This window comes from Equus przewalskii, chromosome 8 (genome assembly GCF_037783145.1).
Source record: "Equus przewalskii isolate Varuska chromosome 8, EquPr2, whole genome shotgun sequence".
Taxonomy (NCBI): domain Eukaryota; kingdom Metazoa; phylum Chordata; class Mammalia; order Perissodactyla; family Equidae; genus Equus; species Equus przewalskii.
Genome location: NC_091838.1, coordinates 2996377 through 3238014, shown reverse-complemented (window position 1 = coordinate 3238014; position 241638 = coordinate 2996377). Strand labels below are relative to the sequence as shown.

The window sequence follows — 241638 nt, the reverse complement described above, 5'->3', positions numbered from 1 at the left end:
TGGAACAACAAAAATACCCTGAATAGCCAAAAGAATCCTGAGAAAAAAGAAGAAAGCTGGAGGTATCATGCTCCGTGGATATCACGGAGTATATTCAAAATATACTACAAAGCCATAGTGATCAAAACAGCATGGTACTGGCACAAAAACAGAAACACAGATCAATGGAACAGAATCGAGAGCCCAGAAATAAAACCACACATCCACGGACAGCTGATTTTCAACTAGGGATCCAAAGACAAACAATGGAGAAAGGAAAGTCTCTTCAATAAATGGTGTTGGAACTGGATAGCCACATGCAAAAGAATGAAAGTAGACCATTATCTTATATCATACACAAAAAATTAACTCAAAATGGATTAAAGACTTGGATGTAAGACCTGAAACCATGAAACTTCTGGAAGAAAACATAGGCAGTAAGCTCTTCGACATCAGTGTTAGCAGCATCTTTTTGAATACCATGTCTGACCAGGCAAGGGAAACAAAAGAAAAAATAAACAAATGGGACTACATCAAACTAAAAAGCTTCTGCACAGCAAAGAAAACCATCAACAAAACGAAAAGCCAACCTAACAATTGGGAGAAGATATTTCCAAACCGTATATCTGATAAGGGGTTTTTATCTAAAATATACAAAGAACTCATATAGCTCAACAGCAAAGAAACAACCCAATTAATAAATGGACAAAGGATCTGAACAGACATTTTTCCAAAGAAGATATACAGATGGCCAGTAGGCATATGAAAAGATGTTCAATATCACTAACTTTAAGGGAATTGCAAATCAAAACTACAATGAGATGTCACCTCATGCCCATCAGAATGGTAGTTCTATTTTTAACTTTTTGAAATAACTCTATACTGTTTTCCATAATGGCCATACCAATTTACATTCCTACCAAGAGTGCACAAGAATTCTCTTTTCTCCATATCCTCACCAACACTTTTATCTCTTGTCTTTTTGATGAAAGCCATCCTAAGGGGTGTGAGGTGATATCTCATTGTGGTTTTGATTTACATTTCCTTGGTGTTAGTGATATTGAGCACCTTTTCATGTACCTGTTGGCCATCTGTATGTCTGTGTGCTTTAAAGATGGAGAGGGGCATGGGCCAAGGAATGCAGGTGGCCTGTAGAAGCCGAAAACATTAAGCAAACAGATTCATTCCAAGAGCTGCCAAAAAAGGAACTCAGCCTTGCTAATAATTAGATTTTAGCTCACTAACACCCATGTAAAATTTCTGACCTGGAGAGCTGTAAGGTAATAAATTTGTTTTGTTTTAAGTCACTAGGTGTGTGATAATTTGTTATGGAAGCAATAGAAAACTTATACAGGATTGGGTTCTGATAAAATTATTAATATCTGAGGAGAGTTGAGTCTGACTCATAGAAGAAGGATGCCATGAACAGCTCACTGTGGCTCTTCATGGGGGCTGTCTGTTGGCAGGCAGTTCCCATGCAGTAGTGTGGCTCAATGGGAGGGAATTAATAGTTCTGTTGGAATAAAGAGAAAATAAAATCTTTGGTCCCTGCCTGGGAAACCTGGAAAAGATCATACAAGTTCTCACGAGCTGATTCTTAACTTGATGTTTCTAGTTCATTGCTGAGAATGAACAGTTAGTGATCACCTTACAAAATATTTCATTTGATCTACAAACTATCCTGATTTGTTACTGATAGAAAAACTGCAGGTAAGAAGTTAAGAGAAACTACAGGTAAGATGTTGGGTGGTTCATCCCGTAAGTGGGGAAAGAAGGACCCAAAGCCCACCACAATGTCACACAGAATTCTCACTCATCCTCACTGTAGATGTTTCTACTGTTCTCTTTCCTAATCTTGTTACATTTCCTTGAGTGCTGAAACATGATAAAGATTTCCTCTAAAAGCTGGACTTTGCTTTCTACCTCCAGAGCAAAAATGGATATATGTTATTTTCCTATAACTGTTTTTGAACCTATTAAAAAAATTAAAAAACTGGAGTTATCTCAGCCTCAGGTTAGCTTCTTTTATTTAGCTTCATTGTCAGTGGTTTCCACAGCAGGAAGCCCAGCTCTGATGGAAACCATTAGCGTCAGCTATTGTTTTATTTTATTCAAACAACATAAGTTACACAGCAATAACTCCCTGTTCCTCCCTCCCCCTGCCCCTGGTAATCTCTAACTATTTTCTGTTTTTATGAATTTGGCTATTTTACATATTTCATATATGTAGAGTCATATAATATTTGTATTTTTGTGTCTGATCTACTTAGCATAATGTTTTCAAGGTTTATGTATGTTGCAGTGTGTATCAGAACTTCATCCCTTTTCATGGATGAATAGTATTCCATTGCATGTACATGCCACATTTTGTTTATTAAGTCATCTGTTGATGGACACTTGGGTTGTTTCCACCTTTTAGCTATTGTGAATAATCCTGCAGTAAACATTGGTGTGAAAGTATCTGTTTGAGTCCCTGCTTTCAATTCTTTGGGTATATACCTAGGAGTGGAATTGCTGGATGATATAGTAGTTTTATGTTTAGAATTTTGAGGGACTGTTAGACTGTTTTCCATAGTGCTTGTGCCATTTACTTTCCCACTGATAACGTACAAGAGTTTTGATTCTCCACATCTTCACCAATACTGTCCAGGTAGGTGTGAGGTAGTATCTGATTGTGGTTTTGTGTAAAGAAAGTTTTAAACTTAAAACAATTGCTGAAAATTTTGACTACAATGAATGTAAACCATTTAAGTTGTTTTTCCATAAGGTTAAGGTTAGATCCTTTCTATCCTTCAACTTCCCTCAGTTTTGTACACATTAAATCATTTTTAAGTATTTACTACTGCTCCCCAAGGTACCCTCAGATCACGTGTGTTCTAGTCTTGCCCTTTCTTAGAAAGAGCCAGGCCATCTAGGAGGAGACTGAGGAACAGAGAATAAACTACAGATGGAGGAATTCTGTGCACTAGGGAAATGAGTATGGTGTATAAAACAGGGTGAGAAAGGAATGTACATAAGGAGGTATATAGTTTATAAAGCCTATAAAGTATATAAAATTAGGGAGGAGAAAGAAAACATGGGTGTGCTCATGGCAAGTTGATGAAGGAAATGATAAGAGCCAAACAGTTGTACTGTGATGTAAGCCATGGACGAGCCATGGTTCCAAGTTGTCATGTCTATGACCTGAGGTTTCACTGTAGAGAAAGGATGGATTTGGATTCTTTAAGAATGTTTGAGGAAGGATGATTGTGCCTCCCTTTTTCTTCCTAGGACATGGAGGTAGCTTCTGAAATCCTGTTAAAGATGGGGAACCCATTTCCTCAAGCCACCTTCAACCACCACAGATGATCAGACATAGTACACAGTGCATTGGCCCAATGGATGTGCTGTAGGCACTAAGGCTAGTCTATGAGATCTCAGGGAGCTAAAGCTTCCCTCAAACGAATGCAAAAACCTTGTGTTATTTTTTTCTTAGGAAGATTCTCTTTATCAAAATATGAGAGCTCATATTTGGTTGAGTGTCCCTGAGCAATGGCCCATGTGAGCCCTTATGGAAGAGCACCCCTCACTGTCGCTATGATACCAGGTCTGCCTTTCAGAGAAAACTACACACCAAAGGCTTGAAAATATATATGCCCTTTCATCTTTTGTAAATTTATACCCAGATAAAATCGAGGTGGTGTGCACGTATTTGTGTACATCTTGTATAAGATGATCACCACGAAGTTGCCCATCAACAAAAATATTGACAACAACTCAAATGTCTGACCGTAAGGGATTTGTTAAATAAATTATGGCTTACCCACTTACTAGAATACTGTTTTGTCTTTAAAGGTTATACCTTGTAGAAATGTATTAATTGACATACAAGAATATTCGTAAATTACTGACAAATGAAACAAGCAAATCATAAAAGAATCAAGTCTCAATTTGTTGTATCTATCTATCTATCTATCTATCTACCTACCCATCTATCTATCATCTATCTATCTATCTATCTATCATCTATCTATCTATTATCTATATCTATCTTTATCTCTCTCTCTCTCAATCTCTATGCCCAGGTTTATATATCTGGATGATTACGTACCAAAATCTTAATAGTGGTCTTTGGATAGTAGGATTATAGGTAAGTTTTATTTATTCATTAGGTTATTTGTATTTTATAATTTTTGTGCAATGGCCCTGTATTCCAACCTCACATCCTCCACCTACACATCCTGGAAAATGCCACATGGGGGCCACTTCACAATTCTGCTCATGAAGGGGACTGCTTCTCCTGCACATCTATAGCATCATACCTCCAGGTCTCCACATATTCTCTTTGAAAGGGTAGTCTTTGACAAAAACAAAAAAGAGTTCTAAATTCTTGCTAGGGAGGACCAGCAAGATACTTAATTTCACGAGGCAGCAAGTGCTGATGGGGAGAGTAGAAGTAAAGATGGTTCAGCAATGACGAATCTTCCTGGTTTGGTCACAGAAAAAGAGAGTGTTGCCAGTTCCCCTGTCGGGATGCCTTTGTGTTCTGCATCTTTTTTTTAGCTCAGGGATTATCAGGGCAAGGTTTCCATGCCAGGACATTCAATGTGGCATGCCCACCCAAATTCAGAGTTCAGTGTGATTACTACCAGCTTTTAAAAACTTTGCTGGATGAGAATTTCGCTCTTGCCAACAGAATCTGTTCTTATGAATGACTGATTTGTTCAGGAAGTAAACAAACAATGCTGTGGTGACTCTAACACACTACAGAGGCATTTGCTCTGAGTTAATTTCAGCAGAGTGTAAGCTTTCAGTTGCTTTGTTAATAAAATGTCCAAATCGTCGTTTTCCACACTGACACTTTCCATACTTGGCTTTCATGGTCTACGGGCGTTGTGGGGACTCGCGGGGCCAGGTGATCTAATTACCATTTATGCTGTCCGTAACGAGCAGTGGGAAGGACTGAGCTCAGTCTTCCTCAGTTCATCTCTGTATTCATTTCTCAGAGCTCAATAAAATATTAAAACTGAATTTTCAAAGTGGTACACCACGGAGTGAAATGTGGAAATTTTTGATCTTAATTTTTGAAGTTACTTCTGAAATGTCCCTTGAGAGAGGTTGGGTTGAGCAGGTGTGTGAGCTCTAAGTCTGATTTTCCAGAGGATTCCACTAACAAGGTCCTGAACAGAATTATAACAGATCTAAAACCACCACAGATAGAGAAAGATGGTTAAAAATGGAAATTATGCACAGACTAGAGTTAGGTCCTTTACTGAATCAGGTTAAGAGTGTTCATGAAGAGGAGATTATCGTTATCCCGGTAAACTGGAAAATCATTGAAGAACTTATTCAGATAGAGTGATTTGGGGAGTTCCTTAGTGAGATCTTTTAAATGGGCTCTTAAAGTTTTCAATACCTTAGTTATCATCCAAACTTGAGACAATTTTCTCTTTTTCTCCTAGAAATATTTCTTCTGAAAGACAATATTTCTACTCAATACATTCAACAAACTTTTATTGAATGTAAACTCTGCATCTGGTACCTTAAAATCTGATACCTTAAAATATTCTTCGAAAATCATTGTTGTCTCTGTACAGTCTCAAAAAATTGTCACCAGTTTGCACAGGAAAGAAAGAGGTGCAGAGGCCTGCTTTAGTCGGTCAGAAGACCAGTTTTCCCTGCTCCTGTCTTGACTAACTCTAATCATCCTCTTTCTTGCTGGTCATGGTATTTGAGGTGGATCGTTCCATATATGAAGTTTAGGAAATGGAAGATTTTGGAAGTTAATGAAAACAACCGGTGTGTTGTCTGTGTAAGCCTTGCTCCTCTTGTACCAGAACACTGGCAGGCATTTTCAGTATGTTTCCACAAATCTGCTGTATTTTCCTCCTCCAAGAAAAACAAAATTTCACTCAGAATAAAAACAAAAGGAATCTACCTTATTGATAAATGAATTGTCTGTGTCAATGAACAAATATTTATTGAGTACCCACTGTTTGTCTGGCTGTTGGAATATGGCAGTGAAATGAGGAGGAACGTCCCTGACTTCATGGGAATCCCAGACATTTAATCAGTAATTAGAAATGGAATGGGTGCTGGGACGAAGGGCAATATGAAAGCATCGATTACTTTCTCTCTTTCTCTCCTTTTAATAACTGCTCTTCAAGATTAATGTTGTTACTTATGCTCCTGTGGTTCAGGATCTACGCTGACTGTGTGTCGCAAATGAATTCCTAAAGAATATATAGTGACTATGTAGACAGTACAAAGTGTGCTCAGAGAACACAGCAGCAAGAGCCCGAGGCAGGAAGAATATGCTGCATTTCAAGAACTGTGCTCTTGGGGAGCTCTCTTTCCCTTTGATGTATCCGTCTTTCAGTCCTGGCAGCCCTCTCTATTTTTCTGTTGGCAAATTATCTCTCTATGGATTTAGGACAAATTGACGGCATTTCTAGTGTGACATCACCGTCTTGACCAAATCTATTTATGTGCACTCTTCTTGCTTCAACACGGCTAGTGGCCGGTGGTCTTCCTTTATGCATGATTCCTCCTTGGCCGTTGGCTCTATTCCTGTGTATGTTTTTCTGACTCCACTATCTAGTTCAGCCTGCCAAGTGAACACAGAATTACGCAACCTCCCCAGGTTCATAAACTTAAGTCTCTTCCATTTCTGACCATGTTAGCAGGTACATTTTGTGAAAACTGTGCCTGCCAATTTTATCTTCCTACTAGATTATAATATCCTTGAAGGTGGAGAATGTCTCATAAAAAGTTTATCAACTTGATAGCAGAAAACTCAGGGGCAACACCCTCAAATCCTATGAGGTCACTTAGTAACATATTTGTGGTGCTAGGATAATTCTAATTTGTTCTGAGAAGAAGCATTAAAGGCATTGTCTCAGCTTCCAGAACGACCTGACAGAAGTAATTTTATTTCATTTTTTTCACCAGGAAAGTATCCATAATTCTCATGCACTTCCTGCACCATAGAAAGAATATAACAATGCTCATAGAATACTTCAATATCTGAGGTCATTTACGAGCACGTTGTACTTCTAAAGGCTAATCACTTACATGTTTTTAGGCTCATTTCTTTTATTTTAAAGATTTCATTTTTCCTTCTTCTCCCCAAAGCCCCCCCAGTACATAGTTGTATGTTTTCAGTTGTGGGTCCTTCTAGTTGTGGCATGTGGGATGCCGCCTCAGCATGGCCTGATGAGCGGTGCCATGTCCACGCCCAGGATCCGAACCAGCAAAAACCTGGGCCGCCGAAGTGGAGCTCTCGAACTAACCACTTGCCCACAGGGCCAACCCCTAGGCTCATTCTTTTATTCACATTTAGGAATAAAATATATTCTCTTTTTTGATATATTGCATACTCAACTTCTATTATTTTGTTGTTTAGATTCAAAACACTTTTTCCCTTGAAATTTGTTTAGAATACTATGACAATGTAAGAAAAATTAAATACAATGTAGCATGGAGAAAGAGTACTGTGTTTATATGCTTCGTCTATATATGTATATGTATATGTTTTTTAAGGTAATTGTATCTGGAAAGAAAGCTCATTTGGTAGTTAAGGGTTCAGGCTCTGTCTCCACAAACCTGGATCCCAAGCCTGGCTTTGCTGCTCTCCAGCTATGTGGTTTCTGACAAGCTCCTAAAGCCCTTTGGGTCTCAGTTTTCTCATCCATAAAATGAGGGTAAAATTGTACATAATTCATAGGGTTGCTGTGATGACCAAAGGAGATATGATTCCTAGAGACACTGACCACGTGGTACCTGATTGCATTAGGGATTTATTTAGCAAACACTGCCTAATGTGCAGCCGCACTTCTAAGTCTTTCAAATATTAACTCATTTATTTGTTTACTGCTTCAGTCCTAACAACAATCTTACGAGGTAGGCATTCTTATTCTCTCTATTTTACAGACGAGAAAACCGAGGGGCTGAGAGGTTAAGATAACTACTCTGGTTAAGAGACCCTATCAGAGGCAGGACTGCCACCTGGACAACTGGACTTGGGAATCTTAAATGAAGCTGCCTGGTTTTATCTATGTATTAATTCAACCAATTTACTTAAGTCCTACTATGTGTTAGGGATTGTCCTACGCACTTGGGTTACAAAGATGAAGTCTCTGCCCTTGAGAAGTTCAGAGCTTAGTGGTGAAGAAAGATTTATGAGCAAATAATTATAATACAGTGTGGTACATCTGGAGAAGACATATGTGCAGTGGCCGTGGAAACATAGTGGACAGAAAGCTCAGCCAGAGGCCCACTCTTGACATCTGAGGGGCTGAGGAAGTGGTAGAAATGGAGACCCATATTCCATACATCCGAGGATTTAAACGTTATAAGTCACGTTTCTCAAAGCTGGTTTTATAATGACGAAATCAAAAGTATGTGTAAATCTATGAATCTTTTATTACTAAAAGTTGCCACAGGGCCAGCCCCAGTGGCCTAGTGGTCAAGTTTGTTGTGCTCCAGAGGCCTGGGTTCAATTCCCGGGCACAGACCTACACTGCTCGTCTGTCAAAGCTGGCAAAATACTAAAAACAACTGAATTTAAATATTAGTGTGTCTGTGTATTCTGTTGAAGGGCTGGCAATGTTTGGGTGACTAATAAAAGAAAAATAAACATAGAAAGTTCATTTATCCCACAAATATATTTTTCTGACCTTAATTTTGTCCAAATAAATAATTATGCTTTTATAATCAAGAGTTTTTGCACAATTTGTATGCTATTAGCAGTAATAACCTGTGTCTAAATATATACTTGTGTTCAAAGTATATAGAATTTGAATACCTTTTCATCAAATTGTAAATTAAAAAAAGTGTAAAAGATTTAAAATTTAAATTTTTAAAATATATTTCAAAAATTTATTTTTCATATAAAGTAGTCAGTTATCTGTTAAAAATAAAATACAAAATAAGGCTTTAATTAAAAATTTTTTAAATAGCTACAACTGCAATTTCTAATTCAATTTTTTGAAAATTTAATTAAACTGTATTAAGTATTTTTATAAAAATAAAATAATTCCCAATTTTAGCAACTAATGTCCGTGTAGTTGCTAACGAGATTGATGAGTCACGCATGTCACATCTATTTATAAACAAATTTAAGAGTAATGTGAATTGTTTAAAGTTGCAAAATGTCCCTCGGCTGCCATGTGCAACTGTTATGAATACTGGTAACAACAGTTTCAAGAGCAGCTCTGGAACCACAACTGTGAGCACACAGACAAACAAGAAATGGGTCCTTGGCTGTACCTGGAATAAGACTTTGTCTTGCAAGAATCGATTGCACATATGCTGTCTGAAAAGAACGATCCCCAGGGCCTTTCTTTTGCCTCAGCACTATTACTGTCTAAATTCCCCCTGCTCTGCAGCAGCGTCTGCCTCCAGCATCAGCAGGAGGCGCAAAGCCACAACCTTTGTGACAGTCACAGTTGCCTTTTGTTCCAAGAACAGGGGGCTGGAGATAAGGAGAGGCATTTCCTTGGGGTCTGAATCATGTTAGTTATGAGAGCAGATGTTTAGGGTCATGGGTCTTGCTGAACCAGGGCTGAGCACCAGATCCTGAGAGACAGAGGTGCCCAAATGCTCTTTCATAAATGTGTTTTTGTTTGTTTATGATGAATGAGGCCATTCAAATTGCAGGGCCCAGCCCAGGGTCCTTCTTGCCTTGGTCTAAGAGTGATACTATGTAACTACTATCTATGGCACCAAGGAAGTTTGTAGATGTGGCAGATATTTGCTTGAGGCTTGAAGGAGCTAGAGCACCACGGGTATGTTGCTGACAGCATATGCAAAGGCCCTGAGGTATTTAGTAGCGTAGCCTGTTCAGGGAACTGCAGACATGTCTGAACGGCTAGAGCACAGGAGGCTTGGGGGTGTGGAGGGAAGTGAAGCAGGAGAAGTAAGTTGGGACACATCACAGAGGTCTTAACAACCATTTGGAGTTTATTCTGAAACAAAGAGGAAACTTAAAGGGTTTTTTACAGGGAGGAATTTGTTTAGATTGAACCCTGATGTGGGGCATAGTTGGAGAAGGGCAAGAACAAGGCAGAGGCACCAATTACGGTGGCACTTATCCTAGGGAGAAATAAGGATGACCTTAACAAAAGTGTGGTAGTGGACATGGAAATGATGAGAGGTGAGAGGGATCTGGGATGTGGTGAGAGGCTGGATGCACAGGTGGGCCTGGCAGATTGTAGTTGTTTGATCAATGTTTGTTGAGGGGAACTGAGCTCCTGTTTCTAGTGCCTCCGGCACTTTAGCTGCACTGTCCAATGCCTTTGTTTAACTGTGAATTAATTTAAATAAATTGTTTTAATGGTTTGAATTGCAAAGTGGATGCATTCCTAGCAAGGAAAGATTGAGTCTGAGGAGACTCAGTCAAGAAGTTGTCAGCGAAACTGGTCTGATACTGTTACACAGCTCAATATGAGCAGTTTCTTGACTGCTGTCTCCTTGAGTCACAGTAGTTCATGTCACAGGTCCACCAGGTCACAGGTAATTGGCTTACAACGTATACTGCTCATCAACAAGTTTTCCGCACTTAAGACACTGCCCTCCAGTTACCTTTGGTAAGAGGCGCTGTCAGCTCTGCTCAGTGGGAAACATTTGGAATCCTTCTTGAGTTTTCTGAATAGACTGTAGCTTTACAGAATGCTTTCTTTGTTCTTTGAAGTGCTGAATCATTTATTTCCAAAGCAAGTTTCACCTAAAATGACTTTTCTGTTTGCTGTTATGCTTTGACTTCATGTAACCTTTCAAAACTGATTGGGGCCAGATTGATAACAAATGTAGCTTGAACTTGGCTTAGAAATTTGACAGTCTCGGGCATAATGGGGATGATGCTGTCTTTATATCCCTCTCTAAAACTTCCTTCTTATTCACGCTTGTTATAGCTATTTTCTCATCATCAGCTGGGTCAACCAGACCACTTGATGCAAATTCAGTTCTGCTGGTCTCTAAAAGTTATCGTGACCTTAAATAGAGGGATATGAGAAGCGCAGCCTTAACGTGGGACTCCACACCTGCCAGCCCTGCTACCTCTCTTGACCATGTGCTCCCGTTCCAGCGACTGCTGCTTCTGCCCAGTCTCTGTCTGAGCCCAGACAATGATAACCCAACCTCCCCAAGATATGGACAATAACTTGCCTTTATCCCTTATTCATTTTACCCAGGAACTGGAGCCTAGCTCCTCAACCTCAGCTTTGGGACTGGGGCTATTGATTTTGTACCCATATTCCAGATTATCCAGCTCATCCTGAATTTCCCCAGGGTGCACCACCAGCCTATGTTTGATCTCTCAGTGCAGGTCTGCTACGTTTTGTCCATTGCCTTACCTTTTATGTATTTACTTTACATGCCAAGAAGGCCTTTCTTCAATTCACTGAGTTGGGTCCATTCTCCTAATATATTCCTCATCCCAGGAGACAAGGCTGACAGTTCCATACCCTTCTATTGTGTTCCAACTTGTTGAAGCAGGCCAGTTGTGTCCTGAAAGATGGCAAATTTGTAGTCATATATGGTAGAAAGATCTTGCTGGATAAATAGCAATAGGAAGTTAAATGTCAATCATTCTTCCTCTGCTTTCCCATAGCACTTAGTTGTATGCATATTGTACTGTATGTTTAATTCTAATTTGACTGACTTATTTACATGGATGTCTCCCCCAATAGACTGCAAATAGACCCGTGTGACAGGGTCTATTTTTATTTATATCTGTATACCCTGCAGCATTAGTGACGTGCTCTCCAAGTTGGAAACACACAGTAAATGGTTGAAAAAATAAAGAAATGTAAAATTAGAGTTTGTAAGACACTTATTAATAGGATCAGTGTCTCATTCATTTTTTTATTTCCTATAATATTAGTGTAATGCTTTCCACATAGTAAAAGTACTTCTTAAATGTTTGACAGAATAAAGAAGAATAAAATTAGAGTATTAACTTTCAAATGTCTGAGTTAATAATTTACTGTTTGAGATTTTTCCCGCATAGAAATCAGAAACTGCTGTCAGATTAGTGTTCGTGCTTAATTTTTCGTAGACAATGTATTATTCTCTTGTTGTTTTTTACAGTCAGAATAACCTCATCTCTGTTCAAGTCAAATACATGCAGTACTCAATGCGTGCTTCTTGAGTTCTCCAGTAGATACAAAGATGAGTGATGAGATGAATCACTGACTCCTTGCTTTTTCTCTCTCACCTGCCCTTTTTGCATTGTTTATAGTCTACAAGAAGAGATAAATGAAGGATACAAGATTTATGAAATGAGATAAAAAGAGACGAGCTCTGGGAGATGCTCACATAATGTTCTGTGGGAAATTCTATGCTAGGGAAGATGTGTATCCAGTTGTGGGAACTCAGGAGGCTTTCCAGATGGGTGACGTCTGAAATCAACCTGGAAGTATGGGTAGGATTTTAATAGTAGAAGAAGTAATAAATCACCAGAAAAGGGAAGAGTGTAAGCAGAGGCAGGGAAGCAAGATGTATTAGAGAATGTCAAACGGGCTTATCAGGCTGGAGCATTATGTGCAAACAGGAAACAAGTAGGAGGTAGGCCTTGCCAATTAAAGGTGGACCGGGTACATATGATGAACTTTAGGGAACTTGAACTTACTTTGGAAGACAATGGGGAGATATATCTATTCCCAACCATGGCAGGTCATCATAATCTCTTGGGAGATCCTTGAGAAAGATATTGAATCACCCCAGATCTGTAGAATGAAAACATCCGAGTGACTTGGAAAACCATACTTAAAAAACAAAACGAACTCTCCAGATGATTAATATTCTCCAGGTTTGGGACTCACCTGTGGATTCTGGATTACTTGCCAGGAAATTCTATTCAGTCATTTATCAAAATCTGTTGAGTGCTTAGTATTTATCAGACATTGTGCGAATTACTGGAAATATAGAAAGAAAGCCAACAGATGTTGTCACAGATCTCACAGTTTACAGTCTGGAAGGTTAACCAACACTAAATGAATAATTATACAAATTATAACTCTGCTAAGTACTGTCAGGAAGGACAGGGTGCCATGAGAGTATATAATGGGAGGGCTGACAACCCTGGCTAGCAAAGACAACCTTGAGCAGGTGAAATTTTAGCCAAGACTTCAGGATTCAGAGTGGGGAGGGAAGGTTTGAAAGTCACTTTAGTAATTTAGGGTAACATAATAAAGACCTGGAATAGGGACTAGAGTGAGGGAGGAGATGAATGTGCTTCTGTTTCTGTTTGGTTGGCCCGGTGAAATCAAGGGGAAAAAGACAAGAAAAGCGTCAAGAGGGAAAGCAAAAAACGTGTGCATGAGCAAGAAGAAAAGCGAGCCATCCTATTGGTAGAACCATGGCTTTGCCAGGTTTTTAATGAGAATTGTTGCCATAGTCCAAGTACTTAAGGGTTGGCTGAGGACTGCGGTCTCTGGAATTGAGTCCTTGTTAATCTCTCCTTTAGTGTGACGGAAAACTATGCTCCTGCTGGAATAAGGAATTTAAAGTTTGCAGACTGTTCTTGTATATTGAAGACTACAGAAATTTAAAAAAAAAAAACAATATATTACTGCTATAGACTGAATGTTTGTGTTCCCCCGAAACTCACCTGTTGAAATTCTAACCCCCACTGTGATGGTCTTTGGAGGGGGAGCCTTTGGGAGGTGACTAGGTCATGAAGATGGAGCCCTCAGGAATGGGATTAATGTCCTTAGAAAAGAGACCCCAGAGAGATCCCTTGCCACCTTCCACGACACGAGGACAGGATGAGAAGATGATTTTCTATGAACCAGGAGCAGGTCCTCACCAGATACCATCTCTGCCTGCACCATGATCTTGGACTTACCAGCCACCAGACTGTGAGAAATAAATTTCTGTTGTTCATGCCCACCCAGTGTACAGTATTCTGTTATACCAGACCAAATGGACTAGGACAGTTATTGTTTCCAATTTTAGCAACTAAGAAGTTGCCTGAGAGATCTCTAGGTTCTGAAACATCTCTCCAGATGTCTATTCTTCCTTCAGATTTCATTGAGTCTCAGCCATCTAAGAAAGCAATAAATGTCACCAGAGTTCGATTCCTTTTCCTTTACTTATTATGAAAGCTTATTATAAAGAACTTTCTGGGCTCCTAATTTCTATGGAACTAATAAATGCCCCTGTTTAATCTATGTTCCACCTGAGAGCGTAGATTTCCCTTTGTTTTCTGAAGAACAGAGCATAGCAACTTATATTTCCTGGACCTTGCTTAATGCTTAGCTCTAGTATTTACAGAATAAAAATCATTTCCTGATGTGCTATTCAATTCATATGGTAAGTGAAAGGAAATGCCTACTTTTGATACCCAATTGACATGCTGGGGTTCTGCCATTACAAATTTTAGGGAAAATTCAGGTTTCAGAATTGGAGATGTCTTTCTCAAACGAGGCCAGTTCTAAACTTTACCTCGATTCCCCTGACTTTACTCCTCATCCAAACTTTCCTTTGCTCCTTTCGCCTTCAAGGAAGGGGCAACCCATTTTGTGGTTTCCATTTAGCTCGTAATGATGCCTGAACTGCCACTGCTTCCAGAACCTGTAGCCTGTGTTTCTGGAAGCCAGTGAATTCAACGCATTTCCCACCCAGTGCCAGGCTTCAATGATAGCACCAGGGCTGGGCCCCATCCAAGCTGGGTTAATAGGAGTCTTTTTCCTAGGAATCTGGAATTGAGACTAGGAAAGGGCCTGTTTCTTTATGTGGTGGGTATCACCATTTCTGCAAAAGGAAAATGTAGGAAGTAGGTTATTGCACAGGAAGGTTAGTCTGAGAGGACTTTGCTTTTAATAACAAAGAGGGTGACAGTGATAAGGGAAAGGTCACGTTTGAAAAGCTAGAAGCAAAGCATCGCTTCAAGCTCAGTGGTGGCATCAGTTAGTCAGGGCTGTGTTTGATCAGTTTCCACCCTGCCCGGTGGCCTCTGGGCTACAAGTGGCCCCTCCTGCCTCATGATCTCTGTGCACGCTCGGGTTGGTGCGACTCAGGTTTGGGGGGGCATCAACATTTGTGTTTTTAAAGCAATTGAGATGTTTTTGTGACATGTAAGTGGAGATATCAAACAGGCAACTAGATGAGAGCATTTGAAGATGGATTTTGGATGAAAATATGAATTTGGGGGTCATAACATGAATCAATACAGTTTACATAGCTTTTGGAGTCCCATTTGCTTATTTTTTCTTTTGTTTCCCGTGCCTGGTGGGATATGATATTCAAAAAGATGCTGCTAAGATTCATGTCAAAGAGTGTACTATCTACATTTTCTTCTACAAGTTTTATGGTTTCAGGTCTTACATTCAAGTCCTTGATCTATTTTGAGTTAATTTTTGTGTATGATGTTAGATAATGGTGTACTTTCATTCTTTTGCATGTGGCTGTCCAGTTTCCCCAACATTTATTGAAAAGACTTTCCTTTCTCCATTGTATGTTCTTGGCTTCTTTGTCGAAAATTAGCTGACTGTAGATGTGTTGTTTTATTTCTGGGCTCTCGATTCTGTTCCCTTGAACTGTGTGTCTGTTTTTGTGCCAGTACCACACTGTTTTGATTACTATTGATTTGTAGTATATTTTGAAATCAGGGAACGTGATCACTCTAGCTTTCTTCTTTTTTCTCAGAATTCCTTTGGCTATTCGGGGTCTTTTGTTGTTCCATATAAATTTTAGGATTCTTTGTTCTATTTCTGTGAAAAATGTCACTGGAACTTTGGTAGGAATTGCATTGAATCTGTAGGATGCTTAGGAAGTCTGGACATTTTAACTATGTTAATTCTTCAATCCGTGAGCACGGAATTCCATTTCTTTATGGAACACAACTTTTGATTACTAACAAACCGACTGTACTACCTGATGCTCTTCTCAGCAATGTATGACAGTTCTTATTTCTTTGTATCACTGACAGCACTGTGCATTATTTTTTACATCCTTACTAATTTTATATTTAAAGAATCAGAGAACATTGTTTTGATCTCTACTGTTTTGGTTGTTGAGATGGAGCATTTTTCATATATTTATTGATCATATATGATCAATATCCTCTTTACCTAATTGCCAATTCATTTCTTCTTGCTATTTTCTCTCGGGATTCAATTTTTATGTTAATAATTTGTGAAAGCTTTTTCTATAGCAAGGACATTGTTCCTATGTATTTCATTTATACTGAAAAAGTTTCACCAATTGTCATTTTCCTTTTCATTAAAAATATTCATTATGGTTTCTTAACCTACATGTTTAAGTTTTTCATAGTTCAATTAATTATTCTGTTATTTCTTGGTTTGTGCTATTGGTATTTTGAGAGAAAGTTCTTCTCCAACCAGATATTATCTAAATATTTACCCATTTTTCATTACCTATTTTACCAATGATTTCACTGAAAAACTTAACCCATCTTGGATTTATTTTGGTGTATGGGTGAGATAGGGTCTAATTTTTTTCTAAGTAGCTAAACATTCCAACATTGTGTGGTGCTGTTATACATGTTTGCTTTTCCTGGCAATTTAGGTCATCTAATAATGTGATAGGAAGTGACATATCCAAATGGCTTAAATTATTTGCCTCTAAAGGGTATTAAGATATTTACTGATGATTTAGAAAAGGCATATTCTCTGGTCTTTGAGGGGAAAATATAAGGCCACTTAAACTCTATTCCTCTCTGACATCATTTCTATTTCTACCTTCTCACAGTGAGGGATCAGCCTCCTAGATGCCATTGTGAAAACCTCTGGTACGTGCACTTGTGCTCTGAGCATTCTAACGCCTCAGACAAGACCCTGTGCCCATCAGTTCACTTTTAGTACAAAGCTACTTGTAAAGATACAAGATGAGAACATGCACATATCTTTAAGACTCTAAGTTACTCCTATGAGTTATTTCTCTATTGAAAGCAAGACTTATAAGCAAGAATACTTGAGGCCATTTCTCTTAATTTGTTTCAAGCATGTCATATTTCTATTAAAATCTTTTTTATTTTATGCATTTTCCCTTAGCTTTATAAATGTGTCCATATAAGCCTAGGAACATAAAATTAACTATCTTCTTGCAATAGCTTAAATATCCATATCCATGGTTCCATTTTGTCAAAGTAGAGTAGTCCTGGAATAAATGCAATTATTTACTCATTTATATCCGTGCCTGTCTGTCTGCCTGTCTGTCTGTCTCTTTGTCTATCTGGTGAGATTGGAAATAACCAAATCTAATAAAAATAATACGGAAATCCTAGCAGAATGTCTCTAGGAACATTGGGTAAATAAGCATTTGATATTTATGGATAATCATTAGTTGTAATGATAGTGCTCATAAAAATAAGTATTTCCTTATGCTTTCATGATCTTAGATACAAAGAATGTTGACAACTTCCAAAGTGATTTTGGCCTATTTTTAATCTGATGATATCTTCCTCAACCAAATTTTTTCTTGTGTACCTTTTTGACTCTCCTTTGTGAGCCTGTTTTAGTTTACTCACTGATGGATGAGACAATTCACTAAGGGTTAGATTCTCTTCCTTCGTTTTACCTTCTTCTACAATGTGACGTTATAACAACTCAACAATATCTGGAAAGGAAAGAAGCAACAAAAAGGTAATTCATGAACTATCCTAGAAATATACTGTCAGTCCATCTCTAGGGTTCTGCTGTAAAGAATGAGGTAGAAAATAAAAAATAAATGTTAAATTAGGAAGCAAGATCAAGAGAGACCCGGAGTCTGCTGCAGCCCAAATTTTTACAGTTTAGAGCCAGGATCGTCTCCTGGGGTCCAGCACTGACTTTGTGATGGAGAAGGAAGGAAAGAGTGAGTTCCTACGCACTCTAAAACTCAATGCAAAATTTTGGTTATATCTAATTATTTACCTTTTCGGGGAGGTAGAGCGAAGTTTCATAGCTTTAGTCACATATTCATAGGAATTTATGACCACAAAATGGTGAAGAACTACCCATATAAACAGAGTTATAATAAATAGAAATTTTCTCTTTTGAGCCATGTAAGGAAATTGAATTAAAAGAAGCTATTTCTCTTCCTTCCTTCTCTTTGCCTTAATTCTCTCTTTGGTGAATTTAATGCTTTTAGAGTTGTTTTGCTAAAACTTGCAGAAATGAAGAGTTCAGAAAATATCTTGAGCTACCTGGACTCACAAATCAACGAAAGGGTGCATAAGTGTTCAGCATGGTATTTCTGCTGGACAAGGAGGGGTAGACAAGACAGAACAGCAGGGGGTAGAAGCACACTTCTACTCTTGAGCCTGTGCTGGGCGCCATCAGCTGGCATTGTCATTCTGGATGATTAGAAGCCCACTGGGTTTGACATAAGGAAGTTCAGCTGCCAAACATCAGGGAAAAACCAAAGAATCTTTGCAGGATGTTCAAACCCTCTACCAAGCTGGTGAAGGGAGCAGGAGAGTGAGTCAAAGAAACATATGAGTTGCATTCTCGATGATCCCATGCCTTGTCCACATATCTTCTCTCAACAGCTGCTTTTATCGGCTACTTCAGAGAAATGTGGAAAGCTCCCATAATGCACCTCGTGAGTTCTGCCAAATATGTGAAATTCTGGCAGAAGCGGTGAGGGGAAACTTGCTTCCCAGCTGGCACTCAGCACAGGGATAAAGTTTGATGACCATCATATATCTTCTGTCACTTCTTTGCCCTTTCCATAATAAGATTGCAGACTTATATTTAAATCCTGGAATCCATTTTAACTTTCTTAAAAATGTATGGGTCATGAAGTCAAATTTTTTCAGGTCCCTGCTGTGAAATTTGTTTCAATTGCTCAATTTCTTTTCAGAAAATATTTTCAAACATTGTAGGTCCTGAGCATCTTTTGCAGATACATTTCTCGGATTAAACTCATACCCCTCTCTCTTTGGCTCTCTTCATGACCTCTGATAACTTTAGAATTAAAATCCTATCAATGCGACTCATGTGAAATAAGAGGATCACAGGACAGGTGTAACTCTTTCAGGCTTTCTCAATATCTGGCAAATATATAGTAATATACACAGTCAGATTCCTTTGGCAAAGAAAGTACTTATATTTATAGAATGCTTATGGGGGCAGAGCTAAAGTGTTATTTGGGTCCATTACATTTTAATAAAGAGGATTCACTTAAATTCTGGGCCCCAAATCAAAAATTTTGAATGAAGTCTCTAGGGTGGTTTTTATGTACAATATGAACGCAACCTTTGCACAAAGGTTCTCTTAGAGCAATGAAGAGTTTTCTTTGTCTGTCTTTTTAACTATGATTATAGTTATTTAGAGGTTTTGACTAATTGTGTGATAATTAGACAAGACTAGAACATTGCAGTGGGCATGGGCTTTGCTCTCTAATATGATTTCTCAGCGAGGAGAAAGTAAGTACATCATCAGGCTAAATACCAGACACGAGATTTGTAGAATTCTCAACATAGATACGGCTTCAGAAAGAACTGGTTTCAGAGTAAATGCGTATCTGACTAAAAGATTATTTCTTGTTTCTACGTGATTCTAAATCCAAATGACTCTTTCATCATTTTTATAAACCATTCACTGGTGACTTTTCTTCCAATTTTGAAAAACAGATTCTCTGTGCAAGCTAACTAGTTATAATAATGGGGGGAAAACCCATTGGCTTTGCTAATGGGGGGAGGAAAAATGGAAGCAATCACCAGAAGCATCATCTTCTGATATAAAGGATGTCATTTTTATCACAGAGAACACAAATGGCAGGAATGTTGGGCCAGTATAATAATATGAAATCCAATTGTTCTCTTTGCTCTGTATTTGTCTTCGAGTCAGCAAATGAATTTCATAATATTTCATCTCAAGCTGCTCTTAGTAATAAGCTACATTTGAGGCAAAATAATATTGTAAATAAGGCATTTAAGATATTGGAATGTAAAAGGGTAGAAACTTAATGTTTTTAGAAATAGAGTACAGAATAAACAACAAGAAAGGGATAAAATTATTTTATTGGTTCAACTAAAATGAATAAAATGGCAAGAGACACAAATCTCTAAGAAATTATTCAGCACACCTTAATTGCAATTATAAAGAACTCCACAAAATAAATTTGAAGTAAGCACAAGTTTTGCAAGCTTATAGATTGCTATTTGAGTTAAGCATTAAGAAAAAAATTAAAGTATTTTAGTTCTACAGATTAATTTGCAGGAATGCTGTCTTGCTAGTATTGAAATAGATTTGTTTATGGATTGTGTGGGAAGCAAGGCTGTGTTCTTCGAGGGAGGATGAGCTCCCTCCCGGGCCCCTCAGAAGAAAGCTCTCACAGTTCTGCCCTTCAGAGGCTGGGGCGGTCGGTTATTGTGCTGGATGGGGACAGCTTTACCCCCCTCAACATTCGACAGAAGACTGCGGAACTGCGCCAGCTGGGAGGAAGGATGAAATATTGAAAGAATCAAAAGTTATCAAAGTTACACAAAGCACTTTATTCCCAGTATAATTAATGCACTGGTCTTTGGAAAACTAAGTCGAGGGTTGCAATGCTTTCACCAATGGGAAGAGAGAAAGCCAAAATTCCTTCACATTTATTTCAACTAGGCATTTGGCTTAAATTATCAATGATCGACTGGACTAGAATACCAACTTTCTCACTTGCCAACTGGGAGAGCTTGCGTGAGTGACTTATCTGCTATGTGCCTGTTTCCATATAGCACCTACTTCATTATGTTGTTGTGAAGACTAGATAGGTTAATTCCTGCAAAGTTTTTAGAATAGTGCTTGGCATATAGCATGCACTAAGAGGTGTCAGTTAATCAGTAGGCTGCATGGCATGTCCTATAGCTTCGTTATGAGAACTGGCTGACAAATCATTTGCTAGCCTCCTAATAAAAGTAGTTGCTCAATGGTATTTGTTATTATCATTAATATAAACAATAATAAATGATATATTTTGTTGGCTATTTAAGAGCTTAAGCTTCAAAAAGGGAGCGAAAAACCTTTGTTGACTATGAAAGTACGCCAGTTGAGAACCACAATTTCTCAACGTCTTAGTAGACCTTTCAATGAAGGATTTTTCTTTGTTTCTGAAACTTTTAGGAAGACGTTGAACAAGGCTGAATTCTTCCTTATTTAGGTGAAAAGAATAGAGAGAGTTCTGAATCTCAGATATTTTTTTCTACAAAAAGTCAAAAAATGGTATTATAATACACTTTTCTTTTTGATTTTTCAATAGACCTATGCCAGAAATGAATCTCTTTTAGTTGGAAGGGAAAATGAACTCCTCAAATTCTAATTGAAATAATAATCCCCTCATTAATATTATGAATTGAAACGGCATTCCTGCTTTGCACTCCCAATTCCCACTCATTCATCTTTGACACTCTACCTGTTCTGAGCTGATACTGATGTTTTCCTTACAGACGATCCAGGTTACACTCTCATAAAGAGGAGGATGAGTCAAAGAGCCGGAGTAGGTCCAGTAATCCGGGGATGAAGGAAGGAGACTAGAAGGGTCAAAATTTTTGAATGGGGCTTTTTTGCCCTGAAAGAAAATGCAAAGTAATATATTATTATACCATGATATCAAATACTTATATCATATACATGTATGACATATATGCTACATAATCTTGGTGTGTGTGAATTTATATAATTTTTTTGGTATATATTAAGATTTTAGCTGAGAATTTAATCAATTTTCCTACTATATAGCATTTCATGACTGGTGTGTATGTGGATATAAACGATACAAGTAATACAACACTGAAAATGTGCTACACTGAAATTTTGACCAAGGAATCTTCCTTCTTCTTTGCTTGAAGATAAACAAAGTTTCAAAAATTTTTTTACAATCTATATTCTTTAAAAGATGTTTAATTTCCAGTATAAAGCATTTATTATTTCTCTAGAAATGATGCCAGATACTGTTCCAGTGGCAAAGATATTTATTGACAAGTGTATTGGTTATGTTTTAACCGTATTCTATTTATTTCTATTTTCTTTTCTGATTTGTCATTACTGGTGTATAAGAAATAAACTGGTGTTTATGTGTTAATATTTTATATAGTCAAATTTACTAGACTTGAATACTGATTCTGTTTTTTCAGCTGATTTTTTTACTTTCCAGGTGGATGTCAATGATTACATCATCTGCATTTGATGACAGATTTTTGTCTTTGTTTTTCTAATATTTATCCTGATATGTGCTCTTATTTCTTTCTTTATTTTATTGCATTGAATAGGACATTCATTGCAATGTTCAATTATAGTGGTCACAGTTGTATGCTGTCTTGTTCTTGATCAAAATGGAAATGCTTCAAATATTTCACTGCTAAGTTTGAGGTTTGATCCAAGTTTCAAGGTGATATTCTTTATAAAGTTCAATAAGTTTTCAGATAATTTTCTTTCTTTCTTTCTTTCTTTTTTATTAATAGTTCTATCAAGATCTTTTTTTTTTTTTGCTGGGAAAGATTTGCCGGAGCTAACATCGGTTACCAATCTTCCTATCATTTTTTTTTCCTCCCCAAATCCCCAGTGCAAAGTTGTAGGTCCTTCTAGTTCTCCTGTGTGAGCCACCATCACAGCATGGCAACTGACAGACGAGTGGTGAGGTTCCATGCTCAGGAACCAAACCTAGGTTGCCAAAGTGGAGCACACTGAACTTTAACCACTAGGCCATCATGGCTGGCTCTCTTTCTTTTTTTTTTTTATCCTCAGGAATTTGTGTTTAATTTTATCAAATGCTTTTTAAACATCTAACAAGTTGATGACATGGTTTTTAATCTTTAATTTGTTAATGAAATGAATTATATTAGGAGGTAGTCTAATATCAAACCATCCTTGCATTCCTGGGGTAAACTCTACTAATTCAGAAGCATTATTCTTTAAAAAGAAGCATTATGAGAAGCATTACTCATAAAAATATGATGTATGATTTAACTATTTACTATTAAAACAGTAATGCTAAGTTTAGATATATCAGAAAATACATCTTTTTTTTAGCTGACAGGTGGGAATTCTGGTTATCAAGCATTGCGTGTTAATGCTATCTCAAAAGAATATACTTAACTCCAGCATTTTGGAATTCTAAAGAAGTAAAGATATGTTTCTTCATGAAAAGAAAAAAAATTTACATTTTAGTTGGATATAGTTTTTTAAAGAAAGCTTGAATGGCTGTGTAACCTGTTTTTCTATAGGCTTCGTCCTGGTGAAATAAACAATAACGATGAAAAACAAAACAAAACAAAGCAAACCCCTGAGTCAGAGACCTTCCCAGAAGCAAGCACTAAGTAGCACCTCAATTTTCCAATTGGTAGCTTTTGCTCCAGCCCTCCTACTCCCCGCTTCAAATATTAATGATAATAATTAAATGATTTCCATAGTTCTGTGGATTCGTGTTCTCTGGTTTTGACTCACTTATTTAGTCTACTTACCTTAGTTTTAACTTCGTTCAGGGCATCAAGTACTTTCTGCAGTTTTGGGTTGGCCTCACCAACCTGGAAATTGAAAAGAAATAAAGTGTGAGATAAAAATTGTTATCAAACCAAACTCTAGCTAAAAAATTCTTTTCAATTAAAAACAGCAACTGAAGACAGGTAAAGTATTTTATCTCTGCTTTAGGAGAGCAAATTTGGCTAGGTGTATGTCTTCGTGGGGCTCTGTACTCTACAAATGGTTTTTGATGCGTAACCACAGATAAAGTGGCCAAATGTTCAAAGACGTACAATTCAAAATCCAGGAACTGAGTAAAACTGTGAAACAAAAACAAACTCTTCCTTTTGGTCTGCTCTATTAGTTACAATCAGTACAGCGTATGGCAGATTATAAGTGCTAAATAAGGATGCACCACAACTACTATAATTCTGAACGTTAGTCACACAAGTATACCCAATTTAATAATAATTTCCCTATGGAACTTTTCAGGGACTTTCCAATAGAAGATTGGAGCAACATCTACCATGTTAAAGATCCTCTGAACTTTCTTTATGGGACAAACTCCTTCTAATAATTCTTTCCTGATGAAACATTAAATTGATAAATTCCTGAACCTATTAGGTAGGAAGTTTAGAAGAAAGGGGACTTGGAAGCCCTTGGAAAATAGAAATCCCTCCCCACCTCCAATGCCTTCCCATTCAATTCCTCCCTGAAACTGAATTCTCTCTTCAAGAAGGAAAAGCGGAAATAAAACAAAGCCACAAATTATGGACAAGCTGTTTGTCTACCTGTAGGCATTAGGAGAAAGGGAACTTTTCAAAAAGAAAGACTCAAATATCTCTTTGCCTCCTTTCATCCTATTCTGAGGTCTGATTGGGAAGAGAGAGTGTTAGCCGAGCTCTGCAACTCACCTTCATCAAAACACCGAGAATGGCCAAGCCATCGGCCTGTGAGCTGGCTTCATCAAAGCTGGAGTACTTTGAAGAATTCCAGTGAACTAGGTGAAGCTAAAAGTGATAATGTGGCTAGTTAGTTCTGTATACCAGTGTGGGGACAAAAAGTAAGTTATGAGTTATCTTGTTGATATAGGAAGTTGTAGCTTGGCTTAGCTAGATGCAACTTATCCAGTGGATAGGAAGGGCTGTGTTCTCACTCATAAGAAGGATTGCAGATCCTGGAACCAGTAAGTAAAGTTTCTTTTCCCACAATATTGTCACATTACAATACTATTGTAATTGCATTACAATAAAATTGAATACAATATTATTCCTCTTTTAAAAAATCTCTCTTTGGTGTGAAAAGATCAAGAATTCTGACTAACTAGTTTTAGGACAAAAATTAAAAAAAATTTTCTCTCACATCAGGTGCGTCTTAGTAACTTTATGAGAAGGGGATCCTGGAGTATCTGGGAGTCTTAGCTAAGGGTTGATTCTCTTGAGCACATCCAGGCACCTCTCAGACCAACATCTCCAGCCTAACTCTCTGTGGAACTCAGATATATCAAGGCACGTACTCATGTTTTCTTGATTCCTTTGGATGGCACTACGTGGATGTCTAAGGGGTATCTCAAACTTAACATGGCCAAAATAGAACTCTTGATTTCCTCCTTGCCAAACCGGTTTCATTTTCCCTTCTTAGAAAAAGGTACCACCATCCACCTAATTGCTCAATCAAAAAGTACAACAGTTATCATTAATTCTTACTTCTCCCCACTTATCAACATCGTCTTTCAGCACGTCGCCTAGATTATACCTCTTCGCTTGGTTCACAACTTTGAATCTTTTCATTATCTGCGGATTTTCTCTGGAGTATCCTTCCTTTCAGAGGCAAACTTTTGTCTTGAATTAGAGCTGAACTGAAATGCTGCTCTTCCAAGAATCCTTTTCTGACCACTCAGTGTCGGGTGATCATCTTGTCACTCCTAGCACTTCTCTCTATTCCTCTTACCTGATGTGTGTGTGTGTGTGTCTGTCCCACCCCTCCCTTCCACCCTCCTACCCCTCACCCATGTTCAACTTTATGGCTAAGCATTTCTCATCTCTAGCATGGATTATTTTTATTTTTCTTAAATTAGATAAGAAGATCACTCATTTAGATTTTTTAGATACCACCAAATATCCCTCCCAAAAGAGAATATGAATTTAGTTTCCCAACTCATTGATTTTAGTCAACTTCAATTTTATGAGGGAGAAATGGAAAAAACACTTAATAGTTTCTGCAGCATTGAAAGTTATTAGCCAAGCTTTATAATGTAATGTAATGCAAGTTATATTTGTATATATTTCCCAATCCTCTATCAAAATTAAAAATTTATGTGCCCTGCAACCCAGCAATCCCTCTTGCAAAAATCTGCCCTACATAATTGTTTTCACTAGTGCATAAGATGTAAGTACAGACATATTTGTTGCATCACTTTTTGGTAAAATAAAAAAAACACCAAATGGAACAAAAAGCAGAAGGCGTTGTCATTGTCCATCAGGGGGGGCCAGTTAAATAAATTCTGATATATTCATATGATTGAAATGCTATACAGCCATTAAAAGAATGAAGTGGAATTAAATCTACTGACTTGGAAAAACGACCATGATAAATTGATAAGTGGGAAAAAAAAAAGCAAGTGGCAAAACTAAATGTATTACAAATTCATTTTATAAAAGTAAGATAAATAAATCAACTTGTATATATGGGTACATATGTATTATATATTCAAACATATAAAGAGCAAAAATCTCTCCCTTTGAATTTCCCTGTCCGTTTGTTGACAGTTTGATGAAAATATTCCCAACTTTTCTATGGATTTACAGACAAAATGTCTTGAAGTGGATCACAAACCTCCATATGAGGGCAAGTCAAAAGGCCGGAGGTTGGTGCCTGCAGCCAGGGAACCTCAGACCTCATCTAGGTTTACACTACTCTCGGTGACCGTTCCTGCGGTGAAACTTGCACTCTTAGTAGAGTCTTATTGAAATGTTCCAGCCTGGCCACACCTACACTACTGGTGTGTCCAAACTTGGACATTTAAATAAGAAGAGAGGGCTGGTGTGTTCCATGTGGGGTCAGAGGTTTAAAGGAGAGCAGCACCTCTCCTTGAGGCCAGCCTGACGTCAAGGTAACAGTTTTGAGGCATTCTGAAGGGGAAGATGATTCTTGGGCTCAGGAGCTCAGCTCCAAGTTCAGCTGCCCCTGTCACTTGAAAAATCTCCCTCTGTTGCCAAACATGGTGCCTCTGTGTCTGTGTCTGATTTTAATGGAGCCTGGGAGCTCCTTATGGAAACCAGAATGTTCATTCCTTGGAGCCATTGTAATGGTGTCTTCTGTGGTAAGGGAGCTGCTTCTGGGAGCGCTCTCAGGGTAATTCTCTCCCACTTACTAGCTTACGTTACCTCTGCAGAATATTTGACTCCATCCACGGTGTGCTCAGAACCATAGTCATCTGTGCTGCCCCAGTGAAAATGGAACTGGGAGAGCCTGTAGCTTCCAGGGAGAGGACCGTCTTTCAGCACTAGAAGAAAAAGGGAGCTGCTGTTAGCCTTAAGATCAGAAGCTCCAGTTTATCTTTGCATTTAGTATAAACCAACACTACATTGAGTTATTGTTGTTAGTGCCATCGAGTCGATTCTGAAACCTAGTGGTGCATGTCTGGCAGAGCAGAACCCTGCCTGGTCCTTTTGTGCCATCCTCTCACCCTCCAGGGCTCTATCAGACAATGCCCTGCTGCTATTCTTAGGGTTTGCATGGCCAATTTTTTTCGGAAGTGTGTGGCCAGATCCTTCTTCCTAGCCTGTCTTAGTTTGGAATCTCTGCTGAAACCTATCCAACGTGGGTGACCCTGCTGGTGTTTGAAATAGGGGTGGCATAGCTTTCAGAATCACAGCAACACACAGCCACCACAGTATGACAATCGACAGACAGGTAGTATGGTTAGACCCCTGACTGGGAAACAAAATAGGACCTCAGTGGTGAGAGCACAGAATCTTAACCACTAGAGCAAATTGGGTTGGGTAGAAATGAAAACAAACACTATTGCCAATGTTTTCATCTTGTTGGATTTTTTTCCACATCCACGATGATGATATTGATGGCATTCATGTGTATGGTGCACCTCCGACTGTGGCATTGAGTTATATACCATTCTCAGCATATGATCTGTAATTTTACCTTTTTCTGCTGCCAACAAAGCACATTGGAAGTTGAGTGAATTATATGATTACAGGGTTTTCCTTGAATCTGCTTTAGTTTGCAAGTTTGTTCATTCATTCTTTCAACAAAGACTATAGGCAGTAGGGATCAAGATCTTTAGTAATTTATTCTGAGTAACAAATTGCTCATCACATACTTTGTAACTGATTAAGACACAGCAGTGTATCTTGACAACTTGGTTGAGAATCCCTGGCCAGGGACCAAGAGAAAGTACCACTGGGACAGTGGAATCACTTTTTAAATTTTAACATTGAATGACCATGTCGTTTCAGAGAGTCTACCCAATCATATGATTAATTAAACATACATAATACCAGACCTAATCTAATATTATCCATGGATGGAGCCCCAAGGTGCCTAAAATTTCGGCTCAGAACCTTGTAGGAGAGTGCTAAAACAAGTTTGGCCCGTTAAATCAGTAGAGCTGTCTTAAGGAATTGTCATTTAGCAAATTATTTGATAAACATTTATGAAAATCTTACTATGTAGCACGACGTGTGCTAGACTCTAGGATACCAAGACAAGCCAGTCACTATGATCTAGTAGCGGAGAGGAAGATAGACACGTATATTTATGCACAGAATTTTTCCATGCAAGACTCACTTCCTTACTGGTACCCAAGCACTTCAAAATTATAAACCCATTTTTCTGGTCACAAAAAATAAACATATTCTTTTACCCGTTTCTCTTCCCCGTTGCGCTCCTACCCCTCATCCCAATTAGAAAAGTTTTGCCTTTTCAGTTTTTATATTCATTACAATGGTTCAGTAGACCTTTTTGGAAAAATACTGTTTATTCAGAGTGTGAAGTGAGCGTGAAGATACTGGAAACCATGAGACATGGGATGGTGTCACTGAGAAAAAGGACAGAAAAAAAGACAAAGCTGGGAGTTCCAAAAATCATCTTTACCACTTGGGAGTTTTCTAAAAGTCCAAGATTACAGATTACAGCAATGTGACACATGTGCACAAAGGACTGAGGATAAGTGTTTGTGCTTCTTTTGTGTGTGTATGTGTGTGTGAGGAAGACTGGCCCTGAGCTAACATCTGCTGCCCATCTTCCTCTTTTTTTTCCTCCTCAAAGCCCCAGTACATAGTTATAAGTCCTTCTGCTTCTTCTGTGTGGGATGCCACCATAGCATGTCTTGAGTGGTGTGTTGGTCCGTGCCCAGGATCCGAACCAGTGAACCTGGGCCACAGAAGTGGAGCAGGCGAACCCAACCCCTATGCCACCAGGCAACCCCAAGTGTTTGTGTTTCTTAAAGCCCCATTGTTTTAATTTCCCCAGTGGAGTCAAAGAAAAAACTCAGAAGGGTCTTTTGGCTTACCTGATCGGTTATCGCTGTCCTCGAATTTTACCTGGAAGGAGTGTCCCACGTTGACAATTTCTTTAGCTGTGGCTGGATCGTAGGAGACACTGAAAGGTTTTAGGGAAGTGTCATGTTTGGTTTCACTGGTTTTAATATCAATAGGAGACTGGTTATTTCCATTCGCGATGGGGTACAGGTTGACCCATTCTTCAGGACCTACCAGGACAAACATATGCACACAATCAAAACTTTATCAAATGCTTGATTCCAAGTTTTAGGAGCATAACTAACTGTTTGCTTATTAGATTAGGGTTTATTCAGGTATCTTGAGCGATATTCTGTTTACCTTAATGAAAATTCGATGTTTGAGAATGTCCCTTTTCCATGAGTCAAATACTCATAGTCTATGGGATCACACTATAAACATTTTATGATTAGCACTAGGTTTCTAATATATGTATATTAGATAGAGAAAGAGATCGAGAGGGAGAGAGAGAGGATACATTTTATAGACAACCATGCCCCCAAGAGCAAGTGCGAGAATTCATGCAAAGCTATTATAATTATTCCAGGCAGGCAACTCAAACCATTAACTATGACTGACGGTTACTTGCCATGCTCAATGCTTCTTTCATTGGAAAAGGAAAGAGGCTATCATTTTGATCTCCTTGAACAGAAGAACTCTTACCATTTGGGCTGTCGTATCCCCAGTCGTGACTTGCCATGATCTTCTACTTGGTTTCCTTTTTCTGAAAACAAAGATAAAGCCTGGAATAACTGCCTGCAAGTGAGCACGCAGTAGACAGCAGAAAGCACGACTTGGGGATTTTTATGGAAACTTCCCTGCCTTAAAAGGCCAATGTTTCATCATCTCTATCAGGAAGTATATATACATATGTATAAAAAAAGGTGCGGAAAAAAAAGCACACAAAGGTCAGGTCAATTCCAATTGTTTTATTTTCTTATATAGCAGAAGAGAAATATCATAATCTTAGGTCTTATAAAACCAAGCCCTGTTTCTCTCATGTTGATAGCGGATAGGGCAGAATATTACCAGATATGGTTCTTTGGATTTCCTGAATTAAAAATGACTGTGCACTTGAGATTTCCAGTCTGACCCGTGCTGGAGACTTAAGCAACAGTAGAAATGGTAATTTAGTAAGGAGAATAATTTGCGTGTTTTCAGGCTGATTGGAATTAGTTTCATGATACTAATTTAAAATTTGATAAAAGTACTAATCATTCGTAATTTAGGTTATTCATAATGGTACATTTCATAGACACCAAAGATGGGAATAAATTCCTTCATTTTAGAGCAATATTGGAATTTATAAATAGAGGTTTTATTAATATTAAAGTTAAATATGGTTCAATATTTATTTTACACATCAAATACAGGTCCATTGGAATAGAGGACTTTCTTTTGGACAGTTCTATACAATTTGTAAAATACTTTCACGTTGTTTTATTTCACCACCACCACACATAAAATCCTATAAAGTAAGAATTATCGTTTTGTGGTCGAGAGACGTTGAGACTTCACCGAAACTAGCAAGAAGCCGAGAAGCTGAGACCTCAGGCTCCAAGTCCAGTCGCGGCCTTCCCTGTACCTCCGCCGAATGCCACGCTGTGAAGTGAGTGATATCTTAATTCTCCTTCGATGCCCACAATTCTCTTAAGCCCAATTTAAGCCTGGATCAACGTACGAATAGCCACCGGGTGAGTGATGAGAAGATCCTCAGGACTTTTCAAGGAGGCAAAGAAAACTGATCAGGATATGTCAGACCCTGGGTAGGTCCACCTTTTCAAGGCTCTAAATGCGCTCAAAAGAAGTACAACCAGAAAAATAAGCTTCCTTGGTAATGCTTTTTCACGTAGTCATACCTCCTTTCACACTCTAGAATCATCTGAGCTGCCTGGGCTCCCAGAAGGAAGCGGGGATCAGGCACAATTCTTAGCATTGCTGACTGGAGACACATCGTTTGTCCCTTTTTGGTTAAAAATGGCCAACTGCCTCAGAGGCAGAGGGAACTACGGCCCCTGAGCAGAGTGGGAGGAGGCCCAAGCTTCCATTCCACGCTCTACAAGGCAGAGGGGACTATTACTCAAAAGGGAAGTTTTTTTTTTAAGGTACTATTATTGAGGGCCCAGTACATCTCAAACACTATGCTAAAGACTTTACAAGCATTAATTCATTTAATTCTCACAATAACCAAATTAGGCGTTAAAATCTATATTCTGCTTGAGAAGAAATTGAGGCTTTGCAGAGGTGAAGGCTCCTCCTCAGGGTTCTGAAGCTTGTACGCGGCTGCTTGCCTCCCACAGCCCAGGGTTTAAACCTAGACCTGTCTAACTCCAAGGCTGGTACTCTTTCTTAACCTCCGCTGTCCACAAATGCCCACTGCCCTCCTCTCAGATTCTGCTTTCTGGAGGATGGGATTAATTGATCCACTCTGGTCTGGCTCAAGATGACCGACATCCAGACTTGATGCTTGGGTTCCCTGCATTCCAGACTTACGGGCTCAGGTTGGCCAGAAGCTCCTGAAGGGAGAGGAGCAGGCTACTCTTTGCCGGATAATTTGCCTCCTAATACTTGATGCTTTGTTAAAAGTAACTTTAAATTGAACTTCTATGTTAATCAACATATTAAAAAAAAAAGACAACTCCCCTTTTCATCACGTGATTACGGCATGATTCATCACAGGACTGTGGTAACATCCATATAGCTGGTAATTCATTTCAAGTTTTAGGCATATAATTACCTTGAACTCTAAGCATTCTGACTCTCCATTCTGTTAAGTACCTAGGATGTGTCTGAGTACTACCACAAGCAGAAAGCTATATAGAGAAAAGATGTTGAATTTAATGAGCATCTAGAGTTGGGGTCCTAACTCCCCTCCCATTTACGTTTATCCCTCTTTTTCTGCTTACAAACATTGCCTCTTTCAGCTTCTGATCCACATAAAATCCAAGATGTCTCATTTTGCACTCACTTCTCTTTTACCCATAGTCTCCTCGCAGGACACTTCTCCAGGGCTGTCATCTTTGGACTGCTTTCACTTACCCAGGAGTTCAACCTACACAGCCTCTGCTCTTCTAAACTAACAGTTTATTCCCTAAGGCCATCAAATATGTAAGCACATGCTGAAGAAGCCTTTTTGTTTTTCCTGGAATATTCCATATAAATCCATATGTACTTGAAACTCAATCAGGGACAACCAGATCGATGGAAAAAAATCTATATTTTTTAAAAAGTAGTGCAAAAATACGTAAATTTTGATAGAGAATTGTTAATTGGTAACATTTGGAAATATCAAGTTATATGTCAATTACATCTCAATAAAACTGGGGGAAATAAAAAAATTTTAGCACTTTAAATAGAGATTTTTAAGTGTTGAAAAAAGTGATGTGCAGATTTAATTTTACTAATTACAGTGGCTTAATTTGCAAATTTAATGAAAATGGGCTGAGGGGAAAAAAGAAAGATTTCATTTACCTTATGAAATGGAATTTCAGAAGCCAAATATCCCTGAAAAAATTTTAAAGATAAAATGTTGATATTATCCTAAGGGGATCTACCCTTAAACCATATGCCACAATTTTATCTCTTGATCTTCCTTCACAATAAATAAATTTTCGTGGAACAAACAACAACAAAAAGAAGTATGAAGAGTCCTGGAAGATTTACTATTATTATTAAGGAGAACTACCTCAAAGTACACTCATGCTAAGAGCGTTGGGGTAGGCTCGAAAAGACTGTTTATTGAGTTCCATCTGTTGGGTCCTTTAAGATAATGACCTAATTCAATTTTCACACGAGTCCTAGGGGTTAGGTTATTCTCACTCTACTTTTAAAGAAGAATAACTAAGGCTCAGAGATTTCAAGAAGAACCAGGGTTTGAATCCATTTCTGGATACCTCCAAGCCCGTGAGTGCATTCTCTTCTCTGCTGCATCCCACCGCCATCTCTGACAGGTTGTCTATAAAACACTTGCTTTCAAGTTAGTTAACAGTGTGTTATACTTATTTATTCAGTAACATCAATTAACTTTGTTGAAGATGTTTTTAATGCCCTAAAATGGTTTTTCCAGAAAGCAGCGACATTTCCTCAATGTTTTACAAAATTTGAAAGGCGTGTCTACCCAGTTTTAAATTATATTTAAAAGGCTTAGCATTTCTTATTTGTACTTTTTCCTTCTAGTTTCTTAAATGGACATTTTCCTCTGATTCTTACCTTAACATTTTAAAATTAAAAACATGAACTTTTATGGAGGCAAATAAATTACGGTGAGGTTCAAATTTAAATTTGTAATTAAAAAATAGTTCTTTGGTATAGAAGGAACTAAAAGTGTGAAAGAGTGCTGTGCCCAGTTATTGTAGAGATCTGCTAAATGCCAATGGAAAGAAATTCCAAACTGCAAAAGCTGTTTTGCAATGCTTACACTTCTGCAAAGACAACTGGTTTTCCTGGGATCTGTATTTTCCCTAAGATAAGGAAATACACATGGTGAAAATCAAGTATCATTTTTAACTATTAAAATTGGCATGACTCGCCTTGCTCCCTAACTTCCCCTCCTCTGCAGAAGTGATATTCTTTACGGTGGCAAGATCAACCTTATTTCTAGCAGAGAAATGAGTCATGGAAAACGGTGACATTAGCCTGGACATTCGTGCAGTCAGACAACTGGAAATTCTAATGAATCAATTTAAATGGCAGGATGGTTTATCTGGATTTCACACCTATCATTTCCTGCAAATTGATTTTTCTCGTCACCTGTAGCAAGACGGCTTCCCAGCTTCATTCTTTCCAGTGGCTGTCTTTGTCTCCGTCCATACCAAGCTTGTTCCCATTTTGGGACCTTTGCACTTGCTGTGCCCTCTGTCTGGATTGCTCTGTACCCAGATCTTTGCACAGGCTCAAATATCACCTCCTCACAGATGACTTTCCTGATTCCTAAATCTAATATACATCCCCTCTTCCTGGTCATTCTATTTTATCATTCTGTCTTGTTTCTTTCCTAGTATTTGTTGCAACCTGAAATTATTTTGTTGGCATTCTGAAACTAATTTGCTTTCTTGCTTAAGGTCTATAACCGTCTCTATAACGACACTACCATAATGATAGGACCATTTTATTTTTTTAAACCACTATGTTCCACATGCCTGGAAAACAGTAGTGCTCAATAAATGCCTTAGAGAGAACAATTAAATGGTTATTTTTAGCCTTAACTATTGCATTTTTATGAAGACGCAGAAGGGCAGAACGCTCAGTATGGACTGCGCCTACCCAAATGCGCTGATCTGAGCCCAGGGGTGTGTGACACATTGATGTTCGGTCGTGTGAATGAGCTTTGCTGGAGATGAACTCATGTTTGTATTTGGAACGAAGGAAAAAGAGCCTTTCCCCTCTCTGATCTATTATTGGGAGGAATGAAGTGACCCGTCTGTGTCTGTCAGTCATTGCTGGGAGAGTGAGAACACTGGTCTTTGTAAGTGTCAAATTTTTTGACACTTCATAAGTGTCAAAACTTAACTCTTGAAATGTAATTTGAACTTTTGACACACAAATTTTAAAAAATCCATAACTCTTATGGCTTTTATTACTATAATGAAAGACTTTCTACCTTTTACTTCCTGCCTTTGAACATTTTATTTTTATTTTTGAAGGCAATTTTAAAATCTACTAATGAATATTTTTTATTAACAACCCAGTCATCTCCGCCTAGGTGAGTATTTTAATCCACAGCACAGAGGCATTCACAGTTTCTTACAATTTCATGCTTTTGAAAACGTTAAATTTTAAACATATCCAGTTGATTTTCATGCTTATTGAAATTACTGGTTGGAAAGATGTACTGAAAACACAGAAGATAGGTTTGTGAGCTTTTAAGCTAACGGTTAGGAATCTCTTCTACCAGATGGATGGGTAATCCGAGCCGTTAATTGTACCATCCATATATTTATTTTTAAAGTAACAAAAATACTATTTGTCTCTTATCTCCTATAACTGGTTGGTGGAACTGATGAGCCCTCTACAACAGGTGACTTTGTGAAGCAGTATTTTTCATCTGAAAAGAAAAGAACATGCATAACGCTTTGTAAACCATAAAATACAGCACAAATGTAAATGATCAACTTCAGCTTTAAAAAAAAAGTTTGATTTTAACTCTTAGGTAAATACATGATTAAATAAAATAAAATAGTTGGAGTGATTGCATGTGGCCTGAAATTCAAACAATTGCGTAACAGAACCCTGCTCGCGACAGAAAGCGTCACTGTGAAGCAAGATCAGCTCTCAGGTGTAGATACGAAGGGAGGTGAAGGTCAGACAGATCAATCGCTTTGTCAGAACATCTTTCATGCAAGCTTTTTTGGGGTCTGTCTACCTCAAAGTTATCTTAAAATTAGAAAAAAAGTTTCTACTGACTCTCTTAACAATTTTGTTAGATCTCAAACTCTTTTATCAAAGACTAGATTTCTAAAACACATTTGCAGTTAAATACATCCTTTCTTAACCTGGTGTTTCTTCATGAATGGTCTGTAGCTCCCCTGCCTCACATTCACATGTGTGTGAACTGAAATGCACGTGTGCAAGCTTCATCCAGTCCCCTACTTTTGTGAAATGAACCAAGTCATCTGGGTGGCTGACAAACACCTGGCCCTTTCTGGGAGCATTGGTAACCTTTTTAGCTGTACCTGGGGGCCATACGAATCTACCTCCACAATCTGCAAACCAAGATTCGAAACCAAAAGACGTGTTTCAATGAAAGCAAGTCTTTGACCAAACTCCGCAACTGTACGTTCATTACTAGCAAACAGGCACCAAATAGTCATGTGACGTCTCTGTGGTGTCAGGAAGGCCAGCTGCCAGTGAGGCTTGCCCACCAGCACCTTACAGGAAGGACACACTCCAAACAGGCTTCCATGCCATCAGGACTGGTGATCTCTGTTGTTGGGGCAGCCAGCTGGGTCCAGTGGGGCCTAGACATAACATTCTACAGCAAAGGCATTGAAGTGCTGGACTTGTCCACTCGTAGATCTTGTTCTTGCATGACCTATGAGTCCAGCAAATTTTTCCTAGTCAGCTATTAGTCTTTTTTTTTTTTTTTTTTTTTGCAGGGGAAGAATCACCCTAAGCTAACATCTGTTGCTAATGTTTCTCTTTTTTCTCATACCCTTCTTCCCCCTGCCAAAGCCTCAGTACACAGTTGTATATAGTTGTATGTTCTTCTGGTTCATCTCTGTGAGCCACCACCACAGCATGGCTACTGACAGACGACTGGTGTGGCTCCATAACCCAGGAACCAAACCCAGACTGCTGAAGCAGAGCATGCTAAACTTAACCACTAGGCCACTGGGGCTGGCTCGGTTACTACTCTTGATACCACTAATTTCATGAGTATAAAATTATTTCTAACATCCTTTATAGTGAATTACAAACTTTTCAGTGCTGATTTAGCTGCAAATATGCTAAGCAGCCACCTCTGAAGATGTTCGGTCCTGATTAGGATGCTATTGAGCATCCCTATTATGCAGTAGATTATGTGAACAAACACATTGTTTATACTGAAGAAGTGTATAAAATAACACCTGTTGGGAGGTTTGGGAACCTGTACTTTTAGCAAACATTTTCAGGTGATATTATAAAAATACATTTGGACACTTTTACAATCACTTCTTTAAGACCCTGAGAGTCACCTTCTTGACGTGCCTTCTCCTTAGGAAGAATTCTGAATTTTAGCTCCCACTGCAAGCAATACGTACTGTTTTACTGAATTAGTCTTTTTCCTGTAAAATTTCTTAAATCCTTTAATGAGTTTACTAGTACCTGGTTCCAGAGAAAAAATTCTTTTTCATTCACTTTTTGCGATGCCCTTTTCTCCATTGGGTCAACTTGCTACAGACAGAGGGGCGACTTGCTCTGCAGTGGGTTTTGAATTAAATGCTTAAGCCACATCCGTGATTAATTAAAGACAGCTACAATAACCAAATGCCTTTAGTAGTGGCAATATCCATTGCTACACACAGAAGGTTGTCATTTTAATTCACCCTTAACCGATCTTTGTCCTACTAGGTCTATCGAAGAAAAGCGTCAAGAGCACTATTTGAACCAGTAGTTTGCAGAATGACTTATTGTTCAAGGGCAGAAGAAGTACACTACACAGATCTTCTTTACTGATCATAAAAAAGTGAACACAGACCCCTAATGGGTATGAAGCAATATTCACAACGCTCCTTCAGTCTCTAAAGAGTTTCTTTTGCTTCACAGCTATTGTCAGGCGTCAGCATTAACTATAAAATTCTTTATCTGTCTACCCCCATTTCTCTGAGTACTGCTATTTCTTTATTGTGAACTGGGTTAACAGTAATACTCACCTTGAAGGTTTTTTTAATGAGGACTAGAGATAAAGGCACATAGCAGATACACAGTAAAAGATGACTATTATTTTTTACTGCGTATACTAATAATAACAGAAAACTGCATGGGCTGTGGTTAAAAGGGTGGGAGAGTTCAGTGCGGCCGGGAGTTGAGGAGGACACAGGGCTGTGTCAGAGCTTCCAAGACGTTGATTGATGAAGGATATTAACTAATCAGCCTTGAAACCATGGGGCGTAATCCTCCCTAGGGTTTTTTCCTAAGAAATGGGTAAGGAATAAATAGAATGATTACCGATGCTTTTCAAAAAAGAAATTCTTTCTTTTAGAGTAGCCCCACCGAATGGGGGTTCCTGCTCACTTTACTTTTACTCACATGATCTTATTTATGACTTTGAAGAAGTCTGTGAGCTGGTAGAACAAACACCAGGATCCCCATTTCAAAATAAAAAAAAGAGGCTTTCACGGATGAAGGAGTTAAGCCACTCATCCAAAGTCAGATGGAAGTGTTTGAATTAGAATGTCAAGTCCTCAAACTGTGTCAAGAGTTCTTTCCACTGCGACAAATTATAAAATCAATCTAACAATAGCTTGCCTTTCATCACTTTTACTTCGTTTTTACAAGAGTTCAGTGAGATAGTGAGCTATCTCCCAAAGCAGTCATTGAAGTTTCCATAAAGAAGACCCCATAATGTCGACACAGACAGGGCTTGGTTTCGTCCACGGGGGTCCGGGGTGTGACAGGAGCCATCATCTCCCGAATGAGTGGATGTTGTGGGCTTTTGCATCCCCACAGCCAGCCTGTCCAGGCTCAGGGAGCTGTCACATGCATCCTTCCTGAGGCTCTTTCAGTCCCCACCTTCCAACAGTTCTTCGGAGAAACTAAACCACACAAGATTTACACTCCCTGATCCCAGCGTAGCTGGTAAATGCATATTTCCACATTTCCATAAAAATCTACTTTATTTCTTCCAGTCCCAGGGGTGAAGGACCAGAGCACAGGACAGAACGAAACAGATCCTCCTCCTTTATATTTCTGGGGCTGGAAGAAAAAAGATAAATTTATATGAGACCCCCCCCACCCCAACAAGATTTCAGAAAAGATTCCTGTCTCCCTTATGCAAAAGATTACTTGTGCAATTAATTTAGCTGGTAGAGGCCATATGTCTTATTTTGAGTTCCTTTTTAAATTTTTTTCGAGTTGCTTCAGGCAAGTGGGAGGTGCCTGAATACATAGCTTACACCACGCTGATCTCTAAAGTGGGTTTAGCTATAAGTGAGTGAAGAATTGTAGAGACTCAAAGACCTCTGAGGGAGGGCAGCTCCTCCTTCAGCAATGACTCCCATAGAACAAGGGCACGGGGTCTGCTCCTGTGGTTTCTTAGGGCTCCTTTAGCTTCTGGAGTCGGAAAACTTTGCTTGGGCAGCAGTTCTCAATTGTGATGTGAAAGGCCGCAGGTTTCAGGACTCCAGGGTTGAGGGTAAAAAGGCGTTGACTGCGTTCCCTCCCACCTAGCTGATCTGGCCCTGTGGTGGAGTTCCTTAGGATGCAAGCCTTGGACAGTGCAACAACGGTCCTAAATCCTTTAAGACTGCCCCAGCCTCTGCCTTTAACTAGTTGGTGAAGTTCCACATAACCTCTGTGCAACTGCCTGAGGATTACAAAATGAGGGAATGACATGTTGGCCAGTGGCTTCGTTTTCCATCATCACCCGGGAGGCAGCCGGGACCAGTCTGGTGAGCAAGAACTCCAGGAAAAACACCTCCTCAGGTTCACGTGAATAATGCTGCTGGAATGGAAACCCACACCGTCCAAAGGAGTCCTGAAGGGCCTTCACGACTAAGAACCAAGCTCCAGTTAGAATGAAGCTTGGAGGATGGACTTTCTGGAACAAATAGGGCTGACTTTATGCAGTCCTTTGTTCTGGGGAAGATGAGTTCCTGGCAATGTGATCAGTTCCTCCTGTTGGTAATTCCTGCGGGGGCTACTAGCCAGGTTTACGTGTGACATTCTTACACTGTGGTCTTTTGTCACTCCTGTCCCAGGCTCTAAGAGTTCTCGTAGACCCCCCTGCAGGCTTGGACAGGGCTCTGCTGTGCTTGCTTGCAGCTGGCACCAGCTGTTGCTATACTTTCCTATCTTTATTTTGTTTTTTGGTTAAGATTGTGTTTCCCTCTGCTTCTGATACTACACACATAGTGCCAAGTTCTTTGCTGGCGAACACGATATTATTAGGAAAGGCCAGTGGCTTTTTCCATAGGAGCATTGACTTCAACATCAAGTTCCTTCTAGGCGTGGGGCTGACTGTGCCATTTATTTTGGTTAATATAATGTTTTTGAAAGAATCATTGTAACTTTAACTTTAAAATAAGTTTGAAATAAAACTTTGCTTAAGGGTTCGAGTTCTTACAACACCAAGTTGGAATGGTGAGGAGGGAAGGAATCATGTTTCAGCAGCAGCTAGACATAATACAATTTGAAGAAAAGAAAGAGCGTCTTTTATTAGAGCATATATTCGCAGCAATGTTCTGGCATAATGAAGATGCCTTCTGTATGAGATGGGTATGACATCCACTCAAAAAGCAGCCCAGTGGGGAGAGAAATGCCAACGATAATAGATGTGACCTTTCAGTGCCTCGGCCATTGGCATCGCGAGGAGGTAATCCTAGATCACCCATTTTTCCATCTGAATGCAGCTGAGACTGACGGGGCAGGTGTCCTGCCCCAAGCAACTGATTTATGATCTGCTTTCGGTCTCTTTCCTACTCGCCTCTTCCAAAATGAGCCTGAGAACTCAGCCCTTTTCACTACCTCTGCGGAGAACCTCGCAGTGAGGGCCTCATGGATGATTTGTTACTTGTAAGGCTGCTGTTGAACCAATGCAAAGATTGAAGATGGCGGGACGCACCTTAGAGATGTTTAGTACTGCTGTTAAACTCAGTATGGAAACGCAGCTACGGCTGAGGGCTTGTACTGCGGTATCTCGATGAGGCTAAATTGAGCACAGCTTAATCCCTTCATCATAATACGAACAAGGGACAAAACAAATGGTACCGTGGCAGTCGGGCGCTGCCTCAGGCGCCACAACTTCTGGTTGTTGGAATTAGCTATGGATTGATTTTGTAACTCGGAGTTACTCACACACTGCCATTGATGTCACTAGCCTGCCTCATTAAACATCAGGGCTGGGCTGGCCCCCAAATCATTCACCCCAACTCCAGGGATGGACGGGGAAAGTTTATTGGGATCTCAGTGACCCATGGCTTCTTAGGGGATAAAATTTGGGCTGATCAGCCCTGAAGGCGGGAGGGGAGAGAATCACATTTGGCTCCGCTACATGTTACTAGGAGCCCCTGAAGAATCCTGCCTCTTTCTCTTATTTGTTCTCAGCAGAAGGAGTGCTTACAACCAGGCCAGGGGGAATGTCATGATTCCATTCTGGAGTGGACCTGGGTGGTCCTGTCTTTTCTGGTGCCCAGCATGAATGGCAAACTTATACCCACGTACCTGCTTTCAGTCCTGTCCGGTGCCATCCGGAGCAGCTTTACTCTCTGGGCATCAGCCCTGGTCCTCCCACTGGACTCTGACCTTGCATTTGACTTGGGTTGGCCTTCCATCGCAGACACTGACTGCAGGCTGCCTCAGGGCTCGTGGTCCTGCTCAGCCCATCCCCTGCCTGCCAGCACAGCTCAGCTTCTAATCCAAGATCCCCTTCTCTTACACTGTTTGGTGACCTGATATTGACCATTAATTGAGTTCAGGCTCAGATGACTGCTTGGAGCACTGGCTTAGAGTTTGGGCTGGGGAATAAGACGCCCAGGGACCCATGCAACAGAGGGCAAGTGCAGGCTGGCACAAGCCGGGAACAGGGGCCAGTGTGTGCTCTCCACTAGTCAAAAATTTGAGGGAAAACATCTGGCCTAATGGGAAAAAAGTGAAAGCAAGGAAAACAAGAGCTATTAATTATGTGCCACACTGACGACTAACATGAGGCCATGCGCTTGTAACTCAGCTGACTTGGGGAGCATTTGCATTTTGAGTTTCTTCACACTGTGAAAAGTCACTTATGAATATTTTTATTTATGACTTTAATTTTTTGAATGGGTATGTGTTTGTGTGGTTCTTTTTTTTCTTCTGAAGTTTTTTGGTTTTTTTTTTTTTTAGGAAGATTAGCCCTGAGCTAACTGCTGCCAATCCTCCTCTTTTTGCTGAGGAAGACTGGCCCTGAGCTAACATCCGTGCCCATCTTCCTCTGCTTTATACGTGGGACACCTACCACAGCATGGTGTGCCAAGCAGTGCCATGTCTGCTCCCGGGATCTGAACTGATGAACCCCGGGCTGTCGAAGCAGAACTTGCACACTTAACCGCTGTGCCACCAGGCTGGCCCCGTGTGGTTCTAAATTCAAAGCTATGAAAGGGTACAAAATAAGAAAATCTCCTCCCATTCTCTATCCCAGAGAGAATCCATGACTTTTATACTCTCCAGGAGATATTTGATATACGTACATGGGAATAAATGTGTGTATTTTCTCTTTTTAAAAAAAATACAAATAGTATTACACTAGATACACTTTTAGCTCTTACTTTTTCCCCTTAACATGTTAGAATTTGGCCATATCACTATATAAAGAATGCTTTTTGGGTGCTTTACAATATTCTGTTGCATGGATTGCCATTGTTTATCTAGCCATTCCCCAATTGATGGACATTTAGATTACTTCTCGTCATTACAAACAGTGTTGGAATTAATGGCATATTTCATTGGATACTGAGAGAAGCACTACTGGATAAAGGAAAAGGAGACTGATAATATAAATACCTTATAAATATATAGACTTTTGCTCTTTTCAATGTCCTCTCACTTATGTTTTGCTAAGAGTCTAATAACAAAACTTACATGGAGGTAAAGGTGATGTATTCAATTTTTTTACATGAGGAAAACCACATGGAAGAAAGGTGAAGGTGGCAGCTTTCTGTAATGAAAAGGATACTCAGACAAAAATCTGGCTGAGACAATTTTCTGTTTTTAGGGCTCTTTTAAAAATATCTGCTTCCTCACACATATGCAAAGTAAAAGAAAGAAATAGCTTATAGCATGAGGAGTACTTTTAAGTTATCAAGCGCAGATTGGAGCCAGAGTGGAAGTCACTGAGACAATAGAGAGGAGATTCTCTTTTAAGGTTGTGTGATATTGTGATTTATAATTAGAAATACATATTTGGTCTTCATCCCCTTTTCTGGCACAGAGCTCCTAAAACTCTTGGAATTTCCTAAGTGATGAGGAAGTGATGACAAGGAGTCTTCAGTTCTGTTAATAAGGTGACTTCTGGACTGCATCTAAGGCTGGGAGCTGGTTGCCAGAAGAACCAACCATGGCATTAGAGGGGTGGAACCTGCTGACCCTCTAGCTAAATACAGCTGCATGAGGGAGCCCAGGCAAAAGCAGGAGAACAACCCCCCAGCATTTCCACCCCTACTCCACAGGGGCAGAATGGGAAGCTGGAGAAACAGAAGGCCAGTTTTGTCAGGCATTATCTCCTGTTTCTCTTCATTTGTGCAAGAGCCCAGTGGAAGCTGCTTGCAGTGGCACTTCACATCTTGTTGACAACTCAGTAGGAGTTATAACAAAGCTCATTCCACCAGTGCCCACGACGATGTGGGCACATATATTATCTCTGAGCACTGGCCTCCTCTAGACACCCTGGAACATCCAGATCCTCTGAAAACTGAGTCCTGAGGTGAACACAGCTAGCTCAAAGCCCATTTACTGGTATCATACATGGGATCCCAACAAGAAGACGAGTTCCTTGAAGGAACATGGAGAGTGTGTGCTGGTATTCTATACAGATTATGTTTCCTGGTTGTAGCACTTGGTTAAAAAGAAGAAATCAAAACACAAGAGATAAACAGACAGAAAGAACTTTTTAAGCTCCATTAAATCCTTGTCAACCAGTCTTTGGGGACAAATTCTATAGCCCTTTGTGCATAAATCCTTCCAGAAAGATAAAAAATGAGATTTTGCAGTCTTTTATCTCCTTTACCCCCTATTTTCTTGAAATATTCACTAACTCTTCATATCTTAAATAGAAAAGTCAAGCCAACCAGATTTTATTTATAGAACAAATCAGCAGTGTTCCCTGAAAATAGGCACCTGTGTGTTCCAAAGACACTACTGACATTTTCTTGGCAATCTACAGGTAAAAATTCAATATCAAAATTGGCCTGGGAACTCAAGATTACAGCTTTTTTTTTTTTTTTTTTTTAAATAAAAGCAGAAGCTAGCAAAGTTAACATGTCCAAAACGTAACTCTTGTCTCCTATCCCCCACAGCTGCTCTTGCCAGTTTTCCCTCCATAAATGGCACGACCACCTTCCCTATTTCTTGAGGAAGAATTCTAGGCATACTTTTTGAGTTTTCCTTTCACGAAAACTACATATCAATCACCAACAACTTTAATAGTTTTTTTCGCCTAAATATATTTTAAATCCATCTACTTTCCCTCAACTTCATAGCACCACTCTCTTCCACCACCATTTCTCTTTCCCAGAGCTGGCAGGCCCTGGAGAGATTACACTCCTGGAGAAGATGTTGGTTATGCAGGAGGTTATTGATCTCTCCAGGAATGCACCCTCATCCTCCTAAACCAAAACAAACCCCCAAAGCTGAGAGCTGGGCCTTAAGGGCATTTGTGGTATCACCCTGAGAGTAGGTGCCAATGACAATCCTGAGGCTTGGGGCACTGGAACCTGAACCTCCGACTTTCCTGCTGAGCCAAGATGCTCAAGGGAACTGAACTGGTTCATCGTTGGCAACAGCTACTCACCTCTCTGAAAGAAAGACTACCCAGTTTAGAACTGAGGACTCCCACAGAAAATGAGCTCACAATCAAAGATCTCTGGATACTCAAGAAAAGAGCACCGCGTATCTCAGATATTTAAAAAGATAATAAAAGAAAAAATGAAAGAGATATTGTATGTATAGCATTTAGCACAATGTCTGAAATGCAGTGGAAGCTCCATTTGGATCCAAGTTCCTCCTTGTTTCTCTGGACCAGTGCCCTTAGCATCAATTCTCCATTAAAATGCCATCCTGAGATATGCATTGATCATGGCAATTTACCTCTCTCTAGGAAGGTAGTCCACAGCTTCATGGTCCAGGGTTTACGGTAAATGACACATAGAGGTAATAGTTTCTTACCACTGCTGTATCAAATTACAAAACTTAGTGGCTTAAAGCCCTGCAAGTTTATTCTCTCGACACTTCTGGTGGTCAGAAGTCTGAAACGAGTCTTAGAAGGTAAAGTCAAGGTGCTGGCAGGGGTGTGCTCCTTCTGGAGGCTCTGGGGAGTGCATGGCTCCTTGCCTTTTCTAGCTTCTGGATGCTGCCTACATTTCTTGGCTCATGGCCTCTTCTCCATCTTCAGAGCCAGCATCTTAGCATCTTTTCTCTCTCTGCTCTTCTGCCTCCCTCTTATAAGGACCCTTGTGATTATATCAAGCCCACCTGGCTAATCTAGAATAATCTTCCAGTCTCAGGATCCTTAATTTAATCACTTCTGAAAAGTCCCTTCTGCCCCGTAAGAAGACAAATTCACAGGTTCTAAGGATGAGGATGTGGGCAACTTCGAGGGCCATTTTTCAGCCCACTGGTGAGAGCACAGATCAGCTTCCCAAGGACTCATGAAATGGTGGTGGAGATAGATGGTGGTGGCAGATGGGGTATCGAGAAGGAGAAGGCCAAATGGGAAAAAGATGAATTTCAGCCCTGGGCATGATTGGATTGGCACATTGAGGGGAGGAGGTTTGGGGAAATTACTTTCATCTTGGGCTGAGAAAGATCCAGGGATCTTGCTTTCTAAAATGCAGTCATCATTGTGTGTGTGGGCTGTGTGTGTGGTGTAGGGGAGCAAGGGAATGGGGGCGGTTGAAATGATATGATGAGCTAATAGTTCCATTACTAACCTAAAGAGTATTGTTCTTTGGATATTTTTCAACTGACTGTGGTTGATATAGCAGAAAGGAGTGGATTTTTCTACACTGTTATCTCATCTGGTGATCTTACTGAATTTTCTAAGTTCTAACTGGTCATCCATTGATTCTATCAGCTTTTCTAAGCAGACAATATATTATATATTATTTTGAAGAAAATATCAGTGCTGATGTCAATAATGCATACATGAGATGAAGTGTTTAAAAATAACTAAAATTGTGTGTTTGGGCAAAATGATTACCAAAAAAGTCATTTATGTGCACTGTCCACCTTTAATTTTCCACAATAGCATGAAGGTGAGTCAGAGAGATGTGGATGTCAGTTTTATTTTTGAAGGGCTGTTAGGTCTACACAGATTTGCTTAGTCATCGTGATTGGTGTTTTGCGGCTTGTCAATCCACTCACAATTGAAGGAAAAAGTGAAGGGAACATTTTTCCTTCTCAACACTTTGCTTCTGGTAGCCCTTTGTTGCTGTTACTACTAACGACAGAAACTCTAGTTTCTTGATAGTTACTTTTAAAACTACCCTTTGCCTGCATGGTTCCATGGCCCTGGTGGAGTGCCACGCATGGGAGCCCAGCACAACAGATATTTCTGTTCACGCCAGTGATGAGTGCAGTTGAGTGTTCTGTCTGCTAATCATTTAAGAAGTGTCGATTTACATATTTTCAAGGCATGTCTGTGAAGATGTAACTCCTTTAACTAAAAACCCATCTCAATCTTTCTTCTAAAGGGCCAGCGCTAACGGAGTGACTTGCCCACACTCTGAGCTCCTCCTGCCTCCAAATGAACCCAGGATTGTTCTCCTCCTGCCTCCAATATGTCGGTTAATATTGCCACCATCATCGAGGGCAGGGTCTAAGCCCACGGACTCAGAGTCACTCCTTTCTCCCTCCCTTTCCTTAGGCTCCCTCACACAAAGCCATCAATTCTACCTCCACAACGTCTCTGTATTCTTTCCTTTTCCTTGCCATTGCCTCTCACCTGTTGGTATAAGATCACATCCTCCCTGGCGTCGCTGCCTGAGGCTCTGTCCCCTCCAATCCATCAAGTCCTACTGCGGGAATGACAGCCCTGAAGCCCACTCTCAATCAGCTCCCTCCTGGTCCATTAACTTTCGACAGCTTCCCGCTGCTTTGCGGAAAATGCAAATACCCCTGCCTGGGATTCACAGCCTCAAATCTGCTTTTCCAGTCCTGAGTATGTTTCTTGTTCCCTTTATATTGTTTTATGTTTCAGTGAAACAGGTCTATACGTGATCCCCAAATTTACTCTGAGTCTCTCTCTCTCTCCCACTTCAGGCTTTGCCGTGTGTGTTGCTCTTTCCTGTGAAACGCCCTGCTTCCCATCCCACATGCTCATATCCATTTGTGAAAAGCAAACTTATTATTCAAAGTGCATCTCAGATGATAAGTATTTCCTTAATGAGGTCATTCTTGAAATTCATCCTCTCCCAAGTTGGAGAGATCTCTACGTTGCCGTGAAATTTGTTTTGTATGTTTCTTAGAACACTCCTCATATTCAAACCTTGGTTATATTTATGTGTATACTTGTCTCTCCACTAATTGATAAGATCCTTGGAATCTTTCTTTATCCTTAGGAGATACTCAATAACTATCTATTAAACGTTGGGATGGATAAACAAGTGAATTGAGTTTGTTAATTTATTTCTGTGGGCATTTGTGACGCTATGAACAAGGAATGTGAGCCCACCAGAAAAAGATCCACCTGGAACTAGGATAACAGAATTTTCAGTCAAGTAAGACTGTTGTAATACACGCTAAGCCATGAAACATCGCATCTCTGGAAAGCATGCCAGAGTATTAGGACACCATTTTCAGGAAAGAGATGCTGTCTTTTTACCTAAGACTTGGGCTAATCTTAGTACCAGAAACCTGAAACCTCCTAACTGGAGGATAAATAAGTTTCAAGTTTTAATAGATCATAAACTGTGACCGAGCTGAGAGTATCGAATTAGCTCTAGCATTAGCCACTCTGCAGTGCCAGCCCAGGGGCATGCGGAGCCAGAGCGGCTGGAGAAGGCTGGGGTGGGGGTGGTGCTCAACTTCTGGCCACAGTACTTGTAGCAACAGCTGCCTCTTGGCTCTGAAGGCAGCCCTCTGGCCTCCCGCTGAGGCCAGGAGACGGAGGAGAAAAGCTCCCACAGCTAAGCCATCCAAGATGAGGTGGGGAGGGGCATGGACAGACGGGGTAGGGGCTTAAGAAGAGGACTCTGGCCTCGGAGGGCAGCTGAGCTGTGTGAAGCAGGAGGGTTAGCTAGATCGCCATCAGCCTATAAAGGGTGAGGATGCCCAAATTGAGTCAGAATGACTGCTGGAGAGACTATGTTACATGAGTTATGAGAAAGAATAGCTTCTATGTTCCAGAAACACAGGATTATCTGGGGAGTAAACTTACAGGCGCCTCATTTCGAGCGACATGAAAAAATCAGAGGCACATAAATCTAGAAGGAGACAGCTTCAGCTCCTCCATAATGGATGATGAAAGGGGAGATGAAATGATTCTGAAACTTTGCCTGACCGGATAAACCCCTATGACTTAAGAAAGTGAACGCTGCTTGGCTGCCCGCAGCCTCCCTAATATTATTAAGGTAGAAGGAATTTCTCACATTACAGGCCGGGGAAACCAAATATGGTCTTCGTGCCATGGTGTTCTGCACCCGTCTGAGCACAGGGTCTTTACTGTAAGGTCAGCAAGCAGAAGACTTGATAAATCACTTAGTAGACTTTGCTTGTGTTTTACTCTAAATAAATTTATAAAGAGTTGATCCACTTTTAATATTTTAAAAATATTCTCCTTTTTGCCTTCAGTATAGACTGGACTTGTTAATTTTCTTTTAAGGTCATGGAGAACAACTGTGGCCGTAATGTCTGAGTACACAGATGAAGAGAACACAAGAAATTGGGAAAGATGACAATCTGCTTGCACACCCGTGACCCCTCTGCTGGCCAATGCCCTGCTGGCAAGATTCAACCAGTGGAAAAACCAAGGCCTGGGGACCTCCAAAATACGAAGTCTTAAGAACACACGGGTGTGGGCATCAGTGTTTACAGAACCAGGCAGAAGGCAGTGGCTCCTAGGCAGTGGCTTGATGTTCTAGTCTGGGGTGAGGAACTCAGAACCCTTGGTTCCATGAGTGGGTACAACCACATAAGCCCAGAAGATCCCCCTTGGTCTTTGGAGAAAATTCGCCTGTGCTAGTTTCCAGTGTGCAGCCTGCTTCTTGCCCGTCAGCTCTAGCAGCTGTGGGGAGCAGCTGCAGTTTTGAGCAGAATTTGTTAACCCACACAGTTGAGGAGGGGAGCGGCCCATCGTGCCCTTTCTCATCTGGAACATAAAGAGGTCACCTTTTCAGACTCTTTGCTCACCAATAGCCAACAGTGCGTGAAAAGATGCTCTATATGACCATTGTGTAGGAAAATGAGAATGAAAACAATAAGAAACCATAGCGATGGGGCCAAAATTCAGTATTGATAATACTCCTTATGGGAACCTAAAGTCCTACAATGATTAGGTTTATAGTACTTATTTGAATGACGAATAGACATAGAGTTGGACCGCAAAGTATCATTTTTAAACCTCCACACTACTGAACAATTAGTGAGAGCAATTTGAAATATATGTGTAGGGACGCTCATTGATTAAGAGTTTGTACGAGCCTGCATTTCAAAATAACTTAAAGGGGGTGGGCGAAATAATGATACTAGGTAACTGTGTTTGTGGTATTTTAAGTGTAAAAAGTGAATTTCAGAGCAACAGAAGAATACGATCCTGATTTTGTACATAAAATCTTTTTCTGTTTATTCACGCTTATGCATTCAGCAAAGAGTGAGTGGAAAGAGAAACACTAACTGGGCAGCGTTTGTCGCCTTGAAGGGACTGTGATTAGAAGGGTGGAGAGATGAGAGACTTAACTTTTACTTGATTTACATCTGTGTTGTTTGAAGGTTACAATGAACATACATTATTTTTGTGATAAAATTATTTAAGGATGTTTTCTTAAAAATCTCATATTTAAAAATTCATAAGAAGAACAAGACCGATTTCTGCAGATGCTGTGTGTCCATAGACACATCACATCAGTACAGCTGTGTGTTTTCTTTGGAATACTATTTATCACCTTATAAAACGGGAAATCTCCTAACCAGATGAACACATGAAGTTATTTTATTTCATCAATCTACTTGACGATTATACTCCTATGTGGGAAAAAATATTCTTGTTTGAAAAAACCCTAAGGAAAAAAAAATCCTTCTCAACCCCATGGCATAAGAGGTGAAAATATTCATATCAAGTGATTGGAAAAACAAGAGGCCATAAGCTCTGAAGAACAAGATCTTTGCTTCATGGCTCCTTTAAGCCAGTGGCTCTCAAATCGTAGCATGCAGCAGAATCACTCAGAGAGTTGACTAAAACATGAATTACCTCAACTTCAGAGTTTCTGCTTCAGTAGGTCTAGGCTGAAAGCTGAGGATTTGCATTTCTGAGAAGTCCCCAAGTGCTTTAAAAACATTCCTTATATATTCTTTGTCAGAAATGGCTGAGATTTCCAGAAGCAAGAATAGAAATAAAGGCAAGATATACGCAAACAGTATATGATAATGGGGTGGGGAATAGGTATTACGCAGTTTAAGGAAAAGCAAGACTACCAGTAAGCTGTCTGTTACACTACATATGCTGTGATACTATTTTGTATGTTACATAAAACAAACATATTGAACAAATCAAAAGGATGTAAGCATAATAGAAATTATTTATATGTTATCGAGACATTTGTTTTCTCTTCATTGCTTATAAGAGAATATTAACTGTACTGTTTTCCACCTAGTTACTCACATTAAAAAAAACACACACAGAGTGTTAGAAGAAAAGAGAGGGCAGAATATTTGTGAACTTTGTTTGTAATTAAAAAAAAAATCCCATCTGTCTTCAGTTGCAGTACATAATTGCTTTAAGTATATAGAAGTATTTTTTTTCCCATTTTCTTTGTATAGAACAAACACAAAGACCTTTTTGATGATTGTGTTTCATTGTAATTGAGGCAGTTGAAATGAACAGTTTGCTCTTTTGGGTTTCCCTATAATTTTTTCAAGACTGACCTTTCATCTTTCTTAAAATTGAACTGTTTTGGAAAAAGAGAAACATGTTAAAAATAAACTCCAGATAAATACAACTTTCTAATATTTTGAGGAGCAGAACCCCATTCCTAAGGTGGTCCAAGAATGAGGCATTGAAGGCAAGAGGCTCCAGGCTTGTCTCCATCGTGTCAATCTTACCACATTCCCAACGAGGTCCTCCCTCCCAGAAACTAACTCAGACTTTCTCCTTGGACCAGTACCAAGCCTCTGGATAGAGCTTCAAGGGGAGGGTTTTCGGGTCATGGATTTTCTCCAGGGAGGCTCTGAAAATGCTTCCCTTGCAGTTTGAGTTTGAAGGCTGCAGCTCAGTGGCAGATGAGGACACCGAAGAACATGTTCCAGCAAGGAGCCACTGCTCTTCTCCTCTCAGAGCCTTGTATTCTGATCTCTGGGCTCCTCCCTCCAAGGTTCTCTCTCATTCCAATTAAATTGTACATCATAGTTGCATGGCCATCTCAGACAGTGCTTTAAAAAAACATGTTAGCTTTGTAAAAGCTCTCACTCACTTTGGGGAAACCAGAGGTCAAGGCTGCAGTTGGTCGACAGATCTGTGGAATGAGTTTGCCCTCCTGCCTCCTTGTTTATGGCCATTTCATCCTGGTATTCTCTCTTTTCTGAGTTCACGGGCCCCTGCTGTTTCCTCTTGGCTACCCCACCTCGGAGACCACCTGGGGTTGCTCTTAGGATACATCTCTCCAGCTTCCAGTCCCGAATCCAGATATTCCTAACCTCGGCTAGTGAACCATCTTGAAACAAATTTACATCAGTGTGTTAACGGCAGAAACGGTTTACTACGTTAACCTCTTCCAGGCATGTCTGTTTTTCATATGGTGGTTTTAAACTCAAAAGGCATAGGTAAAGGAATACATTCCAACAATGGAATGTCATGGGCTACAACAGGCCAGCAAAGGAGAGACTTTTGCCCAGAGTAGCTTCCCAGGGTCCTCAAATCGTAGGCACTCCAACTTGAGATGCTGCAAGAGTTCTAGTTAATTGAAAACAAGTGAACAATGTTCTTTTTAAAAAGGATGCTCTGTCTCTAGCAGAAGGGCACCCCGGCCCTGTGACAGACTGATCCCAATGTCCTCCGTTCATCTCCCACCCCTGTTGCTCTTGTGAGTATATTTTTTGTTGACTGGAAGTTATCTTTCCTTACTGTCAAGAAATTGATATAGTCTTAAACCTGTCCATAGAGAGCGAGGTTACAGTTCAAGAAGTAGCCTACTTTGTGTGAACAACCAAGTTAAGGTCTCTGCGTTTTGGTTGCATGGAGGTCCAGGTGTCCATTTCCTTGGAAATAAAATGTCACTGACTCTTTGGAATGAGTCTGGGAACTGAAAGGGAAGGGAGCTGAGCCCAGTGCCTGTGGAGCTGAATCACCTCCTTAAGGGCTATATGGTATGGAAAAGGGGTAAAGACTATTCTAGAGAACCAGGGGTGGTTGTATGTAAACTCTGCAATTTACAAGCCCATCAGGCTTTATGCTTCTTGTGTTTCCTGTTTATTTATATTGTTTTTCCTTCTGTTTGAAAGGCCCCGCCTAGCTCAGCTCTGCAAGGGGACTCAACGGAAGTGGGCTTTGTTCAAACTCCGTTCAGATTTCTCAGGATGAGAATCACAGTGACGGTGGGTAGAACAGAAGAGTGGGAATCAGAGGAAACCCACTCAAAGGACTTTGGACTTAGAAATTTTCTTTTTAGAACCAAAACCTTAGAAGTGCTTAAAAAATTTTTTTTCTATTTTATTTTAATTTTTTAAATAAGGGAAATGAGATCCTTATGGTCACCTTGGATGATTTTGATGTAGTTGGGGAGTGAAACATCCTACCTCATTTCTGTAAGCATGGAACTCAGTAAACATTTGTCCACCTGACTTGGCTTGCTTATGAAAGTAAGATGCTTTTTATTTATACACACTAAATGGAAAGTAACTTCAAATTTCTAAAAATGATAAGCACTGTCTCTACAATATACGTATGTACAGATACACAATTTTTTATTTATGTCTTGAGTTTTCTTCCTTTTCTTGGTCAATATTTATTTATTGTCTTTTTTCAGGAATTATTTTATCCCTCCTGTATAAAGATGCACAATATCAAATTTCATTTTGTTAGATCAAGACAGAAAAATAGGTTAAGGGATAAATGACATATACAAATAAAAGACTTTGTTGTGCTTAAATGGATCTTAGAGGTGTTAAATTTATGTTTTCACACTATTGTGAATACTTTGGGAATTTTTAAATTGTTCACATAATTCTGTCATCTTTGGTTGTCTGCCTATAACATGTAAGATCTCAACCGAGTGTGACCCCCTAATGACTCTCTGAATAGCCTCCAGCTATGATGCCTTTACCACCATCTTTAGGATTGGTCCACGGGCTCTGGATCACCCCTGTGTGCAGGGAGAGGGACTTTAAATAAGGGAGATTAAATAATCCTGCCAGTTCCAATGACATTTAGAGCTGATTCTGTGGCTTAGTCCTGATAACTGGGGTTCTATCTTACCTAAGACCTGAACCTATATCACAATTTATGTAAAGATCACTATTTTTTCCCCCTAAACTTAACCCTCTGACTTGATAATTAGTCTGGTGCCCCAGGCCTTCTAGGTCGGTCACTCTTAATTCTCTTTTGATCATGCTCTCCTTTGAGGTTCTCACAAAAGATATCTGTTTTCCTTGAAAGTGCATATATTCTCAGACCCACACACACAAAACAATTTCAGATACAGTTACAGGGTTTTTACGAACCCCAAGGCCCACCTAGGAATGGGATCCTGGCACGTTTCAGGCTTTAACATCACATGCAGTATGCCTAAGCAGAAATCAGCCAGCTGAGGCAGTGCCCCAAAACACGCGCCATGGATCCCGCCTTGCCGTATGGGGCACTGGAATCTTGTCAGCAAGAGCCAGGCAGAGTCCACCCAGCACAAATATTTGTCTAAAGCGATACCCAGAGAGTTTCCTTGATTTAGAACTTTATGAGAAGAGTAAAATCATTTGCTGAGCAGGAGTGAGCCTTCGAGAAAAAGAACAATAAAGATTTTTATTATATTGATAAGAAGTTGATTGCACACTGTGAATTCCAGAGCTGCAAGGTTCTGACAGGGACTTTTGGTTCTTCTGCACTACGCAATGTTTAAACTCCTGTGTTTACAGTGGCTCAAAGAAATGTGGCCTGTGTTCTTCAGATTATTTTAAGCTCAACTGGCAAACGTTTATTAAACACCACCTGTGTATCAAACCCCAAGACAGGTTTTGTAGATAAAACTATGAGTGAGGAGCTCAAAATATAGTACAGGAGAAAGATGTGCAACTAAATAGTAATAAAAGGTACCGCTACTTTCTACACGTAGACACCAGGTCAAGGGTTTCACATGTGATTTCACCAAATCTTCAAAACCATGCTAGATGCAGGCTTATTATCCTCACTTCACAAATGAGGAAACAGAAAGCACAGAGAAATTGAGTAAATTGGCCTTGTACCATGGTGGAGCTGAAAGCCTGGGGGAGACTCAAGTTTTGGGGGCCCTCTTTTAAAAAAATATACTTCAAACCCATTAAACGACTATTAGAAAAAATAAAGCAAAACAAAAACAGAATATAACAAGTGTTGGGAAGGATGTGGAGAAATTGGAACCCTTGCTCGTTGCTTGTGGGAATGTAAGATGGTGTGGCCTATGTGGAACATGGTACGGTGGTTCCTCAAAAAATTAAACGTAGAACTACCATATGGTCCAGCAATTCCACATCTGAGAATATACCTAAAAGAATTGAAAGCAAGGACGTGAATAGATGTTTGTATACCTGTGTTTGTAGAAGCATTCTTCACAATAGCCAAAGGGAAGAAACGACCCAAGTGTCCATTGACAGATGAATGGATAAACAAAATGTGGTATATACACACAACAGAAGACTATACATCTTAAAAAGAAATGAGACCTGCTCTAACATGGATGACCCTTGAAGACTATGTTAAGTGAAATAAGCCAGACATGAAAGGACACAAGGATAAAACAAATATGATTCCATTTATATGAGGCACCCAGAATAGTCAAATTCATACAGACAGAAAGCACAATAGCGGTTACCAGGGCCTGAGGGAGGGGGCGTTGGGGAGTTAGTGTTTAATGGGTACGGAGTTTCAGTTTGGGAAGGTGAGAAATGTCTGGGGATGGACACAGTGGTGGTGGTTACACAACAATGTGAATGTACTTAACGCCTCAGAACTGTTCACCCAAAATGGTTAAAATGGTAAATTTAATTTTACCATGAAAAAGAATACAAAATTAATGATAAAAATTAGTCGTGAAGGTAAATATCTATTTAGGACAAACAAAGAAATCATAACAAATTAAACCTTTAAAAAGGTTGATAATTATCAAAAACATCACAAAATCTGGAAAAAGATACAATATTTTATTTTAATGAACTGCCTGATACAATTCTATAACTTTTCCCTAAATTTTAGTTTCATAATCTTTGATTTCCTTTTTCTGTGACGCAAAGTTTATATCATATTCTATGGAGAGAAGACAAAGATAATTCAGTCTTATGGTGTGGTTGATTAAAATTTGTGTTTTTGTTATATTGGGATGCATAAAACCTCACACACATTTAAAGTACTGCTTCAGGTTTTTGCCTTAAAAGCACAGGATTCTGATAAATTTAATTTTGTAATATTTCCATCAGAAACATTAAAATTACGATATGGTTTTCGTTGCATATAAGGCATTATTAAATATATTCCTGAGAGGAGAGAATTTGCATCTTGACTAGGATGAGAACCAAATTCTCTGCCTATAATTTTATATATTTGATGATTAAAATTTTTTCAACAAATTTTCCCTGTCTCTGCACATTTGACCGTTTCTCTCCAACAGCCTACAAATTCCTGAAGCTCAGTGTCATTAGGACTCTTTCGCATTTTGGTAAGATTTTGCTCCCAGGATATTTGCTTTGGCGTAGCGAGGGCTACCCAGAATGTCTGGCAATAAATTATCAATATACAGAAATAAGTGTGAACCACATAAATATATCCCATTAAACCCAAACTAAAATTCAGCTTCCTCTTATCTGGGTCTCAGAACGCCTGCAGCCTCTCTAACACCATCTGACGCAGGAACCGTGATGGCGGGAAGTCTGAGTAAAATGACAATGGGCTTGATGAATTGTGGTTAAATACTTTTTGCAGACTTTATATAAACATCTGACTACCTGGACGCATTTCTAAGGCCCTCTGGGACCTCGGAAGTGGGTGGGACAAGTAGAGGGTCCTGAAGCTTGAGCATCATCATTTTCACGTTAATGCCACCTCTGCCTAAGTCTGTCTGACTGACATTTTTGCTTCTCAACACTATATTGTTGCAACTCAGACAATTATAAAGCACTGAGGTAAAGACAACGAGAGAAACCCAAGTAGATTTTAAAGACACTCCAACGAAGGACAACTGAAATAACCTGGGCGAAGGAAGGCTTCAGAGTGAAGAATTCCCCCGGCTCATGCTGGCCTGTACTAGGAAAGCATCGTCTTGTTTCAAGCCTTTTACTTCCACTTTCAGAAAATTAGCAGTGCCAGCTCTTCCCCACTGAGCATATCTAATTCCACATCCTGCCCAATGATGCCGTAAAAGAAGATGTCTTCTTTTTTTTTTTTTGAAAAAGAATAACGAGTAGAACACGTTTACAACAAATGGAAAGATTAAAACAAATGTTGGCATAACAGAACCAAAGAATAAAACAGGTAAAAACATTCCAGAAGAAGAGCTGCATGCTCTAAATGAATTTATGTCTCTTCAAGGGGACTAAGACCCGCGATATTGAGGGAACGTTCAGATAAGATGGATGACCTGCAGCCAGGAACGCTGAGGTCCAGTGGAGACATGCAGGATGATTGTATCCTGGCACATGCTAGCCCAAATTTCAAAAATAGAACGGTGGATGTAGGTCAGCTATAGATCATGAGCTTGATGCAAATCTGGGTATGTTCTAAAATAAGTATCAAATAGTTGGGGTTATTAACCATGTAGGGAATCGTCAATAAAGTGACCATAGGATTGTCAATAATGAACCAGATATGTCAACTATAAAGAGCATGCTGACCGCAATTATGCAATGAAGAGATGAGCTAAATTTAGTCAAGCGATGAAGAATGTTAGCCTGTAGTGGGAATATCAACTACCAAATCAGACAATTAAAAGTTGTAAAAGAGATCCACTTTGAAATTGGGCGAAGATACACATAATGTACCAGGTTGCATGAAATGGTGTGAGCTGAAAAAGTTCTGTTGCCTCAAGGAGACACCCCACATGTTGACCTTTGGCTCACGTGGAGTCACCCCCTCCATGTGTAGGACCGAACTAGGTCCCTGCTCCTCTCTCAAATTCTTGAATTGACTCTTCAGCTTTGATCCTGATCCTCTGATACAGTATCCTCAGCCCAGGGAGATCTTAAGTCTCTTCTCTTTATTTTAGTAAGTGACTTTGCAATACTAGGAGAAGAGAGAAGTAACTATAGGACTGTTGAAGTTAATCAAACCCACAGTATTAACACATTTGTATTGAATTTAGGAGTTAATTACTTAATCATTAGAATAATCTATAAAATATTATTTTTAAGATGCTTGAAACACAATAGAACCTGACATTTTATAAAATTAGATATATGAACCATTTAATTTTAAAGGTATGAGAGAATTTTCTTAAGTTTGCACTCAGCTTCTGAATGTTTAAGAGAATGTAATTTATTAATGCATACATTTGATTGATTACTTTTACCGGCGTTGCTTTAATTATTAGAAAAGCTCCTGTGGTCTTTTTTTAAAGGAACTTTTTTTTTTTAAAGATTGGCACCTGAGCTAACATCTGTTGCCAATCTTTTTTTTTTCCTTCTCCCCAAAGACCCCCAGTACATAGTTGCATATTCTAGTTGTAGGTCCTTCTGGTTGTGCCGTGTGGGACAATGCCTCAGCATGGCCTGATGAGCAGGCTATGTCTGCACCCAGGATCCAAACGGGGGGAACCTGGGCTGCAGAAGCGGAGCGTGTGAACTTAACCACTCGGCTACGGGGCCAGCCCCAACAGCCCCCTTCTTTTTAACTTGACAAGTGTGTAAAAGATTAACAGGTCAGGCATTTGAAACGTCTGAGAGATTCAGATAGACTAAATTTATAACTGATATAGTTTAAAATATTTAAAGGAACTTAACTAATCAAGGCTATCGATTCCACTAATTGTTTAGGGGAATTAACATTGAATTGAATATTCGTAAAGTAATAAGTGTAAATAATAATTTCTATTTTTTACCTAAATTTTCAGATTTACAAAGATTTGTTTGTTAAATATAAAAAGCTTTGGGAAAACTAGTTTTTAAGCTTTGCAGCTTTAATACATTGAATAGTAATTAAGACCTAGGTAGAACTAGGTTTTATAAGATTCAAAGATCCCTTTCGTGGTGGAAAGGCAGAACTTTTTGCTACTTACCGCTCCAAATGCGAGAAGGCTGCCACGCGGGGCCCGCAGGGGTTACACCTGAGCACAGGTAACAAGGAGCCGGAGCTGTGGGGGCAACCGAGGGACGGCAGGCAGGCTGGGCCTGGCTAGGTTTCCCCAGCTCCCCGTGGATTGGCTAATTTTAATAATTTTGGCGGGCCCTGGGGCATGGGGTTGCCCCTACTTGTCTGGTGCCTGGCCTGGTGGAGATTAGGATGGGTAAATAGCGGCCCCAGAGTGTGTGAGCCTGATTAAGAAAGTGGTTGAGGTGTGAACTTAATCAGCTCCTCAAGAAGGGGAACTGGCCAGCCTCTAGCCAGGGCCTCAAAACTAAGTCAAGACAGCATGGTAAATTTAAACAAATTTAAATTATATATATATATATATAGTTTTTTTAGTCAAGACATTATATATATATATTTATAAAAATATAAATAGGGGCTGGCCCCGTGGCCGAGTGGTTAAGTTTGCGTGCTCCGCTGCGGCAGCCCAGGGTTTCACTGGTTCGGATCTTGGCGCGGACATGGCACCGCCCATCAGGCCACATTGAGGCAGAGTCCCACATACTACAACCAGAAGGACCTGCAACTAAGATATACAACTATGTACGAGGGGGGATTTGGGGAGATAAAGCAGAAAAAAAAAAGATTGGCCACAGTTGTTAGCTCAGGTGCCAATCTTAAAAATAAATAAATAAATAAATATAAATAAAGTGTATATATATAGTTTTATAGTCAAGACATTAAGGGGTCCACTGACATGTATACATATCTGTATCTGTATATGCATATCAGTGGACCCCTTAATGTCTCAACATCACTTTTGGGATATTTGAGTGGCTTGAATAGCAGAGGAGACCTCTAGAAAGTAGGCCATAAGTTGCCTTAAACAGCATGGAAAATATTTTGTTATGACCATAAAAAGGAAGAAACTAAGCAAAAGCATGAAAAAGCATAAAGAGTCCTGAAGGCTGGCTTGGAGCCAGGTTCCCCATTTGTTTGGTGTTAACCAAGAGAATAAATCAGTCATGGCAGAGCCTCCAGTTATATTTTGGTTGAATTATAGAGTCTGCTAAAGGCGCAAGTTATGTTTTTGATGATGATGATTTGATGGTGCAGACTTTCGGTTAGAATGGCCACTTGGTTGGTGGTGTTAACCCGCTTACAACAGGAAGCACTGATAACATCACAAACACCTGTGGATAGTCAGTGCATGAGAGGCCGCTTCAGTCAGCAGGTGCATGTTGGATGTCTGTGCAGATACTCAAGGGGTTGGCGCAATGGATTTGCGTTTTACTTGCCTTGTAGTCTTTTGGAGTGCCTGAAGGGTAGGCACTCTTAGGACAGGAGAGACCGAGGGGGACATGAGGATGCTGAAAAATGAGGAGGGGAAGAGGAGGAAAGGGGATGGATGGTGTGAGTATTGGAAGGCCAGCAGAATTCTCCTGTTATAGCTCAGAGAGTGCACAGTGTGGCTACTTAGGTAAAGTTACCTAGGCAGGAGAGGTGGATAGTTTTAGCTGCAGCCCGAGTCTTGGAAGCATTGTGGAGACCTTAGACTTGGTCCCGTAGGGGCTTAACGTGGTATCAGATTGAATTACTATCACGGGGGAAGAACTTAGAGTTTTACGGGTATCACAAAGCAGAGTTGGGGCATGTGGCAAGCAAACTGCAATATCTGGAAAGTCACTCCAGTCTGATGGGTCCCACCTTTTAAAACAGGACTCAACAGTATAATTAGTCACAAGAGTCTGGGTCTTCTGTGGGTGGCAAGGCTTTCCCAGCTCTGGTGTGGTTGGGACTCCTGGCAGTTGGTTGGGAGGCAGAGGTGAAGTTGTCTCCAGTGGCAAGAGCTTGGACTGGGATGATGTGATAGTGGGGTCTCCTTCCCAGATGGACACCCACTCAGGTTGATGTGGGTCATATCTTTGTGGCTCTGTAGCCTTGCAATGAGGCTGAGCACCTTGTAGAACTTGAAGTAGGGTTGGGTCCTGGAAGCTTGATTTGCAAATATCTTTTTTTAATGGTTATTCATGGTTAATTTCTTTTCTTTAATTTTTTATTGCGGTAGTGTTGGTTCATATCATTATATAAATTTCAGGTGTACATTGTTATATGTCAGTTTCTGTGTAGACTACATCATGTTCACCGTTCAGAGTCTAATTGCCACCCATCACTGTACACATGTGCCATTTTACCACTCTCCCCTCTGTAACCACCAATCCGTCCTCTGTGTCTATATGTTTGTTAATTGTTGTTGTTATTGTTTTTATCTTCCACATAAGAGTGAAATCATATGGTATTTGGTTTTCTCTAACTTATTTTTCTTAGCTTAATGCCCTCAAGGTCTATCCATGTTGTTGCAAATGGCAGGATTTCCTTCTTTTTTATGGCTGAATAACATTCCATTGTATATATGTACTGCATCTTCTTTATCCATTCACGACTTAGGTTGTTTCATGTTTTGGCTATTGTAAATATTGCTGAAATGAACAAGGGGGTGAAGATATCTCTTTGAGATAGTGATTTAATTTCTTTTGGATGTATACCCATAAGTGGGATTGCTGGATCATATGATATTTCTATTTTTATTTTTTAAGAACTACTATACTGTTTTCTATAATGGCTGCACCAATTTACATTCCCACCAACAGTGCACAAGGGTTCCCTTTTCTCCACATCCTCTCCAGGATTTGTTATCACTTGTCTTTTTGATAGTAGACATCCTAAAGGGTGTGCAGTGATATCTTATTGTAGTTTTGATTTGCATTTCCCTAATGTTAGTGAAGTTGAGCATCTTTTCATGCACCTGTTGGCCATTTGCATGTCTTCTTTGGAAAAATGTCTAAATGGTCTGTCCATTTTATAATCAGATTATTTAGGGTTTTTTTTTGCATTGAGATGTATGAATTCCTTATTTATTTTGGATATTAACTCATAATAAGACATACGGTCTGCAAATATCTTCTCCCATTTGAAGGCTGCCTTTTCATTTTGTCTATTGTTTCTTTTGCTGTGCAGAAGTTTTTAGCTTGATGTTGTCCTACTTGTTTATTTTTTCTTTCATTGCTTGCACTTTGGTGTTATATCCAAAAGATCATTTCCAAGACCAATGGCAAGGAGTTTTTCCCTGTGTGTTCTTCTAGGAGTTTCATGGTTTCAGATCTTTCATTTAAGTAATCCATTACAAGTTAATTTTTGTGAGTGTATGATAGGGGTCCATATTAACTCTTTTGTATGTGAGTATCTTGTTTTCCCTGCACTATTTGTTGAAGAGACTGTCCTTTCCTCATTGAGTATTCCCAGCTACCTCACCAAATACTAGTTGACTGTATTTGTGTGAATTATTTCTGGGCTCTTGGTTCTGTTCCATTGATCCATGTGTCTGTTTTTGATGCCAGTACCATATTGCTTTGATTACTGTAGTTTTCTAATAAGGTTTGCAATCAGAAAGTGTGATGCTTACAGCTTGTTCTTCTTTCTCAGGATTCTTAGGCTATTCAGTGTACTTTGTGATTCGGTATGAATTTTAGGGTTTTTTCTCCTATTACTATAAAATTGCCATTGGAATTTTGATAGGGATTCCATCAAATCTGTAGATGGTTTTGGGTATAATGGATGTTTTAACAATATGAATTCTTCCAACCAAGGGACACAGTATATCTTTCCATTTATTTGTGTGTTCTGCAATTTCTTTCATTAATGTCTTGTAATTTTCAGTGTACAGATATTTCATCTCTTTGTTTAATTCCTATGTTATTATTTTTGATGCTGTCGTAAAGGGGATTGTTTTCTTTATTTCTTTTTCAGACGGTTTAGTTGTTAACGTATAAAAGGGCAACTGATTTTTGTATGTGTTGCTTTATATCCTGAAACTTTACTGAATTTGTTTATTAGTTTTAATAGATTTTTGGTGGAGTTGGGAATTTTCTATACGTATGAGATTATATCATCTGCAAAGAGAGACAATTTTACTTCTTCCTTTCTGATTTGTATGCCTTTTATTTCTTTTTCTTGCCTAATTGCTCTGGCGAGGACTTCCAGTACTATGTTGAATAGGAGTGGTGGGAAGGAACAAGCTTCTATTTTTCCTGATCTTAGTAGGAAAGCTTTTAACCTTTCACCACTAGTGTGTTGTTAGCTGTGGGTTTGTCATATATGGCCTTTCTTATATTTAGGTATGTTCCTTCTGTACTCATTTTTTTTGAGAGTTTTTATGATGAAAGGATGTTGAATCTCATCAAATGATTTTTCTGCATCTATTGAGAGTATCATAAGATTTTTACCTTTTCTTCTATTAATGTGGTGTATCACACATTGGTTTGCATACGTTGAATCACCTTTCCATCCAAAAGATAAATCCCACTTGATCATGGTGTATAATATTTTTAGTGTGCTATTGAATTAGTTTTGCTAGTATTTTGTTGAGAATTTCTGTATCTATATTCATCAAGGTTATTAGTCTGTAACTTCTTGTAGTATCTTTATCATGCTTTGGCATCAGGGTAATGCTGGCCTTGTGAAATGAGTTTGAGAGTCTTCCTTCCTCTTCAATTTGTTGGAAGGTTTTGAGAATGATTGTGTTAATTCTTCCTCAAAAGTTTGGTAGAATTTACCAGCGAAACCATCTGGTTCTGGATTTTTCTTTGATGGGAGATTTTTGATTACTGATTAAATCTTCTTACTAGTAATTGATCTGTTCAGATTTTCTGTTTCTTCATGATTCATTCTTAGTAGGTGTGTGTTTCTAGGGATTTATCCATTTCTTCTAGGTTGTCCAATTTTTTGGCATATAATTGTTCATATGATCCTTTGGATTTCTGTGGTATCATTTATAATGTCTTCGCATTCATTTCTGATTCTAGTTATTTAAATCCTCTCTCTTTTTTTCTTGGTTTGTCCCACTAAAAGTTTGTCTGTTTTATCTTTTCAAAAAACCAGATCTTAGTTTCATCGATCTTTTCTACTGTCATTTTAGTCTCCATTTCGTTTCCCTGACCTGAGGAATTTAATTCATTTGACCTTCTGTACTTGAGGAAAGTATATAACTAGAAGAATAAGCATGACCTTCTGTACTTGAGGAAAGTATATAACTAGAAGAATAAGCATAGTCCCTGTCCTGTGGAACTCACAGTCTAGTGGGCGGACATAGATGGAGACACGATTCTACCACATGATGAGTTCAGCGATGGACATAAGCATGGGCTGCTTAAAAGTGGTACCTTAAACTGCAGGCGGCTCGGATAGATGGCTCTTATCAGGAGAGATTTCTCAGGACAGGTACAAGTGAACCAGGTGAAATAATGAGAAAGAAAGCAAAGCTAATCCCAAACAGGGAGTACAGAGTGTCCAAAAGCACAGTGGAGACGAGGAGAATTATTTGGAAAACTGGAAGTATAACTCTGAGAGATTGATGCTACTATCACATTCATTCATTCAAGATTATTTTATTAAACATTTACTATGTACCCCAGCACTTACATGTGCAACTGAGGTTGAGATGGTTTGTATTTTACCTAAGACCAAAGGTAACATAAAAGTTGAATGGGCTAAAGGCAGGACTCAGGCCCAGGCTTGCTGATTCCACAAATACCATGCTCTTTCCCTCTCTTCCCTATTTCCATGAATGGTAGAGAAGGAATTCTTGAATTAGAGAGAGAGTTGGACCAGATGACATACAAACTTTAGGACTGATTTCCGTGAATGACATCATTAAAGTGCTTTGACTTTGCAACTAATGCTTTGATGGCTTCTGCCACTCTTAGATGGTCCACCCACGACACCTGTCCGCAGACACTTTAAAGATGGAGCCGTTGCTCTAAAAAGTTTCTGAAATAACTGAGCAATGAGTATTCGCTTCAAATATGCACAGGGAATGTTTTAATATCCTGTTCTTATGTAAATGCCAGGGCTAGGCTGGATGAAGGTCACTGGAGAGGACACATAGCTGAGCTGAGAGAATCTGACCTGGGCAAAATTTGAAAGCCATAGACAACTGCACTACTTAGGGGTTGTGGCAATGCATTAGCCTGAAATTGAGGCAGACACTCAAAGGAAGGGAAAAGGTCCAAGGCCCAGACACTAGGAGTCAGCAGTGGGGTGAAAATTCCAAATTTACTTTAACTGATCCACCAATTGAAATCTCCTTTGTGACAAACTAGATTACCGATCAATTTATCACCAAAAATAAAAAAGAGAACTCTGCATCATTCCAATGATTTTATCTGTATTTTTTCTGCAGTCATTTACATTTTTATTTCTTAAAGGGAAAGCGTGTGCCCACTGAATCCATCTTTACATGATTTTATTTAAATTTTAGAACTCAAATATAGATATATACTCAAAGAAGAAATCTCTCAAAACTTCTTAATCAGAGGTTAACAGGGTACAGGGAACAAACATGAAAAATTTAATCCATAAATAACTGGAAGGCAATCACGTTAATTTCATGTTCTTTTCTTTTTAAAAATCATATGCAAAGCTCTTTCCCTATTTCCTCATTCTCTATGCAGCTTTTAAGAACTGGCCAACAGGCATGTAAAAACAACAGGAGAAGAGATACAGAATCTAGATAATTTGTAAATTCTATATTCAGCTTTTACTTTAGTTTAGAACTGGTTATGAATACTTTAGAGGAAATTTATTCTACATTTTTGTTATTGTAATACTTCAAATATGCATTATTACGGAAAAATATGGAGCTCTTTGGTATGCTTTTCTGAGTCAGCCCTGAAGTTAGAGTGCCACTAAAGCTAAGCATGATTTCTCTAGAAGTAAGAAAACTCTCCAAAAATAAAAATATTCTCCATAAATCTCAGAGGAAAGGAAGAAGTGAAAGTTGATTATCCTAAATCATCATTGCAAAAGCTGCCAAGTGTACAAATGTACAACCAATCAATCCATCTCGCTCTGAGACTCAGTGCCGTGACTGTAGAATTCAGACGGAGCTCTTTCTGATCTCAAATGTTAATTGGCCATTTGGAACTATCACTCAAGTTCCTGGACTCTGAGACTAGAGACTTAAAATCCTTATCGGCAATGATGACATTTCTCTCAGCAGACAAGTGACTCCACCTGAAACTTAAGTCTGGCTTAAGGCTATATTTAATGTCCAGTATCATATCATCATCACTGGCTTTCTCTGACCACCTTGCCTTTTGGGAAATGTGGTTATATTTTTATATAACACTGAGTTTGCTTCTGACAAAAGAGAGAGGTGAAAGAAATCAGCCAAATCAATTAGAAGATAAATGACAAATTAAAACAATTTAAGATAAATATGGCGGTAAAAGTGTCCCTCTTTTGTATATATAATTTTATATTGTTAGTTACCTCATTCACATCATGCACAGAGACCCTGTTGGTAGGTATTAATTATTAGCATTCCTGCTGTGACTCACCTCCCAGAGGGACGAGCTCCACCATAAACTGGTCTTGATGGTGGGCCATTGACAAGGTTCGCAATGTCTCTTAGATTTAGTTTCCTTTTTTGTAAACTAGTGGTTGCAAATACCAACTGCATAGGTTGCTGGTAAAGCTTAAATAAGATAATGTTTTAAAGTACTAACACAGTGCCTAGAAGCTAGCAAGTTATCAATAACCGTAGTTACTATTATTCAAAAGAATACAAAGACTTTGTATATTTGTGTGCACAATTTTTGTGCTCAACTAATTTTTCTATCTAAAATATTTGATTAAGAATGGCTTTTTTTCCATAAATAAGCACAGCTTTGAGGCCACAGTCTATTTAAAGAGTAAAGACCTCCTATATTTTGATTTTGTTCATTTGTAAATTTAGTGATTCTCACCAATTTTTTCCATAGTGTCATCAAATCTTCTGAAATCTAATATACTACATGTAAACAAGATACTGTATATTTCCAATTTAAGTAAATTTTAGGAATTGTAATTTTAACTATAATCCTAAAATGTGTACATTAGGCAATGTTTATGTTAAATTCTTTAATAGCTCTTTCTATAAGATTTCTTTTAAACTTTTAAGATGTTAGTGACAGAAAAAAAGATTTTGTGTCCCCCGGCCCCGCCCCAATCAAGCAACTGATAAACTTTCTTCTTTCTGAAAGTCAGAATTATGCAATGGTCATAATTTCCTTTCTGGCTCTGGCTTCTATATGCTCATTCCACTATTTCTTAATCCTGACTCCCTATCTTTATTTTCTTAAATTTATTTCTATATAGTTTAATGTAAACAATTTCCAAATTTTTTGAAAATAGGTAGTACATTATCAAAGAGTTTTATAGTTACTGTCAATTCAATGATATGGGCTTCCGGCACTTCCGGTAAATTTTCAAGGTTTAAGGACATTTCAGAGAAGCTCTGCTAACCTCCTCTTCTATCTTTTCCTTCTTCTTATAAAAACAGCTTCATTGAATATAATTTACATACCATACAGTTTAACTACTTAAATTGGACTAGTCAATGGCTTTGGTATATCCATAGATATGTGCAACCCTCATCACAATCAATTTTAGGACATTTTCATCACCTCAAAAAGAAATCCCATACCCTTAGCAATCACTCATCCCAACCCTCTAACCCTAAGAGACTGCTAATCTACCTTCCAGCTCTATAGTTTCCCTATTCTGGAGTTTTGTATGAATATAATCATTTAGTGTGTGGTTTTTTGTGACTGACTTCTTTCACTTAGCTTAATGTTTTCAAGGTTCATCTGTGTTGTCACATGTATCAGTATTTGATTCCTTTTTATTGCCAATAATATTCCATTGTATGGATATACCATATTTCATTTTTTCATTTGTCCATTGATGGACATTTGGGTTGCTTCCATCTTTTTGTAATTATGAATAATTCTGCTCCAAACATTTATGTGCAAGTTTCTGCTGGACATATATTTTGATTTCTCCTGGATGTATACCTAGGAGTGGAATTGCTGGGTCATATGGTAACCCCATATTTAATTGTGTGAGAAACTGCCAGACTGTTTTCCAAAGTGGCTGTACCATTTTACATTCCCACCAGTAGTGGATGAGGGTTCTGATCTTTCCACATCCTTGCCAATACTTGTAATTATCTAACTTTTTGATTCTAGACATCTTAGTGGGTGGGAAGTGGTATCTCACTATGGTTTTCATTTTTATGTCCCTGATGATTAATGATGTTGATCTTTTCATGTACTTGTTGGACATATGGATATATTCTTTGGAGAACTGTCTATTCTTATCCTTTGTCCATTTAAAAAATTGGCTTATTTGTCTTTATTATTGAATTGTAAGAGTTCTTGATATAATCTAGATATAAGTCCCTAGTCACATATATGATGTGCAAATATTTTCCCCCATTCTGTGGGTTGTCTTTTTACTTTCTAGATGGCTCTTTTTGAAGGACAAAAGTTTTTAATTCTGATGAAGTCCAATGTATTAAACTTTTTTTTGTTGCTCATCCTTTGGTGTTATGTTTGAGAATCTTTTGTCAAACCCTATGCCATGAAGACTTAACCCTATGTTTTCTTCTAAGAGTTGTATCAGCTTTGCTCTTGCATTTAGGTCTTTGACCTATGTTGAGTTAATTTTTGTTATGGTGTGAGGTGATGGTATAACTTCATTCTTTTGCATAAGGCTATCCAGTTGTCCCAATACATTAGTGAAGACTATTCTTTCTCTATTTAATGGTCTCCACACCCTTGTTGAAAATAAGTTGACCATAGACGTATGGGTTTATTTCTGGACTGTCAATTCTATTCCTTTGCTATATATGTCTGTCCTTGTGCTAGTACCACACTGTCTTCATTACCACTGTTTGTAGTAAGAATTAAAATCATGAAGTGTACTGACTTCTTCTTGAAACAAATAGATCTTGAAAGTTCAATATTTTTATAGATTACTTTCCTTCGACTCTAAAATAATGGCATCATATACTCTTGACCAAAGTAAGGGATCTTCTGTTAAGAAAGGCTGTCTTCTGTAAGAAAATGTGTAGTAAGAAATTTTCAAAAGAATGTCCATGGGCTCAAACAGTAAAAGAATTCAGTAATGTGTCAGAATACAAAATTAATATACAGAAATAAATAACTTTTATATACACAAAAAATATCCAGCTAAATGATGCAATGATATGGAAAACTCCATTTATGTAGCAAAAGAAGATAAAACACTTAGAAATAAACTTAGGAAACCAGCAAAATCTCTGTGAGGAGAACACAGAAGTAGTCTTGAACACATGAAAAGATAGCCACTATTTTTGAGTAAGAAAACTCAATCATAAAATGTCAATTCTCTCTATGTTAATTGGTAAATTTAGTACAACCTCAGTAAAATACCAAAAAAAAAAAAAAAAAATTTATGGAGCTAGATAAATGTTTCCTAACGTGCCCATGAAGAAAACCAACAACAGCCAGAATAGCCAGCAGAATACTGAAAAAGAAAAGCTGTGAGAGGGGACTAACCTTCTTCCCCAGCTACTAAAATATACTAGAAACCTTTATAATTAGTACAGTGTGTTACTAGCATATGAATAGGTAGATAGTTAGGTGAAGTCGAATAGAAAGTCCAGAAATAGACCTAAATACATATGTAAATTTAGTGTATAATTAAAGTGATGTCTCCAATCACCAGAGAAAAGATGGACTTTTAAATAAAATGCTGGGGAAGGAGGAAAGCCATTTAAAAAAATATATAGTCAGATCAATACCTCACTCTTCACACAGAAAAAAACATCAGATAGATCAGAGATTTAAGAGACAGAAAGAAAGAAAGAGAGACAGAAAGAAAGAAAACTAAATAAAGGAGGAAAGAAAATTTACAAGTACCAAAAAAATGAGTGAATTCTTCCAAAATCTTTGTGTGTAGGGAAAGACTTTATAACCATGATTTAAAATCCATATGCAATGAGAAAAACGATTAATAAATTTGACTACATAAAAAGATGTTCTCAAGGCAAAAACTCCATAAGTGAACTGGAAAAAAAAAATGAACGGTAAAATCGAAGTAATTGTTTACAACATATGTCACAGATAAAGGGTCGATATTCCTAATCTTTAAGTAACTATTAAAAACTCAGAGGAAAAAGGTCAAAACCTAGTAGTAAAAAATAGGCAAAAGACACGAATAGAAGACACAAAATATGTTTTTGTATCTCATAAAAAATATAAATTATCCTTAAACGTATGAAAAGTTGTTTAACCTCACTCAGTAACAGGAATGCAAACGAAAGCTACACTGAGACCATTTTTCACCCATATAATTGACCAAAATTTAGAAGCTTGACAACACACTCTCATACGAATGTTCTCATACATTGCTAGTGAAGATGCAAAATAGTGTGACTCTTATAGAAGGGCATGTGACACTGTGTAACAGAACTACATGTGTGTTTGTCTTTTGACCCATCAGTCTCATTTCTGGGACTTTCCCTTGAAGATTCTTCCCACAATACAAATATTATGAACAAGATTATTCAAATATAGCATTATTTGTCATTGCAAAATATAGGACAAAACTAAAATTCCCATACATGGAGACTGGGTGTGTAAACTATGCTGTGTCAGACAATTTAGCCCTCTGCAGCTGTGAAAAAAAAAAAAAGAAGAAGACAGAGGACAATTACGTTATGCTGAGACGGCATGATTTCCAGAAACGTTAAATGGGGGAAAAATAGCACAAACTTAAAATTCTATCTATGATATGTCACCTTTTGTGTGGCAAAGAATGGGAAATGAGAAAATAAATGTTATCCTCTCACTTTTTACAAAGAAACACAGGAGGGATGAGCCACAAAGCAGTGCGGTTGGTTACCTGCAGGCGGTGAGTGACGCTGGGCTCGAGGAAGAATGGGCTCGGGGAGGGATGTGCCTCCCGTATGCCTTCTGTATAGTGCTGACTTTTGAAACCATGCTAGCTTTTCACGTACCCCCAAAGAAAGAAATAAAACAGGAAAGACTGGAGTAAAACTTAAAATGCAATACAAACAGAAACAAATGAGCTTAACTTTCTTACCCCTTTTCAGAATATTTTTTTCCAACTTTTTATTTTTAAACTTCAAATTTACAGAAGAATATCTCTAGAATAGTACAATAAACATCCATGTATATCCTGTACTCACATTCACCGATTGTTAACATGTTGCCTTATTTGCTGTCTCTCTGAACAGTTTGAGGATTAGCAACAGACATTGCTTCATTTTTTCAGTTAAAGAAATATGTCAATACAGATCTTTGTAATAATAATCTTATTTTTAAATTCAAATTCTGAGACAGATAAAGCACAGAATTTTGCAATGAGTTTGTCACCTAAATGAAATAAGACATCACTTTTAATTTTTCTTACAGATGCTCTCTTTGCTTTGCCTTCGCAGGACTCCCATAGGAGAGCAGCTTTTGCAATAATTAAAAATTAATAATGAGGATAGAACTGAAGAGGTCATTAGCAAAACTTATCACTTACCCCCACTTTATAACATATTCAAATTCAGAATATTGCAAGAACGGATAAATGTACTCTTTTGCTTACACCAGATGTTGGTCTTAAAAGAAATACAAGTAAGAAAAGGAAAGATTTGAAGCCCCACTGTGCTATCTTGTGCCTTGATATAACAGTGTTTGGATTATATCAATATTTTGAATTGCCCTTTTATACCTGGGTGCTGTGTAGTAAAATCGGGATGGATGGGAAATATGCTCTTCTTTTATAAAGCGAGAGAGGGTGAATTATGAAAGTGGAAATGTGAAAGGTTAATGGGGGATTCAGCCACAGGTACATTCTCAGGCAAATTAATACCAGGAAAAGGCGTGTCTGGAAGGCAAGCATCTGGAAACTGATTCTCTGAAAACTCTTTGTGTCCTTTCCTTACTCCTTGGATTGTTTTCAGTGACACCTAAGGGCTGGGCCCTCCAGATGGAAGACATGAAGCCATAATACAACTTGATTAACTTTTCCTGTAAATTAAAGAAAAACTTACAGTAGAAAAGAGCCTTGGATTGGAAATATTGCCTCCACCAGTCAGTAGCTCTGAGACCTTGGGCGAGTGACCCTACCTTCTCAGGCCATGATAGCTCATCTCTAATAAAGTTGGCAGATGAGCCCCACCCGGCATAATGTCCCTATCTATATATGTTTGCATGGGCTAGTTGGGTTCATTAAAGAGGCCTGAACAGGGTAAGCTCTTTTAAACAGAGGCATCACCAGCCTATGAGGTGAAAAGATAAAACTGCAAGCCTCAATAGATGTATAAAGAATCATGACTGAGGATGGGTACATCAATGCAGAAATCATAGACGGGCCTGGTAAGCACAGAGCTGTAGATTAAGCACTACACGCAAGAGACTTCCAAATTCGCCCTGTAATCAAAAGCATTTGAGTGGAGGGGGTCAAAAAGTACAAACTTCCAGTTATAAAATAAATAAGTCTTGGGGCCAGCCAGGTGGCGTAGTGGTTAAGTCCACACCTTCTGCTTTGGCAGCCCTGGGTTCGCTGGTTTGGATCCTGGGCATGGACCTACCCGTCGCTCATCCAGCCATGCTGTGGCAGTGTCCCGCACAGAGGAACTGGAAGGGCTAACAGCCAGCTAGGATACACAGCTATGTACTAAGGCTTTGGGAAGAAAAGAAAAAGAGGAAGATTGGCAACAGATGTTAGCTCAGGGCCAATCTTCCTCACCAAAAAAAAGCACATAAAAATAAATAAATAAGTAAATAAGTCATGGGATGTAATGTGTGGCATGGTGCCTATGGTCAATAATCCTACATCACTTGTCTGAGAGTTGCTGGGAGAGTGGGCCTTGAAGGTGCTCATCACATAAAGGAAACAAACTTTTTGGATGTGACTATATGTGGTCACAGGTGTTTTTTAAAAAAACATTTGGGAATATGAAGGAAAGCAACATTTAGGCTCAGAGTTGGGACAATGGACATATGAGTATCAACGAAAACATAGCAAACTGGGGGGGAGGAGAATTCTTACTTTACCTGCTGTGCATACGACCTCCTCAGTAGTTTTTGCCCCCGTTTGGCCCATCTTGAGTTGATCGCTGACACACGTTTGCGGCTTCCGTACATCAGCTGATTTCACAGGACCGTAGGATTTGCATTGGATCTTCATCCTCTCTCAAAGCTCGTCAGGCACCAGTAGGACATCGCTCCAACGGGAAGCTGAAGGGACCAGCCCGTCCTGCTCTTTCCTTCTTAGACATCAGCTCTTTTCCCTCTTCTTTATGAAAATCCATCATTCTTTCCCTTTTTCTAATACTGCCCTCTCATACAATCTTTACTTAGAAAAAAAAAGAGAAAGAGCTACATTTCCCCCTTTAATTCACTATAACTACAAAAGCGGAGCTGCAATAAGGTAACATATATCCTATTCTTGGATATGGGAATAATAAAACCTGGATTCTGTGATCAATTGACTAGAAGTTGAGTTGAGAAATGACTAGGTAAGTCCCAGGAACTGAAGGTGTGTGTTTTTTCAAATGGTGAATTCCATTTTAAAATGATAGACGCAAATGACTTACATTGTGACTATAGTTTTCTATATGTGGCGCCATATCAATTCAACAAAATATAATATGGGAAGAATTTTGGAATATTGTTCATAAAACTACAAAATTTCTACTTGAAGTCCTGCCAAAACTAACAAAGCTTTTTCATTTCTCTAGTTTTCAGTCCTCTTGAGTCGCTCTGTGAATGACAAGTTCCCAGTCAGTCTTTCAAAGGTCAGTTTAAATACAGATTCCATGACTGGAAGAGGCTGAGAATGAAGCCCAGCTCACTCTGTCCAGACAACATAGTTCTATTTGCTTATCAGGCATACTCAGGGGCAAACCAGGAAGCAGGGCAAAGTGCTGGCCCCACAGTAAATGTTTAATAAACTCTTGGTCCCATGAATGCTCTTAAGGGATGGGCCCTCTGGAACTCTCTCCTGGGTTGTGATTTTTTTAAAAGGCCATCAGTCCTCTTAACTTTCTAGCTTAGGCGTGCCAGTGCTTGGAGTTTTAAGCTCTGTTCTAAAGTAGCTTGCAGAACATGCTCACATGTATTGGCACAGGGACCAGCTTTGTACTCTAGGAAGCTGCCCGCACGGGGTGTCACAGAGGTTCGAGAAATCAGATTTGTAAAAGAGAAAAGAGAGCTGCCAGCCCTGGAGAGCTTTCAGAACCACCCACAGTTGCTGCCAGTGGCTCTACAGGGCATTGTGAGGGTAAGGAGGGACAGAGAAAGATCATCTAACTACACAGAGCCTGTCCGTAAATGGCCCACAGAACAGGCTCTTTCCTCTACTCTGGGATCGTAGAAGCTCACGGAAAAAAAAAAAATCTCTTCAGATCCCTCTATTATTAGTTGTTAAAGGAGGCGTGAGAATGGATGCAATGTATAAGTATCATGATTATGGATTAATTGTAATGCCCAGGACACTGTGAAAGGAAGTCATTTCTGCATTGTGACATAGTTTTTCTGAACTTGATATTTTGATTAATAAACATAGCTACTATGGGAATACGTCAATACGTTAACCTAAAGTGTATACTGGAAGAGGATACAAACAGAAATAAGATTTGACAGAAACACTTGCAAACTTTCTAATGTTATATATATCGAAATTATTGGGTAACGTGGTCCTGGAGGATGATGAGTTTTGACTACTGATGGTTGTGGTTAATGTAGGACAGAAAATATCTAGACATTTATAACTAAACATGAGCAATGCCAAAGAATTTAAAGCCATGCATTCATTTGTTCAACAACTATTTTTGAACTGCTATAGTATTCCAGGCACTGTGCTGGATACATAGACCTCAAGATGTTTGCTGCTAGAGGAGAAAGCACGCTAATAGATGCTAAGAGTGCACGATGAGCTCTGCTCTTAGCAAGACATCCGCTCTCTGCAACGGGAGCAGAGGAGGCAGCACCTGAAGGATAAGTAAGTGGACAAACGAGAACAAGGACTCTCAAAGTGGGGAAAACAATGGTAAAGGCATAAGATATGAGAGAGTATGTTGGGGATACTAGGTAGGCAGGATACTTTTTTGCCAGCAATAGAAACTGATGCTGGTTAACTTATGCAGAAAAGTGAGGTAGTGAAAGGATATTTGTATTCTCAGGAATTCTAAAGAACCAAGCTCAGAATGGAGGAAAAACCAATGGAGGCTGGTTGGCTACAGCTGGCACTGGTGGACCTCAGATGCCTCCATTGGCAGTCCTGCCATTACTGGCCCCATCACTGGTCACTGTTACTTCCTCCTCTGACACCACTGCCTCTTGACATTGGACTCTGCTGCTGCCAGAGCCAAAGTGAAATGAATTCTGTACTGGCTCATCTTCTTTGCATCTCTCATTCCAGGGATAAAGTCCTGGGAGGGACATTCCTTTGGATGACCATAGGTGCTCTAGCTGCAGGAGCTCAGAGAGGGAATTGCACTCTTCCCCCTGCGTCTTTGAGAGTGAGAAGCTGAGCTCCACCTCCCCTCAGTCTTGGCATTTCCTCAAGTAGAAAGGTTGTTGGATGCTGGTCATTAAGCTATTGTCCTTCGGTTCTCTGCTTAGCGGTGCTGTGGCTGGGACTCTGCAAACCACATTCCTCCTTTGCCAGCTGGACCCCTGATGGATTCTGCTAACAGGGGACACTAGAGGGAGACTGGAAGGCTAGGGCGGGGAGAAGGCGCTTGTTCCTTCCTCTTTTGCTCCCTGCTCCTGTTAGAGTCACCCCAGAAATGGTTACTCAACCTGATAGGGACAGTCAATTCCAGTCTTGAGATTTTTCCCACCTTCCAAGAGCCAATGTCATTGTTGACCACCTCCAGCCCTGAGATACCAGCTCCATAGAGCTGCTGTCCCTCTGAGCAGTCTGGGACTTAGCTCAGTGGGGACTCACTTCAGAGCTAATAAGCACAAAGAGGGCTGCACTCCTCCTGAGACGTCTGGGTCCCCCGTCGGCAGGGCCCCTTCACTAGGCTTCAGGTCTTACTAGCCCCAACCTCTGCCCTTTGTTCCCCAAGCACAGGGCTAGCAGGTGGCTCCTGCAGTTACAGCCTCCGTGTGGCCTCAGCTCTCTCCTTTGCCTTTTCGGTCCCCCGGGACCTGTTCAATGATTCCTCACGTTAAATTCCTTCTATTAACGAAACTGGTGTGGTTCTTGTTTGTGTTTTTCTTTCTTGTTGCTGTGTTGTTTTTTGGATCCTGAATATTATAGCATCCAAAATGACAAATGTCCTCTAGGGCACATGAGTATAAGTAATTTATTATTTCTGGAATACAAGAGCAAGCAGGGCAAGAGATGAAGCTGGAGAGTCAGAGAAGAGCCAGACGATGGGGGATTTGTCTGACCTCTAAGCACTTTCTACTTTATTCTCTAGGTAGCAGAGAGCTAGCAAATATTTCTAAATGGAGAAGAGACGATCAGATTTATTTGTTAGCATAACAATTTCAGTAGCACATTATGGGATGAACGGAGGAGGGTTGAGTTTAGAGAGAACAGTAGGCGAGTATTTAGGTACAGAAACTATTGAAGCAGAAACATGGCTAGTTTGGGTGACTAGAAATTCACTCATTAAGAAAGGGAATATAGGAGCAGAATCGGACTTGAGGGTTAAGATGAAGAGGTCAGTTTTAGAAATGTCAAGTTTGGGGAGCTTGTGTGATGCTCTGGTGGAGGCTTCTGAGAATCGGGGGTGGAAATTTGTGAGTCCTTAGCTTACAAGTGAGAGTTGAAGTAATCTGGTGAGATGATAGAGAGGTGAAATATCCTGCCACCCATCAGTGGGGCCAGGGTGTGCTAGACTAGAGTGTCGACCATGCAGGTCAATTCCAGAACACGGGCTAGCTCTAAGCAGCTTTCCTGAGGCCTTGAGGAGAAGAAAAAGCAAGAGAAGAGTTTGTACCAAAGACACATATGAGCTAGCAGACCCAAGTCAGTGGATGAGACCAAAGGGCAGGGGTGGGATAGAAATTGGGAAAGAAGTCAAAACCAGGCACTAGGAGCAACTGGAATAGAGCCAGAACAAGGCTGAAAAGCACTCGCTGGATTTTGCAATTAGTGGATAACCGCTGACCTCAGAGAATAGTTTCAGAGGGTAGAAGTCGATAGGTAGAGACGGAATGGTAAGGGAGAAAGTCGAGTTGAGAGGGTAGACCTCCTGTTTGTAGGAGAGAAGCCATGAAGCAGAGAGACAGTTAGGTGGGGTAAGTGGGGGCTTTGAGTTTTGCTTGTCTTCAGATGCAAGTGAATAAGCTTATTTACCTGCTGAGGAGAAATAGGGGAACAGGAAATTGTTGGAGACACAACAGGAAAACTGAGAAAAATATGTGGGTAGGATTGAAGTGCAGAGCTTAGAAAAGCGGATTATGTTTGGTTGGAAGAGAACGAGTTCTTTTCGTGTGTGTGTGATAAAGGGAAAGATGATAAGGATGGAAAAGGGGCAGGTAATTTTGCAGCTAAGAGGAGTCGAGTAGTTGAAGAGATCAAGCTTGATGACCACATTTTCTCTGAAATCACAATCTTGGGTGGTAGATGGGTAGTGATAAAGGTATGGAGATTGCAGGACTGTTGTGAAGAATAAGAGAAAGATGGAAGAAAGGCAGTAGAAGAGGATTTTCATAGACTAATTAGAGCACAGCTAAGTCTTTTTTTTGGTGAGGAAGATTGGCCCTGAGCTAACATCTGTTGCCAATCTTCCTTTTTGCTTGAGGAAGATTGTCACTGAGCTAACATCTTTGGCAAGCTTCCTCTGTTTTGCATGTGGGATGCCACCACAGTGTGGCTTGATGAGCGGTTCATAGGTCTGCACCCGGGATCCAAACCTGTGAACCCTGGGCCACCAAAGTGGAGCGCATGAACTGAAGCACTACGCCACCAGACTGGCCCATGCGTTATTTTGTATAATTGTCAATTCCATGCTTCAGAGAAGAAAATATTAAGATTTTGAGAGCAGAAAATGTCAAAGTCAACCAGCTAGAAAACAGTGTGGTAGTTTCTTACAAAACTAAACATACTCTTATCACATGATCCAACATTAGCTTGATATTTACCCAAATGAGTTGAAAACTTATGTCCATGCAAAAATTTGCACATGGATGTTTATAACAGCTTTATTTATAATTGCCAAAACTTGGAAGCAACCGAGATGTCCTTCAGCAGGTGAATGGATCAATAAACTGTGGAACTTCCAAGCAATAGTATATTACTCAGTCAAAAAAGAGATGGGCTATCAAGCCATGAAAAGACAAGGCGGAAACTTAAATGCACATTTTAAGTAACAGAAGCCAATCTGAAAAAGCTACATACCGTATGATTCCAACTATATGACACTCTAGAAGAGGCAAAACTGTGGAGACGGTCAAGAGATCAGTGGTTTCCAGGAGTTAGGGAGAAGGGAGAGAGGATGAACAGGCGGAGAAAAGAGGATTTTTTAGTGCAGTGAAACTATTCTGTATGATGCTGTAATGTCGGATACATGTCATATATTTGTCAAACACCATAGAATACACCACAACACTAAGAGTGACTTCTAATGTAAACTATGGATTTTGGATAATAATAATGTGTCAGTGTAGGTTCATTGATTGTAACAAATGGACCACTCAGGCCGCGGATGCTGATAGTGGGAGAGACGGTGCACATGTGCGGCCGGCGGGTGTCTAGGAACTCTCTGTACTTTCCATTCAATTTTGCTGTGAATCTAAAACTGCTGTAAAAAATAACGCCTATTAAAAAAAAGTCAACTAATTAGGATCTTAAATTTTTGTGCCTACTTTTCTCTTTGAGACAAAGGCTAAGTCCCAGAGGAAATGTAATTTCGTTCTTCAATCTTATGTTGACCCAGCTTTCTTTTCCAGAGGAATGAGGAAGCCAGTCTCACGGCTGGCCCACAGCCTGCGAGGAGACATGCTGCGGAACGCTCTAGCCACGTGTGAATTGGAATTCAGAGACATGAAGAGAATCAGTACTCTGACAGAAGGAGGCAGAAGCTGATGGCTGCTCTGAGAGGCCGTGAGGGATGTGGGCCAAAGTCACGAGAAGTTTCACTTGGGTGTAAGCAGAGATCTCAGGGCAGAGAGGAAGAGAGGAAGCAGTGGCAGACAGCACTTTACAAATTTATCAGATCTTCTTTCCTAGTCAAAAAATATGCTTTTTGAGCAGGAATTATATATAGTAATCAAATATGTTTGCCAAGATATAATTGCTATACATTGACAATCCTTTTCTGCCTTGACATCCTCCTTCTTAAATGTCTTAGTTCCAGTAAGAAGACACCTTCTGGAATTTGACAAATCAGATCATTTGAGGGTCACCTATCCCACAAATCCTTATGATGACCTTAACCCATCTCTTTTATAGACTTACTTATGACCTGTCTTTTGTTTCCTTAATGCTGGTGTGGTGTTAGCACATGATTGAAAATTAACTTAAATACTGTCCTGACTTGTATTGCATAATCCTTCCATATTTTTATTTTGAGCATAAAGATTCATTGATAAGAAACAAACTCTTAATAGAAAATTAACACAGTCATGAAACTAAAATGTGTGGACCTATCTTAGGCCCTGACTGCTCTAAAATGGGTGGCATCTCAAGGAGCTCACAGTAGTGGAGGAGACAAAAATATAAAATAAAATAAATGCAATATAATGTGACAATTGCTAGAATGTAAATAGGTGCCAAGTGCTAAGAAGCCTAGCGGAGAGGGTGAGTAACTCTGAGGTGGGAGAGAGAAGGAGGAATCAGGGAGATTTGACCCATCACACTGTTGCTGAGTGTGTCAGGGGCATCTGAGTTGCAACATCTTGAAAATTATGTAGGACTGTCCCTGGCTGACAAAGATAGGGGAGATGAATGTCTAGAAATGTGAATGACATATTAATGACTGTGGACTTAGATGAGACTTATTCTAAGCAGAGGAAATAGCATCTTTAAAATCAGTGAAAGAACATTTGTGTTCAGGAACTATAAGCAGCTTGTTATGTATATCAGTCATCTTCGGCCACAATAAAGCTGTGTAACAAATTGTCCCAAATCCAGTGGCTTTATCAACAACAATTGGGTTGTTCCCCTGGGCAGTTCCACTGATCTGGCTGCATTCTGCCCATCTAATTGGGTTCACTCAGGCATCTGTGATCAACCGGCCTCTAGCTGGAAGGTGGATAGTCTAAGATGGCTCAGCCAGGATGACTTGTCTCTGCTCTTTGTGAAATCACATCCTCTGCCAAATGGGCCTGGGCTTGTTTTCATGGCAGAAGAAGAGTTCTAGAAGGGAAGAAAAGCACATCAGGTCTCTTGAGGCCTGCATATGGAGGCAGCATGCCACCCCATTCCATAAAGCAAAGCAGCTCGCTAGGCCAGTGAAGATTCAAGGAGTAGGAAAATCAGTGGATGCTGCGTAGTCACACAGCAGACGGTGGAGGGCTATGGAACTGGGTCATTTTTGCCATCAATCTATGTCACTATGTAGGAATGGAAGGAACATGTACCAGTGTTGTGGGAGGTGAATCCGGAGCTTTATAGTACCCCAGGTCTTGTAAATGGAGGCAAGAAATGTGAACTGGTGGGTCAAGAGAGGCTTGGAAAGATTGGAGGCAGAGCAATGACAGGATCAGTTTCTCACTTTAGGAAAATAATTCTGGCAGCAATAAAGAGGATAGATTGGAGGGCTCAGAGCTTTTCCTTGTAAACAAATATCTGAGATGGAACTCTGCATAGTTATCTATTTATTTATATCCCACCTCTTGAAATAAAAGATAGGATGCCGCAACTCTTCCATAGTCGCTATCAAAAATATATGTATTTATGCCCTGTCTACTTGTAAAAAGAATTTGAAACAGCTCTAGTTGAATTCTGCCCAAAGGCCATCTTGGAAGTATGTCATTGTCTGTCCTAACTGAGCTACCAGTAAACGAAGCTCCCATTGCTTCCAGCCAAAGAATATTCCTGGAGGTGAACTAAACAGAGGTGAATTTGGCTCCATAAAAACACACGTAAGCTCTTTATTTAGAATTCTGATTCCATGGTGGCAGAAAGGTATGGCAAGCAGGGTGAGTTCAAAAAGAATATTTGCCACTGCAGTCATTTTAGGGAACACTGCAATAATTTCTGCTTAGCAGACACAAAAATAGGCTGGTAAAAGTGACAGCCTGCCTGGAGAACAAAGCTGAAATAACCCAAAAGACCCTGCAGAGATTGAACGAGCAACAGGCAAAGTTAAAGTTGCCCTCAGCCTGTTCATTTTGGAACAAACCTGAAAAGGTCTATTTGCTTTCACTCTTCTATTTGCATATGAAAGTAAAGTCAAGTCAAAGGGAGGGTTAGAAACCCTCAGATTTTCACAGGAGGTTCTTCCTGAGACTCGTGGTTCCATTTTTAATAATCAAGAGGGAAAATTCATTTAAGTTCAATCTTGGTCAATGTTGTCAATCCTACAGCTTCAGGATTAAGAACCTTGATGCCACCATTTTCATCAACCTTACATACATTTATTGAAGACAGATTGTACAGCTCTCTGCTAAATACTGGGCTTTGGAGATGCATAAGATACGATCTTTGTTCTTGAGTTGCTCACAGATAGACACGGAAGACAAAGGGCCATAGATATTGTTAAGTGCTAGAGCCTAAATATGAACAAAATGCTGGGAGGCCCCTGGAAAGAGGGCAAAACCCTTGGTTTCTCAGAATGGCTGCCCTTTTGTCTCGGAGCCTATATTCTTGAGCCAAAGGGCAAACAAACAGAACATGTCCTGAGGTTCATTGAATCATGGACCTCCACTACCCAGACCCTAGGCGATGCTTCTAGCTGGTACTAACACGCAGTCTTCTTTCATCCGACATGATCTCAGACAGCTTGTGGCACCACGTGGTCCATATACACAGTTAGGATGTTTGTCTTCTTCTCATTTACAAAGATGATACTAACAGCTAGGGTAATGTAAGTCCTCCACATCCTGCTGTAACCACAGTTTATGCCTGTTATCCCAGAGCATTTACTAATAACACCTCCCTCAAAAAACTACTAGCTTGAATGATAAATTATATGGTCACCATACTAATATTAATGACAGATCCTACTTTAAACCTGAGGGAACAAGCTGGTTTTTACCAGTAGTGACTGTGGATTCCAAGTTACCCACACTCTCTTACACACCCCTTTTTTGATCAGAGATGTGAACTTTGACAATGTCTGGCCTAGCTGAAGACTGTTACTTGTGGTTGTGCAACCAAGTTGTTCTCAGAGCAGAATTGACTACTATTTGTGGAGGTCATGACCATGGGATCCCATCACTCCCTCGCGCTAACCAAGAGGGAAGCTGGCCCCATAGCAGCTTGATAATTGCAACGTTGGCAAAGGTGACGAGGGACACTCCTTCAGTACACTTTGCACCTCAATGAAAATTCACACACCCACCTTGAATTTTCACCACTATGTTGTCTCAATACTTGCATATTTGTTAAATGCTTGTCGTGCTTCCTAAAATACACTGAAAATAAAAGTTTTAAAAGAATTTCGTAAGATACTGGGGTAAAACCTTTTCTGGTTTGTATAGCAGGGTGAGGCAGGGACTTTGACCTCTGTTCTCTTTTTCTGTCACCAACCATGCATCGATTTTTCATGTCAGTCAGTGGTTCTTCAATTAACCATCCCTGAGTACTTTACGACGAGATGTGGCTCAAGCATTCTTTGCTTGGTTAGTAAACCTTCAATGTTGGAGTTTCTATAATTACTGCTCTTTGGGATGGGCTTAGTTTGAGTTCTTTATTACACGAACTCCTGGAAGGATAGACTATGGTTTTCAGGCCAGTTCTGTGTCCAAGCTTTGCCAGTCTGTAGCTGTGTGACCTAGAGCAGCGGACTCACCTTTTCAGACCTCACTTGCTCATTTGTCAGATGGGGAAATTAGAGGCGAGCTCTTCACGTTGTTGTGAGGACCTTCTGGGGCTTTATACCTAGGAGATGCTCAACAAATGCTCATTTCTTTCTCTTTGCATCCTACTAGCGAAAATATGGTTCCCAACCTTTGGAATGCTGCTACGCAACCACTTTAGGGATTTTTTCTTACCCCCATGAAACTCCCTATAATAAAAAAATTCTTTGAACATAAACATCCTTAGAAATAGAAATATCCTTGGAGGAACGACACCAATGGTTCTTCCGGCTTCAGATTTTGAAGACTCTTTCGTTAATTCAAATGAAGGCGCCTGTCTTAAGGAAACAAAAAAATCCAGTAGGCTGCTTTCTATTTGCACATATAAAGTATTGTAAACATTTGCTAACTAACTTAAATAACATCTTCCAAAGTTGGCTGGAATTATTTTTTGTAAAACATTTAAAAATGTATAAAAAATGACAGGTTGCTCTAGTAACAGAGAATCATGACCCACATAAAAATAATAGAAACTTGGCACCTTGTTCTGGAAGAAATACATCACAGCACATGAGGAAGATGTAGAAGGGTGAACTTGAGAGTATGTGGAAAAGGGGACATTCCTCAGAGGACGTATATCTAGTATAAGACGTGCTTGATATAAGTCAAATTTTTTTTTAAACGCCATTTAGAAGAACAAATGTTGCTCCTGCTGGGAGAACACCCCTCCCTCGTAAGCACAATGGAAAGATATCTGATGAGGCTGGAAAAGGGACAAGTATGCACAGAGGTGTTGGAGGTGGAAGAGCAGCCACACAAACAGGGGGACGTTCTACATGGGGCCGAAGAGCAGGTGCTGCGTGTCCCAGGGAGACTGAAGGGGGAAAAGTATGTGATGCCAATTTGAACAGGGGACTAGATCATGAGAATACCTTCTAGTTGTTTGTGCAAACCCCTCTCTTGCAGGGAAGAAAATGACCGCCCACCGTGGAGCCATGCTCCCCACCTCTTTATTAGCCTCTCACCATCTTCTTTTTTCTCCCAAGTACTAATAGTGTTTTAAAATGTTATACAATTCACTTATTGATTTTGTGAATTATTGACCGCCTCTAGCCAGAATGAACGTGCGGAGGTACATCTATCCACTTTTTACTTTTGTTCACTTTTATATCCCTAGCATATAGCAATGCAAGTTTTTTGAATGATGAATGCTCACATAAATCAGTTTTCTTAGGATGGAAAAGGTGGTATCTCCTAGGAGAAGGGAATAATGCATGTTAATGCTATTCTGAATTTATCTGAGTTATACACTCAAATGCCTAAATACTAGCAGAGTGTGAGGTAGATGGAAGACCTCCAAAAACTAAAAACTGTCATTCTAATATGTACGTAGAAGAGATCCTTTAGAGTGGATCTTTTGTTAAGTTGCTTTTGGGCATTTTGGCTGTTTTTGTTTATTTGTTTTTCTTTCCAGATGTAAATATTGCTGATGTGGCATATCTGCCTCCATTCGATACATACAAAAATGGCAGCGAGCAGGCTCCAGATGTGAAAGGATGGAAGGTCCGTGTGACTCTAACCTTCAGGACAGACTCCTAGAGGAAAGCACAAACATAGGGGACAGTGCCAGACGGAGGAGAGAGACACACAGACAGATGGAGTTGAAGGTGCCGTACATTCTGGAAAGACAGTTCTCATCTTTACCCTCACTTCCTTCCCCCTGCAAAAGGACAGAACTGTAAAAAGCACCTAGTATGAACATCAGTAAAAAACTTATAAATTTTATTATGCAATGACTATTAGGCAATCATAGTCCTGTTTAACAGGTTAATTCTGGCTAAAGATAAAAGCAAAGTGATTTAACTGAGGGCAAAACCAAAACGGGTAAAAATATGTAAAAGGAAGAATTATGTAGGAATACTAATGTTATGCTAACATTCAGAATGAGCTAAACTTTGTAGAAGACGTAAAGAACAATATGTTAGCTATTGTACTTGGTAAGTCAAATGCAATTTAAAAAGCCTTGTTTCTTTATGATTTTTACTAATCTTGATATTTTGCAAAGACTTTACTTCTTAGAGTAGATGCTAAAATTTTAAGAGGACAAAAGGAAAATGATCAGCTTCTCTTTTCTAGCCAGGGGAGTGATCTTTAAATTGTAAAGGGTAGAACAATAAAAGGATTATAAGAGAATATAATGAACGATTGCATGCCAACAAATGAAATAATCTGGATGAAATGGACAAATTCTTAGAAAGACATAAACTACCAAAATTAACTAAAAAGGAAATAGAAAATCTGGATACACCTAAGATAAGTAAAGAGATTAAATCAGAAATTGGTAAACTTTCAACTAAGAAAACTCCAAAACCAGATGGCTTCACTGGTGAATTCTACCAAACATTTAGAGAGTAATTAACACTAATCCTTTTCAAATTCTTCCAAAAAGTGAAATCTTTTTCAAACTCCTCCCAAAACTTCCAAACTCATTCTGTGAAGCCAGTATTACCATGATACCAATGCCAGAAAAACAACACAAAAAATGAAAACTTTAGACCAATATCCCTCAAAAATAGAGGTGAAAATCAAAACCACAATGACATACTTCTTTACACCCTCTAGGATGGCTATAATAATAATTAACAAAAATAAAATAGCATGGGTGTTAAACAAAATATCATATAGTCATATGATGGAACATTATTCTGTCATGAAAAGGAATGAAGTACTGACACATGCTACAACATGGATGAACCTGAAAACATCATGCTAAGTGAAAGCAGCCAGGTACAGAAGGCCACATATTGTACCATTTCACTTATATGAAATGTCCAGAATAGGCAAATCCAGAGAAACCAGATTAGTGATTGCCAGTGCTGGTAGGGATGGGGAATGAAGAGTGACTGCTTAATAGGTATGGGGTTTCTTTTGGGGTTGATGAGAATGTTCTCGAATTAGATAGTGGTGATTGTTCCACATGTTGTAAACGTACTAAAAGCCACGGGATGGAGCACTTTAAAATGATTAAAACTGTGAATTTTATGTTAGGTGAACTTTACCTCAATAAAAAAAGACCACAAGGCTCCCATGGAAGTAGGGGTAGGGAGGCAATAGTCATAAACCTCTCAGTGACACATGAAAAACAGGTAGAAACAGAATGTAAAAGACAGATAGGAATCTCACAAAATTGGCAGCACAGTTAAATGATTAAGGAATGAATAAAGACTATATAATACATACGGTATTTTACCTTGAAAAATATCTGAAGTTTGCTTGTAGAAGTGGGTATCTGCACTCCCACCAGGCTTGCCTACCCCAGCTCCCACATCCCTCAACACGTGTACTAGAGGAAGAGAGCGAAAAATAAGAGAAAACGGAGAAAAAAATACGGAACAAGCTGAGAGGAAATGGGAAAATTAAAGAGAGTTTAGGTCAGGAGCCCTGTGGCGTTGGCTGTCAGAAGGCTTGTAGCTTGAGTTTTTGTGAAGTAGTAGCAGGAGGGTGATCTGAAATCAAAAGGAACCTTGTAACGCCAGATGCGGATGGGTGCAGCCCAATGTCCTCAGGAGGTGTGTGCCTGGTTGCATTTTATATGTTTCTACACAGCTTGATTCAGCTGGGTGCAGTTTTCTGCATCACCTAATGGTTCCAGATGGAACAAATTTAGATCTTCAAAACGTGGGTTAAAGTAGAACCAATTACATCTTAATAGCCTTTTCGTATAATTATGCCTATTTTTTATACTACCCTAAAACTCAACAAGAAGTAAGTTCTTAAAGATTAGCTTCCATATAGAATCTAAAACTATATTAATAAGCTTTTCACACTCTGTTACATTAAAATACATGTCTTATCTTAGACTTTGAATAGATTGTTTACACATGCGTGATTTTGTAATATCATCCTTTGGCCATTTGGAAAATATTGGTTCATTAAGTTACTAGCAAGCTGAATCCAACAATATTTTTTAAAAAGTATTATATTCCCTGATGAAGCATGATTTGTCTTAGGATGCAAAGTTGTTTCAAAATTTGAAAATCAATCAAGGTAATGGACCACATTAATAGAATAAAAGACAAAAACCACATGATCATTTCAATAGATGCAGGAAAGCATTTGACAAAATCCAACACCCTTTCACGATAAAAAAAAAAAATTCAACAAACCAGGAATAGAAGGAAACTTCTCCAACTTGCTAGAGGTCATCTACAAAAACCCACAGCAAACGTCATACTTAGTGGTAAAAGACTGGAAGCTTTCAGCACAGGGCAAGGATGTCCACCCTCACCACCTCAGCATTCAACCTGCAATTCAACATGTACTGGAGATTTGGCCAGTGCAATTAGTCAAGAAAAGGAAATGAAAGATATCCAAATTGGAAAGGAAGAAGTAAAACTATCTCTATTTGCTGATGATATGATTTCATACAGAGAAAATCCCAGGAAAGATACAAAAACAAAAACACCTATTAGAGCTAATAAGTTCAACAGGTTTTCAGGACACAAGATAGTTATGCAAAAATCAGTTATATTTCTATATAACAGCAAGGAACAATCTCAAAGGAAATTTTTAAAAATTCCATTTACGAGAACATCAAAAAGAATAAAATGACTACAAATAAAATCAACAAAAGGAGTTCAAGACTTGTATGCTGAAAACTACAATTGAAAGAAATTAAAGAAGACCTAAATGAATGGGACGACATCCCATGTTCATGGATTGAAAGACTTGGTATTGTTAAGATGGCAATGCGCCCCAAGTGATCTACATTGTAAATGCAATTCCTATCAAAATCCCAGCTGCATTTTTTCCCAGAAATGGGAAAGCTGATCCTAAAATTCATATAGAAATGCAAAAGATCCAGATAGCCTAAACAAACTTGAAAAAGAATGAAGATGGGGGACTCACATTTACAATTACAAAACTTACTACAAAGCTACAGTATTCAAAACGATGTGGTCTTGGCATAAGGATAGACGTATACTGCACTGGAAGAAAAATGAAAGTAGAGAAATAAACCTCACACTTACAGTCAATTGACTTTCAACAAGAGTTCCAAGAATATTCAATGCAGAAAGGATAGCCTTTTTAACAAAGGGTGCTGGGACAACTGGATATCCACACACAAAAGAATGAAGTTGGACCACTATTGCACACCACATACAAAAATTAACTCCAAATGGATCAAAGATCTAAATTTATGAGCAAAGACTATAAAACTCTTAGAAGAAAACATAGACATAAGCCTTTGTGACCTTGGATTAGGCAATGGTTTCCTATGTATAACACCAAAAGCACAAAAATAAACAAGTAAATAAAAGGACTTTATCAAACTTCAAAACTTTTGTCCTTCAAAAGACACTATCAAGAAAGTTAAAAGACAACCCACAGAATGGGAGAAAACATTTGCAAATTGTATATCTGATAAAGGACTAGTATCCAGAATATAAAAGACCTCTTCCAGCTCAACAATAAAAAAACAAATAATGCAATTGAAAAATGGGCAAATAATTTGGATAAACATTTTTTCAAAGAAGATACACAAATGGCCAATAAGCACACAAACAGATGCTCAATAGCGTTAGATATTATGGAAAAGCAAATCAAAATCACAATCAAAATACACACCCACCAAGATGGCTATAATAAAAAAGTGGAACAATAACGAGAGTTGGTGAGGATGTGGAGAGCTTGGAACCTTCTTATACTGTTGATGGGAATGTAAAATGGTGCAACTGCTTTTGAAAACAATTTCTCAAAAGGTTAAACATAGAGAAACCATGTGACCAACCAATTCCACTCAAAAAATTGTATGCAAATACTCATTGCAGCATTATTCATAACAGCCAAAAAGTGGAAACAACTCAAATGGCTATCAACTGAATGGATAGAATGGATAAATAACATATGGTACATTCACACGATATTACTTGGCCTTAAAAAGGAATGACATACTGACGCATGCTACAACCTGGATGAACATTGTAAAGATTATGCTTAGTAAAGCAAGACAATCACAGAAGACAACCTATTAAATGATTCTATTTATAATAAAATGACCAGAATAGGCAAATCTGTGGAAACAAGAAGTAGATTAGTGGTTTTCTAGGGTTGAAGGTTTGAGAGGAAACAAGGAGTGACTGCTAATGGGTACAGGATTTCTTTTTCGGATGATGAAAATGTTCTGAAATAGATTCTGGTGAGGTTTGCACAACTCTGTAAATATACTAAAAGCCGCTAGATCGCACAATGTAAAAGGATGAATTTTATAATATGTGAATCATATCTCAGTGAAAAATGGAGCGATATAGTGATTGTTAGGAGATATTAATGGATCACTTAAGAATAAATAATACTTTACTAATCTCATTTATGACCACTTCTTCATAAGTGGACTAGAAAAATAGCTCAGAGAAACGGTCTATTTAAATAAGTAATCTGACTCATTGTTCATTTATTTATTCATTTTTTGTTGCAAATTTACCCAGAATGTGCCTGAATTGTGCTGACTATTGGAGATATACAGATCAATATGACGTAATTCTCCATGGAACTAGCCTACTAATTAAGAACTGTTTTGTAAATTTGGAAAGAGTAGTTCAGAGAGGTTAAATAACTGACCCAACGTCACACATAGGTAGTAAGTGACAAAGAAAAGATTTGAACCCAGTTATATTTGGCTCAAAAGCCCATGATGACCCATTACATCAGACTTCCAACAGCAACGTGCTGTGGGTAAGCATAGGAACTAGGTAACCATGTAATTGGTAGATTCAGACAGCATTGAATAACCATATGCAGAGAATGTTAATTCACGGACCGCTCTCAACCTGGAGGGACATCCCCAGAGTGATCCCAGGGTTCTGCCCATGGCTGGATCCTATTTGGTAGTCTTATCAACAACATAAATGAAGACAGAAGGCAGGCTGACCACATTTGTTGTTGACATAAAGCTGGAAGTGATAGTTAATAATGCTCAAAGAAAGAATCAGGATTCAAAAAGATTTCATCAGACTGGAACCATGGGCTGATGTGAATACAGGATGCAGGGAGAGCTGGCTTAACAGGAATTCACATGAAAAAGGCTTGGATATTTTAATTGAAATCAAGCTCAATATGATCCAAAGGTGTGAGCCAAAAAAGCTAAGGCATTCTTAGCCTGCATTAAAAGAAATGTGTCCAGGAAAAGGAATGTAATTGTACTTCTGGTCACTGCTCTCAAATTCTGAAGTATTTCAGTCTTGTTCAGCTATGGTTAAGAAGAGTATTGACAAAAAGCGGAGTATGTTTAGAAGAGAGAGATCAGGAGAATGAAACTACACCATGTGAAGAACTGGAGATGTTTCGTTTAATATGAAGACTTGGACAGTGCAATAGGAGGTGGAGAAGGGAAATAAAATAGTGATTTTCAAAGATTTGAAGGGATATCTTAGGGCTAATAGCTTAATCCAATTCTGCTTACTCTAATGGACAGAACTAGGACCCACATAAGACAGGAAGACAAATTTGTGCTCATGGACTATTTTCAAATAATTGGAGTTGTGGAAAATGGAATAATATACTTTGTAATTTAATGAGCCGTCGCTCATGGGACTCATTCGAGAAGAGTCTGGATAACCATGTGTAAAAAATTAAGAGGAGATGCCTGGAACTTCATTGAAGTTTAGACTCAAGGACCCCCAAGGTTCACTTGAACTCAAAGAGCCACTACTAATTATAATAATAATCCTTATTATCATATCAGCTAACACGTATTGAGAAAGCTACTGTAGTAATTATTCTGCATGTATTAGCATATTTAGCCCTGACAATAACTTAATGAAGTATTATATTATTCCCACTTTATAGACGAGGGAACCGGGGCCTTAGGTAGAGTAACTTTCCCCAGGATACATGGCTCATAAATGCTAGAGCTAGCACTTAAACTCAGGGTACTGAGACTTCAGAGCCTTAGATCTTAAATGCTCTCCTAAACCCTTTCAATCTCTACGTTATTTAATATGTTATAATAGGTTGACTGTGGTTGTGAGATAATATGGCTCAAATTCTGTCTGTTCAGAGTGAATACATATTGGAGGGCATTGTATTGTTAGACATCTGAATAATTCAAGGTCAACGGGAACTCTTATCTTTGTGGAGAGTAAATGCCCGTCCAGTGGAATTTCAGGATTGACACGTTCAGTGTTTAAAAAAGCAAACAGCTTAGCTCATATTTTCATTCTTGGATTATTTTAAATGAGACATTGCCAGAGTACACAAAAGCAGATAGCTTGGTTTCAGGTTTTCATTCCTGAATTGGGATTTCAATATGCATGCCACGCTAGCAGATGCCTACCGATCGGAAGGAGAAAGGGATGGAAATTACCGTATTTACTCACTGGGTAGGCAGATGACTTTTCTGCAACTTGCATGGTGATTTTAATTTCCTATAAATAGTGAGCCAGCGACTAACAGGTGTTCTCCGATATGCTGTTTGGAAAAATATGTGTTTAACTTCCACTTGTAGGTCCCACCACAGAGTTTAAGTCTTTGGAAGAATGGTAGCATTTTGCTTCAATACATTCTTGTCTACTTCAGAGTAACTTTGGCACAGTCAAATGAAAAATAAATTCAATCATTCATTCATTTTAGGATACAAACAGATAAAGGAAATAACTATAGATTTTGATGAGTAGAAGAAAGAATATACATACGATGCTCTCATAAAAGTTAAGGCGAAAGTACATAGATGGGGTGGTCAAGAAAGGTCACTCCGAGTTGGTGACCTTTGAGTTGAAGCCTGAATGATGGGAAAGAGGCTATGGGAAGAGCACTCTAGACAGAAATACAGCAAGCAGAAAGGCCCTGTGGCTAAAAGAAGTTTAGTATGTTCTAGGGACACACAGAAGAGATGGCAATAGTCCAGATGAGGGATGTCTATGACCATGCCATAGCATGATAGTAGTGGAAATGAAGGCAAGTGGATAAACTGGAAGCGTATTTTGGAAGCTGAAATAAGACACTGGAATGGACTCTCTGCATATAGGCAATGTCCCAGGTGCCTCACACATGCACACACTTCGCTCTGGAATTCCTGCTCTAGTTCTACACACTCAAGAAATCTTCAACACGTTTCAGTCGTATCAAACAGTCTTGAACAAAAGCCATTCCTTTTCCTTAATGGGAGCGAAAGGAATCCTCCTTCAGACAATTTACTTTCTTTTAATTACAGACTCCCTCTCTTTTTCTTTCCCTCCCTCCCTCCCTTCTCTCTGTGTTCCTTCCTTCTTGCCTGTCGGCCTGCCTTCAAAGGTATTAACTACATGGCTACTTGAGGTCAAGCACTGGGCTAGGTAGTGGGCGTATGGTTGTGAGCAAAACATTCCTGGTTTCTGCCGTCACAAAGTTTTCATTTAATTGGGAGCTGATTAACTCAAGACAAAATTTTATCTCTTTTTCTATATCTTTTAAGCTGGTAATTGCTGAACGCTTATTAATGGCAGGCAGTATTCTAAGCACTCCACGTGTTGTATCTTAATCATTAAAACAAACACATCCTTGTTCTACTAGTTCTGCTGAGAGGAAGCTGGAGCTCAGGGAAGCCACTGGCTCAAGGTAAGTGGCAGAGCTGGGGTTGGCACCCAGGTCTCTGGAACTCTGAGCCCAGGCTCTTAATTGCAATGCTTTGTGACCCAATTCTATTTTTAAGGTAACTAACCAAATATATAAATGAAAGCAAGCCAATGAACAAATAAAAGCTTGCTCTACCATCAGCTGCTCCTTGCTACAGCTGAATCCATGCTCCTCCTTTAGCCGGGAGCGAACTGGAGAGATTCATACTTCCCCTTCAGGGAGCTCTGCTCTATAGACATTTTAGAAACATTTTAAGAGAAAGAAGGTCATCTGGGGCCATATCAATGACCTATTAGTTAACCTGAATCTCTAACTGATCACTACTCCCTATCTCTAATGTGGGGGAAAACAAAGCATTTTTCTATCTTTCCATTCTCTCAGTTTAACGGTAACCATGTTGAAATGCAGAATTGAGTCTTGTTTCTTGTTTTCTTCCTCCAAGTGCAGCCGGACAAATTTCACTCACGGTACTAGGAACTCTATTTGAGATCTGTAGCTTCACCACATGAAGGAAATGCTTTACTAGAATCATAATCATGCAAATTATTGTTTCCCACTTGCTTTCCACCTTCACTTCTGCTCCATTCCCCACGTGGTAGGCCGAGCGATCTGCAAAGCAGGTCAGGCCACCGTGTTCCTCGTCAATATGACACTCTCCAACAACTTGCAGTTGCACCAAAGGAAAAGACCTACTCTTTACCATGACCTACATGGCCCTACCTGGCCTGGCCTCTGCCATCCTTTGTAACCTCACCTTGCACCACCCTTTCCGGGGATTACTACCCTGCAGTGATCTCAGAGTTCCCTCCACTCAAAACGCTCTTTCTTAAATTCCTCCAACGGTTAATCCCTTTCCTTCCTTTAGTGCTTCTATTTCACACCCCCAGAAACTCTTCCATAATTATCATATCTAAAGATTCCTCTTTTCCAGTCTTTCCAGCAGATTATTCCCTATAAATCACAATGGTAATAAGTTGTCTGTTTCGTTGCTTTTTGTCAGTGCCACTCAACTGGAATGTAAACTCAATGAGGAGCACTCTCTCTTGCTCCGTAATATAACAGAGCGTGGCACACAGAAGGCATTAAATAACTGTGTCGAATGCATGAATAAGTGACGTTTTTTATTACGTTCTTTAGATCTATGGTAAAAACCCATGGGATTTTGTTAAACATAATTTCATTTGGAATTCATTGAATTTGGAGTGTCAAATGCAGTTCACAGGAACTTCAGAAGTAATAGTTATTATGACTAGTCGTCCATATCACAGGCAGGAGAACAGTGTCAGACCAGTCATTGAACAGAATAAACACACTTCTGCGGTGTAATGACTCAAAATTATGAAATGGAATGTAGTGACCTCAGAAGTTTCTGTCTGTGGCTGGCAAAGAAACCATTTCCGAGAGAGAGGATTTGTGACATGTCATTTATCTATATCTGTAGTAAAATCTAAATTGAAGATATATGCTCAAGTCAAAGTATGCTAAATCAATGAAATAAATTATTACTTATTTTCCATGCAATTCAACACTTACCTTTCTGGATTTTTGTTGTTGTTGTTACTCTATCCTTCTTAAAAGAACAATAAAATTCTTTACAGGGCGAGTAATAACGAACAACTTTTTTTAGTTTACCACTGCCCAAGAAAGATCCTTCTTTATTTCCTTAAATAGTATGCCTTAAAAATAATCAACAGAAATGTTAATAACAACATTTCAGCAATGTGACAGTGTTAAGAAATTGTGGTTCCTGAATCAGAACTGATGGATTCATTTTTTAAATTCAGTTTTGGGCTCATGGCACTTTTTAGTTATGGCAAAGAGGAAGTTTGTGCAATATCAGACATGCCAGGCTGCCCTTTGTTTCTCTCACCACCCCGTCTCGGATCAGGCAGTGCTGCTGGTTGCAATCTGAGTACTAAGCCCCGGACAGCAATGCCTATCATTCATCCTCTCAATCAAACATCAATGTGGGAAGTTTGTGACTTAGGCCAAAGATGAAAAGATCCGACCAGCTGTTCCTCTCAGGCTCAGTTCTGATCCCTGTGTGAAAAAAGAATACCTTAGAAAAGTAATTGTGAGTGAGAATACGACGATTGCCAAACCAAGAATCTAGCCCTGCTTGTTTTGGAAGAGCCATGTGCCTTAACCTGGCTGTGAGCAAGGTATTCACGTGTGTGCTTCTGCCCGAGAGGGACCACAAGGTTCATCCATCTCATTGGAATGGAGATTTCTCTGCGTTACAGTAGATTACTACTGTGCATGAAACTGAAAACCAAAAACCTGCTCTGAAGAGCCACCCTTGAGGATTCAAGCTCTGACAGTACAGAGGGATAAACTGTCCTAAGGGTTAACGGCAGCAGCACATAAGAGTTTAATGAGGGATTAGCTGGCGAGGCAGCAGGATAGATCTTCCCCAAGCTGGAGCAGGACGCTCGTGGTCTCCGATTGTATTACTCCCCATCCCACCCAACATGTTCCCACTGGCTCTTGTCTGTCCTTCTTATGTATCAAGTCTAGTTTGAAACTTTCTTGGCCCTGAAGTGTGTATATGATTTCCACTTTTCCCATGTTGTTGGTCTTCATAAATACTAACTAACAATGATTAGGTTCTCTGGTCTCAAGAATGAGATGTGAAATGCTTTCGTTGCCCTGAGAAAGCAGCTCTGAGTCCTCCATGCATTGAAATTCACTTTGACACTTCACACAAATACTTTTCATTCAGCTATATTCCATTTTAGGCAAGATTTATGAAAAATCAAAATTATGAAGACTAGTTTTGCCTTCTATTAAATAATGCTTTGTTTCAGGGCTAAAATATACTGAATCTTACAAAGGAGTTTATTTTAGTGTTGAATATAAATTCCTTAGTCTTTTGAATACACCTGATACTTCTGATGTATGAAGAATAATACATTTTACTAAGGCTCATTCTGATATGGAACTATAATTCCAAAAGTTTCAATTCTAGTTACACACTGAATTGGCTCCAGGAAAATATTTATTCTAGCATGTAACGAAACGTACCTGTTTTAGACATCGATATTTACATTGATCTCATTCAACACTTTTAGTTTTACAGCGTTTCATAGGATTAGCTATTCATATTGCATTGTGCTTTTCAAGGCCACAGAGAGAAAATATTATACCTTTTTCTAGGGGAGATGTTGAGTTAGCATTTCAGTGGGAATGTATTAAAAATTTTAAAAATTTTACCGTAAACATTCCTCTGCTGAAACAAGGTAGATAGCTTATGTACCAGGGCACATAAAAGCAACAGCTCAGTGCATTTATTCATTCTCCAAGCAGAATTTCCCCTTCCTAATTTTATGTTTCATAGAAATGAGTATGTATTATAATCCCCTTGAGGACTATGTAGCTTATCATATCGTGTTCCATAGTTGCATTTGTCTTTACAATGATAATTGTTATCTAAGGAAATTTCTGGTTTGAGAAAATTTACCTCAAAACGTCATACTTGTTTTAAGTTATTTAAGTACCAAAGACCAAACTAATCACCAGAGATTTCAGTTGACTGTGCTTTATAAGAGATATTAATATTATGTCACCATAAATAAGTATTTTTTTCCAAAAATGTTACAAATCAAGAAAATGTATTAAGTTGAGTAAAACAAAGTAGCAAACAATATTACAGAGCCGTATCTGAACAAAAATTACATTTTTTTTACAATGACAAGATAGTCTTATCATTTAGAGGCAAAATCAAAAGTGTCTAAATAACTTTTTGTGAAGACAGATAAAAATTAATCAATCTTAGTTTTAGGGTATTAGGCAAGGTGAGACACTTGACGAGAATTTTAACAAGTAATGTGTGATGGTTTAATTGACAGCATTATTTTTCTCAGTGGATCTTCGTTCTAAGATCAATAGCATCTACATTTGAGGAAATGGAGATATTAAGTAGCATTTTCTATAGACGGAAATTTGACTTTTAAAATACTGAAAATTGGGAATAGGAAGAGGTTGGGAAAGGACACAAACTTTCAGCTGTAAGATGAGTAAGGTCTGAGGGTCTAATGTGTAAGACAGTGAATATAATTGATGACACTGTATTGTATAATTGAAATTTGCTGAGAGTAGAACTTAAATGTTCTCACATACGCAAAAGATAAACAGGTGAAGAGATGGATGCGTCAATCAACTAGATGGGAGGTGTCCTTTCACGCTGTGTACGTATATCAAATCATCACGATGCACACTGTCAATAGCTTACAATTTTATTACTCAATTATACTTTAATAAAGCTCAAAAATACTGAAAATTGTACAATTATATTAACATAAAACATTTTAAGAACAGAGCATTTAAATTTCATGATGTATTTCGAATAAATATGATAAAATAGCTGTGTGGGGTACTGCAGTAAATCAAAGATTCCTATTAGTCTTGATTACTTAACTTGGGAAAAATAAAGAAATACTTAATGACATTAAAAGACTATAAAAACTCAAACAATTAATGCAGATATTTTTCTGCTTCGTTGCTCAGAAATTTGATGAAATGTAATCTCTAATGTCTCTTTAAGGCACCACGATTTTAGATTTACCAGGTTTGTGCTTTGCAAAATAGCCTTTACAATTTTAAAAATGACTCTCTGAATGTCTTCCTGCACAAAAACTCCCCAGCTCTTCAATATCTATTCAACTACGTTTGTAAAGCGAGAATAATGATAAACGTGAAATGTTGGTTTTCAAGTGCTTGAACTTGTGCTACTTCGTTTGGTGCTAATAAGTGAATAAAGTATCCAGGGAAGTTATTATTATTCTGAGACGTTACCTGACCAGTCTAGGAAGAAGTGGAATTGAGATTTTTCTAGCTCCTATAGACATGAGCTTGGTGCTTGATTTTTCCCAGGGAAGCAAAATAATTTACATTATACTGGAAACAGTGCCCCTTCCCCCACCCCCAGAACAAACAATAATAACACAAAAAATGAGTCACTGCAACTCTAACAGTGGCTTGGCCTTGAATTAGAATGGCAGCAGGGAGGAAAAGAAAGCAGACTGAACAGAGAACTGACCTTAAGTGAATACATGCCTTTTCAGTGTGAAATCTTACATCAACACTCACTCCACAGTCTACGCAATCATTGATATAAACAGTTTGGCTTTATCAGGGATAGAGGGTGGAAAGGACAACGGGAGCCAAAGGGAACGGAGTGTGAAAAGGCACGGGGGGGGGGGGAGAATAAAGTGGGAATGAAGGGCGCTCTGAGGCGGAGGCAGGGGGTGGGCAAATCTGGAAGGAAAGGCTGGGATAGGCTGAAAGGCAGGGAGGGTGGACTTCTGAAGACCCCTGAAGGCCATTTTGAAGAGTTTGAATCTCACTTTTAAAAACTCCTTTATGAAATAATACACTAAAGAAGTGTTCAGCCTTGTAGGAACTGTATTATTTTTAGTTCTTATCACAGTACCTAGAGTTTCAGTTAATTTTGCTATATTAGATTAATGCCTTTTGTCACAGATGGTTAAAAAGGTTTGCTTGGACTCCCACTGTGGGAAGGGTCCGCTGATGATTGCACTGAGCAGCTCAAAACAGTCAAAGGAAAGGGTGCATGCTATGGGTATCAATTTTCTCTAACACAAGCCGACTGTGTCCTTCATCTAAGCGGTGTCTGCGGGTTAGCACCTGTGCTCTGTGACATGCAGAGAAGGCATTGTTTATGACCAAAAAGGAACGAGGATTATTTAGGGTGGGTGACTATCCAGAGAGGAGTTGGATAAAATGAACAAAGCCGGAGAAGAGGACTAACTTTGCTGAGTGCCAAATACACTAGCCTACGCTGTGGTCAGTGCTTTACCATATCATCTCATTTGAGCTTCATGAGAACCCTGTGAGGCAGCCATTATTCTCTTCATTTCACAGGTGAGGCGTCTGAGGTCAAAGAAAAGTTTAGGCAAACGGCCACCTAAAGGCTATGAAATGTCAAAACAAAACACAACTCCACTTGTTAATTTTATAAGCACATACTATCATAAAGTTATGGAAAATTAGACTTGGTCATCTAAATTCGATCCTAAGAAAAGGTATCATAAAGTTTGATTAATGAGTTTTCCTCCAGTGAAGATAGTATTATTATATTTTGAAAGCAGAATTTGCATTTGGAAGAAAAGAGTTTGAATTTAGGAACCCTGATGATGAGATCCTACCGCATAGATCTGGGGAGTCCTCACCATTGGATTCACGCTCCCACTTTCAGATGAAGTGACTATCTCAGATCGATACATCTTAGTGAGGTCACCAGTTGGGACAAGGCCTCAGGCTGCTCTCCTACAACTCTGCCATGAACATGAGCCAGAATTTAAGATCCAACCCAAATGGCTCAGCTGTCACTAGTGACAAACTCAGTCACCGGGCTGATCATGTTCCTACGTAATATAGTGAGCCAAGCTTCCTGACAACACTTTTGGGAAAAGAAAAAAAAAAAATGTCAGGAAGGAAGGTAAAAGTTATATATGAGAGTGAAATAAATTAGTTTAAAATTTTTTATTTTTATTAGCCATTTTTACATTTCTATCCCAGAACTTGATCTATGAAAATAAAAATGTAGCAGAAAACACGTGCCTCTGTGACATAGAAAATGTTGAAGCAGAATTTCAAATCCTGATTTTTGTTTTGATCTCAGAGGTGAAAAACAGGCAATTTCTCATTCTTTTTTGTTTATTTTTCCCCGATGCACTAGAAACACTAGATGGTAACAGCTTGTAGAAGATTTGACTTAGTTATATTACCTGGTATGTTGCAAAACAAAATGCCAAAACAGGAGCAAAAATATGCTTAAGTTTTACCACCTTAGATGTTCTAAGTTTATAATTTTAACATAGAACCTAGTTGAAACTTCCACATTCACTCCCTCCCTCCCACTATAACTTTTGTTTACCCAAAGTACCCTCCTTGGTTACTCTATTCTCTCTTTCTCTCTCTCTTTTGTGTGCTTGTTTCTCTGTATGAGCAGACTAATTTTGGGGAAAAAATCCTACAAATTGTCTGATACATCAACTTTCCAATAACGGCAGTGGGAGAAAAGCTGTCAGCACACCAGGAGATAATTTATCGTTAATCATTCCAGCTCTTTCCTTGGCATCTTTGTCTCAGTATATACTTAACAGTTTTCCTTTTTAAGCCAACTCCAGAAATCTCAGTCTTAAGCATGACTTAGAATTATCTCCCTGCTCTGTTGACAGGAGAATTTTGGAATTTATAGACAAACATGCTGGATGCAATCAATTAAGATGCAGGTGATTAATCTACGATTTCTGAAAAATATCATCTGAAATGACATGATTTGATAGAAATCGTCTTGAAATTCCATTTTTTTAAGCTTTCTTGTAAGAAAGTACAATAAAAACTCCAATCATTTTTCAAGACCACACACCTAAAACTATTAAAAATTTCACTTTGCAAATTCTACCTTGTTTTTTTTTTTTTTTTTTTTTTAAGGATTGGCCCTGAGCTAACATCTGTCGCCAATCTTCTTTCTTTCTTTTTTTCCTTCTTCTCCCCCAAGGCCCCCAGAACTCGGTTGTATATTCTAGTTGTAGGTCCTTCTGGTTGTGCTATGTGGGACGCTGCCTCACCATGGCCTGACGAGCAGTGCCATGTTTGCACCCAGGATCCCAACCAGGGAAACCCTCGGCTGCTGAAGTGGAGCACGCAAACTTAACCACTTGGCTGTGGGGCCGGCCCCTCCACCTAGTTTTATTTGAAATTATGTGTCATTGTGCACAGTCTTTATTATTTACTCACTGTGCACAGCCTTTTATTTATTTTAATTAAGGATAAATAATCCACTTTTAAAATTCTTTCTATGCAAAAACATTAACAATATGATGAATTCCTAGATTGTTGGCCTTGCTTGGTAAAAAGACTTTATTAAACACTTCATCTGTATTCCTACTATGCCAAATAACACAAAATTTAGTTACCAATCTTCTAACCACACACACCAGAAAAAGAGAGATAGATTGTAGCAATTTAATGAATTAGAACAAGATGATAGTTTACTAATACACATAATCATGCACTGAATAAGAAATGCAAAACACCTCCGTTAACGACCAACTACAGGACCACACTATGTCTGTGGAGCAGGAAACCGGCCCAGACAACCCAACTCAGTTGGCTTTCCGATCCAACGCCGACAAATCTGAGCTCAGAGTCTGAGGGCGTTTGCTTTGCTGGGTTTGCTTGGATTTTCCGAACTATCTCCGTTCTTGATTCCACACTGCTATTGTGCGGAGCAAATAATCCCTGGTCACAAAAATACCCTGGGGAGTGACTCTCCTGGCGTCCAGGTTATGAGTGTGGTCACTCGTTCCACATGCCTTGGGGATGAGCTATCTTTACCATGATGAGAGATTTCCTTTGCAAGTTTTGTGACCCCCAAACACAAACTACTAGCATCCATAAAAGACAAAGTAATTAAGGAAATGCATATTGCAGCCTTGTTCAAGATAGCACTGAAATTAGATTTATCTTTCTTTGCTTTTTTTAAATAAAATTATTAATGACTCCAGAATGAAGAAGAAATTTTCCAATATACTCTTAGAATTATAAACACCTATTACATGGGCTCCTTCAATGTGAGCCGTAACCAGACATTAAAAATATATCTCTGACATGCACAGACTGCACATGCCAGTTCCGTTCTCCTTTTGCATGGTTCATTATACTATATGAAACAACTTGGGATAGGGAGAAACATAAAAAGCAATTCTGGAAACCCTTTCCTCTTACTTTCCTCCCTGTCTTTCATTATGTCTTGGAAAGTGAGGTCATACGTTTTAAACAGTATGGCTCATTTTATGTTCGTGGCCTGCCAACACTCCAAAATATTCTCAACTTTTCGTGAGCAGAGATACAGCTCACGGAGTAGGGGTGAATCTGGCCGACCTCCCGCTCTGCGTGAACCTGGGATCCAGACCCGTCCCGATGGATTCCCGGAGCTCTCTGAGCTCCAGCCCCGGGCGTCCTGCAGACCAAAGGGACCCGCTGGGTTGGGAAATGCCGCCGGGTGCGGTTCCAAGGACAGGGCATTGTCGATTTCCTTATGGATAACCCAGTTAGAGAACATGCCCTCCCGGCCTCGTTCTTCCCATCCTTCGCTCCTGGGAGTTTAAAAGTCGCCTGCAAGGGAGTCACACAGGGGTCAGGCAAACAGACGTGTTCTTTCCAGCCCCCGTAACCGGATCGCTGGAGCGAAATCAACTCGCAGAAGCGTCCAGAGACCGCAGCCAGACCGCCAGCCTGGCTAAAAGCAACTTCTAAGCGAGGCTGCAAGCGCTGCCGGGGTGCAGAGTTTAGTTGGTGGCTGAGCACGCCTGCAACACCCCATCCCCCGCGGGGGGAAAAAAAAATGCACGGAGGAGGGCGGGAGGACGAGGCGAAAGTCGCCAGCATTTCTGCCCGTCGGCGCCACTCGTGAGAAAGCCCTGCGGCTTGGAAGACGGAAGGGCGAGGTGGAAGGCCAGGAGCCCGGTGCCAGGGAGCGCGCGGGGAGGGGGGAAGACGGGGCCCTCGGCCCACCTCCCCCCCACCCGACAGCTGTCCAGCTCTTGGAATTCATTGGCTTTCCCCACCCCGCCTCCAAAATACCACCCCAATCCAGTTGAGCCCCCCGCCCCACCCTCGCTGACCTAATAAGGCCAAGCAGCTTGGGGGGGACCTATATAAAAGGCGCGGGCTAGCGGGGACGCTGCACGAGTCCCGGGACGAGGAGCCGCCGCCGTCCAGTGCGCACCAAGAAGAGCATGGCCAAGGAGTGGGGCTACGCCGACCACAACGGTGAGCGCAGGCGGGGGCGCCCTGGCCTTGCTCAGAAGCGGGCAGCTCCAGGGAGGGCCTGGGGAAACGCGGGCGCGGAGTGCGTGGAACTAACCTTTCCAGAGCGCTTCCCAAGTGCCAGACGCTGCTGACCCTTTATCTCTATCTCATTCCGTTCTCCCTGGGTCGGAGCTGTCATCACTTGCATTGGAGGAAACTGAAGCACAGAGAGGCTCATTAACTTGTCCCAGATCACACTGCCTCTGACTGAGACGTCAGACCGCCTGAGGTCCGGTTCGGATGGTTGCTTGCTCCCTCATGCTGGGCAGGCGCTTAACCTCTCTGAGCCTGGTGTTACAGGTCTAAGCAGCCCAGGTCTGCCTGCGCTTCTGCCTAACCCGTGGGAAAGGAATACGGGTGTGCTGTGGAAGCCACACGGGGCCAGTGTTATTTTATTCCAGCTGTACGATAGAACATGGCATTGGTAAAACGTGTGATGAAGTCCATTTCAGAAGTAAGCCTTTGAGCCTGTCTTGTAGAGCAAGAAAGGGAAGACACTGAGTTAAATACAGTCCCCGGGTACACCGTTCACAAAACTAGGAACGGGTCTTAAACACTGAGCCTTGTATTGCCCAACCTGAAATCCAAGACCTCTTCATAACCGCTCTCTAGCTTCTGTATATTTTGCTAGTTTTGTCAATTAGAAAGAGGGCTTGGATGGTGCCACCAAATAAATGAAGACCCCCAACTTGATTTCCTAGGTCCTGACCACTGGCATGAATTTTACCCGATTGCCAAGGGAGACAACCAGTCGCCAATCGAACTGCATACTAAAGACATCAATCATGACCCTTCTCTGAAGGCATGGACAGCGTCTTATGACCCGGGCTCTGCCAAGACCATCCTGAACAACGGGAGGACCTGCAGGGTTGTGTTTGATGATACTTATGATAGGTCAAGTAAGTATGCCGCTCAGGTCGAGGCACGTGGACATTTTCAGCATCTAAATTGGCAAAGTGTGATTTAGGACACAGCAGCAGAATTAGTGGGAAGACAGGATACTTCATCTCTGAAAACGGAGATGACAGTTGACTTTGCTCTAGGCGTGCAGAATTATATTTTGTATTGAAGAAGAACATCTCGCTCTCTAACCTTGGTCACTTTGCTGCTGCTGAACGGCCCCATGCTCAAGCTAAACATTGGCAATGTATTCCTGAGAGGGAGCTTGGTAGGGAAGTGATGGCCTACACCTGAGGGTTCTTGTGCTTCTTGACCGCAGTCTGGAGAGCAAGGCTCCCATTCCCAAGTGGGGCAGAGATTCCATTCTACAAAGCAAGGAACATAGCAGAGAAACAAAGTCGGCACTTCCTCCCCTGTTGTGTGTGGGGGCCAATCGAGGGGTGAGAATAGGGCCAATTATATGAGTGAAAAAGACTTGCCTTCAGTGCTTCCAGGGGTCATCCGGTTAATCCTGCTGGTGAGGGTTTCTTCTTGAGGAGGGATTTGTTCTTGTGTGAAAATGAAAAATCATGTTTAAAAAAACCTCTTTATTTCATCTATACCATTAAATAAATCAGGGAAACAAAAGAAGGCTAATTAGAAATGCTTTATTTCACTGTTAAGTGAGGTAAGAAAGAATCTGCCTTTAATATTTTTGTCCTTGAGGTACAATAATACATTTTTCTTATAGCCACATTTGTTAAAAAGTTAAAATTCTCCTTATTGATGTACATAAATGAATATTTTCAATGATGTTGTAGTAAAGAGTAACAGAGGCCTAATTCTTAGCTACTAGGAGGTTCCAAGTAGGGAATATCATAGAAATTTGTATTTTCTTAAACAATAATCTCATATTGTTATCTGTTAACTTTTTTCTCCCTCCTGCATTTAAATCAAGTTCCATTTTGAAGGTTAAACAGTACCTATTAGGCTGGATCACATGAAAATGCCATTTTTTGCAAGCAACAGTGGTTGCAGATTGCCAGTTTCGTATGGTTTATCCTAATAAATTAGACTCATGTGTCCAGATAATAACAGTTCCTGGTGGTTGGGCAGGAAGAATGCAGTGAACTAGACCACGCATTCCTCATGACCGAGCTCGTACCAGCCCAGCTCTACTGTTTTAAACCTGTGGCCCTCACTGTGCCATTTCAGCACCTATAGTTGATCAGTCCTTTCTCCAATAGCTCCCCTTTGATCCAGCTTATACTGCTACGTCTTGATTTTAGGGTTTCTGCATAGTTTCCAAGACCCTTTAGAAAATAGTTGAACCCCCACATCACTTCTCCCAGGCGGAATGAACTGAAACCACATTAAGTGATGGGTTGAGGTGTTTGGACAAGAAGCTTAAATTAATGCTATCAAGAATGATCTAGTCTAGCTGTCCACACTGATTGACTCCCGGGGAAAATTCTGAGTTTTCCATTTCATCTCATTTGAATAGACACAATTTCAATTAGATGTGGATGAAGGCTCTTGCTGTTAGTCTTGGAGAAAAGTGTAGTTGGAGGCAAGACATGGAGCAAGAATTCACATTTGCTCTGTGATTGCTGTGCTGGGTACTGTGATAAACACTCCAAATCCTTAATCTCATTTAATCCTCACAGCAGCTCTGAAAGGTTGGTATTATTATCACCTTCATAGGGATGCAAAAACTGGTTCAGAGAAGTTTAGCAACTTGCCTGAGGTCACACAACTAGGGAGGGGTGGGGCCAGGATTGGAACCTAGTTCTGTCTGGCTGTCAACTGTCACGTTCTTCCCCTTGCACCACATGACTGACCCATTCTTTGGTTGTCTACATCCTTACGGCCCACCTGTTGTTTTAATTTTATTTTCATAAATGGTAAGTTGACGTTTTAAAAATAATGAAATGAGCAGGCAAAATAAGAAAGACGGAAAAGAGAAGTCATCTATTTTGATATATCCTGAGACTGTATTTTGTGAGGAGGAGACTGATATGCTTGAGAATGGCACCATTTGCCCGGCAGACTGCACCTTTGCCCATCAACCTTGGGTGTAAGGGCACCTGTTGAAAGTAGGGCTCTGTAAAGAGGTGTGAGTTTGCTGTTGACCTGGCATCTCTGCATCACAGTGCTGAGAGGGGGTCCCCTCACTGCACCCTACCGGCTTCGCCAGTTCCATCTCCACTGGGGCTCCTCGGACGATCACGGCTCTGAGCACACGGTGGATGGAGTCAAGTACGCAGCGGAGGTAGGAGGAACCGCCCTAATCCATTCTGGGTCTTACACAGGGAAAACAGAAAACTGAAAAATAATGACAAGACAGCATCAGCTGCTTTTGCTTCCAGCCTGTAGTTGTGCAAAGAGCTGTAGTGGTTTTAGCATAAGCTGAAGCTGCCAAACATCCCAGGCTAGAAAGTTAAGAGAGTGTAGGGGAGTTAGTGTCATGCATGAAGACTGTTAAGGTTGTAGTAAGAAACTAGATAGCAGCTCAATACAAGGAAAAGGCCAGGGTCCTAAATGGAACAGAAAAGATGAGGATGGCTAACACGTATTAAGTGCTCACAAGAATGAACTTATTTCCTCCTCTCAGCAACGCTATGAGATAGGTTACAGATGAGGAGATTGAGGCACAGCAAAGTTACATAACAAAGTCACACAGCTCTATCTTATGCAGACTGGCCTCAGAGTTCATCCTCTTGTCCAGCGCCCTAAGCTGCCTCTTTTATGAGAACGTGGAGCTTTAAAAATAGCATTTAGTAATTCTGGATAATGCTCATGTGCTTGTCTCTTAATGAGGAGTGTCCATACATATACGTGTGTCTGTGTGATTATAAATACGTATGTATTTATACACACACACCTAGATAGAGAGATACTAGATAGATGTAGATATGGATACACACACAATTTAATATAAGCAAATACTATTCTCTGTCTCAGTTAACTCCATCAAGAAAAGAATGATTTGTAGCTCAGGTCAAAGCATCAAATTATAAGGAAATAAGACAAACCTCCTGCCTGTTCTCTTTATAAAGCCGAGCCTATGGGAGTGACAGATGACCTGGAGGCTAGGATCGTTCCATTTTTACTGCCCCCTCTTTTCCAAGGGCAGGCTCTGGTCAACGCAGGAGCCGCCACAGGACCCTTGAAGGCACTTGTGGACAGAATCATGGGGCAGCTTAAACATTGGTTAAACCAAACTCCAGGAGACCCAAAGCACTTCACTGTGATCATTCCGTTTCTCCACAGCCCATATAGAAAGCCAGGGACAGGCTAAATTAATTATGGAGAACGCCCTCTAGACGTCTTCCCCTGCAGATGGGGAAAGTTTAGTATATTTCTTACAAACGTGGGCAAGGCTGGCAGTGTGCCCTTTACACATGGGATTAGCTCACACTTTTGATCTTGAATAAAATATTTTTTTAACTGCTGTGAACTGTTGTATTCTCCACGTAACTCAGTATGGGAAATTTGACTGATTTAACTTGCGTCTTGTTCTAAAGTAAGATAAGGTTACCTCCGGCTTCTGGAGCACTGGCTGCTGAAAGGGAGGTAGATATGAAAACACCCAAGAATTTTTCCCCTTCTTTTTTCTCTCCTATCTCCCAATTAACTGTGACTTCAGGATGTCAGCAGATTCCTGTTTACAGGTCTGTGTTTCACTGTTTGATTTAGTCAGCAGAAGAGGTAATGTTATACAAAACTACAAGCAATATTTTGAATTGGTTGAACAAAAGTTCAATTTTCAATGACTGCTTATTACAAAGTGCTAAATCTAGTAACATAATTTTATACTTTTTTTTATTTAAACTGTTAAAAAACGTCACCAAGATGTTGCATGTCAATATTTAGAATTCTGTCAACTTCACGAGAGTGGTCATTGACCATAGACTGTGCAATTAATGGGTTTATGGTGAATAATTCTATACTTATTTCCTTATTCTGGGACTTGAACTCATGACCTGTATTCTGTGGTTTCAGCTTCACCTGGTTCACTGGAACCCAAAGTACAACACTTACGGAGGAGCCCTGAAGCAGCCTGACGGGATAGCTGTGGTTGGCGTTTTTCTGAAGGTAAGGTAAAGAAATGACCATATTTTCTCTTTCAAAATTTAATTCCTTATCCCTGCTTAGATAGCATGAGTTTCACTCCCTCCTTTTATTTAAAAGGGAGAGAGGAACGAATTTCAGTGTTCATTTAACTACTCAAGATATTTCTGCCAAGCTCAGCTCCAATGTTTTACTCTTCCTTAAAAATGCACTACCCCTAGCACTTCTAAATTTTCTCAAGGTGTAAGATGTACATATGAGTGAGTGTGAGTGTGTGTGTGCAGGGCAGTGGAAAAGGAGCTTATGGAAACCAGAAAAGCCAATGCTGGGAACCACTGTGATGCCAAGTCGCTGGCTGGACGTCCCTCGGCTTAGGGTGGCCACCACTCACATGATCCCAGGCTGAGATAGCACATGGAATGTGTTTGTAGTTGAGCCAGCCTTGGTTTAAAGAGGACTTAGTGTCATTAACACATGAATTTAGTGGTAACATAATCTAGATTTTAAACCAGAGGTGAAAATCTAGCTTCTTTCTTTTTGAATGACGTAATCTGTTTTATGTTCTGAATTCACTGGGTCATTTTCAGTGCTTGAACACAACAGAAAGTGGAGTGGGTCTGAGCGTAAAGACAGCGAGTTTAGTTTTAGATACATTGAATCCATCTTAGCTAATTCTATTTTTGAAAAAGGTAAATGGCCTTGCAGGCGAGGTCAAGAACACAGAAGTAAATCAACATGTAATTTTTTGGTTTTGTACTTCAGAGGCCTGGAGTCCAAGTTTAGTTCAGAAAATACATACTTTAAAATCTTGGAGGGGGAAATAAACTTAGGTTTTTGCTTCCTACAAGATATTCTGGTAGATTTATAAACGCTAGTTTCAGATGGATGGATCAAAATCAGTTTTTGAGACAATCCTAAATTATGGAGAAGGGGAAAATAGAATTATTGGTTTTCTGTTTTCTTACAGATAGGACGTGAGAAAGGCGAGTTCCAGCTTTTCCTTGATGCTCTGGACAAAATTAAGACAAAGGTAAACAAAAAAGTATTTTCCCTCCTAGAGCATAAAGCAGGGTATGTCAGTTTTTTCTTTTTACATTTTCCAGTGTATTTCTTTCACCTAAAACCTGTTACTAAGCGCAATGACTATGCTAAGCATACATAGAAAAACAAATGCTATCACATTTATATGTATATGTGTATGGTTTTTAGTCTTTAGAGCAATTTCACACACGTCAGTTTGTATAATCCTCACAGTCAGCTTGTCAGATAATTATCTGACTTTCTTAATAAAGTGGATGAGAGAGAAGTGGTCACCCCTCCAACACACACAGACGCGCACACACTTGCAGACGTACTAAATGTTTGGATCCTGGTGTTGCCCCTTCGCTCCTGGTTGGCATCTATTTATTTTAAATCTTAACGGTAGACTCTTCTAGTTAATAGACTCATTTTAATTGTCTTTGGGACTGTTCTAAGTAAATGCTATTAAGTTGTACCACCAGAGAAAGTTAAGTATTCAGTATAATATTCAATAAAAATGCGAGCCTGTTTTTTATCGTCAAGGACCAGAGCATTAACTTACATGAAATATTTCTCTTACAGTGTAGATATGAGTTTCTCCTTTTCTTGAGAAGTGATAGAATTGTAGTTCTACCGACAGTTAATAAGGAATAAAATATTACAGTGACTGTGCCAAAGTCGTAACATGCAAACCAGCTTCCCCCGCCCCCCCGCCCTTTATTTCTGAAAGGCATGCCCCTCGCTCTAAAGTTCTGTTTTCTCTGGCATTGGAAGTCCTCTCTCACAGAGGGTGGGACCCCGGGTGGGCGGCGTGCATGTGACCACTCCCCACCTGGCCCCCTCTCTCCAGGGCAAGGAGGCACCCTTCACGAACTTCGACCCGTCCTGCCTCTTCCCCACCTGCCGTGACTACTGGACCTACCGCGGCTCCTTCACCACGCCGCCGTGCGAGGAGTGCATCGTGTGGCTGCTGCTCAAGGAGCCCATCACTGTGAGCTCTGACCAGGTACGTGCAGCCACCCAGCCCTGCAACGAGGCAGGCTCACATCGCTGGCTGGCTGCAGAAGATACGGATGCTACACTGAAAATCTATGGCTGTTGCGTGGATGCTGACCCTACAGCAATGCGACCAGAGAGTTCATAGTTTGCCCTGGTTAATTACAGCCAGCCTGTTCCCCTTTCTAAAACTTGACTTCCAAAGGGTACCGAGATAAATGTGAATCATTTTAAGGTGGTTGTGATGCTATCAATGACTGAGTTTGTGCTCTAGAAACACTTAAAGGTTTAGATTACTATGAGTTAGTCTTTGTTCATTTGGAGGACCTCCAAACACCCAGCACTGGTTAGGAGACGGGGTGGAAAACATGGGCCTGGGGAGAAGCGTTCTAATCAAGGGATTTGACATCCTTGTGAGGTGTGTCCTTTTTCTCCAGTTTTATAGATAAGTAAGTTGAGGCTCAGAAAGGGTAAGTAATTTGCACATGATCACACAGCCAAGTGCAGGATCTGAGATTCCAGCTCCGGTCTGCCTGCTTCTAATACTTCTTGACCTCACAGCTCAGGCCTCCTTGGGGTTCGTCTAAAGAATGTCCTTGCAACATTTGTTAAAGAGACTTTCAAGGGAAGGCTGGGCGAAAATATGTGGGTAGGGACATGGAGAAAGACAAATGAAAGCAAGCGGATAACACAAGTGACTCACCCCCTAGATGGTGAATATCTGCTCTGATGATGAAATCAGTTCACCAGTTCGTCTCTGTTACTTAAGACGGCAGCTTTCAAATCTCCGCCAGTGCTGGACTCAAGTATATATGCTCATTTTTACCAAAAGACCAGATTTAACAGTCAGGTTCACTAGCATAAATATTTTGAAAGAGGAATGGACTTTTCTTAAGGAGAAAAGCTAAAAAACATTTTAACTTAGAAATATAGCGTTACTGATGAGAATTCCCTAAATTCTGTCTTAAGAAAAAAGTCAGTTCTTAAAATTTAAAATGTAGCATGCCTCTAATTTCTTTCTGCTCTTTAAAAAAAACAAATGACTCCATGAACTTATACAATGAAGGCTAATTCAGTTTATTATTTGTGCCGATATTGTCATCCCCTCCTACATAAAGTGTATAAGTCATACTGACCCCTCAAATTAAAATAATTGTGTCAGGATTCTGGAGGCAAAGATTTTGACCAGAGGGTACGGTAATCCTGTATAAAAGGAAGAAAGGCATTTTTACTAATAAAGAGAAGGTTTCTGTTGTTTAGGAACTGAGTAACTGAGTAACTCTGGAATGAACACTGGAGACAGGTTTTGTGGTTTGCTTGGCCTATTTAAAAAGCCAGCGATCTCTAACGCTTTGTCTCACCCATAATGTGTCCACTTGGTCTGAACGTCATTGTCTTCTGTTGTCCCTTGCAGGTGGCCAAGCTGCGTAGCCTCTTCTCCAGCGCCGAGAACGAGCCCCCGGTGCCCCTGGTGAGGAACTGGCGCCCTCCACAGCCCCTCAAGGGCAGGGTGGTGAGGGCCTCCTTCAAATGAGCCCTGGGGCCCGCCCTCTTCAGGAAAGGAACCTGCCGTTGGAGAGCTTGGCTCTTGTCCCCGGCCAGTGTTCCTTCCTCCAGGCGTATCTCAGTTCTCCACACTCGGCAACGAATGTGAGATGCCGTCACCAAGAAGCCACAGTTACGTTGGACAAGATCTCATATGAAAGCATTTGGCCTTTGTAATAATCATCTTTCCTATAAAAGTAGCATTTCTAGTAAGGTTTCCAAGAAGAAGAAACAGAGATGGAAGAGTAAAGATACAGAAAAATGACTCCTGGGCACCATTTGTCTGCCATCTTAAATTTCACAGAACTTTGGCTTTACTCTTTTCATATGATGAGTTGTCCATCTTAAAGAAATAACGAGTAATTCTATACATAGGAGTAGCGATGTAGGAAGATCACGTAGCTATTAAACGTAAGCCAGACATTCAGATGACTGTGGACACCAAGCTTTGAGATGGTTTCACCCTTAAATAAAACCAACAAGAGGTCCATCATTTATTAAAATTTTAGCTACTGTCAAGATTACCTGGTTTGGATTATCAATGAAAGAAAAACACACTTGACTAGGAGTTTAAAAAAAATTGACCCAGTATTTGAATTTCTTCTTCATAAAGATGATTGACTTTATCCTAATATTTTTCTTTACCTGAAGGAGGGCCATTTATTTTTAATTTTACTACTTTTATCTTTGCATGCTTATTACAATAAAAACTGCCTCTGATATCTTTCCAATTTGAGGGTGGAATTAATGATTCCTAGAACACACAGGAGTGAATGACTGTCCTTGAAATAAAACCAGCTGTACTGATCATCAAAACTAATAAAGACATGAATGCAAAAAGTTGAGTGTTGGGTTTTATTTTTTTGTTTTTTTCTGTGTGTGAGGAAGATTGGCCTTGAGCGGACATCTTTGGCCAATCCTCCTCTTTCTGCTTGAGGAAGATTGTCGCTGAGCTAACATCTGCGCCTATCTTCCTGCATTTTATGTGGGACTCCTGCCACAGCATGGCTTGATGAGTGGTGCATAGGTCCGCACCCGGGATCCGAAGTGGTGAACCCTGGGCCACCAAAGCAGAGTGCACGAACTTAACCACTACACCACCAGGCCGGCGGGAGTGTTGGGTTTTTTAATGACAAAAACAAAAAGGGGGTTATAAATGACAAAAATGGAGTAAAACTAACAATGGCAAACTTTGCAAGTTTGTTTTTATGACTGAAGGGTGGCAATAATGGACTCAGGCTCTGAGTTTGATGGGGTGCCACGTTCCTCACCAGAGGCTAAGGCAACTAGCAAGGGCCTTCTGAGGAACCTGCACGCAAGACAAGGACTGTGTGGCCCTATATTTGAGAGCGGGGACTAGTTTTCAGAGGCCTTAAAGTTGATTCAGGATTCTGGGATCCATATCGGTACCATGATTGCTACTTAGGGTCACGGAATCAAGTTAGACTGCAGCTTTTAAGTTCTTATTTTTTTAAACGTGCATCAGGATGACACTGGCCTAACACTGCAAAACTCCATATGTTAAGGCTTCAAAACATTCGCTATCTTTAGACATAAAGTCCATTTTGCAGTTATCGGCTGTGATGTGTCTTTCATCACTGGCGAATAAGTTAACTTCCTTTAGAGAGAACGGCAGCAGCAATGTCACTCCTCAAAGGAATGGAAACGGCGTCAGGTCAGGAGAGTCCTGCCACACCGGAAGTGGCCACGTGATGGGGTCCTAGCAGGCTGTGGTTATTTAATAGATTACCACTTGGGTGAAGTAAAACCAGGTTGGTCAGTGCAAACTGGATGTGCTAATTAAATCCCTTGTTATTAGAGGCCTGGAGCGTTCGTCAATTAGTGGTAATACACCAGCTGAGGCTCAGGGTGCTCACTCCGGAATGCTCAGAGCACGGAAAATGTACCCAACATACACTCTCTGTGGGGGAGGAACACATAACCTCACGCCAGCTGCAATGGCGCTCATTCCAGGACACTGGCTGAACAAGGCCGGGACTGTTTTAAGGGAAGATGTCCAATCAAGGGAGGCTGTCTCTCCCTAGAGTGCGATGTCTGTAAGGGCCCGGGTATGAGTCTTGTCCACTGACATTCCCCTTATTGCCTAGGACTGGTGCCTGGCACTTAGTAAGTGCTCAATAAATACTTGGTGAATGAGTGATGTCATGAACATAGGTGAACCCAGGACATTCTCATCTTTTTCAACAATGCATTACTCTATGTGATTAAGACTAATACTGGTTTTAGCTCCTCTTATTTAGTTCAGATCTCCTTGGAAAATGATCTCCTTAGCTTCAGGTGGTAGTTTTCCAGGAGAAGATATTTTCCCCCAATCCAAGCCATTGCCAATGCTCACAGTTATCACCCAATTTAAAACTTCCTCCCAACTTCTTCCTGCACATAAAGTTATTATAAATGTCCATCAGCATATTGAAACCACACTTGTGCCCTTATTCAGTGAGGGGATCATTTTCCTGACCATGCGTTTCGGGCATACACAGCCTACAGAGAGGATGTGGCCAGGAGCTGTGGGGTGAAAATGTTTCAGCATCTGCCCACTTTTGTTCTTCAGGTTATATCATTGAAGATATTTTAAAATTTAAACACAGGGCAGAAGCTAATTTGAATTAAGTGTGTCATAATATTCAGATGATTATATCTTTAAAGTCTACGAATGGGGCATCACCAACATGAATTTACTGAACACAGGGCACTGTTAGGTTTTGAGAGAGCAAATATATTACAAGCTCGACCCTTTTAATGGGGAGATGCAACATATTTATGAAAAGGTAAAAATTCAGGACCACCGAATTGAAATTCTTTATGTGCAATCAGTGAATATTTATGTAGATGAATGGGAAGTATTCTACATAGAACACGTAAAGCTGCAGATTTCAGTGTCTAACTGTAATCAATTATATAATTAAATAAAAATGGGTGAAATTGATCAACTATAAACAAGCTCTAACATGAAAAACTAGTATGTCGATTATTCAAATAAGAATTGGCACAAGTAAAATTGTTCTGAAAGAAATGCATATGATACAAAACCACATCAGAGACCACCCTTAAAAAAATTAATTAGATTTTAGTTTCTCTTCTAATGCCTTCTTGTTTGATATTAAAGGGTAATTCTGGATGGGAGCAAAATATATTATTTTAGCAGAGGAAGAATGAGAAGAGGTGAATAAAAGAAGAATGATAACTGTAAATGTCATATTTGTAAGATTTTCAGATAATATATGAAAATTGAATGACTTTTCTTTTTAAACTACTCCCAAGGTAACGCTTAAGAGACTTTGAGCACAAATAAGAAGGCAAAATCGTGTTTGCATGTTATTTTCATTTGGGTCACTAGATGGCAGCAAAATATTTTAAAATTTTCATTTGGTTCACTAGACGGCAGCAAAGTAATTACAAAAACGACTATGAAATGAAAAGCCGCCCTGTGTTTTATTCCTGGTAGCTGCAGAACAATGAGTTTTGTTTGACTTTTTAAATCCTCAACACCCTATTTGCTTTTCTCAAATGTTTAATATTAACCATTAATATCTATCTACAAAAGAAAAGATGGTGAGGGATTCTTCCATACTTTTGAGAATTTTAATAGCTGAAAGTGAGGCTTAAGGGATTAAAGGTCAGTAGCTGTTGCACTAAAACTTCAATAAGTGAGAAAAGAAAACATCCCACAGCCTTGTTCAGGTTCTGGAGGCCGGGCTGCATGCCAGACAACACTCGACAAGATGTGGCCTGGGGCAAGTTCATTTCTCTGTGCCTCAGCCTCCTCATCTGTGAATATGATGATAATAGTACCTGCCCAGATGGCTGTCTCAAGAATTAAATGAGTTAATACATACAGACCTCTTAGAATAGTTATTCTAGCCTGTAATAAAACTCTCAACAGGGGTTAACTGTTATCTTCTGTAAATTAATTTTACTTCAACCAAGAAAAATTCTAGTGGCTTCTTCCATACCCAAAAGCATGCTTCTTTCCTTATGTATCTGTCAGTAACATCGTGAGTCCACTTTTTATCAGCTCAGATGACTCTAGAGGAGTGAGGAGAATGGGCTCCCTAACCGGTGCCCCTCTGTGCTGGGCACTGGGGCAAATGATATTTAAAAACAACGATGGTGACTTTTGTCCCTTACTACATAGCAGGGAAAACAAGACATGGTCCCGTTGAAAGCAGTACAGTGCCAGAAGGGGTGATTCGGGCGAGGACCAAAGAATTTCTCCGGACGAAGGTTGTGTTCTGGAGCTCTGCACCTTAACCCAAGGAAGTGTACAATTAGCAAAACATCCTGAAAATAAGTCAAAAGGAGAGGTGGGGGAACTATGGTGCTCATTCTGTTTTCCTAACTTCCAAATGGTGGCAGGATAAAGCGTGAGGTGTGAAATATCTGGCGTGAGGTGGAAAATCGATCCTGACTGCACGTACGGAAAGTCTCCTGCCAGGGAATTAATCTGGGGCTCGCCTGGGCTTGTCACACAGTCAGAGTCCTGAGAGGCACAGGTTAACCCCAGAGAGGTGTTCATCCATTTGGGGTGACTCAACTCCGATTGTACAAAAGGAAATAGAAGAGTTTAGGCATAAAATCTAGGATGGAGGGAGTGACTTAGAGAGCTGACGAACTCCCTGAGATTTGAAGGTGTTCCATGGCAGTGTGACCTGGCAGATAGTCAGTTAATCAGCAGGTATAAGAGCGAGTCTAGAGGTGCGGTCACAAGGGACCAGCGCACAGCAGCAGCGTAAAACCCAGTGACTTAAGAGCTAATTTCAGCCCGGTGAGAGTCGACTCAGAGCAGTAAACAGGGAGTCAGAGTCTCCCTCGTATTTAAGTCATTCCGGGGTAGAGAAGCCTGGAAGCTCAGGAGAAACATTTTAGCCACATCCTCCGTCGGAACATGTCTGTAAATTTGTATCATACTCACTCCACTCATGTGAAATTTGGATGGTTCCAAACACCTTTGTTCCAGGGAGCGCAGTCCCCCAAGGGCGCTGCACTCCCACGAAAGGACATCACAATGAAGTGATTGAAAATACTGCACAACTCAGGCTCACGGAATTCACCCTTCTGCTCCTACCCATGATGGGTGAAATGGGGGACATAAGGCAGTCACTAGGGCACATGGATGGATCAGGACCCCAAAGAAAAGGGCTGACATGAGTGGGAAGGTTGTACAGCCGAACAGAGCAGCATAAGGCAGGGCCTGGTCCTGGGAAGAACTGAGAACTAAGCGGGAAAAGGCGCAGTTAGAAAGTTAGCGAGAAGGAGGCTGCCGTTCAGGGAAGATACAGGGCTCGGGTTCCTGCACAGAGAACCAATTTTAGGAGTAACAAGAATCCCTTCCAGTTGTATCTGTAATATAAGTTGTGTGTGCCTGTGATGAGTAATGGGGGCAGGCAGGTTGTAGGAGGGTAAGAACTTTATCCGTCTTGTTATACTACTGAGGCCCCCCAGGACCTAACACAGTATCTGGAACCTAGTCGATGCTCAAAAAGTATTTGTTGAATGGAGGGAGGGATGGGCTGATGGATGGACAGATGGATGCACAGACAGACAAACAAATGGATGGATGGAAGGACGGATGGGATAATGAGAATCCTAAAATACTGAACACTAGCCTAAAACCACGAGCAGGTGGGAGCGATGTCCTCATCCTGGGAACATTAGCAACTATTGTCTCAAAGACTTGTTGGAGGAACGCACAGATGTCCATCGCTGCGACCCAGGCTTCTCAGTAAAGAGAGTATGGATGGCAGAAGAGAAGCAGCTTTTCGTTCATCCAAACCTTATCATTTGCAAATTTAAATTCCAAAATGAATTTAACTTAGCCTAAAGGAGACGTGTTTTAAGAGATATAAAAGGAGATCCTCTACCAGGATATTTATCTCTTTTAGCACCATGCTTCTAATATGCAAATTGAAGAGGTAGGTTGGCAACAAGCCTGGGACATTGGACTCTGGTGATACAAATTGGCATGATTCATCCTAGCACTTGAAGTGCCTTCACAAGCTTGTCTGACTTTTCTCATTAGTGGCTTCAGTTGTCCACTTTAGTCAGCCCTGTGTGAGGATGCTCATAATAATTGCACATACCTAATAAAGATAACTCTTCCTAACTCAAATGTTTGTGTCACGGCCAGAAATGAGCGTACTTTTGAAAATTCAATCAACATTTTCAACTGACACATTCTGCCCCACCTCAACCAAATGGATGGTCAATTCAGGTAAATTCCTGCCCTCCTCAAACAACACAGGCTATACGCCACATACGTACTTACGCACTTGTGATTACTACCTTGAGCATACTTTATAATATAGTTGAGGATTCCTTGAAGAAAACTTTTACTCAGGCAGTGAATTTTCTAGAAATCAAACTAGCATTTATTTTGGTGGGGATGGTATTTTGTGGCTCAACTCATAACTTGATATGGAAATCTCTGGTTGCCTATTATAAATTTTTCTATTTAAAGGAGGATTTTAACCATATTTCATCAGAGAAGGTCTAATTTCTTCCTTTTCATTGTTTTCTCTAACAAAGGGCCTGTTTTCAAGATTGTGAGGCATTCTAAGCCTCTTGTTCTTAGCAGCTTAATTGATATGAAACATTGACTAGGCCCCCGGGGGGGAGAGAGTTTCAGAGGAATTATGAAATAACCACAAGGCGCTAAGAAGAACGTTTGCAGCCTGCTAAGAGGGTGGCGCTTCTAGCTTGGCAAAAGCAGTCAATATTTGATATATCATTTTAGAAGTATACACAAGTGATTAAAAAAACCTTTTCGAAAGGATTTCATGCTCTTCAAAACTGTTTGTGTGTCCACTATGAAAGAAATAAAAGTAAGTCAAAGAACGACATAGAAGCATCAAGGAGAGGAAAAAAATAGAAAGAAAGGCAACCTCCAAACATCACTGAAGACAAATTGTAGGCAACATGGCCATGGTGCCCAAAGGAAGGGCTTATCAGGCATGCCATGGTGCCCAACACACTGGGCACAAAAGTCATGTTAAACAGTGATATCGGTGTCATTTCAAAGAAAGGACAGATAGCAGAGTAGAGGGTACAGGCGGCCTGCAAAACCCGGCTGCAGATCTCTGAGCCCCAGGCAGCAATGGACTCTGGGCTCTTTTTAGATGATACTGGTCACTTGGGCACAGGTCCAATATAGGATTTCTGAAAACAAATTATACACACAAAGTCTTATACTTCTGTATATATTATAAAATATAAACAAAGTAGAAATTTTTAAAGGGTGAAAAAAATAACTAGAAATCCAAATACTCATATTTTCTTCCTGCCACGGAGTGGCCCATCACAGTGCACTGCGCTGTGCAGGCAGCTGGTCTGGGGCCTTCCACCAACAAGACCAGGGTGGACAGTCTCCTGCCAGCCAGTCAACTTTGCTCTGCTCTGTGGTTCCTCCCCACACCGAGCCACTGCTTCCTTTGCCATCTCTCCAATTGGGGATTAGTGAGAGTGGATGTGGAAGAGGATAACTGTATCACATAGGCTAGAAAACAGTGCACGTGGGCCCTGCTGTGAACTGTGGTAAGTCTGGCACACAGTTTTGACTGATCGGTTTTGACCTTGGGTTGGGTGGTTTTTGAATTGGTTATGAACTCGTTTAGCTCGGTCAAAAACAGCAAAAGGAAAAACAAGAAAAAGAAGAAAGAAAAAGGCAACCGATGATATAAAAGATAAATCAAGGGATATTTATTGTACTATTCCTTCTGTCCATTAAAATATTAAAATATGGACATAGATGTGACATTAATTTATTCATTCAAGTGTGTATTGTGTACAAGTCGTGATGCTCAAGTGAGAGAGAGCGAGAAAGAGAAAGAGACAGAGAGAGACACTGAGAAGCACAGAGGTAATTTGTATGGAATAATTTTGACAATTCTGCATGAAGTGGTAAAACGAATACACAAATAATATGAAGGAAAGAAGTGTAAAGAAAATGCAGTGGAGGGTCAAAGTCGGGAGCAATTTTCTTAGGTTATGTGTTACTTCTGTCTCCCCAAATCTTAATTTTGAGCAGTCAAAACCTTTCAAAAAATCTTTCCTTGCATCAAATGGACTAATTTCTCCTTGAGAATTTACCTGGATAATTACAAAATGAGCAAAATATAGAATTATACAATGGAACCATCTCTGTTTCCTTTAGCCCATGCACATATATTTTAGGATTATAGAAGTCCTAGTTTCCATTGGTATATTCTTCATACAGTTTCCAGAAAACCAAATTTACCTGGATCTAAGCCTTGGATGGGCTGTCCTGGGGTGAGGGAGGCCCTAGAAAAGCATGAAGTCCTTTACTCCTGTCCTTAAACTGTGGTTAAAGGTGAGGTTCTCAGTGGGGAAAAGACATCACCCCACGGAGACACTTGAGGGCATCCTCACCAACAACCAAACGTAAAAAATTTTTAAAAGCATATATATTCAAATTTAAACTTTGGGGAGAGAAAGTATGTTTTGCCTCTAGTTTATGACACTGTGAATCCTGACTCTCGCCCTTGATCAAGAGGAAAAAGTGACTTGTAATGCTGATGATTCCCCTTTCGGGGAAAATGTTACATTGTTCTTGTTACTAAAAGGAAGTCAAAAATTCCCCATACAAGGTGGTGATTTATAAGCAAAAGAGAAGTTCAAGCATATGGTGGAGCTGCTATTAACATAATCAAGTGACCACAATTTGGGGAGAAAAGCCATTTCTGGTGGTGTGCTGAAGCAAAGTGAATCAACAATCATCTGAAAGTGCGGAGGGGGTATTTTATTCTTTTCTGTCCAGTCCAGCCAACAAAAGGTGAGGGTGGGCATACCATGGGCAAGCACTGTTCTGGAGCTCACATGTTGCTGGATACATACGTAACTCTTTTCAGACCTTTTACAAAGCATTAATTACTTTGTAGATACTTTCAAGGCAGGGTTTCATGATCTTGGTGCTATTAACATTTTGAGTGAATAACTCTGTCATGGGGGTTGTTCTGCGCATTACAGGATGTTTAGCAGCATCACCCCCACCCCCCCTCAGTTGTGATAACCAAAATGTCTCCAGACGTTGTCAAAATTGCCCCCAGTTAAGAACCAATGCTCGAAGAAGAGGTGGACCTTTTCTTATTAAATTGAGCATTTCATGGTGCCCCAAGTGGCAACTGTCATGGCACATAAAACATTTAAAATATATAATTTGCATTTTTTTTAGTATAATTATCCCACTTAACATCTCCATTCCAGTTCTAGTTGATTGAAATTTGATAACAATGTTTGAATTCACCAACTACTCTTAAAAACTAAATAGATTTAATCGCTTATGGAAAAGTTTAAACATTACTAGTTATCATGGAAAAAAAGACATATTTAGGAACTACTTTTTAGAAGTCTGAAAAGCAGCATACCAAGGGAAGTTGAACTCATGTGTTGATTAAATGTAGAGTGAGTACTATCTCCTGCCACTTTAGTGGTTAGAGGGGGTTTGGTAAGAAACCCTAAAAATGGCCAGTATGCTGATATAACTGTCTGTTTTACAGAATGGGGTTGCACACATGGTCCTAATGCACCGTTACTACAACACCTCCGGCCCGCAGCAGGTGGCTCAGAGCCTCAGCCCTGGGGTAGGACTAGCTGGTTTCACGCTGGCTTCGCTACTTCCTGCTGGAACCTGAGGGAAAATGACATGTCTATGCCCCAGTGCCGCCTAGTGCAGGACTAAGTAAAACATTCAGAATCGTGCTCAGACCATAATCAGCTTTCAGTGAGTGTTATTTTCATCAGAGTAGGAATTCTAAAAATGTTCATTAAGTAAATGTGAATTTTTTCATCCAAGTTAGAGGAACAGAAAATCCAGTTTATTATTTTACAATAAGTACTATAAGGATAATTATAGCCTTTATTCAATGAAGATTATGAGCCAGAACCGTATCGCCCTATCTTCCAGACATTCATTCTCAGCATCATGCTCCGGAATGAGAATTTTCCCCTAATTTATAAATAAAGTCAGCAAGGTTCAGAGGAATTGCTTAGGTTGCTCAAGGTGATGGGGCACGTAAGTGTTGGAGCCAGAATCGGAACTCAAGCCAGTCTTCTTACAAAGTTGCTTCCCCTTGCACAACTGGCTGCCTCTTTACAATGACAAGAATCCCAGTGGTGCAGCTGACACACCAGGCACCACGCTACTTTATAACCAAATCCACTTAACACTCGCAACAACCCTGGGTGATCTTATTACTTGTCAGATGTGGAAACGGAGGCTTGGGGAGGTTCTGTGGAGGGTAAGTCCTAGAAGCTGAATGCAAACTCACAGAACCCCAGCTCCTGGCCACTGCCGGCTGCTGAACCCATGCTGTGGTAGAGGAATGGCAAGAGTCTCAGAGGCCCAGAGGAAAGCCAGAGCCCGGATTAAATGCCTTATAGGTCAGAGAGAGGAGTTTAGATCTTCTTGTGAAGGGTCATTTTCAGGTGGCCGAAGGCAAGGAAATGGGGGAGCAGCAAGAAGCATTCTGGGAACTTCCACTAACTTCTTCCTCTGTAAAATAAGGAATCAGACCAGATAATCTCTAACCTCCTTTTGTTCTGAAATACTATATCGATCCAGTTTACATCACTCCCTTCTCTACAATGTCGCAGTGGCGTCTCTGTGCAGTCAGTACAAAATCCTTCCCTAGCATCATGGTTTGCCTGCCTCTGACCTCACCAGTCACAAGCTTTTCTGTTCGAGAAATGTCCTCCATCGGGACCTTTACACTTACTATTTCCTCTGCCTGAATTCTCCTTCCCCAATCTTTCCTTAATGGTTCCTGAAATGTCACTTCCTGCAAGAGGTCTTCCAGGACCACTGCATCTAAAGTAACGTGCCCTCCCTCCTCGTTTTCTCTCTCATTCCCATTTTATTTTCCCCATGCCAATTACCACTGTTGGAAATTCACTTTTTTGTTGCTTATTCATTTATTGTACACAACCCCCATCCATCCCCATGTAAGCTCCCTGAGGGGAGGGATCCGGTTGTTCTGGTTTGCAGTAGTAGCCCCGTGAACTTAATAGTACTTGACAGATTTGCTGAATGAATGAATGGACAGAAGACTACAGCTTTGATAATGATAACGAACATTTATCAAGCTCTAATTATTGTGCTGGGCTACGTCCTGTACACCAATTATATCCTGCACACATTGTATCCTGACCACAACTCCACGAGGTCGGTATTATCATTATCCTAACTTGGCAGACAAGGAAACGGAATCTTTGCAAGACCAAACAATTTGCCCCAAGTCAGAGAACCAGTAAATTAGCCCAGATTCAAAACAAGAAAGTCTAATTTGAGCGCAATGCTATTGTTAACTGACTGGCTTCTGTAAAGAGAAACTGCTGCTAACCCCGTTTGGATCAGTGGCCCCATAATTTCAAAGAGCATTACTCAGATAGTTACTGCTACGTCCTGGGCTCAGGCTAGATAATGCTGATAGGTCCCCAGGATACAGGGGTGAATAATGTGATACAGTTCCTGACCCCAGGGGCTCAGCTTAATAAGAAAAACAAATACGCAAGTGTGCTAGAATGGATGTCTGCACGACCCAAACCTTGTGCTGCTGGAGGCTCCTTCTTCTTAATTGTCCCCGTGAACCTTGCCCAGGTATTTAATTTTGCATTCATTACATTATATTCTAACCGCTTAGCACTGTCTAGGAGGAACTGACCAGCCGTCATTTACTGAGTGCCTTCCTGTAGCAGGTGATTTCCACAGGTCAATAACCAAGTCCTTACAGCAACCTGCGGAGGGCCGTAATTATTCCTACCTCACCAATGGGCAGCCGACATCTGATGGGGTGCTGAATCATGACGTGATGGTTACAGGGCAGCTTCTGATAAGAATGCACTATTACAAATATTAGGACAGAGCAATGTGTGTACAAAGACCCATGGGGGCCCTAAGAAGGAAGTGGCTGCCAGACACTTCCTTTAATACTACGATTGTAACAAACGGGAGACTATCTGGCTTTTTAGTATCTTATTAGTTTTGTAGTTTCAACGTTTAATAGACCACATATATCTCACTTTGTAAAATATATTAACAGGGGCTGGCCCCATGATTGAGTGGTTAAATTCACACGCTCTGCTTTGGCAGCCAGGGTTTGCAGGTTTGGATCCTGGGCACAGACCTACACGCCACTCATCAAGCCGTGCTGTGGCAGCAGCCCACACAGAAGAACTAGAAGGACTTATAATGGGATGTACAACTATGTATTGGGGCTTTGGGGAGGAAAAAAAAAAAGAAGATTGGCGACAGACATTAGCTCAGGGCTAATCTCCAAAAAAAATATATTAACAGTATCTTTACTTTTGGGGGAAAAGCAAATACTTTTCCATTTTACTTTATACTTTTACCAAGATTAATATGTTAGAAGCTTTTTAATTATAATCATTAGAACACAGATTTCAAGATTTTTATATTATATTTTCCTGATATACAGCCTGTCATTTTTCCCTTCTGGGGCAGAAAAAAGTACCTTTCTTCAGGCACTGTACAGTTTCTTTCTTTAGAATTATTCTTAAATGAACCAGTCCTTCCCTCTAGTAGAAACACAGGTGCATGATAAAAAAATTACTATTTTTATTTTTAAAAACCCAGTATTAGGTAGTCTCTTGCATGTGACTCAGTCACAACCACTTGCTAAGAAATAAAGTTCGATTCTGAGTGACCGACATGAAGGCACAAAGCCATCGCCATCAGAAAAAACAAAACAAACTGAAAATTGGACAGATAATAAGACAATCACCGTAATACAAACAATGTTTAAAAAAACCATTAGGATCTCCGCTGAGCATCCGAAAGTGAGCTGCTCTCGGCCCTGCTGTGAGCATGTGACATTCCCCAACAGCAGCTCTGTGGGGAGAGTCTGCTCCACAGAGAATTAGCTCATTTTCTAGAAGGGAGAGAAGGGGGAAACTTGAATAATAAGAATCTATTTGGTGAACTGCAGTTTGAAGTTTTAGAGATAGTTAATCATCAAACTCTCCTATGACCTGCATGTTAGTAAAGCCACAATCCAGCTTCCCAGAGAATGAGAGACAAAGATCGCAGCCCATCGACCAGCCTGGCTACTCTCCTGGGGTCTTCAGAACCCACCTTACATCCATGGACTTGGTACTGAACTCTCAGCACTTACCAACAACAGCAAGGTCCTCTCCCTCGGAATTAAGTAAATATTTGAAAATTATGCAAAGAATTCAGATTCTTTCACTGGGCCCCACAAGAGACTCTGCAGCTACAGAAACACAAATCAAAGGTTCTTCTTCACATGAACTACATCTTGTGATGGTCCTAGAAACCAAAAATAGCTCATTGCTACTCTTCTGCCTAAGAATTCAGTGACATTAACCAAAAGAGCCCCCCTGACGCACACACATAGATACATGCTTTTCTAGAGTCTTAGGACAAGAACAAGTAAATCTAAATATGAATCATATTTATTTGTGTGGAATTGACTGAAATAAATAGAAAACGATGATTTTGAGATCAACATTGCAAAAATTTACACTAATGTTATAATTTATCCTTTTGTTTCTCTACGTAAGTAATATGATGTCAAGTCTGACACCATTGCATGAAACTGCATCTTGCTTCTCCAATTTTAACTCTACTGCTCTGCTCTCAAAGATCACAGAGAGCCACAGGACAGAAAATCCTCCTCCCCTTTTTGTGGCAAAGTCCCTTGAAGGAAATGAATTCTGTCCCCATCTCAAAACAGCCCTGACTTATCTGTCAGCTACCATGAGGACAATGCCTCAGGCCCACAGCACTTTCAGATGTCCACGAAAGTATTTTCTTTTAAAATCAGAAGAAAAAAATGGACATTTAGGTCAAAGAAAATGTTTAAATATATCTTATTAGGATAGTAATCTTTACATCAATACAGACATAAATAGGTGTGTGTGTTATGAAAACGGGGGCTCATAAAGGCAGAATGCATGGGGCACAGGTTGGTCATAACGCTTCCTTGCGTCAAAATTCTTTTGAATTTCTTCCTAGGTATGCCAGATGCCAAGTTTCCTTTATCAGCCAAGGAAGCTTCTCACCACTTTGCAAGGAATTTTCTTTTACCCGATTCCTCTGACAAAAGTGACTGTTTTAGAAGTTTTGATAGTGTTAAATCAACATGTGCTCAACTGGGAAGTCTATCCCCCCAAAGTTAATTTTTTAAAGAAAAGAAGGAAGGTAGGAGGAGATGAGCACTTTGTATGAGACCTCACGGCTTGCAGGGAAATGCAACCCGCACGCTGGCCTCCACCGGGGCCGCCTCGCCTCTCCCGCTCTGTCCGCGGCCGGCCAGCAGGGGGCGCGCGGCCCACAGCCTCTCCAGCGCCGCAAGGACCGTATCCCTATTTGCCCCAAGGTCACAGCTCCTGACCGAGCCTGCCAGCCTCGGGCCGCGGACACCGGGAGGAAGCCCTCCGCGCTGGAGCCCCCGGCGCGAGCGGGCCGATGGGGCGCGGCGGGAGGGCTCCGAGGCCGGGGATGCGATCACAATGGGGCCAGAGGATGAAAGGCACCGGGGGCACGGGGCCCGAGCAGTCCGCGCCGCCGCCAGACTCCGCGCCCCGGAGGGGGATGGGGTGCGCGTAGACGCTCCGCAGCCCCACTTGGACCCAGCAGCCCGGGAGCCGCCGCCGCCGCCGCCGCGCGCAGGGAGCTCGGGGCCGGTGCCCGCGCGGGGCCCCGGAGCCCGGGCCGCGGCCGAGGGGGGCGCACGGCGGGAGAGGAGCTCCCGAGCCGGCCCAGCGCCCGCCGAGAGGGCGCCCTCCCCGCCCCCGCGCCTCGCCCGGCACCTCCCCTCGCCGCTCGGGTCCACCCGGGCCCCCTCCCTCGGGCCGCCCCCGAGCACCAAGTTGGCGGGAGCCTATAAAAGCCGGTGACGGCGCGACCCGCGGACACACGGTGCAGGCGCCCGACAGCCGCCGCTACACCGGCGCCAACTCCTGTCGTGCCCGGACCAGCGCGCAACCATGACCCATCACTGGGGATACGGCCAGCACAACGGTGAGTGCGGGCGGCCGGCGGCGGCGGCGTCCCGCATCCCGCATCCCGCATCCCGGGCCCGGCCCCGAGCGCCCGCACCTGCCGTTTACCGCGGAAGCCCGCGTCTCCCCGTGCGGCGCCCCATCGCCCAGCCCGGGGCCGCTGTCGAGGAACGCCCGCGTCCCCGCGGCGCGCAGGGCCCGAGGGAGGACCAGACAGTCCCTCCCGGTCACGCACGAGCCGGACACCAGCCAGCTGGACCTAGGAGGAAGCGAGGAAGGGTTGCAACCCCAAATTTTAGTTGTTGATGGCAGAGAAATTAGGGGATCCCTTACCCCCACACGCTGCATTTTCCGCACCACCTGTGGCTGAGCTCTCGGCACAAACTGCCCCGGGGGCATTTTCTTGGGCTGGTTTGAATCCATTGCGCTCATTTCTGAGTTTTCCATTCATCTCTCCACTTCTAATGCTGAGGGTCACCAGGAACCTGACTTTCTCATGGCCGCATATCTGGGCTCTCCGGAGCCAACAGATGCCAGAGGAAGACGTGTGTGGCGCATCTTTGGGGGTTTGGGGCTTCCCACGTGGCGGGGATCCTGTCCATCAAAAGAGGGGTGCCAGACTGAGCAGAGACTGCCCTGACATCTAGGAGGAAGACGAGAGGGCGGAATCCCAGGCTGCGGGATTGTTGGACATGAGCCTGCATGTTGTAAATCCCAACCACAAGCCCAATTTCAGTTGCTCCATTTCGGTAAAACCAGCGTAACATACAGAACACGGGTCTTGATGTGGCGCTCACTATTTGTCCTAAAAGCTCTCTGTATATTGATTCTAATTCTCACAACAACCTCTATCAGGTAGATGTTATTATTACCCCCATAGTACAAATGGGGAAACTGAGGCACAGGGTGAGTGTTTTTCCAAAGGTTATTCGGCGGAGTGGGGCCACCAAAATTCAAACCGAGCAGACTGGCTCCAGGCTCCTTGCCCTTTTCTAGGGGTCTGGATGTGCCCTTCCCCACACTGGGGGATTCACACGTCTCTTTCCAACCCCAGGACCCAAGCACTGGCATAAGGACTTCCCCATTGCCAAGGGACAGCGCCAGTCCCCTGTTGACATCGACACCAAAGCGGCTGTTCATGACGCTGCCCTGAAGCCTCTGGCTGTTCACTACGAGCAAGCGACCTCTCGGAGAATTGTCAACAACGGCCACTCTTTCAACGTGGAGTTTGATGACTCCCAGGACAAAGCAGGTCAGTGTTGAGAAAGGAACTCGTGCCTTTTAGCTGGTGACTCTGCTTTTCCAGCTAAAGGGAGGAATCAGGAGCAGTGGCAGGAAACCCCTTGAATGCTGGTTAATCCCAGTGCTCTGAGATGCCACTCTGATCCTCTTCATCAGGTTCCAGACTCTGAGAACTAGGCTAATTGCTCTGAGGTGGCCTGGGGCTGTTTCTCCCTTGTAAAATTCCAGGTTTCTAAGGAGGGCATTGAATAACAGTGATATGCCTGTGAAAAGTCGCAGGAGGCAAGATCCCCTGGCAATGAAGGATGAGGTTTGCAAAAAAATCAACTTTTAAGATTCTTTCTAAAATATTTGTTTTCCAGAATTGATGCCTGTCCAATAAAAAGTACATGTTGGTATGATCTTCCAGGCAGTGGTGAGAAGAGTGAGGAAAATCTGACAATTTAAAATCCTGAGATTCTCAGAAGTGTCGTATTTGTGAATATTTTCTCGGCGTTAGGCTAGTGTGATAAAGGTGGCAGTATAACTTGGTATCTACCCAGAAATTCATGCCACAGATGAAGATGTCTTAGAGTTGGTGGACATACCTGGCCCATTACTGACAAAACCAATTGCCATAATTTGTTTGTGGTAGAGCTGTTTACAGGACGCCTACTGAATGGGGCTTTTTTCTTGTTTAGAAAGAGGAGAACAATTCCAGTCAGTCCTAGTAACAGCCCTCTTTGCCCACTGGTCCATTTAATTGCCAAGTGTCCTATTTTCCTGAGGGCCTTCCCCTGAAGGTCATTGAGTGAATGGAGCTACAAACACATTGTGTGTGGTGCTATGGGAGTGAGGGGAGCATTGGGGCAACATGAGAAAAGACAGAGAAAGCATTCAATCATGCTGTCAGAATTTTGGAGTAATGACCTATAGTACTAATATATTATATAAATGCAGTTATAACCATCATAGTCAAGTTGACTGTTCTTTTCCAGTAGCTATCCAATGTATTCAGTAGTTTTGAAAAAATTGTTCTTTCTGCCACCCTCCCCACCCCCCCATCCCCCCACCCCCCCGCTTCTAAAAACATTTGGACGCTTGGCTTTCTGAAGTAGTGATTCTGGAAGACAATTTGAAGCAGGATAATGGGCAGATCATCTGAGCACTGTTTTCAACCTATCTGTGTCCTGTGTGTACCTCACCCCAGTACGCACGCATATACACATGCACACATACAACATTCTGGCAGAGTATCATGATTTATTAGATTTAGATTATTAGACTTAGAAGAATATTTTCATGCAAGTCACTCCTTCAGTGATTCTGCTGCATTGCCTTCCCAAGCACACCTCCCACTCCAAAGAAACCATGGTCAAATGATTAAATATAAGGGAAACAATTTCTTTCCATCACGTAAAGAATACTATGTGTTTAGATTATATTATGTCAAGGCCAAAGTCTTGGCCATATTGTGCATATGGAAAGGATGCTATAAAATTTCATGTTTAGCTATTTAAAAAACAAAAGAAGTAAGCTACTTTAGTCTTTAGCTGTCAACGTTCTTTTTTAAGAGACGCAATGAATGTATGTTTCAGTGCTGCCAGTGAAATCATTGTTTTCAATGGATGTAATGTCCGCTAATTATATACCTCATTGGATGCTACAGAGAAATTGGGTGCTTAAAGTCTTTTTTTGGAACAATGAGGAAACAAATATCTGATAAATGGAACCAAATGAGGCAACTCCTTGTATTCCTTACAAATTTGATCCTGAAATAAATTGTTCCAGTAATATATATTACCGGAAAGTGGATTTTAGCATTTAGTCTGATGGCTGGGAGCATAGACGGGGTCAGACAGACCTGGGTTCAAGTGCCAGCTCTGCTACTAACTAGCTTGGTGGTCCTGGGAATGGTAGGAACTTAATCTCTGTAAGTTTTAGTTTTCTTGACTGTAAAATTGGAGTAGCAGTAGTGTCTGCCATGAGGAAGGATTAAATGGGACAGAATAGATGCACCTAGGTCAGTGCCTGGCACATAACATTTCCTCAATAAATGACCACTGCTGTTTGTCCGGTCCACAGCCATTTGTCTGCCTTTATTAGGCAATTGCTGTAGCTATTGCACTTCTGATAAGACTTTTTTTTTAAAGATTTGCCCTGATCTAACATCTATTGCCAGCCTTCCTCTCTTTTTTTCCCCCCTCCTCAAAGCCACAGTACATAGTTGTATATTCTGGTTGTAAGCCTTTCTGGTTCTTCCATGTGAGCCGCTGCCACAGCATGGCTACTGACAGACAGGTGGTGTGGTTCTGCGCCCGGGAACTGAACCCGGGCTGCTGAAGTGGAGCATGACGAACTTTAACCACTAGGCCATCAGGGCTGGCTATCTGATGAGATTTTTGAAGAAAGTTTTCAATTCGTTTAAAGATCACTTCCCATCACTTGATGGTATTTTAAGATTTTATTTTACTATGTTCCCAATCATCCCTTTTATCACATTAAAGTATGTCCTGATTTTATATATGACGTTATTATATATTTATACACTTTACCATGAATATATCAAGTTCTGGTGGATTTCTACATGAGCAGTAACTCATCAGAGCTAGCCATATTTTCTAACTACTTCTTCTGGTGAATAACATACATTATTAAAGCAACTGGCTGTGTTTAGATTGTGAAACAGATGAAAACCAAGGCATTTCAATAGGGGCTCAAACCCACGTCTTAGGGACACATGTGTTATTCACCTAGTTCTTATACCAAAAAATGCTTACTGACACCGATTAAATGAAAGATAAGCTGGGCATCATGAGGGTAGGATGGAGTCTTGGTCGCTCTGCTCTATCCCCAGAGCCCTTTGCTGGGGATACCTACAGTAAAAAGACCTACACAGGACAGACACTGACAGTGACTTTGACAAGTGCAACAGGAAGGCCTCCACGGAACTGTGGAAGCTTGCAGAAGGCTCAGGAGTTGGCCTGAGTAAGTCAGGAAAGACTCTCTAGGGTAAATAAGGCTTACGTTGAGGCTTGAAGGGTTTCAGTGTCTTGGAGGAGACGCAGGCCGAGGGAAGTGGGAGGGTCCAGGGGCCTGGAGAGAGCTCCTTGTGTTCTCCAGACGGGCCAGGAGGCTCCGTGAAAACAAGGGGAGCAGTGAACGTTAGACAGACTCCTCTCCATGGCGTATGAAAGACTCCTTTGTAATTGTGCCTGTACCGCTTCAACATTTCACCTGTTTTGGTTAAACAAGGAAGCATTTTTTTTTTCTAGAATGAAGAATATGTTAAATGTTGATATTAAGCGAAAACACATCTACAGAATAAAAAAACAAAACGATCATACCCTGCAGAGAAACCCCTTTGAGACTTTTTTTTAAGATCCTCGAGTTAGAACAAGTGGTGCAGATACTCCGGTCAAACCCGCTTAAAATAAACACGAAGAAACAGAATGCTGAAGAGGTTAAGGAGCTTGCTGGTGGGCTCCTTCCTAGTTTGTTGGAGTGTGGCTAAAGGACCATCACTTAGAAAGAGAAGTTGAATACGAATCTTTGAATGATAGCCATAGTTAACATTTAGTGTGTGCGTACCATGTTTTAAAAAACTGACAGACTTTTATGTACGCTTCAGCCTAAAAATAATTTATTCATTGGTCACTCAATTGTTTTAGATCAACAGTTTAACATCTCTTTTTGTTAGGAGTTATTTTTATGTTGTTAACATTTTTGGATATTCTTTACCATTTCTTTTCTACATTTAAATGCTTCAGTTCACTTACTTTTTTTTTTCCTTAGTGAGATTTCAGTCTTCTGGAACTTCTTACAGATCCAGATTTTCAAAAGTCTCAAATGTTATCTTATTCCCAAACTTAAATACTGGAGTGTGAGGAGCTGAGCTGGTAGAATTTATTACTATGTTTAAGCTTGAGAGAATTCTTTGTAAATGTGAAGTTAATGGGCTTTAACTAGATGATTGAGTTAAAGCTCTCATCAATCTTCGAAATTCCTTTAAAAATAAACCACCTTAAATTAATGAAAAGTTGTTAATCCTGTTAGTTTTTTTTTTTAATTATTAAAAAATACCTCTCTGTTTGAGATCTTTTATTACTAGATTTATTTGGGAGAAAAGAATAGTAGTCAAATTATTAACTCCTACCAACTTATTCACTTTTATTAATGAGTTTGAAATTCTCCTGCTTTACTGCAAAGTTAGAGGCAAATAGCATTGAAAGAACGATGCCCGCATTACTGGGCCAACCCATATACAACTCTCATGTCATTTCTGTGTTTTAGAATTGGAATATTTTTATCTGTTGATATTAGTCCAAGAACAGAGCAGGAAGCAAGCGGAGTTCACCTGTGCTCATTTCGAGCAGACCGTTGTCGGGATGATGGAGTGGATGTTCCTACTTGAGGTCTGCTGGATTTGTAGGACACGCTATTGATGCTTGACAATTTTCCCCCCACAAACAGTCATAAGTTAAAAGGAAGCATAACAACAAGAAACGAAAGGACTTGTCATGCATACTGTGAATGTTGTGAGCACAACCCTCAACCCCAAAACCCCCAGAACCCTAAAGCCTAAGCCCAAAACCCCAAGCCCAAAACCCCAAACATTCTAAACATTGTATTTAATTACATTCATGTCAAGAGTTTCTTTTTTTACTCTTGGAGAATTGCCATATACCTGCAACTAACAGGAAACTTCTGTTCTCTTGAATTTTAGTTGTATTTACTGTAGTGAAAATAACAGCTAACCAGTTCACTCCTTTAAAAGAAATGGAATGTGGGCGTCTTTTTCTCAGATTTGTCTACATTGACATTCATTTCCTTAACTTTAGAGGGTAGCTTTAGGATTATTGGCTACTGCCAAAAAAAGCAAAACAGTAATGCCTGATTCAATAATTTTCAAATTATTCATAGAGAAGATTGTTCACCTGCTAGAAATGCTGTGTTTTCAGTAGACTTAATTCATTTACTTCATTAGTGGGAACTCCCTTACATTTTAGTTTTAGACTGAGGATTATTGGGATAATTTATTTGTATTTTGGATTTAAGAGGGATTATTGACATTCACCAAGGTCTTTAGTTTGTTATTTGGATGCATCTTATATTAAGTAGGAATAAAGTGATTAGGAAGAAAAACTTCAAAAATGTTAAATTTTCTAGTTTTTTAATTTGTAGAAGTAGTCTGATTTATTTCAATATTACTAGAGTGAATCTCTGAATTTTCACAAATAGCATATAATCTACATAATATTCCCAAGTAATATGTATAGGAAGACAGATTATAATGTTATATTTCGTGTTTATTTTGTGTTTCTTTTGTCTTTTTGTTCTTTTGGTGAGGAAGATTGGCCCTGAGCCAACATCTGTTGCCAATCTTCCTATTTTTGCTTGAGAAAGATTGTCCCTGAGCTAACATCTGTACCAATCTTCCTCTATTTTATATGTGGGACACCTGCCACAGTGTGTCTTGACGAGCAGTGCTAGGTCGGTGCTCGGGATTTGAACCTGCAAACCCTGGGCTGCCAAAGTGGAGCATGTGAACTTAACCACTATGCCACTGGGCGGGCCCCTTAATTTTGTGTTTTATATATATAATATGCATAACTGATGGCAGATCATGAAAATTAGAATCAGCTGGAGCAAGAGCTCCACCTCTTAATTTTGGATTTAAATTTGGATTTAAATTAAGTTTGGGGAGTCCTGAAAAAGACATCCAAGTGGAAAACCTCCTGTATGTACCTCCATCCCTTGTGGAACACATTTCTATGGTGCAATACCTCACTGACTCTTCAGAGCCCCACTAACATGGCTCAGTTTTACAGAGAAAAGAATAAGCAGTCAGCAATTTCTGCTATTTTTTAAAATTATTTTTGCATTAGAAAAACAGATTTCATTCTAAACTGGGATAGTTTAGAAAATGGCATGTAGCCATCAAAATAAATGAATAAATAAGTAGGTATGCAATATAGTGTAAGCTCCTTATCTTTCAACCAAATGTCATCTTTTCTATTTATCAAAAAAGACGTATGCTACCTTTATTCAAGTTGGCAATTTATTATTATAACAATGTTTTTGAGGGACTTCATTGACTAAACTCCATGCTAAGAATTTGCTGAGAAATAACCAACTACCTGAAGAAGACTAGAAATTTCTGTTTTTTGTAGCAATTAAGCTTTAAGAATTTAATAACCTTTCCTAATTACAATGGGCTTCTAATCTGCATAGCCACCCAGCTTTATTTTAACAGGAGCTAAAACAGGTATCTGATAACAATAGATTAGCACTGAATGTGTTTAACCACTGAACCCCAAGCATTTCTTTATTTAGTATTAGCAAGCTTTGTTTAATAAAGGCTCATGTACACTCTCGCTTAATTCTAAATGTTCTCTGAAGTAAGTAAGTTAGGTTGGAATCTTAAGATCTGCAAAGAAGTGAATAAGAAGTAGAAATAGCAATAAGCTTTATTATCTTTAAAATTTAAGATTCTGATATGATTTTTCACAGGGGAAAGGAGATACATTCAGAAAGATCACTTATCTCAAATGATTAATATAGTTTTTTTTTTAACTAATTTTAACGCTTGGTAGAATTAATGATGTTACAAATGGTTTTATAATCAGTCAGCTAGCTAGTAGCTTTAAAAAGTTATGATAAAGCAATTAATTTCAGTATCAGTTTATTTCATAAATATATATTTTGTTTTAAGGGTATATCATTATGAAAAATGGCAATTCTTTCATGTTTTAAAAAAGCCTATTTTCTGGGGATTAGGCTAATTCTTTCCTTACAGAATCATCAGATTAAAAAAAAAACTTTTACAATAAGTTGTTTTTAAGTTTCAAGAGATGTGATTTTATCAGAATACATCCAAATTCATGTTTCTTAACAGATCTGTAATATGACACTATTTATAATTCGCTCTTTTTCTCTTTCATTCTTCTTTTTGTCTCCTGGCTTATTGTCAGGCAGAGCTGGCAGCCAGAGGCTCTATCAGGAGCCCTCGAAAGGCCCCACCTCCTGAATGTCCCCAGCCAGCTTCATCTTTTCTCTGAATAGACAAAGGGGTGTTGCTACCATCTCAGCACGTTTAGGTGAAGTTGAGCGAACAAACTTTGTTGTAACAAGGACTTTGTCTCTCCGTTTTGAAAGCCAAAGTTAGTTTGGGCTCATTCTTTATGGAATTGTAAACCAAAGCTAATAAAATACACTCACAGCCACAGATGGTTTCCTCCCAGTTCTGGAGAAATAAAGTTGAAGTGTAGAACTAAACTAATTTTAAAAGCTTTTAAATATATTGGTTAAATCCCATTAATACATATAAGTTAGATAAAAATTTTTTTGGAGGGAATGGGGGAATCAGTGATTTCATACTATTTTAATCCCTCCCCCTTTTTTTTTTGAGGAAGATTAGCCTTGAGCTAACGTCTGCTGCAAATCCTCCTCTTTTTGCTGAGGAAGACTGGCCCTGAGCTAACATCCATGCCCATCTTTCTCTACTTTAACGTGGGACGCCTGCCACAGCATGGCTTTTGCCAAGCGGTGCCAAGTCCTCACCAGGGATCTGAATCGACGAACCCTGGGCCATCCAAGTGGAACGTGCAAACTTAACTGCTGTGCCACCGGGCCAGCCCCTTAATCCCCTCTTAAGACACAAGTCATTAATTATCTACAGATAGACTGTAGTCTAAGGATGTATTTCCTAGTGTTGATTTTACTGTAACAAAGTTACATTAATACCAGAATGGGCAAGCAGCTGCACAGCGCTTCTTCAGGGATTCGCAGAGGACTTAAAGGTTCCTAGAATTTCCTCTCTGAACCTGAACCTGTGACTCCAGAACAGACCCAGAGAGAAGCACCATTGTCCTCAGAAGACAGACGGGACAAGCATCCATCCTTCACCCTACACAAGTGAGGGAAAACGAAATGATCGTGCTCAGCACCATAGACTCAAGCTGAGTGTGGATTTAATTTTCACAGAGTGAAAATATTGCTTCAGGCATAAATTTAGTATTGTAAAAAGAGATTAAAGATTGTAATATTTAGTAGTGTGGGTTTCATGTGCAGATGCATGTAGAAGTGTGTGTGTGTGCATATATGTAAATGTGTATATATATATGTATGCACACACACATATATACATGTATTTTTAAAATTTCAGTGCTGCAAGGAGGACCCCTCACTGGCACTTACAGGCTGATCCAGTTTCACTTTCACTGGGGCTCGTCTGATGGGCAAGGTTCTGAGCATACTGTGGACAAAAAGAAGTATGCTGCGGAGGTAAGATATACTCTTTTTCTCCCAAAGCTTAATTTTGTAGATTCAACTCAAACCAAGCGAACCACTGCTTTTACAAAGGACCTTCGCGTTTGCATCTTACAACCTTTATTTGTGATTTTACAATTGATGCCACAAAACCTCCTCTGTGACCTCCACAGACACCATGGGCACAAAGTGAACAAATTCAAATGGGAAGATCCTGTTTTAATGTAAATCTACAAATAAGATTTGTGTCTTCCTTCAAAACTGTGCAACCTTTTGTCTTGGAGTTGTTGATGAAATCACTTGCTATTATGCCAAGTAGTGGATAATTAGAATTAAAACGAAAGGAAAGTTTATATTTAAAATTATCAACATTTTCACTTTTTTAGTAACCTCTAGCTATGAAGAAAAGATCACTGGATAAAATCTGGAGGCTCCTATTCTGTAAATCCTTCACGGTTTGTGGTTTTGTCTCCTCTTGCGTTAGCTTCACTTGGTTCATTGGAACACCAAATACGGGGATTTTGGAAAAGCTGTGCAGCAACCTGATGGACTGGCTGTTGTGGGTGTTTTTTTGAAGGTTAGTTGATGGCCTAATTCTTTTTTCCCCCTGTTTTCAAGAAAGATTAACCAAACAGAACATTCATAACAAACAGGACATTCTACAAAGAGCCCAGGAAATGCCTTTGGCTCCCAAATATTTTCAGAGATAATTTCCCCTTCATATCTGCTGGTTGTGGTGGAGATGGAAGACAAGGAGAATATTTGAGAGGTATTTACTAGGTACATGTGGAATGTGATATGAGAATGTTCTATGACATACTTCAGATGACTACTAGTCTTTTTTCTTCAACCTTAAGCTAGGTAGTACTATTTCACAAAAGACGATGTTAAATTTAGATCAAGTTTTGGAGGTGAAGGACAGTGACTCCATATAGGTTGAGCTGCCCCCTACACCGTTGTAAAGCGAGTGAAGAAAGGTCTGGGCTGAAGATTCATGGGCCCCAAAATCATATGTCGAGATAGAAGCTACAAGTGTATATGAAATCATCCAAGGAAAGCACGAAGAGGAGATGATGAAGCTGCTGAGTGAGCAACCCTGAGAGACAGCAAACCCTAAGGCATTTAAGTCAGTGGGAAAGATGCTAATTAAATGACTAAACAGGAATACAAGAGTCAAGGGAGGTTCAGGAGGCTGAGGGGCAGAAGGAAAGCCAAGAGAGGAGAGAATTTTGAAAAGCAGGGAAGATAGTGTAACATCATGCAAGGAGATTAAGGTAAGTACTTGAACAGTGTTGGCTGTGGCAGTTGGAGGTCATTGGTGACATTTGAGAGGGTAGTTTCAGGGGAACCATAGGGGCAGAAGCAGAGGGAGTTTGTCAGAGAAAGTAGGGAAGTCCATGGCACCGATGTAATCAAACCAAGACGGATGGATGTCACGTCATGAGTGGTGGATTTAGTTCACCGTTTGGAGAAATTTATGCTAGAGTTGCCCGGTTGAAAACTGGTGTGGTACCAACTGGAATACAGTGTCTTGTCCCTCGTGTCTTTCTATAGGTTGGTGGTGCTAAACCAGGCCTACAGAAAGTCCTTGATGTGCTGGATTCCATTAAAACAAAGGTACAGTTGAATTTTCTGCCACCTCAATAGGGTACTTATTTTCCATACCCCACAGGTTTTGGAAAGTTCTTTTGATCCAATTGAGTAGTCTCCATTTGACAGATGGTATTTGGATGAGTGGTTAATAAAGGTAAAATGTTGCCTATATATATATTTAACTTTTCTTTATCCGAAAGTTGATCCTAACACTAGTATGATTTTAAGACGTACTTATTTAATTTGCTTCCCATCATTTGAACATTCATATACAAGAATCAGAGAATCTCATGATTGCAAAAAGACTGAAAGATCATCTGGTCAAATTGTTCACTCATTCATGCAGTAGATATTTATTGAGTGCTTAGTACCTGCCAGTCACTTTGTTTACCCGGGAAGTACAATGGTGAGCATGTCGAATAAGGCCCTGCTTCGTGAAGATTTATATTCTATAACTCCTTTGAATTCCTCCATCTCAGGTTTAAGTCCTCTGAGGTCACTGAGCATCTGCTTAAATACTGTAGTCACCGGGGCAGCCCTGGCTTTCTAGAGCTCATCCTCGAATTGAAGCAGCATCTGTCTTCTGAAATGCTCACCTGTTACTCCCAGCTTGACCCCTTTGAATCATATAGAATGAACCTGATCTGAAAACACTGATTAGAAAAGATATATGCACCCTCATGTTCCTTGCAGCATTATTTACCATTGCGAAGACATGAAAGAACCTAAGTGTCCACCAACAGGTGAATGGATAAAGAAAATGTGATGTGTGTGTGTGTGTGTGTGTGTATATATATATATATATATATATGTATATATATAGTGGAATGTTATTTGGCCATAAAAAAGAATGAAATCTTGCCATTTGTGACAACATGGATAGGCCTTGAGGACGTCAGGCTAAGTGAAATAAGTCAGACAGAGAAAGACAAATACCACATGAACTCACTTGTATGTGGAATCTAAACAAACAAACAAAAACAAGCTCATAGATACAGAGAACAGATTGGTAGTTGCCAGAGGTGGAGGATGGGAAGGTGAAATGGGTGAAAGAGGTCAAAGGGACAGATTTCCAGTTATAAAATAAGTAAGTCTTGGGGATGTAATGTACAGCCTGGTGACTGTAGTTATAATACTGTATTGCATATTAAGAGAGTAGATCTTAAAAGTTCTTACCAAAAGAAAAAACTCTGTAACTATGTATGGTGATGAATGTTAACTAGATTTATTGTGCTCATTTCACAATATATACAAATATTGAATCATTACATTATATACCTGAGACTATTATAGTGTTATATGTCAATTATACCTCAATAAAAAAAACTAATCTGACTCCTCTCCCATATGACCCTGTTCTCTCTCTCACAGCCTTTCACCTACACCTGGGCTAATTATGTTTAGTTCCCTTTTGACTCAAATGACAGCTTTCTCTCTTTGCAACCATCTTGTGGCCCTTCTGGTAACCACTCCTGTTTGCATCTGTTGCTTTAAAAGTGTGGTGTCCAGAACGGAAGACAGGTCTGTAGTTTTGATCCAGCCATCAGCTAGGATAGCATGACAGTTACCTCCCCATCAAGGATACTGTATTTTTGTAACTGCAGCCTAAAGTTGCATCGTTTCAGTGGCAGTGGTTTTACTTTCAACACTGCCTGTGATGAGTTAATGACTTAATGGAAAATATAGGGGATTATTTTAGAGGACAAGATGAGAAATAGACAGGTGAAAATAAGAGTCAGGTTCTCTTGCTCATATCTGCCAATCAGTGTTTCCAAGTCAAATACCTTCTGTTAATGTCTTTTTATTTTGTTTTCTGGTGAACGTGGCGTACCTCTCTTTACAAAGAAGCTTTGCTGGCTATCAGAGGGGAATATTCACGTGTCCTACTCTCCGGCCTGCCTCCTGCTCTGGGCGTGTGACATTTGTAACCTGTGTATTTGCCTTGTTCCAGGGCAAGAGCGCAGACTTCACTAACTTTGATCCTCGTGGCCTCCTCCCTGAAAGCTTGGACTACTGGACCTACCCAGGCTCCCTCACCACCCCTCCTCTTCTGGAATGCGTGACCTGGATTGTGCTCAGGGAGCCCATCAGCGTTAGCAGCGAGCAGGTCAGTTTGCTGGAGAGGTGGAACCTTTAGTCCAGGCAGAGGAGCTGGCCTTTGGAGTTGGGCAGACCTGGGGTTTACCTCTCTTCCTGCTGGAGCTCGCTGTGGAGCTAGTGCCTGCAAGAGTGCTTAGCAAATAAACAGCTTTCAATAAATATTTGTTATTAGCTGTAACCTTAGGGAGTTAGTTTTACTGTGCAAAATTGGATAAAATTGAAGAGCAAATGAGAAAGGTGTCTGTCACCTAATCCTTTTTTGTAAGCCATGAGGAAACCGAGGCCCAGAACGGTGAGGTTTCCTATTCAAGGTCACACAGGTGTGGGTGATCACGTCCGGCCTACTGCTCGCTCACAGAGAGCTTACTGCAGTTTTATTTACGTCAGAATACATTTCTGAATTCTGACAAAGGAGAGCGTTATCCCTTGGAGAAAAGATACCTATTAGAACTCACTTCAAGTGGCTTTAGCAGTGTAGACCAGACACCCTCACATTTCCCATACAATGGAGTTTGTGATGTTCAAGTGATCAGTGCCTTGTGGTAACTATGGTTGTGTGTATTACAATAGTTGACTTGGATCCAAGTTGCCCTCGTGGAGGGTGACTGGGAACCATTATTGGACCAGGTTAAAAGCCATTGATTTTTGGGCTGCTACATTGTTGCCCAAACCACCCTTCTGCGTTTAGGTCAAGTCTTGCTTAGGGAAAGGGAAGTACCACTTGGCAAAAGCAACCTCAAAGAATCAGGAGACTGGTTGGGGGCTGCCTGTGTCATGTCACTGGACCAGGGAACTGAAACGAGTTTCAAGCTGATAAAGATCAACCAACGACAAGGATTTGAGACCCCAACTTGGGCAGGTTCATTTCCGTGGTTCTATATGTTTAAGGAAAGATGCCAGCTGGTTCCTGGGCCCGGGGGCTTGCAGGTCCTGGACCACTTTATCTAATTGTACAAATGGGGCCTTTATCTTCCTTGGGGCGGGAAATGAAACTTTAATTTAGATCTAGAATTGTTATTAGTATTTTACGTCTCAGAAGTATTTTATAGGCTTTTTGATGCTTGATTAGAAAATTAAAAGAGAAAAACACAAGCTCACTGAAAATTTCTTTCCAAATGACAGCAATGATTTTTGGTGTATTTTATAGAAACTGATTTGTATGTAAAAGCATACATATATAATCTATATGTGGTTATATATCTATTGGGAATCAAATTAAATTTTGAACATTAATACATGGTGCTGTGAATATTGGGGAATGTATTTTAAGATATAACACAAGCATGTAAGAGAATACTATTGTGTCTTTTAGCTGTTGAAATTCCGTAGTCTTAATTTCAACGCGGAGGGCAAACCTGAGGACCCAATGGTGGACAACTGGCGCCCGGCTCAGCCGCTGAACAACAGACAGATCAGAGCATCCTTCAAGTAGGATGGTCCCACAGCAGGGGCCAGTTGATGAATCTCTGGGTTTTCCTTTAGCTGAACACAAATCTCCCTTGGTGACTTTGGGCCTGCCTGCTTTGCATCTGGTGTTCTGGACCCTTCATCTCTCACCTGATGTGCTTACTGATAAAATGTGAAGCGCTAGACCAATTGTTGTGCTTGACAGAATTGCCACGACCAGCGCTCTGCTCCCCGTAGTAGCCTTTTTGTAGCAGAGAATATGCTGTAAGGAACAGTGTCCGCAGCGTGTGGGGGGTGAGACCCACGCTCCGTCACTGAAAGGCTATTTTTAAAATATAGGAAAGTAGAATGCTTGAGTGCAAATCTAGGTCGTGAGAGAAATTGAGCCATGTAATGTAAATCAGGTCAAATAGTCATGATTCTGTGTAATGTAAATCAGATAAAATAGACGTTCATGATTCCAAGATGTTATATTAGAGAAAAATTTTAAAAGTCTTATATATTTGTAGCCATATTATCTTAAATATGAATTAGGTTGTAATTTAGTGACTTTTGAATTACAGAGATGTAAATGAAGTATTATCTGTAAAAATTGTTATAATTATAGTTGTGATACAGAGTATATTTCCATTCAGATAATATATCGTAACTTAATAAATTGTATTTTAGATATATTCTCTAATAAAATCCAGAATTCTAATTTGGGTTATTTTATTTTATGCTGGGCAGTGGGTAAAATGGAGGAGCAAACATCTACTTTTGTAATTCATATTAATTCGTTATTAATAATGAGCCTTGTAATTGCTTTACCCATAATGGAAGGAGTCGCCAGAAGAGGGAAAACCCAAAGGTCGCTTGCTCTTTGCCGAGCACTGTTGTAGGCGCTTTCTGAGCACTCCCTCTCGTGGTCTTTGCATGGACTAGTCCTGCCAGGGAGAGAAGAACTGACTGCGTGAGAAGCAGCAAGGGGATAAAAGGGCACCTACCGAATCAGTATATATTCTCCTTGGGAAGGAAATAAAGGAAAACTCATTTTATTCAAAAAGAAAATTCAAGTGGTACCCAGAAGTAAAAGAGTAATTCGAATCCTAGCAAGGCAAATTATACCTATTAGAATTAGAAAGAAGGGTGAGCAAAGGAAATAAAAATCCCCCACGATTATGACTGTTTGGGATTTAGCTCCATGCCTGGACCCTGGGATGTTTGGCTGATGAGTTATTCTGGACAGCGTGTTTAACACATAACTCAGGTTCTGCACTTGGGGGAATAAAAAGTCTTTGTTACTTGGGATAGAAAAGTCTCTAAGCTGATTTACACCCTGGCCTGCATTCCAAAAAAATTCTGCTGAGTTTTATGCAGGAGAAAGTTCACAAGCTTTGGAGTTTGATGATTTGTTTTGAATTCCAGCTCTTCTCAATCTCTCTGATCCTGGGTGTAAAAAGAGGAGAACACCCGGGATTGTGATAATTATATGAGGTAATGTCTGGTGTATAGGAGGTGGTCAAAAATAACACTATTTTTTGGTGAGGAAGATTGGCCCTGAGCTAACATCTGCCAGTCTTCCTCTATTTTGTATGTGGGATGCTGCCACAGCATGGCTTGATGAGCAGTGTGCAGGTCTGTGCCCAGGATCCGAACCCACAAACCCCAGCCTGCAGAAGCAGAGCGTGCAAACTTAATCACTATGCCACTGATCCAGCCCCCCAAATAACACTTTTTTAATATATATTTTTTTCTTTTGTGATTCTGTCAACTGTAACATCAACTTTTCTTAGTTTCCTGGAATGAGGCTTCTCCCCAAAGTGATTGTTGATTGATTTGGGTCTAGGACCCATAAAGCCTACCTTAGACACAATTGTGTGTGAACTAAAGGTAAGCCTGCTCCAGCTGGTTGCTGGGGGCCTCCTCTAAATACAAAATGAAGAGTTTAACTCATGCATATTTTTATATATTGGTTTTCAGTTATATACTGAACCAGAAACTGAGATCTATATATGGAATGAATTATGTGCTTGGTATTTAACAGATGAGCTCCAGATACTGCAATGAATATATTTGATGTCTCTCTCAGCTGGAATTAAATTTAATCAGGAGATACAATTTTCTTGATTTTTTTTTTGAGAAACAAAGTTTTGCCCTATTTGTAATGTGCACAAATTATTCTAATTTATACCAGTGCTTTCCAAATGTTCCATCGAAATATTCCTTGGAGAACTATCTCCTGAGACACAGTTTGAAGCTTCTCTAAAGTCTCAGGTTTTGTTAAACTTATTCAAAATTTCCATTCTCCTCTGTATTATAGTCATGTTCATTTCTAATATAAAATGTTTTAATGGGCTTATTATAATTAATAAAATTGGCACTCTCGGAACGTTTATTCTGCAACTTATGGTCACCTCTCGTTGTGAGGTGTACCTGCTGGGACCCATGTAGCTCCAATTTGAGAAGTACAAATACAGTGATGCTGGGAGGCAGGAAAGAACAATTTAAACATTAAACCTGGAGGGTTTTGATTCTATTTAGTTTTCAAGGACAACTGTTAATTATCAATAGAGTTCACCTTGATACCTTAAGGGATGTCAAAGTCGGTATTAGAATGTTTACATTTTTTAAAGTATATTTGAATTTCCCTTTTGCTTTTCACTGATAGGCTCCTAACTCAATTATTCACACTGAATTAGAAGACAGGAAGTAACATAAATGAGACTACGTTAGGCAGAATTGTGGTCCTCCAAAGATGCCTACATCCTAGTCCCCAGAAATTGTGACTATGTCACTTCACATAGTGAAAGAGACTTTACAGGTGTGATTAAATTAAGGATTTTGAGATGAGGAGATTATTCTGGATTATCCTTGTGGGCCCAGTGTGATCATGAGAGTCCTTATAAGATGGAGGCAAGAAGGTCAAAAACAGAAGAAGGAGATGGGGCAAGAAGAGCAGAGACGGGAGTGGAACCAGCCGCAGGCAAGGAATGCTGGCAGCCTCCAGGAACTGGAAGAGCCAAGGAACAGGTTCTCCCCTGGAGCCTCTAGGAAGAACCAGCCCTATTGACACCTTGATTTTAGTCCCGTAAAGCTAATTTCAGGGGGTCGGCCCCGTGGCTGAGTGGTTAAGTTCACGTGCTCCGCCTTGGCGGCCCAGGGTTCACCGGTTCAGATCCTGGGCATGGACTTACACACTACTCATCAAGCCATGGTGTGGCAGTGTCCCACACAGAGGAGCGGAAATGACCTACAGCTAGAATACACAACTGCGTACTAGGGTTTCAGGGGGTAAAAAAAAAGAGAAAGGTTGGCAACAGTTGTTAGCTAGGGCCAATCTCCTTCAAAAAACAAAAAAACCGCTAATTTCAGACTTCTGACCTCTAGAAAGGAAAAATAATAAATCTGTGCTGTTTTAAACAACTAAGTTTGTTGGAATCTGTTACGGCAGCAATGGGACTACAATACAGACACAGGAATTACATGGAAAATCCATTTGAGAATAAACTGTAGAGAGCTGGCCTCTGGGCCCCGGTGGGAGTCATGCCCTGTGCCTAGAACATCCGTCCTCTCCGTCTCCAGCTGTGAACTCCCACCCATTCTCAGATGCTGAGCTCTACCGTCCACTCGGCAGCCCCTCCCGGTCTCTCAACCAGGAGCGCGTGTGCTCTTGCGGCTTCTGGCAGCCCTGACCTCCCGTGCTCTACCTGTGCCGGCGTCTGGCGTCCTAGAGTCTTGGAAGCCCCTCTCGGGCAGCCCTCGGCCCTGGGCGCTATGTGCACAGCTGGTGTTTGGTACCCATGTGTCAGTCCTCTTTCTGTCCCTGACCCCTACCTTCGTCATAAGGCATATATAGTGCTTAAATATGTTAACAGAAGGTAGCATCATTGTTTTTTATCCAGCATTTTTAACAATTTGTTTATGGAATGAAGCAAAAAGCAACTCTGAAGGTTCTGATACTGAAAGATTCTTGTTTCACAGAGAATTACACAATTTCCTTAATATCTGTGAAACTCCAGGGTTGGATGGTCCTTCTGTGGGATCCTGGGAGAGAATCACACATATTGGCTTGAAGCCGCACCCAGCGCACCTGATGGAACTATGTTCTGCAGAGCAGCATGGTGGCCCCACTCAAGGACTTGCCTTGCAAGTAAAGACGCCTGGGAAAAGGTTTAGGAACAAACCTCCAGCCTTTGGCTGACAGGGGGCCTGCGGTTGCATGCGGAGAGAGTGGGTCCAGGGCAGTCCTGGGTCCCCCGCACACTTGCCTCAGTGGTGGGCTGGAAGCTCTGGCCTCTGCCATCCAAGCGGGAGGCCCCAGGGCTCTGCAGATTTTCTCCACACACATTCAGTCTTTGGAAGGAGGGATGTCTCTGACGTGTTTAGAGAAGATATTGTTTCTGGTGATCTGCTTAGAAGAGTGGTTCTGGCTCGTCAGCAGAGGCCAACATGCCCTCCCAGAGCAGCCGCGAGTCTGACCTTTCTCTCCTTCCCTCCGCTCCACCTGAGTTCCTACTTCCTAAAAGATCTCAAGTCTGCATGCTTCATTGTCCGGTCTACTCTCAGAAAGTTCTGGTAGGAAGAATGACAGCTTCTAGCCCTGAGACCTCTGCGTGGGACACATAAGTGTAGGACTTCAAAACAGTTTTTTGTCACACATACACACACAATGGATGGCAATCTGTGTGTTTCTGAGGCATTCGATACTTTATTTATGACTCTCTTGGTGGGCCATCTAGTTCTTTCTAGAGTCAATAATGAAGTAGGATTCAGTGTTACATCTCTTCCCACGTCACTCCCCATGAATATGCCCTCGAAAATAGAGAGAAAATTCAAGTATTGCAACAAGATAGACTGAAGTTATCACAGAGAGAAGAGAAGTGAATCTCAGTGCACAGCACTTCATGGCCCAAATCCCCACTCACCAACTCTGCCCTCTTTCCCCTCAAGGACTCTGCATCTCCCCGGGGTGCAGTCCCCTGTCTCTGCAGCCTCCCGCGGGCCTCATTTTCTTCTCTATTTCTAACACAGAGCAATGTAATGCCACCGTCCCTCCCCCTCCCTCCCAATACACACACACACACACACACACACACGTATGCATACACACAAGGCACGCTTGAACATGCACGCACATGTGTGCATACACACATATATCTATCTCTAGATATTATATTGCATCCAAGCATATTAAAGGTCAGCAAAGGAAAGTTCCTCCAGCTTCAAGATCTACTCTCCTCCATAAAAGTGGCAGGAGAATTACAAATATCTATTTTTCTTGCCACTAATTATTTTTAATTCTTCTACCACACAGGTGTTATCTCTCACGTTCCCCACACAATGAAGTAAAGATTATGGCCACATTATTAATTCAAATGGAGACATGGGGGATGAGAGGGGCAAGGAAAGATATCCAAGTTCCCACAGCAAACAGGGCACGAAGGGCATGCAAACACAAGTTTTAGTGTCATGCTTCCCGCTGCACCATGTGAAGGATGACACTTGATGGCCCAGGGCCTGTTCTCCAGCTGTATCAAACCCCTGTCCCCAGTCCTGCCCTTTCCCTATACTACTGGGTTTTGGGGGGCGGCAAACCGCAAAGAATAGGGCTCACCAGGCTGGGCCGGGCAGGCTTGTGGGGTGATTTGAGAACATGAAGTGGGCCAGGCTTTGCCCAGTACGCTGCCTGCCTGAGAGCAGAGGCCCAACCAGACCTTCAATAGATATTGCTGAATGAATGAATGAATGTATTGTATGCTTTTTTGGTCAGGAAGATCAGCCCTGAGCTGACATCTGTTGCCAATCTTCCTCCTTTTTTTTTCTCCCCAAAGCCCCAGGACATAGTTGCATATCTTAGTTGTAGGTCATTAGAGTTCCTCTGTGTGGGATGTCGCCACAGCATGGCCTGATGAGCTGTGCTGGGTCCATGCCCAGGATGCGAACCCATGAATCCTGGGCTGCGTGAACTTAACCATTGGCCATGGGGCTGGCCCCTGAATGAATGTATTTTAAAGTCAAAAGTAATGGACAGAGTTCTGGAGATGGACGTGGCTGATGGTTATACAACGTGAATGTGCCTAATGCCACTGAACTGTGAACTTACCAATGGTTAAAATGGCAGATTTTATCACAATTTTTTAAGAAGTCAAATATAAATTACTTTTATCTATCCACAGTTTCATGATTTACTTCTTTCTTGTCAGTTGAAAATAGGCATATTTTACACAAAACAAACATATTTACAAATCTCACTGAAAGGAGGGACAGGGCCTTAAACAGGATTGTGACACCAACGTGAGTCAGATTTAAGGGGAGCAAACGTTGTGGTGGACCACGATGGGTTCTGGAATTAGGTTGTCTAGATTCGATGCCTGGCTTTTCTCCCTTAGCCACGTGAACTGGGGCAAGTTATTTAATCTCTTTAAATCTCCTTTTCCTCATCTGTGAAATGAGGATTACAGTGCTAGCTATCATATCAGATTCTTGTGAGCTAATCCATATGAAAGACATGTTATTATGCTTGGAGAGCACTCAAAAATATCAGCTAGGATCAGCAAGAAGAGCCATGGACCCCCTAAAGGAGGTGTCTTCAGTATCAGTCCAACACAGCGCAGGCTGCTGCTATGAACGACCGCATACATCAGATTCCTTTTCACCTGGGTATCAGGATGCGATCTACACTGCTTTCTTGGATGAAGCCCCCAAGAATTCACACACGTCCTCATTATTCTGGGAGGTATTTTTAAACATAGGAACCAATAAATACTAGCTGGATGAAGAGCAAGCATTTTTCCCATTTGCTTCAAAGTCGAGAAAGCACTTATGCAACCAGGAAATAAAATCCAATTGCTTCCTTATTGCACTCCTTCTGCAAAATTCACTGAGGCCACACCTGAGTTCCTCCCATCGGAACCGCGGAACAACTCTTCTGCAGCTCCTGAGCAAGGGGATATTGGACACAAGCTCCAAACCGCCAGGATTTCCTCCTCTTTTCTCTCATTTTTGCATTAATTTTAATTTTTTTGAAAGGGAGATGATGAATCTATTTCAGATTGACGTTTTTATCTTACTGAAAACTCTGAGAGAAATTAACTCTACAGAGAGCACTTTCTTAGCTTGTTTTAGTCTAATGTGACATGCAAATATAAATATCAGCATTGAGGAAAAAGATACTTTGTGTGCATCCGTGTTATCAACAGGGGTTAATAGGTAAGGTATCAGAAACAAATAAAAATGAGAATGTTTGAATATAAGAAGGAAGTCTCAAGCAGCAAGTATAGTCTTTGGAGTCCTACTGAGAAACCATATTCCAACTGCGTGACCTTGAGCAAGCTGCTTAATGATTCAAACCTGTTCCTTCAAGTATAAAATGGGGATGATAATAACACATATAACACGGTTGGTGTTAGAAGTAAATGGGATACTACGAGGAACACTAGTGTGGTCTGGCTCATCGTAAGTGCTCAGTAGATGCCTACTCTTATGAATATACATAGAATAAAACCTGTTTTCCTATCAAATAAAACAAAGGCCATATCCTTACCTGAGGGTCACATTGGCCTCCGCCCGGCTGACTCAGATGTAGTAAGGCAGAGGTTAGGAGCCTGAGGTCGCCAGGCTGCCGATGTTTGAACAGCGGCTCTGCTGTCACTTTCCACAAGATGACAGGCAAGATACTCAGCTTCCCTGGGCTTCAGTGTCCTCCTCTGTTCAATGGAGATAATAAGAGTGTCTACTTGTCAGGGTTGTTTTGAGGATTTAAAGAGAGAATTTAGGCAAAGCTCTTAACACCATACCTAGCTCATGGCAAGTGCTCAGCAAATGTTAGGTAAGGCTATTGAAAACTCATTGATTCCACTACACAGAAATCCATTTCATGATGCAGCAGTGGAGTCTTTTCCAGGCTTCTGGAACTGCGTAACCAAATAGGTGGATGTGCAGCTGCCTCCAACAACCACGTTGAGACTTTTCACTTCAGAACAAACCTTGGTCATGATGCAAACCCCAGTGTGTCTAATTCTTCTGGGTATAACTCAAGGAACATTTACAGTGACATCTTCAAAGATGGACACCACCCAGACGATATATGGTCCATTAACTGGGGAACGACAGTCCTGGAATGAGTTTGTGAAGATGCCTTCCTTGGTGTAGAGATAGTGCTGTCAGGGGCTGACAGGCTCCACCATTTCTTTTTTTCGATGAATCTAGTAGAGTTCAATAAGCACTTTTTGGAGGTCATTGCTAAGCATTTTCATATCCTTTTCCACTACACCAGTGAGCAAGCGTTCCACGTATTTGCTTAGTTTTCATTTGCCTGCCTCTCAGGTATATTTCCTGAGTAACTATAAAGTAGTTGCTGTAGCCACGAGGTTACAACACATGGTTTCTAAAAATGCCTCTGTCCTTGAAATAATTAATTTTATATTTGTATATAAGACAATAAACTGACCTTAAATGTACACTAATAAGATTGCTATAGCCAAATTTGCATACTAATCAGGAAACATTAATATTAATGTTTAAATTTTTGACACTCCAATCTTACCTGATAGACTTGCAGAAAGTTTGATTTGTGATAGATTCTCTCTCTCCAGATATTTCTTCAGATCTGAGCGGTACATACATTTATTCAACAAATATTCCTCGGGCATAAGTCACTATTATTGCCTGCTGATGGAGCAGGAAATCAGACATTCCTTGTGGGCAAATTCCAGAAGTGAAGGCCCCTGAAGTCTCTGATTCTGTGTCTTTCCATCACCCATGGTACCAGGGAGGGAACGGGAGATCTTCATTCCAATCGAGGCTGGGAACCCACTCGCCTCACTGGTGGCACCGTCAACCCTGCCAGGGCTTTCAGCTGGAGCCAACAGTCCCCTGGCTGAGGGCAGACCTCCTTCAACTCACACAGGTTGTGATGCTCTTGGCAAAAGAGGGAGAGTGGATCCCTTCCTCCCTCTCTGCAGTGTACTTGCTTGAGGTGTCCCACCCACCACCGAACTGTCTGTGCTCCAAAATGCTGAGAGGTCCAGTTCTGCAGCTACACACACACACACACACACACACACACACACACAGGTGTCATCATCTCTGGGATGCTTGCACGGCATCAGGGCTGTTTGGCCTTTGTGCTGGGGGCAGCTCAGGGTCCAGACTCCGTCTTGCCTGGTGGTGCTTTCCCTTTCATGGTTCATTCCAGTTGTAATCACATGCCACTCACACGTCACTCAGTTTACATGTTTTTATAGACTTGAATCCCAATGAGGTCAGTGTTCCCGTGCCTTTTTCGAAGGCAGATTTTCAGCTCTTGTAGACACGAATTCATTCTAATAGACCTGTGAAGTATCGTCCAACTCTACTCCTCCACTGCATGCAAGCTCAACCTCCTTGTGGATTCCTTGAAGGAAAAGTGATTCCTAAGTCCGCTTACCAGCAGCAGTTGACCAACTGCATTAGTTTGCTCGGGCTTCTGTAAAAGGTACTACAAACTGAGTGGTTTAAACAATGCTTTATTGTCTTACAGTTCTGGAAGCTGGAAGTCCAAGATCAAGTGTGGGCTGGGCCCCAGAAGGCACTAGGGGAGGATTTGTTCCAGGCTTCTCTCCCCGCTTCTGGCAGTTCTGTGACTTGTGGCAGCACCATCTTCAGAGGGTGCTCCCTGTGTGTCTGTGTCCAAATTTCCCCTCTTTATAAGGACATCAGTTATATCAGATTAGGGGCTCATCCTACTCTAGCAGACCTCATCTTAACTAATTGTATCTGCAGTGTTCTTATTTCCAAATAAGGTCACATTCTGATCTAGTCGATCTGGGGGTGAAAATGCCAACATATCTTTTTTCGAGGGAGAGAGACACAATTCAACCCATAACACCACTTAAATGTCCTTTTACGTAATATTTGTGTTATATGACAAAGTGAAATTATATCCTTCAGAAATTCCTAAATATTCCCTATCTGGGCCACACTTTATTTAAATATTATTACTCCCTTCTGAAGGATTTTATGGAACATACACAGCAAGTTGTAATCACTGCAACAGAAATTCAATACAAATTTAAAAAGAAAGGAAAAAATGCACAATCTAGAGCCCCATGTGTTTACGTTATATGTAAATTTATGTCTTCACAAGAGGCAGACATTTTTACGAATATTTGTATAGATGCCAAATTTTAAAAAAACCCACTTATCAAACTACACTCATGTTCCTAATGTCTTCAAACATATTTTGCTAGAGACCTTCATTTTCTCAGGATGCGATGAGTCTCTTGCCCCATGTGGTGTGTTTCTCCAGCATCTTTGTTACTCGGGGGTCTCAGTTACAAGACAAGTTCTCTTATAGTGAGGGCAAAGCTGTTTCTGTATACATCACATGATGACCTACTGCTTCCAGTGGATCAAATTTCCATCATCTTTAGATACAAAAAGGCTCTAATAGCTTTGTTAGTTGACAAAAATACTTTTTGTGTAAAGTAAGTAGTGCATGAATCTGGCTTGACGTCAACTCGTTGAATCATTGAAGAGAAACAAGTCACTTCCAAGTTTCTTTCTTAAGTGTTTAATATCCTGGCATATCTGGATTTCAGATGCATTTCTTTTAAAAAGGATTCTGAATCAACACTTCATACAATTTTCCTTTGCTCTTCAAGGACAGGAAGAAAAGCATCAGACTTGCATTAAAATGACCCAAGCAGAGAGTTAGCCAAACTCCAGGCTGTTGATACAAATTAAATCAGATCCTTAGGTGAAAGATCACAGCAACTAATGCATTGGTCATGATCACCCTGCCAGTCCCCTTCCAGCTGAATGTCTTGCCATACTTCTTTGTTCAGAAAAGCAGTTCTTGGTTGTTTTCTGAACATCATTGGCCACTTATTGGACTGAGAAGTGGACGCAACTCAAATTCGGATGAAGAAATGGCCTGAAATAAAAATTTCTACCCAAAAGAGATAGCAGTGAGTAGGTGGACCTATCAGGCAGACTTTCTTTGCAGACTAAACTAGGGGCTTACAGAGAGGATTGTCTAACAGTCGGAAAGGACACAAATGAGCACACAGAGCCCGGGAGACAAAGACCTCAAAGCCCAGAAGAGAGGAGGGAGAAGCTGGCACCCAGAGCCGTCTGGGTCTCCGCCAGCTCTCTGCTTCTCTCCGTGGATGTAAATTCTTAGCCTCCCTTTTCTTAAGGTGACCAGAGCTATTCTTTCCTTCTTAGAATCCAAAGTGCTTAACACACACATAGTCAGAGATCACTTCATTTCCAGGAATATTCTTTGAGCCCCTCCTCATTGCTGGGCTCGAGCTAAAGACTTCCAGTTTTCCAGGAGTGCGCAGGAGAAATTTTTTCTGAATTCTTTTTTTAATCTAAACGAAAGATCACTTAAATATGTCCCTTCCATTAATATAGTAGCAAAACTGTGTAGTTTCTATTTTTGTAGTCCAGAAAGACTTTGTAAACGGATTACAAATCCACTTTGAACCAGAGGGGCAGGGATTTCTTCCCTCGTGTTGTGCTCACATGAATGACATGTGACTGTATTCATAGCTGAGATGGAATGGAATGGTGTTTTGCAGAATGGTAAGAATTTCTACACAATGTCATTATTTTTCTTCTTCAGAATAAATGTGAAGCAAGAAAGCCATATTTCATAGTTCTGTGACAGTGTTTTTGCTGGCACGGATTATGATATTATATTTAATTGTTGGAGTTGGAATTTGGTTAGACCAGGCATTCATTCCCAGATACACTACATTAGGGAATTAACTTCCTTGAGCCTCAATTTTGCCATCCTGAAAAATGTAAATAATAACTTTAAAACATCTTTGATGAGAATAAAAAAACGTAATGAATTTTAAAGTACGCAGTGCCCCGCACATGACTGATCAATAATTGTTGGTTTCTTTCCTTTCCTCTCTGCCTCCTTTCTTCCTTTCCAGTTCTTGTTATCAATGAAATCGCATGAAGTGTTAAAAGTCTACTTTTCAATTTTACCTCAAGAACCAAATCCCCAAACTTAAATGACAACATATTTTCTTATTCTGAGTCAGTCCTGCTTCATGTGACATTCATTTCTTATATCATGTATACTGGCTGACCTTGAATACAAACCAAAGAAAAATCATTTTGTTGGTGTGTTACATAAAAGATTTCGGATGAAGCATGATGAAATCACTTTTAGCTCTACTCTTTCTACAACAGGGCATGGGGCTCTGGAAGTGGGCCCCCAAAATATACAGTATGCAGTTCATTCTGCCTTGTGACAGACATGGCCTTTTCTGCAACAAAATCTGCGCCACACTTCAGCTTTCTTTGGACCCCTCCCAACTATCTAGTATTCACAGAACTTATATCTAAGAATTGACACTGACAGCATCTCAACATTAGGAACTGTCTAATTGACTATAGTAACATTTAGTTAAAGACGAAAATTAAAGAAAAAGTGTTAAGTAAATACTTATGAAATGCTCTTTAGACGCAACTTAAAACATAGCATATTTGGTCAAGAGTTTGTCTTATTTAGGTCAGTACCTCCAAGTTTCAAAGTGAGGATCTACCTGCTTATGTCTGTGCACACCTGGGCAAGTTACGTCCTCCAGTGCAGCTACAGTTCTGTCTCTGTTCACAGCAAATCTCCTCGAAGGGTTGTCTGACTCATTATCTCCACTTCCTCAGTCCCTTCTCCTGAGTTCACTTCAGTTGGTATTTTACCTCCACTGGATCGTTGAAATGGCGCTATTTAAGGCAGCAAAGCCCTGGTATAAATGAAGCCGACTCTCCCTTCTCTCTCCTCATCTTGCTTGGCACCTTGAGGCACTTGATGCAGTTGATCGCTCCTCTTTTTGTTGTTTTAACACTTACTTCAATTGGCTTCAAGACACCACACTCACAGTTTTCCTCCCAGTTTACTGCCTATCCCATATTAGCCTCATTTGCTGGCTCCTCTTTCTCTACCAGACCTCCTGTTGATGGTGTCCTCATGGATCTATGCTTTGCCTGTTTCTCCTCCAGCTACACTTTCTACCCAATTTATCTCATCCAGGACTTCAGCTTTAAAGGTTACCTAAAAGTTGAAGACTCCCAATTTTTTATCTCTGCTCCAGACCTTTCCCCTGAACCACAGCCTCTCCTGTCCAACTGTCTATTCGACTTTGGCACTTGGATGTCTAAGAGGTGCCTTAAACTTTAATATGACCAAAAAGATCAGTTGAGCTTGTCTCTGCAATCTTCTCCATTCTCGTCATTCTCAGGACCAGCAAATGGTATTACCTAACACCCAGTTGCTGAGGCCAAAAACTCAGATATCACATCTGGTTCCTAATTCTCCCCAACACTCTTCAAATGGTCCTTGTCCCAGCCATTATTGTATCTTCCCTGAAGCACTGCAATGACATTTTGACACATCTTCCTGCCTCTATTCTGGCTACTCTGCTGTTTTTCGTCCACAGAGATGCCAGCGTTTGCAATCTAAAGCATAAATCAGATCACATTACTCCCCTCCTTGACACCCTCCAACAGCTTCCCATTGAATTGACAAGGAAATTCAAATTCTTCGCCTTGCCCTCAAGATCCTGCAAGGTCTGGTGTCAGCCTTCCCCTTTGACCTCTTTGTTCTCTTTCCCCTGTTCTTCTGCATTCCAGTACCCTTCCCATTCTTTGTGCCTCGAGGGCTATACACTTGCTATTCCTTCTCCTTGGAATGCTTTTCTCTGAGATTTTTCAAATCTTCCTCTCATTTGAGGTCTCAGCTGAAATGATGCCATCTTATAAAGACCTTACCTTACCATCCTGGTTTAAACAGCTCCCCCAATGCATCACTCTCTAGCATATCATTCTGCAAAACATCTGCCACTATCTGAAAGAATCTTATTTATTTATATGCTTTTGTTTATGGCGTTTCTCTGGCCTGTAGAATGTAAGATCCTTTTGTATCACCAGCACCCGGAACGGTGCCTGGCACACAGCAGCGACTTCCTCCATTACTGGATTTTGGCTGGCTGACTGAATGCTTCAATTTCTCTGTAAGGCTGTGCTAGAAACAGGACTTATATCTTAGGATTGTTTGTAAAGTGCTTAGCTGAACTTACAGAAGGTGTTCAGTAAATATTAGCCATTATTGTTATTAAAATACAAATTTTGGTCTAGAACTTTGCTATCTATTAGCTGTCAACCTGCAAAAACAGAAGCCAGTTTAAGAGGCAAAGTGTTTATCTGGGATCAAAGAACCCCAATTCAGGGAGCAGAGATTCAGGTAAAAAGCCAAATAGTGTCCCAACTAGAGGAGAGGTTTTTATGGGAAAAAGGGAGGACGAGGTGAGTTGTATTAAGGAAGAGTTCACTGGCGCTCAAGGAGGTGAGGCTGGGTTTGTACTTTATTGATAGGCTTGAGATTTGATCCTCAGGCAAAATGCTGATTTGTATTCCACTAATTGGTTAGTGACCCAGTCATCAGCAAAGTCCAATTTCGTCAGTCCTTACAAACTAGATAAAACTGGATATTCTTGTTCTTACTGACTTCTCGGAGTGTTAGCAGTTTGGTCAAGTTTGGAAGATAAAGAAAACAAGACGTGCAAGGCAACTCCTCTGAAATGGCTGTTCCAGCTCTATTTTAATACGGCTCCACTCATGTCATCTCTCACACATCTATTAGTAAATGCTACCTCAGGCTGAAAAGGTATGCCGAAATGCATTCTCAGACATTACTAGTAGAAATGTAAATCCTCTTAGAGGATTTAATTTCCAACTTTCTTTAATTATTTATATTTTTATTATGAGTATATGATAAAAAACAGAACTGCATATTCATAATAATTTTGATTAAAGACGATTTTTAGTGCAACCTTATATATGTAGTAATGTAGCTTTCATTTGTCAATTATTTAAAAAGTTTTTTTAAATGGTGAAAAAATATAGAAAAGTACCAAAAGCATTATAATAAATACCCATATTCTCACCATCCTCCAATAACAACTGTTAATATTTCCTTATGTTTGCTTTGTCTTTTCTCCTCAGTTATTAATTTTAAAATTGCGTCACTAAAATCTGCGTATATGCAAGTCATAGTTCTTTGTTGATTACTAGGATCTTTCACCAGTATTAATGCTACTCCTCACTTTTTCTCTATAACCAGTCAACCAAGTGCCTTCAGGACCCTTAACTGAGCTACTCTTTCTGGGCCCTTGCTTCATCCTCGAATGACATACTTTCTTATTTGTTACCACTGTTAATTCCAAATATTTAACCCTTGAATCTCAACCATGCCCTAACCCTCCCTTCCATCAGACAGCCTTACCTTCCACTTCAACGAGAAGATAAAGGCCCTTAGGCAGCAACATCCACTTACCTCCCCATCACTCAGGACTGAAATGCACTAGCACCCTTAAAGACATGGGTGGTCTGCATCAGTCTGTTTTGTATCACTGGTGCCCTCAGGTCAAACAGATTAATCAATATTTTGAACATTGCTTCTCTCATAGCTTTAAAATTTACTAATATTTTCACTCATCCTTACCTCTGTCTCCTGTGTCAGAAGAGGAAAGTTTCACTTATAGCCAACAGCTAACTTCTGTATTCTACTTCCTTATAATTTTGCACCAATAATGATGCTGCCTTCTCTTTTATCTTCAACTTCTTATCGCTGGCTCCTTTCACTCTGAGTATGACATACCCAAACCCTCCTCATTAGTCAAAAAAAAAAAAAAAAACCCAAAATCATGCATGAAGTCTTTAGAGATAACTTTCATTTATAAAAATATGTAAGAGTACAGGAACTGACTGATTTTATAAAAAAAAATCAGGCATGAAAAAACCAGGGAGGGGCTGTTTTAGATTACCAGAAACTTAAAAGAGACACAACAATCAAACGAACTACTTGGAACTTGTTTGAATCCTCATTCTAAGAAACTAATTGTAAAAAGACATTTTTTTGAGACAATAGGACAATTTTGAATATGGACTGGGTATTAGGTATAACAAGGAGTTGCTGTTAATTTTGTTGGATACAATTATGGCACTTTATAAAGGAAAAATTGCATATTTTTAGTGAAGCATAGTAGAAAATATGGGGATTATACAACGTGATGTCTGTCTGGGATTTGCCATAAAATAAGAGGAAAAGAAACAAGAGAAGGGATAAATGTAGCCAACGTGGTAATATAATTGTTAATAATTATTTAGTCTGAGTGAATTGAGATAGTTCATTTTACTATTCTTTCCACTTTTGTGCATAGCTGAGATTTTTTCCTTGGAAAAGTTGTTTAAAAAAACTATATGAGAGGCCAGCCCAGTGGCGCAGTGGTTAAGTTCACACTCTCTGCTCCGGCAGCCTGGGGTTCACAGGTTTGGATCCTGGGCACAGACCCACACACTGCTCATCAAGCCATGCTGTGGCAGCATCCCACGTACAAAATAGAGGAAGACTGGCACAGGTGTTAGCTCAGGGCCAATCTTCCTCACCAAAATCCCCCCAAACCAAAAGACTCTATGAACAAATGTGCTTCCTTTAATCTCATTTCCCTTCAAGGTTCATTCTCATCTTTCTCCCTTCCTTTCTCTTGACATTTTCAGAAATAGCTGTTTGGCAAACCACATCCAGTCCCGTATTTACCTACAGCAATCTGATTTTTACCAACACAGTTTTCCTGAAACTGGTCTATCCCCAGGTCTTTTAGATTTCTGTCATCTTCTAATTCCTCCTCCCCTCTAAAGTGGGAGGCGGAAAGGCCATCTCACCACAGAGAGGAAGGAGACGGGAGCCCAGCAGGGGAGGGGAGCTCTGCTCAAAGGATTGTCACGGAACGTTTTAACCTGCATGATTTATTCATAGACAGAAGGTCACCACGCAGGATGTTATAATCCTTTTGAAGAAGCAATTGTCAACTGTGAGAACCACAACGGCCTTCAAGGAGGGAAGGATAAACCCCTTTCTGTGCTTGCCCGCTGGTCTGTGCCTCAGGACAGGTAGACGCATTGAGACCTCTTCATCTGCTTCAAGAGGATACTTTGAAGAGTCTCGTCATAGGAACAAAGCTTGCCCTTCAACATAGAACCATTTCCTCTGCGGGACCTCCGAGGCCTGGCGTCATTCGCTCCAGCTTCTCTCTCCGTGGCACATGCTTGCTGTGCTCTGCTCTGCACCCCTGCTCCACATGACACTTCAGTTCCTCCCCCCATGGGCCTTTGCACACACATCCTCTTTGTCCCTTTCACTCCCTGTCCTTGCCCATCCTCTCCGCAGGCCACCGGCTCCTTCAGAGTTCAGCACGATCACTACTGTCCCAGGACAGCGTGTCCTCCCCAGTAGAGCAGGCCCCTATAACCGCCCTCCAGCTCCTGTGCTGCTCCTGTCTAGCTCCTATCGGGCTATGATTGTACAGGTATTTGCGTCTTTGATAAAGTCTCTCTCCAATAGACTCCATGTGGGCAGGGCCCACTCTTAATTTTCTTGCCCTCACGGATCCTTAGTGTCTTGCAAGCAGCGGGCTCTTAATTAGTTCTTGATCAGTCTCCCAAATGTAAGCCTCAGGAGTCGCACGACCTCTCCCGTATCTCAGCCTGCGCTGCTCTGTGCCTCTTATTCTCAACTCATCTTTCCTCGGCTCCTTTCAGGCTGATCCCAATCCCGTGTACCATGGGGGCCTCAGGAACTTTGAGGTTAAAGCGTGGAGCCAATATTCTCCCAAATCTTGGTGGCTGTATCTAAACCCACTTGCTTCTCCTTCCACATGTAAAACATCACCGTTTTGGGTATTAGTTCTCCTGTTTATACAGCTCACTCCTCAATCACAAAAGATTTGAAACCTCTCTTGTTCTGTACCTCACGTCCTGCCAACATATCGGTGACTTCCGCGATCATGTGGAGGAGTGATAAGAAACCCTGGCTTTGTAGTCCCCTGACATCCTCACCTCCGCACATCTTGACCTTCACGCCACTTCAGTCACATGAAGTCTTACTCAGGCTCTGGACTTCTCACTAACCCAGACTAGCTGCTATCAGAAACTTCCAATTCCAGTATCCCACCCTGACCATAATCTCCAGCATCCCAGTCCTTATTTTTGCCAAAATGTATGCATTATCCTCAGCTTTCATCTTTCCTGACCACTTCGTAGCATTTGTCAGTGTTGCCCAAATATTTCTTGTAAAAACTCTTAACCCTCATGAAAATAATCTTTTCTGGTCATCCTCTCTCTTTTCTCATTCTCTCTTATTCTCATGCATGAGCTTTTTTCCCCCTGCCTTTCAAACTATTGCTTCTCTAGTTTGTGTCCTTGCCCATGGCTCTTCTCATTGGACACATCTTTCTGGGTGATTCACACAGCCAAGGTAAGTCCCAGCTTAACTGAGTTGAAATGAGATAGGCAGCCACGTCCTTTGAAGCTCACTAACTGTGCATTGGGTAAATTCTTCTACCTAGTCGTTTTGTAGCTTTAATATACACAGTGAAAAAGACACATTATTACCCTCCTTCTTTGCCAGGTAATGATAATTGTTTCTTGTCCTCACAGGTTATGAAACAAGTTACTTATTGTAAGAAATACTGTGATAGCTCCCCATTCATTTCTGTCTATCAGTTTTGTGATCTACGAAAAGAACTCACAGATGATCTGACTGATTTCTTAAGTCCAAGCTCTCCTAAAGTCTGCAAATACGTAATGCTAACGTTGACGAGTTAAGAGCACACAACATCTAACACAATAGAAAGTTACCTCCACCAGTACAGAAGGATGAGAATTCTAAACACCTGGTCTGAAACAGTAGCCTGACCTAAGAGTACTACATAGTTGCTACCTAATTATCATCCCATTTCCAGAAGTGTAATATAGTTTCATATTAGAGAGTAAAATTAAATATATTCTGGTTCTAATGGAACACCCCTTTTTGTTTTTGACCAACGCACTTCAGTATCACACTTGTTTATGTTTCAACAGTTTTTGAGCCAAGTTTGTAGGCTTAGAAAGAGGCAATTTATATTCATGCAGGATTCAGGAAGGTTCTTTTCCAATGGCACTTAACTGTCCTATCCCACAGGGAAATAAAATGATAGACCACTGTGGAAGCATTTTCCGCTGCAGGGTTTAGACCTGCGTCCTCCAAATCATTTGGTCAGTAAGGCATTCATTGAAAAGCCCCAAAGAACTCCAATAGCAAAATTTGAGCAAGTCTTCATTGTTTTCGCCTGAATATATTTAGCACCAACTTTCTGGGAAGATAGCCAGGGTGGGAGTTGCCATAACTAACAACACATTTCCTTTAAATGTAAAAGTGGAAGTGTTTGCAACAATCATTATTCATGAGGCTCAAAAGAGACACTAAGAGAGAATTGCTACATAATGCATTTGTCCCATGGAATTGGAAAAGTTTCCTGACATGATCTCATTAAGCCCCAGTTGATTATTTTGTTCATCAATTAAATAAGGTTTTATAGCTACAATCTGTTCTACTTCAAAGTGTGCTTCTTTGAAACTAATTATCCCATTCACTCTGGGTAAATAGGAGGATACTGTCTGTATAACGCGTCAGCCGTGCGTTGGTTCTTCCATGATTCTCCTCATCAAGTTAATGTTCTGAAGTCATCAGGGGCAGGCTTTCTCTCAATTCAGGAGCCATCTGTGGAGACCTTAGCAAGACCTGTAGAAAGAGACAGAACTGCAAATAGAGCTTGGTTTAGAGCCTTCAAGCACTGTAATACTTTCTACCATGTTGAACTTCCTGAGGAAACTGGGAGTGCAGACGAAGAAGCTTCAAAGACATTTTCTTTGCATTAAAACAATGGAAAAATGTAACATGTTACACTCCAAATGAGATTTTTAATTTTCATCCAATGGTCTATTAGAATGGTCTATCTCCAGGATCTTTACCTCCCAGGGGAAGCAACAGCATCGGAGGTTAAGGCTGCAAAGATTGACTGATTGGGCACAAATACCAAGAGAGACTTCACTGAGCTCAGATTTCTATTGGGCTTGTTAATTGCTCTTTTAGTGCTCTGGTTGCAAAGTTCCAGAGCTTTTGAACAATCTGCACCAACCCCATTCTTCCTATAAGGTCTTTGATTTTTAGTGTGCAATTTTGCAGAAAGTGAACATGCATTGTAGTAGAAACACCTGCATCGTTTCCATTTTATAAACAAGAGAAAAATCTCAATATGTGAGAGATGAAGACCGAGTCATAATACAGTGCAAAGGCAGAGTGGAAATCAGGATTTATGGTTGTTAATTTGTGTAAGACTGTTTTAACTAGTACTTGTCCATCTATACACACCATTGGAGACGTGCGGCTGCATGAAAATTGAAACTTTTCAACTACCTTAATTTTCCTTTTCCTTTTACATATTTATTTCTAAAATCATTGATCTATCACTGTAGAGGGACTCAGATGCTTTATGACTCTCTAAAATCCTCATGTTATACATTTTAAGACATAGTTAAAATAAAAGTTACACGGTTGAAAAATACTACACATCTTTAGGATTGTGCTCAACAACTTTTCAAAAGATAAATGCCAACATTCCAAAGACTTTCCTACCAGGTGGAGACACACGTTAAGCATCCGACAGCAAGCTGGGCTGGTAGTGGGTGGTACCTTCATGGTGGAGGAGGATGTGGAGGGTGGCGGTGGAAGCCATAATCCCGTAGAACAGAGTGACACGTGGCCAGGCAACAGGTGCATGTCATACCACTAATCAGCCCTTGGGCCATTTTGCCTTGTATGTATAGGTTGCTGAATATCTTTGCATATGACATTTCTCGACATTAATTAATTATGCATTTGACCCAAGAAACATGTATTGTACATCTATTTATTCTAGGCACTGTGCTCAGCATGAGGGAAGAGAGATGAAAGACTCAGTCTCTGCTCTCAAGCAAGTCCACAGCCAACGACAGTGTAGAGTGGTAATGAGGATCCGGTACTGTGGGAGCAGAGGAGGTACTTCTAACCTAGAGTGTGTCAGGAATGCTTGACATTGTGAAGATAACGGTTGAGTTTAAACTCTGGGAAACCCTGGGAGCCCACAATAATAGGTAAGTAAAGGGGAGTAGCGGAATTTTAGGTGGAGAGAATGGAATGTGTAAAGTCATGAAATAAAGAAGAATATGGGAGTTTGTGGAAAATGCAAGCGAGTGTGAGTGGAGCATAGCCTCTGTGTATATGTGTGTGTGTGTCTCTGTGTGTGTACACAATATGTGGCCAGTCGGAGTGGAGGGGAAGGAATGGGGTGGTTGGAGGTTGAAAGTCAAAGAAGCAGGCAAAATGCAAACCATAAAATATCTTGTTTATTAAGAGATTGAGCTCTGTATGTTTTGACAATCAGTTTATTCATCCCAAGTTGTCTCCATCATCCTTTTTCCCCCACAGCATCTCCAGACCTTTACTGGACATTAGCCTTCATGAGGGTAGGGCTGTGAAGTTCTGACCTCTGGTAATATCTCTGGTGATAACCTGACACACGGGAGATGTTCAAGAATTACAGCTGGAATGAATGAAGAAGTTTATCTCTCTTCTCAAACTTTCAGCTCTATACCAACTCCTTCCTCCCAGAAGATGACTTTAGCTGCTTCTTAAAGAAGGACATAATCACAGTCAGGCATTGTCGTAATTTGCTGGGGCTGCTGTAACAAAACACCACAAAGTAAGTGGCTTAAACAACAGAAATTGATCACCTCACAGTTCTGGAGTCTAGAGGTCCAACATCAAGGAGCTGGCAGAGTTGCTTCCTTCTCCGGGCCGTGGGGAAGGATCGGTGCCACGCCTCACCCCTCGCTTCTGGTGCTTTGCTGGAAATCTTTGGTGTGTCTTGGTGTGTAGAAGCATTAATTCAATCTCTGCCTTCACATGGTGTTCTCTGTGTGTGTCTTTCTAAGCTTCACCTTATTCTAAAAATAAGGACTCCAGTCATATTGGATTTAGGCCCATGCTAACGACCTCGTTTTAACTTGATTGCCTCTGTAAAAACCTTGTCTCCAAGTACGGTCTGATTTTGAGCTACTGGGGTTAGGACTTAGACTCACGAATTTTTTTTTGTGGAGGAGGCATGGTTCAACCCATAGCAGGTATAAACTTCAAGAACTACATTTATCGCTTGGTAATTTACTCTGTGGATAGGATTCACTGTTACCATTTTAAAAAGGAGAAAACTGAGACTTAGGGCCATTATATGATCAGATCAAGTTCCCACAGCCAGCAAGGAATAGAGTTTGAACATTGTCCTAACTAGTCATACTGAATCCTACCCAAAGAAACATTCCAGGAGGAATGGCTTGTTTTACGTGTGTGTCACTCATTACAGAAACTGTTCATCCATCATTACATTTATCTGCTATTTATTGAATATCCATGATTTACTAGGCACTGTGCTACGTCCTGGGGGAAAAGATGAGTACATGAAGATTTACCTTAAAGCAATGTGCCCATTTGCAAAGCCTAAACTTCAACGTTAGAACATAGAGGCATTAATTACACATAGGACATGGTTTTCTAGATTGGCTAAAAGAATCTCAAGCTACTTTGGCTGAAACAATTTCTCTTAGATACCTCAATAAAACAATAATGGAGAGAAATGTATTGGACTGATAATACCGTATAATCTGAGAAGACTGGCCTCAATCATGCTTAAAGAGTTACAAAAAAAAGGCAGACAGTTCAATATCCTGTTCAGATAAAATAAAGGATTACTTATGAAAGTAAATACATAAATAAGCCAGAATGCTTGCCAAGCCTCCTGTTTACTCCCTCAGTGTGGTCCGATCTAAGAAGGCTGAAGAGAAACAGATTGGTCTTAAAAGGCAGAGTACTTCTGAGCTCAGCAAGCATTTACTGAACGCCTACCATGTCACACGCTTCTAGGCATTTTCCATTGTATTTGCGTGAGAGTAAGTGACTGACTTAGTCCATGTGGGTCTCTGTTGTCTGTCTATGACATAGGGACGGTAGTAACACCTTCCCACCACACTGTTATACGGATCCCATGAGATATCATGAGAAAGCACTTGGCCCAGGGGCTGGCGTGTAGTAGCTTTGCAATAAATGTTTGTTGAACCTGAATCTGCACCATAGAATTTTCCCTAATATTCTTAGAGTGGAGGACCTTTACAAAATCCTATGTGCTTTAAGATGAAAGTTCTTCCATAGCCTTATTAAAAATATGTATTGTCAGAGACAGGCGCAAACTTTTTCCTTGGCAGAAAAGGAAATAAAATAAAGATAATAATAGTAAAAATCTGAAAATAAAAATAAATTGTAGCTTGAATTATAATATTTTAGATAAACTATTCTTAAGTGTTTTTGAAAGAATTGTATATGCTCCAGGAAATTAAAAGGGGTACAATTTTTCATATCTTTTCTCTATAATGCACCACATTGGGTTGAGATCAGAGCTATTTAAATGACGCAGTCAGGCACAGTCTCCATTTAGGGTAATAAGGTTTAAATCTCTTCTAAATAAAGTAAAGGAACATATTTATCCTGTAGGTAACAAGATCGATCAATTTAATCTCATCAACATGAAACAAATATGTCAACCTATTATGTGGCATAAGTGTTGACAATTCTGTAGCTATTATATGTAGGTTAAACTGTATCTTTACTTATTTTAAATTTATGTTTCACCTGTTTCTGAAAGGACTCGAGGCAGTGCATAGCGTACAAATGGTTTAAAGTTGCAATAAGACGCTGAAACATAATGTAAACAAACCAGTGAATCCCGTCAGAAACCTAAGTAACCTGTGCTTATCAGTTTCTGGGGAAAGTCGGCTTGTTTGCTCAGGGGAAAATAGACTCGACTTCCTCTTATCTGTTCCCATCGGACTGGAGTCTCTTAGGGAACCGAGAGATGTTTGGGTTGCTGGTTCTAAGTGCACTGATCCATGTGAGGTGGGAAGGTGGAGGACTTAGATTTATCTCACAGCAAATAATGTGCTATTGAAACCCCATGGAGGCATATTGTGAATGTGGACTTACTCAACAGAGAATAATATTTTAAAATTATAGATCTAGAATATATTATTTAAGAAAATAGATAAGATATTAAGAATATTTATATATTAAGGAAATAGCTCTAGAATCTTATGTTTGACTGAAAGTAATTTTCTATCACAACTTTTATTATTATGACACTCCAAAGGATGATTCTTTCATTTTCTTCTCAGTAGAATTATTTTACCGAAAAAGGCAAAATTGTGTATTTTTCATTCATCCACTCAGCCATTTCTACAGCAAACATTTATGGAACACTTAGTCTGTGCTGAGCAATGAGAACACACTGAGGATGCGATGGTGAGACAGGCATGGGCGCTGGTCTCGGGGAGTTTTTGTCTAGTTAGGAAGTGAGGATGTCAACAGACCTGACCAGTGCTACGGGAGCAGAGAAGCTGGTCCCACCAGTGAGGCACCGGGTCCCTAAATGAGAGGACAATCTGAATAAACGGATGGCGTGAAGTTAGTTTTCATCCAGAAAGGACACTGTGGGCAGTCATTCCAGTTCAAGCAACACGTTCAAGGCACTATGTGGGCAAAGGGGCAAGCTGGATTCAGGTTTAAAATTTCACCCAAGTCATACTAAAGAGACAGCCTGAAGTCGGTGAGGAACCACTGGAGAATTTCAACAAGTTCATAATTGAGTTTTAAAAATGTTTCCCTGACTGAAGGTAGACAGCTTGGACAATGTCCTGGAGTTGGGAGAGTCAGGAAGAGGCAGTCACAGAAATACGTGGGGGACATAATAGAAACCTTAAGTAAAATAATGGGCGTAAGGATGGAGGTTTATAGACTGGATTCTATGGTAGGGAAAACAAGTCTAAGATTGTTCATTAGGTACAAGCACACGAAGATATTTACATTCTTTCACCATGATTTCCATATCCTGACATTTCTCTCCTGTCATTAGCATCGTTTGGTCTAAACGCATCAAGTATCATCAAACAATGAAGTAGTTCCTGATTTGTGCTTTTCAGCTAGTATCTCACTCCTTTGCTCACTTGCCAGCATTCCCCCTTCCCACTACGGTTCTGAAACAGGGAAGCTGGAAACATCACAACAATTAGTACTTAGCTCTTATTGAATTCTCGCAAGGCACTGAGAGATGTGAGCCGTGAAAAACGTGATAAGAAATTGCTACATCCTAAATTTTTACTTAAGAAACCAAGATCTAATACTTGTGATTAAAAATAAAATCATAAAAAGGATATAGTGTTAGAAAAGACAGTGACCTTGCAGTTAACTTAGTAACTACCAATTTATGCATATAATTTTTTTTAGCTCTCAAAAATGTTGTCAGAAGGTGGGTGGGATAATAAAACAAAAGGAACAAAATGCTGATCATAATTGAAGCTGGGTGGTGGGTCCTGGATGTTCACAGCTATTACTTTTTCTAATTTTGGGTGTTCGAAGTTTTCCATAATGTAAAGTTTTCTGAAAGTGTTATGGAAATATTATGTGCGATGAGTACCCATAACAGGAAAAATCACATTTTAATTTTATTAAATTACTTGATCAATTTATTTATTCTCTGGATTTGTGGGTCTGTGGAACTCACGTGCTCAGCTTGTATTACATTGCTCTAATGTCCTGAAAACAGCCCGCAGATCTTTTCCCCTGGAAGGTAACTTATAGCAAAGAGCTAATCAAATTCAGTTAAAGATGATGATAGCAAATACTATAATTTTCTGCTGAGTAATCTGCTTGAACAGAAAATAAATCTTTATTCTTTAAAACTTTATATGTTAGTACTTAGTATTATTTTTTTTTAAAGATGAGCTAACATCTGTTGTTAATCCTTTTTTTTTTTTCTTTCTTCTTCTCCCCAAAGCCCCCAGGTGCATAGTTGTATATTCTAGTTGCAGGTCCCTCTGGTTGTGGGATGTGGGACGCCGCCTCAGCATGGCCTGATGAGCGGTGCCAGGTCCACGCCCAGGATCCAAACTGGCGGAACCCTGGGCTGTCGAAGCACAGCGTGCAAACTTAACTACTCGGCCAGGGGTCCGGCCCCTGAAAATAAATCTTTTGAGCACCAGATAGTCATAAACTTTTTGAAGGACACCGTTTTACATTTAGATATTTAAGTCCCACCTTATTTCAAATTATTTGATGCAGCCCATGACATATATCAGAGCGACCTCTTATCTTAGAAAATGGGACATATTTCCCAAAATAAAATAATTGAATCTCAGAGAATAATTTTCACAAATAACTTAACATATAATTGCATTTCCCATTTTGCTTACTAATGAAATTTCCAAAGCGGTGATTCATTACTATTGTTTTCTAAGTCAAAAAACTTTATGAAAAAATTCACAGTGAAAGTAGTCTTAATTAAAACTGAGAGGGAGAAGATGGCGTGAATTAATCTTCCTCTTTTTGTCAGAAAACATTTTAAAACAAGTTAAACAAGACGTAAGAACTGTAGACCCAGCTCTAGATAATGTGAATGACCACTCTCAAAGGGATTCTGGCGGTGAGAAGGCTCCGTGTACACTGGCAAAGAGAGAAACGATAAACCAGCTTCTCCCTGAGGCCTGGAAGATTCAAATAGTCTGGGATTGTCCATTTTCCAAATTAGTCCTGAAGATTAAACAGTGATGCAATGTTGGGACAACGCCCAGGACATCTTGGAGGAAGATGCCCAGCCAGGTTACAGATGGATCAGGTCTGAGTTGCAAGTGTTTTGTCTGGAATTCAGAAAGAATTTTCTCATGGAAATAACCTTTCTCATGGTGGTTTGGATCCCGGAAAAGTCCACAAACGTCTTTAACATGTAATAGATTTGAGATACGTACTGATAAGGCTAGCAGCATAGAATGCCCGTGTGCTGCAATTCTCTAACTCAGTGACTTCCTCTTATCCTTGGAGTAAGATGCAAACCCTTACTCTGCCCCACAGTGCTTTTCTGCTGCAGCCTCTGCTCCCTCTCAGACCACATCTCACACCGCTCTGCCCTCATCCTCTGTGTTCAGTTGCCCTGGTCTTCCTTGAGATCCTTGAATAAGTCAGATTTGCTCCCACCCGAAGGCATAGGCATTAGTTGTCTTAGCATTAATAGATTTTAGCTAATTGGCATTAGTAGATTTTAGTAAGACTGGCTCCTTCTTCTCCCTCAGACATTCAGAAAAATGTCCCTGGGTACATCTGCCTAGTAGACTCACCTTAACTACCACATCTTCTCTGACATCCAGCATAAATTAGCCACCTAGTTATTTTATTCTGTTATCCTGTTTTTATTCCGTGTATAGCTCAAAAAATCTACCATCTGATACTTTCTTGTTAATTTTTTTTGTATATTATATGTGACCCCCTGCCAATACATAATCATTGCTTCCCATAGGCCCGAATAGTGACTGACAATAGCAGGCCCTTGATGCATGAGCGAATGAATTAAATAATTAACTCTACAGAAGTACCGAGGGAGTGATAGAGACCCTGACTGCTGCCAGAACGTTCATTCAGAGTTGCATCTTAGGGAGCCACGACCACATCTCCTGTCTCATCTGTGATGGTTTCAAGGCACTAGAGTTGTCTCCCAATGTTCTGGGATAAGGGACGCAGTGCTAGAGATGTGCCACTGGATACAGGCTTGGAGGGGGATAGTGAGGATTAGGAACAGCACTGAGACGGACTGAGTGGCCATGGGAGAGGACTCTGGGGCAGTTTTCTCTCCTCATTTTGCCTCTGCTTTTTTCTCCCCTCCATTCTCACTAAACAACCCCAGGGCTGGGAAAGAAGCCAACTAGTAGCGTTAACTGGACAGCGATAGATAGATTTTTCCCCTTTTCCCTTATCTCCTGTCCTTCCCTCCCTTCCTTCCTCCTTCTCTCCTGCCCCTAATTTCTTCCATTCCTTACTCCCTTCTTTTGCAACCTTCAAGTTGGTGCCAGTGGTGGGGAAGCTGGAAATTCACACTGCTCTAAGCACCATGCCAGGAATGCTTGTTGAGTGACTGACTGAATGAATGGCCAGATTCTATTCTCCCGCCAGCGGAACTTTAGAGAGCAGCTTATTACAGTATATGCCAAGTAGGACGGAGTCTAAAGCTTTGCCTAAGTCAGAACAGGTTACTTCCCTGACTTGCTCTAGGCACAACAGACTTGTCACTCGGCTGATTAATGAAAAGAGTTTGATTAGTCAGATATGACGATTTTTTTGTGAAGCTGTCAGGATTTATTAGAGACTCAATTTTAAGAGACTTAAAATGAAAAGGCTCAAAAAGAAAACATGGTGAATTCTATTGTTTTAAAAGAATCACTTCTCATACTAAACAGGTAACGAGTATTCCTATTACTAAATTCCCATATTTACTACTTTGGCTGGGTTAAGACATCTTTCTCCTTTCAGGAGAGGCACTAGAATGTCTTCCCTTGATGCTTAGATACTGCTATCATGTTCTCAAATCATCATTAAAAGAAGGCAAATCCAATGACAGAGTTTGGTGGTATGGTTGACTCCGTGTCTGCATCAGAAACGATTTGCCAGCATGGGCTCATGAGGCTAGACCCACTAATTTGTTCAGACGCTGTCTTCAGTGGATCTGTTTCTGTTTTCCAGCACTGTGGAGATGCAGCGGTGCTGGCTTAGCAGGTGTCTTTGTCTCCATGCCTGTGACAAGAATGTATTACCTGACTCCACGCCAGAGGAGAGGCTCCAGCCCCTTAGCAGCTTCTTCGCCCTTGGATCCTCACACAGTGGCATCACCGGGAGCAGCTGCCCCGCAGGAAGCTGTGAAGGAGCTGGGAATCCTCCTGCCTGCTGATTTTTCCTGAATGACAGGCAGCCTGGGAGCCAGTTGCAGGAAAGTCTTTTGAGCAAAATTTCTCTTAAAATGGTGAGAAAATGCTGTGAAAAGCCACATTTATTTGATTTAGAATTCAAGCAGATAGTGTGCGAGGCTTTGGTAGAACCTCAGAAGTGGGAAGTTGAGACTCACCATAATTTTTAGGCTTTTATCTACAACAAATTATTTTTAACGCTTTTGTGTATGTTGTTTGGGTCTCGCGCTATGCCCCCAACCCCTTTCTAGGAATAAGTTGAACAAAAAAACACGGAAAGAAGTTTAGGAATTGAAGTGGTTACCATGGTTATCTCCTGGGATCCCTTCCGCTCCTGCCCGGCGTAGCAGCCTGTGGTCCGCGAGGGAGTCAGCCCTCCCCACGTCCAGCGGGGAGCTGTGATTGGTCCAAGGCAGGCGAGGCATTCCCAGCCTGCTGGCCATGGTGACTGGCGTCCGGAACCCAGGCACAAGCCAATCAGGGCATGGCATTTCTCTGGCCACAGGGCTTGCTTCTGCACCAGGCATGTGGCCCAATTCAAAGCAATGAGATGTGAGTTTTTGTTGAGGAAGGGGTTTGCTTGCTTTTCAGAGAGAGTCACTCAAAGAAATGACCTCTTTCTGGATATTGCGGTGCACGTATGTGGCGTCTCGAAGGTCTGAGCCATTTTGCCTCCATGAGAGAGATCCACCTGCAGACAAAGACAAAATACAGAGGACACAGCTGAAGGAGAACAGGAAAATGGGATGGGAATGCTGAAGCCACTGGCACCTGAAGACCCCAGCTATATGAGCAATCAACCTCCTGTTACTGTTTAAGCCAGTTCAGGAAGGGTTGCCAGTGACTCACGACAGAAAACACTCTAAATGGCACATGCATAACTGTGGTTATGAGACTTGTTTTAATTTTCATTTGTCATTAACATTGAGCAGAAAGAGTTATACAAATGATTCGTGCAAAGAAATTCTTTGGTTTGAAAGGTCAACTCTATCTTGAGTAGAACATAAGCGGGGTCCTAATTTAATACTTAATGACTTTGACACATAAATCTGGACCTCACTAAAAAGATTTTTAATTGGGTTCCTCTTTAAGTATATCTTAGGTTTCTTCTTAATATAAAGATGTAGTTTATCTAATTTTAAAACCATTGTACCAGGCAACCAGCAATATAGTCAGACCATTTCAAAAATGATTAAAATATGCTCAGGGATGAATAACTCTAATATTAGCTTATTATTTCCATTATCCTTTCTCAAGACTTTTCAGGAAATTTCTTTTGCCTTGACAGAATTATCAATCTTCTCTGGAAATAACTGTGAAAAATCAATCAGCTTATTAGTTGGAGGAGTCTCCGTTCATAGGAGAACAATGGATAATAGTTGCTGTGGTGAAAAAAAAATTAAAATACATGTTTTTAGTAAAAATAGTAAAAAAATAATAAAAAAGTTTAAAGCATCTACCCTCTGCCTTTTGTAGGAAATAAAAGATGGAGAGACAAATCTTAAACCCCTAATTTAGCTGAAATATAGCCAATAATTGAAATCAATAGAAGCTTTAGTTGCATCCTACTCTGCGAATGCATTTGTTTGCGTCGCTGCTCTTGGAGTGGAAAGAAAAAGCTGACTTAAGTAGCTTTCCAGAAATTGCTTAATAATTAATTCACCTTCTCAAAAGTGGCCAGAGCACTCGGTGAGTGAGATAAACTCTAAGGATAACAAAACCAAATTAAGCATGTCTGGTATGGGCAGTTCTGACTAATCTCCTAGTTTGTTTCCTCTTTTCTCGGTACAATTGGATTAGTAGTTGCAACAGGCAGCTCCGGCTTGCACTTGGGTTCTGTTATTGTGTTTCACTTTTGTCTAATGAAAAGGTTATAGAAAGTATAATTCCATCCCCTTCTCAGGCCGAGAGGTTCTGGCACACTACTCAGATGAGAAAAAACAGTTTTGAGGATTAATTAACGTCTGTAAGATGTCGAAGAAACCTTTGATGCTTTGTCCCACAGTAGCTGTGTTCACGAAGATGTTTTGGCTGTAACTGAGCTGCAGCCCTCACGCATCATACTGTTCAAACGGACAGTATTCAATATAGTTAAAAGATAGATTAAAAGGTCATTGTGTGTTGTAGTACAGGAAAGCAGAATACCTGGATCATTGTGTTTCTGTGAGTTTTATATCTTTGGCTAGACACTGCTTGGCTAGTAGGATAAGACGTTGTGTTTCAAACATCAGAATAATATGCGGTTATGTAACCATTTTTATTTTGGAGGTTTCAGGAATTGTGCAGTACCTTGAATAGTTCTGGTAGTATAAAAGCATTTAATAAATCCTTGCCGAATAAATTGCAATCACATTGAATGTATTGTATTTACTTACTTAATATACTCTGTTTATTTTCTCCAAGGATTTGAATAGGTTTAAAAAATAGATACAATGAAAAGTAACTAAAATAAATAAATGTGAGAATTAGGGCAAAGGGAAAGTACAGGTGGGAAAACAGTAAATCTGCAGGAAACTTGGTGTCCAGAGATGCACAAAGATAGTTGCTAAAGGTTGGCAATAGTTGTCCCTGAGCTTCCTAGTGGCCAAAGCAAAGAAGAAAACAGGATCAATGGAATTTAGTGTTCTTGAGATAAAATAAAAACAGTTATTCAGAAGAATCTCAGCCTTTTTTGACCAAGAGACTTGGGAATAATTTCTGATGGGTCCTTATTTATGCAACAACCATCATCAACATTGCCAGTTTTGTATATTTAAGTTAAAATAATGATTAATTATAAAGGTCTGAAGAAATACAATTTAAGCACATGGTTCTCTGAGAAGGAACACTTTACTCTGATGGTAAAGGAAACTCACTTTGGGCTCAGACACGCTGATGTGAACACTAGTTCACTTACGAGGCTTGCAGAAGATGTGGTCTTGCTTATTGTAAGATCGTTAAGATTAGGAGGGGCTCAGTAACTAGAGTAGCTGGGGGAGGTGGATGTGCAATGAGTTTAGCTGAACCCTCTCTCCTTTGGATGAATTTCACCTGTGAACTTGTCTGCCTCACTTTGGTTGGTTGCAAAAACATAAACATTCTATAATCTCTTTATCTTTATCCAGCTTGTATCAACGACTTGCCAAAAAATATGTTCCTCAGGATTCATTGACAATATGTATTTAAGCTAGTATGTTGCCCTTTTTCAATACAATAAATTTCTCCTTTGATCAGCCCTACTCAAAATTCCCTCACCAATTTCTTGCTTTTCTAAACTTCTTCCCTTCCTATAAAAAGTTCATCACTGTATTCCCCCACATCCTTCCCTCTGACTCTCTTCTGTAAATCTCTTAGACTCAGCTGCTAAGGGCAGTAGTTCCCAGTTCACATACAGGTACACTACAGAAGGGTGTTTTAAGGTCTGTTATTTTGAATCATAAGGGATATTATAACAAAAATTATAGACGTGGTGGTTGGTTTCCCATAACAGTAAGGAAAAGATGTTTAATCTCTAATACAACTGTGGTACTGTTCATTTGCAATGAAAAGGAGGATAAAGCAAAGTTATTGCAATACTAAACTAAAGGAAAAACTAAACAGAAGGAAAAACTAATGATGTTGAAAAAGAAATAATGATACATGCATTTTTGTGTGTGTGTACGTGTAAGATTAGCCCTGAGCTAACATCTGCTGCCAATCCTCCTCTTTTTGCTGAGGAAGGCTGGCCCTGAGCTAACATCCGTGCCCATCTTCCTCTACTTTATATGTGGGACACCTACCACAGCATGGCTTGCAAAGTAGTGCCATGTCCGAACCGGCCAACCACGGGCCGCAGAAGTGGAACTTCGAACTTAACCTCTTGCATCACCAGGCCGGCCCCAATATATGTATTTTAAATTTGGTTTAATTAGAGAAGCATGAGGGAGCACCTTCTGTGGAGATTATGAGAAGGCTAACTTTTATTATTATGAATAATTTCATCTAAAAATAATTGGCACACTATTCTTGGATATAAATGCACCCGGGTTCCCCAGAACGTCATTCAGGCCCCTTGGCCCTTTGGGGATCTACATGGGTCTGGAAAAAAATGCCCTGCTCATGATTTTTGTGGATTTCTGAAGTTATTTTCTCTTTTTCCCATCTCTTTGTATTCCTGCACTCAAACCTGCTCTCTCGGTACAGCCCTATTCTGATTTACATGAAAGAGAAAAAGGAAAAAGATCCTCTTGGCAAGCATTCCGTGGTGTTCGTAATGTTACTGAATATCTAGAGATGTCCCTGGAGAGGAGTTGAATCACACACTCTAGCCACCCTCTGTTCCCTCTGCAGAGCTTTCTCTCTGGACACGTGGCTCCCAGAGGTGCCCTCCCAGGCTCCTTTCCTGTCTTGCCACAGCATCTCAGGTGGAGCAGCACTGACTGGCCAGGCCCTCACTTCCTGGCTCCCTTGGATTCTCTCTCTCCTCCTGTGGTCCAGCTTCTGCCAGGGGGCCCCCTCCTCACAGCTCTCTCTGGATTCCAGTCACTTCTTCCTTTCCTTGCCCTTCGAGCCCAGGTGTGGAAAGGGCCCCTTGCTCCTACTAGCTCTGGGAATTGCACTCTCCTGTGAAGGTTCCACATCCTGCCCACAGTTCCTGAAGTGTTTGTTTATTGAGTTCTCATCAGACTACTCAGTAGGCACGTGTCTCTGATTCCAGGCAGGACCCCGGCAGAAGTGAGATCACGCTTCCCAAGTTACAACTGCTCTTGGATCGTAAGCCAGAAATAGAGTGAATCACATCAAGCTAATGTGAAAAGGCTTTTCTAGGTAATAAATCTCCAGTAAATAGTTTTTCTTGAGCTATTGAGCTCGATCTTCTCAGTCCAGCAATTTGGCAATGAAAAAGAAGGAAGCGCTAACGCTGAGGGAATGAAATGCAACCTAAATGAACCTTGAAAACATGATGCTGAGTGAAAGAAGCCAGCAACAAAAGACCACATGGTGTATGATTCCATTTATATGAAATGTCCAGAATAGACAAGTCTATAGAGACAGGAAGTAGACAAATGGTTGCCGGGGCCTTGGGCATGGAGGAGTGGGGAATAATTGCTAATGGGCACAGGGTTTCTTCTTGGGGTGATGAAAATGTTGTAAATTAGATAGTGGTGATGGTGGCACGATTCTTTGAATATACTAAAAGCCACCGAATTGTATTCTTTAAAAGAATGAATTTTATGGTACATGAATTATATATAAATAGAGCTGTTATTTAAAAATTTAAGCCTCAGGAGAGTTAAAAAATCAGGTTGATTCACTTCTTTCATAATACAGCAGGATAAATTTCAGTTTTCTTGAATTATGATCTAACATGGGCTGGATAAAAATCAGGATTCATTTGTTTGATAGTTTTTGTCCTCATGGTCAGTCTATAAAGGGCTGGAATATAGAGACACTTGTAAAGGACGGGTAAGCGGCAAAAAAAAAATTGTTTTTTAATTCCAATTTTCAATGAACTCTACCCACCTGTCCAGGCAATTATTGTGATAAAACTTGAGACTTCTGAAGAAGGATCCCTTTGACCTTCTTCCTAGGACAACACTGTTTCCTAGACTTCTGCATCTCTGTGCCAGTCTCTTGAGACCATGACTCTTAGGTTTTCCTCTGGAGAAAACCAACATTTTGAACTGTGGTATGAGTTTCAGACTTGGGTAGATGAATGCAAGTCGTGTGTTATACACAGTCTCATTGAATCCGGATGCTGGGGACAGAGCAGGCAATTCTTCCATAGCAGAGTTTCTGAAAATAAGGTGAAAGAAAACTCGTTGAGTACAAAATGCTGGTTTCAGCAGGAACAAAGCAAGTACAAACCTGACCTAGAGGGAAAATCAATTTTAATGAATCTAGAAAGGGTCTCAAAACAGACCACATCTGAGTTACTTGCAAGTAATTGACTTTAAAGTCATGAAGATTAAAACTCATCTAACGGCCTTTAAAACGTCTAGTCAGTGACTGAAAATATTCTCTCTATCCTGACGTGGTACAAGTAACCTGGCCCTCAAATGGAGGGGGCTTTCAAGGAGATTTATTATCCTTGGAGAAACAAGGGTTAATTAATGAACAGACATCACGTGGGATGCAAACCTGTGCACAGCTCTTGCAATATTCATTGACGGGTACTCAGCACAGAAGGAGAACATACCAGCCAGCTCACAAGAAGAAAGCAAAAGCAATTGGACTTCGTGCCTCTGCATCACTATAAGGTTTATTAGAACTGCAAGAAAACACGGGGCTGAGCAGCACATGACCTCAGTTACTTTAAAAGGTCTTTCAAGAAGAGCTGTTTGGGGTAAGAGGGCAATTTTGGATAAAGAAGGTTTTCTTACTACCTGTTAAAAAATTCCTGAATGTTTTGTTCCCTTTGAGTCACGTCTGAAGACTCCTGGGTGTCTTCCATGTCGTAAGGGGTTTGTGGAGCAAAGGTGAATATGTCGAATGGAGAAAAGATTTAGACTCGAAGACAATAGTGACCAAAAAAAAAGTTCAGGAGAGTTTTTAGGAGAGAATAGAACAGAAAATGAAAGCTCTTATAGTGACGGATTCCAAGGAACCAAAAAGGGCTCTGGCCTGAGACCATTATATACAATCTGCCACTTTGTTTTTAATCAGGATTAAAACACAAACCAAGTTTTGTTTAGCATTTTGTTAAACCCCGTAAAGAATTATTCCTTATGTTGTTTTAGATCATTTAAAAAATCAAGTAATATTTTCTTTTTCAAAAAGAATTTTAAAATAGAGGCTCTATTCTATGCAATTCTGTAACGTTCAAATACATTTCTACTTTGAAATAAACAAAGCTAATAAATAAAGACTGACGTTGGGATATTTTTCAGGATGTCTGATTAAAATGTCATCTTAGCAAATACTTGAATGATTACATTTCCATTTTAAATAGAAACCGGTGCTCTGTTAATCCTTGGTGCTGTGGAGAAGAGAGTATATGAATCAGATCTTCTACGTTCATTGAAAAAATTGATTAGCTTTGGGTTAAGGTGAAAACTTACACGTCGAATGTGTTTTAAGTTATATTATATTTTGATTGTGATTTGCAAACTATATGTCTCAAATTTTGTGTTTCCTTGGACGATAGAAATGTTTAATGAGTTTGGGTTCATTTCAGAGACCGCAAAAATATTTGAGTAGATGCTAGGGTACAGATACCTTAAGAAGAAAACCATTAGCTTTAGGTATGGGGTGTTGGGCTTCAGCCACAAGCTTTCAATTTAAAAAATATTTTCTTCCCAGTGGGCCAACAAGCAGCCACATCCAGGATTCCGGAACACTGGGACTTCCTGCATGATTATGATCTTTTCTTTGCACAGTAACAATCATGTAAATTTGAAACAGCCCCTTAACCATTGGAGTACTTTTTTTTTAAAGTATGCTTTTTGGTGAGGAAGATTGGCCCGGGGCTGACATCTGTTGCCAATCTTCCTCTTTTTTTTTCTTTCCCCCCAAAGCCCCAGCACATAGTTGTATATCCCAGTTGCAAGTCATTCTAGATCTTCTATACGGGATGCTGCCACAGCACGGCTCAAAGAGTAGTTGTGTAGGTCCACACCCAGGTTCCAAACCAGTGAACCCCGGGCTGCTGAAGCAGATCGTTTGAATTCAACCACTCAGCCACAGGGCCGGCCCACGTTGGAGTACTTAATAAGCTTTCTCCCTTGGGAAAGCTGGAGCAGCTCTTGAATGCAGCATTGTTTCTGTTTTGATCACATTCCAGGGGGAAACAGCTACTTAGACAAACTGACATCAGCACTTCCTATGGTAGCTATTGGAAGCTATGCACCGGCAAAAATCTTGCTATCTATTGCATTTGTTGGGCTCTTGTAGCCTGTAAAAAGTAAATAGATATATTTTGACTCTTCCTTTCCACACTTTTTCCCTGTGTTTAAAAACATTTTGAGCAAGCAGTGAGGTGTTGGCATTTGATCATTTTTAAGAACCCGTTAAGTCAAACACATTGTATCACGCTGTGTCAGTTGCCCAGGGTGGCCGCAGCCGAGTGCCACAGACTTGATGTCCTAAAACAACACCAGTGGATTGTCTCACTGTTCTGGAGCTAGAAGTCCAAAATCGAGGCATCGGTAGGGCCACGTTCCCTCGGAAACCTATGAGGGAGAATTCTTCCTTGGCTCTTCCCAGCTTCTAGGGGAGGTAGGCAGTCTCGGGCATTCCTTGGTTTCTAGAGGCGTCACTCTAACCTCCATCTTCACACGCCATTCTCCCTGTGTGTTTTTGCATCATCTTTCCTGTGTGTGTGTCTATTTCTGTGTCCAAATTTCCCCTTTTTATGATGACATCAGTCACGTTGGATTAGGGCCCACCCTACTGACCTCATTGTAACTTGATTACCTGTGTAAACACCCCATTTCCAAATGTGGCCATATTCCGACATTAGGACTTGAATGTATGTTTTGGGGGAGACACAATTTAACCCACAACACACGCCATCTACACATCTTTCTGAATACTTACAACGCACAAAGTACTATGCTCAGATGTAAGGAATGTAACATTTAGTTTACAGCTTCAAACGTTCTCTGCTTGTGGAAGCAGGATGCAGGGCTGGAATTAGGGAGAGGATGGATGGTTGCCGAGCTGCCTCAGCAGATGCTGAATGTCCTCTGGTTGATAACATGGGTAATGGTCCATCAGTCTGTTCTCTTTCAGCACCCCCTAATCGCTCTCCTGTTAGCCAGTAATCCTCAAACCTCATTATTTCTATTGAGAATTTAAGCTGAACCTCTAAATGATTGGTGGTTTGAGGCTAGATGGGAACATTTGAGATTGCGGACATGGTTTGAGCGTAAATATGTGCAGACCCACAAACATACCAAGCATAAGGGAGATGGTACCCAGGCCAGCGTGACTGTGGGCAGGGTAGAGAGCCTTTGACTACCAGGATGTGCTTTCCCCATTCTTCTCTATTCGCTGCTTTAACGCCTGTATGGTGCATGTGTGCTGTCCTTTGAACCATGCGTGATAGTCCACACCTCTGTGAATACCTGCAAATTAAGGTGGAGGTGTCAGATTTCCTTGCATAAATCATTACTGTACAATATTTTGGCATGTCAGGATAGGACCACAGGGTTTAATATGGAGGAGAATTGGGTCTCCATCCTTCCCTTGGGGAAGAACCTAAAACAACACTGAGTATTATCTTCCTCTACTGAAGATCCAGAGCCTTTGTCTGTGACAGTCCTTTGAAAGTTATATAAATCACTGCCTCATGGTTATCTTCTTATGTGTCTCCGTCTTGTCTCCAAATTATGGAACGTTTGGAAGAAAGGGATCGGGCCTTATTATCGCATTTCATCCACCATAAAATGCACATTCTACACCCCACGTATTTTAACATTTCTGAAAGCAGGCTGTGCCTTACAATCGAATTGTTACCATTACTGCTGTGACAGAGTTGTCATTAGTGAACTTGAGTTCACACAGGTGAACTTGGCTGTAGCTCCCGATGATATCATCACATCAGTTGAGTTATGGGCATTGTTGGTATCCCACACGTTGAATTTAATTGTCACTTAAAATGTCTATGGGAAGATTACATTATAATTCAGCAATGAAATGAGTTATTTGTACGTAGACATGCACAGAAATAGAGAAGTAGAGCATAAATTTAGTGGTAGTGACACAGATGCTAGTGATTGGGGTGGTGACTGCATTTCTATATTTTCTTGCAAAGCAACAGTAAGCCTTTTACATGACCTAGGAAAGGAAGGGAGCACCAAGTGGTTGAAGCTTTGTTACATTTTGTACTAAAATGTGGACAAAAAGCCTGCTTATCATATGCCAAGCAAGGTGATTGAGGAGAGAAGACATTGCCAATCCTCTCCTAACAGATGAAAGAAACTTCAGTGAAATGAGAATCAGTGTGAACTACTCGCACATCCGTGCAATCAGTATGACATTGCCATCGGTTGGTTGGAAGTGTTTCTCCTTTCTCAGCTGACATAAAATTATGGTGTACCTTATAGCTGATGGAATCATGGCTTCAATGAAAGGTGGTATTTCTTTGCTACCTCCATGAGTTCTGGTCCCTTAAGCTTTGTAGGAAGACAGTAAATATTTATTGACTAATTGCCTAGGTTTTATTGATTTAAATAGAAAGTCCCCCCATTCTCTTGGCTGGCTGGTTGGAGGTACCTCCGTGTGTAAGAGAATGGGATAGTGTTTTCCTAGTCTGCTTGGCTGCACGTGACTTGAAAGGTGTAGGTGAGGGAAGGAGACAGACGGGGTGGCTGGCGTGAGAGAAGGCTGAGGCATGGGAGTGGAACAGGTTGGAATTAATTCCACAAGTCCTCACCCTTCCAGCAGGGGCTGGGGGCTGTTGTCACCCACAAGACACTCAGTGACAGCATGGGGAAGTCTTGTCATGATTACTCCTCTTTCTATTCAGACTCCATTTAAAAGCCTCTGCTTGTAGCTTCATCAGGTACCTAAGTGCATGCATTGGTTCAATTCAATAGATAATTCCATCCCATTTACAAGATGGCTTTTTCTTAACGTGTTTGTTGAATCCTGGTAGGTATTACTGTTTCTAAGAATACCTCCTCAGCCACCCGTTGTTTTAGTTTCCTTTCACTTCTCCATCCCTGGCTTTGGGTTGAGGCAGGATGTTTTCCCCACCCTCTTGGTGTACATCCTGAGGCATCACATCTGATAGTCTTTATATTGTTTTTCCCATCCTTCAGCTTGCATAATTTCCATGTCTCTAAAATCCAGAAAACACTCACTCTGAAAACTGTTATTAAATATATGTCTGTGGCTGGCAATAACCCTAAATTTCACAAGTGGTTGTAAAAGTACTTTCGCTTAGCTTGCTTTTTAAAAAAATGCCTATTAATTTCAGCGTGTGTCTTCTTGTCCTCACATTTGTAGGATTCATCAAAAAGTTATATATGCTCGTCCTTTATAGTCTCTCTTCTCTAAAGTAAATGCTAAACATTCATATTTGCATAAAAGCATAATGGAATTAATATCTATTTCAATGTATGTACCAGGTACCTGTACCATGTGCTCCAGGGCCCTTAAATACTTCCTTTTATTTAATCCTGAAAGCAACTTTATGAGTTATATATAGGTATTGTGAATTATAGGATTACCAAGTATATTTTAAACGTGAAAAAACTGAGACACAAAATGTTTACTTAGCTGTATCATAGTAGATTTAGGACACTCCAACCCTACAAATCTCTTTTTTGTCTAAACCTGTGCTAACCCTTTTTGCAGTGTGAATTAAGCAGTAAATCTGACAATGACAGTCCTAAACTTTAGATTCCAGGGGAGTCTTTACGATAATAATAACAACTACAGTAATAATTAACATTCACTCAGTGCTGCTTTTGTGCGAGGCACGGTTGTAAGTTCTTCATGTGTATTTAGTGAACACAACAGCTTTGAGATAGAAACCATGACCTTCCTCATGTTCAAAACAAAGAAACTGAGGCACAGAGAGTTGAGTCTCTGGCCTCGGCGTACAGAAATTGAAGCGGAGCCAGGATTCAGACCCAGGCAGCCAGTCTCAGAGCCTTGGTGCTTGACCGCTCCAGGGTCCCGCCTTTTCATTCCACACCTTAGGAAACCAAAGCCCAGAGACAGGCCTTTGGGGAAGAGTCGCCTGGATTCAGGGTGGGTATTCGTCTTTATCTTCAGGCTTTAGGAAGTCGTCAGATCTGTGTACACCTCAGGACTTCTGGCAGGAAATAGAGAGAAGGAAATGCAGCCATGAATGTGTTCCTCCGTCCTACGCTTCCTTTTCTGCTCCCTGAGGACACAATGAACTATCTTCAGTAACTGTCTCACACACATCCCCGCCACTCACACACATACACTCACCCACACTCACAGTTACCTGCAAACACACAAACCCACACCCACAGAGCCCTTGCTCATAATGTCCCATTGTCTAGACGGCCCCTCATCGAGTCCCACCCTACTATTCGCTCCCACCTCAGTCTGATTCCTCATGCTCCTCCTACCAGAACAGACTAAGGGTAACCACCCCAGGAAGCTGTCCTTTTGCCCTACAACCCTCTGCCTCTAGCCCCAGGCTGGGGTAGATGGACCTCCTCTGGGCTCCCAGCGTGCCCCTGTGACCCGATTTATTGGGCTGCTTTTACAAATCATTTCTTGGTCAGCTTCTTGAGGGCAGATGGTAGATACTTAATCATCCTGAATGTTTAACAGAGTGCTTGGCACATAGCTGCCCCTTAAAAAGCATGTATTGAATAAATGAATGAGCGAATAAGTGAATGAATGAATGAAGGTGGAAAATGGGATGAAATTGGAAAATGACCCCAGTCACTAAATCACCTTATCCCATCCAGATTTTATAAAGTGAGTCAGAAATGCTTAGTCATATATTTTGAGGATATTTTTTCCATCGGCTCGGCCGAGAGACTCCTTAAACGAGGAGACACAGAGGAGTTGGAGCAGGTGCTGGGAGCAGTGGTTGTCATGACAGAAGCTGCTCGAGCAGAGGACACAAATGTCCCCCTTCCTGGTGGCAGCATCCTGAGTCAGCAGAGAAGGGCACCTAACCCCAAATGACGGATCATGTGCAACGGGGGGCTACACAGTAGTTTTATGAGTCTTATGGGGAAAAACTTATCTCCACGTGTGTTAAAGTGATCAAACAAGAGAAAAAAATGTGTAATGATGTTTAAGGCTGTGAAATAGAATGTTCTGAACCGTGGGAAGAAAGCTCGTATAACCTTCAAGGCGGGCTCCTCTCCTCTGCTTGGCAACGTGTTCAAGACATTTTTTTCTTTTTGAAGGACTTTTCCAAGTGGATGGATGTTTGACTCAATCAGCCTCTGGACCGTGCTGCCAATTTTCACAGCCTGATCGCTGTGGGGGCTGTGGAGTATTTCTAACAAGAAAGGCTGTCTATTAAAAAGTAAGGCTACCAAAAATGTTATGAAAAATTGATAAGACATTAGAAAAAACCCCTTGTTTAATGTATTTTTCAGCAGAGAAGACAGAAATGGCCCCTTGTGGTCTAGCGAAGGGGAAACAGCTCTACATGGAGTCAGAAATTGGGACCTGAACTCTGCTCTTTACCGCCTGGGGTCTTGAACAAGGTATTCACCTGCTCTGAATGTCGGTTTCCTGATCAACAAAATCAGAAAATAATGCCTCCTTCCAGGGCTGTTATGAGGAGCAAACGAATTAACGCAGGAAAAAAAATACGCTGGCATCTGAAACAGAGTAATAGCTTCATTATTTGCTGGAGGTGAATAATTTACCTGCTTTAATTGCTTGAAAAGCTACAGCGATAAGCAAAACGTCTTTTTTTTTTTGAGTCAATATCTCAACCACAGTTTTAATCACTGACAAAATTAAATGTTAAGTTCCTAATACGTTTCTAACGGGGTATTTTTAAAAATCTTCAGTAGATTTTAATCCCCAGCAGAAGGGACTAAGTGTGGTTGTGGGGAAACCCTTGAACAGGGGAAAAGCAACGTTACAAGTAAAACCAAGGACATTGTTGGTGGCAGGACGATCTCTCAGCTGTGGCCTGGTTTTCCCTGGCATTCCTTGAAAAATATGGCAGGGACACCAGCATAATGGACCAAGCGGTGTGGGATTCTCTTAAATTGTGACTCTCAGATTAAGAAGAAAAAAGCCAACACAACAAAACCGCAAAGGTATACTCCTTGGTCCCACTTCAGCTGTGAAGAGTCAGACCCTCTGGGGGTAAGGCCAGGATATATGTGTTTTGTTGTGTGTGGGGTTTTTTTGTTGTTGTTTTCTTTGTTTCTTTTCTTTTTTTTTTTGCTGAGGAAGATATGCCCTGTGCTAACATCTGTTGCCAGTCTTCCTCTATGTTGTACATGGGTCACTGTCACAGCATGGCCACTGATAGACAAGTGGTGTAGGTCTGCACATGGGAGCAGGACCCAGGCAGCTGAAGCAGCACACCAAACTTAACCACTAGGCCACCGGGGCTGGCCCAGGATATGTGTGTTTTTACAAAGCTCCCAGGTGATTCTTATGATCAGCCACTTTGAGGAGCCACTGTCAGAGGTAACAGTTTCAGATTATAGGTAGTTTTTTCTGACATTGTTAATCTTGATTCCAAAGCACAAGGTGTAGCAGAGGATAATATTTGTCAAATATGTAAAATTCTCCTTAGAGCTAAATTGTGAAGAATATTCACCTATTATGTAAGATGCCATTCTTTTCTTTCACTTAATAACAGGTGATCCACCTTTGAATCTTAATAGACCTTTAGGAATAGAATTTTTGAATTCCTTTTATGTCGGCATATGGCCTTCTTCATTCAAGAAATACATCTGTGAGTTGGACGACTCATTAAATTGTTTCCTTTGCACCAGGCACTGTTGAAGCTCTCTGCTTCTAACATTTAATCTGTACAACAACCGTGCAAAGCAGGTACTATTACTATTCCTGAGCAAACAGGGACCAAGAGGTTAATGGTTTGCCCACCGTCACATAGCAAGTATCAGCACCAAGACGTGAACCTGGATAGTCTGATTTTATTTTCTTTTTCTTTTCTCTCCAAAGCCCCAGTACAAAGTTATATATCCTAGCTGTAGGTCCTTCTAGTTCTTCTATGTGGGATGCCGCCTCAGCATGGCTTGATGATGGTGCTAGGTCCACATCTAGGATTTGAACCAGCAAACCCTGGGCTGCCGTGGTGGAGCTCGCGCAAACTTAGCCGCTAGGCCACAGGGCCAGCCCTGATAGTCTAGTTTTCAATGCTCCTCACTATTAGTATCATAGAAGGAAAATTGCTCATTCTACAGTGTTTATCGCTCACGTGCTATATGGCAGCAACGTGCTAGGCACTGGAGCCAGCCTACCTGTATTTCAATCCCGTACATACAGTGTAAGAGCTCAGGACATACGACTTTAGCGCATCGTGCCTCAGTTCCCTTCACTCTAAAGTGGGATGAGTATCAGTGCCCGAGTCATACCGTTGCTATGAGAATTAAACGTGGGAGCACCTGTAAATTACGAGGTCCACAGTGAGTGCTCAGCGCACACTGATGCACAGTGGCTGTTGAAGGGCAGCTAAACTGAGACAGGATTGTCTCAGAATGAGCCCTGTGGATGAGGGACCGTCTGGGTCTGTTCAACCTGAAGAGGTCTTGCATTGTTAATACCCTTTTGAAATGCAAAGAGCCTCGCTCACTGGAAACACAAGTAACCCAAATCCAGAAAAAAATTAAATTTCCAGTCTGTCATTGGAGCTATAATACTCATCCATCGTTGATTAGCCAGTTGACCAAGGGGCATAGATAAGAATGAAAAACAATTTAAGTTTTCATATAGATTTTCCTTTCATTTATTTCATTAGTCCTGCATTTTTTTTCTCTGAGCATATGTGTGTGAGGCCTTTGTTATATTTACTGATTTAGAGAAACAGAACACGATACATTTGTAATCCTAAAGCTCAAGAACAGCCTTGAGGGTACTTTCGCCATCTCTTTTTCCCTCCCACCTTTCTTTCCTCCAAGGCCTGTCTGTTCCATAATTATATTTAGTTCAAAGTTTAAACCTCAAACTCACTGAAACAATTATCTAGATTTTTAATATCCCTTAGAGGAAAATCCTGGTCTGCATTTTCCTTGTTTTGCTACCGTCACTTGTTTGAGATTTTTAAAACTCTCCTTCTGCGATGGTGCTGTTCTGTGAGTGAGAGAGCGAACGCTGTCCTCCTCGCCCAGGCCGGCCTGGACTAAAGCAGAAGGGAAACCTGCACATTTCAGTGACAGCATCGTGGTATTATCTGACCTTTACCGACATCTAAGGACGTAGCAGACTTCATACATAGGGTAAAGTTCACTGTGGCACTTATCTGGTGGATTTATTTCACCTGGGCTGACAGATTGGCCAACTACCACCTGGGAAGTAGAAAATAAACGATATCCACAGACGAAATCTCTCAAGTAACTGAAGTTCTGTAAATACGAACCCTGTTATCTCTGCTCTCAGGCCAGGTGCGCCCCAGGCAAAATGAAGATGGTGAGATTACGTCCTCGGCCTTCCTTCTTCCATTCTGGCCTCCTGGTTCCTCTAAATCTCGATTAAAATGGATCATATTGGTACCTGCCAACCCCCGTTTAAATGATCAGTAACAATTGCTGCAAAATTTATTGATGGTGATGGGTGAGGTAGGCAGATATGGTCCCAACTGAGAGTGTCTATTAGAAAACCAAGCCTCTTCAAGGCTCCCAGCTCTAAAAATCGCAATGTCATTGGTGATGGAACTGATAATCTTGGGCAATGATCCCTGCCCGGCTTTCTACTCAAATTTCTACTCAGACTTCCTTAGCTGCCTCGTGAGGCTGCTTCTGGCATTAGTTTTATTCAGGAAATAGGAAACTGTCTTGAGAAAAAGTGGCTCAGGAGATTATCTCAAACATAAACATTTTGAAAAGAGCATAACGTTATTTGATAGATAAATGTGAATTATTTTTTCAACAAATATTTATTGTACAATAAACACACAGAACAAGCAAAAACCCTGCCTTCAAGTAGCTCACATCCTAGAAGTATGATAGAGTTTGTTCTAGGCAAATGGTTGGGTGAGATAGTTCTTTGCAGAAAAGCACAAAGAAAGCATTGAATTTTTACTTCTGGGTATCTTCTCTAGAGAAATGGACACATGGATAAACAAGCATGTATAAGTTGTCCTGGCAGTATAATTTCTTCAGTGAAAAATTGGAAAGAATCTGAATATCCATCTATAAGAGAATAGTTACGTAGTGGGTATGACTTTGCAAGCAAACTCTAGATAGGAAAACAAAATTGGTAACGTTCTTTATTTTTCTGCAACTCAAGATAAAGATTATATGATGAGCTCCCATTTAGTCTGATGACTGAAGACTTAATCTGGTCACTTCCAGACAAACTGGGTCAGTTCAGGGCTTTTTCTTCCTTTTTCCTTCCCCTAGAATACCAGGTAAATTCGCAGGTGCTGAGGGAGCTTCAGACTTGGGGTCGGGGTAGCCGTTGCATGGCATGTACTGCAGTCTGTGATACCTTCTCACGGTGTGGACATCTGATATACCTGTTTCTCGGACCTCACCCCATCCTCCCCACCCCCCAGGATGCTAACGTTCCCTAAGATGGATGATCCTATCTGCTTCTGCTTCAAGGGGAGCACCGCTTTCCTGTGAAGGAAGCCCTTCCCTCTTCACAACTGAGATGCCTCTTCATAATATGCAGGCTCTCTTGCACACATGCTTTCTCTCTCAGCATATTTTCCTGTCTTTTGGGCAGCTTGGGAAAATTCAGCTCTTTCCCTCCCCACCACAGCAGCAGGGGGTCTGACAGGGCGGCCTCAGGTCCCCTCCCTTCTTGGAACTACACTTGTCATCTTTACCCAACTGCTACTGCACTTGCCGTGATAGGGAAGACGGCTGTGAGGGGCCGACTGCCTCGCGGGGTCCCAGACGGGGAGTGGGGACAAGTTCTCTACTCTCAGATGCCACAAAACTTATCTGAGGGCTTGCAGTTCTATTGTTCTCTGCTGTGGCAGATTGCGTTTTCACGAGATAGCCACAGACGTAGCTCCCATCTCATGTGCTTTTCTCTCAGGGAGACTTTGACAATTCTCCCATGGAGAGGTCAGGTGGGTCTATGTCCTCTCCCCTTGAACCTCGCTGGACTTTGTGACTGCCTCAGCCAGTAGAGTGTGGGGGAAACGACACTATGTGACTTCTGAGCTGGGTCATAAAAGTGTACACTTCTGCCTTATCCTCTTGGGACACTTGCCTTTGGAGTTCTGAGCTGCCATGTAAAGTCTGGCTGGCCTGAGGCCACCATTCTATGAAGCCCAAACCAGCAACTATGTAGCAGAGACCATAGGGGAGGTCCTGAGACCACATGGAGAGAGAGAGATGCTGGCCTGCCCAGCTGCCATGACCTGCTGTTCTGATCGAGCCGCTGTCTGACTGCAACTGAATGGAAGATTCTGAGACAAGACCACCCAGCCAGACCCTTCTTCAATTCCTGATGTGCAGAAACTATGAGTGATGATAAAATACTTGATTTTATTTTAAGCCATTAAAGTTTTGCTGTAATTTGTTATGAGGTTATAGAGCATTGCCACCTCTCTCACTTCATCAGTTTAATGGCACCTGGTCACAGTGTTCCATTCCCAAAGACCCACATGGACACCTGACCTTCAAGCCCCTTGCGCGCCTGGCTCTGGCAGAATCACTGTGCTGGTGTGGGGATGTGGGGACAGAGGTGGCACAGTTGTTCTGACTCTTCAGCTATTCTCTTTCCAAGCTATTGTTTATGGCTTTTTTTGGGGGCTCAGCTCCACCAAAATTTTACTTTTGAGTATCAAAAACAAAACCAAAAGCAAAAGCGAAAAAACCTTTTCTTTGTCAAAAGAAAAAAAAGGCTTTAAGACTACGTTTTTTTGCCATGATTTTCCAAAGCTTATTAGAAACTTAAAAGTTAAGAATTGGACTATTTGGTTCATTCGGGTGTGTTAGCGCTCCTCCTAGACAATCAACACTGCCACCTAAATGGAAGCAAGAGTCAGGGAATAAACATGGGTGTGGAGAAGAAACCTTATTAATATCTTAGTGCTGACCTTATTATTGTCAAAAAAAAAAAAAACCTATGAGTCCATACTATAAACTATAAGTATACATCAGGTAAAAATAATGAGGTCAATCTATGTGGATCCTGGAAACATTGTTAGATGAAGAAAGCAAGTAGCAGAAAAATAAGTACGGTACCATACAATTTAAGTAAAAACATTTTTTAAACAAAACAAATACATATGTGTAATATATACTTATTTCTATATGCATATTCATGATGCATATATAAACTCTGAAACAATCATTTGTAACTATGGTGAGAGCATTTGTTTGTAGAAAAGTCAGGAGTTTTGCTTCATATGATTTGAATTCTTTATTTTTTAGACTGAATAAATATTAATTCTTTTAATTAAGATTTTTAAGAATTCTATTAAATTTAAGAATAGAATGCTTTAAGAGAACTGAGCCATCAAACTGACATCAGTATTAATAAATGTACTCTCACACCCACAAACATTCAGATATAGTTTATGGAGAAATATAACATAGATTAAAGTTCAAATCAATTTTTGAAATAAGATAAAAATCTTATATGTGTAACTTTTTAAATTATAAGAAAAAAGTTACAGCATGTCTCTCAAAATGTTGTGTCTTTTAGATATTGTTAGAGTTTGTAAATATCATTTTTGTTGCAAAGCTAGAATAACCCCTTTTCTTATGAAATGTGACATAGACACTAATTAACCCTGAGTCTTTTAGAATTATTGCAACAGCTCACGAAACTAGCCACATCTTTTATTTATTAATTAAGTCAATATATGTTTAATGAGTGGCTACTACGTGCCAGGAACAGAAGTCTGGCATATTTTAGAATAGGGATGGTCCCTACCCCTGTGGAATTTACAGTCTAGTGGAAGAAACAACAATTTCTTATAATCACATAAATAAACACATACTTACAAATTTATTAAGTTGTCTACCACAGTGGTTTACAATTGCAATCTGGGGTGACGTTTGCTCCCTAGAAGACATCAGTTATCTCTGAAGACGTTTTGAGCTGTCACAAAAGACCAGGCTGGGGGATGGGGTGGTGCTATTGGCATCTAGTGGGTAGACGCTGGGGATGCTGCTCAGCATCCTGCGATACACAGGACAGCCCCCTGCCCAACAACGAAGTACCATCCACCGCACAATGTCAGTAATGCCAAGGTTGAGAAACCTACTGTAAAGGAAAAACATAGAGTATTTAGGCGCATATAAAGGTGAGGGGATTGGGAATTTAGGTAAGGACTCTCTGCTATCCAGGGGGGAAGTTCACAGAAAGGGAAATCTCTCACAAGAGAGAGGGCATACTTCTTTTGCTCTGATTTCTTTGCTTGACAACATACACAGACGAGAAGACATCAAATAGGGAAGAATCTGCATTCCCTTCTCTAGTGAGGATGTGAGAAAATGAGGGGATTTTTGGCGAGCCCCAGGTTGAGGAATGAAAGCGAAGAATGGACTAGACACCATCTCGGTAATACAATCAGCCTTGTAGAGTAAGGACTATGACTATCAGAGGCTCGACTTTGTGTCTTATTTGTTATTTCTGTTGTCCTCAATTTTCTCAAGATTAAAAGCAAAAAAGAAAACCCCAAAACCAAAAACAAAAGCAAACCCAAAAAAACCCCAAAGCCTGACAAACCAAAATGGCCTATGTGGTTGACACTGGAAGCAACATGGTGCAGGGGACGAGACAGGCTGGGTTCCACTCTGCAGCCAGTCCTGGGGAAGAACCCGACAGCAAGGAGCTGCAGCTCTACACGTGCACTGACAGCTCATCAAGGCCAGGAGTTCCTGGAAAAGGAGAAAGGCCTGGGAACTGACGCAGGGTTGACGACATAAAGATCCATGTAGGATTTGCCCATGGTAAGCAGTGAGCCTAATGGCATTATCAGCTCTGCCTACCAGCCTCCTCTCTTTCTAGCTGATTTGGTGAGATTGCAGTGGTTAATGACTAATGAGTTCACCTACTCCCTTATGTAAGACGTTTCTGGTCCCTTTCTAGAATCTTCCATCTGTGCAGGAGGAGAAATGTGGAGGAATAGAGCCAGAAGAACATTCCTATGGAGAATGTGCTATAAATCTATCCAGAAACTGTAACGTCATCACCAATCCAGACATGAAATGACAAGTGGTATGTTTGCCCCTATATAGTCAGCAGGATTTTGTAATTCTTGCCATATTCCTGCCTGGACAAGTCTGTTCCAATATATCTTGGAAAATGGGAGATGTATTTTTTTCCCTCTCTCTTTAGAGGTGTTGTTCAGCACCCCTTGTGCTCTCCCCACATGACCTCCAAACCAAGGGTATTAATATCCCCGGTAAATGGGAAAGAAGCTAACTCAGGATAAACTAAAATGGTTGATTCTTTTTCATTGTGATGGAAAATTTTCTACATCCATGAGCTACATTGCGGCAATTTTTCATGAAAACCATCTTGGGTCACATTTGAGTTAAAAGCGGTTACCAGGGGCCAGCCCAGTGGTGTAGTGGTTAAATTCACGTGCTCCGCTTTGGCGACCTGAGGTTCACACGTTCAGATCCCGCGTGTGGACCTCTGCACTGCTCATCAAGCCATGCTGTGGCAGGTGTCCCACATACAAAATAGAGGAAGATTGTCACAGACGTTAGCTCAAGGCCAGTCTTCCTCACCAAAAAAAAAAAAAAAAAAAAGTGGTTACTAGAGTTTTTTCTCTTTAATTTGATTTTTAAAAAAGATGTACAGTGTAGGATTGTTTTTATTACAAAAATAACATCTAAGAACTACAGAAAATTTGGAAAATTCAAACTAACACAAAGGAGAAGATAAAAACTCCTTTAATTGCCTCCCAAGTCAATATTGTTAATATTTTAATTATACCTTACCTCTATCTTTATTCCATGGATATATTAGTGTACATTTTAAAGTGAGGTGAAATGGATATAAGTAATTCATGTTTCAAAATACATATGAAGGATTCTTTTCTTTTTTGAGGAAGATCAGCCCTGAGCTAACATCTGCTGCCAATCCTCCTCTTTTTGCTGAGGAAGACTGGCCCTGAGCTAACATCCGTGCCCATCTTCCTGTGCTTTATATGTAGGACACCTAGCACGGCGAGGCTTGCCAAGTGGTGCCGTGTCCTCACCCGGGATCCGAACCAGCGAACAGGTACGTATGCACTTAACCACTGCGCCACCAGGCTGGCCCCAGGATTCCACTTTTGAAAGTCACAGATTACCCTGACATATTTCTTATGCTCTAATACATCAAAAAGCAAAGAAGCTTGAGAACTGACGTAGAATAAAGAGTAGTAAAAATATCAGTCGTATGATTTCTAAGGTTCCAAAATGTGGTTAAAATCATTTTCTATGTGATTAATTTTCAGCTCTGAGTTTTTGATATTTAACATTTCTATAAATGAACTATTATAGAAATAAAGAATTCTGTTTCTTTTCCAGAGGGAACTATTTATTGATTAGCCCTGGCTTTGCAACTCAGCACTTAGTATTTAACAGCAACAAATGAGTCACTTAATAGGACCACCTACACACCATTCAGTTAACTTTGTTTTCTGCAGAGAAAAATCAGTGAAGGATGTATTTGTGCTTGTCTATAATCTATTACTTGAAATTTGTTTCAAGTCTAAAAATATTAGTGAAAAGAATAGCGTTCTATTTTTTAATCATTTTGCTTCCTGACAATGGGTGTCTTAGATGTCTCTGGTGCCCAGATCCGCCCTGGCTGCCACCACATCCGATTTCAGCTGTGGCTGTTGTAGACAGGTCTTCAGCTTTTGTGAATTTCAACTCACAGAAGGAGGAAGCAGCCCCTGAGCTAGAGGTTTCATGTCTGTGCTGCCTGTCTTCACATTCTGCCCTAGGGCTCCACAGACCCCAGGTGCTGACAGGATCTTGCTTGGCTGGTACATATGTACCACTCAGAACCTCGGGTCAGTTAACGTCTGAGGGGGCAACTCTCAACCAATGGGGCCAGAAGCTGATGGAAAGTTCCCTCTGTCTTCCATTCGTCAGGCAGCAATTCTAGGAGGTATCCAGTATACTTCTCCTGGGAGAAATGAGCCCCATTGTCATAGCGTCAACATCGTTAACAGGTACTTTTACGGGTTAGTCCTCCTTCCATGCCTCATACTCCTCCCCACTCTTGCTCCCAGCGCTCACCTCCCAAATAAACTGCCTGCACACAAGTCCTTCATCAGGCTCTGTTTTCAGGAGAACCCAACTAAGATAACAGGTAAGGATGCTCTAATAATTTATATACAAGTAACATTCTGACGAAAGCAAACCATGTTATTCTGTATATGAGATGAGAAGTATGTCAAATGGGTTCCTAGAAGGCGTGACCTACTGAGGAAAGATAAACTCAAACTTCTAAATCTGAATCAAACTTCTGAATACTTTATGCAGACTTACCAATATGAATTCAGCTGTAACACCGCCAATTCCTGGCTGTGTGACTCTAATCAGGGTTCTTAACATCACAGAGACTTAATTTGATTATCTTTATAGTAGCTACCTCAGAGAGTGAAATTCAAGGGGAGAAGCTATAAAAGATAAGAGATCATGAAGTACCTTGTAAAACATGATAAGAAGGTTGGATCATATCCTGAAGATAACGGAGACTAGTGAAGGGACTAAAGCTGAAGAATAACTGATTAGAATCACATGTCAGAAAGATGACCGGCAACAGAGGATAGATATGAGGGAGCTAAGAATGGAAATTTGATAAGAGACTGTTGTTAAGAAAGTGAGAAATGATGGTGACATAGTCACCTGAATCAGAAGAGTTGGGTGGGGATGGTGACAAGTGGGCAGATTTGACTGAGAAACCTGGTGACCAAATTGATGTTGGAAACAAGAACGGTGCAACCAAAGATGGCATCTGTGTTTCCGTCTTGGGCCACTGCATGCATGTGGAGCCATTCGCTGAGGCGGGGAGCACAGGAGGACAATGAGTGGGTTTGGTGGACTGTGGTGGGCTCGAATCTGTGCGTGTTGAGTTTGAACTACCGGTGATGACTTGTAGTGGAGAAATAGAGTTGGAAGAGGATGGACCCAGAAAGATTTCCTGCGGGAAGTGGCAGCTAAGGTGAGACCTGAGGAGTGAGTAGAGGTTATCTAGATGAAGACGGGGAGCGGGTGTGAAAATTAAAAAAGAAAAGTCTGGTAATAACAATGGGGTGAATATGCAGTGTATCAGCAAATGGCTCACTAGAATGCAAGAGCACTAAAGGCTGGCTGACATCCAGAATTGCTAACAAATGTTCTTGATTTTCAACATTAAAGAAGGAGACCTACCTTTGTGATGTTATCTGTACTTTTTCAAATAGTTGTAAACAAATTATTTCCCCCTAGATCCAGCCTATTCTTTCCCACCACAGCTTCTTAAAATATTCTTTGCTCCCCAACACGGGCATTAGAGTCCTCTTCTGTGCCTTTTGCTTCGTAGCATTATGTGCTACTGAGCTGTCAAATAGGGGCTGCCAAGGCGGAAATGGTATTCAGGGCATTTTCCAGAGACAAAGAAAAGGATGTCCTTCACCTAGAAATCTCACTGGGAATTACATACCAACAAAAATAGAGATGTGGAACATTGAGTGGCACAGTCTGAATTAAAATCAGAGTTTAGTTGTGAAGTGGCTCTCTTGTTTAAAAACCACATCCTTTCAGAAGGACTCAGAGAAAGCCAAAAGCTTCTACCGTTTTCTTCACAAATATAAAATATTTATAGCACATTCGTTTACTTGGATCTCTTTTATTCTGCCGCCCACAGAGTTGACATCTACTGAAGACTTTAAAGCACGTCTGACCCTTGGTACGTGATGAATCGTGTAATAATGACACTGCAGTGGAGTTGCTAGAAAAAATGCAATCAGACTCTTGGAGATGAGGAAAACGAAATCTCCTAGGTGGCAAATCTGAATAATGAGCTAAGGGACAGTTGTTTGAAAAGGCTTGCTGATAAAGAAAGGCATGCAATGCATCCAACAGTAGAAAGAGTTCCTGCCTCCTTTGCCTTAATTCAGCACAAGTGCTGTGGACCCTTCATTGTTTCGACATGAGATCTCTCTAGCTGGAGAGTGTGAATGTGCTAAGGCTTGGGACTCTGGATTCAATTTTGCCCTAAACAAGCATTGGACTTGACGTTTTTTGTTTCTGTAAAGTTATTTTAAACTTTTTATGTATATGTATTTTATGTTTTTATACGTATGTATAAGTTATATATATATATATATGTGCACACACATGTAAATATCTTCATGCATAAACACACACATATTCATATATACATACATGTATGTATACAGACATACACAGACATGCAAATATACATATATAATTTCATGACTTCTGGGCAAATACTGGAAGTGACTTCAACATATTTAAATAATGCAGAGAATTTTGATGTTGAATAGCTTTAACGTATGTTTGTGAAAGAACTAGTTGAGCTAATTAACTGGTCCATGGTGATTTCTTAATAATGTCATAAAACAATTTCAGAAGATCAAAGAAAAAACGAACTCTCTAAGACGTTTTTTAAAAAGGTATTGTGATTTCTAATTCATCAGGGTTTAGTCAAGGTATAACCGAGCTTGGTTTGGTTGACTTCCGCGTGTAGTGTGATCTCTCAGAGTTTCTTGTTTGCTTGTCCCTTTTGGGTTTTCAAGACTTCCTTGATTTTGTCAACATGGGGCCTTCTGGAAGGTCATCCTGATAGGCTGGAGATTTCCTCAGTGCTTGAGCTTGCTGTTATGAAGTACGTTTCCACCCAGTAAAGAGTTTCAGATGGACACATTTTCTATACATTTCAGCGTATTGTGAGATAGTTAAGAATTATGTGGTTGTTCCAGGGTTGGATTAAAGCTCACAGGATCGTTGATTTTGCTGTTGTTTTTATTTTGGTGATCTCAGACTTCACTCGTTATATAAAATGCATTCACCAAAGATGCTTGTGTCTTCTCTCGACCCTTCCTCCTCGTTATCTTTCAAGGTAGCAAATGATTCTGAAGAGCGAATGTCTGAATTTGTGGATATTTTTTGTCTGCACAGTTTTCATTTCTGATGAGCAAGATCTGATCCTCCCAGACTCCAAAGTCTCCATTTCTCTCGCTCCATATCTCTCTCTCTCTTGGTTTCGCTCTCACTCTCTCCCTCTCTCTCTAGGAAATTCCTCTCTGATCTGTTTTCAGCAAATCAGGCTGAACTGCAGGAAGGGGGAAATCAGCTGTTTTTGTTGGTGTGTGTCTTGGGGTACAGCAAAAATGTCATTAAAGAGATACTAGAGGAGTACCAAAGAAAAAAAATGAGATAAAATAGGTCAGAAAGTGAAAGTGTAGAGTTTATATTTTTCAAAGAAAAAGAATTTCTAAAAATTGGAATCCATTTATACAAAAAATACATATTTAGTATCTGCAAACGCAAACCCCTGGCCTCTTGGTAGGTTAGGCTGTATGAGTGATATGGGTCCAGGCAGGGCTATCTTCCTCTGTTCTCGAACCTCTTATGGGATCATCTCATTATATTCCCAATGCTTTCACCTGCTGTAACCAACGTTTAAGTCAGTAAAGGGAAGTTTGGCCTGGCAGAAGAGATCTCAGTTGTGGGACCTAAAATTCCTGATCAAATTGATAACAATATAAAGTAGCACATACATTTATAAGAGGTTCAGCGGCCTTATCTTGGAATCTTTCTGAATAAACAGAGTCTCTCTACCAGGTCCAGATTTCGTGATTTATTATTAATAAGAATAAATATTTGAGTGTCAGTGTGTGTTCATTTGCATATCTGCAGAGGGTAGGAACGAACACCTAAATCTAGTATTTCGTTCTGGTTGTTGGTTGGATAGTGTACGCAGCATGGGTGACTAGAGGTACATGAGCCTCTAAAAGCTTAGCCCCCAGGCAAGACCGGAGACCCATGATTCTAGGATAACATTCAGCTGTCATTACTCTATTAACGAAAGAATTAAGTTGCATATTTTGGGCCTTCTCTCATCCCGCCAGATCTATCCACGTAGCAGATTCCAGATTCAACTGATACTACATATTTTACATTTTAGATAAGAATTCTTCCAGAACTTGGACTATGGAAAATAAATTTCTATCCCTGGGCCTGAGTCCTTCTCCTCTAAGGACAGGCCATCCTGTCAGTCTGTCTACTCCGTCTCTGCATAACGGAGCCTCATACCCCATAATATCATCCTCTTCAACATCAAAACTTGGAAGCCAAGGACAGTAGGTATACCAATGACTTATTGATCCTAAACCCGTTGGTCCTAAGGGCAGACTCCAGAGCTTGCGACAGTGTGCCTGGTGTTTGTGCCGTGCCACCACATGCATGACTGAGTCCCAGAGCTCACACTTTAGAAAGGTTCTGAATTAAAGACCAGCGAAGTGGAGAATCTTTATTTTGCTGCTGGCAGGAATGTCATTCTAAAAGTGGGGCAGCCCTGTCTGGTAGTCAACAGAGGTTTTTTATGTTCTAGGAACTGAGGTTGGTCAGGAGAAAAGGAGAACAAGGAAACAAAAAATGTGACATATAGAGGGAGGCAAATTCTCAGATATAAGTGGCTGAGGATAAGCAAATCAGTTCTATGCGAATTTAACAAGAAAAATAGGTTTTAGAAGATTTTGGTGAATTCATTTGTGTTTTGGGGTTCCTCAAGAAAAAGCAAGGCTAGAGGTTTGCAACTCTTGATGTAGAGTGTAGGCGGTCGCACAAAAGATCTGGGGGCCAGTGGGTGTTGAAGCAAAGACCCACTGCCTTTCCTCCACCCCATGATTTGTTACTGGGACCGCCATGCTCAGCATTCAAAACTGAACAAACTCTGCTAAGTCAATGAATGAAGTGAAATGATTATGACATGTTAGAAATACTTCCCATGGTAGGACCATGAAGTAAAACGCTTAAGAAGGTCCAATAACTAAGTAATAATTTTACTCAGACTATTAATTTTGCTTATCCGCCGCCCCATGAAAGTTTTCAGCACTTGTAAAGTTTTAGGGTTTCTCTCATATTACATTTAATTTTTAAGAAAAAGTCTCATTAACACTCAAAATATATAACAATAAAGGAAAACATTTTTTCCACATACTTTTATCACTCAGATATGTCAATCTTTACTTTTTTCTACATTACTTTTTTGTGTGTGTAGATTTCTGCCTAATTCTTACCTATGATTTTTAATAATTCTTTTTGTAATGTAAAAGTGAGCACATTTTTTCCCACTGAACCTCATGCGAAGGGTTGATCATGCCCTCAGTTTATGATACCCCCGCGTTCTCAGTGCAATCAAGACCCCTCTCTTGTCCTCTTTCCTTTAGCCACTTTTCCCTGACTGCCAAGTACATTCTCTTCTCTGATAGACATCTACTTTTTGGATATGCATGTAACCTTCTAAAACATAATATTTGCAAGAGTTTTAAATGTATCTAGGTGACTCTTTGTTGTAGACACCTAAATTGCCTCCAATTTCTGTGAGACACAAATCAGGTAGCAATAACTATTCTTGCAAATGCCACATAACAAACTCTGAGATTGTTTCTCTGAGATTTATAGCCAAGAGTGGGGCTGCGATGTATGTAGGCTTTCTGCGTGAGAGGTTTCATGAGTACTGTCCGAGTGTTCTTCAGAGGGACTCGAATCTTTCGCTTTCATCAATAATGCACGAGGCTGCCAGTCTATTCACATTCTCATCAGTATTAGGCAGTATCCACATTTTTTAAGTTTTCTGATTTGATGGCTCTCCAGTGGTGTCTCAATGCTATTTAATCTGCATTTCTTTGGCTACTGATGAGTTTGAGGATTTCTTACCCGTTCAGTTTTCCTTTTTAGTGTGATTATTATTTTCATACTTGTCCATTTTCTTTTTCTTTTGATTTGTAAGAGTTTCATACTTTGAAGAGATGAATCCTTTGGCAGTTTTAGGTACTATTCTTATCTTTTACCATTCTGTCATCTGTTTGTTACCTCGCCTATAGTATTCTTTGTAAAATAGAGATCTCCAATTTTGATAAAGTCAAGTTGGTCAATTTGATAAGCACATCTTGTTTAAGTATATATTTTTTATACCACAAGTTCCAAAGATATCTCCTCTACATTTACTATATTGACTTCATATTCTTACATTTGTATCTTTAATCTAGTGTTCATCTTTACATATTTTATGAAGTAAAGATCTAGTTTATTTATCCATACATACTGACTGAGATTTCCCAACATAATCTACTAAACAATGAATTGTTCCACATTGGTTCTGAAGCTCCTTTTATTATATATTAAGTTTATATACCTGTGAAATTATATATATGTATATATACACAATACATATAATATATATGCATGCTTATTAGTTCTTTTCAGTTTCATTGGTTTCTTTGTCTGTTTTCCACCAATATCATTTTCTTTTTAATACTAAATCTTCGTAGCTTTAATGTCTAGTAGAAAATGCACTTCTCTTTGCTCTTATTAAGCTATTCATGGATTTTATATTCCACATCAATTGTAGAATAAGTGTTTACATATTTTTGAAAAATGTTGCCAAAATTTTTCTTTGGATTATAATAAGTTCAGAGGTTAATCTGGGGGAATATTGACATCTTTACAAGGAAAGTTGTCCATTCGTGAACATGGTATATTTATCCACTTACTGAGGTCTTTCTTAATGTCCTAGGAGCATTTTAAAATGTTCTCTGTAACGGTATTATTTAATTATTTAAAGGAAAATAATAAAAGGTATTATTCTATTATTTAAATTAACTCCTAGATACTTTAAAGCTTTTGTTGCTATTGTGAAAAGTATTTCATTTTCTCTTCCCTTTTCTGGTTGGTAACGGTTCATCTAGAGCAGAAGTTGGCAAACTGTGACCAGGGAACAAATCTGGCCCACCACCTGCTTTTACAAGTAAAGCGTTATTGGAACATGGGCACATCCATTCATTTCCATCCTGTCTATGACTGCTTTCATGCCACACTGGCCTGTCGAGTGGTTGTGATGGAGGCCCTATGGCCTGCCAAGGTGGAAGCATTTACTAACTTTCTCCTCACAGAAAAAGTGTGCCAACCTGTAGGGTAGAGGAAAACTGCTGCTCTTGTATTCTGCAGTTATTCTAAAGCCCTATTCGTTCTAACGGGTTATCTCTCACTTCTTGATTTTTACACGATACGTTCCTTTCTCTTATCTTATTTTGTTGAGCATGATCTCTAATATTATGTAAAAAATATATCCAAGAAAACAGGCATTCATGTGGTAGTGCAGAACTTTAAATGAACTAGTCTAAAGGTACTCCCTGTCAGTGACATTTGTGGTAGGTTTTTAGAATATATTATTTGCAGATTAATGAAGTATTCCCCTATACTTAAATTTCTAAAAAAAAAAGTGCAACTTTTTCATAGATAGGTGCTTCATGAAATGCCTCTTCTGCATCTATTGAGATCATCAAATGATTTTCTTCTTTTATTCTGTAGTGTACTAGATTATATTGATTTTTTTTTAATGTTAAAACATTCTCACATTCCTGGGATAGACCTTACCTATTATATAATGCGGTAGTTTTTTTAATGTGCATTTGGATTCAGATAATTGGTATAATATTTAGGATTTTTGCATTTATTTTATAATTCTTCTCTGGTTTGGATATTAAAGATATACTTAACACTTCAAATGGGTTACACAGTTTTTCTTCTTTTTCTATTTTTTTCTGTAAAAACCGTGATAAAGTAGGAGTTATCTATTTCTTGAAAGTTAGTTAAACCTATTTATGAAAACATCTTGGCCTGGGACTCTTGGAGAAAAGTCTTTGATTGTAATTTCCATTTATTTAATTTTTTATGCTATTTTTAAAAACTCTCTTCTTGTCCCAATTTTGGCATTTTGAAATTTTTCCAAAATTTCCAAGAATTTATCCATTTTACTTAGTTTTCTAGCTTACTAGTATATAATTATTCATAACTTTTAAATGTTTTATTCTGTTGCATTTCTAGTCATTCCCTCTTTTGATTTTATATTGTGAAACTATGCATCTTCCTTTATATTATTGATCAGTTTTACAAAAGTCTTATCTATTTTTTTGATGTTGTCAAAGAATAATTTTTAGTTTTGTTAATCTTTTCCTTTTCTTTTGTTCTCTAAAGATTTCTGCATTAAATTGTATTTACTTTGATGTTATACTTAATTTTGCATTTCTTTTCCGTTTAGCATATAATAAACAGTTTCTATTTCACTGCATAATCTTCATCATTGTAATTTTAAAAGACTACCTAATATTTCTAATTTTTTGAGCATTTAAAAAATTTTTCAATTTTTTATTATATCCTATGCTATATCAAACACCTGCATCATTTTATGCCTCTGAACTTTTTTCTTAATATTCAATCTGCAAGAGTAAACAATAGGTCTAAAATTTAAAAACCGAACAAATTCACGAACACGTATGGCTTCCGTTATGGGTTGCCAAGTTTTATTTTAAAAGAGCAGATTTGTGTTATTGTCACTAACTGTATATAACATCATTGCTATATCCTCAATAGTAGCAGATATTAAACATTTATATTTTGGGGCAAAATCTGCAGTTTTGTGGCTTTACATACCATGTGTATGTTGAAAACATCTACAGCTATATCTTCCACCCACATCACTACCCTGAAGTCCGGACTGACATATCTTACTGCCTACTGAGCATCTCCATTTGGATGCCAATCGTGCAGCACACAAATAGCATGTCCCACAAGAAATTCCCGATGTTTATTTCAGCCTCCTCAACCTCCTCATCTCACCTCCATTCTCGAAACCTGCTCCTTTGACACCTGTCTTTCCCCTCTTGGAAATGGCAACTCTGTTCCTCCCCTTGCTTGAGCATAATCTCCAGTCATCCTTGAATTTTCCCTTCCACAATTTGCATCTAATCTATCAGCAAAACCTCAGTTGTAAAATATTCCGAGAACCGACTACTTGCCATCCCCACTATCTTCCTCATCATCTCTCTGTTGAATTATTAAAACTGATCTCCTGCTTCTATTTATTTTCCCACTTTTGCATCCTACATTCTACTCTCCATGTGCAAAAACACAAATTTTAAAATAAAATCAGATCAAGTCACTCCTCTGCTTAAAAACTTCAAATGGCTTTCCATCACATTTAGAGTAAAAGCCCCAAGTTGCTACGATGGCCTATAATGCCCTCCAAGGTCAATCTCTGATCTCCCCACTCCTCTTTGCTTCCACCCCTTTTCTCAGGGCATGAAACACTCTCCTTTCCCAACATCCACCTGGCTTTCAGGTCCCTCAGGTCTCTGCTGAAATGTCTCTTAGTTGTGAGGCCTTCTGTGAGTGACAGCTCCCCTTTCCCCATGCCCTGTCCCCATACACTGCTTTCTTGGTACTTCTCACGATCGGACACAATGTATTTACACGTTTATACGTTCATTGTCTATAGCCCAAGTAGAATACACGAGCTCCACAAGGGGAATTTTTCTCGTTTTGTTCATGTAGTAAGTGCTCTGTAAATATTGAATGAGTGAATTTGATCAACATAAAATATTATCTATAAATATTTCATTTACTTGACTAATAGTGATTCTATATGCTTGCTGCTAATTTTTTTAATTTGAATTGTCTGTTTTTATTCTTTCCTGATTGCTACCTTGATTATTCCTTATAACATAAACCTAAATATTTTAATACAGTTCTTTCAAATTTTTCACATTCTGTTGTGTTTCCTTTATTTTGTTTACATTATTTTTTACGTGTGGTAAATTTGTTTGTGGTCGTATCTGTGAATCCTTTCCTTTGTAATTTATTTTATCATCTCTATTTTCTACTATTTTATCTTTCTTCTCTATAAATGTAATGCTTTAAGCTTTCTGCAATTTATTTTTACACATGGTGAAAAAGGTGGATTATCCAAAAATAATTGCTTTCCCACCTTCTTGAATAGCAAAAATATTATTTTCCCATTTTCTTGAACAGTTGCCCTAACACCATTTATGAAACGATTCTTCTTTTGTCCACCGTTTGACGTTGACTACATTTTTAATTACAACTGAATCTGGAAATTTTCCTTCCACATGAATTTAAATTTCTGTATTGGCACTAGTATATTACTTTATTTTTTCATTTTTCAGAATATTTTTGAGACTATAAATTTTAGAATAATTTCAAAATCATTTTTTGACTTTTATTATTTTTTTTTTCAAATTAGACTTTTGGTAGAATTATGTTAGCCCTACACTATCCAATATGGTAGTCGTTAGTCACATGTAGCTAGTGAGGACGTGGAAGTGGCTAGTGCAAAGTGAGATGTGCTGTACACACCAAATATCACACAGTTAGTACAAAAACAAGAAAGCAGAATATCTCAATAATTTTTATCATGTTACATGTCAAAATGGTAATGGTTCAGATATATTGGTTTAAATAAAATATATTATTAAAATTAATTCCACCTGTCTCTTCAGACTTTTTCTTTTCTTTTTTCCACATGGTTTCTTAATCATTTTTATTCTCATACAAATACATATTCTCATGCAAAGTGGTTCTTTGTACTTTTCCTTGAGTGACTAGCAGAAAGTTTAAAATTATACATGTGGGTCACATTTTATGCATATTCAACAGTGCTGAGTTAAATATTCAAATCATTTTTAATATTAGAAGGAGATTTGCCTATTTGTTTTCCTTTTGAAAGAACATAGTATGGACCTGTACTTAAGCCTTCTTGCACATAAGCAAGTAAACAATCGGTGTGTCTAGCTTCATCATCATCGTGCCTATGTATGCGAACACTGTCAGGATCTTGGCGTTGGGCACATGGGTAGATGGCATGCCATTACAGTGCAGTAGGAATATGAAAGACTTGGAGGAGAAAAAAGATGAGCTGGGCTTGGGACATGTGGAGTATGAAGGGTATGGTCAACATCTAGGAGGACATACCTCCTCGTCTATGTGGTTGTATATATAGGTCTGAAGCTCAGGAGAGAATTATGAGCTGACAGTACTGATGTGAGTGCCATTAGTCCATTATTTGGCATTAAACATCCATAGGATCTTATCTCAACTGTTTACTGATTAAGATGTTTGCTAGTAAAGCTTTGTATTTTTCAGGAGTATTTTCATTTTAATGAGATACTTTTCAAGACCAAAAAAACCTTAGAGACCTAGATGAGAATCTGTTTGGGGAAAAAGATGGGCAATACACTGGGAATTATTTTGAGATTAGCCTTCTCCTAAGAAGGGTATGACTGAGGAAAATGCTCTAGAAAACTGTCTACATGATTGAGTCGAACCAGGGAGGAATTCAAGGGTAGCCACACAGTCTAAGAGAGAGAAGAATCCAGCCAAGGATGATCAGCCATTCTACTGAAATATTTGCATTTATTGATGGGAGCATGTAGGGGTGGTGTGGAGTAGGTGAGAGGGTAGGATGGAGGCAGCACATGAGCCAGGGAACACAGCTTATGATAGGGATAAAAATAGAGAAGGCAGTTGAGAATAGTAAGTAGATTGCGAAGTGGACTGTTACTAAATAAAGAACGAACAGGTGCCCACAGCTCCTGGGCTCCCTGGCGTGAGTGACCTTGCTGCAAAGGTGAACGTCCTTCCCCATGGCTCAGAGGGCGAGCTCACTCTGCCTCCACAACACAACCGAAAAGGGCCTAGTCTAAGAGCCACGACTAGCTAAGGAATTCTGAACCCTCTTCTGGGGCTTTTTCCCCTGAGGTCTACTCACTTTGTAAGCCCTGCTGACTAGTGTCTGATGTCCAGATACAGTTCGGTCACAGCCTAAGTGTGATCAGGTGAGGTGCATTCTAGTCTCCGCTGTGGCCTTCTTGCTGGTCTCCACAGCTGATGGAGGCCAATGGACTCTCAGCGAGTCCTCCAAACAGCCACCAACTCTCTAAGAGATCCTCGGACAACTACTCAGGCACTTGCTGAAAGAATGTTCAGAAGCCCCCCTCCCAACTGAGACCCTCCCCATCCCGTCCAGGAATCCCTGGCTGGAGTTGATTGCTTCTGGCTGGTTCCATTTTATAAATGCGAACTGACAATAAAAGACTAAGAGAAGATTCTCACAGAACATTTAGGATCATTGGGAACTGCTTTTTGAAGCTTCTTTTTTTTCCTTTTTGGTTAAAGATTGTGTCATCCTTAGCTCCTTCACCCCTTAGCTCTGTATTTCATGAAGGTGAGAGACAATGAGTCACTTGTCAGCAAGTGGAGAAAATTGAGCTATAAACAGGAGCTCTGATTTTCACAGTCTTGTTTTAATTACGGATAGTTTTTCTCGTTTGCAACTTTCATGTGGGAGAATTTTGTAAACGAAAAATCAATATAGAGAAACTTCTCAGTGGAATATATAGACACATATGTAGATGATAGAGAGAGAGAAAGAGATAGATAGATAGACAGATAGATGGTAAAAGAGAGAGAGAGAAAGACTACTACTTGTTTTTAGTGCTAAGGGCAACTCTTTTGTTAAGAAGTATTAGCCGATCCAGAAGATGTTGTATGGGAGTCACATTTGGTGGTCTAAAAGTTCCAGGTCTTTCTGACTGGTTACCAGCAGCTCACTCACTTAAATCCTCTCCCTTTCTCTTTCTCACTCCTCCTGAACCTAAAAGAAAATATTTATGATTCACGTAAAATTGGTCCATTTTAAGGCCAGCCCCAGTTTGGTATGACATAAAAAAAAACACATGATTCCAGCTCCAAAAGTCATTGGGAATTGCTGTGGGTCTCCACTGAATAGCTCTTGAAGACTTCCGCGTGGGAATTAGGCAGTAGGGTTTACAGAGCTCGTTATGAATCAAACTTCCTCAAACCCTTCAGCGGACGTGCCCTCCTCTCCCCCGGATTCTCTGTGGTTACATGGATCTCTGCACGCTCCCAGCCCTGTTCAGAGCCTGTCTTTTCAGATGAGCTTTCTCTAGGTAGAGCAATCCGCTCCCTCCCTAAAAAGGTGTAATAGCACGTGTGTGTTTGGGCTGGGAGGGGTGGGGTGGGGGGGTTAATTACTTATAATTTAATATTTTTGTTTTTCTCATACAGAGACTGACCTTTTCTTTCTCATTAGAAAGTTAAAGATATATGGAAATGCAAATTTGTCCTTGTGGTATTAAAGATTTCTTTCAAAAGTTATAAAGTATATACGTAACAGGTTGTTCTCCCTTGAATCCTGAGATGGGTGACTCCTAGACAAGGAGGGAGGAAGGAAGGAGCGGAAGGAAGCTGGGAATCACGCTGGGACAGCAGAGGAAGTGCGTACCTTTCTTTCTCTTGGAGAAAGGAGCAGTGGAAACCTCAGCGATGAGTCTGAAGACCTGGCCTCAGGCTTCGGCAGGCTGCTTCCTGCTTGAACAGGCCACTCAGTCACATGGTGCCTCAGTCTCCCCACCAGTAAGTGTGGAGTAATGGTACACCTATCCTCATCCAAACTTAGCTGCTGCCCCGACAAGTGAATCAAGAGGCTTTGGTGCTGATGCTGAATGTGTTCCTGAGCAAGGCAAGTCTGCTCCCCTCTCAGCCTCAATCTCTCCACCCATTAAATGGGGTTGTGGTGAGGCACGCAGGAGGTGGCAGGAATGAAGCTGCTTGGAAAATTATGTGCACGATCCAATATAAGAGACTTCATGGATTCAAGAGAAAGAGTCATGGTTCTGTCTCCTCTCTGTGAACTTCTTGGGAAGGTTTTTGGTGTAGGGAACTGTCCTAGTTTGCTAGGGCTGTCAGAACAAACACCACAGACTGGGTGACTTAAACAACAGAAATTTACTTCCTCTCGATTCTGGAGGCTCGAAATCTGAAACCCAGGTGTCAGCAGGGTTGGTTTCATTCTGAGGCCTCCCTTCTTGGTTTGCAGATACTTTCTCCCTTTGTCCCCACACGGTCTTCCCTCTGTGTGAGTCTGTGTGCTAATCTTCTCGTCTTATAAAGACACCAGCTGTATTGGATTAGGGCCCACCCCAATGACCTCCTTTTACCTTAATTACCTCTCTAAAGAAAGGCCCTATCTCCAAATACAGTCCCTTCTGGGGTTTGGGTGTCAGGACCTAACATATGAATTTGGGGAGGACACAGTTCATCCCATAATTGGGACTGTCACCTTTCTTTTTGAGATATTAATTTTGCTTTCAAGATTTTGTTATATTACTGACTTACTGTAACTGCCTTAAGTTGTTTTGTGAACAGCCAGGCTAATGTTCTGATTTCTTCCACAAGTGTCCACTTGTAATTTGAAGAAATGTTGAAATTCTGAATTCTGTATTTTCAGGCTTTGTGTTGGTTAAGGTTTCAAGCAGGAGCAGTAATGTCCTTAAGACCTTATTCGTCAATCTCCTTCTAGATTTGCTTATGGTTTTCCGGCCAATTCACGAAGAAATAAACATTACGAGTGATTCATCTTAGCTGACGATCAGCTTCCAAAAAGGAAAGGCCACTTCCATTGTAAAGATCTGTTTAAAGTAGTGATTCACTGTTAATTGCAATTGCGCAAACCGTCTTCTGATGACCATGTAAACCTACCACTTTTCTGTGCTTTTGTAGATCAAAGATAAGGAAATGGAAACTATAATTCTCGGTGGTCTCAGCAAAAATTGTACAAAGTGATGAAGTAGGCAGGATTATCTCTTAGGAAATGCTTATCTTCTATAGCTGTTAGAGTGACAGATGTAGAATATATTTAAATGTACTTCTAACATAGGTAGATGTAGATACAGACATAGGTATAGCTATATGGATAGATGTAATTCATTTTCTCCAGTCTCACCACCTATGGTAACAATGGAGTCAGCTTAACAGAAACAATTCAAGTTCCACTAGCTTTTTAAAGCTTGTCCCTGATCAAGAAGCAGCTCAGCTTCCTCACTAGGTCTTCAGGGAAACCTAAGCACAGATGAGAGTTGAGCTTAAAGAGGCATATGTCATCATATTGAACTGAAGATCAACCCTTCTTTCTGAAGACTGAAGTGTCCTTACTGAGGCAAATGTCTGTGTCTGAATCTGCTCTGACACGGGGTCTCTCTTGGAAGCCTCTTCAGTCCCCTTGCAAATAGATTCTAGTTGACCTGGATGGCAATTCCCCAGACATATCCGTGTACTCCTGAATCCTGGCAACAAGTCAAGCAAGGACTCCTGCCACATCTAAAATACTTTATATTGAGCAATTTTACCAAGCACTTCCCTTTACCTTATCTCTTTCAAATCTCAAAGTAGCGATGTGTGTTAAGTATAATTGTTCTAATTTTGGAGATGAGGAAACTGGACTGCAACATGATTAAGCAATTTGCCAAGGTCACACCTCTAGTCAGCGGTGGTTGTAAGATTAGAACTCACACATTTCAGAATCAAGTCCAGGGAGCTGAGAGTCCCTCTATGTATCTGGGGTATGGGATTCAGTGACACTCTCTTCTCTCTGTTATCTAATTGTGTTGGCAGACTTTAAGGGTTGAGGAACCAGCTGTGAGAACTGGAAACGCCTACAGTTGGGATCCAATATGTATGATTAACTAGGAGAGGGGAGAATGACAGAAGGCAATTTGTAAAAAGGAATTGCGGGGCCCCCCTGAAGGAATTGATCCAAAGAGGGAAGAACCAGTGTGGAGTAAAAGATGTGGATCCAGTGTGGGGCTATCACTGGAACCCGCTGTCATGCCAGACCACCTGGCTGTCTCCTCACACTGTGAGGAGGAAGGCTTGTATTTAAACTTACTGAGCTCTCGTAGTTTGGGTCACACACAACTCTGCTGACCCACTACGCTGAGAGAGTTAATCCAGAGGAGGAAGAGGCTGCTTCCTAATTTTCCAAAGGAGATGGTTTTTAAGCAGACCATTACGTGATGGTTTGCAGTCAGTGGCAGCAAGCAAAAGAGCAATGGTCCCAAGGACATCGTAAGGGTGCATCTGACATCTTCCTAAGATAGCGTCCCGAGCCCCGGTTCGGGGTACACCTTGGAGATGATGGGCCCAGATGGATCCATGGGCACACAGACATAATCCCTGGGGACTCTCATAGGTAAGAGAGAGGAAACCTCAGAATTTGGCTGAATGGGGTCACTGAGCTGAAAGGTGAGTCTAAATAACACAATGACCTCATTTGAACCCACGGGCCGCTGCTGTCAGAGACAGAACTAATATTTCTGGCTTTTGGAATAACAGTTTATTGTTTGTGCCTGGTTAATGGTTCCAAGGATGAGGTTAGAATATACCTAGGTTTTTAAATATGAGTTTTGTTTATTCCAAGTCTTAGCATGACTGACAGACTTCATAACTGCATGCACAAATTCCCTCTTTATTTAGTTTTTCCCATGGCCTAGCATCGTCTGGAGTCCTGGTCTAACAGTAAAATAATGTTCTTTCTCCAGATAGTGCTGTAAGTTCAGAGATACATATCGGTGAACTTTTATTTTCAGAAATAGCATGGCTGTGGATCTAAAATATCCATTTGTAAGGGTTACATTTCAGCTGCCATTTGAGAGGTGTTGACATTTGCTTGTTAAAGGTTTAAGGACTGAGAATTTGAAGAGTTTTCTTTCCTTTATTATTCAATATTGACTGAGACTCAAAGAACACTTGGGCCCAGAGCTCAGAATTTGTATTTACGTGATGAGGTTAGAGAGGTTTTCTAAGGGTCGCTTTGAGCTCCCAGCCTAGAGACTCTTTGAGGAAACCTATTTCTTTGAGGGGAGAAAATGAAAGAATCTCTTCCTCCCATTGTCTGCCACTACAGACACCCAACTCTGGGAGCAGGGTGCTTCCAAAACGGATTGTCTTCATTCAAGCTGGTGCTATGAAATATTTCTGTTTTCTTTCCTTATTATCTAAAGGAGAAATAAAAGTTATACTCCAAGTATCATCTATTCTGTGGATACTCCCCATTGCAAAACCTAATTGTTGGGCCTCTAACTTAACCCACTTCCCCTTCAGGAAAAGGGAAATTTGAGTTCAGAGTTAAATAAAGCTCCTCTCTGTTCCATTTAATTACAGAAGTGGAGGGTGAATAACCTGGGAAAAATCTATGTATGCATAGAGATTTCCTTGAAATCAGAAAAAGATTTTGTTAAAATTTTCAAATGCTTTCAATTAAGAAAACCCTTTATGAAAAAAATTATTATTTGCCTTTGTAGCTAAAGTTGTGGGAAAGAAAAAAAAATCACAGACTTAAATTTTAAAAATCAAAATTTTGCTGTTTATGAGAAGAATATTTCAATAAGGAAGGAGAACTCTCGCCGGTCAGGAGTTAGGGGTCATCCCACCGTGTTCCTCATACTTGAGAATTATAGGCTGTCTTTATGCCTCAGTGTTCGCAGGTCCAACCCCTCCTCCTACAATGAACACACACATATTTGTCATGGGAATCGTTTTCTGGGAATTGAGCCATGATCTCCAGGAGAGGGAGGGCCTTGTGCTCACAAGTAAATAACTTTTAAAGTGAAAACTAATAATATACATTTGAAAATATGGTAAGTCACAGTGTTTGTTTAAAAGAACAAAGAGGATATGACGCTGAGGCTCTGTAACGAGCCCCTGATGGTTTGTCAAGGAAGTGAAACATACAGGATATTTTTTGTTGGTTGAATGCTAGTTAGGATATATAACATAAAGTTCTGCTGGTTACAACGCTGATGCCACTTCACCAACCATTTACTGAGTCTTTGTTGTATGTCAGACTTATAGGACAATTACTGACTCATCTAACACCTTCAATGACCCAAGGAGGCAGCACTATTTTCATCTCGTTTTAAAAATGAGGAAACTGAATCATAGAGAGATTAAGCAAAATGTTTCAGGTCCCACGGTTTGTAAGATGGGGGAAAGGGTTTAGACAGGACTCCAGAGTTGCTACATAGTACATCATCCTGAGACACTGGAACGTAAACTTGGAAAAAGCTCCATCTTCCACTATATTATTAGAACTCGCACACAGTTTCAATAGCAAATAGATTGAAATTCCACCTTTTAGTAGTAGTATTGTCTCAAAACTGGACAAATTTAAGAAATCATGCAGTGTATTTGACGAAGAAGATGACATTTGCTACTATTTAATTATAAGCAACCTCGTGAAAATTCGTCATTGTATCAAGTAGATTATTTCGCTTTTACATAAAAAATCAAGTATTAATTTCTTCCAAGTACTTAAAAATGATCTTCTTTCATTCAATTTATTTGAGTGACATATATATATATAGTGATATATATATTTACTCAGTTTCAGTAGAAAATTACCAATTAGATTCTAAGGGTTTAAAGCTAATGAATGCTAAATATGTATGAAATAATTCAATCTGTTGTAATAACAATGTTAAGCACCTGCTTTAAAGTGTGAAATGAGAACAATATCAGGGTGTTCAGAATTCACTGGACTGAGAAGTCACTATTTTTGTGGTCCACATAAACGACTTCATGAGAACAGCGGCCCATGACTCACCATTTCTTTTCCTCACATTTCTGTGCTCTTTTAACATAGATAAATTTAAGAATTGTGTCTACTCCTTTTTTTCTAAAATACATTTGTCTTTTAAAATGGAAACACATATAGTTTCAGAGTTAGGATGATGCTAACGTGATCAATAGAGAGATTTTTAGAAGTGAAGAAATCAGTGAGCTTAATGAGTCAGACTCTAGTCAAAGAGTACGAGCGGGTCATATTACCTTATAAAGAGAGATTCCAAAGAGCTACTATTTCAAAACATGTTCATCCTTGTGAAGAAACAGGACATAAATCACAGCTCCATGAATCAGGAAATTAGTGGTTATACTTTTAGCGTGCCAGATCTTTGGAGAAAGGCAAGATTTGTTTTTGTAAAGCAACAGTTAAAAATAATAACTAATTGATGCACCAAAGACTAATTTTGATAAGGAAAAAGGATGGAAAAGATAAATAAAATCACATGGTGATTATCAGTAAATACTCCTAGTTAAATTAACAAAAAATATTGGAAAAGAAGAAGTACTTGAATGAAAGAGATGAGTCAAAACCCGGGGAGCTGGTGGTGTAGAAAGCAAGACTAACAAAATATTTAATCATAATACTCTTCTTATGATTGGAGGAGGAAATGAGATTAAAAGCTACAAAAACAAATTTCTTATGGTTTTAGAAGTGTACTTTTTAAAACTATTTAAGCACTAGGATTTAGTTCTCTTTTTTAATATGAATATAAGAAATAAAAAAGGAAACTTTAATTGCAAAAGAATTCAAATTCCTGAATTAATCTATTCATTTAAAACTATTAAAGTAAATGTTTTAATCTGGAATTTTAATAATTCGTGCTTTCAAGAAGAGTGTGGATCCAGGGACAGGAATTTTAGTTGCGAGACGCGAATTGGCTCTCATAACTACCCCTGAGAACACCACGGCATGGACGTAACACGATTTCTGTTTCCTTAACTAAAAGTAAATTAGTCAGTCATTTTCTAAGTTCTCCTATGTGCCTAGCACTGAAGTAGACACGGAGGTATAGAAGAGGTGAGTAAAACACAGATTTTGCCTCAAGAAACTTGCAAATATAGCAGAATTTTTTATCGGTTATTAGCAGTTTCTTATTTCTTCTAATGTGCTTTGAAAAAGACAGAACATATCCAGGCATTACGAATGACAAAAGGAAACAATTGGAAATAGTTTCAGTAAAGTCTTCTTGCTTATAATTTCGAGCAGGAAATAGCTATCAATACTGTGAAGTCTTTATTTCATTACAGGGTGTATATGATCTACACTTTAGTTCACTACGATCCAGCCCCCAAACAGAGTTTGCCACACAATTTAGGGATTCTGCAATGTGAGGGGCTCTCAGAGCATCACTGATCTGTGTTTGGATCACTCACAAGTTACCACAAGTTATCTGTGTGAGTTGAGCTCAGGCTATAAACAGTCTTGTTACGGGCCGTCTGCGGGCTCACTGGCTCAGAACCGTCCTTGCTTGTGTCATGGCCTCTTGAGTCCACCTGGGCTTGGTCTTGCCCCTTAGTGCACTCTCCTGGGCTCTCTCTGCCTCCTCTCCTTTTTACTTATTTTTTTCAGTGTTTCCTTCACCTTTATCCCTACTTTGGTCCTCTATTCTTGAATTTTTAGTCTCAACACACTCTAGCACTCATACTCAATTGATTATGAGCCAGAAACAGAATTCTAGCTATGTTCACCCCTGGAGATAGCACATTTCTTTACAATAGCTCTTTTATTTAAAAAAAACCATAAAAATTACATACCTAAGATCTTATATTTCCATCTGATTTCAATATCTCCGCTTTCCTGTCTCTTCTCCCCTCATATTGATTCAGAGTTTATTTCCAGAACTCTGTAACCACCCTGTTGTGGGAGAAGGGGCATTTTTCTCATAACAGATGACATTGCATAGTCTCTGTGGGCAATGTGTAAGTAAAGCAGAGCGCTGTATAATTATTTAAAGACACAGTCTGTTGCAATAATTCCACCTCAAATCTTTCATTTCCTGGCTTAGTGGGTTCTCCATATTGGCTCCAATGTCTACCCGTTAAAAATGAAGAAACCAAGTGCTGGGAAAAGAATTCCAGTGTCCAGGCTCCTATCCCATTTTGCTTCTCCCAGAGATAGATAGTAACATAGGTCTTTAGTATACAAGATAAATGAAACTAACACTAATCCCTCTGGTGAGGAAGGTGCAGTCCATGAGGAGGAGGAGGAAAAGACCTCCATTTCAGTTCTGCATTTCTCTGCTTTCTCCTTGAAGAGCAGATTCCCAGCCCCGCACCATCCACCTCTCCCTGACCAGGGGCCGTCCAGCCTTTATCTGCCCATTGACACTTTTCCATCCAGTGAGATCAATTATTCTTCTCAGTTAATGGCCTTGAGTCCTCACGTCAAATCTGCCCTTAGGTACAATTACTAAGAAATTGGCTCTTACTTTACTGCTCTTTATGACCAAATTCCCAACCACCTTATCCGTCCATGCCTGGGGCACTGGGTGGATTGCTGAGGCACAGGCTAATTTTCTCTCTGACTAAAGATTCATCTTGCTCTAAAGTTTAACGTTGGAAACAATCATCCTGGGGACAAAAGACGCGTTCTTGATGGCTGGATCTGAACTCCCTGCTCCTCTGCTCTGCCCATCTCAGCAAAAAGTGCTGAAACGCCCATCTTCACTTGGACTTCTGATGCTGCATTCCCACGTCTCTTCTTTATTCCTTCTGTCAGACTCCGCTAAGCATCACCTGCCCATCCAGAATTTCCTCTCCTGGGCCTCTCCAAGCTCTGCTGTTACTCTACTTACCCTGTCCATTTTGGCCCACCAAGGCCGAGTTCAAGCCCCTAGTCATTGCACTTATCACCCTTCTGCTGAATTTTTGTAGACCAGGACTAATATAAATCAGTGCAAATACACTCACCAATTTTACAGGAAGCTGGAAATCCTAATGCCTACACACCACCGTGCTGAATGAGGCAAAGCTTCCTTCTGCGCCCAGAGGAGTTGGTGCTTATTTTCAATTGAATATCTTTAATGTGTTTGGCACTCATTTGTGTATTTTGTTGCATTTCCTTGTTTTAATGAAAATAAGATTCATTCCTTTTTTTCCAATGAGCCTTTATCTCCGCGAAGTCAGAATGTTCAAAAAAGGCATTGAACCGGCTAATTGGATTTCTTAGTGAACTGAAGCCTCAACAAAACACCCTTTTAGTTGTCCTCTTGTAGAAACATTTCTAGGATATAATAGTTTTGTTTTGTTTTGTTTTTGCCTTCGTAAACAAAATATAATGAATGGCTTGACTCTTATTTTGGGGATTTTGGGTCTTGCCATGCTTTATGGCACTGGATCATTAAGGTCAAATTGATTCACTCTTTCAGTGTTTACTATGTACTAGGCCCTTAGTGATGAATAGTCTCTGCCTTAAGAAACCTTAAGGCTCTGGCTTAAGAAAGCTCGCAGTCCAACAGGGGAGTATAATCCTCACGTAAAGTAATGCTTGTGTGGAGCAGAACACAGTAAGTGCCTTAGGAGAGAAACAGACGGTTTTCCTAGGTATAGGTTATAGAATACTGAAACAACTAAAGGAGCATGTCCATCCCTTCATTCAACAACTACTGAGCAGTTGCTATATGCCAGGACTTTCCAGGCCCTGGGATGCATCAGTGAAAATGACAGTGTTCCTGCTCTCATGGGGTTCACTTTCTGGGGAGGTGGGGGTATTAGACAATAAACAAATACAGCAAATGCACAGTGTGTTCAATGATGGGAAGAGCCATGCAGAAAAATAGAGCCGAGGAAGGGGAGAGGGGGTTCGGGGGTGATGGGGAGCTGGCTGTTTGACACTAGGTGTTCAGGGGAGGCCTCAGGGAGGTGTCATTTGAGCAGAGACCTGAAGTAAGAAGGGATGAGCACGTATATACACGAGGGGAGGGCGATGCAGGGAGAGGGAACAAGTGTGGGCGTCCTGAGGTGCGAACTTCTGCGCTTCTAGAGCTTGTGGTGGTGTCTGAAGACGAGCCAGGAGGCCAGCGGGGTTGGGCACGGCAAGCCTGGAGGGGAGTGACAGCAGAGGAGATGGGAAGCCTGCTGCAGGCCCAGGAGGCCTTGACAGCCAGGTGCTATGCAAGTCTCCCCACCCCAGCTCTCCCCCTAACTCTCCCATTTTGTTTTGTTGCCTTTTGTCATTCTCCTATAAGGGAAACTGAAAAACAGCTAACTAAGGGTTCTGGAAACCTACTGTTTTGTGTTTAATTCTTAAGTCATTTCACGTGTGTGTGTTTTCCCGCTCTCAAATTAGATAATAAACAATCAAAATCACAAATAGTTTTTACTTTTTTCCCTATTGCCCTGAAGCTCCTGGATGCAAGAAGAGCTCATAGTCTAGTGCTAAAAGAATGAGTGAATGGTTTAACATGGTTTTATCATAGACAATAGCTACTGAGAGCCATCCTTATGCCCTGCTTGTGAGTCTCACCTGTCACTCTCCAGGATGAGCCCTTTCTTGCCCTTGTAAACCGGCCTGGGACCGTGGCGAGAGTCTAGCCACGTGTGGTCTGAGGGAGAGAGAAATCTGGAGACACGGCAAAGATAAACATTAGCATTTTTTCTCCCAAGGTTAGTCTTTTGTCTTTAGAGAGTGTTTGTTTATGGGTAAATCCCAAGGTTCAGTTAGTAATGTGGTAAAGCACCCTTTCGAATACATCAAATATTCCCCAAGGCAATGAGCTACCCAAAGTTTAAAAGTGTCTTTCCTTAAACTGGGCTCAGCCTATTTGCCCTAAATAAGATTTTCCCTACAATAGAAATAACGAGGTTGCTCTGACAATTATTCAAGTCCTCTGAAGTGACTAAACCTGCAGTAAGGAATGACATTCCCCTACTTTTTTAAGTTTGAAATACTTTTAGACTTACACAAAAGCTCCAAAAATAGCACAGAGAGTTCTTGTACAGCCTTCCCCCACTTTCATCAAACTTACACGGCCATGCTACAGTTACTGAAACCAGGAAACTAATACTGTTAACTAAATACAACACCGTTAGCTGATCTGCAGACTTTTAATTAAAAGTTCCTCAGTTTCACACTCATGTTCTATTTCTATTCCAGAATCCAATCCAGGATGCACACCTTCATTCAGTGGCCATGTCTCCATGGCACTTCCAGTCTGTGACGGTTCTCTGTTTTTCTTTGTCTTTCATGTCTGACAGTTTTTAAAAAGATACCAATTAGTTATTTTGTAGAATGACCTTCGATTTGTATTTGTCAGATGCTTGTCGTGGTCAGACTGGGGTTACACATTTGGGGCAAGATCGTCACAGAAGAGGTGCTGGGTGCCTCTTGGTGTACTGTGTCAGGGGTGTGTAGTATAGACAGGTCTTCTTACCGGTGACATTAACTTTAATCTTTTTGTTATGGTTTCTTAGTGTAAAGTTACTGTGTTTCCCTTCGTGATTAATAAGTATCTTGTTTAGAAATATTTGGAGACTGTGCAAATTTGTTTCTCATCATAGCTTCCTGCATGAGCTTTAGCATGCGTCCACAACTTTTGTCTGCAACAGTTACTTTTGTGCTGTTTGCCTAATGGCCATGTTCTAGTTGCATCCTTCACTCTAAATTATTAATTGGGCTACAACTGTGAGAAAGAGCCATCCCTTCTCCATTTACTTGTTTAGTCAATTATCTCTGTTAGTCTAGATTTATGGATGTTTATTTTATTCTATGAGTTATAATTCATTCCTATCAGTATTTATTTTGTTATTCAATAAGTGATAGTTAATTGTGAGTGGACTATGACCCAAAGAGACCAAATGCACACTGTAATAAACACCAAAACAGGCACATAAATTCCGTTTTCTATTTGACCAGAGAAATTCTCTCTGTGACAAGCACTGCGCTTTAATTTCTTTTATCCTCCAGCACTCTGCTGGATACATGATGGGTGTGCAGTAGATATTAATTGAAAAAAAATGAATAAATTAATTTTAAAATAATGTAAAAACATTAGCTTTAGTAGAAGGATTAATTAAATGATTCTACTAAGTGTTCTGACTTTATTATTTTAATTTGGTTCAGAATTCACCACCAAATTCCAACAAAGCTAAACATGAGACTGTGTATCTAAACCATCATTCTTTTAAAGGTGTCTAAACTAAGTTTAGGCAGCCCTGGTGGTCTACTGGTTAAGATCTGGCACTCTCACGGACACACCCCGGCTTTGCCTCCCAGTCAAGACACCACACCACCTGTCTGTCAGTTGTCACACTGTGGTGGCTGGGTGTTCCCAACATGTTGAAATCTATGCCACTGGTGTGTCAAATATCAGCAGGGTCGCCCAGGGTGGACAGGTTTCAGTGGAGCTTCCAGACTAAGATTGACTAGGAAGAAGGACCTGGCCACTCACTTCCCGACAAATTGCCCATGAAAACCCTATGAATAGCAGTGGAGCATTGTCTGATACAGCACTGGAAGGGGAGAGGATGGCACAAAGACCAGGCAGTGTCCGCTCTGCTGTACACAGTGTTGTTTTGAGTCGGAATCGGCTGGATGGCACTAATAACAACAAACCCAACAAAAAACTAAATTTTAAGGAATTTCAATATTGGCTTGGACTTGCCATGATATTGATTCTGTTTGTCGGTATCACAATTCTTAAATTTTTGAGGTGATTTATATATATATATATTTTTTGGATAGGAAATGTATAAAAATAAACAAACCATAAACATATATAGTGAAAAGCAAACCACTGATATCCGTTTCTGTGTATCAGCCCAGAGATAGTCTATGCATATACAAACATACGTGTGTGTTCATGTATCTTTTCTATTACCTTTTAAACAGGAATGAAAGCATACTATACATACTGTCTTATACTTTAATTTTTAAAAAATTGACACTATGTCATGGAGATCATTCTTTATTTGTTTATTGAGATTTCTCTCATTCTTTTTAGTGGCCAAATAATATTCCATTATAAAGATGTGTTATAATTTTTTTATGTCTCATTAAGAGTTTATTTAAGGTTATTTCCAATATTTTGTGTTTTAAATAACACTTCAACACATATCTTGGAATATACTCCTTTGTGCATATGTAGGTGTGTGGAAGAAATTCTTAGAAGAGAAATTGGTGAGTTGACAGGAATGTGTATTTAAAATTGGGATAGATATTGACAAATTGTCCTTTAAAAATGTTGTGCCAATTTATTATCTTACCAGCAATTTTGGAGTGTTTATTTTTCTGTACTTGCCCCAAATCTAGGAATTTTGCAGTTGAATAGATGAAAATTAGTACCTCCTTGTAATTTTAATGTGTATTTATTTTACTACAAACGAGGCTCAGAATACTTTCTCGTTTGAAAGTCATTTATATTTTTTACAAAATCATTTTTTAAATATGCTTTGACCATTTTCTTTTTGTTCTTTTTCTTACTGATTTGTAGAAGAGTTTATATATTCAGGAAATTATCAACTTGACCATAACACATGTTGCAAATATTTGTTCCAGCTTGACCTGTATCATTTAACGTTATGCCTTTACTTTTACCATTTTTTTGGTGATGGAGAAATTCTAACTTGTATGTATTAAAATTATGATTCTTTTATTTTATGAATTCTGAGTTTAGTTCATACACAGGGATATATTCTCTACCCCAAAGCTAGAAAACCATTTTCCCTTGTAACTTGGTGAATTTACTTACTTATTTGCATTAAAATATTAGAACCATTTGAAATTTTGTTTTGGTGTAAGAAATAAAGTAGGAATTTTATTTTCTTTTTTTCAGAGGTCTTCACTGTATCAAAACCATTCATTGAATCTTCCCTGCACTGAGTAAATGGGTGCCGTCTCCTGGTAGAGTTCCAAAAATCAAAAGCATGGCAAGTAGTCAGCTGAAATTGATTTAGTCGTGTTGCCTTTTATTTGCTCAAATTGAAAGCATCTTCAACTTTTTAGAAAATGTCTTCTTTTCTCTCGCAGGAGTGATCTGGCCCCATCCTGCTGGCAATTAACTAAATCATAGTGCTCTTGAGAATGGAAAGTACTTATGCAGTTACGTGGTTTAGCTAAGCCGACATCTACATCATAGTCTTCACACAGATCTGGATCAGTTTCAAGTGTGCTCTGTTTTACTGTTATCTTGAAATTTATTTTCTTTTTTTACTGTAAAGAAAATTAGGCAAACTGTCTATTTATCTTCATTGCAAACCATCACATAATCTATAATCAGTATGGTCTTTAACTCAGATAGATACATATCCATCTTGTAAATATCTATTTTATCTTTCTCCCAAGCCACAAAAGCTTAGGCAGAACTATTGGGGAAGGCTGCTTCCACACTCACTCCTAATGATGCTCCGGGCTGGGTTTGCTCCCTTGTTCATCCCCTCCTCTTACTCGTAGGCTGGACCTAGTAACTTGTTTCTAATCAACAGAATGTGGCAGAAGTGATGGGATGTTACTTCTGAGGTTAAATTAGAAAAACAGGTTACAATCTGTCTTCCTGGCATTTTCTTTCTCTTGCCGTCGCAACTTGCTTACCTTGAAGAAGAAAACTCCCGTGTTCACGAAGTCCCTGTGACAAAGAACTGAGGGCAGTCAACAGAACTGAAGTCAACAGCTTACAAGGAGCAGAATCCTGCCAACGACCACATGAGCGGGCTTGGGAGTCCATCTTTCCCCAGTTGAAGCTTGAGATGACTGCAGCCCCAGCAAGCACCTTAATTTCAGCCTCAAGAGAGACCCTGAAGCAGAGCTAAACCGTCCCCAGATTCCTGACCTAGAGAAGTTGAGATAACAAATGTGGTGGGGCTGGCCCTGTGGCCGAGTGGTTAAGTTCCTATGCTCCACTTCTGCGGCCCAGGGTTTCGCAGGTTTGGATCCTGGGTGTGGACCTAGCACCGCTCATCAAGCCATGCTGAGGTGGCATCCCACATAGTAGAACCAGAGGCACTCACAACTAGGATATACAACCATGTAATGGGGGGCTTTGGGGAGAAGAAGAAAAAAGAAGATTGATAAGAGATGTTAGCTCAGGTGCAAATCTCTAAAAAATAGATAAAATAAATGTTTTAGATCACGAGGTTTTAGGGTACTTTGTTATGCAGCAATGGATAACCAATACCACAAATAAGGAGTTGGGTAACAATATTATCATTAATACAATATTCCTAATATTACCGAGGCATTAAAATTGTATAGAAGAATATAATGTTAATTATAATAATATCATAATATTAGAAAGCTAACGCTACAAGTGTGGAAATCACTATCCTAAGAATTTTGCGTGTCACTCTGCTTAATCTTCACCATAACCCATGAGAGAGTTACTGCTACTATTTACATTTTACAGGTGAGGAAACCGAAATAGTGAGATATACAGAGTCAAGATTTTAATCCTAAACCTGTACGCTGAACGGCTGTGCTCTAAGTTTGCCAGGACAAAGAAACTCCTCCATCTGCTAGAATCACCAGGCTTCCAAGAACTGGAATGTCTTTTCTTCCTTTTTTTTTTTTTTTTTTTTTGAAGATTGGCACCTAGGCTAATAACTCTTGCCAATCTTTTTTTTTTTTTTCCCTGCTTTATCTCCCCCAACCCCCCCCCCCCCCCCCCCCGGCCCATACACAGTTGTATATCTTAGTTGCAGGTCCTTCTAGTTGGGCCCTGTCTTTTCTTTCTATAGTAGCCTTCTTCTGCTTCCTTAATCCATGCTGGGGTTTCACTTGACGTTGGCCTTCGTCTGTAAATGTAGTAACCTGACTCTGAGTTGCCTGAGGGTGTGTGTCACAGGCACCCGGTAGAAATAGACCTGTCTTAAACGCGTGGATCAGCGCGTGATTGCATATTCCATCTTTGCCTCCGAAGGAACCTTCACTGCTGCTATTACGGCTGGCGGCGTGGAAGGCGTGTGGGGGTGGGTGATGTGTTGGATCTACAAACGTCAGGGGCAGGCTTGCCTCCCGCGTGGGGGAGTTTACTCATCTATGCTTCCTTCCAATGATTTCCTTGCAGAGTTCTAACTCTAGGCTTGGCTTATAACAGAAAAATACATGAAGGTAATTCATCATCTTGTGTTTTTTACTCCAGTGTCATCATGGAAGAAGATAATGACGGCAATTTCAGATCCTTTGAACTGAGATGCAGAGAAGATGTTTTTTCGTCTAAATGGTGCTTCTCTTACCGCAGCCTGCTTGTCTGCAGTATAACTCAGAAAATCCTCTATGAAGGGAAATATTGCAATATATATCAAAATCACAAATGCACAGATCTTTTGATCCAGCAATTCTACTTCAAGCAATTTACTTTACAGACATATTTACATGTGGGAAATGATACGATTTTTAAGAACGTAAGATTAGAGGTAACAATTGCACATCAGTAAGAGCCTGGTTAAATAAATTATGGTCTATCTATCCTTACAAGGGACTACTAGGCAACTAAAACAAAACAAAACAAAAACAACAAAGGAATCTCTCCATATGTTGATTTGGAATGATCTCCAAAATATACTAAGTAAAACAAATTAAGTAGAAGAATAGGATTTTTTTGGTACTAAATTTATGCTAACAAAAATAGCTTATATATGTAGGATTGTTTCAAAGTATGCACACAAATTCTTTGACAGTCTTCCCTTGAAAAGATGCAGCCTGATTCTCCTCTCTTTGGTGTTAGTTACGTGTTTGTATCAACATAAATACGTTTAGACTGATATTTGAGACACTGAAAACTTCGAGACCCTCTAAGAAAGAGAACCTGGTCACCAGGCACAATGTGCGGCCGCATTTCTCTTATATATACCCTCTGTGCCTCTTGGATTTTGAACCATGTGAATGATCACCGATTTAAAAATAAGATAAACAAAATACTAACAAATACTAAGCTGGAAACTATATTGAACAAATAAAATAAAGTGGTATGTCCCATTTTTTATTTTCAGGGATACTTATAAATACCTACGTGCCATTCACCATCTTAAAACAGACCGATTAAACGCTTCTGATGAAATTAGAATGGCACAATGTTCGTAGAGACCATCTAGGGGGAGAGATGTTTGAAAAGGACTATAATTACTTGTTCTTCGATTCAGATAAACAGGGAACAGGGCTACCACAGAGGTGGAAGGACTAGTGGAAACAGTGATGAAGGGATGGTCTTGTCTTGCTAGCTGTTGGTCCCTCAGGTGTGGGGCAGCCGTTCACCACGGGGGAGGATCTGAAGTGGCAGCAGTCATGACGCCCTGGCACACCAGAGGCAGGACCTCCAGACAGGCTGGTTGCCCTATGAGGCTGCGCTGGAGTTCCCTGAGCTTGGGCAGTTGGGTTGAGCACTCAAGATGGAGCAGAGAAGCTGACAGGCAACACCTAGAGGGAGAGGTGATCAGACGTATCCTCTGCGTCGGCCGTGGCAACGAGCTACTAAGCAGCAGATTTTCTTTCTGCTCTTTGTCCTGTTGGACACACTTCACCCGTTTGCTTTGCTATTTAAAGCTATTTCAGTCCTGGAACACTGCAATTGGTTTTAGAGATATCTGTTCCTCTGCTGGTACTATCGGAACAGTAATATCTTCCTCGTGGGCCTTTTGAGTGGATTTACTGGATTAAGTTAACTGAGCACCAGAATCCCTCGCCCTTCCCCTCCACAGCCTTGGTGCCCACCCCCCCGCCGCCCACGCTCCCCTCCTCCTCCAAGGCGCCCTGCCACCCATGCCCAAACTGCCCACGTTCTAGCACAGCACTCTCCGTGCTTGGTCCTGTAGAGTGCCCAACATTGCGTGAAGGAAGCTTGGGATGTAAACCATACTCAGTTTAGGGAATTTGTGGGTGTGTTCTCACAAACAAGCCCTGGTGGAGTTTCACACAACTGACTCAAGGTTGCACAACTAGTAAGAGGCAGCGCCACAAAGCAAACGCAGACTGCTGCTGTTGTCCCACCCCTCGTCCCTCTGCTGCCCTGGATGAAGGCCTCTGAAGGCCACCTAGGCAACTGCAAAAATAAATGAAAGGACTTCGCTTATGGTTGCCCTTAGCTGTGTTTTTCCATGGAGGCATCACAGCGAGATGGATTAAGCACGTATGCTCTGGAATTAGACGTCTGGGTTCAAATTCAAGTCCTACCATTCACTAGCTTTGTAACATTGGGCTAGTAATTTAACTTCTCTGTGCCTCCAATTCTGTATTTTTAACATGGGATCATAGGGTCATAGTAAGGAGTGAACGAGATAACACATGGGAAAACTTAGAACAGTGCTTGGTACACGGTCAGTATTCAATTAATGATAACTATTTCTTTCTATAATAGTTTATAATAAGAATTCACAAACACAATCTCATTAATCCTGACAAGACCTTTACGGGTAGATAATTAAAGCTCAATTTTATGCTTATAGAGACTGTGGTGTAAGCTTGCCGGACATAATAATGATAACAGTAATCACTGGTTGCTTGCTTATTATATACATGGCACTTCACACATACAGAGCCATTCAGTCCTTACAATATTTCTGAGGGAAATAACATTCTTATTCCCATCTTACAGATGGTGGAACTGAGACGCGGGAGTTAAATAGTTCAGTCAAGGTCGCACAGCTAGTGAGTATCATAGCCGGAATTCAAACCCCCGCAGTCCAGATTAAGAGTCCCTGCCATGTCCTCTGCGCTATGGGACTTCCCACATGCACACACTGAAGAGTCAAAGTGGACGCACCACACAGATCTGGGAGTCCTGGGGTCAGAACAGGCGGTCAGCTTCCACCCGGGGTTGAAAAGAGAATTAACCATCATGACTCTTTGCATTCGTGCTCCTATCTTATGAGTCTTTATTGACTGATTAGAGGCTAATAACTAATTTTGATTAACTGTGCCAGAACCACAACTTAGTAAAACCCTGGATTTTTGCTGTCAAAAAGTGTTAGGAAAGCACTGAAGTAAGGCTGAAAGAAAAAGGTATTTATGATGAATTTTATCATTACTGGAATTTTATAGTTTTTTATAGCTCAGATGTGTTCTGTGGGGATATAATAAAAAGCTTTGTAACATGAATATGCAGTTTTTCTTTACTCTAAACTTATAACAAACCTTTAGAGAACACAGTCATTCTAGGCTAAGAGATGTAGTCCATGGTGGTTCTTTAAACATCTGAACAACTTCAAAACTATTTAACATGTAAAAATCTGAACCATGATCTCAAACACGTACAAATGAATTGTAGGTACCCACTAAATTCAGTCATGGATACATACACCACATTAATGCATACAAACACACACATACGCATAGATACATACATACAGGGTGAGATATATCTTTCTGTATCTATCTATCCGTCTGTCTGCCTGTGCATCTATTTATCTATCTGAGTCCAACACTTATTTTCCCCCTTCTGAGGGTGTCAAGCAAAGGAGTGGGCAGGGCACAGCTTCCAACTGATCCTGTCATAGCACTTCCCTCCCCCACATTGTGCCACGTGACGATCATGTGATGCAAGCCAGCCAATCAGAATCTTCCCTAGGGCCTTTCAAACTAAAGTTAGGAGAAAAGAGCCTCTTTTCCCCCTGGGCCACGGAACTGTTAGGATGTAAGATGGGAAGCATGTCGTTTCCTAGAAACTCAGGGGAGGGCTCATGGAGAAGTGGCCAAGCTAAGGCAGCATGCAGAAAGACATGGAGGGGAGCTGGAGGGCACTCTGGTGGCATTCAAACCCCCAGCAACAGACCTCTCTAAGGCCGACTCTACCCCCTCAAATGTGCCTCAATGAATTCCTCCCTTTACGCTTAGTTGAGCTCCTGTTCCATCCAGGACCTTGCCCTCTGTAAGCACGGAAGAGCCAGGCAAATGCCTTCCTTCACAGTGCTGGAGAGAGCTCTCATGTTCACTGTGGCTGGTGTGGAAACTGTGTTTTGGATGGCAAATCTATCAAAATTTAAACCCCAAATTTAAAATGGCAAAACCCTTTGGCCCAGAAATTCTGTATTTAGGAATCTCTTCTATAGAAGTATTAGCACACCTGCTAATATTTTCTGATTGTTCCTAGGAAAAGATGTTCACTGAAACATTGTTGTGCAAGCCATCAATAAGGGAATGCTGAAAATAAGTCACGGCCCACCCACCATGGAAGGCTCTGCAGAGAAAGAAATAATAAGTAGTCTGGACATGGAAGGATGCGCATGATATATTATTGAAAAAAATTAAATTGCAAAGGTTTAATCCCATTTTGGTAACAACAAACAAAAATCAAATCAGTATACACATATTGTGTATGTTTCTATGTGCGTGAAAACAGGTCCACAAGAAGACAGCTGGGAGTGAGGAAAGGGCAGCTCAAGGCTTTGACGTTCTGCTTTACAGATTTCTGTGTTATTTGTTTTCAACTTGTATATATTACTTTGCTAATTTTAAAAAGCAAATTAAAAAAAGAGACAGTTCTAGCTCCTTTGTCTCCTGCTGCTTCCTCAGAAGAAAAGGTCCCTAAATTGGCAGGGACCCTGGGGGCCGGCTTCGGCTCCACCTCACACACGCTTTGTGACTTGGACTGAACAGACTCATCTCTGTGGCTGGTTCATTCATGAAACATGGGGGATTAGAGCTGTTAGATGGGTATTAACATCCCTTTCAGTTTTAACAATTTATGAACACAGATCTATTCTTTTTAGGTTTTACGATATGCACAAAGGATCTTGAAGTTAGAATGACATTTGGAAGATACACATTCAACAAGATGCATAAGAATTAAATATATCTTAATTATAGCATAGTGACCAGTAATTTAAACCATAAAAGTTGATTTACCTCTTTTCTCTAAACAAAGGTTGCTCCTAGTGAAACGATTATTGCGTTAAGCCTTATGTAAAATCAAAACCCATAACACTTTTACTTGCATCATTTTTTGAGATCTCCCTGCATGGGTGGGATTTCTGAAAAAGCAGGAAGGATTGCTGATGGTCTAGTCCCTGGTGGAGCAGGGAGAGGCATGACAGCTTTCCATCTGCCAAGACACGGTCCCAAGATCCCAGCCGGCTGAGAGTAAAGCCCTAGTTTATGATATGTATCTGTTGGAATCAGGGCTGAGAAGCTGGCCATGGGCAAACTGAATCAGGACTACAGACCTGCCCTTGGTCTGCGCCTTTTCCCCCATGGCAATGTGAATACCCTCCGGCAGGGCATGCCCTCTCCAGTTAAACTCACCTCCCGCCTTCTGGCTGCCCTTTGGCTAGTCACTTCACCCTGGCTGCCAGGCTGCTCAAGTCCTGTGATGTTTGTAATGCCTAATTAAGTGCTGAAACCATCTGTAGAACAAGAGAGCAGGGTGGGGAAGTGGAGGAAGAAACAGAGCAGCAGTTTCTTCATGCTTAGTCATAAGAACAAGTAAATGCAATGACCCTGGGTCTTATTCAAAGGCAGAGTCCCTTTGAAACAGATTGAACAATCTTGGACCAAGTTCCCAAGCAGCCTGTGGATTCACCTTTCCTCTTTTCCCTTTTCCTTTCCATGTATTGCCATTGTAAAGGAAGTATTTTGTTAAGTAGAGAACAAATACTAATTTTATTGGATAGAGAATTCTGTCTTAGGAATCAGTTACTAGCTTATTTTTATAGGCATCTATTTACTAGTTGGCGTCACCCACTAGACAGTGAAATTTTTGAGGTCAGAGTCCCATCATCACACCCAGTCCAAGGCGAGAATTTGGAAGAGTTCAAAAAGCCTTGCCAAGTGAGCCAATGAAGAAATAGTGTATGGCTAATTCTAAATTTAAACTATGAAAGAATAAACTAACAACTGGCTTATAATTTACATGATTCATTTTTGTTCACAATCTGAAGTTGATTGAAATTTCTAGAATGTAAACTCCACAAATGCAAGAATTTTATCTACAGGTGGATCTCAAGTTCCAGGGAATTACCTATCCCCATCCTTACTCCCACACACAGCTTCCTGACTCAGTAGCATGACTTTACCACTCCATTGTCTTCATGAGCAGACCTTTTCCATTCCAGGAGACGCTTGCTCTGGGCACCTAACTTGCCTGTTTATTACATTAACTTCCAGAAAGACCTATCAACTCTTCAATAGAAAACACAAAAAGACAGTTAACTGATGAAGATTCTTTGAATCCCTTGCCTCAAAAATCCTCACCTTGCTCTTTCCATCAATTCTAAATTGTAATATTATGACCTTTCCCCAATCCTAATCAAGCCTTCTCCCCACTGAAATACCTGCCTTAAAGCAAACTACCAATTCTCCATAAATTCCAACCTTCCTTCCTCATTAGAGACGCTACCGCAGTTCTGTTGAGCTGGTGGTCCCCCTATCAATAAACTCAAAAAACTCAGCTTGGTCTTGTCCACAGGCTGTGCTGGTGATATTCGGGGAGCCAGCATTCAGTATATCTAGAACAGTGTTGGGCACAGGGTGGGCACTCAATTTTGCTGAATAAGTGAGTGGGTGCTTTATAGTCATACACAAAGGGATTCTAAAAGCCCTCTGAAGCCTAAATCAGAACAGAATCCGTCCCTGTAAATCTCCAGCTAAGCACGACTAAATCTGGGAGTTGAGACACGTTACACCATAAGCACTGACATGTTACTGGGTAACTCCTCAGCCAGAGCTGGCATATTTACCATATCTTCTTGATCTTAAATTACTTTTTTTAGAGTTTGAGCCAAATTGCACAAGTCAATGTTCATGAAAGAGCAGTAAATGCATGTTTTCTGACCCATCTCTTCCTTAAAAATGGCTGAGGTGTCATGGAGGGATCCCAGGTTACTCATCACTGAAAAATGGCTGTCTGGTGATCAGATTTTCACAGGAGACATTTTGATTTCCTTTACTATTCTTTTCCTGGAAAAACAAGTCTTCGTGGGGAGTTTTCTAAGTTCAAATAAGGCCTTCCTTGGTTTATCTTTAAGGCACCCAGATGACAGTGAGAAGACAACTTAGCTGATTTTACACAGCAGTTGCTCCCAATTGTAATTCAGCCCAGAGTTGTATGCAGCCAAAGGGTAGAACTCCCAACCGAATGCCTTATTTAATAGAGGAGGCAGAAAATGAGGCTAAAGCCATTTTACAATGAAGAATTTAAATACAGGAGAGTTTCATTGCCCATCCACCTGGAATATCAATAGGCAGCAGGACGTAAGGATAATTTCAGAAAGAGTAAATTTATGTGTTATATTTTAACTGTGGTATTAACCCCAAAATGTAAGAGCAAATCCTTTCCGCTCCTCCAATATCCCAATGTGAGACTGTTGTGGGGGACTGGAATTGGCCACCCCAAGATACGTCTCTTTGGCATGAGGATTATTTGGGACTGGTTACTTTTAATAAACTGCAGACAGGAAAGCAACTCAAAAAAGTAGTATTTGCTTGCCCTTTCTTAAGAGACATTTACATTGTAAAGGCAATCTCCGTCTGTAAAGCTGTCTCCCTCTCTGTACCAGGCAGAAGGGGGGATGACCTTATCTCTAGAAACTCTTATCAATGCCAAAGGCAAGGACTTAAATCTGCATCTTGTTTACTGTACTTGTGTGATAATCTCCCATGATGGACTCCCCCTCCACCCCCAACATCCTCCTTTGTCTTTAGCTGAAGATATTTAAGGTGGTGGCTTCAGCCATTTTGGAGAGTTGCTCAGTTTGCCTGAGCCTCTCCCATGTATACGTGTTATAAAGCTTTGTTTAATTTTCTCCTGTTTTTCATTCTCATGTGAATTTAATTCGTTCTCCGGCCAGAAGAACCCCGAGAGGGAGAGGAAATGTCTTCCTCCCCTACACTGTTGGACAGATTTCTTATTTGGGGGACTTTTTTTGTTGTAAATTTTACTTACAGAATGTATAAAATCACAGGAGTTTATCTAAATATACTTCAAACTTCAATATTGCATTCTTTCTCCCAAGGTGTTCAAGACTGAAATATAGAATCCCACGGGAACGATTTTCTTTTTCCTTTCTTCGAAGAGCAGTAGATGCCCTGGTATTTATCAGGACTCAGAAAAACATCCTGATTATTAAGAACATGTTTTGGGAGGTGGTCATACGAGCAAGATGACTTAGAGCAAGATTGTTTGCTGAAGCACCTAGAAATTACGTTCTTCTCTGGGCAGAGATTAGGGTAAAGAATCTGTTACAGCTTCATTATCATAATTGCAAAATAGCTTCTGTGTCTCTGAAAGAGTGTAGGGTTGGGACGTTCCACCAAGCCAGAGAGACAAACACCCCATGGCCAAGCCTCCAGGCAGAGACCAGGAGCTTCTCACCCTTCCCAGCCGCCAGGAAACCCAACGCTTCAGAAGCAATTGGTGCTTCTAGACTGTATGGAAAAATATAGATCTAAATTATTTTATCTGTGCTTGCCCAAACAGTACCGTTTTGACAAGAAATCTTTGACTTGGGTTCTGAACCCAATATATGTTTTGGCAACAGCTTTAACCTTTTCATTAAATAATTTTTTCTCAATTGTCACAAACGACCCTTTTTCCTATTCCAATGTTTATCCAACTACCTCTTTTAAAAAAACTTTTATTGTTTTCTCCCTTGTCGTGTTAAACTTTCTCTCTCTCTCTTCAGCCTCTTGCTGTCCTGTCTCTCTCTCTGCACTCATCCCCATATCCTAGGAAATCATAAAAATGGCTACAATGTTATGTAGTGCTAAGTGGGTGTTGAAAATTGTACTGAGCATTAACAAACCTGGCATTATTTAATCTGCATAGTAGAGGATGTGGGAACCACTTAGGAGCCTAATTTGTAGCTTATAGTCTGAGGGCAGTGGGGCGACCTGCTTGAGATCAGACAGAGGCCAGTGGAACTGAGATGACACAGGCTATCTGAGCTCTGGTACCCCCGGTGCTAAACTGCAGACCGCACAGTGAGGGGGAGCAGGATGTGCCACCCCAAACTGTGGCCTACTTGGCATAAGGATTATTTTGAGCTTATTATTTTTAAGAAACTGCAGACATTGGAGGAGCTCAGAAAACAGAGTAAAAGTTGCCTTTGTGTAATGGAAATCTACATTATAATGGAAATTTACATTGGAAAGGAGAAGAAAGAGAGCTATGACCTGAGAGAAACTTTGCACCTGAGAGACTTTCCTGCATGGCAGGCCAGCCTGTGTTTACCAAACATTTCCTCTTCTCACCCCCCGGTTAATTGCTCTCCTCGCTTTGAAGTCCCAGACCCCTATCCCTTTCCTTAGCTCAGGATGGTGGATAAGCCTCAACTGTTTGGCTGCCCTTTGAGTCTCATATCTTTGTGGAGTTCCTATATGTATATACATAATTAAAACTGTTATTTTTTTTTCTCCTGCTAATCTGTCTTTTACTACAGGGAGGTCTTAGCCAAGAACTCAGAGAAATAGAGGGAAAATTATTTTTCCTCCCCTACAGCAGATAATTTTGTCTTTGAGACTTTACGAAAAGTGTGGAACCTACATCTTGAAAAATATTTTCTATAAATCATCGCAATAATTATAACCTGCAAGAAAACTACAGGGGACAAGCAAAAGCATTAGCTAACTTTGTGGCTGCAAGCAAATTAAGCCTACAGATCACTTTTGCGAGACAAAAACATTATTAAATTATTAGCTGCCTGTAAATTTCCTGTGACACTGACAGCTGTTATTATTGAAATATCTTGAGAATTTGTGGGAGCTAGATAAGGGGACAGTGAAAAGTCATACTTGATTTCTACTATTATTAAAGAAAAACTAGCAAAATAAGAAAATTATTCCCCTTCCACCCACCACCAGCCTGAGGTAAACACGGTCGGTCACAAGTCACCTTGAAAAGTTGATTTCAAACAGAATTGAGTGACTAACTCCTGGTGTGCACTTTTAAGCATCTAGAGATTACAACCAGAATGAAGATTCTTTTGCTGTTAATTTTAGCTGGCTGATGGGGTTACAGTCAGCTTCTATTACTTGTGGATGAAAGTTGAAGAAGGGAAAAAATACGCCATTGTTCCTCTGGGATATATTTAAGAATCTGTCTCTCTCTCAAAAAAAAAGGTCTGAATATCGTCGGATGTTGCGAAAGGATGTCAATCTAAAATGGAACCAGAGGACATGAAATGGAGAACCTCACACCGCACCTCAGGAGAACAAAACTTAAGAACTGAGAGAATGATTTCAAGTAAATGACTGAATTACGGAAAACCAGAAGTTATCTCCTGACTAAGGAACATCCGTCAAGAATCTCTCCCCGTCCTCAAGCCGATAAACTTACTGTTTAGACTCTGGCTGGACTTTGCCATCTTTGCATTCCTTCTCCAAAAATACAGCCCACCCCAAACCTTCAATGGATTCGCCTGTAGCTTGCTGTGGTTTGTGTTTCCCAATTTGCGATTCCTCTGCTATTCCCGAATCAACTCAATTTCTGGTAATTTGAGATTGCCTCAGTTTACCTCTTTATTTAGGTTGGCAGTGTAGATGGAATGGAGTGAGGTGATATTTGTATAAGACGTTTTGTGGGGAAAATATAGATTCTAGGTTGAGCAATTCTGTAAGGGGACCTACAAAATATGAGGAATAATGATGTCCTTAAGTTGCACAGTTTACAACAGGAAAAACATTAATGTGCCTCTGTTTGGCAGATCTTATAAGATCTAGTTCAAATGGACAATGATAAGATGAGATTCATGATAAGATTCAGCTGGAATAACAGTTTTATAAACACATGTTTCATGATGACCATAATGATTTTTTTCTTTTATTTCTGTTACCTTTCAGAGGAATTGTAAGACAGGAAGAGAATCTTGAGAAGCTCTAGAATCTTTATATCTGAAATCTCACCCTCAGATAAAAATTTGGAGGAGGAAGACTCCATTTGGTATTCCAGCTCCATCACTAATGGGCTGTGACCTTAGGTGAGATATTGCACATTTCTGGGTCCCTTTGCAACCACCACGATAGATGACAACTGGATTCTAAAACTTGCTTCTTCACTTGGTCCGTTGCAATATCACATACGCAGCTTCTGGAAAACCCCACTGTAAACTCATGAAAGAATGAGAGTGAAAAAGGGAAGCAACTCCTTAGTATCATTATGAAAATGCTTTTGGCTTCTCAGCCCTTCTGAAAGGGTGTTGGAGAACCCCAGGAGGCCCAGACTTCACCTTGTAACTGCTGTTCTCTATGATGGAGTAGTTAGTCTAAATTGTGAGAATATACTAATTGTAAGAACATATTTGATATATAAGTATACATATGTATATTTTTTTACCAAAGAGCTATATAGTTATATTCATTTTGAATGAAAATGGCTGTCAGTAAAGATTTTTATTTTTTCTGAATTGATCCTTAGGATAACCATGAAAACAGGACCTAGCACGTATAAAGGATTCCCTCATATCAGACACTGTGCTAAGAGCTTTACAAATGTTATTTGATTTCATCCTTGAAACCTCCCTAGAAGATTGTTCCACTAACATTATTCTACCATCTAACAAGAGAGGAGAGGGGCCTGGAGAGCACAAGTAACCTGCCCAAGGTTATCCGAGTGGCAGACTGTAGACCTGGCCTTGACGTGGCCAGCTCAGGCAGTCTAACTTCAGACCACACAAGATCCTAATTAAGACACCTTAATTCCCCTTCAGAAAAGATTTCTCAGCAGTGAAATAATTATCTCATATAATCATCACAGAAATTCCATGTGGATGACTCCACAATCCTCATTTTACTGATGAGCAAATAGACTGAGGTTACCCCGTGGGCTTCAGGCAGGACCAGAACATGCACTGTGTCTGCCTGTCCTCCTTCTGTACGACTCGCCATTGGTCTCCCACATGGGATGGCTCTAATCCAGACTGTCCAGGCAGTTCATAGGTCGAGGAGGGAAAACATCAGCACTTGTTTTTATCTTTATCTAAAAAACGAGAAAAAAATCAGCCTTGTAAATATTTAGTACACAGATCGATGCTCGTCCTTCACTGAGCCGTAAGCAAGCACTCAAGATGTGGGAAGGGACCTGAGAAAGAGCGGGTGGTCCTCAACGGAGGATCGTTGCTCCCAGCCCAGATGAGGAGTGCCCAGCCAAGGGGCTTTACGGATTTAACACTTTTTGTTTTGATTAAGGTAATACTCACAGAATGGACAGTGGTTTCTAACGAATCTTGTAAGAAAAAAAGCAAAACAAAACAGCAGACTGAGGCAAACACTAACAATTCAGGCACACGTAAACGAGAAAATGGCAGACCTGCCCCTTCCCCAGGTTTATTACTAGCTTTTGGTTAGCCATTGCTATTATTTTGGTTAACCATTACATGGTTTCTTTGAAAGCCTATTAAGCAATACTGGGAATAAGTGGCCAAAATATTTGAAATTATCAAAAGAATATCTGGACTGTGGATTTTCATCCTCTATTGTTAGTGTTAATCTTCAGAAGTGAAGATTGGGCAAATGGTAACATGAAACCATCCTGGTTAGGAAGACATTATACAATATCATCTATTTCATCTTCAAAATATTCTTCTGTAATTTCTACTTTTGGGGTACTTTTTATAATATATACAGTGTATTAATAGAGTAGTAGAGGAATGTAGTTTATTAGTAATACACACACATATTCAACAATTTTTTATTCATAGAAGACATTGGTCAAAATGGCTTGGAGAATCCTGCACTACGTTTTACTACCTCTAATGATACTTATCTCTATTGTAAAACTCCACACTCTTTCCAGCTCGAATATTTTATGATTTTAATTTTTTTGTCAAGTATATTGAGTTTTTAAGTATGGGTCTGAATTAAGAGTAGGAGGAAAAAAATCTGAAATTCTATCTAATTCTAATGATTCTTGTAAAACAGAGAAACACAGAAAATTATTTTCTTTTGAGAGCCAATATACTCATAAAACATTGCTTGGAAACAGTAAGTGCCCAGTACATGTTAACTGATTATCAAGGGAATGTTATCACTTATCAACAGATGACATTTGTTGTGTTATGAGTGCCTACTATACCATTTTATCTTTTTGGACTGCTTGTTAATAACTCCCTGAATTTCCCATGGAAGACACCCTTCCTCAGTGGTCAGTCCTAAGGCTCAGGGAAGAACAAGCCATCTATCCCTAGGTCTGGTGGGATGGTCTCCCAACCTAACCACGTGACTCAACTCAGGCCAATAAGAAGCCTGAAACTCTACTGCATTTGCACCCAGGAGGCTGTCGGGCTGCAACTGCTGGCAGGTGTCTAAGACCACACGGACCCTGATATGGAAGCCAGTGGAGAAGAGCAGGCCAGCAGGATGGCAGAAGACTCTAATACAATGGTCAAATTACTACCATGTGACTTCTTTATTCTTCACTGTTACTTAAGCTTGAGAACAAGCATGTTCTCAAGACCTCTTTTCATGAATAAGCCAAAAAGGACTAATGTTAAGCTCTTTAAGAAAGTAAATTTTTTCTTCCCTAAGATTCAGGCCGTTATTCACAGTGGGAATAATCCTTCAGCTCTGGCAAGATGTTTCTGGGACATAAAGTCTTCAAACTGCTCTGTTATCTCATAGAGAAGAGAACTTTTGTGTGATTTGGTTCAATATTATACCTTTTATCAGCCACCTGGACAGTAACTATACATTTTTACATTCCTCTCTAAGGGAAGAGAGGGTAAAGAAAAAATATTTCAAACCAAATCTGACCTGAAAAACAACAAAAAAGCTAAGGAACAAGCAGAACAATAGAGAAACCAGGCACAGTGTTTTATATTTTCAAATGCTCAGAATTCCATTAACCAGAATGTTCTACGTATCAGCAAATCTACAGAACCAGGTGCAGTAATCATTACTTTATGTAACAACAACCCTGAATCACTACTGTGAGATCCCAGCAGGTACCAGGCTTGCTCTGGCTTTGACAACTTCCGTTTAAACATTCCTGACTTACATCCCAATAACGTGCTCGTACAAAGTGGGTATCCACTCTTTGATCTTTCTCTACATAGTTACAGGAAAAAATCAAAATGGAAAAAAACCAAAGGACCAGAGTAGGCAAATGGGATTGATGAGTGTGAAGAAATAGCACAGAACTCTTGGGCATATGCAACCTATTTAGATACAGCCTGAGACAATGGCCGTGATTTTCTCTGGAGGACAAAAATACACAGAGAATCCCCAGGTGCTCATAGAAGACGCGTGCAGTGAGCTGTGAAAATAGCACATTTACAGGGGGCCTGTTGTGATTTGCAAACTTGATTAGTGTATTTTCTGCCTTTATGAAGTAAGAGCCAGAGTCACCTTTATTACCACAATCGAACAATCTTTTACGAAACCTAGAATAAATGAAATTCATCTAAGTCATTTATGACCCAAACAAAGCCATCCATTAAGAGAATGTTTATTTTGTCTAGTGGGGTTTCCTCTTCTTTGTCAATATTTGTTATTGCAATCAGGGTAATTAAGTGACTGTAGTATACCCGAGTAAGGATATTTTGTTAACTCTATCAATTAGGTGATACTTTGCTTAACATTCCACAAAAACGAGTCCGTTTCATATTCCTATTACACAGCACAGTCATGTTCTACGAGCACTTAGCATTTACTTTGTAATTATTTGTTACATCTCTCTCCCTCTCCTACTGGATGGCAAACACCTTGAGGTAGGCACTTTTTCATCATGAGAAGAAGGGCCAATACTTATTGAGTGTTCAGTTATGTGCCAGATTCTGTTTGAAGTGTCAGATCAGTTGTTTAATTTAACCTCACAAAACCTTCTACCGCGGGTGCTATTAGTACTCTCATTTTAGCAATAAGGAAATTTAAGCTCAGAGACACTAATTTGCCTGAGTTCACAAGGGAACCTAGGAAGTGAACTAAGATGTGAACCAGGCAGCTTGTCCCCGGGACTCAGGGCTTTTAGTCACTGTTCCATGCCAGCTCTGAAGGCTCTATGTTGATCACAACATTAAAAGAGTTAACGTGTACTCTATGCTCACTATGTGCTGGGAATGTACACCAAGCCCTTTACATTTATTAACTCATTTGTTTTTCACAGCCCTGTGAGGTAAATACGAATAATGTCCCTATTTTATAGATGAAGAAGCAAGCAAACAGCTAAGTGACAGAGCCAGGATTCAAACCCTGGCCATCCGGCTCCAGAGTTTTCAGCCGTTTACTGTTGTGTGGTATGCTACTATCACATGACCAGGATGCCAGCATCCACACAAGCTGGTCAGATTTCTAGACTCCAGGACTATGAAGGGTCTCTGGGACATTTAAGGAAGCTGCACTCATTGAGCTCTGCCCATGTAACCAAGTCTGTGGTGCTCTTGTCATCTGTTATAACACTTAATCTTCACTACACTCGGACGAGAAAGATATTCACACCTGCATTTACAGCTGAGGCTCAGCTGGAGTTGAGAGTTTCTCAGCAAAGAAGTAAAAGGAAAATGGACGTGGTTTTCATTGCCTGATAAAAGGAAATGCACCTGAAAATATTTTTCTTTCTTGGCCCTGGATTCAGAAAACATATCTTTAAAATAAAGATATTTTCTTTCCCGTCCTTTACCAGGTTTAGGGACCGTTCAGGGATGGACGACAGTTCAACAGTATTTGAGGCTCAGCTCTCAACTGGTTTTACCATTCTGACTCTGAGGGTTCCCAGCTCCCTCTCTTCACGGATCCTGGGCAGTTCAAATATTTCATCATCTTCTGCCACTATCCTTCTAAAGTCACTTTGTGGTCTTACTCCCAGTTCTCCTTCGTTCACTCATTCATTCATTCAATAATTATTAATTGAGCATCAGGCATATACCAGGAAATGTGCCGGGGGCTGGGGATTAAAACAGTGAATGGCACACATGACTCTTGCTCTCTTGGAAGTTATAGCTTGATAGTGGCCAGTAACTGGACAGAAGGACATCTGAGTGACATTGTTCTGTTACATCCTCATCCAAGTTTTACTTGTACCTGGTGCTCAAATCCAAGCATTTGAGCTCAGAAAGGAGGAAATGAGGGAGGGAAAAACTTAAGACAGACTGAAAGGACTGAAGAAGATGGCCCGAAAGGAAGGCATCCAGGCATTCAGGGCCGGTGAAAACCTTGGGGTATGAATCTCCGGTTTGACTGGAGTCTAAAGTCAGCTCAAGGAAAGCGAAAAACAGGAGAAAAACGTGGAAAGATGGTTTGAGCCAGATTGTAGACTGTCTTCATGAAAGATTGAGGAGTTTGTTTTTAACTTAGCAGAAACTGGGGAACCACGGAAAGTTCTTAGACAGTTGTAAAATGATTGGAATTATGCTTTGGGAAAATTAATCTTAAACTCCACAAGGGAAGAAATCTGTTTTGTCAGTGACGCATCCCAAGTACCTGGAACAGTGCTTAGTGTGTAGTAGGCACTTCGTAAATTTGCTGTTGAATGAATAGAAGATGCATACACTCTAGAAAGTAGCCATGGTGTTAGAAGGGTTGGCAATTTCTTCTGATAATATATTTAACCAAATCCCTTCCCAGACATAGGGCTAACTTTACTTCCATACTTCTGCAGTGGAAAGGGAAAACCATCATGGTCTCTCCTCATTCAAAGAAAGATGTGTAGGGTGATCAAGAATGAAGCAAAGGAAATATTAATTTAAGGAATGTCATTCTGTTTAATGTATATTGCCCTGAAAGATTTTGACAATGCTTGTAAAGTTGCTATTTGAAGTTTTCAGAAAGATTCACGTAAAACGCAAAACATTTCTCTCAACTTGAAGGGCAGAGTTTATTTTCAGAAAGAACTCCTTTACGAGCTTGGGCGTGGGGTCTACTGGATGCCAATAGACCTTGACTCTTGGTTTTCTTCAGTCCTTTGATCATGTTCAGTGATCGTCGTTCTGTGATTTTGTTCCAAGTAATTTTGTTTTGACAACTTTTCATGTTCTGACATAGGGATTTCATTAGCTGGGCTAGTTCAGTGATTTTTAACTTTTTCCCCCTCCACCTCAACAAGTATGACAAGTGACATTCAAATTTGGGACACATCCGCAACTAGAAAGACCTACAACTAGAATATTCAACTAGTTACTGGGGGACTTTGGGGAGAAGAAGAAGAAGAAGAAGAAGAAGAAGCAGAAGAAGAAGAAGAAAAAGAAAAAGATTGGCAACAGATGTTAGCTTAGGGCTGATCTTTAAAAAAAAAAATTGGGGACACAGCACCATGGAGATATCTATGGTGTACAATTTTCAAAGTATAACTTAAGATACCACCCTTTTTTCTGTTTCAGGAAAGCCTATATGAATGTTTGTGTCCCCCAAACCCCCAGTTCTTATTGTGATGCACTAATCACCAGGATTAAGATGATTAAGAGACGGGACCTTTGGGAGATAGTTGGGTCTTGGGGTGGAGCCCTCATGAATAGGATTAGTGCCCTTATAAGAAGAGATGGCAGAAAGATGCTCTCTCGGCTTTGTGAGGACACAGCAAGAAGGAAGCTGTCAACAAACCAGGAAGTGACCCTTCACCACGTCTCAAATCTGCTGGCTCCTTGATTTTGCATTTCCCAGCCTCCAGAACTGTGAGAAATAAGTTTGTTGTTTAAGCTACCTAGTCTACAGTGTTTGTTATAGGAGCTGAAGCTGACTAAGACACGTATACTAATGTATTTTAGTGGGAATAACATTATAGGGATAAACTTGAATGGCTTCTAATTATTAAAAAATTCCTGTAAAATTTTGATGATTTATTATTAGTGACAAATTACCACATACTTACATGAGGAAAATGTGATCATGAATTGTTAATCTAACTTACATAATGTATTAGTCAGGGTTCTCCAGAGGAATAGAACCAATAGGATGTGTACAGATGTATAGAGAGAGATTTGTCATGAAGGATTGGCTCACATTATTTTGGAGGCTGAGAAGTTCCTTGACCCGCCATATGCAAGCTGGCGGCCCAGGAAAGCCAGTGGTGTAGCTCCAGTCCAAACTTGAAGTCCTGAGAACAAGGAGAGCCAATGGTATGAATCCCAATTCAAATCTAAAGGCCTGAGAACTAGAAGCACCAATGTCCAAGGGTAGGAGAAGATGGATGTCTCAGATCAAGTGTAGAGCGAATACACCCTTCCTCCCCCTTTGGGTTCTACTCAGGCTCTCAATGGATTGGATGATGCCCACCAACATTGGTGAAGATGAATTTCTTCACTCAGTCTAGTGTTTCAAATGTTAATATATTCCAGAAACACCATCGCAGACTTACCCAGAAATGATGTTTCACCAACACTATGGGCATCCCTTAGCCCAGCCGAGTTGACACATAAAATTAACCATCACACATAAAAATGAAATACCTGAAGATTTAAAAAAGTCCAATATAAAAATGGCATCACAATATTTTCAATTTTATTGATCTTTTCAGAAAACCATTTTTTAGGGCTTAACTTGTTCATTTTCTATATCATTGATTTTTTAATTTTATTTTTGCTATTCGCTTCTTTTTACTTACGATAGGTTTAATTTCCTCTTGCTTTTTTTTAACAGATTTTTTTAAAGTAGTTTTAGGTTCACAGCAAAATTCAGAAAAAGGTGCAGAGATTTCCCATATACTCCCTGCCCCTACGCATGAATAGCCTCCCCATTATCAATACTCTCACCAGAGTGATATATCCATTATAATTGATGAACCTACACTGACACATTATCACTCAGAGTCCATAGTTTACATTAGAATTAACTCTTGGTGTGCATTCTGTGGGTTTGGACAAACATAAAATGACACGTATCCATCATTATAGTATTATACAGAGTAGTTTCATGGCTCCAGAAATGCTCTGTGCTCTGTCAATTCAACTATCCCTCTCCTCTAACCCCTGGCAACCATGAGCCTCTTACAGTCTCTGTAGTTTTGCCTTTTCCAGATTGTTACATAGTTGAAATCATACAGTGTGTAGCTGTTTCAGATTGGCTTCTTTCACTTAGTAATATTTATTTAAGTTTCCTCCACGTCTTTCCATGGCTTGACAGCTCATTTCTTTTTAGTGCTGAATAATATTCCATTGTTTGGATGTACCATGGTTATGTATCCATTCACCTACTCAAGGACATCTCAGTTGCCTCCACGTTTGAGCATTTATGAATAAAGATGCTATAAATATCTATTTATTACCTGTGTGCAGGTTTCTGTGTGGACATAACGTTTCAAATCCTTTGGGTGAATACCAAGGAATGTGATTGCTGGATTATATGATAAGAGTGTGAGAAACCACTAAACTGTCTTCCGGTATGGCTGTACTATTTTTCGTTCCCACCAGCAATGAATGAGAATTCCTCTTGCTCTACATCCTTGCCAGCACTTGGTGTTTTTAGGGTTTTGGATTTTGGCTATTCTAATAGGTATGTAAGTGGTATCTCATTGTTTTAATTTGGATTTCTCTGATGACTTATGATATGGAGCATCTTTTCACATGCTTATTTGCCATCTGTATATCTTCTTTGGTGAGGTGTCTGTTAAAATCTTTGGCCAATTTTTTATTATTTATTTTCTTATTGTTGAATTTTAAAATTTCTTTTTATATTTACAAGAGTTCTTTATCGGATTTGTCTTTTGCACATATTTTCTCCCAGTCTGTGGCTTGCCTTTTATTCTCTTAACAGTGTCTCCCACAAGCAGAAATTTTTAGTTTGCAAAGTGAAGCATATCAATTCTTTCTTTCAGGTGTCATGCATTTGGTGTTGTATCCAAAAAGACATCAGCAAACCCAATATCATCTAGATTTTTCTCCTATGTTGCCTTCTAGGAGCTTTATAGTTTTGCATTTTACATTCAGATCTATGATCCATTTTGAATTAATTTTTGTGAAGGGTATAAAGTCTATGTCTAAGACTTATTTTTTTTTGCTTATAAATGTACAATTGTTCCAGCACCATTTGTTGAAAAGATTATCTTTGATCCATTGTATGTCCTTTGAATCTTTGTCAAAGATCAGTTGACTATATTTATATGAGTCTGTTTGCAGGCTCTCTATTTTGTACCATTTATCTATTTCTGTGTTATTTCACCAATACCACACTGCCTTGATTACTGTAGCTTTATAGTAAGCTTTGAAGTTAGATAGTGTCAGTCCTCCAACTTCGTTCTTCTCCGTCAATATAGTGTTGGTTATTCTGAGTCTTTTGTCTTTGCAAATAAATATTAGAATCAGTTTGTCAATATCAACAAAATAACTTGCTAGGATTTTGGTTGAAATTGTGTTGAATCTATAAATCAAGTTAAAAGAACTGACATATTGACAATATTGAGTCTTCCTATCCAAGAACGTGGACCATCTCTCCATTTATTTAGTTCTTTTCTGATTTTGTTCATGATGGTTTTGTAGTTTTCCTCATAGAGATCTTGCACACATTTTGTTAGATTTATACCTAACTATTTTATTTTTTGAAGTGCTAATGGTAGATGGTACTGTGTTTTTAATTTCAGATTCCACTTTTTCATTGCTGGTGTATAAGAATGAAACTGACTTTTGTGTATTAACCTTGTATCCTGCAATCCTGCTATAATCGCTTACTAGTTCCAGAATTTTTTTTGTTCATTCTTTCTGATTTTCTGAATAGATGATCCTGCCATTGGAAAACGAAGACAGTTTTATTTCTTTTTCTCAATCTGCACACCTTTTATTTCCTTTTTTGGTCTTATTGTTTTGGCTAGGACTTCCAGTACAATGTTGAAAAGCAGTGGTGTTAGAGGACATCCTTGTCTTTTCCTAATCTTGGCGGGAAAGCTTCAAGTTTCTCACCATTAAGTATGATGTTACCTGTAGGTTTTTGTAGATATTCTTTATCAAGTTGAAGAAGTTTGCCTGTACTTTTAATTTTCCGAGAGCATTTATCACGAATATGTATTGGATTTTGTCAAATGCTTTTCCTGAATCTATTGATATATTCGTGTGATTTTTCTTCATTAGCCTGTTGATATCGTGGATTAAATTAATTAATTTTTCAATGTTGACCAATCTTGCATACCTAAGATAAATCCCACTTTATTGTGATGTAAAATCCCACTTTGTTGTGATGTATAATTATTTTTATACGTTATTCAGTTCATTTCACTAACATTTTGTTCAGGATTTTTACATTAAATTAATGAGGATTATTAGTCTACAGTGTTCTTTTCTTTTAATATCTGTGTCTGGTTTTAATGGTAAGGTGATGCTGGCCTCATAGGGTGAATTAGGAAGTATTCTCTCTGCCTCTATCCTTGTAAAGAAATGGTATAATTGTAAAGAAATGGTACAGTTTCCACCTTAAATATTTGATAGAACTCATCAGTGAACTCATCTGGGCCTGGTGCTTTCTGTTTTGAAGGGTTATTAATTATTGATTTAACTTCTTTAATAGATACAGGCCTATTCGGATTGTCTATTTCTCTTTGTGTGACTTTTGTCAGATTGTGTCTTTCAAGGCACTGGTCCATTTCATCTAATTACTAAATTTGTAGGCATAGAATTATTCATAGTATTTCTCATCATTTTAATGTCCGTAAGATCTGTAGTGATATCCCTCTTTCATATCTGATACTAGTAATTTGTGTCTTAGGATCTAAGAATTTTTAGTTTTTCAGTTTGATCAGCTTTTTACTTGTTTTTAGGACAGAGTGAGACTTCCAGCTTCTTACATGCTGAACCAGAAACCAGAAGTCCCCCTTTTCTTGCTTTTTAAAGATTCTTAAGGTGGGAACGTAAGTGACTGATTTTAGCCCTTTCTTCTTTTTTAATATAAGCATTTAAAGCTATAAATGTTCTTCTAGGTACTGCTTTAGCTGTAGCCCACAAGATTTGATATATTTTCAGTATCAATTAGCTCAAAATATTTTCTTAGAGATTTATTCTTTGACTCATGGGTTATTAGAGTTCTAAATATTTGGATATTTCCCAAATATCTTTTCATCATTGATTTATATTTAATTATATTATGGTAAAAGAATATGCTCTATATAATTTCCATTCTTTTAAATTTATTGGGATTTATTTTATGTCCTAAAAGATAGTCTCTCTTCGTAATTGTTCCATATGCTCTTGAACAGAATGCATAGTGTGCATTGTTGAGTGTAGATTCTATAAATATTAATGAGGTCATGTTAGTTGATAGTGTTGTTCAAATCTTCTATATCCCTAGCTCATTTTTTGTCACCATTTTCTATCGATCATTGAAAAAGAAAGGCTAAAATTTTCAACTATAATTGTGGATTTTTCTGTTCTTCAATTCAATTTTGAAAGTTTTTCTTTATACATTTGAACATCTATAGTTAGGTATATATCCATTAAGGATTGGTATACCTTCCTGTTGAATTTATCCTTTTATTATTAATAAATGTTCCTTTTTATGTCTAATAATACTACTAACCTTGAAGTCTACTTCATCAGATATTGTTTTAGCCTCTCAGCTTTCTTTTATTGGTGTTTGCATAATATATATTTTCTTCCAATTTTACTTCTAACCTACTTGCATATTTATATTTAATGGATATCTTTTGTAAACGGCATGGAATTGGGTCTTGCTTTTGTATGTAGTCTGACAATTTCTGCTTTTTTGATGGGAATACTTAGTATTATTGGCATGTTTGAGGTTAAGTCCACCATCTTGCTATTTGTTTTCTATTTGTTACATCTGTAGTTTATTTATTGTTTTGCTTTTTTCTGCCATATTTGGATTAATTTTGTATTTTTTACTCT

General features: G+C 40.2%; 3 protein-coding genes across 4 annotated transcripts; 2 read left to right on the top strand and 1 right to left on the bottom strand.

Moving 5' to 3' along the window:
• Window positions 1-19911: 19911 nt before the first annotated feature.
• LOC103566708 (carbonic anhydrase 1) lies at window positions 19912-125193 on the bottom strand. 2 transcript variants are annotated; one of them, XM_070631383.1, is made up of 8 exons: window positions 125009-125193; window positions 29549-29609; window positions 28879-29076; window positions 26735-26853; window positions 24263-24358; window positions 23351-23413; window positions 21304-21459; window positions 19912-20344 (listed from the first exon to the last, which is right to left on the bottom strand). In XM_070631383.1, exons 2-8 carry the CDS (start codon window positions 29583-29585, stop codon window positions 20228-20230), a joined length of 786 nt encoding a protein of 261 aa, XP_070487484.1. In that variant the 5' UTR covers window positions 29586-29609; window positions 125009-125193; the 3' UTR covers window positions 19912-20227. The 2 variants fall into 2 exon arrangements, with proteins under 2 accessions (XP_070487484.1, XP_070487483.1); XM_070631382.1 differs by lacking the exon at window positions 125009-125193 and adding an exon at window positions 57871-58069.
• On the top strand, window positions 100263-110497 carry CA3 (carbonic anhydrase 3). The gene is made up of 7 exons (XM_008543189.2): window positions 100263-101104; window positions 101845-102042; window positions 104176-104294; window positions 106028-106120; window positions 107064-107126; window positions 107967-108122; window positions 109527-110497. Exons 1-7 carry the CDS (start codon window positions 101071-101073, stop codon window positions 109644-109646), a joined length of 783 nt encoding a protein of 260 aa, XP_008541411.1. The 5' UTR covers window positions 100263-101070; the 3' UTR covers window positions 109647-110497.
• CA2 (carbonic anhydrase 2) lies at window positions 124390-139967 on the top strand. The gene is made up of 7 exons (XM_008543190.2): window positions 124390-124694; window positions 125730-125927; window positions 134064-134182; window positions 134652-134744; window positions 135722-135784; window positions 137712-137867; window positions 139173-139967. The coding sequence occupies exons 1-7, from the start codon at window positions 124661-124663 to the stop codon at window positions 139290-139292; spliced, it is 783 nt and encodes a 260-aa protein (XP_008541412.2). The 5' UTR covers window positions 124390-124660; the 3' UTR covers window positions 139293-139967.
• The last annotated feature ends 101671 nt before the right edge of the window (window positions 139968-241638 follow it).

Excerpts from the sequence above, each read along its gene's own strand:
- LOC103566708 (XM_070631383.1), bottom strand. The coding sequence starts at position 29,585 with ATGGCAAGTCACGACTGGGGATACGACAGCCCAAATG. Across the intron at positions 26,854-28,878 it reads GGACAGCGATAACCGATCAG|TGCTGAAAGACGGTCCTCTC; the intron begins GTAAGCCAAAAG and ends TTTTTCTTCTAG. Across the intron at positions 21,460-23,350 it reads TGAACGAAGTTAAAACTAAG|GGCAAAAAAGCCCCATTCAA; the intron begins GTAAGTAGACTA and ends ATTTTCTTTCAG.
- CA2 (XM_008543190.2), top strand. The coding sequence starts at position 124,661 with ATGACCCATCACTGGGGATACGGCCAGCACAACG. Across the intron at positions 134,183-134,651 it reads AAAAGAAGTATGCTGCGGAG|CTTCACTTGGTTCATTGGAA; the intron begins GTAAGATATACT and ends CTCTTGCGTTAG. Across the intron at positions 137,868-139,172 it reads TCAGCGTTAGCAGCGAGCAG|CTGTTGAAATTCCGTAGTCT; the intron begins GTCAGTTTGCTG and ends TGTGTCTTTTAG.
- CA3 (XM_008543189.2), top strand. The coding sequence starts at position 101,071 with ATGGCCAAGGAGTGGGGCTACGCCGACCACAACG. Across the intron at positions 104,295-106,027 it reads GAGTCAAGTACGCAGCGGAG|CTTCACCTGGTTCACTGGAA; the intron begins GTAGGAGGAACC and ends CTGTGGTTTCAG. Across the intron at positions 106,121-107,063 it reads TGGTTGGCGTTTTTCTGAAG|ATAGGACGTGAGAAAGGCGA; the intron begins GTAAGGTAAAGA and ends GTTTTCTTACAG.